General features: G+C 39.9%; 3 protein-coding genes across 4 annotated transcripts; 1 reads left to right on the top strand and 2 right to left on the bottom strand.

Annotated features, from left to right (window-relative positions):
• The first annotated feature begins 5,538 nt into the window (after window positions 1-5,538).
• Window positions 5,539-16,628, top strand: UQCC2 (ubiquinol-cytochrome c reductase complex assembly factor 2). The gene is made up of 4 exons (XM_070745264.1): window positions 5,539-5,768; window positions 7,409-7,483; window positions 8,182-8,251; window positions 14,587-16,628. The coding sequence occupies exons 1-4, from the start codon at window positions 5,631-5,633 to the stop codon at window positions 14,679-14,681; spliced, it is 378 nt and encodes a 125-aa protein (XP_070601365.1). The 5' UTR covers window positions 5,539-5,630; the 3' UTR covers window positions 14,682-16,628.
• Window positions 15,769-186,041, bottom strand: ITPR3 (inositol 1,4,5-trisphosphate receptor type 3). Of its 2 annotated transcripts, XM_070745257.1 has the most exons (58): window positions 185,274-186,041; window positions 151,086-151,156; window positions 125,460-125,581; window positions 111,576-111,662; window positions 106,708-106,866; window positions 106,048-106,146; window positions 105,840-105,923; window positions 103,971-104,117; window positions 102,996-103,091; window positions 101,218-101,262; window positions 99,484-99,626; window positions 97,642-97,741; window positions 95,614-95,774; window positions 95,083-95,224; window positions 93,827-93,988; window positions 92,375-92,547; window positions 89,751-89,870; window positions 88,600-88,782; window positions 86,428-86,679; window positions 85,997-86,141; window positions 85,602-85,749; window positions 83,866-84,062; window positions 82,882-83,011; window positions 81,814-81,871; window positions 81,510-81,675; window positions 77,819-77,983; window positions 77,345-77,413; window positions 73,889-74,014; window positions 73,525-73,647; window positions 70,386-70,586; window positions 67,859-68,110; window positions 66,631-66,756; window positions 63,792-63,917; window positions 61,465-61,585; window positions 60,158-60,342; window positions 57,910-58,058; window positions 56,853-56,961; window positions 56,360-56,450; window positions 54,388-54,557; window positions 52,235-52,409; window positions 51,248-51,435; window positions 49,379-49,579; window positions 49,055-49,165; window positions 47,458-47,553; window positions 44,897-44,998; window positions 43,729-43,815; window positions 41,443-41,553; window positions 39,816-40,008; window positions 37,296-37,421; window positions 35,827-35,999; window positions 33,777-33,941; window positions 32,896-33,088; window positions 26,906-27,013; window positions 25,949-26,070; window positions 21,446-21,611; window positions 19,279-19,439; window positions 17,968-18,129; window positions 15,769-17,383 (listed from the first exon to the last, which is right to left on the bottom strand). In XM_070745257.1, exons 1-58 carry the CDS (start codon window positions 185,360-185,362, stop codon window positions 17,315-17,317), a joined length of 8,001 nt encoding a protein of 2,666 aa, XP_070601358.1. In that variant the 5' UTR covers window positions 185,363-186,041; the 3' UTR covers window positions 15,769-17,314. The 2 variants fall into 2 exon arrangements, with proteins under 2 accessions (XP_070601358.1, XP_070601359.1); XM_070745258.1 differs by lacking the exons at window positions 15,769-17,383; window positions 17,968-18,129; window positions 19,279-19,439; ... (1 more) ...; window positions 25,949-26,070; window positions 26,906-27,013 and adding an exon at window positions 27,988-28,090.
• A 38,698-nt stretch (window positions 186,042-224,739) lies between these two features.
• LOC139165322 (uncharacterized) lies at window positions 224,740-245,275 on the bottom strand. The gene is made up of 6 exons (XM_070748520.1): window positions 244,680-245,275; window positions 241,628-241,734; window positions 240,177-240,274; window positions 234,435-234,562; window positions 229,528-229,624; window positions 224,740-224,828 (listed from the first exon to the last, which is right to left on the bottom strand). Exons 1-6 carry the CDS (start codon window positions 245,273-245,275, stop codon window positions 224,817-224,819), a joined length of 1,038 nt encoding a protein of 345 aa, XP_070604621.1. The 3' UTR covers window positions 224,740-224,816.
• Window positions 245,276-248,850: the final 3,575 nt, after the last annotated feature.

Here is a 248,850-nt window from a genome sequence, read left to right as displayed (position 1 = left end):
AATGCAGATTAGAAGATGTTAAGCTAGTTCTTCTGAATTAAGCATATTGATATATATTTGATGGAACATCCTTCAACATTTAAGTGAATGAATAAATAAAAGTTGCAATTGTATCCTACTTTTAGGGTGGATGCCATATAAACTTCAGTGGATTTATTACAGCACAAAATTGTAGATAACTCTGCAATAAAACTTTGTAGGAAGTTCCTCTAAGCAATTTTAGGGGAATGGCATTAAACTCCTCTTTTTGTCTGAGTAGATATGCATAGAATGGAACAACCCAGTTACATACTAAATTTCCTAGGACAATTATAATCAGTATTTTAATCAGATAAATATTTAAATTATGTTGTGTAAGCATTGAATAAACATATTGCAGTTCTAAAATTACATCCAGCAAACCTTTCCTTCCTCTTAAATTGGATCTTTCAGAGTTACTGGTCAAGTCTGATCACAAGGGAATTATACTAGAGAACATAGTGCCCTGAAATTATGATATGCCTTATGAAAAAGCATCTGCCTAACTATATATCAAGCATCTTCTAGTGATGCCACCAGAAATAGAATGACATAAATGGTGCTATGCATCTGCCTCCTGCTCTGAGCAATGAGAAGTTTCACGGGTTCCCACATGAATGAAGGATTTTCTTTGGATTTCTCACAATTCTCAAATTTTGCTCATTTTTAGCATCGATCCACATACATCTCTGCCCTTTCATCAGATTAGCCCACTCTGTCCCATTAAAGATGAGACATCCGTTGAAGTAATTAGGTAGCAGAATAATGCTATTTATTTATTTTATTTTTTTTGCTCTCCAAGGAAATAAATTTGCACATATTTTAAGGAGAAATGTAGCCCTCCATTCACCAACCTTGAATGGTGGGGGCCATTCAAACCAACTGCACTGGATTTGTATTGATTGAATTGGTTTGTTACAGAGTCAGTCAGATGTTTAGACTGGATTAGGCATTGTATCCACCTATTGAGTCCTTCTCTAGATCTAGCCTATGCAGAAGTTGCTGTTTGATTATTTTAAAGGTATTATTCCCATTTACTATTCCAAGTAAATCTACCTTTGGAACTGATTTTGTCGATGCCAAAAGTATTCAAGTGGTGACACCGTTGTTTTGGGATTGCACCCAAGGCACTTTTTACTATTGGTACTGTTATGGTTGGCCACACAGACACATGCTTAGGCTGCATATTCCCCAACGAAACAAGTATAATAGTCTCAACATATCAATACAGCAGTACAGTGGTGAAATCTAAAAAATTTCCCTACCAGTTCTGTGGGCGTGGTTTGGTGGGCCTGGCTTGGTGGTCATGTGACTGTGTGGGTGTGGCCAACTCAATGTCACTAATGTCAAGGGGTGCCTCACCTGGCCCCTTCCCTCCCAACCATTCCTTGTCACACCCAGCCTCAACGTATTTATAGTTCTGTAAAAATGTTGTTCATCTTTTTTTGACTTTATTATCTAAATACTGTACTATACATATACTTTCATGGACCACTGAAAGGAAATGTCTCACATCAGGGGTGGATTCCAAAACATTTGACTACCATTCTGTGGACCTGGCTTAATTTTATGGGGGAGGCTTAATTTTGTGGGAATGGCTTGATGGTCACCTGACTGAGCAGGTGTGGCTTGATGGTCATGTGAGTAGGTAGGATGGTTTGGCAGTCATGTGACTGAGTGGGAGTGGCTTAGTGGTCATGTGACTGGGTAGGTGTGGCAAATTTGACATCATTCACATCAAGGATTAGGGTGCCTAGTCTCTACTCGCCTCAAAGGCGAGATACAATCACCTCAACGAGATACAATTTCCTTATTTATTTATTAGTATTGAACATCCAAAATATACTATTTAATTCTACGTATATATGCCATATGTGCACATACATATTACACATAGGCACACAAAAATATACATTATCTATGGGACCACTTTGGTTTTTATTTTCCTCCTTTGAGACTCTGGTATTTCTCGAGTTTCTTCTATTCCTTCTTCATGATGTTGTTGTCATTTGGCCGGGGTGGCGTAGCAGGTAGAGTGCTGTACTGCAGACCACTGAAGCTGACTGTAGATCTGAAGGTCAGCGGTTCAAATCTCATCACCAGCTCAAGGTTGACTCAGCCTTCCATCCTTCCGAGGTGGGTAAAATGAGGACCCGGATTGTGGGGGCAATATGCTGACTCGGTTAAAAAGTGCTATTGCTAACATGTTGTAAAGACGCCCTGAGTCTAAGGAGAAGGGCGGCATAAAAATCAAATAAATAAAATAAATAAATAAATAATATCTATTATCATTGCTGCCTTCTGGCCTTTGTATACTATCATGATGGCTGGTTGGTTGGCCATTATGTGCTTGTCCATCTAGATCAGGAAATCCCGCAGGATTTTAGCCCTGTTATTCTTCATCTTCTTCTGTGGAATTTCTCATCAGGATTTGGGAGAGTTTAGCAAAAGTTCCCATACTTTTGTAGTTGTTCAGCTATGTTATAGTTGTTCAGCTATGCTATTCCTGCCTGCATCTTATATCATGTATTGAACCAGTAGTGGGTTCCTACCGGAAAGATAAAGGATGCTGCACCGGTAGCAAAAGTTGAGCTTCACATGCAGTTTCAGGTGTCTTGCATGCACGCGTGTGCATCCAAGTGTGTTTTTGTTTCTGCACATGCGCAGGAAGCAAAATCTTGCGAGAGGATGAATGCGAGAGATTTCAACCAAAATCTCACAGGTGCATCCCCTCACAAGATTTTGCTTCCAGTGCATGCACAAAGCAAAAACACGCTGGGACACACACACACAAGACACTTGAAGCTGCGCGTTCAGCGCACCAATAGCAGAAGTAGGAGCAATCCGCCTCTTATTGGACTGCCTATAATAATCCAGAGCACGGCACAGAGATAACACAAACAGCTGGCAACTCAAACCAACCCTTTAGGGCTCCAAATCTCCCCCAAACAAGCCTCAAATAGCCTCTGGTCACAACTAGTCTAGCCCAGCACTGTCTGCACCAAGGCTGCATGGCAATAAATCGCAAATTTCTCTAGAAAAACAAGAAAAAAGAAGATGTTGGGGGGGGGGGGGCAAATCCACCCAGAATGCCATACAGGAATGCAAGGATTCTTGGCAAGTTCAAATGTTGCCACACAACATTCCAGGAACTCAGTGTTTGTTCTGACCAATGCCCCTCCCCACAGCTTAAGTCTCATTCCCCAGCTGTGCCTGGTGAAACTGGACAAAGCGTTCTCCTCCTGATCCCACCTCTTTTGCACTCTCCAAGCATCAGAAATGGGTGATTCCTGCTCCTCTGTTATTTATTTATTTATTTGTTTGTTTGTTTTGTCCAATACACAATGAGGGTTTTAGTGGGTATATATCTATATACACATAGTAAAATACATGATGAAGGTTATAGAGGAGATACTCATAGAAAAATATATCTAAGATATAATAGAAAAGAAGATATAGTAATAGAACATATCAATGAAAGAATAGAAGAAGAGATATAGGAATAGAAGAAAGGTATAGGAGATATAGGAGAGCAATAGGACAGGGGATGGAAGGCACTCTAGTGCACTTGTACTCTCCCCTTACTGACCTCTTAGGAATCTGGATAGGTCAACCATAGATAATCTAAGGGTAAAGTGTTGGGGGTTTGGGGATGACACTATGGAGTCCGGTAATGAGTTCCACGCTTCGACAACTCGGTTACTGAAGTCATATTTTTTACAGTCAAGTTTGGAGCACTTAATATTAAGTTTAAATCTGTTGTGTGCTCTTGTGTTGTTGTGGTTGAAGCTGAAGTAGTCGCCGACAGGCAGGACGTTGCAGCATATGATCTTGTGGGCAGTACTGTTTAAGGCGTCTTAGTTCTAAACTTTCTAGGCTCAGGATTGAAAGTCTAGTCTCGTAGGATATTCTATTTCGAGTGGAGGAGTGAAGGGCTCTTCTGGTGAAGTATCTTTGGACATTTTCAAGGGTGTTAATGTCTGAGATGCGATATGGGTTCCAAACAGATGATGTTTGGAATGCTAATGCCCCAGGCCTTACTAGTGCTGAAAAGCCTGGCCTGGACTATTAAAATATTAAAACAGAAAAAATGTATAAAGAAGTTAAAATTTTAAAAAAACAGGCTAGGGTAATTAAAAATAATGTTTAAAAGGAAAAGGGGGGAGGCTCTCAGAATGCTAACTAGCCCCATATCATCACCAAGGGCAAGAGAGCATGTGACAATAGGACACAGGAGTCACTGTTCTGGTTTTATTTGTCATTTGCTCTGGACACTTGTCTCTCAACCTATATTTACAATGCCATTTACACTGGCAAATCTATTCTTCAAATGCTTAATATAGGGAGTCTTTGACTTACAACGGTTCATTTAGTGACCACTCAAAATCACGGCACTGAAAAAGTGACTTATAAACACACTTACGACCCTTGCAGTATGCCATGGTCACGTGATCAAAATTCAGACACTTTGGCACAGTGAAGGGTTGCAAAAACTTTTGCTACCACACAGTGGTTGGTGCTTATTTTGTGGCTATGGCTTGCTGGCCACATGACCAGGTGAGTAGCTTGACATGTGACTGGGGGTGGCTTATAGGTCATGTGACTAGCTTAAAAGTGGTCAAATTGATGTCACTCATGTCAAGGATTTGGATTAGGGTGCCTGACTCAAAGAGATACAATTTCACTATCTATTTACTATTACTGAACATCCAAAATATACTATTTAATTCTATGCATATATGCCGTATGTGGACACGCATATTACACACAGGCACACAAAAATATACATTATCTACTATATAAACTGTATGTGTATGTATACACACAAATGCACGCACAGCTCTTATAAAATTATACACATTCAACCTCATTTACTATGATAGGAAAAACATACCCAGAGCCCAGAAGGGATAAAAAGAAAAAAAATTCAAAATTTTTCTACCGGTTCTGTGTACCTGACCATACCCGTAGGAGCCCATCACTGCACCTGACTCACATTTAGGATGGTCAAAGTGTCCCGAGATCAAGTTTTGCGATCTTCTAACAAGTAAAGTCAAATGGGGAAGCCAGATTCACCAAAGAACTGTGTTGCTAACTTAGAATGTCTGCAATGATTCACTTAACGGTGGCAAAACGGTCATAAAATGGGGCAAGACCACTTAATAAATGGCTCAAACAGCAGAAATGTTGGGTTCAATTGCGGTCGTAAGTCGAGGACTATCTGTAACAAGTCCTGGGTTACAGCAGCGTTTCTGAAACGTCAAGGTGGCTGGGGAATTCTGGGAGTTGAAGTCCACATATCTTTAAAAGTCGTTTAAGTTGAAAAACGCTGCTCAAAATCATTGGCGCAAGTACAACCAATGCAATCCCGAGTGAATTTCTGATTTCATCTCTTAACGTTTCACTTTCTCCCGTAACTCTACAATTGTGATCACGGCGATTAAAACTACCACATCCCTCAGTATAGGCCGGCTCCCTTTGCGCAGGCGCCATCTTCTCTTCTCCCGTAATAGACCCCGCCAGCTTCGTGAGGCAAAACTGAGTGACGGAGTCAGGCCAGCCTAGGCCATGTGAGCCGGCCGCCAATAGCGCCGGGTAAAACGTCCGCCAAGATGGCGTTGGCGCGGTACCGGCGCTTCTTGAAGCTCTGCGAGGAGTGGCCCGTGGAGGAGACCAAGCGCGGGCGTGACTTGGGAGTCGTGGTGCGGCAGAAAGTGATGCAAGCTTTCCGTGAGGGAGAGAATACCCAGGTTGGACCCTGACGTCAGGGGGCTTGCTTGCGCTGTAAAGGGGCTGAGATAGGCGATTGGCGGCGCCAAGGTCGTTTGCTTTGCGTTTACTAGAAAGCTTCTTCATCCTGGGCCAAAGCGAGGAAGGGGGCTGTGCTGTGGCGCTGTTAAATGGGCGGGTGCGGAACCAGGATAGGAGGCTGTGAAAAGTTCAGGACTTGCCGTTGTTGTTTAGTTTTTTTCCCTTGCCGGCCGCCTTACCAATTTATGAATGGAGATCAAGCGATTCAGAGTCAGGCAGGCGCACGCGCTGCGGGCTCGAAGGGAAGCCCGTGCGTGATTTTTTCAGTCCTGGGATCTGGGAGGACCTGTGGATCACGATGCTTTAGGACTCCGTTTTGGACTTCCTGGAAGCATTTTCTCAGGAGTAACAGTAGCAATAACAATACCGCTTTACGGTACTTTGTAGCAGGAGTCTCCAACCTAGTTGGCAACTTTAAGACTTGTGGACTTCAACTCCCAGAGTTCCTCAGCCAGCTTTGCTGCTGTACCCCTGCTATAAAGCTGAATGAGGAATTCTGGGAGTTGAAGTCCACAAGTCTTAACGTTGCCAAGGTTGGAGACCCTTGCTTTATATGCTAACTCGAGTCAGCATATTGCTCCCAACAATCTGGATTTGCCCTGAGAACTAGCAGCACCTCCACCTTGGTAGGATGGAGAATGGAGAGGCGGCATCTTGGCATCATGTTTTGCAAAATGGGTCATATTTTAGAGCCAAAATAGGTTACAAAAATGAAGGGACTTGGATCCAGTGCTTGTGAGTTCCCTCGCCAGCGCCGCGAACTGCTCCGACGCCTCCGACACGTTGGGCTTGCGCAGGAAGCGCTTGCGGAGCTTAGACGACACCAGCCGGTAGCGCGTCAGGAAGTCGCCGCTGGCTCCGGTGCCCGAAGAGGCCTCGCCCGGGCCGAAGCCCGAAGATGAGCCGGCCCCGGTGCCCGGGACAATATAAGACATACCCCGAAAGTAAGACAGTGGGGCTTTTGGGGATAAAAAGAAAGTAAGACACTGTCTTACTTTCGGGGAAACACGGTACCATGGAGATAAGTTATGCTGGATCTCCATATCCCATTGACATTTGAAGAAGGGCCTAAGGTTCATTTGGTGGCCATATTTTGGGGCTGTTTAGTGAATCACATACCTAGTCTTTCTATGGATTACAAATAAATACACTGCTCAAAAAAACAAAGGGAACACTCAAAGAACACATCCTAGATCTGAATGAATGAAATATTCTCATTGAATACTTCGTTCTGTACAAAGTTGAATGTGCTGGCGACATGTGAAATTGATTGTCAATCAGTGTCTAAGTGGACATTTTGATTTCACAGAAGTTTGATTTACTTGGAATTATATTGTGTTGTTTAAGTGTTCCCTTTATTTTTTTGAGTAGTATGCTTTGATTTGTAGAAGATTTGACAAAAAAATTGAATTCACACAAGATTCATGTTAAATCGGTTTTAGGAAGCTTTTTCATTTGATAACTGAATAGGTATGGCAGTTATAATTAAAACAAATTCTAAGCATTAAGAATCTTTTTAATTATTGTTGCAAAATATGTAAGTTTTCAATTCCTTTTTTCCTACCATCTGTTCTTGCAGATTGCTGACCCAGTGACTTGCGATGAAATTTTTGAAAGTTTAGCCAAAATTCATACTAACTATTATAGAAATAAGGTGAGTTCTGCCATTGTGATAAATATGATTATGCAGTGACTGCTCTCTTTATAATTTTCTAATAGACATACTGTTTAGATCTGTTCATTATCTTAGTTCAGGAGAAAAAACAATCCCAGTCTTCTAAAATTTTGTATACCCTTTGAAAATAAGTCTGAAACATGTGCCCCAATATGCACAAAGTCTGTTAATTACCATAACAATACTCTAGTGCCTAGCAAATGTTTTTCATTTCTTGCCATTTATTTCATTATCTTGTCAAAGTACTTTACTCTGTCGGAAAAGGGGAGGTGTATACTGTATTTTTCGGTGTACAAGACGCACCTTTTCTCCCCTAAAAGAGACTGAAAATTTGGGTGCATCTTACACCCCAATGCAACTTTTTCCAAGCTTTTTTTCAGCCCTAAGGAGGTGTTAATGATCTTCCCTGCTCTTAAGGCTTGCACGCTTTTTTTGTTGTAACTCCCTCAGAAGGTAGTTTTTTCAGCCCTAAGTCTTTGCAGGCTTTTTTCATTGCTACTCCCTCTGAAAAATATTTTTTCAGCCCTAACTAGGGGATAAAAATAATGTGCTGAAGCTGACCAGACTAAGGATGTTCCTTCCCCAAAACTAAGATGGGTCTTATACTATGGTACGTCTTATACTCTGAAAAATACGGTATTTATATGTCTGGTTTTTTGTTGTTTTTTTTGGAATAGTATCCACGTCTGAGAGATACAAACTTCTCTGGGGTGCCAGTGGAGGAGTGCAAGTTGGTCCTTGCAACAGGTATTTAAACTGTAGTAACTGTTTGGAATCTATTTACGGGGTCAACAACTTTTAGTGTCTTCTTTATACAGTGGTACCTCTACTTAAGAACGCCTCTACTTAAAAACTTTTCTAGATAAGAACTGGGTGTTCAAGATTTTTTGCCTCTTCTTAAAAACCCGAGCCCGGAAAAAATTCCCAGGAAATCGGAGAGCGTCACGAAGGCTTGCCCAGTTTCCTGCCATTTCCCCTTTAATCCCGGACATCTCGGGCTTTTCTGGGCTGCCAGAGGAGCCTTTCAGTGGCACTTGAGGAGGTTTTGTCAGTCCAGAGCGAACAAAGCCTTTTCCTTTCTCTGGGCGTTGGAGAGGGAATAAACCTCTGCCAGTGCCCAGAGAAAAGAAATGCTCCCTTCGGTCTGGGCACTGTCCTCCTATCTATCCTCCTCTTCTTCTTCCTCCTCCTCCCACCCAAATTCTGAACTTTTATGAGTTTCCTAATGGGTTTGCTTTTACATTGATTCCTATGGGAAAAATTGCTTCTACTTACAAACTTTTCTACTTAAGAACCTGGTCACAGAACAAATTAAGTTCTTAAGTAGAGGTACCACTGTACAGTGATCCCCCGCTCGTTGCGAGGGTTCCGTTCCAGGAGCCCCCGCAACGAGCGGGTTTTCGCGAAGTAGCGATGCGGAAGTAAAAACACCATCTGCGCATGTGCAGATGGTGTTTTTACTCCCACAGCGCTAGCGAGGAGCCGAAGATTGGGGGCGGCGCGGCTGTTTGCCGCCGGCATGGGGGGCTTCCTAGCAGCCCCCCAAACCCGGGTTGGGGGTCCGGGGGGCGCTGTCTCTCGGCGCTTTCGAGCTGAGTCCGGGAGCGAATTCGCTCCCGGACTCAGCTGGAAAGCGCCGAGAGACAGCGTGGACAGGCCCGTTCCTTGGCGCTGTCTCTCGGCGCTTTCGTGCTGAGTCCGGGAGCGAACTCGCTCCCGGACTCAGCTGGAAAGCGCCGAGAGACAGCGTGGACAGGCCCGTTCCTTGGCGCTGTCTCTCGGCGCTTTCGTGCTGAGTCCGGGAGCGAACTCGCTCCCGGACTCAGCTCGAAAGCGCCGAGAGACAGCGTGGACAGGCCCGTGCGGCGAGAATGAACGGCGTGGGCGGGCGAAGGGCGGGCGGCAGCGAGGAGTTTGCGTGGGCGGTGGGGAAACTCCTCGCTGACGCCAGCAAGAGGGGGAAGACCCAGGAAAGCCACCCAGCAGCTGATCTCCCGGTTGCCATCTACGCATGCGTGCCCATAGAAAAAACGCACGCATGCGTAGATGGTATTTTGACTTCCGGGTTGAAAAATCGCGAAGTACCCTGTTCGCAATGGTTGGGGACGCAATAAACGGGGGATCACTGTACTAGATTTATGTAAAACACTTGTAAAGGACTGGTTCAGGGCCCCTCATTGAGATTTGTATCTTAGTGGCTGTAAATTGCATGTTGATGTAAAGTGATACACAATAATCCATTTTTAATCCCAAGAAACTGAACAATTTAAAGATTAGATGTCAAACCTTTCTTTAAAAAAAAGATGCATGAATCATTCCATATGCAATATGATCTTTTAAGCCAGGGGTCTCCAACCGCCGGTCCGCGGACCGGGACCGGGCCGTTGGGGGTTTTCAGCCGGTCCGCGGCACCAGGGCCCCCTCGGCCTTTCCGCGCTGCCCACCGCCCGCCCGGTTTGCCCCCTCTGCTCCTCTGCCACCTCCTGCCTTTCACCGCAGCTCCTCCCGCACCCGGAACGCACGCCCTGCCCGCCTCACATTTGCCGAGAGGACTTTCGCCCCGGGCTCTCAGCAAGGGGGCTGCATGAGAGGCGGGGCCGGCGGAAGGTGATATTCAATGTCGGGGGCGCACGGGCGGTTTTGCGCGCGCTCCCTATCTCCCTGCTAGCCCACTCGGAATACTGTATTCAAAATAAGAAAAGCCTTCGCCGGCAAAGGCTTTTCTTATTTTGAATACGTATTCCGAGTGGGCTAGCAGGGAGATAGGGAGCGCGCGCAAAACCGCCCGTGCGCCCCCGACATTGAATATCACCTTCCGCCGGCCCTGCCTCTCATGCAAACCCCCTTGCTGAGAGCCCGGGGCGAAAGTCCTCTCGGCAAATGTGAGGCGGGCAGGGCGTGCGCGCGTCACCGCTGAGAAGAACGGAGAGAGAACGAGAGTGAGTGAAAGCAACAGACAGCAAGATAGAGAGAAAGTGAGAAAGAGAGAGTGAGAGAAAGGGGGGAGAGAAAGAGATAGCAAGAGAGAGAGAACAAGAGAGAGAAAGAGCGTGAGAAACAAAACAAGAGAGAAAGAGTGAGAGAGAGAGAAAGCAAAAGAGACAGAAAGAAAACAAGAGAGAGAAAGTGAGAAGAAGAGAGAGAAAGAGGAGGAGAGAGAGAGAAAGAGAGAGGGGGGAGAGAGAGAAAGAGAGGGAGAAAGAGAGGGAAAGGGGGGAGAGATAGCAAGAAAGGGAGAGAGAGGGAAAGGGGGAGAGAGGGGGGAGAGAAAGAGGAGATAAAGGAAGAGGAGAGAGAGAAAGGAAGAGAAAGAAAGAAAGAGGGATAGAAAGAGAGAGAGTGAGAGATGCTCAGTGAGCCTTTCTTTGAAGTTGCCTTTCTTTCTTTCTTTCTTTCTTGCTCTTTTTCTTTCTCTCTTTTACCTTTCCTTCCTCTATTTCTTTTCTTTCTCCTTCCTACCTTCTTCCCTCCCTCCCTCCAGTCCTTCCTCTCTTACTCTCCCTTTTCATAAGTTTCCTTGCTTCCTTCCTCTGTTCCTGTCCCTTCCCTCTTTCCTTCTTCCTTCCTTCCTTCCTTCCTTTCCTCCCTCCATTTCTTGCTTTCCTTTTCCTTCCTCCCTTCTTTCCTCCCTCATTCCCTTCTTTCACTCCTTCCTCTCTTACTCTCCCCTTTCACACCTTTCTTTGCTTCTTTGCACCCTTCTTCTGTTCCTGTACCTTCCCTTTTTCCTTCCTTCCTTCCCACCCTCCGTCCATTCATTCACCCATTCCTCTCTTGATCGCCCCTTTTACGGCGCCGCTGACAGCTAGCTCCCCCCCCCCCCCCCCACCGGGCCATGGAAAACTGGTCTAGCTGAAAGCCGGTCCCTGGTGCAAAAAAGGTTGGGGACCTCTGTTTTAAGCTACTTTAGGTTTAATGGAGTTAAGTCGTTTTCCCTAGCCCCAACTGACATTATCATATTTCTTCCATTTAGTCACATGACTCTTGGAATTCAGTGGATATGATATACTGTAATATCATTCCATATCACACTTTCAATGTTTCACTGCTATATTTGAGAAGTCCAAAGAAAGAAATGGATGTACAGGTAGTCTCAGCTTACAACCACAATTGGGGCCAGAACTTCCATTGATAAGCACAGGAGTTAAGTGAGTCATGTCTTATTTCACTATCTTTTTGCCAGGGTTGCTAACCAAATCCCTGCAGTGAATGACGCAGTTGTAAAGCAAACCTGGCCTCCCTTATTGCCTTTGCTTGTCAAAAACTGGCTGGGAAGATCGCAAAATGGTGTTCCCACGACGCCAGGATGCTGCAACTGTCATAAATACAGGGCAGTTGTCAAGCACCTGAATTTTGATTAACGGTTCTAATGCAAATTTGCTTTCATCAGGGCCGTTATACCTTCAAATAGTCCTTGAATGGTTGAAAGTCAAGGACTGCCTGCATGTGGTGCTGAGAATCAGCCAAAATATAACATTTAATATAAGAATTGTAACAGAAATTCCATATCCTTGGTCCACTTGCTTTCTTCTTCTTTGGATCAAAAAGGTGTGAGATCTAAATGTATACTGCTCAAAAAAATAAAGGGAACACTCAAGGAACACATCCTAGATCTGAATGAATGAAATATTCTCCATGAATACTTTGTGCTGTACAAAGTTGAATGTGCACAACAGCATGTAAAATTGATTGTCAATCAGTGTTGCTTCCTAAGTGGACAGTTTGATTTTACAGAAGTTTGATTTACTTGGAGTTATATTGTGTTGTTTTAAGTGTTCCCTTTATTTTTTTTAGCAGTGTATTTATTTATTTGATTTGATTTGATTTGATTTGTATGCCGCCCCTCTCCGCAGACTCCTCTATATAGGGTAACGCCTCCTCTATATAGGGTACACAATATAGAAGCTAAGGCTAAAACTATTACAATTTAATAATTTTCTACTGTAATTATTTAATTTTTGTATGCATTTAAAACGTCTTTGCAGTGGCATGGTGCTAAATTGCAGGATTTTGTTCAATAGGTATAGAAAATTTTGCTGTGTTTCCCCGAAAATAACATCCATAATAATAAGGCCAATTAGGCTTTTCAGGGCAGGCACTGAAATAGGTCCCACCCCCCAACTACTTTCTGGGGAAAGTGGGGGGGGGCATGCTGGGAGCCCTCATGTGGCAGGCCCTCTTTTGGTCAGGAGAGAGAGCAAGTGAGAGGCAGGTACACACACACCCTGTGGGACTAGCTCAGCTCCCCAGGCAGCATTTTGAAACACGGTCCTGTCTGTTAGGACGAGGAAGCGAGCTTTGATCCCTGCCTCGCTGCCTCCTCACAAGCAGGAGTGTGTTACAAAACACCGCTGGAGGCAGAGCCCAGAGGAGCCAATCCAGTCCTACAGGGTGTGTGTGAACCCACCTCTCTCTTGCTGTCTCACCCTCCTTCCCAGCCAGGAGCTGCTCTTATTGCGGTGGGCATTCTTTTGGCCGAGAGAGAGAGCAAGCAAAAGGTGGATGCGTGCGCACCCTGTAGGACTGGCTCAGCTCTTCTGGACTCTGCCTCCATCAGTGTTTGAAACATGCTCCTACCTGTGAGTTCAAGAAGTTTAATTATAAAAGAAAACTTATCGCGAGTTCAATCAAACTTCTCAAACTCATTGTTCTGTCCTGCAGCCAGCCAATAATTAGCCCCCAAAATGTAAACTCATACACGCAGGCTTTTTTTTTTTTTTACACAAAAGTTATTTTTATGAGACATCTGTTACTTCACAATCACTGCATTAAACAAAAGTCTCTGCCTTTGCCAAAATCCGGGCGTGAGACCAAATTGATAAGAGAATGACTCCCACACTCTTGCTTCTAAGCTGATAGTCATAATAATTTAACCCTATAACTGACCAGTAATTAATCCAAGTTTGTCAGACAGAATACTCTTCACAGGCTGTTTTTCTTCCGACGTCTCAAACGTTGACTGCTTGCAAAGAGCACTCTCAAAACCCCTCCCCTTAAATACTCTTGGGGAATGCTGACTATGCACAGCTGTGCTCACTTCTTCTTTCTGATCTTTCTCAACTGCTCCTGCTGGCCCCTTATCCTTCTCACCCGAGCATTCAGGATTGGGTCCCTTATCTCCTCATCGCCCCAGTTGGGGGCTGCACATCCCCAGTTGGGGGATCTATAGGCTCTGTAGGCTCCTCACCTCTCCCTCTTCCCCTGGCTCGCTCTCTGACTTCACCCACAGCCACACAGGCCGGCCATGCCCAGAGGGCCCCGGCTCATCAGGTTCAAAGTCCGTGGCAAGAGAGCCTAGCTGCAAGCCAACCACAACTTCATGAGAAATTTTATTTTACAATGGACTTCCCTGGACACAACGTCGAGGAACGCAACGAAGCTACAGGTGTCAGGACGTGTGTCTCCCAGTCCAACACGTCCCACCTGCCAGAAATGAGACTCTGTGAGTCTTGTCACACCACTGCCTCGTGGAGCAGGATTCTGCAAAGCTTATTGTGCCTTTGCATTCACAAACGGCAGCACTACTGCAAGATTCAACATACCAACACAGTCATGAGCGGCAGGACACCAGCTGTGCCGGTATGATGAAGCTCGTGGCAGTCCTGCAGTTCATGCATGCAACGGCACAACAAGCCTTGCAGAGTCCTGCAAGGACTTCCCCCTCCCCCCCAACAATAAAGCTGAGGCCATATTTGGGGAGTCAAAAGAATAAGACTCTCTTATTTCCAGGAAAACACAGTACTTTTTCCTGGCTCTAGAATTGCTGTATTGAATAGAGAAAATATATTGCCTAAGGCAACAAAGCAGAACTTTAGATGAAAACTAATGCTTTGCATTTTGGGGTTTTGAAGGTGTAGCTTAAAACAGAATTATTGCTTGTGATTGTGAGTATTCAGTTGTATGGATCGCAAAGGCATGTGGATTAGGGAGGTAAAATCTCTTTTGAATTCCAGTTGCATACTGGAAGAAGTATATCAGTCACCTATATTTTGTAAAGCACTCTTAAAACAGTGGGCAGAAATATAAAACTTTTTTTAAAGAAAATATTCTGTCTTAATTTATTCAACTACTATTATTTGCAGAACAACTGAAGCAACTGGAAGAAGGAAAGCTTGGAAAATTGAAAAGGTTACGTGAAAAATTCTCTGCCAAGCATCAGAAAGAAGAGTCTAAATAATAACTCAGTCTTTAACTGGTTTTGTAAAGCACTGGTTTTGCCAGTACAGCTAAACCTCGTTACCAGCAAAGGACAATGGAAAGCTATTCTGAAATGAGATAAACTAGCTCTACTTGACTACATTGGTTTATGAAGACTTAGGAAGTCCATCCGAAGAATGGGAAATGATATAGTTATATGCTGTGGGTGTTTACCTGTCTGCACTAGTGAATGTCATCTTGCAACTGATGTGTTGGAGCCTAACAGAACTGTAATATATTTCAAAACAAAAAAGAATATCTTAACACTAGGATTCTGTGAAAGATGTGTGCCTATTTACTATTAATTAGCTTGGGTGTTATTTACTGGAAAGGCAGCACTTGTTCAGGGGTGAGAAAAAGCAGCTTGCCATATGTTGTGCACAACTGAATATTGAGAGGACAAATTTCTATTCTGTGACTGCTGCTTGTGAAATCGATAAGATACCAAATACATGGGCAGCTCCAAAATGTGGTGTGTTTTTTTTGCTGCAGTATAGATAAAGTCCATTCTCAGTGTCCAAGAAATAAAAGCAAAGACCAGTGGGACATGTTATCATCATAAGAAAATAGCATGCTTGCTAAAATATGTATCAGCACATACACCGATCTTGTGGTTCACAAGTCACCGTGGCCATGGTTCTCTAGAACCAGGAAGAAAGGCTTCCATGGAGGGAAAGCATTTATAGCCTATACATCAGGGATCCTCAGGCCGCAGCCCACTACCAAGCCTTGAGCCATTTGGAACCAGGTTGCGGAAGAGCCCATCCCTACTAGCACGAGCAGCGGGAAAGTGTGTGTGCATGTGCTCCATTTACTCAAGTGGCGGGCACCATGCCTATCACTTGTGCAAATGGAGCTGCGCGCACATGTGCTCACACAGAACTAGCACCACCCCATCCAGAAAGCTGGAAAGATTGGGGAATGCTGCTGTGCATTGAGCAAGGGATTAGAATAAATGACTTCTAAAATACCTTCCAGCTTTGGCCTTGGGTGACTAATATAAATTACTTAGAAAATTAATCAAGATTTGTCGTTTTATGAAGTTACCAACATCAAGAGGCTGCTGATTCATCTGCTTTCCATTTATTATGCTGATTTTGTGTTTTAAATTTCAGAAGATTCACATATTAACATTTTAATCTGTGTTTGAGAAACAAACCAGATGAAGATAAATTACAAATCTGGGTTTATGATTAGTAAAATCTTTTCTTACTAAATCTGCACAGCAGTCTGTATATCTGAAGAACACTCTGCTTTGGTCCATATGTGAATGAAATTGACTCCTTGATATGTTTCTAGTCTTCCCCATAGACTAGTGCAGGGGTCACAATCCACAGCTCTGGAGCCACATGTGGCTCTTTCATCCCTTGCTGATCTCCTTGTCGCCAGTCGGCTCCACAATTGTTAGGGCTTTCGGTTAGGACAGGTAAAGGAAAAAGGATGCCGCTCAGGAGGAGACATGGTGGGGTAACAAGATTTCCAGTCAGCAGAGGAAGAAGAATGCCATGCTAGGAGACTCTATGGTGGGGGAACTGGGCTTCCAGTCAGATCCAGAAGTGAACGGGGGGCTTCTAGCTAGGACCCTTGTGGCTCCTGGAGTGTTAAGGTTGCAGACCCCTGGACTTGTGCTATTGGAACAACTGGCCACACGTAATATACACAGCTGTTTTCTGTCTTTGGCTTACATTTAACAGCAGCTAGCAGAAGTAGATTTTAGAAGGGGCTTTTTCTTATACAAGTGTTCTAGATTCGTAGGAGCAAATTATTCTGTCAAAGAACTTCTAAGTTCATATTTCAGAACTTTTATAATTTTAGCCCTACTCTTTTTTCCCTCCCACTTTTTCTGTAGCTCCATTCCGTCACTGATGTAGACTAATTATAATTGATATTTCTGACACCCATGACAATTAAAACATTTCCCCACAAACTCATAGTGCTTGGAAGCAGGATGAATTCTAAAAGTATTTTATACTACTCTATTGAGTGAACAAGGCACAAACTGCACATTTGTACTACAGCACGGATGTGCAATCTTTCATTAATGTCCAGACTTGTCAATTCAAGGGGGGGGAAGCCATTTCATGAATTATATGATTGTTTGAACTATTAACTTAATAGAATATTTTCTTGCAATTTCTTCTTAGTTGAGATGTAATTTTAGACACAAAATGTTCATGTCTTCAAAAAGTTTAACATGAAACACTTGCAAAGAAATCCTTATATGATGATTTTCCATATATCTTTGAATAAGTTAAAGGTAGCAAGCTACTACTCGCTGACAACTCAATTCTATTTGCACCTGGCTATGTAGCCATCCAAATGTAGTGCATGAAGGAAAAAAGAAGGAACAGTTATAATACAGTTCAAAGGTATGGCAAACTGAATGCATATGAAGAAACAATTAGTCATGGCTTCAGTTTCTTGCTGAATTAAATGCCTTCAATCAGTCCTGCTTGAGATAAAAGGAAGTGCTGAGATTTTAGGAACTCTCACAGCCTGGACCATGTTTCTTGCCGATAAAAACTGCAAGGAACTTAGTACCACTACCTCTTCAGGAAGTGCATACATATCTATATACTACAGTTTCTGTTTGAAGACTTGGATTCCACTGTCTCAGTGATTCATTGTGTTCTGGGCATCCACAAAACCCATTCGTTGCCTCCGCTTTCTTTGCTCTGTCATCTGAAATTTGCAGTAAAAAAAGGAACATTAAAACATGATTCTTAAATTTTCTAATTAAGGATTCTCAAAATATAATTCTTGAACTATAAATGACTTCAAGATAGTTTGCAATAACAGCTATTGCATACATCTCAACCTTTTCTTGAGTATTCCTCCACTTCATACAAGTTATTGGTATAAAATATCCTCAAGAAACTTATAATGCACTGCACCTATACTTTGTACCAGAGGGTAAACTAATCCAAATACAATTAAGTTTTTAAAAAATATCAGATGGTTTCCATCAAAGGCAATGTTTACAAACTAAATTGGACATTTGGTGCAAGTAAATAAAAAGCATAATTTGAAATTTAGGGTTAAGAGGAAACTTGCTATTTGTGAATAGTAAATTGTACTGACATAGCTGAGAATTTCTCAGAAAACCTAGTGCATGTTCTACATTTTTCTGAAGTCAGTGTATCATTTTTATTGGGACACATTTTGGTCCTTCAAAATACATAACTTGACACTATCCTAGCCCTTTCTAAAATTTAGAAATATATAGTCCAGTAAAAAGAAGAAAAAATATTGGATGTTTTGATTACCTGCTCTTTCAACTCGTTCAGTTGTGAAGTGAGATGAGATACCAACTTCATGGTGCAATTCAGTTTATCCTGAAGACATCGGATCTCATTTTGTTCTCCTTCACCTTCATTACTGACCAGGGACATGGCTCGCATCCGAGGGAACCAATCCAAGTTCTTGGTCTGCAATGGTTATTTTAAAAAACAGGAATTTAAACAGAGTTTAGAAACAAAACATACAATAAGACAGTGGAAATAGAGTAAGATCTTCCTAGTTGGAAGTAAAATTTGTAGGAGTTTAAAATTTTAAAAAAATCTCTAATATGCCTGAAGAAGTGAAAATACTATATAAGTGCCAGATGAGTCCTTCTGGATTGGTATTTCTATTAATAATGCCTTCTCCTTTGGCACTACTTACTCACTTGATGAATGGGTTGAAGGTACCTAACAGAAATCTCAAATGATAATTAGAAGATAAGTATCAGACAATCTCCTCCTTTAAGGAAATTTAATCAATTTGTCTCCATCAGCTTTTTTAAATTTAGCAATTTGTCTCCATCAGCTTTAGTTTCATTTTCATTTCAGCATGTGGGCTTGCCAGCAACTTCAATCAATCAGCTGAGTTTTGGGAAGCAGGCTTTGCTGCAAGGAGGTAAATTGCTGGCAGGCAGAGACCAAAGAGTGGGAGTGGATGGGTGGAGCTACATTCGGTGTATAAGATGCACCCAAGTTTTCACCCTCTTTTGTGTCTTATGCTCCGAAAAATATGGTAGTGAAAACATGAATTATGTATATTCCATTGGAAGAGAACAATAGTCTTCCTGCATGTTTCAGTATCTTTCCTAGTAAAAATGGAGGTGCAGCAATACGGTGGCTCAATATCCACCAAGAATCCATGGTTCAATAAGACCACAGAGTCTCCTCATCTTGGCTACAGGACAACCAAGAAAATCCCTGTTCCAAAACCAGTTCTGAAATTGGATTGATATGCCTCCGCAAAGGCAACACTGATATGATTGCTACCCCCACCACCCTTTTCATGTCAACGATAGAAGAGAAAAGTGAATGCCACTAGAGAGCCGGAAATTAAAAGTAATCACTCCTCCTTAGGCACAAATGTTTAGGTTCTTAGCTTTGACCTTTTAAATATTTTTTTTAAGATCTTTTCAAAAAATTAAAAACCAAATATCCTATGAAGTGTGTTGTGAATTTCATAATGGACAGCATCAATAGAACAGTGAGCAGAATTTCTTTTAAGAAAATCAGGCAGTCTTCAAAGAGAATAACAAAATTGATTATTACTTCATTTCTATGAAGTTATACAATGCATACCTTGATCATTTGTGCCACATAGCTTTCAGGCCCTGTGTAGTCTGTCTTATTCTTCACTCTCACCAGTACTATAAAATACAGATAATTCCACATATTGTGTTCAAATTTAATGTGTTCTTCAAAGGATACCGTTTTGTTGTCAAACTTGTCCCTTTCAAGCCCTGTAGAGAACATGAAAGCAAATGAAATATTACTTAGAAACTGCTGTGATCCTCCATTTCTTGACAAGTCTGGTTCTCCAAGCATTTTTCTTCAGCAAATTTGTCCTCCACTTGTAGCCTATAGCAATCTGAATGCAGTAGATTGGACACTACCTAATGGATTGATGGCCCTGTTTGTAGCAGACACTTAGAACAGATAGCCTTTGAGATATTTTCAGTTTAAATTCAATAATCTGGAAGAGAAAATGAATGAATTGTAGTGGAGCAGAAAAATTCATATGAGGGTGTTCAGTTTGGACACTTAGATGAATTATTTGTTAAAACAAGACTTCTCAAAAATTATGTATGTAGCAGAAACGAATCCATCATTTCTTTCTACTCATGCTAAACATCTCTCATGCCAACACTATCTCCCGAGCTCAGACAGCTATGCCTGATTGACTGCTTCATATTGCTCTGAAAATCTGGGAAGAGGAGGGAGGGCAACATTGTGGTGATATTTTCATTTTTCTTCATTTGGAGGGGGATGTGATAAAATGTTCCATTCATTTGGGAGGTAAATTGAAGACACAAAAGACAAAAATGGTGCATTGAGACTTAGAACACTTTCATGTTGCAGGATAAGAGCTGTTAATCTACGTTAGCCAAAAATCCAAGGAGCTTTGGAAGAATCTATCCAGACTAACATATTTATTAAAAGATGATTTTCATGAACTCCACCTCACTGCATCAGATGCATTGGAATGGTTAATTAATGTAGAATTTAAGGTAGGATGAAGTCTCTTATTTTAGCAAAATAATAAAGGACCATCGAAAATCAATGCTTTTGTTGCCACATTTCAGTGGTGTAATCCAGGAATGCCTGGAAGCTGAAAAATGGATACTAAACTCCAAGCAAACTAAACATAGGTACTACTATATAGCAGGGATCTCCAGCCTTGGCAACTGTAAACCTGGGGGACTTCAACTCCCAGAATCCCCCAACCAGCTTTGCTGGTGTATAAAATTGATTTCATTCCTTCAGGCTGTTTACATTCTCACTCTTAAACTTAAAACCTTGTGCTGCTATGCTCTAGTTCTATTCAAGGCAAACTGTAGAACTGTAAAATTGTGTCCACAGGAATTTATTAAGGACATAATTCAGACAGGCAGCGCACTTGCTCTAGATGATCTATGGATGTATCAGTCAATGAGATGTTTTGAAATTAACCATATTTTCATTAAAGAAATGCTGTACTTTCTACCTAAGAGTATAAGAACCGTAAGTCAAAAATAAGTAGGTTTAATCCTTCATATTTTACTTCGTTGTTTTTAAACTTGGGTTCTATCAAATAAATTCTAATATACTACTCACATATTTATTCTTAGCCCAGGAATTTGTCTTGAGTAGAATACCAAAAGTAATCAGAATTTCCAGTAATTCCATAAAGTCTAAACTAAGCTAAGCTAATCATCCACTAAAATTCAAGCTTTCTCAATTTCTATATAATTTAAGGGATGGAGCATAACAAATTGTCTTGTTGCTTCTATTATTTTAAGACTAGGTCTATAAATCCTCTCCACTCCACTGCAAACAATTCAAAAATCTGCCATAGATCAAGATATATATTAACTCTGTCAGAAGAATAATCATAAATATTGATTCTTTTAATATACCAACATGGAACACTCTTTATTCGTAGATTTCTACAATCTGCTATAAGAACAATCTCTTAAAACTATTGATGCAAACTGGATAAACTCAAGAGTCCTTTAAATCCACCATACAACATCTTTCAGAAATATTGTTTCATAAAATTCATTTGGGAACAAGAGTTAATCCTGTTTATTAGCAAGAGTTTTCTCTCGCTGATGGAGAAGAATTTGGTATTTCAACAAGTCCCTTGAAATGTAAGCATTAATAGAATGTTTTATACCAAAAAAAGGACAAAAAGTATTTTTTTTTCCTTGCAAATTCTTTGAAGATATTTGTTGAGTATAAAAGCTGCCTTTCTCTAATCGCTTACCACATATAAAACATGTTGTTTTCAGGATTTCCTCTTTTTTCTGTTTTTCACTCCTCAAATCTGCAAAAGTGTCAATGATGACCCCAAAGATGAGATTAAGGACTATGATTATGACAATAAAGAAGAAGAGGAGGTCATAGATCACTCGAGCAGGGAAGAGGGATTCCTTTAAGATAAAAAACAAAAAACAGAATAGTCATTATCAGCAAGTATAGCTTTCCCTTTTCCAATGTCATATAAAAAAACATTGACCGCTAAAGAATATTGAAGAAAAATGTGGTTATTAAGAATGTACAGAGTGTATTATCAAAACTCTCACTAATATGAAATAGGAAGACTTGATATTGTAAACATTGAAAAAGAAGTAGCTACTCTAATGCATAAAGGAAAGGGGATCAGACAGATAAGAGGACAAGGAGCTTGGAGAGAAGTCCTTAGACCATGAGGCCTTGTTCATGGTCACTCAGTTACAGTTGTGCTCATTTGTTTATATACCCTGGCAGAATTAATTAATTAATTAATTAATTAGATTTGTATGCCGCCCCCCTCCGCAGACTCGGGGCGGCTAACAGCAATAATAATACAATGTAATAATACAAATCTAATATTTAAGTTAATTTAAAACCCCAATTTAGAAACCAATCATACATACTAACATACCATGCATAAATTTTATAAGCCTAGGGGGAGGGAAAGTCTCAATTCCCCCATGCCTGACGACAGAGGTGGGTTTTAAGGAGCTTACGAAAGGCAAGGAGGGTGGGGGCAACTCTGATATCTGGGGGGAGTTGGTTCCAAAGGGTCTCCTGGCCATTTTTCAGAGACTATGAACGAGAACACAAAAGCCTTTCTGTCACTCATGGTTAGTGTTTAGCTGAAGCCATTTATTATCAATCAACTGTGTTTCCTCTTTTGCAATCATAATGACTTATGAGATACAACTGTATCTCCTGTTTGGATTACTGTAATATGCTCTGCACAGAACTGCTCTTGTAGAGTATCAAGTTGCAGCTGGTCCAGCGGTGGGTTGCTACTGGCTTTACAACTGGTTCGCTGAGTGAGTGCTTCACTGCGCACTTTAAGAGGAAATAGAACTTCCACCTTGCAAACTAGGCAAGGAGCCCGGGAAACAGCTGAGGCAATTCAATCTCCTGTCCCTGATCAGCTGGGCCTCAGAAGCAGAGATAAAGGTCAGTACAGTGATCCCCCGCTCGTTGCGAGGGTTCCGTTCCAGGACCCCCCGCAACGAGCGGGTTTTCGCGAAGTAGCGCTGCGGAAGTAAAAACACCATCTGCGCATGTGCAGATGGTGTTTTTACTCCCACAGCGCTAGCAAGGAGCCGAAGATTGGGGGTGGCGCGGCTGTTTGCCGCCGGCATGGGGGGCTTCCTAGCAGCCCCCCAAACCTGGGTTGGGGGTCCGGGGGGTGCTGGCTCTCGGCGCTTTCGAGCTGAGTCCGGGAGCGAATTCGCTTCCGGACTCAGCTCAAAAGCGCCGATAGCCAGCGCCAACGAACGGCTTGTCCACGCTGACTCTCAGCGCTTTCGAGCTGAGTCCGGGAGCGAATTCGCTTCCGGACTCAGCTCAAAAGCGCCGATAGCCAGCGCCAACGAACGGCTTGTCCACGCTGACTCTCAGCGCTTTCGAGCTGAGTCCGGGAGCGAATTCGCTTCCGGACTCAGCTCAAAAGCGCCGATAGCCAGCGCCAACGAACGGCTTGTCCACGCTGACTCTCGGCGCTTTCGAGCTGAGTCCGGGAGCGAATTCGCTTCAGGACTCAGCTCGAAAGCGGCGAGAATGAACGGCGTGGGCGGGCGAAGGGCGGGCGGCAGCGAGGAGTTTGCGTGGGCGGTGGGGAAACTCCTCGCTGACGCCAGCAAGAGGGGGAAGACCCGGGGAAGCCGCCCAGCAGCTGATCTCCCGGTTGCCATCTACGCATGCGTGCCCATAGAAAAAACGGGCACGCATGCGTAGATGGTATTTTGACTTCCGGGTTGAAAAATCGCGAAGTACCCTGTTCGCAATGGTTGGGGACGCAATAAACGGGGGATCACTGTATAGCCCAGGAGCGGGCGGGCAGGCCCACTTTCACGGATACAGAGAAATGGTTCAACTTTAGAGCTACCAGTTCTAAAGAACCAGTCTGAACTGGCAGCAACCCACCACTGACCTGGTCCATAATGCAGTTATTTGATCCAGGATGTTACTTATCACCAGTAAGGGGCAGCCAAAATTTTTATTGCCACACTGTGGGTGTGGCTTATTTTATGGGTGTGGCTTAATGGTCATGTGACTGGGTAGGAGTGATTGCTGGCCATGTGATCGGGTGGGAGTGACTTGAACAATCTTCATCGCTCAAGTGAGCTGTCCTCGACTTACAACCTTACCAGTGTCGCTCGTTGAGGTGACAATTTGCTTTGCATTTTCCATGCTCTCCTTCCTGGTCCCCCCCCCCCGCCGCCTCAGGCTGGTTAGCTAGGCAAACGGGTGCTGCCAGAAGCATAAATGCTGTCAGCCCCGCTTCCACCCACGCCTTCTGCTTGCACCTCAGGCGGGAGATGGCCACGTGAGGCTGGAGGGGAGCCGGGCAGGAGAGAGGGAAGCTCGTCCGAGGCCAGGAAGGAGGAAAGAGAAAAAAACCAAGGAGCCCAGATGCAGCAGCAGGAGGAGGGGGAAAAAGGAGAGCCAAGCCGAGACCAGTGATCCAGGAAGTGACAGCCGCTGATCAGCTGGAGCTGCGCACGCATGTTCATTTCCGCCAGTGGAACTGCGTTCCACCCCGTCTTGCCTGCTGCCCACCCCTGTTTATTACCATAAAGGTCAACATGACATAGAAGGTCTATTTGAGGGGCTGCTTATCTTCCAATGTTTCTGCTTGGTCACTAGAGTTAATAAAAAGGATGTATTCATGGTCTCTTCCATCTAACAATGTCACCTTATTGGATCTTACTTAGAAAGATTCATTCACAATGGCAGTACCTGCCATATAGAACAGCATCCTCCAGGGGAATTAGACGTACTGTTAACCTTTTGCCAAATGCTGAAGACCTCTTTCCACAGAAAGAGGGTAGAACAAGAAGCAATGGGTGGAAACTAATCAAGGAGAGAAACAATTTAGAACTAAAGAGAAATTTCCTGACAGTTAGAACAATTAATCAGTGGAACAACTTGCCTACAGAAGTTGTAAACGCTCCAACATTGGAAGTTTTAAAGAAGAGATTAGATAACCATTTGTCTGAAGTGGTGTAGGTTTGAAGTGGTTTACAGCCTAAGCAGAGGGTTGAACTTGAAGACCTCCAAGGTCCCTTCCAACTCTATTGTTCTATAATATCAGGAAATGAACGGACATTTGGCCAAAAATTTAGAATAGAATTTTATTGGCCAAGTGTGATTGGACACACAAGGAATTTGTCTTTGGTGCATATGCTCTCAGCGTACATAAAATAAAAAGATACATTTGTCAAGAATCATGTGGTATGACACTTAATGATTGTCATAGGGGTCAAATAAGCAATGAAGAAGCAATATTAATAAGCAATGCTGCGGTTAATGTGCTTTTATTGCTTTAATTTGGGCACCGTAACATTTCTGTTGTTGTTTCTGCTTTAACCTTTGTATGGCACCCAGAGTCACTCTTGTGAAATGGGAAACTGTATGATATTTTAAATAAATTAGTAACTGTTCAACTGAATACAAAAAGGAACATTTAAATCTGTGTGGCAGACACAAAATAGAAACTTCCATCCAGATCTGCATGGGTTTCCCCGGGCCGTTTCTGTTTTATGTATGGTGTGTTTCAGATGTACGACTGTTTTTTATATTAAGGGTTTTAAATTGTTTTTTTTTATTATTGGATTTGTATTGTTTTTGTTGTTGTAAGCCACTCCGAGTCTTTGGAGAGGGACGGCATACAAATCTAATTAATAATAATAATAATAATAATAATAATAATAATAATAATAATAATAATAAATGGGCCTACCCTTGTATTCAACATGTTTGCCGCAAAGTATTACAGTGGTCCCTCGATTTTCGCGGGTTCGAACTTCGCGAAACGGCTATGCCACGTTTTTTCAAAAATATTAATTAAAAAATACTTTGCTGTTTTTTTCTCTATACCACGGTTTTTCCCGCCCGATGACATCATACGTCATCGCAAAACTTTCGTCCACCTTTAATAAATATTTTTTTTAATAAACTTTAATAAATAACCCTGGTGAGTAATAATCTAAATGGTTGCTAAGGGAATGAGAAATTGCAGTTTAGGGGTTTAAAGTGTTAAGGGAAGGCTTGTGATACTGTTCATAGCCAAAAATAGTGTATTTACTTCCGCATCTCTACTTCGCGGAAATTCAACTTTCGCGGGCGGTCTTGGAACGCATCCCCCGTGAAATTCGAGGGAACACTGTATATGCAATCTGACAGATTCTCAAGCATTCCTGACTTCAGAGAAATATAAGCCTTGGCCGGTTATTTCTTACATAATTGCCTGAAACATACTCACATCTTTAGATGGTTTCCTGAGTATATCACCCACACCACCTCCATTTCTCAGGCCATGATTCAGTACTGTAAGTATGCACATGAGTAGCGTGTCACAAGCTCGTTCTGTATTATCGTCTTCAACTGGAATAGAAGCAACAACACAGCAGAAAATAAACAGACTAGTTTCTTTACTTAACTTTCAGAGCTCTGAGATTCTCTGTGCTTTTCCAATTGATCAAACAAGGGAAATCATTTGGGGAATTTGGCTGCTCTGCCTAATGGTTCCAGTTTCAAAGACATAAAGGAACATTTTGGAGGAGGTCCCCAAAACAAGCTGTAACTGCTATTATAATAGATTTTGTTTTTAATTCAGATGAGTCTTCTTTCCTGGCTTTGAGATGACTGCCTACAAAGACAATACTGCATTCTAAGAGCCATGGTGGCACAGTGGTTAGAATGCAGTACTGTAGGCTAATTCGGCTGACTCCCGGCTGCCAGCTGTTCGGCAGTTTGATTCTCACTGACTGAAGGTTGACTCAGCCTCATATCCTTCCAAGATCAGTAAATTGAGGGGCCAGATTGTTGGGGAAAATATGCTGACTCTGTAAACCCGCTGGAGAGGGTTGTAAAGCTGTGAAGCGGTATGTAATCAGTGGAACAACTTGCCTCCAGAAGTTGTGAGTGCTCCAACATTGGAAGTTTTTAAGAGATTAGATAACCTTTTGTCTGAAGTGGTGTAGGTTTGAAGTGGCTTACTGCCTAAGCAGGGGGTTGAACCTGAAGATCTCCAAGTGGTATTGTAAGTCTAAGTGCCATTGCTTTTTTAAATAGAAAATCAATTTTCCCTCTGACATAAGGCACAGAATAATTTCGCTGAAGACGCATTGCCAACTATGCTCAAGGAAAAGATGCAAGATTTCTCTTTATTCTTATTAGGATCCCTCTCTGGGAGCCATGTTCTTAAAAACCCTTTTACCTTGCAACACGTCAGGCACTGTATCGGTGGAAGAGCAGCTTATTCTATCATTGCTGCAGGTATCCACGAAAGTGCCTAAATTGCTCTGCATCTCCATGGAATCTGTAGCTGGAAGTACAAGAGACAGAGGATTTGTCAAAACATCCAATTTCTGTTCATAATTTTTTAAAGCATCCAGAAAATGGTTCCTGTGACAAACATACTGGATATTTAGCAATTTCACATTCCTCTTTGACAGAACTATAAAGTACAATCAGTTTCTATTAAATAAAAATAAAGAAAAATAAAAGTACACAAAGTATATAAGTTGTATAAAATGGCAAAGAAGTAGTAGCTGATAGTAATCTCAGAACAGGATGTTTTTTATGAACAAAATCAATATAAATAAAAACATATTTTTCCAACTAAACAACAAGGTCCTTGTTTGCATCACCCAACACAATAAATGGGAAAGCAGGCATAAGAGGTGGAAGCTGTTTAGAAACCAATGAAAACAATGTTACAAAATAACCCAGACATTTGTGGAGTTATTAAAGAATATGGAGGCCATAGATGAGAAGAAATCCTTAAAAGGAAATGAATGCTGCAGAAATTAAGGATGAGAAAGATACTGTGTAATGCACCAAATAGAATGCAACCAATAGGGGGGGGGGGACAGATACAACAAATATAACAAGATAAGGTTAGGTTGGAAAGAAGCACGTGCAAATACTGAAAGATTTTCAGAGAAATCAAAAATATTTTGGAGGAGAGAATAACAAGGAGCCTCCAGCAAAATCAATGAAATTAAAAATAAAAGTACGTATTGACAAATTTGGGGTGAAAGTAAAGCGTAGAAGTGCTGGAGACGCCAATGATGTATCGAAGAGTGGAATTAAAATTAATGCTATAATGATTAATGTCCAAACCCAAAAAATGGGTGAACGAAAAGTCATAAATGCTCTGTGAATGTTTAACAATTGTAAGTGCACAAGTACAGACATTATAACTGTAGAAATGTTACGATATGATGTGGCATATTTAGGGAGCAGCTATGTGATGTTTAACATGTGGAAACTTGAGTTGGATACCTTTTCTGTTCCCTCTCCTCCCTCCTTTTGCTTAATCTGCTGAATTAGATTATATTGTGGGCGAGTTGTCTCTTCGCTTGCTCCTAAACTCATTACACATACTTTGATCTTGTAACTGGCAGAATTAAAACAAAAGGGAGAAATTATCAATAAATAAGATTGCATTTAAACAGCCTGCCTCGGAGACAGGTTCTGTTGAATTGACGGAAAATCTTTGTCTGCTAACATCGGAAAATATGCTGTAATCTTTCAGGAATGTATGTGTACTTGGACATGCAAATGAAGTGGTTTTGTTGCCTAAAATTCAAATTATAAGCTGGTGCACTGAGGAGCATGGACTTGAAAATTAATGTATCCAAAAGCAAAGGAATGATGTGTGAGTTGAGAAAATTGAACAAATTACTGCAAGTTTCACATAAATTGTGAATAACTAGCCCAAGTCGATGAATTGGTGTTCAGTAGCATAATGTTTACTAAAGTTGAGAAAAAAGGATGGAAAAACATTAAGCCATGCAAAACCTGGTAAAAGAAAAATGATTGCATTGCATATGGCCTAGTGTAAGGTGTCAATACTTGTCAAAATAAGTGAAAAAGATGGTTTTTAAGAAGATGCTTCTGCCCACTTCGTTATATGGAAGTGGAAATACATTAGGAAAAGCATACAAATTAATTGAATTCAGTGGGGACAGGATTCTTAAGAAATGTGCATAGAAATGGAAGAATGGTTGATGAATTATAAGGACTGGATTAAAAAATGAGAGATCGTATGAACAAACTATTTTGAAATGATATATGAATTATGATCAGATTGCAAAACAAATATAGGAAGGGAAATTAAATGAGTCAAAGGAAAAGGAAAGACTTTAAAACATATGGCTAAATAAATTTGGATAGAATGGAAACAAGTTTTGTTTGTAAGGCTGGAAAGATATGGAAGGATGGTGTGCATAATTATAGAATGACAAAAGATGGAATGGAATTGAAAAGGTATGGAACTTTGCTGTAAATCAATTTTAGCTATACAGTGTTCCCTCGATTTTCGCAGGGGATGTGTTCCGAGACTGCTTGCAAAAGTTGAATTTCTGCGAAGTAGAGATGCGGAAGTAAATACACTATTTTTGGCTATGAACAGTATCGCAAGCCTTCCCTTAACACTTTAAACCCCTAAATTGCCATTTCCCATTCCCTTAGCAACCATTTAGATTATTACTCACCATGTTTATTTATTAAACTTTATTAAAAAAAATATTTATTAAAAGCAGACAAAAGTTTGGCAATTACATATGATGTCATCGGGTGGGAAAAACTGTGGTATAGGGAAAAAACTGGTGAAGTATTTTTTAATTACCGTATATACTCGAGTATAAGCCGACCCGAGTACAAGCCGAGGCACCAATTTTTGCCACAAAAACTGGGAAAACGTATTGACCCGAGTATAAGCCGAGGTTAGAAAATGCAGTGGCTACTGGTAACTTATAAAAATGGAAAACAATAAAATTACATTAATTGAGACATGTTTTAGAATATTTATTTTAAAGAAAACCAGTAAACTAGCTCTGTAAATTTAAAAGAGGGTAAGCAAATTAACAATATTAACAATAAATTAAAAAGTTAAAAAAGTAGCTCGATCAGGAACAAAGCTAAAACCTAAGAGTTAAAATCCTTCAAAACTGGATTCCTTCTCATCATTAATTGGATTTACATTATTGTTCTGTTTTTATATATGCTGTGAGCCACCCTGAGTCCTTGGAGAGGGATTGCATACAAATCCAATTAAACAAACAAACAAACAAACAAATAAGTGTATCCAAAGAAGAGCTTCAGCATTAGCTGCTGTGAGGTTATCAGCATAGAAAACCAAATAGATAGATAGATAGATAGATAGATAGATAGATAGATAGATAGATAGATATAGATAGAAAGATAGACAGACAGACAGACAGACAGAAAAATAGATAGATAGATAGATAGATAGATAGATAGATAGATAGATAGATAGATAGAAATAGATAGATAGATAGATAGATAGATAGATATAGATAGAAAGATAGATAGACAGACAGACAGAAAAATAGATAGATAGATAGATAGATAGATAGATAGATAGATAGATAGATAGATAGATAGATAGATAGATAGATAGAAATAGATAGATAGATAGATATAGATAGAAAGATAGATAGACAGACAGACAGACAGATAGAAAAATAGATAGATAGATAGATAGATAGATAGATAGATATAGATAGAAAGATAGACAGACAGACAGACAGATAGAAAAATAGATAGATAGATAGAAATAGATACAGATAGATAGATAGATAGATAGATAGATAGATAGATAGATAGAAAGAAAAATAGTTAGATAGAAAAATAGATAGATAGAAATAGATACAGATAGATAGATAGATGATAGATAGATAGATAGATAGATAGATAGATAGATAGATAGACAGATAGATATAAAGATAGACAGACAGATAGAAAAATAGATAGATAGATAGAAAGAAATAGATACAGATAGATAGATAGAAAAATAGATAGATAGAAAGATAGACAGATAGAAAAAGAATTCCTGTCTAGCTCTGCCTCATAACACATTATTAGATCCTATCCAAGCAAGGACAGCAACTACCACAAAATACCATTTTTTAAACAGTTTAAATCCTTTCAAAGGAGGGGGAGGAGAATCTGACAGCAGGGGGCCTTTTTAATCCGACTCACCATTGCAAATGGCTGCCTTCTATGCTTGAGCTAGGGAGAGGAACTACGGCGTGCCAGAGGGGACAAAAGCTGGTGCCTCCTCGCTCTGGCTCAAGCAATGGCGCCCTCGTGTGGTGACTTTGTCAATGACCCGAGTATAAGCCGAGGCTGTGTTTTTCAGCCCATTTTTGGGGCTAAAAAACTCGGCTTATACTCGAGTATATACGGTAATATTTTTGAAAAACCATGGTATAGACATTTTGCGAAGTTCGAACCCGCGAAAATCGAGGGAATACTGTACTTCTTTTTTTGCTCATGCTGTCATTTTAACTATTTTTTCTACTATGCTCTGTACTGTACATGTTGCTTGCCCTGAAAATGAATGGTATGATAGCTATATACAGCATGTATATATTTTCTAATATTGTATGTCTGAAACTTAAATTAAGTCCAGAAATACTAAATAGTGAAATATATTTTGACTTCCTGCAAATAGGAGGCATTAACTCATTTCTCTATTAGTTCATCCTATTTGGATAATTGGGAAACCTCTTCTGGAGGTTACTTCCTATCATGAGGTAAAGTAGGAGGCAGACTGACAGCAAACTGAAGAGCCAGGGTGGCGCAGTGGTTAGAGTGCAGCACCGCAGGCTACTTCAGTTCACTGTTAGCTGTAGTTCAGCAGTTCAAATCTCACCACCGGCTCAAGGTTGACTCAGCCTTCCATCCTTCCGAAGTGGGTAAAATGAGGACCTAAATTGTTGGGGGCATTGTTGCTGATTCTGTAAACTGCTTAGAGAGGGTTGTAAGAGCACTATGAAATGGTTTATAAGTCAAAATGCTATTGCTATTGCTAAATTAATTCAGTAGCAGCTCCTGCCCTCTAGAATAATTTGCCCCATGAAATATATAGGGATCACTTCCTTGTGACTTCTGGGGCAAGTGAAAATAGAGCTCTTCCAGGAGGTTTTTGGAGATTGATTGTAAAAGAGTGATGACATGTTTACATTCTGATAATTTTTAGGTTTGTATTTTTAAACTTTTCAAATTTTCTGATTTTTATCTGTTCTTAATACCTAAAAACAAACTCAAACTCAACCCAGACAAGACGGAGTGGCTGTGGGTCTTGCCTCCCAAGGACAATTCCATCTGTCCGTCCATTACCCTGGGGGGAGAATCATTGACCCCCTCAGAGAGGGTTCACAACTTGGGCGTCCTCCTCGATCCACAGCTCACATTAGAGAAACATCTTTCAGCTGTGGCGAGGGGGGCGTTTGCCCAGGTTCGCCTGGTGCACCAGTTGCGACCCTATTTGGACCGGGAGTCACTGCTCACAGTCACTCATGCCCTCATCACCTCGGGGTTCGACTACTGTAACGCTCTCTACATGGGGCTACCTCTGAAAAATGTTCGGAAACTTCAGATCGTGCAGAATGCAGCTGCGAGAGCAATCATGGGCTTTCCCAAATATGCCCATGTTACACCAACACTCCGCAGTCTGCATTGGTTTCCGATCGGTTTCCGGTCACAATTCAAAGTGTTGGTTATGACCTATAAAGCCCTTCATGGCACCGGACCAGATTATCTCAGGGACCGCCTTTTGCTGCACGAATCCCAGCGACCAGTTAGGTCCCACAGAGTGGATCTTCTCTGGGTCCCGTCAACTAAACACTGTTGCTTGGCGGGACCCAGGGGAAGAGCCTTCTCTGTGGGGGCCCCGGCCCTCTGGAACCAACTCCCCCAAGAAATTAGAATTGCCCCACCCTCCTTGCCTTTCGTAAGCTACTTAAAACCCACCTCTGCCGCCAGGCATGGGGGAATTGAGATACTCTTTCCCCCTAGGCCATTACAATTTTATGCATGGTATGTCTGTATGTCTGTTTGGTTTTACATTAATGGGTTTTAATCGTTTTTAGTATTGGATTATTATTGTACGCTGTTTTATTATTGCTGTTAGCCGCCACGAGTCTCTGGAGGGGGGCGGCATACAAATCCAATCAGTCAATCAATCAATCAATCAATAAATAAATCTCTCTAAGCCACCTAGTGTCCAGGTGGTTTCAGGAAGTCAGATAATTCTTACAGGTAAACAGATGGATGGACAATTATATAACCTCTCTAAATACCAAAATAGAAAGAACCACTTCTGTTCTATTCAAGTTGATCAGAACTTCAGGATGGAAAGGGGGGATACTTTACTTAAGTAGGAAAACAAACCTTTAGATCTGATGCTGGGCAGTGGGTCTACTTCCAGAATGAAGTCATCTTTAAGAAAGAGGAATCCGACAATGGAGAAGAGGTAGACAAGGATGAGGGCCAGAAGAGCTGTCAGTAAAATTGAACGTCCATTCCGGGTCACGCTTTTGATAACATTGAATAAAGTCTCCTCACGATAGATCAAATCAAATAGCTGAAAAAGAATTTTTTTTAAAATCAAATCAAAACAAAAAGGATTATAACACATTGTTCTACTTCTGTAAGTTTTATTCCCTGAACTTCTGAAAAACACTGAAAATATTTTCTTTTTTTTCAGCAAGACTGGGGATTCTCTGGTAATAGAGAGCCCATGTGTTGCTTGTATTATACGTAATATTTTCTCTTACATCCTGCAATATTTTCTTTCTTGTGATCTTGTTTTTAATCCATGATTTGGTTTAATTGTTTTAAATTTGGTTTTAATTATTATTATTATTTATTAGATTTGTATGCCGCCCCTCTCTGAAGACTCGGTTCTGTAGTTTTAATAGTAGATTTTATTATATACTGTCCAGGATCACATCATATGAGATGGGCAGCTATATAAATTTGACAAATAAACATACAAATAAATTTAAGATTGAGTAGCTGTAGTACACTCTTATGAGTATCAACAGTCCCATTATATTGATAGAATACACTGTGTAACTGAAAATATCTTACAATTTCCCAGATCATGAACAAATGTTAGGTTCTGCCTGCTAAATTCTCTAATCTAAATTATATTTCTTCTTAGACAACTTATAAAATTGCAGGCACCCATAAAAGTAGACAAAACACCAAAAAAGCAAAAGGAACAAAATATTTTTTCATTAATGACTACGGTGATAAGGTTATTGTACCAAGATGCTGTAGAAAAGTTCGTGTACAAAAAGTCCCAAGACGCTAGTCAAGATATAGGCAACATGATAAAGAAATTCCATGTCCATGATCATGGCTTTATATCCTCGGATGAATGTTCCACGATTGCCAACAAAGCTTACTACAAACACAATCTTATTTGTCAGCTGCAAAACAATCACAAGATAGATATAGTTAAGGACAAATATATTAGTATGATGCTGCACTCTTTGATTTTTGTTTTTAATTAACTCTAATATAAATCTACTTGTATTTTTAATCTTTTTCATTTGTCCACAAGGAAAAATCTTAACTCTATGATTAATTCCTGACATGACTATGGTTTGCCGCCCCTCTCCAAGTCCGCGGAGAGGGGCGGCATACAAGTCCAATAAACAAACAAACAAACAAATAAGCAAACAACAAACAAACAAACAAACATACTCTGGTAAGGTGGTCCTTGATTTAACAACAGTTTGTTTAGTTACTATTCAAAGTTCCACAGCATTGTAAAAAGTGACTTATGACCATTTTTCACACTTTACTTACTTACTTACTTACTTACTTACTTACTTACTTACTTACTTACTTACTTACTTACTTATTTGATTTTTATGCCGCCCTTCTCCTTAAACTCAGGGCAGCTTACAACATGTTAGCAATAGCACTTTTTAACAAAGCCAGCATATTGCCCCCACAATCCGGGTCCCCATTTTACCCACCTCGGAAGGATGGAAGGCTGAGTCAACCTTGAGCCGGTGATGAGATTTGAACCACTGACCTACAGATCTACAGTCAGCTTTAGTGGCCTGCAGTACTGCACTCTACATGCTGCGCCACCTCGGCTCTTATACATCTCTTTACATCTCTTGTAGCATCCTCTTGATCAGGTGATTGAAATTTAGATGCTTGGCAACTGCTTCATATTTATGATGGTTGCTGTATCCAGGGGTCATGTAATCGCTTTTTGTGACCTTCTGACAAGCCAGGTCAATGGGGAAGGCCGATTCACTTAACAACTGCAATCATTCCTTTAATGCAGTGCTTCTCAAATATTTTCTGTTATCCCCCCCCCCCCCCCCCAGGAAGAAGTAAACATTTCATGCCCCCAACTCTCCACTGATGTGCATCTTGCAGCCCGGCCCGGCCAACCTGCCACCCACAAATTGCACCCCAGTGTGAAACGTATGTCCTACCTGACATTTGTTCTGGTACCTCCGTCGTGTGCCTTGGCGTTGTATCCAGGCAGCCCATTCTAAAAAAAAACATCTTGCGAGTTCAAGAAGTTTGTTTGAACTCGTAAGACGTTTTCTTTTAGAACAGGCTGCCCTGGACACAACATCAAAGAATGCAAGAGAGGTACCATTATTAACCCTTTAACATATTTAAGGTTCAGGAGGGAAGTGTTTTTAATAGGAAAGTGAACACAAGAACAAGGGGACACAATCTGTCTAGTTGAGAAAATATTATTTTACTGAAAGAGTAGTAGATGCTTGGAACAAACTTCCAGCAGACGTGGTTGGTAAATCCACAGTAACTGAATTTAAACATGCCTGGGATAAACATAGATCCATCCTAAGATAAAATACAAAAAATAGTATAAGGGCAGACTAGATGGATAATGAGGTCTTTTTCTGGCGTCAATCTTCTATATTTCTATATTTCCATTACAAGTGTGAGTTAGGACGTGCATTCTACTCCCTGTGGCAAAAAAAAAGCACATTCCCCAGGGTAACGTGCCCCCCTTTCATCACTCTGTGCTCCCCCAGGGGATGCGCCCCACTATTTGGGAAGCACTGCTTTAATGGATGTGGCAAGCAAGGTCATAAAATGGGCCAAAACTCTCATTAAAAACAGTCTTACTTAGCAAAACATATTTGGGACTGAAATATGGTCATAAGTCAAGGACTACCTGTATAGTATAACTTTATCTTCCATCTAAGATACTATAACATGTTTATCTAGAAATATGTCCTACTGAGTTCAAGAGGACGTCTGACATCAATAAGCATCCTAACCTATGCCTGATTTCTCCGTAACTAATTGACTTACATTGAGAGCCCCCAGTATGTTCAGAGTGAGGCCGATGCCTAGATGATAGATGCATCGCAAAATCAGTGCCACAAGGAGCGGTCGGAGCCCATAGCGCTGAGTAAACAGAGCCATGATGGAAAAGCAGATTAAAAACCAGGAAAGCAAGGGAATCAATGGGGAATCCAGCAATCCTAGAAAATTAAGAGACACAATCAAATATTTATAGTGTTTATCATTTACATAGCACTCGTATAGCTGAAAATCACAGCACATGGTAGCTATTCCTGATCATTAACTGCTGGAGAAGTCAGCCAGTTACCAACCACCAAAAAACCCCCCGCCTTGAGTAGAATTGTGCAGGTAAAGTACACCTGCATGACTGGCACTCCTGATAGGCAACAAAAATATCAATGCCTTACTGCATAGCTCTAATCATGTACAACGGCATCACTGAATTATATTAAATAAACCTTGTCCTGATTCAGCTGTCTTAACATATTTATACCGTTTTCATCCTTAGCCCACTTATTCTTGCCAGCAAAGCATCCCCTGATGTGAAAATGACACCTTTGTTTTAGAAATCTGCATATCATTTGAACGGATGAAGCAGGCTAACCAATGACTAGTGTTGGGCGAACCCATTGAAGTTTGGGTTCGGTGGGTTCGGCCGAACTTGATGTTGGAGTTCGGGTTCGTGCCCTGAACTCAAACCCCAACACCTCTGGCCCGGCGGGAGGTGAAGCACTGGGGGGGAGGTCAGGCTCAGATCTCTAGGAGCTCAGCAGGGAGAAAGTCCTGACGCCATGCTCCCTGTCTTTGCAGCCGGCAGGAGAGCCGCGGTGGAACAAGTGAGAGGTTCCTAAGCGGGCTCTAGGGTCAGGCGCGGCTCTTCCCCCCCCCCCCCGGCAGGAGGGCCAAGCAAATGGGAAATGGGATTCCCTGCCTCCTTTTCTTGCATCCTCCCAGTCTATGGGAAATCCACACCTCCCCTTCCTCCTTGTGCTCCAAAGGTCTGGATTCTCTCCGCCCTTTTAAAGCCCTTCAGGGGCGGAGCCCTCTCCGTCTCTCCCTCCCGCTTGAAGCTGCCGGCCGGGAGCCTGAATAGCCGGCATGTGCAGAGCGCCTCCCCCCTCCCCCCCCCCACTGCTGCAATAGTATTGCGGTGTTCAATCAAACGCCAAACCTGAACAGGGCCTTCTGGAAAAATCCGGGATCGGGTTCAGTATACCGAATACGGCGACGTTCGGCACGGTTCGGTTTGCAAGTTTGGTTCGCCCAACACTACTAATGACGTGTTAATTTTGCGGAAAGGCTACTTCTGAAGAGTTGTATTCCCGCAATGTTCAGGGGGCGATTCATAACGGTTGTCAAAAGAAAGACTACATTACAATTGGTATAAGAGGATATCTGTGTCTCTGCAAAGGAATCTGTGAATGGCAAGAGCAGAAGTAAAAAAAAAAAAAAGTCAAGGGAGAATGAATACCTACCCATTGAGGAGGCCTCAACGTAAGGGTAGAAAAAAGCAATGATGATGTTTATGAAGACAGCCAGATTGAAGGAAATACTTCCCCAAAGCGTCATTCTGCGAGAGAACCAGTACATCAGCCTATTGCCTATGGAAACAGAGGCAAAGCTAAGTAAATCTCATGCTTCTAAGCAGCAGCACAAGCTTCCCCAGAGTTCTAGCAATCTTATTGCAAATATTCACCGGGCCAGGGATCAATATACTTGTTTTCTCAACTCAATTACAAACAGCATCAATTGCCTGAAAGTGGGACACAATTTCCAAATGTTGTCATATGTGAGTTTATCAAAACAGAGGGTAATGCAGCAAACGCAGCTGAACAAACATTACGTCTTCATTTTATTTCTGCTGCCTTTATCATGTGTGCAACACTGCATTCATATATCAATGCTTAAAGGGACACACAGTCAACCAGAGTAGGCAGGACAAAATTACAAAACCTGATCGTGCCGTACCGCTGTTGTGGGGATGGAGAGGGCTGCTAGCACTGACTAAGCGTTTAAAAGAAAATCGGCCTAATTTAATTAGATTTTCTAATGTTAGTAAGCGGGCTACCCAGCCTTTCTCTCATATTCATGGAACGTCTTATTTTGGAAACATTCCCAGGCTATTAGTTCTACTTTAGAAGTTTCAAGGCCAGCAAACATATCAGAGAAAGCTGAATAAGCAGAGAGACGATTCAGAGTTAGCAATAAATATGGAAGGAAATAATTGTATGCCAGGATTGTGATGTAGAAGTTTTTTGTTTCCATCCAAAGGGGCCCCCTCTTTTTTTGTTTCCATCCAAAGGGGATCACAGTTAGGCCTTTTGGGGACCTGAATACAACATAAGAGCTGGGGTGGCGCAGTGGTTAGAGCAGTGTTTCCCACCCTTGGCAACTTGAAGAAATTTGGACTTCAACTCCCAGAATTCCCCAGCCAGGATTCGCTGGCTGGGGAATTCTAGGAGTTGAAGTCCAAATATCTTCAAGTTGCCAAGGTTGGGAAACACTGGGTTAGAGAACAGCACTGCAGGCTACTTCAGCTAACTGCTAGCTGTAGTTCAGCAGTTCAAATCTCACCACCGGCTCAAGGTTGACTCAGCCTTCCATCCTTCCAAAGTGGGTAAAATGAGTACCCAGATTGTTGAGGGCAATATGTTGATTATTACCTATAAAGCCCTAAATACTGTAGGGCCTGACTATTTACGGGACCGTCTCCTGCCATATATCTCCCAGAGACCAATAAGATCACACAGGGTTGGCCTTTTCCAGGTTCTGTTGACTAAACAATGCATGTTGACCGGGCTGTGGGGAAGAGCCTTCTCTGTGGCTGCCCCAGGCTCTATGGAACCAACTCCCCTGCCCGATGCCCATATTACTCCCACTCTGCTGTCCTTCTGAAAGGCTACGAAGACCTGGCTTTGCCGGCAGGCCTGGGAGACATGAATTTTACATCTTTCATGGCCAAATCACATTTAATGTATGTGTTGATTAGATTTTTGAATCGTGGCTTTTAACGGAGAGGGGCAAATCTAAGTAATAAATAAATAAATAAACTGGGGTTATTGTTTTAATTTATATTTGACTTCTTTTTATTGTAAATTGTATTTTTATATTGCAAACCATCCTGAGTCCTTCGGGACTGAGCGGCATAGAAGTCAAATTAATTATTATTGCTGTTGTTGTTGTTGTTGTTGTTGTTATTAGTAGTAGTAGTAGTAGTAGTAGTAGTAGTAGTATAAAAGAGGAGGAATTCTGGGAATTTAAGCCCGCAAGTCCTAAAGCTGTCAAGTTTTACAAGTTTTACAAACTTTTTACAAGTTTGTATAAAGTGTACATGGTTGTAAAATAATAATAATTATTATTATTATAATAATAATATTATTATTATACAACCATGTAAAATACAACCATTATTATTATTATTATTATTATTATTATTATTATTATTATTATTATTATTATGTAAACTTCTTAGAGAGGGCTGTAGAAGCACTATGAAGCAGTATATAAGTCTAAATGCTATTGCTGTAATGAGGCATATACAAAATGGACACTGCTGTCATCAATCTGTTCTCATGGATACCAATGCAGATGCGTCTGGATAGCGACACATCTTAATGCCAAGGTTGTTGACTCTGCCATCATATTACTTTTTAGTAAGCAACTTTCCAACTTAGGCAGAAAATTCCCACCCAAAGTCTAAAGTGTTTTCCAGATTTCCCCTAAACTAGATGTGTGAAGCTGCCAATTTTTCAACGATTGTAACCTGTGACTGATTGTATGAAATGATTTTTTGTTGTTGTTTGAATTGGAGCACAGTATACAAGACTTCAACACTTCTGTTTCAGAGTCAGAAAAAGAGAGGTTTCGGTGGTATTTCTATTTGACAGATATTGCATAATGCTGTAGCAACTAAGTCAATATGTGCTTAGTGCAAGTTTGGTGCTCTCCAAATTACCATCTGAAAGAAGAATCCCATTGCCTTTTCCCAGACTTACTGCGCAATTTCCTCTGCCATTCCATTTCATTGTGGAGAAAGGATGACTGCTCAAAAAAATCACTGACTTTGCTGCCCTGCTCATCCTGCTCTGTAGTGGTAAATAGGCGGTTTTTTGTCTCTTTGGTCAGGAACTGGCAGATGCTAGGCACTGGAAAGATAATCTGTTCCATACTTCGATCCAAGCGTACAATCTAGGTGAAAAAAGAGTTTTAAGTTATATTTCTCCTACAATTCTTTGACTTAAAAGATCTACATTTCTAACAAAGTCCATTCTGATGGCTCAGTATGTGTATGTATATGTATGCACCCACCCATATAACTACCGTATTTTTTGGAGTATAAATCGCACGTTTTCCCCCTAAAAGAGGGTGGAAATGTTGGTGCGTCTTATACACCAAATACAGCCATTTTTGCTATCCCAAAGCCCTGATCCCCATCCCATTTTCGGACAGAAGGTCTGAGAAGCCTGCAGACTGTTTTTTCAGAAAAATGGGGTGGGCAAAGAGTTTGGGAAGCCTGCAGAGAACTCCTGGGTGCTGGGGGATGGCAAAAATGCCCCAATTTTTCTGAAAAATGGGCCATTTTTTCCTTCCCCCAGTCCCCAGGAGCTCTCTGCAGGCTCCCCAGACCCTTTGCCCACTCCATTTTGTGAAAAACAGGTGAAAAACAGCCCCTCTTTTTTTTTTGCAAAAAAGGGGGCTGTTTTTGCCTTCTAATTACTCTATCTAGCATGACTGGAGGAGGAATTCTGGGAGTTGAAATCCACTAGTCTTAAAGTTGTCAAGTTTGAAGATCTCTGGTTAAGGGTGCAAGGGTATTTAAACTTGGCAACTTTAAGACTTGTGGCCTTCAACTCCCATTGCTGAGCTAGCATGACTGGAGGAGGAATTCTGGGAGTTTAAGCCCACAAGTCCTAAAGCTGTCAAGTTTTACAAGTTTTACAAACTTTTTACAAGTTTGTAAAAAGTGTACATGGTTGTAAAAAGTATAAATTTTGTAAAAAGTATTCTGCTACACTGGTATTTTATTAAATAATATATTACTACACCATTTGGTTCAGAATACTTTTTTCTTTGTTTTCCAACTCTAAAATCTTAAGTGCGTCTTATACTGCGGTGCATCTTATACTCCGGAAAATGTGATATTATATTGCAGTATCTATTGCTAGCCACTGTGGCAATATTATCCTACACTTTGTACTAGTGCAAAGCCATAGACACAGTGTTGCAACTTAATTTCTTGGAACTTCTGTTAGATAAACAGATGAACTCATTTGTTTATCATTATGTTATAATTTGACATTAAAGATCTAAGTTAACATCTCAAGATGCATCTTGTCTCTAGAGTTTTTGAATAACCGCCTATCATGGGTCAGATGAGAAATAATAAAAATGGTGGTACTCAGTAAAACAGGCAATAATTCTGAAGAAGTCGTAGACCTGGTTATTGTGAATGTGATTACATTCTCCCACAACTTTTTCTATTGTCACTCCAGCCCTTTGAACACACTACCTGAAGATATTCTGAGATACATTAGAAGGGGAATATGGGGTTTCAGAGAAAATAACCGAGCACAAAGATGTATATAATTATATAGAGAGCAAGTTTGGGGAAGTGAACTTCACCTCTATCTGGGATGTGTGTTTCTCATAATAAGCTAATGGATCTTCTTCTTCCTCTTGGACAGGAGTTGTTGATTTCAGCATCTGGGTCAGTTGCTTGTTGTGCAAAATAAGCTGCAAGAAAGCAAAGGGAAAAATAATTTATATTTATGATTTACATTAACTCAGAAATCATTTAAAAAACCCAAGGGAATTGTCCTGTCAACTATAATTAACAGTACATTTGCTCATATTTACTAAAAATGAAAGGCTTTGAGGAAAAACCGGAGAAAAATATAGTTAATAAAGAGTCAAAAGAGCTTGTACTTCCCGTGGGAGACGGCTCTTCAATTTGTCGCAGTAATTAAGACACAGAGTAATAATCTGTAAATTATCAATCATGAATCCCAAAAGAAATGGATTTACAATGAATAGTGATCATGGCCTTGGACCTAAGCTATGTGAACAACAGACTTCACATAAAGCAATTGATTTTCTATCTCTGAAGATAAAGGATGAGTTAGTTTAATTATAGGGATGTTTCTACATGAAGGACCAAGAAAGTGTTGTACCCTATGAAAATGATACAAGAATGTAAACATATTCAGTAAAGCCATCAATATAGAGTTTTGCAGCTCTTCTGATCTAGTATACCATAGCATCCATATGGAGTCACTAGAATATGACTTCATATTATAAACAAAGGCTTTTAATGAAAGATTGCCTATGACAATGGAAATATACAGGAAGCTAATAATATGGCACTGTTGTAAGAGAAAGAAGCCAAATCACGGTTGCTTTCACATAGAGATAGGATCCATTTTTCTTGTTAGAAAGGAAAATGGCCAATACTTAACAGGCAAGTCAAACTGAATTATAGGGTCATCAGCAGCCCCACTAATCACTAATAAAGATTGTTCTAAGTGATCCAGTGCATGGTTTTCCTTGCTTCTTCTCTATAAAGTAAGGTTGATTCAGAACCAATAAAATTTAACTAATATCCTTTGACTCCAAGATCCAGGCTTTAGAAGAATTCCAAAACGTTCTATAGAAGGAAGAATTTTATCTAGTGTATTATCTAGTGTAATGTTATACTGCACTATAATAGAAGTAAGACATGAAGCCTGATTGGACATTGCAAGAAAATTAATGCTTTTAGATGTGAGGCTAAGTTTTCAGAACTGCTTTGCTCATCCACTTTCCACTATTAGAGAGACACAACCAATTCTCTTCTCATTTCTTTTTTGCCCTGAATTACAAGTGCAATTTTATTGCATTATGTTATTATTTGCCTCAGCTACTAATTGTAGAATTCATAACCTATTTCATACAGCATACTTCCAGTCCTATTCTCATAACTGAGTTAATCCATACCTTTTTAAAAAAGTAGGTCTCTGACAGATATAACTACATCACATTATATGAAATAGCAAAACCATAGAAACAAATAATCAAAGAAGTGTCACAAATTGTCATCTAGTTCCATAAATAACGCAATCACAGGCTTATAGTATACTTGAACACTATCTAAGCTTCACAGCCCTATTTCCTTCCTTCTTGTCATTTTTTCCCAAAGTCCCTACTTCTTTTTCTATATTTTCTTTTCCTCAATAAACCACTCGTTCTACTGTTATTATAGGTGATCAGTCAGTCAGATGGTTAGAGTGAATTTGATGTTTTCATCCACCTATTGAGTTCTTCCCAAGTAACTGGGATAGACTGATGTTCTTATTTAATGATGTTAAAGGTATTATATTATTATTATTTAAATTTATTGGTTGCCCAATTCAGATGGAATCTGAGCAGCATACAACTAGAAAGAAACATAAAAACAGACAAATTATAAACAACTAAAACAAAACCAAACAAGAAAATTAACAAAACAGGAGCCTGAAACAAATAAACCTCAAAGCCAGGCCTAATACCAAAGCCAGGTTTTTAAAGGTCACTGGAACCCAAAAAGAGAGGGGATAATAATGATCTTTGGGGGAATGCTGTTCCAGAAGGTGGACACTTTTAATCTCAAAAAAGTATCTTTCTGTTTTCTCATAGAAGGGATTTTGAAAACATTATGATAGTAATAGTTTTACTCTCCAGCATAACATGTTTATGTATATGTTGTAACCATAAGTATCTCAATTAATTGGTATCTTTGATTCCATCATCACAAAACAATTAGTTAAAATGGTTGAGACAGCTAGTCTTCATTCTCTCTAAATATGGACTGTCACACAAGGTTTGTCACAATAGTCAAATAGCATTTCCTAGCCATCTCCCTTTTTAACGGGAACATTGAAGCCATTCATATACCATAGAAGAGAGCCCTTCTTCCTCTTCCTCCTGAATCCGTTTCACAGGCTTTAAGAGATGCTGAAGATGCTTATTGTGTCGAGAAAGCTAAAAGATAAAGATAAACAATATATGCAGATTCACAATGGTATGAGAACTTGATCTTTGCACCTATGTTTTTTAGAGGATTAAAACTTCCTTGAACTGAATCTTAAATTTCTAAAATTACCGCATTACAATGCAATCAACTATGTCAATTCTCAGTGGTTAGAAAAACGACTAGACAATATAGAGTTTAAGCCAGAATTATTCTTATTAGGCATTGTATCAGGCAGTTATGATAAAGGGACAATATACCTAATGTTTACACATCTTGACTGCAGCAAGAATTGTATACTCGCAGCAGTGGAAGAGTGAAAACACCCGTTCAGAAGAAAAGACAATAAGGAAGATACTGGTCTTTGCAGAAATGGATAGACTAATGTTAAAAATATTTTTAAGTTAATTATCTACCTAAAACATAGACTCAAATTGTATGGACTATTCATTTGAACCATGTCCACTTTAATTGTTAACCTTCCACTGGATTCTAAGGATGATTTTAGGCATGATATTTATAAAAGGATAATGATTTTCCCTGGATATTTCTCATTGCGAGGTGGAGCTCATATATACAAATAAACACCCCGTTTGCTTTTTTTCTTTTTCTTTTGTATGCCAACTACATCTACCTCAATAAGTTACATTCCTGTTCTTTGCTGAATAATTAGGATTATGAGATAAGATTACAAGCCAACACATCAGAACATAATCACACAAAATTATCCAATAAAAACCCCTGCCATAATATGAGTAAATATTTAGGAAGGGTTATATATTCAACACTTAATGATCAATCATTTGGGGATGCTGAAGGAAACCAAGAACTCCCAACTCCTTTCTTTCTAAAGAAAGTAAATTAGAACGTATTTATTGATTGAGATTGAAGTGCTAGCCAAATTGCAAATGAAGCTAAAATTTTCCTATGATGGCTTTAATTAAAAATGTAATTAATCTGTCCAGGCCATTCAGTGTAATAAATGTGGGAGAAAGTCCTCTTTCTCATTTATCATACCAAAGCACTACAGCACAACAAGAGAGAGAGTGAGAGAGAGAAATTTATAGTAAGTAATAAATAAATCTATGATACCTGTAAAGCCAAAATATAGATGTTGTGTCCAACTTCCCGAGGGGAAACCTCAGAGTTTTCACATTCCTCTTCTTCAAGGTAAGCTTTCTTAATGACATCGACCTGCAAAATAAGGTACAGAAAATCAAAATTGGATGCAAAGTAGATTGTACTGTAATGACTTCATATAAACAGGATGTAACAATGTATGGTAAAGTTGTCATATAAGCATAGACCAATAATTTACTATGGGATTTGATATTATATGAATTTCAGTTCGTTCTAAATAAAACATTTTTCTCGTTTAAAAATACTAAAATTTTCAGATGAAAGAAATTAGGCCTGATTAGAACTTGCAGAGGTCTTATGGTTGAAATAATGCATTAAACAATTCCTTATTGCATCCATATCGTTGCCCTTTTCTTTCTGGAGTTGACAAATTCATATATTTCAAACTAATTATTTATACCATTCTGATCCTTAGTGAACATTTCCAAATACTTGGAAGACCTTAAGATAGCACTATTAATATTTTTAAACTACTGACTATCATATCTACTTAACTACTTAAGTAATTAACTACTTATCTACTGTTCATATGTGATCCATGCCAGCTTCACATGTATTATTTAATCATTAATCTGTTTTTTCAGAATTACATTATATTCTATGATTTTAAAAACATAAAGCAATAACGTCTGTATTTTTCATATGACTTTTTCCTCATAGCAGATGATTTTCTAAATATTTAAAATATTCTAAATATTTCATCTACTCCTTCAAAATATGAATAGCATGCAATTTTTGAGATGAGAAATATTTTAAAGCAGATATTACTAGCATAAATTATATAGTCACCTTAACATAGTTCCCTCTAAGCTGAGCAGTGAGCAATGGCTCACTTAAAAATCATCATCAACTCAGAGTTTTTCAAACCTGCCCAGAAGCCGAGAGGGAAAGAGTGAGAGGGAAAGAGTGCCGCCCAGTCCTGAAGGGACTGCCGCTCAGACACTATACTTTTCCGCCCACCCCCCAAAAAAATTAGAGTGAACATGGTCACCTATGTTTCAACAGATCATATATTTTATTTGAAATGAAATCTATGATGGGTTTTTCTAGTAGTCCAACTACTTTTAACACCCTTACTCTTGAATTAGCTGAAACAGTACCATAAGTTCACTATGGGTGATAAATCTCTTAGATTTTCAGTTGAATTTGTCGACAAAAAAAAGGGGGGTGCTGATATGATTTAAAAAGTTGTCAATGAGAGTATACCCATCTATCACAATGAAAGTTGGTATACTGAAACACAACTATGAAGGTTTACTTCAGCCTGGTATAATAAATATCTCCAAGAATGAAAAATTGCGCCCATTCCAATTTTTAGATGCCATCTTTAAACCGAACAATTAACAGCAACCATGTAGCTCTAACGAGTCAAACATTTCTATGGAGATTCTCAGTCATCCAGGTCATGGTTGTCTCACAGATGCTTTTTAAGGAGGCAATTGGACTTTCTGCTTTTTCTTTGAAGAGGTTTCGCTTCTCATCCAAGAAGCTTCTTCACTTCTGACTGGATACTCCTTTTTTCATTGAGAAGCTGGAGCTGTGCTTTCTACAAGATGCTTTCTGCTCTGTGTCCCTTTACTGTTGAACACAGGTGCAGGCTGTTGGGGATGAGTTTGCCTCTCAAACTGGAGTCCAAATGGTTCCTGCAGTCTGCAATTTTTCTGGAAATCCGTTCATACTTCCACACAGCTAAAGGCACAGCTAAATGTCTCTGGAGATTCTCAGAGATTCAGGTCATGATTGTCCCAAAAGTGCTTTTTCAAGAGACAATTTGGCTCTCTGGTTTTGCTTTGAAGAAAAAGGGGGAGTATAAATCCTTCCATTCCCCACTATCCATTCAGTGACAGGCCGAAGCCTGTCTGGTTTGGAGACTTTGGCCTGCCACATATTATGCATTAGACTGTATTCGTACTGTGGGAATTTGGGAGGGGTTGCTGCATGAGGGAAGTAGAAATGTAGCCATAATAAATTCCTTCTAGATTCTCAATTTTATTCTTTGTTCGACACCTGGCCTGACGTTGATGAGAATAATGGACATGTTGGCATGAAGGAGACTGGTCAGCATGATAAACTTGTGGGAATGAACTAAAAACTGGGTGGAGAAACCTTAGTAGGCCTAGATTCAGGTTTCTCACAAATGTGCCAACATGGTTCTGCTAATAAATTGGAATTTTAAGGAATGCTATGCCTCAGACTCTTTATTTATTTTCGGATGCTATTTGGAACCCTGACACTCAGCACTAAAGAAGCTTCTTGGGTGAGAAGTGAAACATCTTCTAAGAAAAAACAGAAAGTCTAATTGCCTCTTGAAAAAGCACCTTTGGAAAAAGTCCAAAAACCTGTTAACAATATTGTACAAAAAATATGAAATTTGGCTAAGGAATTATATTCTTGTTGATTTTTAACTTTCTCAAAGAGTTTTCAATGAACTCCAGGTATCTTCCATTAAAAAAAATAGCAAAATTGCAAAAATAATGAATAATAACATTCCTAAACCTCCTTATCTTCCTTACCAATTCCTGGGGACGGAGGCTGATGAGAATCCGCTCAGCATTCTCACTATCGTGCCTGCTCTCCATCAGGGCTAGCAAAAGTTTGGAGGCATTATCCTGATAAAAAGACAGCAGACATGTATTGAAAGCACAAAGATACTGAAATAATCCATTGTAACCTATTTTAAAAAAACTAAAAAACAAAAACAAAAATCATATTTCTTTCATTAAGGTACTTTGTAGTGCAAATTCTGAATCAGCACATGAAGGTCAAATCCAGACAATAGCCTTTACATAAATGCCATACTTCAATGACAGAACATGTACTGTGCAGGTAAATCCTCGACTGAGTTTTGCTCTGTTTTACGACTTTTCTTGCCACAGTTGTTAAATGAACCAGCTGTGAGGTTGTTAAATGAATCTTGCCATGCAAGAAGGTCATAAAGGGTGATCAGATGACCACAGGATACTGCAGCCATCATAAATAGAAGTCAGTTATCAAGCACCCAAATTTTGATCACATGACCATGGGAATGCTGTAGCAGTCATGTGACAAATGGTTGTATGCTCACTTTTTCTAATGCCGCTGTAACTCTGAACGATCGGTAAACAAATAATTATTAAGTCAAGGACTATTTGTATGTGGTCCCTGGTTAAATGCATAGTGTCTCCTGTTATAAAAAGAAGTATCGGGGCTGAACCTTATTACCAACACAAGGAAATAATTCTGCATTAGACAGAAGGATGGTCTTATGTGTTCACATTATTTTATCACCTCTTCATACTTGTAGCCTGCTTCTAATTTATATTTGGATAATAGGGTACGAATAAATATTAGAATTGTATGGTTTTTACATGTTGTAAGCCGCATCCAGTCCTCAGAGAGGGGTGAGATACAAATCCAATTAAATAAATAAATAAATGTAAATAAAGAAGAAACAAGCATTTCTATACTTCATAAAAAAGCTAACTAAGAGCCAGGGTGGCGCAGCAGGTAGAGTGCTGTACTGCAGGCCACTGAAGCTGACTGTAGATCTGAAGGTCAGCGGTTCAAATCCCATCACCGGCTCAAGGTTGACTCAGCCTTCCATCCTTCCAAGGTGGGTAAAATGAGGACCCGGATTGTGGGGGCAATACACTGGCTCTGTTAAAAAGTGCTGTTGCTAACATGTTGTAAGCCGCCCTGAGTCTAAGGAGAAGCGCGGCATAAAAATTGAATGAATGAATGAATGAATGAATGAATGAATAAATAAATAAATAAATAAATAAATAAATAAATAAATAAACTGTATCTAATCTAATACAGTAGTATCTCTAGATACAAGTTTAATTCATTCCAGAAAGGAGCTTGTATGTCGAACAACTCGTATCTAGAACAAATGGCTTTTCCCCCTCCGAGATAACCAGAAGCAAGGATTCTTGCGCCACCTAGTGGACGCTTAGCTGGTATCCCGAATTTGAGCTCAGGTCTCGAAAAGAAATTTCTCTCCCCTCGTGGCTCGTATCTTGGAATACTCGCATGTGGAGCAGCTCGTATCTAGAGGTACAACTGTATGTAGACATATTTCTTGCTATCCTCCCCCACCCCATACATTTCCCCATAAATTTCCCCATTTACCTTCAGCTGAAGAACCAAATCCATTCTATATTTGCAGAGCGGACTGATGTCATTGAGGATCAGGGCTGTGATTATATCGATGCCATTGGACTCATGGGTCACAATGCAGCTCTGTGGATTAATATACGGAGTTATCCAAATGGCTTGCAACTCATTACTGCCTCCAAATCCCCATTGCAGATGGTCAGAAATTACTGAAAACACTAATGTCTTGTTCAGCATCTTGAGCGAGCGAGAAATCAAAGCCAGTTCACTCTCCTCCTGGACAATTTATTTCATTCATTAGGAATCAATGTATTTTATCCACAAGCAGGATCACAGTACCTGGTTCTCGTGGCAGGGTCCTTGGCAATATTCGGTCAGCGTCTCCAAAGTCTGAGTAATGAGGGCAACATTGTACTCATTGATATAGAGCCCCAGTAAACCCAGCCGTCCAGTAGTGCTACCGCACATAATATCCAGAAATTGCAGTGTTTCACACACCAAATTGTAGTTGGTCTTATTATTCTGGCAGCGGAGAAAGTTCTGTAAAATATAGAGTAAAATGTTAACAGGCAAATGTTTATGGAGATTCTCAGTCATCTAGATCATGGTTGTCCCAAAAGTAATTTTTCAAGAGGCAACTGGATTTTCTTTGCTTTTCCTTGAAGCTGTTTCGCTTCTCAGCCAAGAAGCTTTTTCAGTTCTGACCGAATGATGAGGAATGGAAGGATTTATATTCCTTGTAGTTATCTGGTCCTCAGCATTCTTTTTGAGAGTTGTTATCTATGCCCTCAAGGTCACCTAAATAGGGCAAAGGGTGTGGAACCTTTTTGGGTCTGCTGAAAGAACTGTGTTGTAAACAGGCATTTTTGCACTTGGAAGAGATAGAAGATCTCTGGGAGGAGGGAGCCTAGAGTGATAGATACACGGCAATTTTGAACTAGTGACAGAGTTGCCAGTCTTAATTAAGCTCATTAAGTGAGGACTAGCTATAGCAGTGATGGTGAACCCTTTTTTGCTTGGGTGCCACACCCATGATGGATAGATTGATTAATTGATTGATTGACTAAACAATGTCATCTGGCGGGTTCCAGGGGAAGAGCCTTCTCTGTGGCGGCCCCAACTCTCTGGAACCAGCTCTCCCCGGAGATTAGAACTGCCCCCACCCTCCTTGCCATCCGTAAACTCCTTAAAACTCACCTCTGCCGTCAGGCATGGGGGAATTGAGGCATTCCCCCTCCCCCGGGACTATGCAATTTATGTATGGTATGTCTGTGTGTATGTCTGGTTTAATAATGGGGCTTTTTAATTTTTTTAAATTTATTAGATTTGTTGTGAATTGTTCTATTGTATGTTGTGAGCCACCCCGAGTCTACGGAGAGGGGTGGCATACAAATCTAATAGATAGATAGATAGATAGATAGATAGATAGATAGATAGATAGATAGATAGATAGATAGATAGATAGATAGGATTGATTGATTGATCTACTGATTAGATTTATATGCCACCCCTCTCCCGGGACTCAGGGCAGCTTACACCATATAAAAACAATACAGAATATCCTAAATCCAATTAACTTTAAAACTAGCAATCTAAAACCCAATTTCCTTAAAAATCAATCATTCCCATTCAAGCAAACACACATACATTTCATTAATCGGCCAGGGGGCTGGAATCTAATGGCCCCAAGCCTGGCAGCACAGAGGAGTCTTCAGACTCTTGCAGAAGGCGAGGAGGATGGGGGCAGTGCGAAATATTGCAATATCCTCCCCGCACATGCGCACCCAACCCCCAACAAACACTGCCCCACCTCGCACTTGAGCACAGACCTCACTGAAGCCTCTGGACTTCCGGTAGGCCTGTTGGGCCATCTTTCACCTTCCCCAGGATTCAGGAAAGCCTCCGGAGCCTGTGAATGGCAAAAAACGGCCTAACAGGCCTACTGGAAGTTCCAAACCAAACTTCCGGTTGGGCCTTTAAGCTGTTTTTCGCCTTCCCCAGGCTTCAGGAGCTGACATAGGGCAATGCCTTATATGCCCCCAGATATGGCTCTGCATGCCGCCTGAGGCATGCCTGCCATAGGTTCACCATACCTATACATTACTCACTGCTCAAACTAACCAACTGGTAATTAGATATTCTTCCTGAAGTTATCAAATCACCTGAAGTTACCTAACCACGACATCCTATTTTCTGCAGAACACCTACCTGGAGATCCCGGTTGTGGTTTTCACACAGCAGCTGCAGGAAGCGAAGAATTGGCTCCATGATCAAGACTGACATGCTCATTTCGTTATTCTGATTTCTGTCTCTTGCATCATGGGCTGAATGGAAGCCTACACCCATTGCATAACGGGACGACGGTGCATTCGGCAACATAAAAGTTGTTACTCGTCCTGAAAACAAGAACCCTGATCATTTGCCAGCATGCAGGCTGTTACATTTATCTAAAAAACACTACGCCAACATGTATCCTGCCCAACTCTTTAAAGGAAGCCCTATGAGCATGCATCCCTGTTTACTCTTTTTCCTGTAAGAAAAGCATGCCTCTTTAAATTGTATCAAAGACAAACAAAACATTCCTCTGACACTTCACTAAACAAACCTCTTTAAACTATGTAATGCAGAGATGCAAGACGTATTTATTCATTATCCAAAGCCTGGGAAATTGAACTCGGAAAGTCTTCCAGGCTGACAATAATTATACCACTGGTCATCCACGCACACAATAATTACATGTTACAATATTGACAACCTATACTATTAAAACAGTTTTTCAACCAAAGCTGTGATTTGGTTTTCAGGAACTAAAGATGCTAAACTAGCAATGTGCAAGTACACCTTACATTTTCTGAATACTTAAAAGAAAAACACTATCAATTAAAAAAAGGAAAGGAAAATGTTAATAAAATCAGGGCAGATATTACATGAGAAATTGGTATTGCTCTCCAATGTTGAAACCCAATGATTAATGATTTATTTTATGTACGTTGAGAGCATATGCACCAAGACAAATTCCTTGTGTGTCCAATCACACTTGGCCAATAAAATTCTATTCTATTCTATTCTATTCTATTCTATTCTATTCTATTAATTGTCATGGTGCTAAAAAAATGCTCAGAGATAGTTACGGATTCAGACAGACTCAAGGCTTCCAGACAGACTGTCAGATCAAACACCCAATTTCTCACAAACCTTTACTGTTGTGTTCAGGAGAATCCTTGTCTTCTCTAGGCTTGTTGCCAATATCACTCATATTCACTGTCACCGTGGATTTAACTTCTTGCTGTGCCTTCTTCATTCGGTCATGAACAACTTTAAAGAACTTTTCTGACTTCTTATCACTGGTCATCAAGTTATAGAATGATTTCTTTAGAGAGAGGCAAAAGAGCAAAAAATGGGGGTAATGATTATACTCTCCCAAACTGGTACACCCAAATGTGTTGATCTCACAATTTAAAACATTAGAAGGGCATTTGATAATTCTCCATATTTTCTCAGATCATCACCATAGATGTTAAGCTCCTCATTGATGTTAACATCAAGTCTTTGGTAAATTGAGACTTTCCATAGATGTTAAGCTCCTCATTGATGTTAACATCAAGTCTTTGGTAAATTGAGACTTTCAGGTAATTATTTTAGTAAGCCAGAAAATGTACAAACAGGGTTGCCTATTGTGCTACATGCAACAGAGTTGGCCTTCTCTGGGTTCCATCGACGAAACAATGTCGTCTGGCGGGGCCCAGGGGAAGAGCCTTCTCTGTGGCAGCCCTGACCCTCTGGAACCAACTCCCCCCAGAGATTAGGACTGCCCCCACCTTCCTTGCCTTTCGCAAACTCCTCAAAAGCCATCTCTGTCGTCAGGCATGGGGAAATTGATTCCCCTGGGCCCTCTCCGCTTTATGTATGGTCTGTATGATCTGTATGATTGTTTTTATATCAAGGGTTTTTAAATTGTTTTTAAGTATTGGATTTGTATTGTTTTGTTGTTGTAAGCCGCTCCGAGTCTCCGGAGAGGGGCGGCATACAAATCTAATAAATAATAATAATAATTCCTTAGTAATCATAAGAATAGTATCCGTCAGTTTGGGCATATTTTGCCAGTATGCCACAAACACAATGAAAGCATGGTTTACCCAAGCATGTCCACTCTATTCGAGGTAAGACTTTTGCCACAGAGATTACATTTGTAAGACAACGTCCTATTGCTCTCCTGTTATCAACCAGGAAGTAAATACTGTACCGTATACTGATTCATACTCAGGGTACAGATATGCAGGTTACATTTCATATTATGATGAATTGTCTCTTTGAATAGCAATAGAACATCTATTCCTCCTGGTACTACAATCATGCTGAATTAATACTTGGCGGTCTAGTGCTCACTGTAAAATTTAGCATATAAATAACATTATGTCTCATCACCATATTTCCTCTGAAAATGCTGGTTTCAAATCTTAAAGGTATGGCAATTCATTTGGAATAGGAAAAGTACTTTATTATTCTTTAAATACATGTACCAGTACAAGTTTATAATAGAACCAATAGATATAATCAGCCAGACATACTTTCTTTTCCAAAATAAAGGAAGCTTAAATAGAAAATGTTGAATCTGTCCTAGCAAGCCCTTAAGAAGCCAGCAGAGGGAGCAAATGTTATTTGAGAAAACGAATTATGCAATTACATTTCTGACTGATGCAATAAAAACATTTGAATTAACATAAAAATATAAAATAAAAACATTAAATGTTGGATGAGATGCTGCATCCCACACTTAGGCGGTGGCATTAGAAGTTATTCTGAATTTGCAATGCACCAGAACAATAATGGAAAGAAATGCACAAATGTGGAAAGATAATAACCTCCCAACAGATAATGTGATTATAAAGAAACTTATGGATTGCGCTGAAATGTCCAGGCTCACTTTTGAAATACAAAATAAACAAGAGAAAGACTTTTACACAATTTGGGAAAATCTTTATAAATGGCTTGAAACCAGAAGAAATAACTAATAAACAGGTAAATAATACATGGATATAATTGATAACTATAAATAACACAATAAAATGTAAACAATTGATATATGGATTAGATAAAGCAACAAGGAGATATATAGAGTTTGCTTTATGATTCATCAGGAATGCAAACAAAATGTAAATGATGTACAATGTAACCATTTTCCTTTCTTTTTCTATTTTCTTTTTATTCTATCTTCTTTTCTCTCTTTTATTCTCTCTGTCCATCTTTACATGTTTGCAAAAGTCGTTTACTATTCTTTTTTAATTGTATTGTTTTTCTATTTGTGAATAAAAACTTATGTTTTAAAAAAAGGGAAAGAAATGCAATACCTGTATCTCTGTGTTGCCACCATCAAGCAGTCGAATAGCCAAACGAATGCTCTCCTGAAAAATCTTCTCATTCTTGGTGTTCATGATAAGATCAGACACTAGTTTCGTAGCCCCTTCTCTGTCGAGTCGGCACTGAACAGCAGCAATGACTGACCAGTCCTGGTCTTGTCCTGTATGCAAACAAACATTAAGGAAAAAGGAGACCATTCAACAAGTTTAAAATAGATGGCCAAATTAATAAGGGGAGAAAAAGCTGATATACTGGGTAATGTATCTTCCTTGGATATGCAAATATTATGTTTAATTAATTCTTTGTCACAGCAAGCATATATAACCATTCAAGCAAAAAAAAAAAAAAAAGCAAAATCACTAATACAATTGGGGCCATTGATCTGATGGCACACCATCGAGATCCAGCCATTAATGATATGCATGGTTTAAAACTGTTTTTAATTGTTGGTTTTAAATCATTTTAGATTGTTTTTAAGGGCTTTTAATATTACATTCTATGTTTTACCTTTTTTGGGTTGTGAGCTGCCCAGAGTCCCGCGGGAATTGGGTGGCATACAAATTTAAATATACTGCTCAAAAAAATAAAGGGAACACTCAAATAACACATCCTAAATCTGAATTCTCATTGAATATTTTGTTCTGTACAAAGTTGAATATGCACAACAGTATGTGAAATTGATTGTCGATCAGTGTTGCTTCCTAAATGGACAGTTTGATTTCACAGAAGTTTGATTTACTTGGAGTTATATTGTGTTGCTTAAGTGTTCCCTTTATTTTTTTTGAGCAGTGTAGATAGATAGATAGATAGATAGATAGATAGATAGATAGATAGATAGATAGATAGATAGATAGATAGATAGGTGACATCAAGGTGGTTTATTTATACACATCAAGGTGATGCACTTAATACTCCCACTTTTTATTTTCTCCACAATAACAACCCAGAAAAATGAATTGGACTGACAGTGTCTGAGCCAAAATCACCTAGTTAGCTTCTGGGCCCAAGAGAGCACTAGAATACATCATCTCCCAGTTTCTGGGCCTAAGGAAATACTAGAACACAATCTCCCAATTTCTAGTCCAACACATAAACTAAACTGGCCCTCAGTTAAACTGTATTAGTAGTACATTACTAGGCACCTAAGTAGTAACCTAAGAACAATTTGCATTCATAAGAATTATTTGAAATAATTGTCACTTTAGTTTTCAGTCTGTCCTCTTTGTGATCAAAAATAGCTCTTAGAGTAAACTTGCAATAGGGGAAATCCTTATCTCAGCATTAAAACATAGATTTTGCATACAAAAGTCCCCAAATAAAATCTTTAACGTTCAATGCAAACATGAGGTAGAAGGATCAATAATCAGAATAAACAGAATACAATATATCAGTGATCAAGGTGTGATTAGGACCAGAGATATTTATTACTTTATTAATTTTACGGAGTCTACGGAGAGGGGCAGCATACAAATCTTATAAATACATAAATAAATAATTTTATATGCCACCCATTTCACTGTTGAGTAACTCTGGATAGCTAGATTTATGTCTATCCTCAGTTACCAAAGCTTACTGAGTGATTTTAGGCTAATTACTGTCTCCCAGATCAAGTTAATATACAGGGTTTTTTCTAGTAGAGAAAATCTGTGGGAGAAAATGCTATGTACACCAGCTTGACCTCCTGGAGGAAAGATAGGATATAAATCCTATATCCGATAGGATATAAGGACATGTTTACTTAGAGAAATTTATTGGAAACATTATTCAGTTGCATATAGTTCAGTAGCTTTCTTTTGCTAGTTCGCAAAAGAAAGCTCAAGTCCCTATTGATTGGAAACATGTGGCAGAGTCCATCCCGCAATGGGTAAAATGATAAAGATGATGACAGTTAAGTAGCAAAAAAAAAAGGAACGCAAAGAAGAAATGAGAGAAGACATCATTTAATACTGGTTTATCACTTACCAATACCAGAAGGGTCAACAATTTCCCCTTTGGAGCCAGTTTTTTTGGTCTGCAAGTAATTAGCCACAAGCATTTTCCTTAATGTATTGCCCTAACATTAAAAAAGAAAATTGGTCAATCATATGTTTTTTGCTGAATTTTTTTTCTAAAGAATTTGATTCTCAGAGATAAAAGCCTGAAGGACAAGCTAATCAAGTGCATAGAAATTCTGTTTCTTGAGGCAGTACATGCAGGAAAGCCATGGTCTTCATCTTAAAAGTTTCATTATTAGCTGGACGGTCAGTGTGAAAAGAGGGCATCAGCAGAGCCATGAATCAAATGTATATCCTGCAAAGTTTTGTATAGACTTATTTATCATAAAGAGCTCTCATTAAGAGAAGACTCAAGCATAACCGTTTACCCAGAAAACACAATAAAGAGTAAGAGGTGATAAAAACATATTTTGCGAATAGAACTCATCCCCACGTAAAAACAAGCATTCTTAATTACTCACCCTGTCTCCATATTTGTTCCTTTTCACCAACATTTGCTGCAGTGTCCTCAATACTTTGATGCAAAGCTTCTCTTCAGTTGCCATCAGGTCTTTAGTGTGTTGGACTAACCTAGATGATGGGAGGAATTAATTCATAGTCCTGCTTGCTACACAGAAACACAGTATTCATTCCACCACAGATAAAAACTACTTGTGTTAAGAAATAGTCTGGATTCTTTTACTTAAACGGGCATGTTCATATAACTGTCTCAGCTCTGCCAAGTTCCAATATCTATTTACACCTCTTCCTAGTACAGTGGTACCTCTACCTAAGAAAGCCTCTATATATGAACTTTTCTAGATAAGAACCAGGTGTTCAAGATTTTTTTGCCTCTTCTCAAGAACCATTTTCCACTTACAAACCCGAGCCTCCGAAACTTTAACCGGAAAAGGCAGAGAGAAGCCTCCGTGGGGCCTCTCTAAGAATCTCCTGGGAGGAAACATGGCCGGAAAAGCAGGGAGAAGCCTCTGTGGGGCCTCTCTAGGAATCTCCTGGGAGGAAACAGGGCCGGAAAAGAATCCCCATGGGGCCTCTCTAGGAATCTCCTGGGAGGAAACAGGGCACCCCCCCACCACCCTGTGGTTTCCCCAATTGAACGCATTATTTGCTTTTACATTGATTCCTATGGCAAAAATTGCTTCTTACAAACTTTTCTACTTAAGAACCTGGTCACGGAACGAATTAAGTTCGTAAGTAGAGGTACCACTGTATAGTTATAGTCTCCCTGTACTTTTTCTCTGTTCTTCTGACTTCTGCCTTTCATCAAACGATTCCTGATTGCCATATGGTGTGACATCTGCTCAATATAAAATTGAAATGCTTATTTGATATAATCTAACTTGGTTGCTGTAACTGGATCAGTAGGAGCATACAGCTGAAGGCTCCAATTCAATAAATTCAACTTAATCAACAAATAGGTCCTAGTCTCACACACAAAAAAATAATAAGCAATAATGACACAAACTGAGAATGTTCCTCAAAATTTACATTTTTCTATAGCTTAATGAGCCTACTTACTTGGAGAGAAAGCCACCACTTTCACAACGTTGATAGGCCTCGGTCCCTTCCATGAAAAGTAGTTCTGGGCAGTGCAGCACATCTACCAGGACTGAGAGTTCAGCTTCAACCAGAGGTTGCAAGCGCTCCTCTAGGGCATTGATAATGTCCTGTAATAGCACAGCATTTTCATATTATTTATTGGTTAATTCAAACTAGTGTTTTGTGATCCTGTAAAACATTGTAAAGCTCTTAGAAGTGCCTGCCTCCAAATGAGTGGAAACAAAACAGATACACAAAGTAAGCCGGAGTATGCTAAATGTTATTTATTTATTTAAAACAGTGATATGACTACTCAACTCAACTAAGGTATTCTGAAAGACTTAAAACCATGGGTCTCAACCTTTTTTCATCATAGAGCCCCTTTAAATATCTTTTGTGGCCACGGACTATAGCCACAGAACATTGAGACTTAACAGAACAAAACAGAATAGAATTCTTTATTGGCCAAGTGTGATTGGACACACAAGGAATTTTTCTTTCTTTCTTTCTTTCTTTCTTTCTTTCTTTCTTTCTTTCTTCCTTCCTTCCTTCATTCATTCATTTATTTATTAGATTTGTATGCCACCCCTCTCCATAGATTCGGGGCGGCTCACAGCATACAATAAAACAATTCATAACAAATCTAATAAATTTAGAAAACATTTTAAAACCCCATTATTAAAGCAGACATACACACAAACAAACATACCTTACATAAATTGTATAGGCCGGGGGGGGGGATGCCTCAATTCCCCCATGCCTGATGGCAGAGGTGAGTTTTAAGGAGTTTACGGGAGGCAAGGAGGGTGGGGGCAGTTCTAATCTCCGGGGGGAACTGGTTCCAGAGAATCGGGGCCGCCACAGAGAAGGCTCTTCCCCTGGGACCCGCCATACAACATTGTTTAGTCGACGGGACCCGGAGAAGGCCAACTCTGTGGGACCTAATTGGTCGCTGGGATTCGTGCGGCAGAAGGCGGTCCCAGAGATATGCTGGTCCGATGCCATGAAGGGCTTTATAAATCATAACCAACACTTTGAATTGTGACCGGAAACTGATCGGCAACCAATGCAGACTGCGGAGTGTTGGTGTAAAAGCAGAAACAAAGCTAACAACAAAAATACAAAACTACAATACTGTATATGTACAACAACAAACAACCATAAACAATACAATAATAAAATGTCAGCCCAAGCAATAGGAATACCATCAATCAATCAGAGTTCCAGCACATTGCAAACCAAATTACTGGGGAATATACACAAATTATTTATGCTTCTGGAGTAAAGAAGTAAATAGTTTGAGTTATTCCAGAGGACCTGTTGCACCCTGCCAGCCCCTACAGCAGCCGAATCAGATGAGAAGGAGGCATGGGAGTATCAAGGCAGTCTGAGAGCTCTGAGGAAGAAGAGGGAATGGAGTTCTCATAGAAACAGAGGCAGAACATGGGCCATCCGCCAGCCCTTAGGTGGAGAATCCACAGCCTCCAGATCTAGAGGTGGCTGATGACCCAGTGCCTGATAAGAGGATGTGCAGAAGGCAGAGGAAGGAGAGCAGTGGCAATCTGTGGGCCAGACCTTGGGACGGAAGAGCCACCACTGTTAGTGAAGGCCCAGCCTAGCTCTGGGAATAAAAGGCAGGGGGCAGAGATGAATAGACAATTATTCATCTCCCTGCTGGACAGATTTGTTAGCCTGCATTGAGAGAAAAACTTTTTTGCCAGGTGCTCCTAATAAAAGAATCATTGATCAGGGTGTCCAGGGAGAAAGCATTTTGAAATGATATTTCCCTGACATTTCCCTGTAACTTGCGATAGATGACATCACACCAAACGGCTAAGCCGTGGAGCAATATCAGTAGCTGAGCAAGCAATTTGTTGCCACAGTTATGCTCATTTTTGCTTGACTCTGCCAGGCAGCGCAATCTGTTTTTTTTAACATGATTTTCCCCTGACTTTTAGACATTTTAATAAGTCCCCCCCCCCCACGATTTATTCCATTTTTTTCATGAATTCCCTGATAATTCCCTGATATTTCCCGAACTGCCGATTTCCCTGATAATTCCGTTTTCCAGGTTTGCTAGATTTGCTGGAAACCCTGTTGATTTAAATACAGAGGGTTTTGTTGTGGTTGGGGAGCTGGGTGAGAACAGGATCATTTAAATTCTTGTTTTTGAGATATGCCTGATTAAGAGAGAAGCATAAAGTGGCCCCTCAAAACCAGTTTGTACCTGCAATTTCTCAATGATGTTCTTGTAGTCCCATTGATTGGTTGCAGCTGAAACCCGAGGGAAAGTACGAGATGCTGTCTTATAGTTGGAAGCATTCCTTTGGGCATTGCTGATCAAACTGCTGTTTAGCAGGGAGCTGACATGGGCATCCAAATCCATGGGTAAGACAATGGACCGGCTTTTCGCTAAAAGAACAGAATGTTTATATTGAGGAAAATATACACTAATGACAAGGATGATACAGGGTTCAAACAGTAAATTGGCCACTACAAAACAACCTTGGTCATTCTTCCAGACTATATAAAATAAAGATCACACCCCCAAAATAAAGGTCACATTGTACTGTACACAGTGTTAATTGCATACTCAGAGAATTCTCACAATTGTTAATGTGCTATATAATACAGGAATTTGCCATTCTTTCCTCACTAGTAAACTGTATTATTCAAGGGTGGACAAAACATTTGGCCTGCTTTTCTTATATTTATATTTATTTATTTACGTATAGTGGTACTTCTACTTAAGAACGCCTCTACTTAAGAACTTTTCTAGATAAGAACCTGGTGTTCAAGATTTTTTTGCCTCTTCTTAAGAACCATTTTCTACTTAAGAACCCGAGCCTGGAAAAAATTCCCAGGAAATTTGAGAGCAGCACGAAGGCCCGGCCAATTTCCTGCCATTCCCCCTGGGTTTCTCTCTCTGGCGCAGTGTATGAGAGGCAGCCTCACACCAGGTGTATGGGAGGCGCATGCTCGTCCTCACCACCTCAGAGTCCCACTTTTTTTTTTAAGCCTTAAAGTTTTGGATTTTTTTTATTCCCCTCACCTCACCTTCTTCCTTCAACAGCAACTGTCCTCCTCCTCTTCTTCCTCCTCCTCCTCCCACCCAAATTCTGAGCTTTTATTTCTTTCCTAATGGGTTTGCATGCATTATTTGCTTTTACATTGATTCCTATGGGAAAAATTGCTTCTACTTACAAGCTTTTCTACTTAAGAACCTGGTCACGGAACAAATTAAGTTCTTAAGTAGAGGTACCACTGTATTGAAATTTATAGGCCAACCATTTAAGCAACTTTTGATGGCTATAGTGTGTGTTAATGTGTTTTATAATGGCCCTCATAAAATAACTCCCACTCTCCATTTTACATAGCTGAAATGAAAAGAAGGTGGGGACTTGATGTAAAGGTATTCCATAATCAAATGTATGCCTTTTGAAGCAGCTTCTCCTGGTGGATCTCAGAAAGATCCTGCAGGCCTGAAGTCTGCACGCTTTCATTTCAAAGCGATTAATAGGTGTTGTTCCTTACCAACCATAGCCAATGTGCGAATACAAGTTTCCACCGAACTCTTTTGCTGTTGCTGCAGCCAAGGACATTCCAAAAGTCTCATAGTAGATTGCAGGAGCTGCACCACAATTGTCTGGTGTGTCTGAAAGAGAGAGGAAACATTTAAGGGCCTCTGCTGAAATCCCGCTTTTATTTCCATTGCAGCTCCACTCAGGGTGCAAAGAGATAAGTCTACAAGACCCATTACATTCTTTTAAAAAATGCAATTGTGATATGACTTAGGTCTGAAATAATATTTAGGCAATTAATACTTTGCCTCACTCTGGGACAGTTAAATGGTGGCAATTAATTTATCCCAGTCTATGATATTCTTCTCTAGTGAAGAAGTCACTAATGACTTTCACAGGAAAGGAAAAATGGCACAAGGAAAAAGATTAACACTTTTTAAAAAATATATATTTTTTATTATTTTTCAAAAAAGACAAACAAAGACAAACAACATTAAACATTTAAGGAGCTACCATTGCTCCGCTTGTCGTAGAAGTCTAACTAATACAAAAATATAAAACCCTAACTGTTGTCAGATCAATACAGAAATGTCACACGTGTACATTGCATTTTTATTAAATTTAACTCTATATTTTTTACGTTAATCATATTAATTAAATTTCTTTATCTATAAAATATCATATACTTATTTCAAAAGATAAAATATAAAAAATGTAGGAAAAAATAACACTTCTAATTTTATCATACTATAAACTATTTCACTCTATCTTATAAATCTTCAAATAGTTATACATTCTTACTTATTTAATTTTTAATACTATTTTTAAAATTCCACCAATCATATACTTTATCCCATATTTTATAAAATTCTGTTTCAGTTTGATTATTCAAAGGTTTTGCGCAGAAATGGAAAGAAAAGACAATACCAAAAGATGTAGAAGTATTTTAAAAAATTATAGAATGTGCAGATTAACACTTTTTATATTGATCTAATTAGCTATCATTCTTTAAAAACAAGTAAGCTGAGATATCCAGTCAGGGGTGAAATGCTCACAATTTGTTCATGCCTGTTGGTTGTCAGAGAACTGGTCACGAAGGCAGTGTGGGGCTTGGCCCACCCACCCAGATGCCACCTTTTGGGTTCTTTTATCCTTTGCGCGTGGGCAGAGGGTAAAAGAATGAAAATGGTGGTATCTGGGCGGGTGGGTGGAACCTCACGCTGTCTTCATGACTGGCTCTCCAACGATCGACAGGCATGAGCAAACAAGGAGCATTTCACCTCTGTACCCAGTTATAGATTCACCCTCTCTCACTCACCCTGTTTTATCATCTAGTAACATCTTAAAAGTGACAACTGTGAGCCGCCCTGAGTCTGCGGAGAGGGGCGGCATACAAATCTAATAAATAATACTAATAATAATAACTGTTAAATTAGCACTTTACACTGAAACCAGGATCAACTCAATTACAAATTACCATTCTAAAACTAAGATCAAAAGATTTAAAAAGTCAGTGATGGCGAACCTATGGCATGGGTCCCACAGGTGGCACGCGGCACGCAAGCCGTTACCTTAGCTCAGCTCCAATGTACATGTGTGTGCTGGCCAGCTGGGAGGGCATTTTCTGCTTCTGGAGAGTTTCTGGGGGAAGGGGAGGATATTTTTGCCTCTGGAGTCTGGGGAGGGTAAAAACGGGCCTACTGGGCCCATCAGAATTTGGGAAATGGGCTGTTTCAGGCCTCCAGAGGGCCTCCGGGGAGGGTGGCGGAGGCCAATTTTGCTGTCCCCAGGCATTGAATTATGGGTGTGGGCAAACGTGCCTGCATGATAATACACGCATAAACGCTTTCAGCACCCAAAGAAAAAAAGGTTCACAGAGCTGGGATGGCGCAGCAGGTAGAGTGCTGTACTGCAGGCCACTGAAGCTGACTGTAGATCTGTAGGTCAGCGGTTCAGATCTCATCACCGGCTCAAGGTTGACTCAGCCTTCCATCCTTCCAAATTGGGTAAAATGAGGACCCAGATTGTGGGGCAATATGCTGGCTCTGTTAAAAAGTGCTATTGCTAACATGTTGTAAGCCGCCCTGAGTCTAAGGAGAAGGGGGGCATAAAAATCAAACAAACAAACAAACCAATCAATCAATCAATGGTCTGTATATTCTGCTTCTCTGGTTCTTTTTCATCAAAAAAGTAACATGAAGCAATATAGGATTGTCAACAGTTGTCATATTTCAGAGTTATCAGGAGTGGACACATTCTATTATATTTCAAACAATTATTCTTTTTTACAAAAGGAAATGGGAGGGGGGGAATTCTACCACTGTAAGGTTTGAATTGTACCTGCAGGGAAGTGCTGTTCTCAGAGAAAGGAGAGCTGAAGAATGCAGTGATTGTGTCTAGCACCACAGTCAGCACATATTTCTCCAAGGCAGAATCTGACAAGCGCTTTTCACGTTTCTTGCATACCTGAAGGTGGGAGTAAAACAAAATTTGAACAACATTAAGCATCTCCTCATTATCATCCTTTTAAAAAAATCCTTACAGCAGCTCTATCCTACCATTTGTCCCATGCTGCAGGGGAAGGCTGTGGGTGTGAATTGCCATTCATGCATCCTAAGCGTTTGTTGGCGGAGATGAGCTTTTTGCAGTTCGCAAGGTTGCAAATCTTCAACCACAGATTAGTTCATTCAGACAGCAGAACAGTTCCACAGTGCAATAAGTACAGGAGGCAAGGGAAGATTGATGCTTTGTGTTGTGATTCAGCCTGAGGCTGCTCAGGGACCAGCTGTGTCTCTGCTGGCTCCATGCCCGGAGGAAGATGACAGCGCAGAGGAGGGGGCTGAACAGTCAGAGGGGGGAGAGGAGAGTCAGGAATGGGATGAAGGAGAACAGCATGAGAGCCCCGGGGGGGGGGGGGCCCTCTCCCCAGCCAGTAGCTTGGAGTCATTAGGTGATGACGCACAAGCTGTCATTGACATGAGACAGAGACGTTCAGAGCAACGAAAGGAACAGTTAAAGAGATATTATGACCATTGAATTAGAAGCAGCTGGGTTTGGGTGTGGTCCTCATCAGCAGGGTTTAAAAGGCAGGCAAGGCCTTGAAGCCATGTGGAGTGTTATCAATTGGAGTTGTGGTGACCTGTTTTGATTCTCAGCGTCTCTGATCTTGGCTTGTGGCCTCCAGTCTGGAAGACTCGTGGGAGGCGTCTGTTTGCTATCTACAGCTTCGTCTTGGCAGCAAGAATCTGGTATTGCTTCATGGACTATTCCCTTCGTGTATATATTTGAAGTTCCAGCGTTTTTCCTGTTTGTAAGGACATTTTCTGTTACCTGTGTTTTCCTTGGATTATATAAACTGCCTTTGCCTTTTACCAGTGTGTCTGGCTTCTCTTTTTGGGTTGGTATTGGCTTCTGGAGTGACCCAGACAGAACACTTTGTAGGGCATCAATCTTCTCTTCTGAAGGCAAACCTTGGCAGAGAGTTCCCAGGGCTCTGCCTCCTGCCAAGCAGGAACAAATGTGTATAACCTGTGATCCTAATAGGACAATGTAATAAAACAGTATCTTGTTCAAGCAATGGCATTCTGACCTCTGGCACAATGAACGTACGAAAAGCTAAGTCCTTGAACTCAGCACTCAGTTATCTAACAACGCAGAGCCAGATATCCAGAGGGACTTCACTAGCATGGCATGAGGATGGCAGCTATGCAGGTAGGATTCAAATTGTAATATTCAAAGGTTTACTGCATTAGAATAGCTAGTTTTCATGGCCAACTTCTTTGTATAACCACACAAAATAACCAGAGAGCATTGCTTTGTTTCTCTGTAGAAGGAAAGCCATGGTCCTTAGTCTACGGTGAGGGTGAAATCAGATAGCACATTTTTGGACTTTTTTTAAAGGGCTAAGCTTTCATGAGCTACAGCTCACTTCATCATCTCAGGGTACCCTATTGAAAAGTTTAACAAAAATAGTTTGGGTTCAATGAATTATAATATAAGGGCTTTTGGGGGAGGGGACAATTTCGTATAGAATAGAGGAGAACAGAACAGAACAGAATTCTTTATTGTCCAAGTGTGATTCGACACACAGGGACTTTGTCATTGGTGCATATGCTCTCAATGTACATAAAAGAAGATACATTTGTAAAGAATCATGAGGTACAACACTTATTCATTGTCATAGGGTACAAATAAGCAATCAGGAAACAATATTATTATAAATGGTAAGGATACAAGCAACAGGTTACAGTCATAAGTGGGAGGAGATGAGTGATAGGAACGATGAGAAGATTAATAGTAATAGTAATGCAGCCTTAGTGAATAGTTTGACAGTGGTGAGGGAATTATTAGTTTAGCAAAGTGATGGCATTCGGGAAGAAACTGTTCTTGTGTCTAGTTGTCTTGGTGTGCAATGATCTATAGTGTCGTTTTGAGGGTAAGAGTTGAAACAATTTATGTCCAGGTTGCGAAGGGTCCGTAAATATTTTCACAGCCCTCTTTTTGATTCGTGCAGTATACAGGTCCTCAGTGGAAGTCAGGTTAGTAGCAATTGTTTTTTCTGCAGTTCTGATTACCTTCTGAAGTCTGTGTCTGTCTTCTTGGGTTGCAGAACCGAACCAGACAGTTATAGAGGTGCAGATGACAGACTCAATAAATATACAAACAGCTCTTTGGATCAGACAATTACCAGTACTTACTTAAGAGTAGCCAACTACATACTTCTGGGATACTCACAGCAAGAGATGAGACAAGTTCCTTGTCCAACACTGTTCCCTACAACTGGTATACATTCCCAATACTGGAGCTGCTGCCTCCTTTTTTCTGCTTTTGGTTATCGTTGGTTAATAATGAATCATAATCATAATGTTTATGATTATAAATAATGATAATTAGTCCCAATTAATCATCTTTAAGGAATCACTAAGGACTCACTAATGAAAGAGACTGAATCTATTTTTTACTGATTGGCAAACAAGCACTTTAGCATTGAATTTCAGAGATTAATCAGTTGCTATGTAGGAAACTCTTTTCACTCATTTATTAAGCTAGTTCAAGTTTCTCCAGTTGGATATCCTTCACATATGTTTTGATGGCACCAATTTGGACAAAGCGGAGGCATAGCTACCTGTTCACATATTCGGGCCAAAGGATTTTTCTCAAAGGAAATTTCAAGACTTACCCTAGCCATGTCAAGGGTAAAGTTCTCAAACAGTGTCCAGATATGGTTGCTGGTATAGATTTCCTTCATCTCCACCTCTGTGTCTACATAGCAATGATTGACAAAATTGACATATGCAATTTTCACCTGAAAGACCAGAGTAAAAGAGGCATGGATTAAAAGACTGAGCATGTTATAATGAGCAGGGGTGGCATAGCAGGTAGAGTGCTATACTGCAGGCCACTGAAGCTGACTGTAGATCTGAAGGTCAGATGTTCAAATCTCATCACCGGCTCAAGGTTGACTCAGCCTTCCATCCTTCAGAGGTGGGTAAAATGAGAACCCGGATTGTGGGGGCAATAGCCTAGCTCTGTTAAAAAATACTATTGCTAACATGTTGTAAGCCGCCCTGAGTCTAAGGAGAAGGGTGGCATAAAAATTGAATTAATAAATAAATTAAATAAATTAAATAAATTAAATAAATTAAATAAATTAAATAAATTAAATAAATTAAATAAATTAAATAAATTAATTGAATAATTAAACAAACAAACAAACAAACAAATGAATGAATGAATGTTGCAAGAATAGAACTAAAGCTCCTACGCATTCAATCTTTGGGGGCAATCTTTATTAGCACCATTTATGCTCTTGAGAAAATTATCTTCATCTGTAAAAATCAAACCAGGGACTTAGCCAAGCAGCAGTTCGTAAAATGATCACCAATCTGATGTCCTGCTTTTGTCTGAAAGATGACAGGGTATCAAGGAAGTAAATTCCATTTTATTCTTGTAAAGAGCCCCATACTGAAGAAAAGGCTGAAAAATAATACCATAATCTTCATGATTCATATACCTCTGGTGGCCTCTCTGGTAAGGAAGATACTGGACAACTTAATTGCAGGCCTAATCCTACAACATCCTTAAATTCTTCAAAGAGATAGAATTATGTGAGTTTATTGAGAGATCTTACTATTAGTCTTTCATTCTTATAATTACTGGCTATAAAGTCACCCAGTGGTAATTGAACAGGACTTTTCTAAACCTGGCCAGCCTTTACAGGTCACTGTTTCCTTCTTTGGCAAACTTATCTGTTTTGCACAAGTATAGAGATGACATATATCTAGAAAACACATTTTCTTCATAAAGAGCCGGGCCTCATCATGTGAGGATAGAAACCCAGAATCATGTAATAACTACAAAGGTATGTGTCAGCCATAGATGACATCTACTGTGCATCCTTCCCTTACCTCGGTAATGCAGTCTTCGTGAGTGACTACTCGCACTACATCCTCCAAAGGAAGCAGAGACGTGCATTTGATTTCTGTATATACATTTTTGCCTTCAGCACAGGCAGCCAGCAAGTCCACCAGAGAGATATGGTACATGAGAGGACTGTTCTCCTCTATCCCATCCTGGGCTGCTGTCATCATCTGTAGCATGTTGGCGAGGGATGTCTTATCATTATAGAACACTACAACATCATCTCCAGCATTGGTAATCTGCAGTAAAAAGACAAGGCATCTAAGCAAAAGAACAAAACTCTGCTAAAGTATCTACTTTGTGGCTCTCTCCAGTCAACTTCTCATGTGCCATAACCTGCTCACTGGGTTGAGCTCAATCCCTGGTGATTACATCTATGTTACTGTCTTGGTAAGAATTCACCATAGGAAAATTATTGAATGTGCAGAGCTGGTCATGATGACGAGGCGGTTGGAAAATCAAGAAGAGACTGAATATTATAAAATCTGGGATAGGGTCTATATTTGGTTGAATAGAAGAAATTCTCAATGAATCCAAGACTATGTAAATTTATTAGCTTGAAATGTATATAGAGATATGAAGTAGGTGTTTTCTTTCCTTTGAAATGATCTAACTAACAAAAGTTTTTTCTTATTATGGAGACTAGTATTTTGAGTGGAGCAATTGGAGCTCCTTTTTTGTTATGTGTTTTGTTTTGTATTTTTATGTATGTATGTCATGTTTTGTCTTTGAAAATAATAAAAATTTAAAAACATTTTTTTACAAAAGAATTCACCATTGCATCTTTTTAGACCATTCTTTCATTTTTTTTCAATTTAATCTATACCCCTAAATATGATCCTCCATTCAAATACTAGCTAGGTTTAACCATGTTTAACTTTTTCAGGATCAGTCCAAGTCAGCTAGGTCCTACCACTTTTTCTACAATATCAGAGCAGAGTTTGCTCATAATACATACAGAGCAAATCTACTAACAGGAAGTACCTTCCTATATTGAATCTTTTTTTCCTCTTGTCCCTTATTTTTTAAGACATTATGGTCTGAAGTTCCTAAATCCATAGCAACATGTGAACCTTGCTTGTTTGGCTCCAGATGCAGTATCCTTCTAGAATATTTTTTTTCTCCTAAATTTGATTGTTATGGAGGAAATATACAAATACTGTCAGATAAATAAAACTCTATGTCCTGGCATTAGACAAAATATGACAAGAATTGTTATGCAACAGCTACTCTTCCAATTTACAGATTTTAAAAATCCTAATACAAATTTGTATTTCCCTGGTAGGGGGAAGAGTAAACCATACTAAGGAGAACCTAAGTCTTTTCCAAATTGGTGACTTTAAAATGCTGTAAAACTCTGGGAATTGAAATCTACAGATGTTAAAGCTGCCAAGTCTGAAAAACTTTGAATTAGAATGGCTCTTATACATTACTATACTGCTTAACAGAGATTAACCTGGTTCTATATCTTTTTCACCACAATCCTCATCATCCCTGACCATTGACTATTCAAGCTCAGATCAACTGAGCCTTCTAGTAAAAATATATGAAAAAGATGGTTGCGAAAAAGCAAGCAAAAATAGAAGGGATGGGAAATGAGTATAACATCTGGATGTGGCATCTGTTGCACTGAGTAATCGCATCCCCATACATTCAACTTTGCTTGGTTATGTAATTTGGCAACCATTTTATATAAGGGAATAAATGTATAGAGTAAGTATATGCATTACAAAATTGAAAAAGAAATGGTTACATTAAATAAATACTATACGGTCAAGCTGCTAAATTGCTTAACGTGTCTCTATAGATTTTATATATTAATAGCCATTTAACAAATCCACTCCCAGTTTGGAAGACTGTAACCTTAGATTTACCAGGGTTCCACCCTTCATTATTAAAGCTCGACTTACTTCCTTACTTCCTTACTTATTTATTTATATTTGTATGCCACCATTCCAATGGGATTCAGGAATATTTGGAGGAAAACTTCACACCTAATTATAAGATCAGACAGTTGGCCTTGTACATGTTATTTTTCCAAGGCTCATTTTTCACTATCTGTAAAAATATATAGTCTCTTAAGATACTGTACTATCTTAAATTATTTATTATTTATTTATTTATTTATTTATTTTTTAGATTTGTATGCCGCCCCATTCCGCGGACTCGGGGCGGCTCACAACAAGGCATAAACAAATCGTAACAAATCCAAATAATTTTAAATATTTAAAAAAGTTTAAAAAGAACCCCAAATACTTTGTATTTCTTGTTTTGGGAAGGCTGAGCAAGAGGTTTATGAAATTCTTGATGCAGGAATGGGGATAGTCCAAATCAGAACCTCACTCTGCAATTTCTCAAGGTCTCTTACCAGATTATATTTAACATTACCTGGTTTCTCCCAGCTAATCTATAATGGCTACCCCTTATTTATGTGTAAACATTTCCTAGACTGCTTCGCTGTATTTTATCCTGTTCTTCTTTTCTACCTTCTTTCCCAGAAATCTGGAATCTCACCTCAGTCATGATCATGTCCTGGCATTTCTTAATGTACTTGCCCTCGGCCTTGATGATAGTGTGAAGAAAGTCAAGATACTGAACATGGCGCCCATGCGTAGCCAGACAATGGATGAAATGTTGTAGCACCCCTTCGCTGATCTCAGAGCACAGCTGATAATTGTTCAGAAAGATGTGTTGCATTGTCTCTGCCTCCATAAGCTGACAAGAAAAAAAAATCATCACTCATATGTTCAATGTGTAATGTGTAGATTACATACATTCAGTAAAATATTTTGAAGAGCTTTTATAGACACTCCAGAATTTGCTAATAAACTATAGTAGTAATCAATGGGAAGTAATACTAATCGTACATGGGAAGTAATAATATGAGGAAAATTAAATAAAGTTAATTTTTAATGACATTCAATTCAAATAATTAATATTTTTGTCTTAAATTCATCCATCCCTCTCAGTACATTATTTAAAAGCTGATTGGAGCCTTTGGATCAAAAGAAATTATGCACTAACATTAATCTTAATCATCAATGATTTAGCTTTACTAGATGAATGGTCAAAGCAATGGAAACTGCAGTTTAATGTTTCCAAATGTAAAATAATGCACTTGGGGAAAATCTGAGTATTGCATTGGCAGTTCTGTGTTAGCAAAAACTTCAGAAGAGAAGGATTTAGGGGTAGTGATTTCTGACAGTCTCAAAATGGGTGAGCAGTGTGGTCGGGCAGTAGGAAAAACAAGTAGGATGCTTGGCTGCATAGCTAGAGATATAACAAGCAGGAAGAGGGAGATTGTGATCCCCTTATATAGAGCGCTGGTGAGACCACATTTGGAATACTGTGTTCAGTTCTGGAGACCTCTCCTACAAAAAGATATTGACAAAATTGAACGGGTCCCAAGACGGGCTACAAGAATGGTGGAAAGTCTTAAGCATAAAACGTATCAGGAAAGACTTAATGAACTCAATCTGTATAGTCTGGAGGACAGAAGGGAAAGGGGGGACATGATTGAAATATTTAAATACATTAAAGGGTGAAATAAGATTCAGGAGGGAAATGTTTTTAATAGGAAAGTGAACACAAGAACAAGGGGACACAATCCATAGTTCCCTCTAAGCTGAGCAGTGAGCAATCGCTCACTTAAAAATCATCATCAACTCAGAGTTTTCCAAACCTGCCCAGAAGCCAAGAGGGAAATTTTATTATTATTTCTGTGCCGCCCAGTCCCGAAGGGACTGCCGCTCAGACACTATACTTTTCCGCCCACCCCCCCAAAAAATTAGAGGCAACACTGACACAATCTGAAGTTAGTTGGGGGAAAGATCAAAAGCAATGTGAGAAAATATTATTTTACTGAAAGAGTAGTAGATCCTTAGAACAAACTTCCAGCAGACATGGTTGGAAAATCCACAGTAACTGAATTTAACCATGCCTGGGATAAACATATATCCATTGTAAGATAAAATACAGGAAATAGTATAAGGGCAGACTAGATGGACCACGAGGTCTTTTTCTGCCGTCAGTCTTCTATGTTTCTATCTTTTTTTTAATTCATCTGGAAAAGCCCAATTTCCAATCCCTTCTGATAACCAAAGTCAGGTGCAGTTTCAAAAACATAAATAATAAAAGTAAATAAAATGAAATGAAATATAAAAATGAAATGAGTGGAGTGGAGTGGAATGGAGGGGAGTGAATAGGAATAGGAATAGCAGAGTAGAACAGAACAGAACAGAATAGAAGGTAGGAGGTAAAGCACCCGCCTTATCTTAGACTAGGAAGGGTCCGCATCATTCTACTGAGAGGAATTTTCTTTGTTTGTGTGGCAGAATGACCTCAGAAATAGGGGAGACAGCTACAGCCAGAGAAATAGCCACACAAGAAGCCACTTAGCCGCAAAGGGAATGTCAGAATGACAAACATCTCCAAAGAGACCCCCCCCTAGTTTCTTGGGTTGTAAAAGTGAGAAGGGAGAAAAGCTTGCAAGATTATCCTAATGTAAAAGGTAAAGATAAAGATTTCCACAGCTGTTTTCATCTCTAGGGTCTGGTGTTTCTTAGCCAAGAGAGCCAGCACTGTCCAAAGACACTTCCGTGATCATGTGGTCAGCATGACCATATGCCGAGGCGCAAGGAATATTGTCTCCCAATGTAATTTTACACTAAATAGAATAAATACATCTGGTCATGTTTCCTATATGGACCACATTGGTCCGGCAGTTTATTAAATCGATATACCTATTTAAAGGCTTGTATTGTATTTTTATATATTTCCCACCTCAAAATGGCAAGACATTATGCTATCTGTTTTCAACAGAGACGGTCAAAGAATTCACCCAAGGAGGAATCCAAATATTTAAGGGGGGGGGATGCAATTCATATTTCATAAATAACGATATTCTTCACAATGGCTTGGTTTTTTAAAAAAAAAGATAGGTCCATATTAATTTGGCTTTAGGGTAATATAGAATACTGTGCCATCTGAGTTGGACCTATGGGTCCACTTGCATCATCTTCATTCACTGCAAACCTTTGTAATGTTTTTGCTACCACTTGAAGTTATAATAGCAACATCAGTATTTTTAGAGCATTTTAATGTCCTATTTGCCATTCTGAAAAAAAAAATGCTATTGTAATAAAGGTCCTTATGGGCAGCATCTGCAGAGAGCAACTAATTTAAATTTTAAACTTTGTTTGCCACCAAGGCAAAAATTCTCCAACACAGTGTTATTCAGTGTGCAATGGTGAGAGTTTTACAGTTTGGAAAGCAAAAGTTTTAGGAGTGCAGCCAACTGCTTTCTTGTAAGTTAGTGGGCTGTAGTGACAGCTGCAGTAGCTAGAGCGACTCTGAAAAAGACATGGATGTAGGAATTATGATTAGACCCCTAAGCAGCAGATGGGAAGCAAAGTCTGTTCCCCTTCTCAACCTGCTATGTGAATCACATGATTCATTATGACTAAACTGCAAGCCCAGCCCTACTCGATCTTATAAATCATTTGAAGCAATGAAGCTATTATATTTATTATCAAGACTATACAAATTAATCTGAGCAGAACTTGGAGAACTAACAGAATTTTATTTCTCCAACACATTGTTGTTGTGTTTTTTGCACATTTCCACCTTCTTTTATTTGTCCCTCCTTTCTTACCCCAGTAGTAAGGAACAAGTTGAGGTGCTTATGCAGAAGGGTCTGGTTTTCTTGGTTGCCCGCACAAAATTTCTGTAGGAATTGGTGGGTTAATTTTAAAATCTCCAACATCTTGTTATCTCCCTGCATATGTTCAAAACAAAAGAAAGTCAGCACAAACTGCACAAATTCCTTCTTTGGAAGCTTTCAAGAAATTAGAAATAAGGAAAGAATTAGATATATAATTACTGTTTTTAAGGAAGATTAGGCTAGACAATTCCCCAAATAATGCCTTTAAAATAAATTTATTATCCAATAAGAACCTAAGAGCCCCCACCTTCTGCTATTCCAGCCAAGTGTCCATCTTCCACCCGCTTCTTCCTACCTTCTCATAAGGGATTTGCAATAGATCCAGCATCACTTTGTGGGCATCCATATTTTTCAGCAAACGCTGCTGCTTTTTTCGCATCTGCTCACCAACACCACACATTTTATTTAGTCGCTCCAGAATCTGAACAAAATAAAGAAGACATCTAATGAAAGAAGGAATAAGAGAAATATACTCCACATTTCTGGTGAGGAGGGAAAATCCCTGATGGATGCCTATTGGATAGTAGGATAGTATTGCAGCAGAGATTGACACACAGACATTGAGTCAAGAGATTTCAAACAAAAGATATAGAGACTCTAGAGAGGGTGCCGAAAAGAGCAACTAAAATGATAAGGGGGCTAGAGACCAGGTCATATGAGGAAAGGTTGCTGGAACTGGGCATGGATAGTCTAGTAAAAAGAAGGGCTAGGGGGGACATGATAGCTGTATACAGGTACTTAAGGGGTTGCCACAGAGAGGAGGGGGACACACTGTTTTCCAGGGCACCAGAGGGCCGGACGAGGAACAACGGTTGGAAACTGACCAAGGAGAGATTCAACCTGGAGATAAGAAAGAATTTCCTGACAGTGAAAGCGATCAACCAGTGGAACGGCCTGCCAGCGGAGGTTGTGGACTCCCCAACTTTGGACACTTTCAAGAGGAGATTGGACTGCCATTTGGCTGGGGTGATGTAGGATTTCCTGCTCAGGCAGGGGGTTGAACTTGATGACCTGTAAGGTCCCTTTCAACTCTAATAATAAATAAACTCACTCCCATAACCTATTTATATGGATACAAACCACTTTTGGAAACTGCTTCTTAATTACCTTTCAACTATTAAGAACCTTTGGACGGATATGTTTTATAATACCTGTGAGTCTCTTCAATCCTTAGAGAAATACAAGTGTAAGGATATTATGTATAGGTATGTGTGCATGTGTACATATACACAAACATACACACACACACAGACACACACACACACATATACACACACTATACATATATGTAACATCCTTATACAGTAGTCCCTCGCTATACCGCGCTTCACCTACTGCGGCTTCACTTCATCGTGGGTTTCTGAGGAAGCCGATCGGCAGATTTAAACAGCCCGCCGAACTCGATCGGCAAGTTTTTTTAAAAAAAAAAATATCTAAAATTGTAAATACTGTATTTAAATACTGTATCTAAAATAAATACTGTGTGGGAAGGGTTTATAAACACTTAAAACAATGAAAACTTACCAAACAATTACAATATAAATACTTAAATAAGTACTATCAGTCGATAAATTCCCCATCGCGGATTTCACCTATCGCGGCCAGGTCTGGAACGTAACACCAGCGATAGGTGAGGGACTACTGTATTGAAGTTACACAGGCAAACTAGGGTTCAAGATGGTTTTGAAATAAGACTGTGAAATTATAAAAACCCTTCCTTTGAGACAATTTCTTTTGTACCCTTAAAAAACATGATAGGATGAAACATTAGTAGAGTTGGAATGGCACTTTTATTCTTCCATCTAATCCTTTTTTTATTGTTCTTCTGTTTGGGCTTATGCAGCCAAGGATAGTATTAAGTATCAGCAGGTGTGAAACAATGCAAAAATATTCACAATGCAAAACAAATTAATTGGAAGAAAAATAACCCAGGAATGGAGTCCTAAAATAATTCTACAATATTTATTTATTTATTTATTTATTTATTTATTTATTTATTTATTTATTTATTTATTTATTTATTTATTTATTCAATTTTTATGCTGCCCTTCTCCTTAGACTCAGGGTGGCTTACAACATGTTAGCAATAGCACTTTTTTAACAGAGCTAGGCTATTGCCCCCACAATCCAGGTCCTCATTTTACCCACCTCGGAAGGATGGAAGCCTGAGTCAAACCTGAGTCAATATCTCTGCAGCATGAAATACTGTTGACAGAGGTAGAATAGAAGGGAGTGAAAGAGAAACAGGAGAACCCAGGGGGATGGGACAGAGTTTTTTAAAGGTACCAAAAGAACCATCTAATTGGTTATTCATTTATTTTGGGGTGGTTCATAATGAAACGCACTGATAGATGTCTTTTGGGATGGAAGAGAGAAAAGTCAAGAATCATCAATGGACAAATCCAAGATTTTAATATAACTAGAATCAGGCACAACAGGTATTCCCAAGGAGAACAGCAAAGAATTTATATTCTTTCAGACATGATTCTTAATATTTTGGGTAAAACATTAAAATAACTCTTAAAATGTGCCCTTCTGAAGCAAAAACAGATTGGAGAGTCAGTGGCTTGGCCTAGTAGGTTATGATTCATGGTACCATGTAGTCCTGGTTTGGCAGGTCAAGCTCTGGACAATTTGTAGCAATCCTTTAAGTGCTGGTCAGCAGTATTTAGACACTTTTGCAACAAAGCCTGGAGCTGAGAACAAACTACCCCATTATTTATTTCTACTATACCCATCTTGAAGATTGGTGATGGAACAGTACATGACAATCCTGTTGGGTAATTTATTTTTGTCTTCCAAATGCATGTAGGAGGGCTAAGGTGAGAAAGTAGCTTCAGCAGCTTTGCAATACAAAATGCTTCAAAATGAGATTTTTATCACACAATTGTTCTGCTTCAGTTCACAGAATTTTACAGCACTCCAAATGATGTTTTTCATTTGTAATTTATCTGTGTTTTTCTCACCACTGCTTCCATCTTTTTTCTTTCACCCAATCCAAAAATCAATTAAGGAAGAATTTGGTGGAATAGATAATATAGCTGCATAATGTGTTTTGACTGGGAGTGCTTGGAGCTGTCTGTTTGGGAATGCCTATTTAATCAAGTTCTGAATTCCACGGAGCACCTCACATTCTGTTAATTTACATGCAAACTAATTGTGCTTCTCAATGTTCAAACTCCAACAGCTGTAAATGAAATAAGTTAGAGTAGGAATTCCTTTCATGGATGCTGAAGTTCTTCTCCAAGGACTCAGAATAGGAGAAGCCTGAGAATTTATAAAGGACAATCTTGTCTCACAGATAACTGTCACCTCTGATACCTCAGCTTCATATATTCCACTTGGACTAGATTAATCCTGATTTTGTTTTATTTTATTTTCAGTATAAATTCAATGTATCTTCATAGTCCTGTGCAGAAAGTTCAGTGTTTCTTTATGTACATCGCTGGCTGAACAGTAATAGTGTTTTGTTGTTATTTTGTCATTTTTTGTTTTGCACAATGCTCTGGGATATCATGTGAATAATAAGCTTATACAACTTATAACTACATTCAAAAATAAAGATTTTAGTCTCCCAGCCAAAGGCACAGGAAACACATATGTATCCTGCACTATATAATATTGTATTACAAAGCTCTCCTGTTCTGTCTTGTGCTGCATTTGCCTTTGTTAACAAATCCTCTTCATCCCCATGTGCTTGAGTCAGCAATATTTCCCCACATTTTGTCTAGTGTCAGATGTAACTGCTTACCCCTTTTATGAGCTGATAGTTCTCACTGCTTTTTTCTCCAGGGGTCCCAGTTTCCTCATCTGTAGTACGCTAGGAGGATGAAAGGAAGATAAATAGTATTTAGGTGGCTCCATATAGAGTTAAAGGAGGGGAAACTTTGATTCATTTTCCATGAATTGCCCTGTTACTGTTCAATTACCAAAAACTAGGCCAACTTTAAAAACAAATCTGCTCTGCTACAAACTAGGTTTAAATTGATAGAATTGAGTCTGCATAGTTTATCAATGTTGTATTATTACATTATTTAGTAATGATGAAAATTTCTCCCATTGGGTTTCTTCTCGCTATTCCTGATAAGTTTAGGATGATATTCTGTGATCTGTTTAGATAGATAAATTCATCTTTACTGCTACGTAAACTGAGGATTAAAATCCCACCGATTTGCAATCCAGATTTACTTTTGTGTTCCCTGCCTTATAACCAGTGTGAATTTACCTCTTTTTTCTCTTTCTTCTCCCCTTCTTGTCCGTTTTCTCCCTTGGAGTTACCCTTCTTTTCCACCCAGAGTTCTGACTTTTCCACCATCATACGAAGTTTGTCCAACTCTGATTTGATCACTTTGTAATTCTCAACATCTTGAGCAGAGATAAGTAGCTGGACCTGATTGAAGTTACCATAAAGAATATCAGCTCATTCTGCAAATGCTGTTGGCTAACACAACAGGATACAAGGTGAAGGCCTATGGGTTATGAATCCTTTGTCTTTCTCATTATTATTATTTTATTTTATTTTTTTATTTTTTTATTTATTTTACTTACTTACTTACTTACTTACTTACTTACTTACTTACTTACTTACTTATTTATTAGATTTGTATGCCGCCCCTCTCCGTAGACTCTCCATCATAAGGTCTGATGGATATTAAGGCTGGCGATATGTTTCTTTTTATGATGATAACCTACAGATATTTCTTATCCACAAAGAAACCCCTTCAGAAATAATATTTAAATAAAGAATTGCCACATTGCTTCCTGGCAGGCAGTAGTTCCAGTCACAGCCCAATATCGCCATTGTCACCTTTGTGGATTTGACAAAAGGTGTAAAAATATAGCATTCATCTGGAGGAACATACAGCTTCCTTTTATGTTGAACTGTGAATAGGGTTGAAACCAGTGGTGGGTTGAAACTACTTAAGGTTGTGATGGTATTAGGGGTAAAACCAGCTCATAGAACTTTGCCCCTCACATGATAGAGATATGGTGGCATACAAATTTTAAAAAATAATTAATCATGATTTCTCTGCTGTGTGGGGTCGAGGGTGCTCTTTGAGCTACCGTATTTTTCGCTCCATAAGACGCAGTTTTTTTCCTTCCAAAGTAGGAAGAAAAATCTGCCCCGTCTTATGGAGCGAAGATGCAGGCAGGGAGGGGGGGGGGAGGCTGCGAACTCGGAAGCACCATCCCGCCGGCTGGCTGGCTAGCTGCTGCCTGGCCCCCTCCCTCCCGGAGGAGGGTCTCCCTCCGCACCACCAGCAGCGCTCCCCCCGCCAGCCAGCCAGCCAAGCCCCGCGCCCGCCAGAACCGGCTCCTCGCTCTCCCCCCGCCGCCCGCCACATTTGCAGGAGGTGGGGAGGGTCGGGCGGCCCGCCAAGGAGGTCTTCAATGTCAGGGGCGCACGGGCGGTTGCGCGCGCTCCCTATCTCCCTGCTAGCCCACTCGGAATATTCAAAATAAGAAAAGCCTTTGCCGGCAAAGGTTTTTCTTATTTTGAATATTCCGAGTGGGCTAGCAGGGAGATAGGGAGCGCGCGCAACCGCCCGAGCGCCCCCAACATTGAATATCACCTTCGCCGGCCCCGTCACCGCTGAGAAGAACGGAGAGAGAACGAGAGTCAGTGAGAGCAACAGACAGCAAGATAGAGAGAAAGTGAGAAAGAGAGAGTGAGAGAAAGGGGGGGAGAAAGAGATAGCAAGAGAGAGAGAACAAGAGAAAGAAAGAGCGTGAGAAAGAAAAAAGAGAGAAAGAGTGAGAGAGAGAGAAAGCAAAAGAGACAGAAAGAAAACGAGAGAAAGTCAGAAGAAGAGAGAAAAAGAGGGGGAGAGAGAGAGAAAGAGAGAGGGGGAGAGAGAGAAAGAGAGGGAGAGGGAGAAAGAGAGAGGGAGAGGGGGGAGAGATAGCAAGAGAGGGAGAGAGAGAAAGAGAGAGGGAAAGGGGGAGAGAGGGGGGAGAGAAAGAGAGAGGGAGGGAGAAAGAGGAGATAAAGGAAGAGGAGAGAGAGAAAGGAAGAGAAAGAAAGAAAGAGGGATAGAAAGAGAGAGAGAGTGAGAGATGCTCAGTGAGCCTTTCTTTGAAGTTGCCTTTCTTTCTTTCTTTCTTTCTTTCTTTCTTTCTCTCTTTCTTTCTTTTTCTCTCTTGCTCTCTTGCTCTTTCATTCTTTTTTCTTTCTCTTGCTTTCTTTCTTTCTCTTGCTTTCTCTCCTTCCTTCCCTCCTTCCATTTCTTTCATTCCCCCTCTCTATTTTTATTTCTCTTTCATTTTCTTTCTTTCTCTCTCTCTTTCTTGCTTTCTTTCTTGCTCTTTTTCTTTCTCTCTTTTACCTTCCCTTCCTCTATTTCTTCTTTTCTCTCTCCTTCCTACCTTCTTCCCTCCCTCCCTCCCTTCAGTCCTTCCTCTCTTACTCTCCCCTTTCATAAGTTTCCTTGCTTCCTTCCTCTGTTCCTGTCCCTTCCCCCTTTCTTTCTTTCTTTCTTTCTTTCCTTCCTTCCTTCCTTCCTTTCCTCCCTCCATTTTTTGCTTTCCTTTTCCTTCCTCCCTTCTTTCCTCCCTCACTCCCTTCTTTCACTCCTTCCTCTCTTCCTCTCCCCTTTTTGGCTCAAAATATTTTTTTCTATTTTCCTCCTCTAAAATCTAGGTGCGTCTTATCAGCAGGTGCGTCTTATAGAGCGAAAAATACGGTAAGTGGTTTTCTTGCAGACATTTCATTCCCATTCTAGGCAAATCAGCAGTATGCCAACACAACACAACACAATACCTCTAAAAAAATGGCCACTGCTTTTATATGGTTAGTGTCAATACATCAACAGTGGGATAAATATAAATAATTCCTTCCTTTACTATTTGAAATAGGCTGGGTCCAGCAGTTTTTATATTTTTAACATGCATACCGGAAAACTATTGGCATCCCCTCTAGTATACAAACTTCTCAAAATAGATTTAAAAAATTGTGTTTTCTAGTTCTATAAATCCTATGTAGGCCCAAAAAGAGGCAGCATGCTCAATAGCAAAGCAGAAATAAACGCATCATGTATGGAGAGTGAACTGTAAGGTGAAAGGATTTACAGAACTGCAAAACGTATATATTTGTATTTGTATTTATTAGATTTGTATGCCGCCCCCTCCGAAGACTCGGGGCGGCTAACAACAATATAAAAAGACAATGTAAACAAATCTAATATTAAAAACAATCTAAAAAACCCCAATTTAAAGAACCACTCATACATACAAGCATACCATGTATAAATTCTATAAGCCTAGGGCGAAGGGAAATTTCAATTCCCCCATGCCTGACGAGGGAGGTGGGTTTTAAGGAGCTTGCGAAAGGCAAGGAGGGTGGGGGCAACTCTGATATCTGGTGGGAGCTGGTTCCAGACGGCCGGGGCCGCCACAGAAAAGGCTCTTCTCCTGGGTCCCGCCAAACGACATTGCTTAGTCGACGGGACCCAGAGAAGGCCAACTCTGTGGGACCTAACCGGTCGCTGGGATTCGTGCGGCAGAAGGCGGTCCCGGAGATATTCTGGTCCGATGCCATGAAGGGTTTTATAGGTCATAACTTTGAATTGTGACCGGAAATTGATCGGCAACCAATGCAGACTGCAGAGTGTTGGTGTAACATGGGCATGCCTTGGGAAGCCCATGATTGCTCTCGCAGCTGCATTCTGCACGATCTGAAGTTTCCGGACACTTTTCAAAGGTAGCCCCATATAGAGCGCATTACAGTAGTCGAACCTCGAGGTGATGAGGGCATGAGTGACTGTGAGCAGTGAGTCCCGGTCCAGATAGGGCCGCAACTGGTGCACCAGGCGAACCTGGGCAAACGCCCCCTCGCCACTGCTGAAAGATGTTTCCCTGCATGCGCAGAAGCAAAAAAATCTCATGTATCCACCACTAAGAGTTACACTGAGTGTTACCTGCTTAAAGGTATGTAGAACTTCCTGGCGCTGACTGAAATGTTTAAAGAGAAGTTGAAGAGAGCCTGAGACAAGAGGTGGATAATCATGCATTGTCAAATGGATCAGTACCCGGAGAAACATACGTCCTCCTTCATCATCCACTTCTAACATGCTGCTTGTTTTCCTGGAGCCCAAAGAGAAAAAGAAAGAAGAAATCTTAACCAACCTCTGGTTCTGAACTTGAGGATAAATTGCTTTAGCTATGCATGGGGAAAGCAACCGACAGCAATAATGGTAAACTAAGCAGTACATTAAGACTCACCCAACCCCAAACATGGCCTCAGCCTGGTCCCCAATCCGGTCCAGATTCATGGTTGCAGCTAGAAGGAAAGAAAATGCATAAGAAACAAGGAATGTAACAATTGGGAGGTGACGAGGGACAAAAAAGAAAAGACTAAAGAAATATCTGAACCAGCTCATCAACCATTTCTCAATCACCACTATAATTAAGTGAAGAGAAAAGCTGATTTCCCCAAAAATGATTTTGATTGATTGATTGATTGATTGATTGGATTTGTATGCCGCCCCTCTCCGTAGACTCGGGGCGGCTAACAACAGTAATAAAAAACAGCATGTAAATCCAATACTAAAACAACTAAAAAACCCTTATTCTAAAACCAAACATACATACAAACATGCCTTAGATATGCCAACGCTATACAAAATAGAGCAGATGAACGTTCTCATGGTATTTGTAATCCTTAATTGAGGGCAGTGAGGAGGGGAGAGTGACTTACATTCAGTATTGGGTTGCTACCAATACGGATAAGTGCAGTGCAGCTTTCATTACCGGTGCACTGTCCTTATCCATATCAGTAGCAACCCAATACTGAATGTAAGTCACTCTCCCCCTTCTGCGCATGCGCAGGAAGCAAAATATCACGAGGTAGGTGTGTGTGGGAGAGATTTAGGTGATTTTTTGCTTCTGCGCATGCAGGGAAGCAAAAAAAAGCCACTGAAATCTCATGTGCATGCATGTCCCTTCGCAATATTTTGCTTCCTGTCCATGCACAAAAGCAAAACATGCTGGCACACATGCATGCGCACGCAGGAGAAGCGAACCTGCACGGGTAGTGCACCGGTGGCAGCAGGAATGGGAATCCGTCCCTGCTTCTGTTGAAGTGAGCATGGCCATTTCTCATTATGATCCTAGACATTCCCTTTTCCTACAGATATACTATCATCACACACTAGATCCAGATTTTCATTTAACGATCAAACACCCATCTACATTCAATGCATTATTGAACACTAAGGCAAAATTAATGCAGAAAAGATTCCTGACTTCAAATCAAAAAGGGAGAAAGTACCGGGAGAAGCTGGAGCTTACTTGTAGAGTCAAAGGCTGGTGCTGTTCCATCTGCTGCACTGTCCTGCATGGGGAAAACTTCCACAAACTCCTTCTTGAACACTGAGAGCAAGTAGGAGATCCTGTAATCCAGTCGCACGTTTAGAATGAACTAGGTATAAGGAGAGAATATGAAAACATGATCAGTCCAACCTTTTGGCTTACATGGGTCACATTAAGCGGAGAGGAATTATTTATTTTATTTTATTTTATTTTTATTTTATTTTATTTTATTTTACTTTATTTTTTTATTTTTTATTGATTTGATTTGATTTGTATGCCGCCCCTGTCCGTCGACTCGGGGCGGCTAACAACAATAATAAAACAACATATAACAAATCTAATATTTAAAATAACTAAAAACTCTTATTAAAAAACAAATATACACACAAATATACCATGCATAAATTGTATAGGCCTGGGGGGAATGAATATCTCTATTCCCCCATACCTGACGACAGAGGTGGGTTTTAAGGAGCTTACGAAAGGCAAGGAGGGGTAGCTCGAGGGGTAGCTGACTCCAGATGTTCGGGGCCGCCACAGAGAAGGCTCTTCCCCTGGGTCCCGCCAAACGACATTGTTTAGCCAACGGGACCCAGAGAAGGCCAACTCTGTGGGACCTAACTGGTCGCTGTGATTCGTGCGGCAGAAGGCGGTCCCGTAGATATTTTGGGCTATATATAAAACATATAATATATATAAATAAAAAAACTTACTTTGTTTTTTAATATTTTTAATATTTTATATTTTATTATCTTAGGGGATTACATTACTAGCTGTCCAGGGTCACATGCAGTCCATGGGCCACAGATTGGACACATCCAGTCTAGCCCATTTACAGACTTTTCTATCATTCCTTTCCTTTCTTTAAATCATTGTCATAAATATTCCCAACAGAAGCATCTATTGTGTCACACATTCATGGCTCATAGTGTGTGATTATAAGAACTACTGATTTGCTCTAACCTGCAATATCTCTAGAATTTTCAGCTTTGTTTCCATCACTACTATGTTTTCATTTTCTATGTTTCTTCCCCTATCTGCTGGCTCAGCAACAACCACAGCATTCATGTTGGATGAACCAAAGATGGACTGCTTCCTGCTCAGCATCATGGTAGACATCATCTGGCCAACACCATGGATAGATCTTCGGACATTTTTCCCTAGGAAAGAAACCACAATTCCCCAAACTTAATACTTGCTCCTATGTTCAGTCAGATCACTGAGGGTTCGTACAGCAAATTAAGGAAGATGGATAGAAGAAATCCCCACTGTAATCACATATCTGTAGACAATTTTTTTGAACTCTATCTCAATTCAGATTCATTTCATTACTTACTTACTTACTTACTTACTTACTTACTTACTTACTTACTTACTTACTTACTTACTTGGTTGGTTGGTTGGTTGGTTGGTTGGTTGTTTTGATTTCTTTTTTTCCTTTTTTTAAAGTTTTTATTTACAAGTATACAATAAATACATAAAAGACAATAATAACAATTGAGACCTAATACATTACATCGTGAGTTTAAACGATATGTCAAAATATAAAAATACAACAATCAGTAAACATATATACTTACAAAGAAAGGAAAGAGAGAAGGTGAGAAAGAAACAAAGGAGAAGAAAAGAAGATAGAAAGGAAGAAAAGGGTGGGCGAGTGTGCGGTGGAGCTGTGTTAAGAATATGAACTAGTTTTAAATTCAGGAGCTCATTACCTTACATCAAAATTGGTAGTATGAATAGGTAAAAGCAAACGTTGAATAAATCACCGTATAGAGATTTTAAAACTAAAAGGTATATTCCATATTTAAATATCTAATATCTCTTACGACTATTGGAAAAAAAGGAAAGGTTTTATACCAGATTTGTATCTGTTCAAATATATACAATTCATTTCATTTATTAAGCAAATTGTTCTCTTTTTTTTTAACCAACAGTAGAAGGGATCCCAGCAATTGTTAAATGAAGACTCGGTTTCATTTCTAACTGCCATAGTTTTGATTTCTATGCCACCCAATCCTGAAGGACTCAGGATGGCTTACAACAGTATAAGAAATTACAAATAACAGCAGCAATAAAAAGAAGTCAAGGAAAAAAACCCTAATTTCTAAAATCGTAATTAAAACCAAGACAATTTAATTGCAAACATATTAGTCATTCAAACCAATTCGGACACGTGGACACACTAGTGGTTGATTTAGGGCCCCCAGGCCTGCCAGCATAGCCAGGTCTTTGTGGCCTTACGAAAAGCCAGCAGGGTGGGGGCCACATGGACCTCGGGGGGGGGAGTTGGTTCCATAAAGTTGGGGCAACAACAGAGAAGCCCCCACCAACCCTACCAACCTGCATTGTTTAGCTGATGGGACCTGGAGGAGGCCAACTCTGTGTGCTCCAATTGGTCCCTGGGAAGTATGTGGCAAGAGACGGTCCTGAAAATAATCTGGCCCTGAGCCATATAGGGCCTTATAGGTAATAACCAATGCCTTTAATTGTGCCCGGAGACTAATAGGGATCTAGTTTCATAGTTTAATTGACTTTAAACTTTAAAAGTATGCAAAATACCACTCGGTATTTTTATATGTATTTTTAAAAATCTATCTCACTTCAAAAAAAGTGCCCACTTTTTCCTTCACACATTATGAATATAAATCAGCGCATTTCATTTTGTCTCAGCCTCTGCCAGGGCTTGCCATACCTACCAGTCATGTCCTCATTATACATGGTCTGCATCATCAACTGAGGGTTCTGGACACAGTCTATGATGCCAAGCAGAGTCCGTGTCAAGCGCAGAAGTTCACTGAAGCTGTAGAAGCCAAAGTAGATGAGGTTGTGGGCAAGACTGACAACCTGGAAAGATGCCGGTTTAATACAGGGGAAGAAACCACAATTAGATGACTGAGCACTAGTTCTAGAACAATAAAAAGCAGTGAAAAATCGCTTAAAACAAAATTCCTGGATTCTTCCAAGTGCATCGAAAACCAATTTCCAAAGAAACAAATGTGATCTTTGCTCTTGCCAGCAGCTGAAATTGTGCAATTAGCCTGTCGCACATGGGAAGAAAACTCCCACAACACATCAAAGGCAGGCTCCTCACCTCAAAAGTCAGTTTATTTTTCTCCTCATTAGCAAAAGGAACTGCTTCACTGACTACATTGTTGAGATAATCTTCTACAAACTCCATTGTGCTGGCAAACTTATTCTTCTTATCATCTCTGGAGCTGTTCACATTGGAATCGTAGCTACAAAAGTAAACAAACTGAATGAATCATAGGGATATACAGTAGTTTGTAATATAAACTACCTCCTGCCTTTCATAATAAGATAACCATGTGCATGTTTGTTTAGAAGTAAGTCTACTGGCTACAAATAGATTTCTAATTGGAATCAAAATTACATAAGTCCGTGGCTGCATTTATGTTCCTATTCTTGATGAATTAGGGGTGAATATGAATTAGCAGGACCTTCTAAATGCTATGGTGTCTCTTTATATGTCTCATTGCCTTTTCCCACATAAAGGTATCTTACTCTTTGATGGTGATTGCGGTAGGAATTTCAGTCCACAGTCGTGCAAATTTCACAGGCATTACTTTCTCCTGTGGATCCCTGTCCACGTGTACGTGCAGCATGAGATGGCAGAAAGAGGCTCGGAGGTCAAAGGGCAACATTTCATCCGCCATGCAGAGAAATATTAGCTCCACACCCAATTGCTTGGAGATTTCTTTAATGGCCAAGTATTGCCGATCCATGCACATGCGGGCAAACAGCTTCAGTTGGTACCTGTGAAGACATACAGGGGGTGGACAAAAAATGGAAACAGTTGACTTTTTGGCATCATAATGTTTGAACATGTTCAAATCAATCAAAACCTGGCATATTTTTATGTGTTTTTTAATTAATTCTGTTATTTGATATGTTTTTTTCAACTATGGTACCTTTTTTTTTTTTTAACAGAAATTTAAGGAAATTGGTTATAACCTTCTAGAAATGGCAGACCTCTCAGACTTTCAAAGAGGCCAAATTGTTGGTGCTCGAATGGCAGGCGCTAGTGTAACAGAAAGTGCCCTAATGTTTGGCGTTTCAAGAGATAATGTCTCAAAAGTAATAACTGCTTTTGAAAGAGAAAGAAAAACGTCCTCAGCCAAGCACAGGTCTGGTCAAAAGTTGAAGTTGTCTAAGAGAGACCGTCAGACTCTAAAACAAATTGTTAGAGAAAATTGCAAGACCACAGCTCCTAAAATCACTGCAGAGGTCAATAGACACGTACAGAACCCAGTTTCCACAAAAACTGTTCAAAGGGAGCTTCACAAACCTGGATTCCATGGAAGAGCTGCAAGGTGTTTCCATTTTTTTGTCCACCCCCTGTAAGTAAAGCTTTGAAAAAGAAAGTGTAAGCCTTCCCCTCTGGGAAGGTTCACTCCAGCAGGGAATCACTGGTCCTTCCTTCAGTGGGCGGCCTTGGACTCCTCGCTTCCATACCAGCCTTGAACATCACAGTTTCTTGTTGTGTTCTCCTTCCCACCCTTCCATGAGTCTTTCTTACCACCCTTCATCCTATGCCCAGCCGTGATGACACCCCCCTCCCCTTTCTAGCATGTGGCAACTCCGAAAGAGCACGAAGGGTCTCAATAGTTGCTATCTCAGACGTTGACACTAAGGATGTTAGTATTGATTGATTGATTGATGGATTGGATTGGATTTGTATGCCACCCCTCTCCGGAGATTCGAAGTGGCTCACAACAATAACAACAATGTGACAAATCCAATATATTTAAAAGACATCTAAAAACCCATTATTAAAACCATGCAACACAATCATACCATACATAAACAATATAAGCCCAGGGGTATCTCAATTTTCCCATGCCTGACGACATAGGTGGGTCTTCAGTAGCTTACGAAAGGCAAGGAGGGTGGGGGTGGTTCTAATCTCCTGGGGGAGATTTGTTTATTGATTCCAGAGGGCCAGGGCTGTCACAGAGAAGGCTCTTCCCCTGGGGTCCGCCAGACGACATTGTTTAGTCAATGGGACCCGGAGAAGGCCAACTGCGTACATAACTGTTTGGGTTTGGCAATATATAAACAAACTATCAATTTATGCTTAAATGAATTATAACACTATAGCTTTAAGAGTTGGAGTTGCAGTTAGCCACAGGAGGGAGTCAGAAGTCTCTCTCTCTCTCTCTCTCTCTCTCTCTCTCTCTCTCTCTCTCTCTCTCTCTCTCTCTCTTCATTTAGTTTTTCTGTGTGACTATGCTGTAGAACTGTGTGTTAAAATGATAATTTAATGTATTGTGTAAGTAAGGCTTATAATATTGTATATGTATTGAGAGAAGTTTATAACACTGTATATGTATTAAGAGTATTGAGTGATGTCATTGTGTATGACTAGGATTGTTCTTGACTAAGCTATTTGCCAAAGTAAATAATATTTATACCCTTATCTGATTATCTCAATTACTACTTGTATCTATGGGCGATTAGCTGGATATCTGCCACCTCCATGTTTCCTCTGTGCATTCTTGGTAACTCAAGGGTTACTCTGCACACTCCTTAACACTTAAAAAAGGATGAGAAAGTAAAGGTTTGTCCAGCCTACAAAGACTATTCAGTAAGAGACAGAAGCTATTAAACTGGAAAAAAATAAGTCAATGATCAGACACAAGGAACATAGATAGGCCACAGGGACCAAAGTAATACCTGTAGTAACTCAAAACATTCTCATCATGGGCATTCCCTGCTCGTGCTTCCTGGGACAACTGTCGGATGCTTTTCTCATGATTATCATTGTTTTTGTCAGTCCAGGTCAACCACACCTCCTCCTCAGAAAATTCAATACTCAGGTATTCATGAGTCTGAGACATCTCCTTCACAGGTCTCAGTCTGAAAAACAAAAATGCTTCCATTCACTTTCTAGGAAAAGAAATCACCTAAAGCCATTTAATTCTGAGCTGAGTCAAGTGTGGTGAATTATTTATTATTATTATTATTATTATTATTATTATTATTATTATTATTATTATTATTATTAGATTTGTATGCCGCCCCTCTCCGTAGACTCGGGCCGGCTTACAGCAATGATAAAAACAATATATAATGACAAATCTAATAGTTAGAATCTAAAATAACAATAATACATTTAAAAAGTCTAAAAAACAAGAAACCCCAATATATAAAAAATATACATACAGTCATATCATACACAAAAAATTACATAGGCAGGGGGAGATGTTTCAGTTCCCCCACGCTTGACGACAGAGGTGGGTTTTAAGGAGTTTACCAAAGGCAAGAAGAATTTATTTATTAATTTATTATTTATTATTAATTAGATTTCAATGCCGCCCTTATGTTCTTCCTGTTTGCTGCATCTTTCTTTTAATTACTTTTTCTTCCAAAATCATTTAATTACAAAATAATGGCTACAAAGTCATCTAAGAGTTTAATATTTGAAGTATACTGATTCCTTCCAGGAGAGTATAATAAAAAGTACTATATGTAACCAGAATTCTATATATATACATTTGAAGGAAAATTATCTTTATGAAATTTCCCTCTAACATAAAAAAAAAAGGTTTGAAAGGTAGCCATTTCCAACTTCAGCTTAGTTTCTAACAATCCACAGCCACAAGTTGACCAAATGAGATCAACTTACATTACTGCATCTCCTCTCAAGAGTATCTTAATAAATATATTTTAATATAAATCTGTTGGCCCAGTACATTTATTTTTAAACACTCTGATATAGGCTGAAAATGACTTAGCATTGTCACATCAGGATGGCAAAAATAGTAGTAGTGGAAGAGGAAAGTAGTACAATTGTTCAAAGAGAAAAGGGCACACTGGATACTCACTCAGTTTGGATTAAGATATCAGTGTTCTTGGGGTCCAGGACACACTTGCAGATCAACTCTTGTGTTACGGGAATTGCTACATGGTTTGACACACACAAGTCTGATAGATAGTCCAAAAACCTGGAACAGAAGCAAAAAGTTCAAATTACCTTTCAAGCAATTTGATGGGCCTTTTAAAAATCCCACCTTGCACAAAAGATATAAAAAGAAAAGGAATAAACTGACAGGATCTCTATCACACCCACCTTCTATGATGGAAAGATGAAGAGCATCAGATCACCTGGTTTTGAGCACCAAAACAAGGCAAAAATCACTGCTCCTCACTCTGGCCTGTTTCCAAACCTGATCTGAAATGTAAACTGTCCAGTCTAAAAAAAATATTGCTATTGTACTTTTGGCAGTAGGCAGACAGAAGGCAGAAAGATAGTAAAGAACCAGGTAGCATGAAGAAGCATCTTGGAAAGAACAACCAACTCAAGAAGAGTTTTATTCTTGAGTAGTCCGACTTCAATAATCAGAGATAATTATCAGTGCCAGCTATGCTAAGGTGAAAATTGGAGTTGCCAGCACTCAAACTAAAGCAATCAGAAGCTGGAACAATTTCTGAAATGCGCTGATGTATTTTAATTCAAAGCAGTACACAGTAGTACCCCTAGATACGAGCATAATTGGTTCCAGAAGGGAGCTTGTATCTTGAGCAAACTTCTATCTGGAACAAATTGCTTTAGACTTTGTTTTCCCCTCCGAGATAACCAAAAGCAAGGATTCTTGCGCCACCTAGTGGACGCTCGGCTCGTATCCCGAATTTCAGCTCAGAACTTGAACAGAAATGTCTCTCCCCTCCTAGCTCGTATCTGGAAATACTCGCATGTAGAGCAGCTCGTATCTACAGGTACTACTGTAATAGCCCTTGTTTAACAATGGCAATTGGGACTGTTCTTGAGTTCTTAAGTAATACAATAATAAAGCACATCATGAGACTGCATCACCTTACAATGGTAATTGTGGAAGTCCTGGTTGCCTTTATTAGATGAGTTTTATGTAGTTGCAGCATGCAACGGATATGTGACTGCCATCTGTGACCTTCTGCCAGCATTCCTATTGACTCTGCTGGTTGGAAGCCTTCAGCGAAGGTTGCAAATGGCAATCACAGGACCGTGGAATGCTGCAATATCATAAATGTAAGTTGCCAAGCACCCATATCACAAACACATGACCACTGGGATGGTGCAACAGCCACATCTACAAAGAAGAGTTGTAAATGTAATGGAATATATGAATGACTGTGGGAAATACTTGAGATATTGCCTAGGAAACAGACAAGAGAGTCAGGAGCCTACAGTCTTTCAACTGAGAAAGAAACTTAGAAAGGACCTGCTTTTATGGATCAAACAGTTAAATGTGCAGATGGGAAGTTTCTGTCTTTATATTTGCCGGATTCTGTGAATGTAGTCTTACAATATATTAGAATTAGTTCATTTTATCATGTTTCCTGACTGTTTTAGCTGGGTGGGCTGATGTACATCCTCCTTGTTCAGCATCATCATAACTTTGAACAGCTGCTGAGCAAGTGGGTGTTCAACAAGGATTACTTGTTACCTTTTTGGAGTATAAGATGTACCTTTTTCCTCCCTAAAAATTTGGCTGAAAATTTGGGTGCATCTTATACTTTGAATGTAGCTTTTTTTGAAACTTTTTTTCAGCCCTAACTAGGTGCTAACGATCTTCCCAGTTCTTACCTTGCAGGCTTTTTCATTGTTACTCTCTCCGAAGAATGTTTTTCCAGCCCTAAGTCTTTGCAGGCTTTTTTTTTTATTGCTCTACTTGCTCCAAATAAGTTTCTTTCGAGCCCTAACAAGGTGCTAATGATGTTCCCAGCTCTTACTGGTTTGCAGGCTCTTTCATTAATGTTACTCACTCCGAATAAGGTTTTCTTTAAGCCCTAACCAAGGGATAGAATAAAGTGCTAAAGCTGACTAGACTACGCCCCGAGTCTACTGAGAGGGGCGGCATATAAATCCAATCAATCAATAAATAAATAAATAAACAAAAAAACAAACAAACAAGGATGCTAGCCAGATGAATACCTGATAGGCAGACACACACACACACACACCCCATTTTCCTCTCCAAAAACTATGGTGTGTCTTATACTCTGGTGCGTTTTATACTCCAAAAAATATGGTACTTTCTTGGAAATTGATCCTTTATTTGGTCCTGACAATTATTTCTGCTCTGGTCATTGAACCTCAGCTAGCAATAAGGAACTTAACTCATCTCAGACTTTGGATTGGATTGGGACCAGTATTTTATCTATTCAAACCCACTGTAAATGCCACCACTGATGTTGACTCTGGGATGTTAATAATTTTATCAAAGTCTTTATGCCAGTTCACTTTTCTTACAATTAATTACCTGAACATTAGTTTGGACTGCCAATTATCCAACAGAGCAAACAAATCAACAATGAGCCTAAATTATTAATCTTTAACATAATCTTAATATAATTAAAATCTACAGCTATTGTCTTTTAATATAAACAAACGTGCCTGTTAACTACTGCAAAAGACCTAGTTTAAAAGCATGCAACCCAATTTGCTCCTTTCACCTTAAGTGATACCCACCTGGGTTCACGATTCTTTCGTACCAGACTCACAAATGTTTCCACTTCAGTTTTGGTTATGTGCTTTTCAAGAAGTTTACGGTTGTTATGCAAGAGGGCAGTGATGGTGTCCTCAGCCAAAATGTCATAGCCAATTTGTGACTGCATCATGCCGAACTGCTTAGCAATGTGTTCCTGGAAAAAAAAGAAATCATATCTGAGTAGAGCAATCCCATGTTAAAATTGTGAGCTAATTTAGCAACTACTGAATAGCCAAAAATGTGAAGATTTTTCTTACACATCGTTCAGGAAAAGCAAACCTATACAACAAATGAATCTTAATTGATATACTTCTATATGGATGTATATCATTTATTCTTATTTATTCTTATTAAGATTAAATAGCCCAGAAAAATGTACAGTAATGCCTCATCTTACCAACTTAATTGGTTCCGGGACGAAGTTCGTAAGGTGAAAAGTTTGTAAGATGAAACAATGTTTCCCATAGGTATCAATGGAAAAGGGAATAATGCGTGCAAGCCCATTAGGAAAATCCAAAACATTAAGGCTTTAAAAAAACACAAAAGCGGCGGGCAGACAAAGCTGAGGCGAATGGAATGGGGGGAGGGACAGCGAGAGGTGGCAAGAGGTGGCAGTCCCAATGAAGCAAGGTGAAAAGAGCCTCTCTTGAGCTCTGCGAGTCCCTGCCTCTCGTTTTTGTCCCCCCCACTCTGCTCATCTCCCCCACACCTTTCTCCTCTCTTGAGCTCCATGGGTCTTTGCCTCCCGTTTTTGTCCCCCCCCCCCGATAATCTCCCCCACACCTTTCTCCTCTCTTGAGCTCCATGAGTCTTTGCCTCCCGTTTTTGTCCCCCCCCCGATAATCTCCTCCACACCTTTCTCCTCTCTTGAGCTCCATGGGTCTTTGCCTCCCGTTTTTGTTTCCCCCCCCCCCCCCCGATAATCTCCTCCACACCTTTCTCCTCTCTTGAGCTCCATGGGTCTTTTTTTTGTCCACCCCACTGTGCTCATTTCCCCCATGCAGTTTGGAAGGGGGGAGTTTGTCGCTGGGATTCAAAGCAGCACTGGCAAAAATGAAGGGAATCCCAGCGAGGGGAGCCTCAGGGAAATGCAAGAACGGGCGCTTTGGCTGCCAATGGAAATTCGGAGGCGGGGATTCCCAGGGAAATCCCAGCGCTTCGGGGCATCCCAGCGATGGCGGCTCAGGTTCGTAAGGTGAAAATAGTTTGGAAGAAGAGGCAAAAAAACCTTAAACACCGGGTTCATATCACAAAAAGTTCATATGAAGAGGGGTTCGTAAGAAGAGGTATCACTGTATATTGGACTAAGCTTTGCTGGCTGAGGAAATCTGGAAATTGAAGTCCAACAAGTCTTAAAGTTGCCAAGGTTGGAGACCCTCCTCTAAACCAACCCTAAACCAGCAACATCCATATCCAAATTGGTAAATGTTTACCTGGTTCTTGCGGTAATCCTCCTGGGAATGCCTCAGTACCCTATAGCAGAGCCGGAACATGTATTGGTATGGAGCATTCTTCTGGTCAGATAGCTCTTCCAGGCGTACAAGTGGGCCTTCCTCACCCTTTTCCTTAAATGGAGCTTTCAGAATTCCAAAGATCTATTTGGCACAGAAAGGATGTTATCAGTCCAACTGAAAAGTGTATTTTGTGGGTGGTGGTGGGATCCCAAACTATCAGGTCTTGATTCTGGAATATTTCATATCTTTTATCTATTGGTGAACAAATTTACTTGAGGTTTATTGACTGTAAAATCACTGAGTTCCTTAATCTCATCTCGATGAGGTAGAAAGCCAAGAGGCCAGATCAACATGTTTCAAAAAAGTCTACCATAGGTAAAAATGAAATGCAACAGGTATAATCCCAATTCCAAAACAGCTTCAGAACTAGATGGAAACTGTTTTAAAATGTTGTGAAAAAAGAGGGTACAACTTTCAGGCAAGATTCTTCTTTTTTACAACTGTCTTTCTTAATATTTAGGAATGTGTCTCCAACAGAAGATTTACTTCTATGTTATCCTACCCAAGGTATCAGCTAATACCTTGGGTAGCTTTTGATCCATCGGCATCTTGAGATGGAGATCAGCCATTCATGAAAGGCATAAAGACATTCATGATTCTGAGTTTCAGTTCTCTATCTGGTTCTTTTGTGGGACTAGCAGAAACCTACTCAGAATGGCTTTTACTGTGTTCTCTGCAGACTTGGAAAACTTCCAGTCCATCTCCTCAAAGGAATGCTTCTTCACTATCCAAGTTGTCTCTTTTTAATTTTACTTTTGAAAATTAGCCATCCTCGTATAATACAGTAAGGATGAATAACCTGGTGCCCTCTAGGCATGTTGGACTATCTCACTTTGAAGAATAGATTTGACATATACTATGTCTATTCAAACTGAGTTCAGCTAGGGGAAAAAGTCTGCATCATATTGCTTTTTAAAAGTTGAACAAATTTGAAAAGGCAGCCTTCAAAAAAGCCCTATCATTTTAGAACAGGTAGGTCAAAAGGTGCAACATTGCTATTTCTCCAGTTGATACCTATTTTATCTATATTTTGCTACTGGAATAAACCAGGGGAATTGTCTGCAGTCTTAAAAAAAAAATTTCATTGCAGGATTGCAAAAATATTTGCAAATATTGAAAACCCTTCACTTAATAATGCAAAGAACATATTTATTTTGTTCTGGAGAAAAAATCACCTGTTTCAGTATGTTCTGTTCCCTCATAAGTTTCTGTCTTTCCCGGTTGGCCTTGGTAATAACAATATCCAAAACATTTTGACCGTTGTTAGGTACATCACTGACAAAAAAAACCAAGTCCTCCAACAGTTGGATTACAAATCTGCCACAAAAATCATAATTAATTTCACCAGTGAAATACATTGCATAAATCAAGATCATGCAACAGTTATTTTGACAATAGTTATTTCATAGGAAATAAAAACAACATAAATATTAGTCATGCTTTTTCAATGTTTTGCCTAGGTCTTTAATATTCAAAGTTATTTACAATTTGAACTTAATTTTTCAGCATAAAATTTCATTGTACAAGTCAAAACAATATTTAGACTATGTCATAAATGTGAACAATATCTTCTGGCAGAACAAAAATTGGATTCTTGCAAAAGGGAGCCATGAATTAGTCCTTCAGTCTAATTCACTTAATCCCACACAAATTGATTACATCTGTCTCTTATATGTCCAGTGTTACAAAATACTTGCTGTTTTTACCTCCGGTCATTCTGACTAAGGAATCCTTCATTCATCTTGTCTACCACATTAGCTAGCATGTAGCTGGCATCATTGGCAAAATCCAGGTCTCGTATTTCTGATACTGGAACAGAAACAATGGCAAAAGCCTCTTTGTCTTCTTTGGTCGGGCAGGTACCGAGCTGAAACACGAAATCATACAATCTAGTTCCATGCATTGCTCAAATGTCCATGTTTGCAAACTATGTTCTCTACATCATATCTGCATAATACTAAACGCTAAAAATTAATATTAAACACTCACTTATCAAGAGTCACTTTTAATATAATTTTCTTTGGACAGAAAAGAATGAGGGCAGACAAATATAAAATCAATCTAAGAAACAACTTTGGTTCTAAATGAGAAAATGGCCAATGAAGAGAATATGAGAGATGACCCATTCCAAAGAACAAACTGTCCTGATGATGGTGGCAGAGAGCAATGGGAAGTTTTAGCCAGTCTGCAAGGCAAGATAGAAGCAGCAAGAAGACAATGAACATGCATATATTTCAGATGGTGTGTATTTGAGAGCTGCAGGAGAAGGAAATGAAAATATTTAGGAATGAGCCTGAAAAGAAGGGTGTGAATTGTAGGATTGAATAACTTGGTTTATGTTTGGGGTCTCATATCCCAGTTCAACCGAGCATTCCAACTTCTTAGAAATTAAAGAAAGCAACATAATCACAAAGTTAGCCAGTTCTGAATATGTACCCTTTTGTAAAGGAACATCTGAAAGTTGCTCAAAGTTCTAGCGCTAAAATTCCGACTAGATTAAAAAGGGGAAAAACTTGGGGGAAAGATCAAAAGCAACATGAGAAAATATTATTTTACTGAAAGAGTAGTAGATCCTTGGAACAAACTTCCAGCAGATGTGGTAGATAAATCCACAGTAACTGAATTTAAACATGCCTGGGATAAACATATATCCATCCTAAGATAAAATACAGAAAATAGTATAAGGGCAGACTAGATGGACCATGAGGTCTTTTTCTGCCATCAGACTTCTATGTTTCTATGTTTCTATGTTTCCAATCGGCATTAGTTCTGTTAGCAAATAGCTTCCCACATTAGTAGGAGTAGGTTCTACTTTTGCCGATGACTCTAAAGTGTGCAATAGGGTTGATATTCCTGGAGGGGTCTGTAATATGGTAAATGATTTAGCTTTACTAGATAAATGGTCAAAGCAATGGAAACTGCAGTTTAATGTTTCCAAATGTAAAATAATGCACTTGGGGAAAAGGAATCCTCAATCTGAGTATTGCATTGGCAGTTCTGTGTTAGCAAAAACTTCAGAAGGATTTAGGGGTAGTGATTTAGGGATAGTGATTTCTGACAGTCTCAAAATGGGTGAGCAGTGTGGTTGGGCAGTAGGAAAAGCAAGTAGGATGCTTGACTGCATAGCAAGAGGTATAACAAGCAGGAAGAGGGAGATTGTGATCCCCTTATATAGAGCACTGGTGAGACCACATTTGGAATACTGTGTTCAGTTCTGGAGACCTCACCTACAAAAAGATATTGACAAAATTGAATGGGTCCAAAGATGGGCTACAAGAATGGTGGAAGGTCTTAAGCATAAAACGTATCAGGAAAGACTTAATGAACTCAATCTGTATAGTCTGGAGGACAGAAGGAAAAGTGGGGACATGATCGAAACATTTAAATATGTTAAAGGGTTAAATAAGGTTCAGGAGGGAAGTGTTTTTAATAGGAAAGTGAACACAAGAACAAGGGGACACAATCTGAAGTTAGTTGGGGGAAAGATCAAAAGCAATGTCAGAAAATATTATTTCACTGAAAGAGTAGTAGATCCTTGGAACAAACTTCCAGCAGACGTGGTTGGTAAATCCACAGTAACTGAATTTAAACATGCCTGGGATAAACAAATATCCATTGTAAGATAAAATACAGGAAATAGTATAAGGGCAGACTAGATGGACCATGAGGTCTTTTTCTGCCGTCAATCTTCTATGTTTCTGTGTTTCTATGTTCTGATCAAGGAAGAAAGATACCATAAGACGGATGGGCCGTTCCTCATCAATGTCAATGGGTACATTGGTACTCTGAATCCAAGTATTGGTGCAGAGGTGACGTAATCGAACATAAGAATTTCTGAAAATGAATAGAGAATTAATATTATTCCTCACTCCTCCATTTTATAAGTGGTAAGCATATAATCCTGACCTTCTGTTTCAGGACTTATTACCAAGTTTATGTACTTTGATTTTAGGAACAGGAAGGAAGAATATAGTAATCACTTAGAGGTCAACTCCAAGACTTGAAGCAAAAAAAAGTCTCAAATTTCAATACTTTTAACACTACATTTGAAAACTGTGAATTATATCCATTTCATAACATATTGGATGTCAGGAATAACCTTTAGTGCACTTATGTCTAATTCCATAAAGATGTAAAAAGGGTAGCTGTGATATTTGAAATGCATATATTATTTACTACTTGCAATATCCCAAAAGTGCTTCTTGGCCTATTTTCTTGATTCAACTCTGCCTAATGTATCAGAACATAGAAGCTGATAAATTTATACAGGCACAGAAGATAAGGAGATGGCGTAAAAAGGTAGATAAATGATTATAAAAACTAAAACTGAATCTACCCTGAATCCATTCATAGAAAGCAGTCTAACAAGATAATGTTAGGTCCAAAAGAAATTGAAATGATCCACAAAACTTTCCATTATTCCTCTTCAAAGAGTATTTTTCCAGAACTACTGTAGAACATTAAGAGGGAAGGAGACTCTTATTCAAGATATTATAAGAATTCATTTAAATAAATATATCTCCTCCTGTTCTACACTATTGAAGTGCCAATTCCCACCGACCCCCAAAGTATGCCCATGTTACACCAATACTCCGCAGTCTGCACTGGTTGCCAATCAATTTCTGGCACAATTCAAAGTGTTGGTTTTGACCTATAAAGCCCTTCATGGCATCGGACCAGAATATCTCTGAGACCGCATTCTGCTGCACAAATCCCAGCGACCGGTTAGGTCCCACAGAGTTGGCCTTCTCCGGGTCCCGTCGACTAAACAATGTCGTCTGGTAGGTCCCATGGGAAGAGCCTTCTCTGTGGCGGCCCCGACCCTCTGGAACCCGCTCCCCGCTGAGATTAGAATTGCCCCCACCCTCCTTGCCTTTTGTAAACTCCTTAAAACCCACCTCTGCCATCAGGCATGGGGAAACTGAAATAACTTCCCCAGGCCTATATTGTTTATGTATGGTGTGTTGTGTGCATGTTTTTAAATTATGGGTTTTTAGTTTAAATTATTAGATTTGTATTACATTGTTTTGCCACTATTGTTGTGAGCCGCCCCGAATCTACGGAGAGGGGTGGCATACAAATTTAATAAATAATAATAATAATAATAATAATAATAATAATAATAATAATAATAATAATAAAAGCATCTTTCTGTAAAGGAAAAGGTTCCCCTCACACATATTTGCTAGTCGTTCCCGACTCTAGGGGGCAATGCTCATCTACGTTTCAAAGCCGAAGAGCCAGCACAGGCCGAATACATCTCCATGGTCATGTGGCTGGCATGACTAAATGCCGAAGGGGCACAGAACGCTGTTATCTTCCCACCAAAGGTGGTTCCTATTTTTCTACTTGCATTTTTACATGCTTTCAAACTGCTAGGTTGGCAGAAGCTGGGACAAGTAACAGGAGCTCACCCCATTATGCAGCACTAGGGATTCAAACCATTGAACTGCTGACCTTTCTGATCAACAACTTTAGCATCTTAGTCACTGAGCCACCACGTCCCTTAATCTTCCTCTAGATTGTGCTTATTGTCTCTGTTTCCATTCAGAAAAATACAGGATGAAGCCACTTACCGGGGGACAAAGGAATCAGTCTTTTGCAGGGTAGTGGGATCCAGTTCAAAAAGAGATGCTATATCATTACCATGAGGCACAGCTACAAGCCGGTACTTGATTTTTTCCCCTGTGAATCTCCGACTGGCACGATTGGTTCCTGCCTGCCACAAGAAAAGGAGATTTTAGTTCTGTAAGCAAGGCCACAAAAGGTCCACGGCCACCACAATGACCAAAACTGCTTCGTGGAACTTTATTTATTTATTTATTTATTTATTCATTCATTTATTGGATTTGTATGCCACCCCTCTCCAAAGACTCGAGGCGGCTAACAACAATAATAAGACAGCATATAATAATAATCCAATACTAAAAACAATTAAAAACATATTATAATAAAAACCACACAGACATACAGACATACCATGTATAAAATTGTAACGGCCTAGTGGGAGAGAGTATCTCAGTTCCCCCATGCCTGGCAGCAGAGGTGGGTTTCAAGGAGCTTACGAAAGGCAAGGAGGGTGGGGGCAATTCTAATCTCTGGGGGGAGTTGGTTCCAGAGGGCCGGGGCCGCCACAGAGAAGGCTCTTCCCCTGGGTCCCGCCAAGCGCCATTGTTTAGTTGACGGGACCTGGAGAAGACCCACTCTGTGGGACCTAACTGGTCGCTGGGATTCGTGCAGCAGAAGGCGGTTCCTGAGATAATCTGGTCCGGTGCCATGAAGGGCTTTATAGGTCATAACCAACACTTTGAATTGTGACTGGAAACTGATCGGCAACCAATGCAGACTGCGGAGTGTTGGTGTAACATGGGCATATTTGGAAAAGCCCATGATTGCTCTCGCAGCTGCATTCTGTATGATCTGAAGTTTCTGAACACTTTTCAAAGGTAGCCCCATGTAGAGAGTGTTACAGTAGTCGAGCCTCGAGGTGATGAGGGCCTGAGTGACTGTGAGCAGTGATAAAATAGGGTCGCAACTGGTGCACCAGGCGAACCTGGGCGAACGCCCCCCTCGCCACTGCTGAAAGATGTTTCTCTAATGTGAGCTGTGGATCGAGGAGGACGCCCAAGTTGTGAACCCTCTCTGAGGGGGTCAATGATTCTCCCCCCAGGGTAATGGACAGACAGATGGAATTGTCCTTGGGAGGCAAGACCCACAGCCACTCCGTCTTGTCTGGGTTGAGTTTGAGTTTGTTGACACCCATCCAGGCCCCAACAGCCTCCAGGCATCGGCACATCACTTCCACTGCTTCGTTTTGAGTTGACGTTCAAAATTATCGAGCCTTGTTCAGAAATACTCATTTTCTCTATTGCTTAAATAATTACAACTTCTAGTTTCTTTTTTTTTAACAGGCACTAATCTAGTGTATAGTAGATGAACTGGAACTCCAATCAACGTAGAAAACATGGTATTAAGATAATTAAGTCGATTCATTTTAAGACCATAAAACGTTTATTATCCTTAATGAAGGAACTGTTAACATGGGGTATTATTCCAATACTATATTCAAAGGTCCTTACAAATAAGTAATATCCACTTTAACAATAGTCTTTAATTGTTTACAAAAATGCTGATTTGGCATTGTCTAAAATATATTTCAACAATGTGAAGGATTTCTCCTGCTAACACATTCAGACCAAATTGCATCAAATGCTGTTTTAATTTTAAATATTGTCAGTGTACACTTGTGGACAATCCAATCCTCCTATAATAATTTTATTGGTAATTCACAATAACTCAAGGCAGCTTACCAAGGGCTTGGACTCTCCTGCCTCTCCCTTGTAGCCAGGGTTTTCCTGAGAAATTAAAGAAAGAATATCAAGATTTTTTAAAAGAACTAAAATCAACTGATCTTGATTATTTAAAATTCTAAAAAGCAGCCTACCTATCTTAATTTTTTCTCTGAAACTAAAGATCAGAATGAACAGATGATTCCGGTGATAGGGAATATCTTCTTTTTTCTTTTGAACTTCTGTTTAGTATCTAGTACCGAACGCCATCACTCTACTAAACAAATAATTCCCTCAACACTGTCAGACTTTCTACTAAATCTGCACTTCTATTCTACTAGTTTTTCTCATCATTCCTATCACCCATTTCCTCCCATGTTGACTGTATGACCGTAACTTGTTGCTTATATCCTAAGATTTTTATTAATATTGCTTCTTCATTGCTTATTTGACCCCTATGACAATCATTAAGTGTCATACCACATGATTCTTGACAAATGTATATTTTATTTTATGTACACTGACATCATATGCACAAAGACAAATTCCTTGTGTGTCCAATCACACTTGGACAATAAAATTCTATTCTATTCTATTCTATATGCTGAGAACATTTGGCAACTAATACAAATGGTCGCTGGATAAATTCTACTATGCTCAAAACTAAAATAGCTTCAGTTAAACCTCCCTACCTCAAATCTGATTCCTTATAGTTTTCACAACACAAGAATATAAATTGACATAAATCTTATGCTTCTCATCAAACCTGAGCTTGAACACAAAACAGAATGCTTCCCCCAGCATTCTTCGTTAAAAAAACAAAAACAAAAAACAAAAGTAGGGTATGAAACAAGAACCTTTGTGTGAGTGGGTGTATCATAGCATATGTTAATAGTTTAGTAGCTCATGCTACAGAATATGCTTTTAGTCATATTCAGTGGAACTTTCCTAATGGATACAGAATGTGTGACAGGAACATACCCATTCATATTTTAAGAAAGATCTATATATGAACTCCTTATGACTCTCCCTCTTAACAATACTTAAAGGAGGATTAAAGTAATTTCTCTCTCTATGTATTCCATAAAGCATTGTTCATATTTTATAATTCAATAAAACAACTTGGGGGGGAAATAATTTCTCTCCCCAAATTAAATGGACATTTAGCCATAAAATCAACTTTACCTAGGGAAATCTGTTGCACTGCTTTAGAATTAAAATAGTGGCAATCAGCCGGCAGATGTTCACATTTCTGAATCCAGTGTGATTATTATGTCTTTCAAAAATTGATACCATCTTCTCTCAAGGAGAAAACTATTAGCTGATGCATTCAATCAGCCTTCCTTTTCCTTGCTAAATGTCAAAAGCCAAAACAGGCAAGGGACACACATATTAATGGTTATTGAATTAGTCCCAGGACCATGTAACTCATTTAGTAATTGGTCTTGATGGTGAATAGATTATCTCTTGTTAAAAGATCTGAAAAGTCCAAATGCAAGCAATTCTATTTACAAGGTACCTTGCAAATTGGTCCAGGTTGTGATCAATTTCCTTTGAGAGCCAGAATAGAAAACAGTAGAACAGTGCAACTGGACAATATGACAAAAATGTTATTTCGCCCCACCAGTTTGGTATTATCTGTGATGTGGAATGTGTCCTGGAGAAGTTTGTAAAATTGGTTTCTGTCATTTTTGAGACAGTGAAAATGTATTGATATCCATTGTTTCATGGGAACTGGTACCACGGTCTTTCTTTGCATATGCACTTAAAACTGCTATAATTTATGCAGTTATTTTTACCTCTGCTGCTAAATAATTCCCAGTGGCAAGGTGTTTGAAGCGATATAAACCATTCCAGTGTCCAGCCCCACCTCGGCAAGGATCATGATGGACTACCTGGGGGAAAAAACCAGGAAAAAATTAAATTGTATCTGTAAGTTTTATCTAACGATGTGGCGGGATCAAGCTGCAATGACAGCAAAAATGAAATAGGCATGTAATGACATGTAAATGCCTGTGCATAAATTTCAGATAGCACACAACAATATCACCATGCAAGTGTTGCCATTTGCCCTAATTTGCTCTGTCCTGCAGACACCCATAACCCAAATTAGTTGCCAACACACAGATAGTGAGTCCGAGTCATGAGAGCATGAATTAATGCTTGCACTACTGCTACTTCTACTATTGTTGTTGTTGCTATCAGCATCATCTAATTCAGGGCTTTCCAATCTTGGCAATTTTAAGATTTGTGGACTTCAACTCCCAGAATTCCCAGCTTTGCTGGCTGAAAATTCTAGGAGCTAAAGTTCACAAAACTTAAAGTTGCCAAGGTTGGAGATCCCTGGTCTAAATGGCTCCAGAATGCAATTTCATTCTCCACTTTTTTATTATCAGCTAAACTTGGAGCCAGGAAATTTATACCCACATAAATATGTTACTTTCATCACATAAATAAATATAACAGCGCTGTGGTGGCAGAGTGGTTAGAATGTAGTACTGCAGGCTATTTCTGCTGACTACCAGCTGCCATAAGTTTGGCAGCTCGAATTTCACCGGCTCAAGGTGGACTTAGCCTTCTACAACCTTCCGAAGTCAGTAAAATGAGGACCCAGATTGTTGGGAGCAATAGGCTGACTCTGCAAACTGCTTAGAGAGAGCGGTAAAGCACTATGAAATGGTATATGCGGTAATTCTAAGGCTAAGTGCACTCAGATTACATCAGTACTCAAGGAATGCTAAAACAGGGAGTTGTGGGTTAGCCTACACACTCACCTCAACTTCCCAGAGTGCATTGGAACTTGTGGCGGATGTTGCCGATTGCCTCAAGGTAGTTCGAAGGAAAACATGGAGCTTGCTTTTGTATTCATCGCAAGTGAGAAATTTCTCCTGTTCTGCATGGAACAATCTAACAACATCGCCCTTTTTGAAAAAAAGAAATACAAATTACTATATACAGGTAGTCCTCCACTTACAACAGTTTACTCAGTGACCACGGCAATGAAAAAAGTGACTGTTGACCATTTTTCAGACTTATGACTGTTGCACCATCTGCAAGGTCATGCAATTTACATTTGGATGCAGACAACTGACTCACAATTATGATGCTTATAATATGCCTGGGTCTTGTGATCCTCTTTTGCAACCTTCTTGAGAAGCAAAGTCAATGGGGAAACCAGATTCACTTAACAATCGGGTTACTAACTTAACAGCTGCAGCGATTCACTTAACAAATGTGGAAAAGTCACAAAATGGGGCAAAACTCACTTAACAAATTCTCCCTTAGCAACATCTATGTTGGACTCAATTATGGTCAATAAGTCAAAGACAATCTATACATGCATTTATATGAGATAACCAAATAGCATGATTTTTAATAAAGGAATAATTAGTGGTAGTTATCCTAACAACAGCAGTGTAAAAACATTGGATATACACCTCTGCATCTTAGGAAATAATGAATAATGGACAGGATAGGCATGACTAACTAAAGCTCTATTGATTTATGTGGAACTCAAAATATACCTAATACATGAGTGTGCAAATCATGGATTTGCAGGAGATGATCAAGTTGAGCTTGAGGACAGGGCCAAATGGATCATCAGTTTGGAATCTCCATGCCTTCATAAGAGAGCCTTTGAAGTCCATTGATTCTTATCTGGTGCTAATTTGCCTTGACCATTTATAGATTCTTGTGCAAAGGTAGCATGAAATAAACTCGTAGTGCTTTTGGACTCTATCCTGGCTCCTGATTTCTTGCACCAGATAGCATTTCTCTATTTGCTTTTAGAAGTCCAATTACCAGTAAGAGTTTTGTTATACAATTTTTATTAATAATTTGACTGAAAACTGAACAGCAGAAAAATAATGCCGCATGCTTTAGACCAGTGTTTCCCAACCGTGGCAACTTGAATATATCTGGACTTCAACTCCCAGAATTCCCCTGCCAGCAAATGCTGGCTGGGGAATTCTGGGAGTTGAAGTCCGGATATCTTCAAGTTGCCAAGGTTGGGAAACACTGCTTTAGACTACCGACAGGAAACTCAGACACATTTTTCACAGCTACAGAAAACACCAAGGATGCACAACCTTACTCCCAGCATAATATGCAGCTCTTAAAAGCCTTGGATATTATGGCCCCTAGATTTGCTTCAGAAATTGACACCAAATTGTCAATTTTAATATGATAAAAGAGAAAGACAACCAGGAATAATTAACCCAGTTAAACTGAAATTGAGGCTAAATTAATAGAACATCTTTGGTGTTTGTCTTGGGTTTGTTTAGTGAGTCTAAGGAAAAGAAGAATTAGAGGTGACAGGAGAACAGTATTCCAGTATTGGGAGGCTGCCACAAAGAAGAGGGGGTAAAATTATTCTACAAAGCACCAGAGGGCAGAAAAAGAAACAATGGCGAGAAACTTCCTAACAGTGAGGATAATTAACTAATGGAACAGCTTGCTGTGAGCGCTCCATCACAGGAGGATTTTAAGAAGAGACTAGCCAGTCACTTATCTGAAATAGTATAGGGTCCCTTCCAGCTCTATTCCATTCTAAAGACTTAAAGTTTGGTTTACATGCATAACAAAGCAACAAACTAAAATGTGCTTGCATAACAATTAAATGGGGATATGGGCACACTTATTACCCCTTTAAGCACTTCTTCCATATGATCCCGGAATTTCATAAACAAGTTGATTTTCCAGCTGGTGTTGCAATTGACAGAATTCACCTAAGAAAAGAAGGAATTTCAAAATTATATGCCCTACAATAAATCTCAAATAACAATTGGATGTCTGTTATAATTTTCTATGCTGTTCCCAAACCAGCACTTCACTTTTTCCAGTTTCTGATACCTCTTTGCATCCAGGATTGTCGGCAAGTTCGTAGTTGCTAGCATGTAGCGGCTGCCCAGCATTCACAGGATTCAAAATTACTTTGTCTCCAACGACTACCTGAGAAAGGATCACATAATATTTTAGCGGTTTTCGTTGTTTTATAATTTTAGCACTGCAAGCCATCCAGAGTCACTTGGTTGAGTTGGACAGCTATAGAAAAGGAAGGAAGGAAGGAAGGAAGGAAGGAAGGAAGGAAGGAAGGAAGGAGGGAGGGAGGGAGGGAGGGAGGGAGGGAGGGAGGGAGGGAGGGAGGGAAGGAAGGAAGGAAGGAAGGAAGGAAGGAAGGAAGGAAGGAAGGAAGGAAGGAAGGAAGGAAGGAAGGAAGGAATATCTCTACATCCTTTTACTACCAGCTTGGCATAAAATCTCCCATTCGGTTCCTTCCCCCAATAGATATAAGTACAAGAAATGTGGGAATTTCAGTGATATCAGGGCTGTGATTAAAAATCCATCATGAATGCCTCATCACAGATTCCTTGAGAAACTAGGTAATTAAAGTTAACTTGATATCCCTTTCTAGGCTTCTTTGACTAAAAGTTAAAGTACAGAAACCTAAAATAATCTTTATTTATAAATCCAAGAGAGATCTATTGGGAGGAATCACGTTATCATACTCACATTATCTCCATTGCTCCTCAGTTTCCAGAAGGGTTGAATAAAGAGCCAGGATCCTTCATTGCCTGTGGCATCAAGAGTTACTCTCATGGCATTCTTCTCCAGTAGAGCAGGGAGGCGCTTGTTTACAGTCAGATACTTATTACTTTTCATGTGGAGAAGCTGGACAAATAAACAGAGTGGAAAAGCAACAATGGATCAATGACAGCTCCACGCAGATTGGAGACAATGGCTGTGTGGGAAAGAGGAGCTGGAGAATTGACTGGCTCCTCGGAATTCTTTTCCAGAGCACCCATACCTGCTCCATACGAGGGGTTTCCAACCTGGACAACTTTAAGACTTGTGGGCTTCAATTCCCAGAGTTTCTCAGCAAGCAAAGTTGGCTGAAGAATTCTGGGAATTGAAGTCCACAAGCAGTGTTCCCTCTAATTTTTTTTTGGGGGGGGGGGGCGGAAAGGTATAGTGTCTGAGCGGCAGTCCCTTCGGGACTGGGCGGCACAGAAATAATAAATTAATAAATAAATAAATAAATAAATAAAAACCCACCCTGTTTTGCCTCAGAGAATTTCAAAATAAAATACTGTACTGTGTGTCTATAACAGTGAGCTCATAATAGGGCAACTCTATCAATATCAAAATGCCACTTAAATAGTTGAGCTAGTTTCAAACTAGATTTTGATTTTCTTTCTCTCTTCCTTACTCCCATTCTTTTTCTTTCTCTTTTCCTTCCTCTCTTTTTTCTATCTGTTTCTCTCTCTTCCTCTCTTCCTCTCTCTCTCCTTCCCTCTCACTCTTTCCCTCTCGGCTTCTGGGCAGGTTTGGAAAACTCTGAGTTGATGATGATTTTTAAGTGAGCGATTGCTCACTGCTCAGCTTAGAGGGAACTATGTCCACAAGTCTTAAAATTTCCAGAGTTGGAGACCCCTGCTCTATACAGAGATTCCTCACAAGGAGACTATAAGCCAGCAGTCCCCAGTGGGTTTCAGAACTCTTGGAGCCAGGGGAAAGTCATCTGACCTAAGCCAAGGTTCACTACCTTCAAATGGACACTGGATTTGCATAGATCCCCTCTTAACCATCTTAGGAAATTGCTTGTTACGGTAATACACTTTTCAATGCTGAGAGCCTTTAGAAGGGCAAATTTCATCATACTGGACGAGTTTCCTTCTATCATTGAGGGTATGTTTCATGCATGTTTTAGGTTTTTAAAAGCATAATTATAATTATATATATGTATTATTAAATACCTTCAGGATAACTGAAATGTTGATTCTGGAAAGTGTTAAATTGATTAATGAACCAGACAGCCTTAATAGAGTATTTCCTGTGGGTTTTTAAAAAATTTACTATGAAGATTTTGTGGATTACTTTAATCAAGGTTAAATATATAAGTTATGTTTTTGTAACGCTTAATGGATTTTTTCTCAACTATGCCTGAATTAAAAGGCTTCAAACATTTGCTAGTAGATAACAGATAAGATATGGGAAGAAATTTCTCTTGCTGCATTTTGAGAGAAAATTTGTTGCTGTGTTAAAAGGAAAAGAATAAAAAAAAGATTCATTTGATTAAGGTTAATATATATGTGTTATTATTGCTGTTAGCTCTTAATAACTTTTGCTGTTCAGAACTGAGTGACATAACTGTATAATTTGTCTACTAATAAGAGATAAGATGTTTTATTGAAATATAAGAGAAGAGAATAATTACTGAAGTTGTTTGTACTTGTCTGAAGTGAGAGATCTGCAAGAGATCTTAATCCATCTTGAATGTCTTTCTTCTCTCCTGTTCATTTCACTTGATCATTAGTTTGTCAGAATCTTGTAGAGAGCTTAAGCTTGCAACAAATAATAATAATAACAACAGAGTTGGAAGGGACCTTGGAGGTCTTCTAGTCCAACCCTCTGCTTAGGCAGGAAACCAGGCAATTTATATTCATCTGAATTGCCTGAATCTCCTGATTTCCCCAGCACTTGACACAACCTATAATTTTATGCTATCATTGTCAATGCCGCAAGCAGCAATAATATTAGGACACTAAATTTGAGGCCACCACTATAGAGGGTAAATAAGGGCCAGCTATTTCTTCTTCCAATTTTCTCCAAATTGGTAAATGCATAAGGTAAGAAACAATTTAATTTCTGATACACCAAAATGTCTTGAGTCCATTCGGGTTTAATAGTGGCAATTAAATTATCTGACCAAGAAACTAGACTTAGTGCATGTTAGTCACAACCAGGGCTGGGCAGCAAGTGGGACAGCGTGGAATGCTGTTTCACCAACGGAAATGAAGCTGCGTGCACAGTTTTGTCTCTGCCGGTGGTGCACGAGTGCGCACGTGAGATAGAAACATAGAAACATAGAAGTCTGACGGCAGAAAAAGACCTCATGGTCCATCTAGTCTGCCCTTGTACTATTTTCTGCATTTTATCTTAGGATGGATATATGTTTATCCCAGGCATGTTTAAATTCAGTTACTGTGGATTTACCAACCACATCTGCTGGAGGTTTGTTCCAAGGATCTACTACTCTTTCAGTAAAATAATATTTTCTCATGTTGCTTTTGATCTTTCCCCAAACTAACTTCAGATTGTGTCCCCTTGTTCTTGTGTTCACTTTCCTATTAAAAACACTTCCCTCCTGAACCTTATTTAACCCTTTAACATATTTAAATGTTTCGATCATGTCCCCCCTTTTCCTTCTGTCCTCCAGACTATACAGATTGAGTTCATTAAGTCTTTCCTGATACGTTTTATACTTAAGACCTTCCACCATTCTTGTAGCCCGTCTTTGGACCCGTTCAATTTTGTCAATATCTTTTTGTAGGTGAGGTCTCCAGAACTGAACACAGTATTCCATATGTGGTCTCACCAGCGCTCTATATAGCGGGATCATAATCTCCCTGAGCATGTGCAGCAGCCAAATCTCACCGCCCCACCCAGGAAAGAGAGAAGCTCGTCAGGAAGATGACGTTGCTCCCGCTCACCCACTTGCCAGAGTCTCCCCAATGAGCTGCTGTCCTTCCTGGCAAGTGGGCAAAGCGGGAGCCACATTGTCTCCTCAACAAGCTGTTCTCCTTCCTGCAGGATTTCTTCCCACTGGTGGCTCCCGGGCGGGACTAGCCACGACACCTCTGCTGCCAATGCAATCAGCCAGCAACCACGGGGATGGGTCCTGCACAGTGGTAGCAGCGGCACTCCATCCCCACCAGGAGCTGCTAGCGGGAAGAAAACCTTTCCTTCCTGCATCATTTCTTCCCGCTGGTGGCTCCTGTGCAGGACGGCTTCGGTCCATGACTCTGCGCAGGCGCAGGAAATTGAAGGGCAGGTGCTTGGGACACACTCATACACCTGCGCCCCCTCCCAAGAGTTCCAGTAGGGCCGCAAATGGCCCCTTTACTGGTCACAACCAGTGTTCCCTCTAATTTTTTTTTTGGGGGGGGGGCGGAAAAGTATAATGTCTGTGCCACCTTCGGGACTAGGTAGCACAGAAATAATAAACAAACAAACAAACAAACAAACAAATAAAAAACCCACCCTGTTTTGCCTCAGAGAATTTCAAAATAAAATACTGTACTGTGTGTCTATAACAGTGAGCTCATAATAGGGCAACTCTATCAATATCAAAATGCCACTTAAATAGTTGAGCTAGTTTCAAACTCGATTTTGATTTTCTTTCTCTCTTCCTTACTCCCATTATTTTTCTTTCTCTTTTCCTTCCTCTCTTTTTTCTATCTGTTTCTCTCTCTTCCTCTCTCTCTCCTTCCCTCTCACTCTTTCCCTCTCAGCTTCTGGGCAGGTTTGGAAAACTCTGAGTTGATGATGATTTTTAAGTGAGCGATTGCTCACTGCTCAGCTTAGAGGGAAATATGGTCACAACTCATATCCATTCTTCATTTCTTTTCATAAAGATATTATGTTTTGTGACCAGGCTAAATGATCATGATAGGCAATATAAAAGTCACTTTCATAAACAAGAATTCCAAAGAGATTCACACTTTTCCAACCTGGATGTTGTACAGATGTGTAGGCTTCAATTTCCTGAATTCCCCAACCAGCTTAGATATTGCTAAGAATTTGGACGTTGTAGTCCAGATAACTAAGGGCCCGCGAGGTTTGAGAAAGTTGTTCTAGGTCAACATAAATTTGGCTATCTAAAGGAACATGGAGATTTAAAATGGTAACTGGGCAATGGGCCAAGAGAAAAACAATACAGTAATACCTCGTCTTACGAACCTAATTGGTTCCAGGGGGAGGTTCGTAAGATGAAAAGTTTGTAAGACGAAACATTGTTTCTCATAGGAAACAATGTAAAATCAATTAATCCGTGCAATGCGAAAAAAACCCCCGCAAAAAAACGCCGCCGCCCGGCTGTCACCTTTTGAAACAGCCGGGGGGGCTTCTCAGCGTCCTCCTGAACCCGAATGCCAAACCCGAACTTCCAGGTTCGATGTTTGGGAGGCCACCGAGAAGCCCCCCGGCTGTTTTAAAAGGTGACAGCCGGGCGGCGGGGCTTCTCGGCGGCCTCCCAAACCCGGAGGTTCAGCAAAAGTTCGGGTTCAGGAGACTGCTGAGAAGCCCCACCGCCCGGCTGTCACCTTTTAAAACAGCCGGGGGGCTTCCCAGCATCCTCGTGAACCCGAACGCCAAACCCAAACTTCCGGGTTCGGCGTTCGGGAGGCCACCGAGAAGCCCCCCGGCTGTTTCAAAAGGTGACAGCCGGGCAGAGGGGCTTGTTGTCGGCGGCGGCAGCGGGTTCGTAAGAAGGAAAAAGTTCGTAAGAAGAGGCAAAAAATTTATGAACCCTGGGTTTGTATCTCGGGTTGTTCGTAAGACGAGGGGTTCGTATCATGAGGTACCACTGTATTACATACCTGTATGACACTTCCATATTTCACCACATCTCCATGCACCTTCTTGTTCTCTGTTTCATTTTGCTTCTGTTCCATCTGAGCTGCATGCTGTTGAGAAATATAAAGCACAGCAAAATGAATCGAATTGCATGAATCCTGTAAAAGGATGGGAAATATGAATCCTGTAAAAGCTTGGAAAATATCTGTTAGAAGAGGATCAAGAGTCAAACAGAGGCTGGGGGACCATATATTGGGTCTAATCATGATGGAGTTTGTAGAATTTTAGTTTAGTAGGTTATATAAACCCAGCAATTATGGCTTGTAAATTATAGTTAATGGTTTTCTGAAAGTTATTTGACTTCAACAGATTATATAAACTAATAAAATTCCAGTGCAGCACTATCTGTATTTCTAAGGTTGTTTTTTTAATCTATGCACACTGCAGAAATTTTTTTGAAGATAGCATTATAAAACTGTTAAAAGTTCACAATTAGACATGGGATATTTTTAATTACTGAATGCAGCAAAGAGAGAGAGAGAGAGATTGCCTTTGTAGTCTCCCCAGCTGAAAAGCACACATCATATCTCTGCTCGCAAGCTGCACTGGTTGCTAGGTCCAATTCAAGGTGTTGATTTTGACTTTTAAAGCCCTACACAGCATAGGGCTGGGTCATTTGAGGGACACAATTACAATCAACCAGAGGGCATTCCACATTCTAGGCAGATATTGATAGTTAACCTACAGAGATCTTCTCTGAAAGTCATTGAAGGCATGTCGCTTGATATGAGGCAAAGCTGAAAGAAACATAGAAACATAGAAGATTGACGTCAGAAAAAGACCTCATGGTCCATCTAGTCTGCCCTTATACTATTTCCTGTATTTTATCTTACAATGGATATAGGTTTATCCCAGGCATGTTTAAATTCATTTGAAGAGTTTGTTTCTTTGCTGCAGATGGCAATGGAGCAGATAGGATGGCAGCCAATGCATTTTGCTTTGCGGATATTAACATGTCCACTTCAATCTTTATTTTTGGGTGGTGGAAGAGCAAACATGAATTATTTTTCCACCAAATTTCTTCAGATGGAGAGCACATGGTTCAATTGGGCTACAGACTGCAGGTGGCTCACATCTGCCCTAATTACTTAAGCATTTTTTTTAAAAAAAAATGAATTACATTTAACACCCATATATGCAGTGGTGGGCTACTACCGTGTTTCCCCGAAAGTAAGACAGTGTTTTACTTTCTTTTTATCCCCAAAAGCCCCACTATGTCTTACTTTTGGGGTATGTCTTATATTGGAAAATAATTGTCGAATTTTTTGTTTTAACCATAAAATTAACATTTAGACGTGGTGACGTATGGAGGGGGGTGGCGCGGAAGTGGGCAGGAGGCGGCGCTCATTAAGATCAGAGGGAGGTGGCAGACGCGGCGACGTATGGAGAGGGGGACGGCGCAGGCGTGGGCAGGAGGCGGCGCTCATTTGGATCAGACGGAGGCGGCAGATGCGGTGACGTATGGAGGGGGGCGGCGCGGAAGTGGGCAGGAGGCGGCGCGCAGCTAGATGAGAGGGAGGCGGCAATACCCCCGTGTTTCCCCGAAAGTAAGACATATGTCTTACTTTTGGGGTACGGCTTATATTAGCCGACCCCCCTGAAACCCCCGATACGTCTTACAATCGGGGGTGTCTTACTATCAGGGAAACAGGGTAGCTGGAACACTAAATTGCGCTCGCCACCATGGCTCGTAAGTGTTTACGAGACCTGCACGATTTTGCTTCTGCACCTGTGGAGGTAGCAAAATCGCGCATGGAGCCGCAGGTGCGCCCGTGTTTCGGCATGCATGGAAGCAGGAAAAAACTTGCCAAAACATGGGTGCACCAGCGGCTCTGGGCACAATTTTGCTACCTCCATAGGTGCAGAAGCAAAATCACACTGGCCCCGCAAGCACTTATGAGCCACGGTGGCGAGTGCAATTTAGTGTTCCAGCTAGTAGCCCACCATTGAATATATGCCTCTGAAATAAACAGCATATGAAAGAAAAAGATACTTCATAGTTTCACGTACTATATAGCTTCATCATTCAAACACAAAGATTACATGCGTGTTCCAATTTATTTTATCTGCACATACAAAAGCAGCATATGTCCACATACATCACACTACATTATTAATGACTGAATTATTTTTTTTAAAAAAAATTGGGCATTAGCTCTACTATTAATAGTTGCTTAAATTGGGTTTTAGAAAGGCTAGATCTTTTGAAACATATTAGTGAAGAAAAGCAGTGGAGAATGAGGCCATTGCTTTCATAAACTTGCGAATATGTTTTTCACATCTAGCTTTTTTTTCCCCTCGATACCCGAGGTGGTAAAAGAGGATGTAAAGAGGAAAAAGCTTTCTCAAAAATATAAAAGCTAAAGTTTCAGAAGTCCATCCAATAAAGAAGGACACAAGGCCACTGCTTTCAAGAACTGTGGATATTTTTTTACATCCAGCTCTTTCAAATAAAGTTTCCCAAGTCCATAAAATTATAAGGGTATTCAGACAGAAACATGCATGGCTTATTTACATAGAAATTGTCTATCTCAATCACATACTTCATGGAGGGTATAATGAAGGAGGCTCATTTCTCATATATGAAAGCTGCAGCAGAACCAGAGCAACAAAAACATTTTAAGTCAGTGCCCATTAAGCAATACAGAACTGGTGCTAGGGAATTTCTGAGGCAGTCCAGAAGGAAACAGAAACCTTGTGAGACATGAAGAAATCGCCATTAGACATGAGTCAGGCACTTCAAAACCACTGGCATGAAACAATCTTCCAGGTTGGCATGTAACCACAAAATTATCATGGCAGGAGTTGCTTTTTTAAGATTGCTTCATTGGTAATGCAAAACTCTTTTTTAAAAAGGCCACCAAGCCTTTTTTTTTTTTTTTGCAACTGAATGGTAATGTTGGCAAACAGTGGATTAATATTTGACTGGATTTTTCAGTCTGGCAGATGAAAGAAGAGCAGGCACAGCTTGGGGCAGAAAAAACTAGGGCGGTGAAAGGAATGGTAAGAAAAATAAGCAAATAAACCCTGAGGCCATAAGGCTTGGAGAGAGAACAGGATGTATGGGAAGGAGCAGATAGTGAAACGGACCTAAGCGTGCAACAGAAAAGGATCAAAAATGCAACTAATGTCTCAGGAGTGGCCTAATGTTCTCTATAGTTCAGCCCAATTTTATTTTTAAAGGTTTCGCTTCCTGTGGTTCATAAATATAATTAAAAATAAACACCCGGATTAAAATTCAGTATTCTTATACGTCATTTTTCTTTCGATTGCAAGCGTATAGCTCATGGGAATGCTGAAAATGTTTCATGAAGTCTCAGAAACCAAAAAATCTAAAAGAATAAGATGTCCATTACGTAGGGATGGGCCTGCAGCTTTTCACTCAGCATTATCAGTAGAAGCACATGAAATGCATGTAAAGTGGCACTTACTGTAGACATTTCACTAATTATAGGGACAATTAGTGAACAATAAAGCAGTGAAGCCAAGAATTCAATATAACCAGACTCAGTCTGCCTCTCGTCTTATCCTCAAAGCCTTCCTAAACCAGAATTTATTGCTTTGTCTTCCAGGGAACAAGAGAGCCAGCTAGGGCATTACATGAGCATGTGCAAAAATGGGAAAGGAAAACCTGTAATGAATTGATAACAGGAGCTCAGGAAAAGGGTCCTTTTCTTAGCATCTAAAGGTACAAGAGAAAATAGCTGTCCAGAGATCAATTCTATGATGATGCCAATGGAACTTAGCAAACATATCCCCACGATGCTTGGTGATGTATAGCTGGGCAACTATTTCACCCATAGCATCAAAATGAAACTCAGATGCCTTCCTTAACTCAAGACCTTTAAAAATTGATTGATTGATTGATTGATTGATTGATTGATTTTGTCCATTGCACAAGGAGAGTTATATTGGGTATGCATATAGTAAATACATAATGAAGGTTATAGAGGATATACTCATAGTAAAGTATATCTAAGAAAGAAGAGAAGAGAAGAAATAGGAATAAAATATATCAGTGAAAGAATAGAATAAATATAGGAAAGAAGAATGGTATAGGAGATATAGGAGAGCAGTAGGACACGGGACGGAAGGCACGCTGGTGCACTTATGTACACCCCTTAATGTTCATCTTCATGTCACCATTAAGTGTTGTACCGCATGATTCTTGACAAATGCTGAGACAAATTCCAAATGCACCAAGACAAATTCCTTGTGTGTCCAATCACACTTGGCCAATAAAATTCTATTCTATTCTATCCTATTCTACCAAATTCAGGAAATCTAGAGATCAAATTGTCTAGAGATACGTTCAACTAAAACCAGTGAGAGTTATTTCTGAATAAATATGCACCGGTCAACGTTTTAAGACTACTTCTAATGGTTCCAATCTCAAAAGTTACAACATACCGTACTTTTATTCATTTGTTTTATTCTATTTTCCATTGTTTATTTTTGGAAACGTATTTCCTCTAATTGAAAAGCAGTAGTCAGCCAAATTTGAAAAGGGAGAAAAATGTTTTCTGATGCATCATCAAATGCTCCTTTGAAATTCCAGTTCCAAACCAAGACATAGTTACAATTTTTCTGTCAGATTTTTGTTGTTGTTGTATATGCTTTTTTTCTCTTTTTTATTATGAAGCACATGATGGCATATGCATGTGCTAAATACAATAGGTTGAGTAAGAAAAGACACTTTACATTATGACCTCGATACTTCTTTCTCCCCAGAGAAATAATGATCATTATATTTCCAATATTTACATATTAATGTGTGCCCTTTCAATGCAATTGATGCTTTTGTTATATTCAATATATTAAATTAATAAGAACATAAGAAGAGCCATGCTGAATCAGGCCAAAGCCCATCGAGTCCAGCATTCTGTGTCACACAGTGGCCCACCAATTGTCCATGGGGACCTTGAGCAGAAAGAGAAGGCAAGACCCTCCCTTTCCCCTGACACCCAACAAATAGTACTCAAAATATATTATCTGCATTGCAAAAAGTGCTCTGACAAAAATCCAGAAAAAAAAAGAAAGGCAAGTAAATTTTACTGTAAACTATAGAAGAAATATAGGAAATGCAATCAATCACTTAATCAAGACAGCATTCATTCCACAAGCATAGTCAACAGAGATAAATTCGTTATTTTGAATCAGAATAGGGCTGGAAGGGACCATAGAAGTCTTCTAGTCCAGCCCACTGCTCAAGCAGGGGATCCTATACCAGTGATGGCGAACCTATAGCACGGGTGCCACAGGTGGCACACGGAGCCATAGCTGCTAGCACATGAGCCATTGCCTTAGCTCAGCTCCAACATGCATGTGTGTGCCTGCCAGATGATTTTTGGCTTGCACAGAGACTCTGGGAGGGTGTTTTTGGCTTCCAGAGAGCCTCCGGGAGGATGAGGGAGGGCATTTTTACCCTCCCTGGCTCCAGAGAAGCCTTGGGAGCCTGGGGAGGGGAAAACATGAGTCTACTGGGTCCACCATAAGTTGGGAAACAGGTCATTTCCGGCCTCCAGATGGCCTCCAGGGGGCAGGGGAGCACCCAAGCATTGAATTATGGGTGTGTGCACTCGGGCATGTGCGATAGCACTCACCCACACTCTTTCGGCACCTGAGGGGGAAACAGGTTTGCCATCACTTTCCTATACCATTTCAGACAAGTGACTGACAGACAGTGATGGAGCACACACAAGCTATTCCGCTGGTTAATTGTCCTAACTATTACAAAGTTTCTCCTTCATTCCAGGTTGCTTCTCTCCTTGATTACTTTTCATCCATTGTTTCTTGTCCTGGATTCTGGTGCTTTGGAAAATAAATTGACCCCCTCCTCTTTGGGGCAGCCTCTCAAATACTGGAATACTGCTATCATTTCCCCCCAGTCCTTCTTTTCTGTAGACTAACCAAATCCAAATCCTGCAACTGTTCTTCATATGTTTTGCACTTCAGATCACAGAGAAGGAGAGGAAGGTAGTCCTTTTTTACTTTTTGCATTTTGCATTTTTGGAATTCAAGGAGAAGGGGGAGATTTAACTGGCTGGAACAGACAAAGGGAAGGATAAAAACAGGAAAAAGCCATTTTAATTTGCACTTCAGATCACAGAGAAGGAGAGGAAGGTAGTGGCCCGCGCGCCTAATGGCGCGCGAATCATATAACTATAAACCAAAATCAGCAAAGTTTGGTAGCAATAGGGGTTGTGGATTTTATTGCTAAGTACTTGTATTTCAATACATTGTTAAGATGACTGGCTTGGTGCAGTGTAACACTTGTTTGGCTGTTGTCTTCCGTAGTACCTTGTGGAACTTGGGGTACTGCCCTCTTTGCATTAGGACATCTAGGTTAGATGGCGAGATCTCTAGATTGCAGTCCTTAGTTTGTAGCTTGCAGTCAGAAGTGGAAAGATTGTCCCAGCCACGTGCTGTAATGCAGCCATGTGTCCAGCCTCCACTTCCACAGCGCCACCCGAGGAGGAGGGCTGTGTGGACAACTGTCGGTTCAGGAAGATTGCGTGCAGTTGAGCAAAAACATAGTAATTTTGGTCTCTCTTTATCGAATTCCTATACTGTTCTTGCGGATTTAAATAGTAAGGATGTTGGAGATATTAGCAAGGCCCCTCAGGCAGAGAATGAGGGGATATTCAAAGGGGAAGTTGTTGTAAATGTCACCAAACCATCAAGTGCAGTTAGTAGAAATATAAAGAGGACACATTTTCTTGTGGGTGATTCGACTGTTAGAGGTGTTGATTTGGGACAGAGTAAGGACGTGGTGAAGGTGCTGAGGTGTCTCCCAGGGGCCACTGCCAGCAGGGACAGGAGGAGGATTACAAACATTGTTAAGGCTGTGTGTAAAGGTAATAACATTGATGTGGTGGTGCATCTTGGCACAAATGATTTGTCCCAGAGAAATGTCAATGTAGTAAAAAGAGATTTTCAATGTCTAAGTGTAGAGCTGGGTAAAATAGCAGATTCAGTGACTTTCTCAGAGGTGTTACCGGTTTGTGGCCAAGAGGATAAAACAACGTGTATCATAGAGTTTAATGTGTGGTTAAAGCAGTGGTGTAAAGCTGAAGGTTTTGGCTATGTAAGTCATGATGTCAGTAGGTGGTCTAATAGGGAGTTGTTTAAGAGGGATGGTTTGCATCCATCATACAGAGGTACCCAGGTACTCGGTGAGGAATTCAGAACTTTTTTGGACAGGCATTTAAACTAGGTAAAGGGGACAGAGATGTAACTGATGTGGGTGATTTCTGTCCCCGACCAATGAGGATAAAGCAGTTTTTGGAAGCTTATGAAAAGGGAGCTGCAAATAAAATAGATGTAGTTGTTGATGATAAGGGGCAAACTAATAATGAAAATAATGTTCTTTGTGTAATGTGCACGAATGCTCGAAGCTTGAGCAACAAGCTCTGTGAATTAATGGCCATAATATCTAGAGATAATTTGGACCTGGTTGCCATAACTGAGACATGGTTTAAGGATTCTAATGAATGGGAAATATCCATACCAGGATATACACTGTATAGGAAGGATAGAATAGAGAGAAGGGGAGGTGGAGTAGCCATTTATGTTAAAGAAACTCTAAAAACAACACTAATTCAAAATACATGTCAAGATCTAGAGACCCTCTGGATTTGCATGCAAAATAAAGACGGTTCTGTCATTAGAATTGGGGTGATCTATAGGCCTCCAGGGCAATCTGAGGAATATGACAACAAGATGGTGGATGAAATTACCCAAATGGCAGTAAAGGGAGATATTGTGGTTATGGGTGATTTCAACATGCCTGATGTTGACTGGAATATCCCCAGTGCCCTTACATGCAAAAGTAAGAATATAGTAGAGGCCTTTACAGGAGCAGCTCTGGCACAGCTGGTTAAGACACCAACTAGAGGGGAGAATATTCTAGATTTAGTTTTTACGAATGGGAATTGGGTTTCAGATGTCAAGGTGGGAGAAAATTTAGGTTGCAGTGACCATCTATGTTTGTGGTTTGATGTAAAAACTCATTGTGAGCAATCCTATAATGCAACCAAAGTATTGGATTTCAGAAAAACAAATTTTAATGCAATGGGGGAATATTTAGATAATGAATTAAAGGGGAGGGATAAAATGGCAGGAGCGAGCACCTAGTGGACTGTATTTAAAAAGGCCATCTTAAAAGCCACTGGACTGTATGTAAGACAAATAACTAAAGGTAAAAGGAAGAAGAAACCGCTATGGTTTAGCAATGATGTAAGGACTATAGTCAATGAAAAAAAGGCTGCCTATAGGAGGTATAAAGAGTCTGGAAGTATAGCTGATAGGGAGGTGTATAAAATGAGACAGAAGGAGGCGAAACAGATAATATATGCTGCTAAAGCCTCAAAAGAGGAAGAAATTGCCAAATCTATAAAGAATGGGGATAAAACCTTCTTCAGATATATTAGTGATAAGAAGAAGAAAAACTGCGGCATCACGAAGCTTAGTACCGGGAAAAATACATGCATTAATGGGAATAAGGAGATCGCTGACCATTTCAATAGCTACTTCTGTTCAGTTTTCTCAAAAGACACCTTACAAAATAATACTATAGAGGGATATAGCATTGCCTCCAACTGTACGGATTCAGCTCCAGTGATCTTAGAAGCCGATGTCTTAGAAGAACTTGAACGATTAAAGATAAGTAAGGCAATGGGTCCAGATGGCATCCACCCCAGAGTTCTTAAAGAACTCAGATCTGTCATTGCTACCCCCCTGACTGATTTGTTTAACCAATCCTTGTTAACAGGAGATGTTCCTGAGGATTGGAGAATGGCAAGTGTTGTGCCTATCCACAAGAAGGGCAGTAGAGAAGAAGCTGGTAACTACAGGCCAGTTAGCTTGACATCAGTTGTCGTTAAAATGATGGAGACTCTACTGAAAAAGAGGATAAATCAGCACCTAAAAAAACAATAAATTATTGGACCCAAATCAGCATGGCTTTACTGAAGGCAAATCATGTCAGACTAATCTCATTGATTTCTTTGACTATGTCACAAAGGTGTTGGATGAAGGTGGTGCCGTGGATATTGCCTACCTGGACTTCAGCAAAGCCTTTGATACGGTTCCACATAAAGAGCTGATAGATAAATTAGTGAAGATTGGACTTAATCCCTGGATAGTTCAATGGATTTGCAGCTGGCTGAAGCATAGACACCAGAGGGTTGTTGTGAATGGTGAGTATTCTGAGCAGAGTCAGGTTACAAGCGGTGTGCCACAAGGGTCTGTTCTGGGTCCTATTCTTTTTAATATGTTTGTGAGTGACATAGGGGAAGGTCTGGTAGGGAAGGTTTGCCTATTTGCCGATGACTCTAAAGTGTGCAATAGGGTTGATATTCCTGGAGGCGTCGGCAATATGGTAAATGATTTAGCTTTACTAGATAAATGGTCAAAGCAATGGAAACTGCAGTTTAATGTTTCCAAATGTAAAATAATGCACTTGGGGAAAAGGAATCCTCAATCTGACTATTGTATTGGCAGTTCTGTGTTAGCAAATACTTCAAAAGAAAAGGATTTAGGCGTAGTGATTTCTGACAGTCTCAAAATGGGTGAACAGTGCAGTCAGGCAGTAGGGAAAGCAAGTAGGATGCTTGGCTGCATAGCTAGAGGTATAACAAGCAGGAAGAGGGAGATTATGATCCCGCTATATAGAATGCTGGTGAGACCACATTTGGAATACTGTGTTCAGTTCTGGAGACCTCACCTACAAAAAGATATTGACAAAATTGAACGGGTCCAAAGATGGGCTACAAGAATGGTGGAAGGTCTTAAGTATAAAACGTATCAGGAAAGACTTAATGAACTCAATCTGTATAGTCTGGAGGACAGAAGGAAAAGGGGGGACATGATCGAAACATTTAAATATATTAAAGGGTTAAATAAGGTCCAGGAGGGAAGTGTTTTTAATAGGAAAGTGAACACAAGAACAAGGGGACACAATCTGAGGTTAGTTGGGGGAAAGATCAAAAGCAACATGAGAAAATATTATTTTACTGAAAGAGTAGTAGATCCTTGGAACAAACTTCCAGCAGACGTGGTAGATAAATCCACAGTAACTGAATTTAAACATGCCTGGGATAAACATATATCCATCCTAAGATAAAATACAGAAAATAGTATAAGGGCAGACTAGATGGACCATGGGGTCTTTTTCTGCCGTCAGACTTCTATGTTTCTATGTTTCTATGTTTCTAGCCTTCAGGCCTTTAATAGTCTTAGTTGCTCTTCAGTTACTAAAGTCATATTTCCTGCAGTCAGGTTTAGAGCGGTTTACTTTAAGTGTGTGTCTCTTGTGTGCTCGTGTGTTGTTGTGGTTGAAGCTGAAGTAGTTGTTGACAGGAAGGACAGTGTAGTAGATGATTTTGTGGGATATACTTAGGTCATGTTTAAGATGATGTAGTTCTAAGCTTTCTTTTTTAAAAAAATAATCTTTATTAAGTTTTAAAATAATAAAAGAAAAGAACACAAAGTAAATCAACAGTACGGTACACAACACAAAAATTAGCACAATCAAATCATATAACATAATACAACATAATCGTAAAGATAATCAAGAAAGAAAAAAAGAAAGAGGGATAAGCGACAGGGAAAAGAGGTACAGTGATCCCCCGATTATTGCGAGGGTTCCGTTCCAAGACCCCTCGCGATAATCGATTTTTCGGGATGTAGTGGTGCAGAAGTAAAAACACCATCTGTGCATGCGCGCCCCTTTTTCCATGGCCGCACATGCGCAGATGGTGGAGTTTGCGTGTGGGTGGCGGGGAAGACCCAGGGAAGGTTCCTTCGGCCGCCCAACAGCTGATCTGCTCCGCAGCGCGGCGGCAGCGAGGAGCCGAAGATGGGGTTTCCCCGTTGCCCAGGCAACGGGGAAACCCCATCTTCGGCTCCTCGCTGCCGCAGCGCGGCAGAGCAGATCAGCTGTTGGGCGGCCGAAGGAACCTTCCCTGGGTCTTCCTGCCGCCCAGGCAAAGGGGAAACCCCAAGATCGCTTGCCGCTTGCCCGTTCACCCGCCCGGCCGGCCGCTCCGCTTGCCCGTTCGCCCGCCCGCCCGGCTGCTCGCTTGCCCGTTCACCCGCCCGCCCGGCCGCTCCGCTTGCCCGTTCACCTGCCCGCCCGGCTGCTCGCTTGCCGCTCGAGAGCAAGAGGGGGAGAGATAGAGAAAGAGAGAGAAGGAAAGAAAGAGATGAGAGAGGGAGGAAGAGAGTGTGAGAGAGGAAGAAGCAAGATAGAGAAAGAGAGAGAGAAAGAAAGATGAGAAAGGAAGGGAGTGACGTCATCAGGTGGAAAAATCGCGATATAGCGTTTCGCAAAGATCAAGATCGCGAAACTCAGGGGATCACTGTATTGGGAAAGGGTAGAGGAGAAGTGGTAGTGCAAAGAAAGATACAGAATGGAAAGAGGAAAAGAAAGGATAGGAGAGGTGGAAGAGGTACCAGCTACTTACCTGGTATCACGGTTCACTACGACCTCACATTTGAAGATGTAGTTAGAGTGCTATTTCCCTTCAGGGTTTTGTGTGTGTGTGTGTGATCATGTCGTGATTCTAATTCATGTAAGTATCGAAAATTAGTATACATTTGATTTATGAATTTTATCATTTTTATCTACATATTGATGTTTTAAAGATTTGTTCTTAGTTTATGTTAAGAATCATTAGTTCTGGTCATCCAATGTTGTATGTGGGCTTTGTATATAATTGATAGTAGTTATAGTAACAGATTGAATTTTGTCATTTGTTCTAAGCTTTCTAAACCTGGGATTGTAAGTCTAGTTGTGTTGGGTATTCTGTTGCGAGTGGAGGGTTCTTCTTGCAAAGTATCTCTGGACATTTTCTAGAGTGTTTATGTCCAAAATGTGATGCGGGTTCCAGACAGATGTGTCCCAGACTAATTTGTGCAGTTTCAGTTTGCATTCATTCAGTCAATAAGATAAAAAAGGAAATGTGGCATTATACACTAAATATTTCCCTCCGCTTTCCAATCTAGTGCCTTTTAAAACAAACTGACACATTAAAACAGAACTCTCTCTTTGTACTCATACAGGAGGAAGAACTCCACCAACTAACTGTTTATGTGTGAAAGACACAGGAAGAGTAGAGCAAACAATCATAAATCAGTCCTCACCAACCTTGCAGATATGTGGAGCTGTATTCCACAACTCCTGAGCATGATTTGTTGGGAAAGATTGCCCTAGATAAGAAGCTTGTGCTCGGGGAGTTGGCTTAGATTGGCTTTGCTTCTAATCATGGAGATGACATAATTTTCTTCACTGGGGCAAAGAAGAGGTAGGACTTGCCTTGCTCAAACATTTTATTTCACCTTGAGCCTTCTCAACTCCTTCTCCCTAACCTTTCCTGTTAGCTTCCTTCATCACTTGTAAAAGTCAAATGAAGTTTATATACAGATGCCTCTTCCAACAATAGCTGGCTAGAAATCTTTCACTGCCTCCGAGGCTCTTTTCAGCACTCTACAGGAAACTGTGGAGGTGTTCCAACAGAGTGAAGCTTATGTATCCACTATTTTCCACTCTTAAAACCAAAGAAGCCTCAAATTTACCCTAGTGGGGTACTCCACTTTAATCTTGTTAGAGTAAGACTCTGGGCAACTTAGCAAATTACTGTAGATGCATAAAGGATCTTTCCATTTAGCTGAAACTTAAAAAACACACGTACAAGATATACAGGATGCATCTAACCACCAAAATTGTGTATAAACAAATATTTAGCAGCAAATAGCTAGATTAGAAAGGCTGAAAAGGAAACTGTCTTCAAGTGGACCTAATCAGAATAATTGCAAATAGAGAAACTGGAGACCACAAGGAAATAAAAAGATGGTTAGGGAGTACTTGGATACTATGACCAACGTTAAATCTCAAGAACTTGTACATACCATTTCAGATACTCTTATTCTGAAATTTGAAAAAGCACAGGGATTAAGCACAGTTCTTGAGAGCTATAGAAGGCTAACTGTTGTTCCTGTATACAAAACGTGGTAGAAAGAAAACCTGAATAACTACATACCTGACAGCTTGACAAAGAAGCAAGGCAAAATTCAGGGAAAAGATTACTAAGTTATCAATTTGTAGGCAGATAAAAACAATGTATTGCTTGACTGGAACCAGCACTGGGATATCCAGAAAAAATAATGCTAAACCATGTGATTTATTTTTTTTAAATTAAATTTACCTGGCCTTGTGATGGACATGGTGTAGCTTTACTTCAATAAAATATTTTACGAAGTCTCCTTTAATATTGTATTACATCAGACAGCAAAATCTGAACTACTGATGATGACAAAATGGTTGAACATTTATATAAAATAAGCATGCATGAATGTCTCCAAGTCAAGCAAGGAAAGTTCTGAATAGCAGGCCACAGAGTGCAATTTTAAGGCTTCTGTTCAATATATTTACAAAATAGGATCGTAAGATTTATAGACAACACATAGTAGGAAAATAAAGTATCACGATTCAGAATGATCTTGACCAAGTGGAATAACAGGAGAAGCCAACAAAATATATGTGAAGAGGGGCAGATGTAAAATCCATTATAGGTATTTAGGTAAGAAAAATGGACTGCAATATCTGGAAAAAAAGACATTAATGTCTTTGCGAATCACACGTTAATCACGGTGCAGTAGCAAAAAAGCAAATGCAATTTTAGGCTATATCAATAGCAGTACATTGTCCTTCCTCTTGTTCTGTGTTGGTCAGATTGTTGGTCAGGTGGTGTCCAGTTCAGGGACACATATTTTAGTGAAGACAAAGATTTGTTTGATCAAAATAAACATGGCTATTAGAAGATGGTATGGGGAGCCTACCATACCTGAAGTTTCTGTAATAGTACTACATCAGCTATTTTGTCCTTGTCCTGCTTCGTTTGTTTGGCTTTCCAGTATTGCTTTTGAGCAGAATAGCGGTTCATGGGACATACTCGGAAGAGACAATCTGTAATGAGAAGAAGCCAAGGAATTAAAAAGTGATTGTCCTAATACCATAGTTTATTTCATGTTTATGACTATGTGCTACTCTACTCTTATAGAGATACCACTGATGAGTTATCAATTGAATCTCATACATGTTCTGTCGGGCTCTCTGGTAGACTCCTCCCAAAAATTCACAGGTACAAATTTCAGACATACACACGTTTGAAACTTCAAAACAATGTTCTTTATAATGAAAATTCACTTAAACCAAGCCCTCTTTTGGTATAGCAAAGAGCACTCATCTCCAAACAAACTGGTAATTTGTACAAGTCCCTTATCAGTCCTGTGATACTTAGCTTGCAGCTGTGAGGCAATTCACAGTCCTTCTTCTTTCACAAAGTGAAACACCCTTTGCCCTGGTTTAGTTTCAAAGCGGGGGGAAATCAGCACACAAAAGGTCAAAGTCAGTAAAGCAGTCAGGAAACACAAAGATCAGATAATCCTCCACAATGGTCAAACCCACAGGCTGCTATTTATAGCAGCCTCACTGATTACCACAGCCCCACCCAACCACAGGTGGCCTCATTTTCTTTCATAATAATCTCTCAGTTGTTGTTGCCTATGCATCGCTCTCCGCATGCGTGGCTGTATCATTAACTCTTGTTCTGAATCCAAGGAGGAGCTAGATAATTGATCTCCTGTCTGCCCCACTCTCCTCCTCCCTGTCACTCATGTCTTCTTGGTCAGAGGAGCCTTCATCAGCAGATTCCACCAGGGGCAAAACAGGCCTGCAGCATGTGGATGTCTCCCCCACATCCACAGTCCTTGGGGCAGGAGCTGGGCCAGAGCTAACTACAACAATACATATGATACAAATCTAGAAAAAAGAATCCTATATAGCAGGGAAATAGCCTTTAAAAATGTAGCTACAACCACCGAAGTCAACCAAGTTTCCCCACTCAAGTGGAAAACAGCTATGTGAGAATACAAATTATCTAAGACCCTGATGGCGAACCATCATATAAGCCATATCTGTTAGCACAGGAGCTGTTGCCCTAGCTTAGCTCCAATGTGCCTGTGTGTGCCGGCCAACTGATTTTTGGAAGCCTTTGGAGCCTGGGGAGGGCTATTGGGCTCACCAGAAGTTGGGAAACAGACTGTTTCCAGCCTCCAGAGGGCCTCTGGGGGGGCAGGGGAAGCTGTTTTCGCCCTCCCCAGGCATTGAATTGTGGGTCTGGGCACTCGTGTATCCGCGACAGCATACGCCCACACTCTTTCAGCACCCAAGGAAAAAAAGGTTCGCCTTCACTGATCTAAGATCTTGTAGACATTGTCACACCTGGCAAGACATACCTGAACTTAGAAAACTGAGCACGGTCAAGCTCATGGTTAGTGCTTGACTTAGGACCACAGTTGGAGGCGGAACTTCCATTGCTAAGTGATGCAGTCATTAAACGACTCATGCCCAGTTTTATGACCTTTTGTTGTGGTCATTAAGTGAATCATGTGATTGTTAAGTATATCTAGCTTGCCCCCCATTTACTTTGCTTGTTCGAAGGCCGTGGGAAATTTGCAAATGGTGATCACATGATTTTGGGGCACTACATCCATCATAAATATATTCTGGCTGCCAAGCACCTGAATTCTTATCACCTGGTCGCAAGGACATTCCGATGGTCATTAAGAGCAAGAACCGATTCCAAGTCAGTTTTTCAGCACCACTGTAACTTTGAACAGTAGAAATGGTTGTTAGGTGTAAGATGACATGTAGTTAATAATTAGATGGGAGATTATAATACTCTGTAGGTTAGATGGAAACCTCTGTCTGTCTGTCTGTCTCTCTGTGTGTGTGTGTGTGTGTGTGTGTGTGTATTCAATATGGAAGAAGGCAATGAAAAATTACTTAGTATTGTTGCTAAGAAAATTTCAATGGCAGATCTGTGTAGTCACCTGGAGCTAAACATAACTCAAAACAACAGCTTTTATTTATGTTTATATATATACAATGCATGTGTGTGTGTGAGGACATTTATGACATTTGTCATTGAGCAGATAATCATAAATGCCAACTCATCTATAACTTATACTGTTTATAAGAAAACAGATTCTCATGCATATTTTACAACTGAGCACCAATTTTAAATGACATCGCACCCACAGCTGACAGGCAATGACGAACAGCAGAATCCTTCCAATATGAAGTTAGACTAATTCTTCCATACCTTTCTCTTGACAAGATATACATAGCAGAATAAATATAAGAGATAGATAAAATTGTCAATGAAATGTCACCCTGCCTTTATTTTAGGAGGAAGGGAAACAAACACGGCGCATGCCTATGGAATACACCTTCTCCATGCTGTCCATTACCAAACAGTACATTACAGCAGTGATGTATGTTTGGGATTCAGAAAATAGTTTTGCAGAACCAGCTCTCCTATATATGCATACATTCCAGAGCTGACAAAACTGAATCCTACTTTAATACCGGCAACAAGGCACTTCCTCTAACAGACAGGAGAGGAACTTATAGAGATTGCAGGCAAGCCACTGGATTAGCCACAGCATAGCCAACTGACACCATCACTTCCCTATCCTCTCTCCACCCCTTTATCTCATGACCTTGAGTCCTCTCCTGGCAAGCGGCTCTTTTCTTCCTCCTAAGCAAGGCCCACAATTCCTCATCACCACAAAACAGCAAAGTGAATGCAGGGGTGGGTTCAGCGAGGAGCTGCCTGCCGCCAGTGCTAGCAGTCCGCTTCTGGCGGTGGGCACAGGCACATCCAGCATGAGCGCAGACGTGTCCAGCATGAGATTCGGCTTCTCCGGGACCGCCTTCTGCCGCACGAATCCCAGCGACCAATTAGGTCCCACAGAGTTGGCCTTCTCCGGGTCCCGTCAACTAAACAATGTCGTTTGGCGGGACCCAGGGGAAGAGCCTTCTCTGTGGCGGCCCCGACCCTTTGGAATCAACTCCCCCCAGATATCAGAGTTGCCCCCACCCTCCTAGCCTTTCGTAAGCTCCTTAAAACCCACCTCTGTCGTCAGGCATGGGGGAATTGACATGTTCCTTCCCCCTAGGCTTATAAAATTTGTGTATGGTATGCTAGTGTGTATGATTGGTTTTTAACTTGTGGTGTCCTTAAAATTAATTTAATATTGGATTTGTCTTGTATTGCTGTTGCTGTGAGCCGCCCCGAGTCTGCGGAGAGGGGCGGCATACAAATCTGATTAAACTTAAACTTAAACTTAAACTGTGCATGCATGCAGAAGTGCAATTTTGCACGAGGATGCTCGCATGCGCAAGATTTTGATGGTTTTCGCCAATTTCTTTGCTTCCGCGCATGCGCAGAAGCAAAAAAAGTACAACAATTAATAATAATAATAATAATAATAATAATAATAATAATAATAATAATAATTTATTAGATTTGTATGCCGCCCCTCTCCAAAGACTCGGGGCGGCTCACAACAAGCGATAAAACAATATTGTACAGGCACAAATCTAATATTAAGAAAAAACTAAAAACCCTATCAATTTAAAAAACCAAACAGCACATACATACCAAACATAAATTATAATAAGCCTGGGGGAAAGGTGTCTCAAATCCCCCATGCCTGGCGGTATAGATGGGTCTTAAGTAGTTTACGGAAGACAAGGAGGGTGGGAGCAGTTCTAATCTCCGGGGGGAGTTGATCATCAAAATCTCACATGCGTGTCTTCGCATGAAATTTTGCTTGCTGTGCATGCGCAGAAGCCAAATCTCATGCGGGGGGCTTGTTGGGGATGCACAGATGCATGGACATGGCCACCTCTGCTACCGGAATAACAATCCCAACCATTCTGGGAGCAGCGCATTACTGGGTGGGTTCCTTCCGGTTCAGTCCAGGTCGCCCGAACCAATAGTGACCTGTTGGTGATGTCACAGATCTGATTTGGTCGGTGCCAGTCCATGGGCACAGGCATCTGTTTTTTTTAAAAAATGCTAATTTTTCCCTATTTGGATGGCTTCTCCTCTTCCGCTGCTTGGAAAAGGGCCCGCCCGCAAGCCCACCCCGGGTTAATAATAATAATAATAATAATAATAATAATAATAATAATAATAATAATAATATATTAGATTTGTATGCCCCCCTCTCCGAGGACTCGGAGTGGCTCACAACAGCAACAAAATACAATATGATACAAATCCAATATTAAAACTAATTAAAAACCTATTATTACTAAAAAACATTCAATTCTACACAAACACACCATTCTCAAATGCTAGTCAGAAAGATGGGGGGTAGGGTTAGTCCCCCCCCCCCATGCCTGGCTGCATAAATGGATCTTTAAAATCTTGCGGAGGGTAAGGAGCGTGGGAGCAATTTGAATCTCCAGGGGAAGTTGATTCCAGAGGGCTGGGGCTGCCACAGAGAAGGCTCTACCACTAGGTCCCACCAGATGGCATTGTTTAGTCGACAGGACCCGGAGAAGACCAACTCTGTGGGACCTAATTGGCCGTTGGGATTCAGGCGAAGAAATAATATTTATTCGCCCAAAGCACAGCTGATCAGCTCCTCAACTGTGTTTTAGGCTCATTCCTTCTACTCAGCCTGCACTCAAATTGCACATGGGGATGTCGCGATGTGAACTGATAGCAAAAATAAGTGGAACCCACCCCTGAGTGAATGCTAGGGAGTATATCAGGAAAAATTGTACATCATCTTCGCACCAAAAGAGAAACTCCAATGTCCTGGCCGCTCAAAATGCCCTCAACATGTTTTCTGACAGCTGTAAAACTAAGCCAAAAAAATTCTCTCCTAAAAAATATTTCATCTCTCATGAAAGGAAGAATATATTCAAGCCTCAGTGGCACAGTGGTTAGAATGCAATACTGCAAGCTACTTCTGCTGATCACCGGCTGCCAGCAGTTTGGCAGTTCGAATCTCAGTAGGCTCAAGGTTGACTCAGCCTTCCATCCTTCCAAGGTCGGTAAAATGAGGACCCAGATTTTGGGGGGCAATACTGTATGCTGACTCTCTGTAAAACGCTCTAGGAAGGCTGTGAAGCGCTGTTAAGGGATATATAAATCTAAACACTATGGTTATATTCATTCATTTTCAGAGAAAAGGAAGACTCAAATATTTTTCAGAAATATTTGAGGATCCAGATTTTCCAGAGGCAATAGCTATCCTAATTGAAGAAGAATTAAAAAAAATATTGTAACTAATACAAAACATGGAACTGATGAAGTATGGTTTCAGTTAATTTTGAATATCCTCCTCCACAACCCTGGCCAACACAGTATTGCTTATTCAATTTGAGAATGGTAAGTTATGAACTTTTTTTCCCTTTGAAAAATACCTTGCTGCTTTTTCAAAAGTTGCCTATTTCCTGGGAAAGAATGCTTGAAGGTGGGGCAAGGCACTTCTCTTACAGAACCATGTAAAAAAGAGCAAGAGGTAACAGCCCTTGCACATTTATAAGTGAGACAACGCCGTGAAGAAAAAAACATTCGACTCAGCCCTGCCCAGAGTTGAATCGAATATCGTACCATTCCAGATCTACATAAAACTTGCACAGCAACTCAGCGGTAATTCCAGCCAGCTTTGGAAACTACTCGTGAGAAAGATGTTCTCAAGTAGATGAGATCAAAGCTCTTGATGTCACTCATTACAATCCAGACACTTCAGATACAAAAAGAAAATCATTTCCAGTCTTGGATCGCATCCCAAACTGCTGCCAAGCACGTAATCAGTTATTTATCTAGAGGAGGAATAATAAGCCGGTAAAAACACAGCTCTCACTGGTTCTGGATGGGAGCCATTTTTACATCTTGTTTCACAAGATTCTTTGTCCTGTAGGAAAGCCCCATGGCATGTAAGCTGTGGGTCATTACACCTTTGCAGAAAAGGTCCTTAGCTAGTTCTTTGTCTCTATAGTAGAACCCAAGTTCACTTCTGCTAACAACACAGATCTGGTCAAACCATTTCCAAATTACTCCATGCTGACAGAACAGACTCAAATACAATTAAGTATTCATTTACCAAATTCCTCCATACTGAAAACCAGATGCTGTGGAGAAGAAAATAATATTAGGCTTCTCCTAGAGAAGTTTATTAGATCATTGTTAAAATAATGCATAAAAAATATTCCTACCAATGGAGGTAATTTTATTAGTTACTTGCCTAATGAAACTAGAGAATAATAGATTGATTGGCCTTTGATAAAGCTATATCTCTCCTCAATATCTCCCAAGGCAAGGACTTAGAAATCCCATATCATGTATCCATGGTTAATAAGGTTCAAGACTGCATATGTTATACTTTTCTCTACTTTCCTTCTCTAGTTATTTGAAAGCAAATTGGATGCCCAGCTCCCTCTATTTCCAATTTTCTCAAAATCGGACAAAAGTAGGGAAAATAAAAGTAGATTCTGAACAAAATGTTTAGAATTTATGGTAGAAACCTTTACTTAAACCTCAATTTAAATATAGAAACAAAGAAGAAAGGAAACAGATGGTAATTAAAAAGTCCTCAAAGAACATAAGGTTACAGAGATTGAGTGCTCTTTAATTCAATAGTTCTCCCACTTTTTTGCCTCAGCCAAAAATGCAAGGAATATATGTGGGTATTTTCATGAACATCGTTTGTAGGGTCAAGTTCTAGCTGTGATTCAATGACTTTGGTTGGTCTTTCCCTGAGGGCTGAAAAAGAAGGCAAGATAGACGTATGAATATTTTATTAAAAGAATGTGAGCCTCCCATTGTTGATCCTGATAAATACTGCTGACTTTCTGGATGGATCCACTGATCATGGAATCCACTGTCTTCATATAGTGTTATAGTTGTATAACAATATAAGGCAGGGGTCTCCAACCTTGGCAACTTTATGACTTGTGGACTTCAACTGGTTGAGGAACTCTGGAAGGTGAAGTCCACAAGTCTTAAAGTTGACAAAGTTGGAGACCTCTGGTATAAGGCATGCAACGGCGGGGAAGACTTTACTGCCATCCTGCTCTACTGTATTATTTGTTCAATTCACAACCAACCATTAAAATACTCATTTAGCAAAGAACAAGATTAGATTAGATTAGATTTATTGGATTTATACGCCGCCCCTCTCCGCAAACTCGGGGCGGCTCACAACAATAATAAAAAACAGCACAGTACATAATACCAAATCCAATGCCCACCAATCTAATTACAATTTAAAACTAGTAATCTCATAAAAACGGTATACTGTATATAAAAAACAGGCACACAGTCAATCTATCAACAAAACAACATGGGCAAGGGGGAGGTGTTTTAGTTCCCCCATGCCTGACGGCAGAGGTGGGTCTTAAGGAGTTTACAAAAGGCAGGGAGGGTGGGGGCAATCCTAATCTCAGGGGGGAGCTGGTTCCAGAGGGTCGGGGCCCCCACAGAGAAGGCTCTTCCCCTGGGTCCCGCTAGACGACATTGTTTAGTCGACGGGACCTGGAGAAGGCCAACTCTGTGGGACTTAACCGGTCGCTGGGATTCGTGCGGCAGGAGGCGGTCCCAAAGATATTCTGGTCCGGTGCCATGAAGGGCTTTATAGGTCATAACCAACACTTTGAATTGTGACCGGAAACTGATTGGCAACCAATGCAGACTGCGGAGTGTTGGAGTGATATGGGCATACTTGGAGAAGCCCATAATTGCTCTCGCAGCTGCAGACTTGAATACTATCCTTGTTTTCTCCCAACATGTTCAAACATAAGGCTGTGCTATACAGTACTGAAAAGGCCTTGGGGAAAGCTGAGAGTGAGAGGGAGCAGGAACTTGCCAGCTTTTGTTGTTCTGGCCAAGTTCAGACACTTTATAACTGAAAGCTATTTTTCCTCACTGGTTTCAACAGTTGCTGCAAAATGCATGAATTTTTGCATGCAGACAACTTAAAAGCTACCATATTTTTCAGAGTATAAGATGCACCGAATATATGACACACCATAGTTTTTCGGGAGGAAAAAAGCTTACCAGATATTCATTTGGCTAGCATTCTTAATCTGGTCAGTTTCAGCACATTATTTTATCCCCTGGCTAGGGCTTTAAAAAAACCTTATTCGGAGAGAGTAACAATGAAAGAGCTTGCAAGCCAGTTAGAGCTGGGAACATCATTAGCACGCGGAAAGAAACATTCAGAGCAAGTAGAGCAATTTTTTAAAAGCCTGCAAGTACTTAGGGCTTGGAAAACAAGTAACAATGAAATAACTTGCAAGCCGGTAAGAGCTGGGAATATCATTAGAACCTGGTTAGGGCGGAAAGAAACTTTTGGAGCAAGTTAGATAAATGGGGGGAAAAACCCTGCAAAGATTTAGGGCTTGGAAAACATTCTTCACAGAGAGAAACATTGAAAAAGCCTGCAAAGTAAGAGCTGGTTAGGGCTGAAAAAAGCTACATTCAGAGTATAAGATTCACCCTAATTATCAGTCTCTTTTAGGCAGGAAAAAGTACATCTTATACTCTGAAAAATACGGTATTTGATCGAGGAAATCTGCTTCTCTAGAAATATGCAGTCAGTTCTCTCCCAGAAGCTGTGATTAGGTTTTATATTTTGCCATAAAAAGTTATAAGAATGTATGTCATCCTAACGGGCATTTCCATGAGTCACAATGTACATATTTAAAAAGAAATACTGAAGCAATCTTTGATGAACCTAGTCATTGGGGTTTCAAGCTATCCGTTGCCTTAGAAGAGGAAGAGATTTCTGTGACAGAAATGCCGGGATCAAAACTAAGCTACATGAGAACAAATAAGCCTAATCCTTTCCATTGTCATAAAATACTTGTACTAGTCATTTACTTTCTTGGTTGGTCAACTCTCATAAAATACATAAAGCTATATTCATCCCAACCCTAATGCTTCCCAAGACCATGTAAAGTCAGGACAAGGTTAAAGTAAATGTCGACCTGTATTCTTAAATGGCCCACAATAGGTGTCCTCATTTTGGAGACAGGTATAGAAAAAAGAGTACTTTTAAGTGAAACTGTTTGCTTTAAGTATGTAAACCTAGGAATCTCCAATAAGTATAATTAAATAAGCCTCCAATAAATCTCCAAGTCTCGAATTATGTTCCACTAATCTTAATATCTCCATCCTAAAGTTTCAGTGTTTGATAATTTACCAGTAATCCATACTCAAAAAATTCTCTGTGTGGAGGACATAGCCCCTTATTGATGCCCCTTCCTCATTCAGGTGGCTTTTAATAAAATGATGTTTTCTAAGTGAATAATAATAATAATAATTTATTAGATTTGTATGCCGCCCCTCTCCGAAGACTCGGGGCGGCTCACAACAATAATAAAAGGCAATATAACAGTAGAACAAATCTAATATTAAAAGAAAAAGATATATAAAACCCCAACAATTAAAACCATACGACACATACATACCAAAAATAAAATATAAAAGCCTGGGGGAGGTGTCTTAGTTCCCACATGCCTGGCGATATAGGTGGGTCTTGAGTAATTTGCAAAAGACAAGGAGGTGGGGGCAGTTCTAATCTCTGGGGGGAGTTGATTTCAGAGGGCTGGGGCCGCCACAGAGAAGGCTCTTCCCCTGGGGCCCGCCAAGCGACATTGTTTGGTCAATGGGACCCGGAGAAGGCCAAATCTGTGGGACCTTATCAGTCGTTGGGATTTGTGCAGTAGAAGGCGGTTCCGGAGGTATTCTGGTCCAATGCCATGTAGGGCTTTAAAGGTCATTACCAACACTTTGAATTGTGACCGGAAACTGATCGGCAGCCAATGCAAGCCACGGAGTGTTGTAGAAACGTGGGCAAATCTGGGAAGCCCCACGATACCTCTCGCAGCCACATTCTGCACGATATGGAGTTTCCAAACACTCTTCAAAGGTAGCCCCATGTAGAGAGCATTGCAGTAATTGAACCTCGAGGTGATAAGGGCATGAGCAACTGTGAGCAATGACTCCTTGTCCAAATAGGGCCGCAACTGGTGCACCAGGCGAACCTGGGCAAACGCCCTCCTTGCCACAGCCGAAAGATGGTGGTCCAATGTCAGCTGTGGATCGAGGAGGACGCCCAAGTTGTGAACCCTCTCTGAGGGGATCAATAATCCCCCCCCCCAGAGTAATGGATGGACAGATGGAATTGTCCTTGGGAGGCAAAACCCACAGCCACCCCGTCTTGTCTGGATTGAGTTTGAGCTTGTTGACACCCATCCAGACCCCAACAGCCTCCAGGCACCGGCACATCACATCCACTGCTTAGAAGAATCAGCACTTCCTTTTTAATGCAATGCTATTTTAATTAGTTTGACTGTAATAATCTAAAACTGTTTCCACTGAATCTGACAATATCAAGAAGAGAAAAAGCACTAGAGCCCTAATGCCTTGACACTAAATCAGGGGTCCCCAATGCCCAGTCCATGAACCAGCATTTGTCCACAGCATGCCAAGAAATAAGTGGAGCCCCATATGCAGGATGCAGGCAGCATATGAAAGCACCTCACCTCTGGTCCATGGAAAAAACCTCTCTCCATGCAATCAGTTCCTGGTGCCCAAGAGGTTTGAGGTCACTACACCAAATCCCAGAGTGGTAAAGTTTAAAAATCTGTAGATATGTTCTAAGTGTTGCTAGCCTTCTATAAATGCAATATTAATTATGTTTCAAAAACCTACACTATAGCTAATGTCATATATCCATGCAGAAAAGTTGGAAGGACCTGAAAAAATTCCATTCCAACATTTTTTTTTCTCTACTATGATATTTTTATGTGTGTTCCCAACAGGGAAAAAACAAGAGAGGGGAATAAGGCAGACACATTCATAGATATAAAAATAGGATGACCCCTATTCACTGGGTGAATAGTGCAGTCAGGTGGTAGGGAAAGCAAGTAGGATGCTTGGCTGCATAGCTAGAGGTATAACAAGCAGGAAGAGGGAGATTATGATCCCGCTATATAGAGTGCTCGTGAGACCACATTTGGAATACTGTGTTCAGTTCTGGAGACCTCACCTACAAAAAGATATTGACAAAATTGAACGGATCCAAAGACGGGCTACAAGAATGGTGGAAGGTCTTAAGCATAAAACGTATCAGGAAAGACTTAATGAACTCAATCTATATTGTCTGGAAACTTAAGGAAAAGGTGGGACATGATCGAAACATTTAAATATGTTAAAGCAGCGTTTCCCAACCGGTGTGCCGCGGCACACCGGTGTGCCGCGAGACATGGCCAGGTGTGCCGCCAAGCTCCGGCTGGGCGGGGCGCTGCCGGTACTTCCATCCTGGGGCTCCCGCTCGCAGCTGTCCCCTGGCTCCTACTCGATGCCGCGGTTTTCGGCGCTCTCCTGCTGGGCCCCAAAGAAGGAAGGCGGGAAAAAGTCCTTTGTGGCCCGGCAGGAGGGCACTGGCGTTGGGAGCGGGGTGGTGGTGGTGGCCGCAGCGGCCGCAGGCAGTCGCGGGGAGATGTCGGCGGCGAGAGGGAGCGCTCTCTCTCTCTCTCTCTCTCTCAGCTGACTGCAAGCGGGAGCCGTGATGGTGGCGGTTGGACCTGCGGCAAGTGTCCTTTGTGGCCCAGCGGGAGGGCACTGGCGATGGGAGCGGGGGGGGTGGCCGCAGCGGCCGCAGGCAGTTGGCGGTGGCGAGAGGGAGCTCTCTCTCTCTCTCAGCTGACTGCAAGCGGGAGCCCTGACGGTGGCGGTTGGACGTGCTGCTGGCGCTGCGGGCCTGGCATATACGGTGTCCAGCAGCACGTCCAGCTGCCGCCGTCAGGGCTCCCACTTGCAGTCAGCTGAGAGAGAGAGAGAAAGAAAGAGAGACATAGCAAGAGAGGCAGAGAAAGAGAGACAGAGCAAGAAAGAGAGGCAGAGAAAGAGAAAGAGAGATAGAGAAAGAGAGAGAGAAAGAGAGACATAGCAAGAGAGGCAGAGAGAGAGAGAGAAAGAAAGAGAGACATAGCAAGAGAAAAAGAGAGACTTAGCAAGAGAGGCAGAGAGAGAGAGAAAGAGAAAGAAAGAGAGACATAGCAAGAGAGACAGAGAGAAAGAGAGAGAAAGAAAGAGAGCAAGAGAGGCAAAGAGAAAGAAAGAGACATATAGCAAGACAGTGAAAGAGAGAGAGAGCAAGAGAGAGAGAGAAAAGCAAGAAAGAGATAGCAAGAGAGACAGAGAGAGAGAGCAAGGGAGAGAGAAAGACATAGAGGAAGGGAAGGAGGGAGAGAGAAAGAGAGAAAAAAAGAGAGGAAGAAAGAAAGAAAGGGATGGAGAGAGAGAAAGAAGGGAAGGAAGGAAAAGAGAGAAAGAGGGAGAAATAGAGCGAAAGGGAGGAAGAGAGAGGGTTTTTTTGTCCAAACTTTTCTTTAGCCTGCCCCCCCACCCCGCCCCCCTTCAGTGTTCCCCAGGATTTTGAAAATATGAATAATGTGCCGCGGCTCAAAAAAGGTTGGGAAACACTGTGTTAAAGGGTTAAATAAGGTTCAGGAGGGAAGTGTTTTTAATAGGAAAGTGAACACAAAAACAAGGGGACACAATCTGAAGTTAGTTGGGGGAAAGATCAAAAGCAACATGAGAAAATATTATTTTACTGAAAGAGTAGTAGATCCTTGGAACAAACTTCCAGCAGACGTGGTTGGTAAATCCACAGTAACTGAATTTAAACATGCCTGGGATAAACATAGATCCATCCTAAGATAAAATACAGAAAATAATATAAGGGCAGACTAGATGGACCATGAGGTCTTTTTCTGCTGTCATTCTTCTATGTTTCTATGTTCTCTGTTTCTATTCCTGCCAAGTGCAGAACTGCCTTGCTTTCCACATCAAATGTAAAAAAAGAAAAGTTTTTAATTTCACAAATCATTTACAGCTTTTGAATTACATTTGAAAGCAAAGGGACCGAGCTAGATCAAATGATAACAGGGGGGAAAATTCAACAGTGCCGTGTTTGTTTCATCCTGCTTGAACCTGCAATTAGTTGGAAGATATTTTCATTCCACCAGATTTATCTACAGTGTTTCAGAATGCATACCTTGCATGGAATAGATGCTATCTCTACTTTTTGTGCAACAGGTCACAATATATGTGTTTCAAAAGAATTTAGGTTATGCTTTGTTTCCTTCCCCACCTTTTCTTGTTCACACTTTCCATTTTTCCTAAAATGTAAAATTCTATATAACAGAGAAAGAACGCAAATAATAAGAAAACCATAACAGGAAGAAAGCTGATAGTGATATAATTAATTTTTAATGTACTACAGATACATTAATTGTCAATTCGTTTAAAAAGGGATTTGGAAGGAAGATACATGCGTGATTTCTATACTTCAGCAGCTGCAATGTGCAAAAGCACAAAGGACATGGCACAGCGATCATAAGCATGTAACTACATTCAACTGCATTAAAAAGAAGTTACAGTGATACCTCTACCTAAGAACGCCTCTACTTACAAACTTTTCTAGATAAGAACCAGGTGTTCAAGATTTTTTTTTTTTGCCTCTTCTTAAGAACCATTTTCCACTTACAAACTCAAGCCTCCGAAACTGTAACCAGAAAAGGCACTTACAAACCCGAGCCTCCGTAGGGCCTCTCTAGGAATCTCCTGGAAGGAAACATGGCCGGAAAAGACAGGGAGAAGCCTCCATGGGGTCTCTCTAGGAATCTCCTGGGAAGAAACAAGGCATCCACCCTCCCTGTGGTTTCCCCAATTGCAGGCATTATTTGCTTTTACATTGATTCCCATAGGAAAAATTGCTTCTTCTCACAAACTTTTCTACTTAAGAACCTGGTCAATTAAATAAATTAAGTTCATAAGTAGAGGTGCCTCTGTATATAAATTGCCATTCAAGAAAGTAATATCTAAATCAGCTTACCCTGGTTTGGTAGTCTTTAGATGAACTGGGACCACATTTCCCAGAATTCCTCAGTCATTATGTTATTGGCCAAGAACAATATATGAGGGCTATACTGAAACCTAAGTTCTAAACTGGATTTAGTAGTTATAATTAAGTTATAATTAGTTCTCGGAAAGGGGCGGCATACAAATCCAATAAATTATTATTATTATTATAATTGTTATTATTATTATTATTATTATTATATTAAAAAATATTCGTAAAAATGTAAGAGGAGGGAAAAGAACAGAATAGAATTTTATTTGCCAAATGAGATTGGACACACAAGGAATTTGTCTTGGTGCACATGATCTCAGTGTATATAAAAGAAAAGATAAGTCCCGGTACCAATAAGCAATCAAAACATATTAGGAACCAGTCAATATAAATTGTAAGGATACAAGCAACAAATTACAGTCATATAGTCATTTGTGGGAGGAGATAGGTGACTTAGTAAATAGTCTGACAGTGTTGAGGGAATTATTTGTTTAGCAGAGTGATGGAGTTCAGGGAAAAAATGTTTTTGTGTCTAGTTGTTATTGTGTGCAGTGCTCTATAGCATCGTTTTGAGGGTAGGAGTTGAAGCAGTTTAGGTCCAAGATGTGAGGTGTCTGTAAATATTTTCACAGCCCTCTTTTTGACTTGTGCAGTAGACAGGTCCTCAGTAGAAGGCAGGTTGATAGCAATTGGTTTTTCTGCAGTTCCAGCTATCTACTGAAGTTTGTGTCTGTCTTGTTGAGTTGAAGAACCCAACCAAACAGTTATAAAGGTGCAGATGACAAGAACCAGAATTTTCTAAGCACAGGTACTACAGGACAGGACCATCATTAGTAAACCATCTATGCAAACCCTTTCCATGTTGAATGGTTGAAAAAGCTTTCTGTAAAATTTGGAAGAGAATTTCACTCGGGGCAGGACACCAATACAGAGAGAAAATTAAATTACCACACTTGGACACAGAAGTACTAGAAAATAGGGCTTTTAGGAAAAGAAGTGCAGAGATTCAGCTTGCTTGTGGTTGTGTGGTTGCTTTGGCCATTACACACTCTTTTACAGGCCAAGAGTTGCCCTACCCTTCTGGTGACTCATCCCACTTTCCCTTTGGACCAAAACACGAGGCTGCCAATAGCTAAAGACAGACTTCAGATTCAGTGACTCTGAATGGGAAATCATTACCAAATATTGAGTCAAGGAAGGGGTAGCTAAAGTGTGCCAAATGGGAGTAGTCCAGACTAAGGCAACTGCCTCTAGCTTGTTTGCTTAAAGGATCTCTAATCTCCTGCCCTTCCTCACCAGGCTATTTCTACAGAAAAGCAAATGCCATTGTGTGAAAGATAATTACTGTCTCCCGGTAGTGTTTTTTGGTGTTCGTAAGATTGTTGATATGGAGGCCTTGCCCTCACCAAATTCTTCACACCTCCCCCGTTAGTCCCAATGCTTCTTAAAGTTTTAAAAGAATACAGGTCAGTCCTCAATTTACAACAGTCCATTTAGTGACCATTCAAAGTTAGAATGGCCCTGAAGAAAGTGACTTATGACATTTTTAATTTTATTTATTTATTTACTTACTTACTTACTTACTTACTTACTTACTTACTTACTTACTTACTTACTTACTTACTTACTTATTGTACTTGTATGTCCCCCCTCTCCGTGGACTTGGGGTGGCTCACAACATATCAAAAAAACAATATACAATAACACATCTGAAATCCAATTAATATCAATAACTAATCTAAAACCATGCTAAACAGGCTAAAACATTAAAAACCATTCATTCAGATTCAAACCACAAACATACCACACACTTGTTGGCCAGAGGCTAGGATTTAGTGACCCCAAGCCTGTCAGCATAAATAGGTTTTCAGATTCTTGCAGAATGTGAGGAGGGTGGGGGCAGTATGGGAGATTATTATTATTATTATTATTATTATTATTATTATTATTATTATTATTATTATTATTATTATAATATTTGTATGCCGCCCCTATCCAAAGACTCGGATTCCAGAGGGTCGGGGCCCCCACAGAGAAGGCTCTTCCCCTAGGCCCTGTCAAGCGACATTGTCTAGTTGACAGGATCTGGAGAAGGCCGGCTCTGTGGGACCTAACCAGTCGCTGGGATTTATGCAGCAGAAGGCGTTCCTGAAAGCAATCTGGTCCGATGCCATGTAGGGCTTTAATCACAGAATTGTTGCAGCATTGTGATGGTCATGTAGTCTAAATTCAGATGCTTGGCAACTGGCATGTATTTATGACAGTTGCAGTGTCCTAGGATTATTATTATTATTATTATTATTATTATTATTATTATTATTATTATTATTATTTCGATATAACACAGCAAACGGGATCACTATGCTGGATTTCGTATTTCATAACCAGTTGGGCACTTCCCAAGCACTTATTATTATTATTATTATTATTATTATTATTATTATTATTATTATTTAGTAGATTTGCATGCCGCCCCTCTCCGGAGACTCAGAGCAGTGATCACTTTTTATGACCTTTTAAACAAGCAAAGTAAATAGGAAAGCCAGATTCACTTAACCACCAGGCTAATAACTTAACAACTGCACCAATTCACTTAATAACTGTGGCAAGAAATAGGGCAAAATTCACTTCACAAATGTCTTGCTTAGTAACAGAAATTTTGGACTCAATTGTGGTTATAAGTTGAGGACTACCTGTATAAAGTGGTGCACCCAGTAGTGAGTTTCAATTACCGTCACTACCGGTTCGCTATTGAGAGCGTGAGTGGCACTTCTGCACATTCGCAGCGATGTCCACGTGAGTGGGTGAAGCCTCTCAACACCACCACTACGACTTTACTCGATATGGGGCAAACCAGTAGCAAACCACCCCTAGGTAGACTGTTTACTGTGGGGGGAATCTGCTTTTAATTCTCTGGAACATACCTTCCGCAGTGACCGATTAGAGCCCACAGAGTTGGCCTTCTCCAGGTCCCATTGACTAAGCAGTGTTGGTTGGTGGGCCCACTGTGAAGGGCCTTCTCTGTGGTGGCCCCAGCTCTTTGGGATCAACTACCCTCCCGAAGTCCATACTGCCCCCACCCCACTGGCTTTCCTAATGGCCCTAAAGACCTGGCTCTGCCGGCAGGCCTAGGGGCCATTAAATTTGACAACTTATTCCGGCCTAGATATGATTTGATTTGGATGTTTGATAGTATGATTGTAGTGGTATATTTAAGGGTTTTATAGTACTTTTAATTGTTGTACTTTAATTATTTAGATTGCTTTTATTCTTGCTGGAAGCCATCCTGAGTCCTACGGGATTGGGCGGCAAATACTGTACATCTAAAAAAATAAATAAATAAATAATAAACATCATCTCCCCAGAGATTAGAATGACTCCCACTTCAGCACTCTTCCAGAAGGTGCTGAAGACCTTCAGGAACCCAGAGCAGGATGAAGCCCATTAAAATGGCTCATGTGAGATGCTGTCGCCCAGGCAGGGGATGGTTTTATTATATTAATTTATTATATGACTCCTCTTTTATTAATTTTTATTGTTTTATATGAGGTTTTACTGCTTTGAATCACCATGTATGAACAGACGGCAATTCAAATTCCCTAAATAAATAACTTTCAAAGCAAACTGACAGAAAAAAACATTCTAATACAGTATATAAACTGCCTCTTTAAAAAATTAACTGTTAAGTTGCTCTAACTTTTGAAACTGTATTGGGGGTTTTCTTAGAAACAGCTGGAAATAGAAAGATTCCATATGAGGCCCTTGACAATCCTATTATTTCAGTAATTCCTGTCCCCAAACCAAAATCCTTTTATAACATTTATTCACAATTAAGCCCCATCCACCACTGTCTCCTTCACTGGTAATTAAATTGTTATCCGTGCATATTCAGTCTGTTACACTTCTTCATATTCAGCACCACTGAAGGAATTACCTCTTAATTTGCTAAATTTGTATTCCCTGAGAATGTTTTTCCCTTTTCTAATAAAAAAGGACTAAATATGCAATAAAACAAGCTTGACTAAATATGATGTAATTTATTGCTAATCAGAAGCTAGGGCAGAAAAAATGACAAAACAATATCATTTTGCTGAGATACAAATAGTCCTTTCATCATTTTGTCCAAAGTATCAAGAGGATCCTGAGTATATCTGTATTGCTGATCTTCTAATCCAGTGTTTCCCAACCTTGGCAACTTGAAGATATTTGGACTTCAACTCCCAGAATTCCACAGCCAGCATTCACTGGCTGTGGAATTCTGGGAGTTGAAGTCCAGATATCTTCAAGTTGCCAAGGTTGGGAAACACTGTTCTAATCCATACTGAGATTACTGAGGTCTGCAGACCTACTATTAGTTTTCTCAAAAGTTAATATGGCAAAATTTAGGGACATTTGCAAACTGCTACTTCCATTTATAATTTTGAAACATGCATTTGAAAGACAGGAAATAAGTGAGAACAGTAAGAAAAAGGCTGTTGAAGCCTCAAAAACAATTAGGATGGATAAAAACAAGATATGGATGGAGACAAAGTCCTACAACAAAATTGCAAGTTATTGACAACAAAACTGTCAAATTATTGGCCTGTTTCACTAGGGATAAGTACTTTTATAAAATATGGAAAACTTTTATGGACCTTTCTGCTGAAAATAGACAGAACTGTCACTGATTTTAGGATTTGCAGATTGAAAATAGGTTGGGATGTAAGAAGAAGTGATATATGTAGCATAATTTCAAATGCAGAGGAGAGCTACCAAGTTCATCAGTATCCACTGTAAAGAAGATAAGAAGTTGCTTCTTTCAATATCGTTTTCTTTTTGTCTTCCTTCTTCCATTTCCTGCACTTCCTATCTTTTCTTTTCATTTCTTTTTCTTCTATTTTGCTTTCTCTCTTTCATTTTATTTAGTGTTAGCTTTTATTACTGCTAAAAAAAATGCAGTGAAAATCATTTTTAAAAGAAGAGTATGCATAGAACAATCAACAATTGCATCATAGAAACATGGAAACATAGAAGATTGATGGCAGAAAAAGACCTCATGGTCCATCTAGCCTGCCCTTATACTTTTTCCTGTATTTTATCTTAGGATGGATATATACATCCTTCTAAGAGTATACTTGTAAAGCTTCAGTCACCCACAATTTATACTATGGATGTCCAACCTTTTGGGTTACTTGGGCTCCATTAAGTGAACAAGAATGATCTTGGATCTATGTTTGGTGGCCTCCAGAGAAACACCTGCCAGTCATGGGCAGCTGGGAAAAGTGAGTCACACTCACTCCCGGCCTCCGCAATGCCTCCATCAAACTGGCGGAGAAGAAAAGGCTTCCCCCTACATTGATCTGACCTTGTTCTTCGATCTGCAGCCGTGGATCTTAAATTTTATTTATTTATTTATTTTGTCCAATACACAATGAAGGTTATAGAGGATATAGTAGAGAAGAAATACAAGATATAGGAGAGACTATAGGACAGGGGATGGAAGACACTCTAGTGCGCTTATGTACGCCCCTTACTGACCTCTTAGGAATTTGGAGAGGTCAGCCGTGGATAGTCTACGTTCCATGCTTCAACAACCCGATTACTAAAGTCGTATTTTTTACAGTCAAGTTTGGAGCGGTTAATATTGAGCTTGAATCTGTTATGTGCTCTTGCGTTGTTGTGGTTGAAGCTGAAGTAGTCGTTGACAGGCAGGACATTGTGGGCAATACTTAGATCATGTTTAAGGCGTCTTAGTTCTAAGCTTTCTAGGCCCAGGATTGTAAGTCTAGTTTCATACGGTATTCTGTTACGGGGGGGGGGGGGGGGGGAGGAATGCAGGGCTCTTCTGGTGAAGTATCTTTGAACATTTTCAAGGGTGTTAATGTCTGAGATGCAGTATGGGTTCCAAACAGATGAGCTGTATTCGAGGATGGGTCTGGCAAAAGTCTTGTAAGCTCTAGTAAGTAGTGTGAGATTTCCAGAGCAGAAGCTACATAGGATTAGATTAACAACTCTTGAGGCCTTCTTAGCGATGTTGTTGCAGTGGGCTTTGGCACTTAGATCTTTAGTTATTAGTATTCCAAGGTCCTTGACCGAGTGGGGATTATCTGTGATAATTTGTTCATTAAGTTTGTATTTGAAGTTCTGATTCTTTTTGCAGATGTGTAGGACAGAGCATTTGCTGGTTGAGATTTGGAGTTGCCATGTGTTGGACCAGTCAGAAAATGAGCCTGGGTCTTTTCGTAGAGTACTTGTGTTATCAGTGGTGTTGAAGAGTTTTACATCGTCTGCAAAAAGAACACAGTTGCTTGTGATGAGATCGCAAAGGTCGTTGATGTAGAGAATTAAGAGCGTAGGTCCCAGTACGCTACCTTGGGGGACACCGCTTTTAACAGGGACGGGTGTGGATATGTAACTTCCTATTTTGACCACTAGTTGCCTGTTAGATAGGAATGCAGTAATCCAGCTGTGGAGGGATCCTGAGATGCCATACGATTTGAGTTTTTGAAGTAGTTTGTCATGGGCCACTGAATCAAATATAGAAGAAGTCAATATAAATTGCATCTATAGATTTTTCTTGATCAAGATGAGTTGTCCATATGTTTAAATAGGGCTGCCGAGCTCAATATCAGCAGCCAATAGTGCCTGGCCGCTCACCAGCTGGTGAAATAGCCAGCCCAGGGTGGCCCTCGGTGCAAACTGTCTTCTTCTGTCCCGTCTGATAACAGAATCAGTGCTGTGATCGAGGGAGAGTAAGGAAGTTTCCTAGCAGTTCTATTTCCAGGGAATAAAAGAATCCTCACTAACTCAAACGTGGAGCTAGAAAAATCATGTCGAAGAGCTAAGACTGAGTTAAATAACTGGAGAACGTTACCAGGGAGGCGTGTCTTCAGAAATTCAACCCAGTCATAGAGCTACGGAACTAGAGTGACCCATCCTGGACTCTCCCATCGATCACAGCATGGACAATACAGCAGTTTCCCCAGTGACAAAAGGAAACAGTAACTTCCTCACCAAGTATGTAAAAAGATGCCTTCCCAAACTTCATTCCCTTCATTCAGGTATGACTGGAGTGTTCAAAATTGCTATCTCTTCAGTTAGAGGATTTTTCACTGCTTTAATCTCTGAGGCCTTCCAGACTCATGTTCTCAAACCAGCAGGAAGTCAAGGATTCCAGACCAACAAGGCAATTCACCAGCTCTAATTATCTACCTTGGCAGCAGTACAATTTACTAAGGCTAAGTCTTTTCAGTGAAATATTTCTCTTTGGCATTTGCCACAAACTGCAATTTAGTACACTGGAACAGTGGATCTGTTCTATCCTAAAAAGACTCAGAAGGCCCATCTACTATAATCCTTATTTTGTACATTTTTTCTTCTTTCTTTCAAATTATATATTGTTCTTGGGTGGGGCTTCCTCCCACTATGTGTAGCAACTAGCACGAGGTGGTTCTGATTTTATTGGCAGCTTTTACGTCAAAGTAACAAAACAGTCCTTCTGTTTAACCAAGCACTGTGAACAGTTGGGAGGGAAGGGGGGTAAAAATACATTGTGCAGCTTTGACAGGAACTGTCAAAGAATGATGAAAACACTTTGGGGAGGGGGCTAATATGTGGCTAAATTTCCCTTAAATTCCTGAGCAGAGTTACAGATATTTATTCAGCCACACCTAAAAGTCTTTTTCTAGTGACTTTTGTAGACGTATCTATTACAAAGTAAGAAGGAAACACTCCACCAAGAGCGTTGGAGGAATGTTCTTTGAATAGATAAACTTCTCAGTATGCATTCAACATTTCATTCCTACCTTTAGTCAAGCTCCCAATTTTAATAGGATGTATCCCCTTTTTCGCTAGTAAGATTTATGTGTGGTTATGATTGGGTAATATTGACTGTTTTTAAATGATAGTGGGTTTTTAGCTATAGTTTTAATTATTGGATTTGTACTGTATTTTTTAGTGTTGTTGTGAGACGCCCCGAGTCTTTGGAGAGGGATGGCACACAAATCTAATAAATTTTTATTATTATTATTATTATTATTATTATTATTATTATTTGATTTGTACTGTATTGTTTATTGTTGTGAGCCACCCAGAGTCTTTGGACAGGGGTGGCATACAAATCTAATGAATTATTATTATTATTATTATTATTAATATTAATATTATTTGATTTGTACTGTATTGTTTATTGTTGTTGTGAGCTGCCCCGAGTCTTCGGACAGGGGCGGCATACAAATCTAATTAATAATAATAATAATAATAATAATAATAATAATAATAATAATGCTCCTGGTATAATAATAATAATAATAATTATTATTATTATTATTATTATTATTATTATTATTATTGGATTTGTACTGTATTGTTTATTGTACAGTATATCACTGAAGGGCCGCACTTACCTTTCCCTACCAGATCAGTCCCGGAGGCTGGCGTGCATACAAGCTGTGGCGGGCGCACACATCCCTGCATGAGGATTTGCTTCTGTACATGCGCGGAAGCAAAGAAATCAGCAAAAATCACCGAAATCCCATGCAAGGACATTCACACATGCAAGATTTCAGTGATTTTCGGAGATATCTTTGCTTCTGCGCATGTGTGAAAACAAATTCTTGCACAGGGGTGTGTGAAAGTGCATGTGTGCACAGATGTGCACACATCGCCATTTATGCTACCAGTTCAGCAATCCCAGGCATGCCAGGAGCAGCCCAATACTGCAGCATATATAGCTTTGCAACCAAACCGTTCTCTTTAAGTTACCCGCTTATTCATTGTATTTATCTGCCGCTGATTCCAAAGCGGACTTGCCACTAAGTCTTCTATTTTTACTGTTTGTATTTTGTAAATTACCTGAGGATTGCACAGAACGTAGTTGGCGTAGCACAGGGCTCTAAATAAACTCCCACAAGTATTGCTTTGGCCTTGGTCTGCCGTCTGAAACAATATAGTAAAGTTGGATTTAAAAGTGAAGCCCAAAGATGGATGTGATATAAAGTTGGTAGCCTTCTTCTCCACACCACAACAAGCAGGTGGATGATGTTAAATCTATTATAACTCAAGAGCAGCATGATGGCGAACTTTTTTCCCCTCGGGTGCCAAAAGCGTGCGTGCGTGTGCTATCATGCATGCGTGAGTGCCCACACACATAATTCAGTGCCTGGGGATGATAAAAATGGCCTCCCCCCACTCCCATGGCCCTCTGGAGGCCTAAAACAGCCCATTTCCCAACTTCTAGTGAGCCCAGCAGGCCCATATTTCGCCCTCCCCAGGCTCCAGAGGCAAAAATGCTCTCCCCGATCTCCCCAGAGATTCTGTGGAAGCCGAAAATGCCCTCTCAGAGCCTCTGGGCAAGCCAAAAATCAGTTGGCCAACACACATATGCACATTGGAGCTGAGCCAGGGCAATGATTTGCGTGCCAGCAGATATGGCTCCACGTGCCACCTGTGGCACCCGTGCAACAGGTTCACCATCACTGCTCTAGCCTATTCTTCATCTCAAGGTTTATAGTCTACCCTACTCTAGAAAACTGTTTCCATGTAATTGGAAGCAATTACAATATACCCTAACAATCTAAACAGAAGCTGTGGTTGTATCCTTTAAGATAAGATGTAGAAGAATCAAGATTTAAAGTGTTGGGCCTGCAGAGATGTCCTCAGTTGGAGCACAAGATTTCTCTGTTGGAAGATGAGTGATAATATTTGGCCTAGAATACACTGTAGATATGATGAATTCTACTGAATCTTGAATGTGTTTTCTTGTGCCTATTTTCACTTTGATCTACATTTATGTTTTGCTTTTCAAGTCCAAAAGCATTTCCCAAGCAGCTAATATTAGGTATCAATCTATGCAGGGGGGAAATGATATTCAGCCTCCCAAAGTCCTACTGATACAGAAAAATCATCAATAGCCTAATCACCTGAGTTTGAACAAGTGTTTTGACCGCATTCTGCCGATTTATTACAACTTGCCAAAAAGAACACCAAAATGACCTGAGGGATTTACCTCAATATTAATGTTATAACATCTAACATTAGTTCCAAGGCTGGATTATTGGCCTGACACTCATTATTTTAACCAGACAAAACTGGAACATAGGATTTGTTCTTATCTTAAGCATCTGTGTTCCTTGAAGTGCAATGAGCCATTAATCTCTGTTCAATTGAAACATTATTCAAATCACGGATAGATTAATTTTGCCATTGTCTCAGACTAGACTAATTTTGCCACTGCCTCAGGCAGTATGACCTACCTTACCATGTCTGGTTTTGGAAATCTAAGCAGGGAAGTATTTGCATGGGTGACTACCAAGAAGTACCTCTACTTACGAACACCTCTACTTAACTAACTTTTCTAGATAAAAACCGGGTGTTCAAGATTTTCTTTGCCTCTACTCAAGAACCATTTTCCATCTACAAACTAGAGCCTCCAAAACTGTAACCGGAACTGGGGCCTCTCTAGGAATCTCCTGGGAGAAAAAGGCCAGAAAAGGCATGGAGAAGCCTCTGTGGGGCCTTTCTAGGAATCTCCTGGGAGGAAACAGGGCTTCCACCCTCCCTGTGGTTTCCCAAATCGCACGCATTATTTGATTTTACATTGATTCCTATGGGAAAAATTGCTTCTTCTTACAAACTTTTCTATTTAAGAACCTGGCCACAGAATGAATTAAGTTTGTAAATACCATTGTACTAGGCTGAAAAGTAACAAAAAAGAAAAGAAAACCCTGAAGATAGTAAAGGCAAACTACCTGCATCTTAGCAATAGCATTTACCAATAGCAACAGCATTTAAACTTATATCCCACTTCACAGGGCTTTACAGCCCTCTCTGAGCGATTTACAGAGCGTAAGCATATTGCCCCCAACACTGGCTCCTCATTTTACCAACCTTGGAAGGATGGAAGGCTGAGTCAACCTTGAGCCTACTGAGATTCGATCTGACAAACTTCTGGCAGCCGGTGATCAGCAGAAGTAGCTTGCCACTGCACCACCGAGGCTCTTGTTGTCACAAAGTCATCTAAGTCAGAAACTAATACTGGACTGTTTAAACAGAAATTATAACCTCAAACGCATAATAGCTTGTTATATACCAATGATGGAGAACCTTTTCGGCACCAAGTGCCCAAACTGGAACACATGTGCACCAGATCCCAGGAAACTGGGCACCAGCCACCTAGTCTTTAGATTCCCACCGCATGCATACGTACCAGCCACCTGGTCTTTGCACATGCTGGTGCACCAGAAACCTGAAAGCCAGGTGGTCAGTGCACGTATGTGCACTGGTGGCCTGGTCTTCAGATTTCTGGGGCTCGGGCACATGTGAAGATCAGCTGGTCAGTGCACATGCGCATGTGGGAAACCAAAAGAATGCTGGAGCACATGCTCACAGAGATGTTCGTCATCACAGTTATATACAATTCTTTTCTATAGGATAGATACATTAATACAGTGTTCCCCAACCTTGGCAACTTGAAGGTATTTGGACTTCAACTCCCAGAATTCCCCAGCCAGCATTCACTGGCTGGGGAATTCTGTGAGTTGAAGTCCAAATACCTTCAAGTTGCCAAGGTTGCGAAACACTGAATTAATATCACTGAAGTTAGACTGACATAATTGGTATTTGGACTAACACTACTACAAACTACATTGTCTATATAGAAACGAAGAAACTAACATGTTTATCAAAACATTTCTTACCTCGAAACTTCTTAGGTGGATTATCCAGATCACCAGCTGCTGGTTCCACCACGCAACGGTCATCCACCAATCTGCAAAATAAACAAGAAGAAAAAAAAGTTGTTTTTAAGGTTGTTTTGAATGCCATCCAAAGTTGTGCTACACATGACGGGCAGCCACATCAATATCACAATTGAAAAAGAAAAAAGCAAATTTGTTTTGATTTAGACAAGTAATTTAAAATTTTACTAATCAGTTTGTTTTATCTTTCTCTCATCTACTTCATTTAACACTGTGGACTCTAGTTAAGGTTCTTAATGTTTACTATGGCTGAGAAAATAATTTAACTTAGAAATGCAGATTTTTAAAACTAGCCACAGACTGTTGAATGGGGGCAATCATCTATTTCGGGATGCATGTGCAGTCAGACATTTAGTAATAAGGTTCAATCCATGCAGAAATAACAACAAACACAAAACTCTCGTGGTTTTCAACAGTAAACAGAAATGTCCTAAGAGAAGTTTTTCTATTAAGAATAATTCAGGACAAATGTTTGGTTAAAGTCCAATGCTTCTCAAATAGTAGGGCACCCCCCCCCCCAGGATGGTGTGGAGCGATGCCGGGGGGGGGGGCGCATGACCCAGGGAACATGCTTTTTTTGCTGCAGAGTAGGGGGGGTTGCATCGAACAATAGCCCACAGTACAGAGCAGAAGATATGAAGTGCAGACAACAAACCCTGAGCAGACAGCATGGAAAAATATTTGACAGGGATGAAAAGAAAGGAGGAGAGAGATGGAGAAAATGAGCCAAAAGTAAGTCTCCCAAAAGCTAAGAGGAGGCGATATGATGAAGTGTACGTAGCGCTTGGCTGCAATGTGACTATGGTGGGAGACCAGGAAAGACCGGTATGTTTACTGTGTCTAAAAATTTTGGCAGCGGACAGCATAAATAAATTTAAGGCATCATCTAAACACATTACACCCTAATCACGCTGATAAGCTGTTTGAGTTCTTTCAGCGAAAACGTGCCAAATATTGCAAATGGCTGCTACCATTTGGGTTCTTTTACCCTCTGCGCATGCTCAAAACATTCTGTGCATGCACATAAAGAACCCAAATCATAGCATCCAGGCTATCGCCCCCTTCGCAACTGGCTCTCCAACAACCAACAGGCAGGAGCAAACCGGAAGCATTTTACCCCTGATCTATGGGCTCATCTGGAAGAAACTGACCCACAAAAGAAAGATTGTAAACTTTAAATGTACAAGTAAACAGTAAAGAACATGAATTAATAAATGAAATGAAAACAAATAAAGACAAGGCAAGAGTTTTAAAAGACTCCATTGCCACTAGCTGCTTTGTGGAAACAATTCTTACAGAGAGGAGAAAGCAGGTGAAAATTCCTTTGAAATTCTCTCATCCCACTTCATATCCAGTGACATTTCCAAGCTTTGCATTGCAATCCCAGAATTTTGAGGGCTCTTTTTAAAAAAATGTTAGGGAGGGTGTTTGTGTGTTTATTTAAAATTATTAATGCTGCTTGTAAGCTGATTTGGTTAGATCGCTATCTTGAAAAGCAAGACTTAAAGGAGAGTAATCAATCAAGTTAAGCCTGACAGATTCATGTAGACATTCCTATTATTTCCATTGACATTTGCAGCTTTGCATTGCTACATACAGCAACCACTATATAAACTCTGGGGAGATTTTTCTTTAAAAGTACTTTAAGAGAACAAACTCAAAGGCAGGGATATCAAGACATAGAGCACACAACTTGTGTGTGAAAACAGATGTTTTCTCTGAAATGTGCAAGTTGGACACAGATGAACATGATTTTATTTTAATTTTATAGTATGTACTGTTTACGTCAGTTTTCTTAAAATGTACATATTGCAGGGTTAACACTATAATGTTGCCTCAGAATTAATAATCATACCAATTTTAAAAAAAGAAAAGAATGGAAATTATGCTAGAAATGGAACACCTCCAAAACAAAATGACCATATTATTTGAAAGCCTTCTTCCTTAATCCTTTATTTTTTAAAAAAAGCTGGAAAAATACAATCAGTAATTCATTGTTGCAAATGAGGGATAGAGCTTTTCCAGTCTTATTCATTTAGACAATCCCAACTCCACCCAATTCTTGATCATTCCAAATACTAAGGGTATAGCCAAGACAGTATTAGTTTTCTTCTTTATAGCAGATTTCAAATATGATAAGTTCCTTAATGATGATCCTCATCAAAACATATCTTGAATTCTCTATGGGTTTTTTCTCTCTCTCCATTTCAGAGACTCCCCATAAAAGAATTCAAGACTCTGGATGTAAATATTTTGAGTTGCTTCATACTCAGTCAGGTAGACACAGCCAACATCCCACAATCTTCGGTATTTCACTGTAGAAATCAAGGGGTTGATTCTGGAACCTTTTTCATGCAATCAGTGAATTTTGATGTTGTGCCATGATCCTTCCCATCTGTTTGGATTCACATTTCATATTAAGTCATTCTTTTCTAAGCATGTGGTTTAAAAAAAAGAATGTCTTAACATTCTTACAAGACTTGCAACACCCAGCTACAATATCTGAGTTCACACTTTACATTAATCCATAAATAAATCACATTATAACTTAGATCAGAGAGTGAATCCAACCTATAGTTTATCTAGGTCAATAGTTCCCAATCTATGGTTCATAGGCACAATGGGTTCATGGAGAAGATAATGTAATAATAATTTAATGTTTTCAGTATTATAATCAAGGCTGCATTATTTGCAATGGTATTTTGCTATACAAGCATCCTTGTGTCCTATCACATTGTCCTAATGAACTGAAAATAAGCACATTCACTTCTTTTAAAGTTGCATTTTTAATATTGCTTCAAATAGATCAAGCATAGCCCTAGTTGCTAAAAAGCATTTAGAAATAACTTGCTTATAAGGTATCTATGAAAGCTTTCAGTGAAAATGTTACTTGTCTGCATAAGCAAAATGTTAGAAACAGCTCATTTGGGCAGCCTTTCCTAATGCATAATTATTATGCCCCATTAAAAACTTATTTTCTGTATGTCAACAGAATCACTTTGCTGTAAAATGATACAATGCTTTGGTAAGTGGCTTTCTTAAGAGTCCAGAAAAAAGAACTCTCTAATGTATTTTAACTTGAAAGCTTCCAGTTACAGGATATCTCAAATACGGTAACTGTGACCATCATTCAGAAAAGATCACTTACAGATGGTCTTTGGCTTACAACCATTTGAGCCAACCGGTAGGGGCAGCAGCAGGAGACTCCGCCCACCCACGCAGATATCTCTGTGCATGCGCAGAAGTGTCCTGCATGCATAAACTCCAGTAGCGACAGAATTTGAAACCCACTACAGTAGTACCTCCACCTAAGAACCCCTCTACTTACAAACTTTTCTAGATAAGAACCGGGTGTTCAAGAATTTTTTGCTTCTTCTCAAGAACCATTTTCCACTTACAAACCCGAGTCTCCGAAACTGTAACCGAAAAAGACAAGGAGAAGCCTCCATGAGGGTTCTCTAGGAATCTCCTGGGAGGAAACAGGGCCAGAAAAGGCAAGGAGAAGCCTCTCTGAGGCCTCTCTAGGAATCTCCTGGGAGGAAACAGGGCCTACACCCTCTCTGCGGTTTCCTCAATTGCACACAATATTTGCTTTTACATTGCTTCCTATGGGAAAAATTGCTTCTTCTTACAAACTTTTCTACTTAAGAACCTGGTCACGGAACGAATTAAGTTCTTAAGTAGAGGTACCACTGTGCTGGTGTACATGAGTTGTTCCACATGTTAATTATCTTGGGTGATAGATTGGACTGAAAGAGCAACTAGCCCAAAATCACATGATGACATTTGGTGTCTGCCTGGTCCAGGTTTGTCACCTCAACCTATACATTATATTGATTCCTCAATAAAAAAAAAAGTATTGTTGAGGGTATAACTATGGTTCATCTATACACACCAATGAAAACTGATTGCATTAAAAAGGTAAGCCCCATGTGAATTAACATATACAATTTCATTTTAGTCTCCCCTAGCAACAGAAACATAATCCTCCCCACAAATTGCCTCCACAGAAGCAATACAGTCTACTGCATAATTCTGATAAAAATGTAATAGAGAATTCATTTGGCCCATTATCAGAGCCCACTGCCAAGTATTGAGCAATGAGTTGTTTTTGCATTAGGCAGTCAAGATCCCCTGGTAAATCAGGTTCCACCTGCTAGACTACTTTGTCCCTTCTGTCTTTAGTGCAATTGTTTTTCAGATCAATTAAAAAAAAAGCTAACCAAGTGTTTCCCAATCTAACACCTAATCTGTGATGGGCTTTAAATCGCATTATTTTCGTCAGTCTGGTTAAAATAGGAGTATAAGTTAGGGGACAGGGAAATGGCCATTATCAGATGAAGTCACAAAGATTTAAAAGAATTGCCAATTTTCATATGTTAAGACTAGTTTAAAGCAGTCAAACTGGATATTGAAACTATCTCTTTGTTTTGGTGACTATTAGAGATAGTCTTTATCCAAATCCATGTTTGGATTGTTGAAGATTCCTAAACTGCTGGCAGTATAGCTGCATAGCTAGAGGTATAACAAGAAGGAAGAGGGAGATTGTGATCCCCTTATATAGAGTGCTGGTGAGACCACATTTGGAATACTGTGTTCAGTTCTGGAGACCTCACCTACAAAAAGATATTGACAGAATTGAACGGGTGCAAAGACGGGCTACAAGAATGGTGGAAGGTCTTAAGCATAAAACGTATCAGGAAAGACTTAATGAACTCAATCTGTATAGTCTGGAGGACAGAAGGAAAAGGGGGGACATGATCGAAACATTTAAATATGTTAAAGGGTTAAATAAGGTTCAGGAGGGAAGTGTTTTCATCAAATGCATAAGACTTGCTGCTTTGCTAAAAAAAAAAATGTTTGTAGGAATTATGGCAGAGGTTCATCTGGAGGAAGGCTGACATTCATTCATCTTTTGACACCTCAGTATTGGCTTACTGTATGATCAACAGAAGACTAATGAAGCCTTTAGTTATTGGTTTTCTTTGTTTAACCAAAAACAAACTGAGAAATTGTAATCTTGGGTGAAAGAGAATGAGAGGGGCTTTTAATCTCTTTCTCTTTAACCCATTTAACCATTCATAATTGTCTCGCTGCCTAATTATAGGTGACAAATGATATTGAAGGTTTTTTTTAAAATATGTTTCTTGTCTTTGTTGCTCTTAAAACCAGGCCAAAATAAAAATGTAAAATCAGTACTAGTCAATTGTGAGAATATTTAAGGGATAAAAACACCCATATTAGACGGTATATCTCAAACACATGGAAAACATTTTTGTGACATAGTGGAAGAGTTCTGAAGCAACCCTTAGGATGCCAAAATCAAAAACCAGCTGAATCAAATGTGTCCCCCCCCCCCTCAAAAAAGCGGTATCTATTATATGAAAGACTACCTCTCAATCTTCGTTGGGTATAGCTTTCTGGTTACTAGAGAGCTCGGAAATTCTGAGAGAACATTGCAGGCACTCTTGCAAAATGACTGGCAGGATTATCAGAAAACATATCTATTAAAAGCAAATTTCATGGCCTCTTAAGCTCTAATAGATACTCTAATATCTAAGAGTTCTATTAAACTACCATTTACTTATTTTTTTGCTGGATTAGTGACCACATTTCCAAATAAAGGTCTGGATAGTGGCCACCCACCATACTATTTATTTTTCTAAAGTAATCCTTGAGATGAATATGGAGACAAAAAGCAGTCCCAAAAATAAAGTTGATACTACAGGTTATTTTGTAACTTGTTACTTTCTCTTTATTGTTCTTATTTTTTTAGAACCTTTTTTTAAAAAAATAACATTTAAATGAAGCACAAAATCTGGCAAATGACAAGAAAGATGTTCATAGGTATGTTGTTATAATATTGTCTACTCCTATTCTAGATCATGCAGCCCAATCTTTTTTCACTTGATGCTACTTAGGTATCTTGGAATTACAAACTCTTATGATCCTCAACCAGCTTGCCTAAGAACAACAGTTTGGAAGAGACAGTTGCAAGTATTTATAGCATTTCAAAATCTCAGGAAAAGCCCTACCCATCCCTGCTTTTAATATTACACTATATCAGTGCAGGCAAGAATTAAATGCAACCTGTATCATTTAAAATACACATGGACCCAACCATATTTTCAACCAGTTCCTAGAACAAAAAAGAAAGTTAGTTAGTTAGTTAGTTAGTTAGTTAGTTAGTTAGTTAGTTAGTTAGTTATTTATTTATTTATTTATTTATTTATTTATTTATTTATTTATTTATTTATTTATTTATTTATTTATTTATTTATTTATTTATTTATTTATTTATTTATTTATTTATTTATTTATTTATTTATTTATTTATTTATTTATTTATTTATTTATTTATTTATTTATTTATTTATTTATTTATTTATTTATTTATTTATTTATTTATTTATTTATTTATTTATTTATTTATTTATTTATTTAGATTTGTATGCCGCCCCTCTCCGCAGACTCGGGGCGGCTCACAGCACAACACAACAGTTTGTAACAAATCCAAATATAATTTAAAACATTTAAAACAACCCCATTTTGTTAACAAGCATACACTCAAACATCCCATACATAAAATGTGCATGCCCGGGGGAGGTGTTTCAGTTCCCCCATGCCTGACGACAGAGGTGGGTTTTAAGAAGTTTACGGAAGGCAGGGAGAGTAGGGGCAGTTCTAATCTCCGGGGGGAGTTGGTTCCAGAGGGTCGGGGCCGCCACAGAGAAGGCTCTTCCCCTGGGGCCCGCCAACCGACATTGTTTAGTTGACGGGACCCGGAGAAGGCCCACTCTGTGGGACCTAATTGGTCGCTGGGATTCGTGCGGTAGAAGGCGGTCTCGGAGATATTCTGGTCCAGTGCCATGAAGGGCTTTAAAGGTCATGACCAACACTTTGAATTGTGACCGGAAATTGATTGGCAGCCAATGCAAGCTGCGGAGTGATGTTGAAACATGGGCATACCTAGGTAGGCCCATGACTGCTCTCGCAGCTGCATTCTGCACGATCTGAAGTTTCCGAACACTTTTCAAAGGTAGCCCCATGTAGAGAGCATTACAGTAATCGAACCTCGAGGTGATGAGGGCATGAGTGACTGTGAGCAATGAGTCCCGGTCCAGATAGGGCCGCAACTGGTGCACCAGGCGAACCTGGGCAAACGCCCCCCTCGCCACAGCTGAAAGATGGTTCTCTAATGTGAGCTGTGGATCGAGGAGGACGCCCAAGTTGCGGACCCTCTCCGAGGGGGTCAATGATTCCCCCCCCAGGGTAATGGACGGACAGATGGAATTGTCCTTGGGAGGCAAAACCCACAGCCACTCCGTCTTATCCGGGTTGAGTTTGAGTCTGTTGACACCCATCCAGGCCCCAACAGCCTCCAGACACCGGCACATCACTTCCACTGCTTCATTGACTGGACATGGGGTGGAGATGTAAAGCTGGGTATCATCAGCGTACTGATGATACCTCACCCCATGCCCTTGGATGATCTCACCCAGCGGTTTCATGTAGATATTAAATAGCAGGGGGGAGAGGACCGACCCCTGAGGCACCCCACAAGGGAGAAACCTCGGAGTCGACCTCTGACCCCCCACTAACACCGACTGCGACCGACCGGAGAGGTAGGAGGAGAACCACTGGAGAACAGTGCCTCCCACCCCCAACCCCTCCAGCCGGTGCAGAAGGATACCATGGTCGATGGTATCGAAAGCCGCTGAGAGGTCAAGAAGCACCAGGACAGAGGATAAACCCCTGTCCCGGGCCCGCCAGAGATCATCCATCAACGCGACCAAAGCAGTTTCCGTGCTGTAACCGGGCCTGAAACCCGACTGCTGGGGACCTAGATAATCAGCTTCCTCCAAGGACCGTTGGAGCTGGACTGCCACCACCTTCTCGACAACCTTCCCCATAAAGGGAAGGTTGGAGACTGGACGGTAGTTGTTAAGTACGGCTGGGTCCAGGGAAGGCTTCTTGAGGAGGGGGCGCACAAGCGCTTCTTTATAGAGTGATGGAAAAACTCCCCTCCCCAAGGAAGCGTTGGTAATCTCCTGGACCCAGCTCCGTGTCACCTCCCTGCTGGCCGAGATCAGCCAGGAGGGACACGGATCCAGTAAGCAGGTGGCGGAACTCACAGCTCCAATGGCCTTGTCCACTTCATCAGGTGTCACCAGATCAAACTCTTCCCAGACAGGTGGACAAGTACGTGCCCCAGTCACCTCGACTGACTCGTTGTCAGTCAACTCTGTTTTCCAATTGGAGTCGAGGTCAGCCCGGATCTGGGCGATTTTATCAGCGAAAAACGTGTTAAAATCCTCGGCACTGCTCTGCAAGGGCTCCCCAACTCCCCCCTGGTTAAGAAGGGAGCGGGTCACCCTAAACAGAGCGGCCGGGCGGGATTCCGCTGATGCAATCAAGGCGGCATGGTACGCGCATCTTGCCGCCTTGAGCACCACTTTGTAAGTCTTAATAAAAGCTCTTACAAGTGTTCGATCAGATTCAGACCTACTCTTCCTCCATCGCTTCTCTAGACGTCTCTTCTGGCGTTTCAACTCCCGGAGCTCCTCGTTGAACCATGGAGCTCTACGGGGTCTAGCGCCACGGAGAGGTCGCAAAGGCGCAATCCGGTCAAGAGCCTCCGCTGCAGCCTTGTTCCAGGCCTCCGCAAGAGACTCCGCCGAACTGTGGACGAGTGCCTCTGGAATAACCCCAAGCGCCGTCTGAAAGCCCTCTGGGTCCATCAGGCGTCTGGGGCGGAACATCTTAATTGGTTCCGCCTCCCTTATCACCTCTTATCTAAAGAAAATATTGCTCACCTGATTCACAAAGAGCCTAAATTTAATTTTCACAAGAGCTGTTATCTTCCTGTGTCAAAGGAGCAAGGGAAATCACCATTTTAAGAAATGGGAAATGGATGCAGGTATTTAACAGCCTTGGCCACTGAAATATTTATTTTTATTTATTTATTCATTTGTCCAATACACAAATACATAGGAGGAAAGATAGACATGTGATTATATAAAAGAGGGTGAAAGTGAACTTAGAGGAGAGGATATATGAAAGGAAGAGAATATATAGGATAGTTGAAAGAAAGGAAAGACAATTGGACAGGGGACGAAAGGCACACCAGTGCACTTATGTACGTCCCTTACTGGCCTCTTAGGAACCTGGAGAGGTCAATCGTGGAGAATCTAAGGGAAAAGTGATGGGGGTTAGGGGTTGACACAATTGAGTCCAGTAATGAGTTCCAGGCTTCAATAACTCTGTTGTTGAAATCATATTTTTTACAGTCAAGTTTGGAGCGGTTCGTATTAAGTTTGAATCTGTTGCGTGCTCTTGTGTTATTGCGGTTGAAGCTGAAGTAATCATTGACCGGTAGGACATTGCAGCATATGATCTTGTGGGCAATACTCAAATCGTGTTTTAAGCGTCGTAGTTCTAGGCTTTCTAGGCCCAGATATGGTAGCTTGAAACAAACTCAAAAAATACACAGTTTGCCTCAGCTCTAGAAAAATATACACTAGCTAAAGATTCTCATTTCAACATTTTGGAGCTACATAAAGATCATTATAAAACCCTTTTTTCTTCCATAAACTACTGTTATTATCTGTAGGCAACTCCCTCTATTGCCTTGCCAGATGGAGCTTGGCGTTACTCTTTCTAATTCACTTGGAATGCCCTACTCCCATACAAACATCCAAGAGCCCAGTGTGACTAATGTAATAACAGTGAAAACAGTATGGAAAGAGGATAAATATTACCTGTAATTACTATGGTCTTAGAGCACCACACTTACATGAAAAGAGACATCAGTTGACATGGGATTAAAATTAGCAATAGCAATGTCACTCCGACTTATATATTACGGTACTCCATAATGCTTTACAGCACTGTCTGAACAGTTTTACAATGTCAGCATATTGCCCTCAACAATCTGGGTCCTCATTTTACTGACCTCAAAAGAATGGAAGGCTAATTCAAGCTTGCATCAGTCAGGATTGAACTCCTGGCTGTAGGCAGAGTAAGCCTGCAATACTGCATTCTAACCATTGCACCTCTACAGTTCATACTCAAGTGAATAGCACTTATTTCTAGGATCAAGTGCAATCCTATGAAGCAGATAATTTCAAACTAACAATCAGGTCACCAAAGTCAGAATGTGGCCCAGGCTTAGAACCAAATGTATGATGTATTGTGTGTGGTGTCCTTACACCACAAAGAGAGGAATCAGCAATTGACTTGCCTTCCCCAGATATATCAAACCATGCTGCAGACACTTAATTGCACAACTAACTTCTAAAGAATTATTTCATAATTCTTTATAAAGAAACATGAAATGACCTTTCTTATGCCTCCGAGAACTGCAATGTTAACTAATTCTTTCAGTAAGTTCAAACCTGCATCTTCTTCCTGACTTTTCTAGATCTTTAACCCCTGCTAATTGGCTAGTTTCCATCACGTCATCTGCTGCCATCATTTTCCCTTTGTTTTTGAAGTAATACATAAATGATTACATTCTGTTAAAACGTTGACTTTTTTCCAGATATTCTCTCCTTTTTTTAGTTTTATTTTTTTTAACCCTGATATATATGCTACATTGATGTCCTGCTTTTAGATTACATTGGGTGTCTCTCCCTCCTTGTAACCCTGATAACAATCGTATGAGATGGGTTGGATTGAGTGGGACTGTTCTAAAATCATCCAACAGATTTCTACAGCTGTGATAGATCTGATGAGTTAGAAGAACAGATCTGGGGATCAATAACTTAAGTTCAGGTTCATAACAGCTATCAACCAAATTAGAAAGCTGCTAATGAAAGTCCTGGCTATGTGTTAATACACTAAAAGACAGTTGTGGGTGAAATTCAGGTTGTGACTTGCTGCAAGCAGTGCCAGCAGGGAAGATCGAAGTAGGAATTTTTGTCTGAAAGGTACAAAACAAATAGCAAGTTTTTGCTTCTTTCCAGATCCTGATTTGTTTAGTTGTTGCTGCTGTTGAAAAAAAATACTCCATGGAATATGCTGATTAGTATCCCAAAAGATAAAATTAATAACCTGAATCACTTTTTGGTGCTCAGAGTTAGTAAATGAATCTTTTCATATACCTAAGGAAGACTTGAGTCTCTGCAAGAAATGTTGAGAGAACTGTTAAAATCAGTTTATTAGAGCAGTGTTTCCCAAACTTGGCAATTTGAAGATATCTGGACTTCAACTCCCAGAATTCCCCAGCCAGAATTCTGGGAGTTGAAGTCCAAATATCTTCAAGTTGCCAAGGTTGGGAAACACTGTATTAGAGGATATGGCCTAACCCTTATCTTCATTATTCTCTAAAGTATAGGGCCCAAGCAATGACATATTTGGGGAGAAGGGGGGACAGTAAAAGGGAAATGATGAAAACCTCATTGTGACACTACTCTACCCATTTTGTACATGTGTCCTGATAATAAGGATGGAGTTTGCAGTGCAAGAACACAATGCTTTTTTTCTCATTGTAGTCCTGGCCTCTGCCCAAGTCTTATCCCATTACCAATATCATATCTACATTCTGTGGGATAACACAAATTGATATTCAAGAATTAGGATGGAGATATATAATGAAAGCACAGATTGTGTATGTGTGCGTGCATGCGCGCTTGCCTGAATATTCAGAAAGGCAATTCTTAAAAGAATAAGGGTGAAAAGAATAAGCAAGTGGAGACAATTCAATAATGATACATCTCTGAAAAAAGGTGAGTGTAAACGTTGCAATTCTCAAAAGAGTCTGTCTAGACCAGTTTTTCTCAACTTCAGCAACTTTTTGATGGGTTGAGAAATACTGGTCTAGAGACTCAACAACTCCATTTTTACTAATGTTACCTAAGAAACACTTATTACTAGAAAACCACGACAAGATCATCCTTGCCCAAGCACCCAAAACTGGACATTCTGGTTACGAAGTCTTCAAGTTTAAGTTCACATCTGGAAGACACCCAAGATGTGAAATTATCCCCAAACCAACAGAGTAGGACAATATATCAGCCCATTATAGAGGTAAATATATGAGTGTCAAGTTTTGTTCCCAATGTAGTGTGTTTTGTTTTTCCTACTGTTACTTTTGTAGTTCAATTTCCTTGTTATCTGCCCAGAATTATTCTGAGTGCATGAAAATACCTTTATTCAGCCTCAAGCACAGAGCCACAATTTCAAGACTATAGAAGGTTAGTAGGGATTGGGGCAATCGAATCTCAGAGGGAATATTCAATTCAATTCAATTCAATTTATTAGATTTGTATGCCGCCCCTCTCCGAAGAAATATGTTGCAAAGGACAGGTGCCACCACAGAAAAAGCTCTCCTTCTGGGCCCTACTAGCCAACAATCTCTTCCTAACAGCAAATCATTCCCATATTCCTGTCAAGAAATTTTCAGTTCTGCTTGGAACAGAACCTATAGCACAGGGGAACCTATAGCACAGGTGCCACAGGTGGCATGCAGAGCCATATCTGCTGGCACACAAGCTGTTGCCCTAGCTCAGCTCCAACATGCATGTGTGTGCTAGCCAGCTGATTTTTGGCTTGCACAGAAGCTCTGAGGGCGTTTTTGGCTTCCAAAGAGACTTCAGGAGGATGGGAGAGGGTGTTTTTACCCTCCCCCAGCTCCAAGGAAGCCTTTGAGCCTGGGGAGGGAGAAACACAAGCCTACTGGACCCACCAGAAGTTGGAAAACAGGCCATTTCCAGCCTCCAGAGGGTCTCAGGGGGGCAAGGGAAATTGTTTTCGCCCTCCCTAGTCATTGAATTATGGGTGTAGGCAGTAAGGCATGTGCGCTCTTTCGGCATCTGAGGGGAAAAAGGTTCGCCATCACTGGCTTAGAACATCCTTCTGGAATACAAACTGATTTCACAAATCATGCTAAGCCACAGAGTAACCCACTGAATTTTGATGTAACTTGATAGATATATCCATGTTGGTTGGTTTGTGAACCTGGCTTACTAAGTATAAACAAGGCAGAGATGCTTAAGCCTAAGCCATAATTAGAGTGAGAGTACTATGTATGAATTAGTTTTAACACAACAACATTAAATCATATCATATTTTAATGTGATCACTCCACCCTTTCCCAGATAAATTATAGGAAGCAGAAATTATATAAATTATATAAATTATAGGAAGCAGTCTATGGAGAGGGGCGGCATACAAATCCAATAAATAAAAATAAATAAATAAATAAATACAGAGGCATTAGGCAGAATGCTAGGGAGGCATATTACCTTTTCAACTATGACTGACAATTATTCTCATTGCATTACATTCTTCTGTTGCAAATATCTCATATTCTCATATTTCTCTTAGCTATCTGCTGCCATGCTAATAAAATCAGAAAAGACCAATCATGAATTGCAGAATTCATTTGGAATCCAGCCACACTGTATTTGCCTCAAGTGATCGCAAAAGCTGTTCCTACTCCATTTAATGTACACAATGGCAAAGATTTAAAGATCTTCCCAACTTGGTTGACATAAAACTATTATAGCGTTGGGATTAAAGTGCTCAATTAAAACTAGGAAGACCCAGATTCAACACACTGGGTGAATTGAGGCCAGTTGCTGCTATGGGAATAATTGTAGGAGGAAATGGTTTGTGTACTGCCTTGAGCTTCTGGAAGAAAGGCAAGATATGTATCTTGCAAATTAAAGGCATAATGAAGGCCTTCCTTAAAGAATAAAGGTGAAAAATGAAAACTGAGGAAGATGTGGTCTTTCAAAATGTTTTGATTCCAACTCCCATCAATTAGGCCCTCCCTAATATGGCTAACAGTAAGAGATGCTGATACTTGCAGCCCAACATCTGGAAGACCCACAACTTTCCCATCATTATGCTGTGAAAATGCCAAATATTGTTACCAAATTTAGTACACGTGCACAGTAAACTCTTTCAAATGTCAGGAATAAAAAAAATATCCTCTCTCCTTGGATTTGGCAGAATTATTTAAAGATCGCCTGGCAAAACCAGATATTTTTCTCTCAGCAACCTAATCAATATTTCACACACACAAGAGACACATGATTGGTTTTATTTGCTTTTTTCCATTATGCTAACAAAATAGAATCATCTTCAATGATAAAAATGGATGAGACATGGGCACATCCAATCTCACTAACGTATCATCAATATTCATCTTACAAAGATGATCTCAGCAGTGACTAAAGGATATTTGACACACATTTAGCACTTGTTAATTCCTCCCCAATTTTACAGTCCCCCAAATATCATTTGGTGTAATATTGTCCTCTACACATATGAACAATGATAACCCATTAGGATCTATCAACATTATACATACAAGTTGCCATACAAAATCTGAACTGGATACCTCTAAAAATACAGTAGATGTGGAAAACTATTTATCTGCCAACCTCCTCCCATAATTAAAAAGTTCAAAATGTATATATAACATATATACCATTAATATATCATATTTTTCAGAGTATAAGACACACCTTAGTTTTGGGGGAAGAAAATAGGGGGGAAATAATCTGCCTACAAGCTATTCATCTGGCTAGACTCTGTAGTCAATGATTGCTATAACAATTTATTTTTAAATTAGTTTTTTAACTTTTTAATATTGGATTTGTATTTGTACTATATTATTGTTATGTTGTGAGCCACCCCAAGTCCTCGGAGAGGGGCGGCATACAAATCTAATAAATTATTATTATTATTATTATTATTATTATTATTATTATTATTATTATTATTATTATACTTTGGTCAGCTTCGGCACATTATTTTGCTGGTTTTGAGCCCATGTGCTTGCTTTTTATCCTCTTGTTGGGGATACAAAAGAGTTTCTAAAACATCACTTCTTTCTCTCTTCAGAGAGAAACAATGAGAAAATCAGGCAAAGGGGATCACTTCACTAGCAATGCTTCACTGTTATCACCTGGTTAGGCCTGAAAAAGGCTCAGCTGATTGTCAGAGGGAGCAGCAATGTAATAAACAGGCAAAGAAAAGATCGCTAAACTAGCAAAGCATGTAAGATTAGCACCTCATTAGGGCTACAAAAAAGCTTAGTAAAAGCTACATTCGGAGTAGAAGACACACCCAAATGTTCAGCCTCTCTTGGGTGGGGGAATGTGCGTCTTACACTCCGAAAAATGTGGTATTTCAGTTTGCCTTTATGTTATTTATTTCTCTTTCTATAGCTGCTACAGGTAATCATCGACTTATAACCACAATTGAGCCCAAAATTTCTGTGGTTTAGTGAGACATTTATTAAGTGAATTTTGTCCCACTTTACAACTTTTCTTGCTACAGTTGTTAAGTGAATCATTGCAGTTGTTAAGTTAGTAATCCAATTGTTAGGTGAATCTGATGTTCCCATTGACTTTGCTTGTTAACAAGATTGCAAAAGGTGATTGCAGATTCTAGAACCCAGCAACATGAGCCAAGTCATAAACATGAGCCAGATGCTAAGCATCTAAAATTGGATCATGGTGACCATGAGAAATGCTGCAACGGTCATAAGTGTGAAAAATGGTCAGAAGTCACTTTTTACAGCGCCATTGTAACTTTGAACAGTCACTAAATTAACTGTTGTAAGTCGAGGATTATCTGTATTTTGCACACAACTCAGGGTGGCAAACATCATTAATAAACAATAAATACACGTAAACACAGCAGGAAACAAATAATAAAAACGAAGCATGAAATCATAGAGACATAAAGTCCCAAGAAAAACAAAATCACCTATAGCAGAGGTCCTCAAACTTGGCAACTTTAAGACTTGTGAACTTTTTAACTCCCAGAATTCTGGGATCATAGCTGGCTGGAGAATTCTGGCAGTTGAAGTCCATAAGTCTTAAAGTTGCCAAGTTTGAAGACCTCTGACCTATAGGCTCATACCATCCCCTAACACAGTGCCTGGGGAAAGAATCAGATCTTTAATGTTTTTTGAAAGGCCAGCAAGGTCAGGACCATTATATCTCAGGTCGTCCAACGTGAAAGAATAAGTGACCAAAAAGGCACATTTCTTGGGTCCCACCAGATGTCATTGCCTGCCCACTTGAACTGGGAGGCACTTTCATTCAGATATTATTGGACAAAAATAACTGGAGATAAGACAGTTCTGCAAGTAACCCAGCCCTGTAGGAGGGAAGCAGAAATTTCAACTGTATCTGGAAGTTCGCTAGTTACTATGTAAACCACTCTAAACTCGACTGCAGAAAATATGACTTCAGCAATAGAGTGATCAATGCCTGGAATGCACTACCTGACTCTGTGGTTTCTTCCCCAAACCCCAAAAACTTTAACCTTAGACTGTCTACAATTGACCTCTCTCCATTTCTAAGGTGTCTGTAAGGGGCGTGCATAAGTGCACCATTGTGCCTACCATCCCTGTCTTAGTGTCCCATTGTCCTTTTTTATCATTACTTTTTACTTATGTTTATACAAACTACTATCCTATACACATTTGAAACAAACAAACAAACAAACAAATAAAATACTAATGTACGTAGTTTGTAAAGTAGAGATATTATGTGGGCATGTTGAAGGATGGCCGTAACTACCTGCTCCCACTGCCTTCTGAATCATCTGTAGCTTCCAAGTGAACAAGAACAGCCCAATGAAGACCATATTGGAGTAGTCCAATCAAGAAGTGAGCAAGAGATGGGTGGCTGTAAGCAGGACTTCCCAATCTCCAAATGAGCACAGTTAGTGCACAAGTTGGAGCATCCTCCAAGCCACAGATAACACTCACTCTTCAAGTAGGAACCTTGAATTTATGGCTCCAGGTTTGTTTGGAGCAGTGGGATTGTATTTAGAACCAAACGTGAAAAGGCTCCAGATCCAATTGGTCCAAAGATCCACATACTGAGACAGAACTTTGCAGCATCCGTTGAAATGCCAGAGTTAAAGCTGCAATAGGGATAATAATAATAATAATAATAATAATAATAATAATAATAATAATAATAATAACAATAATAATAATAATAATAATTTATTAGATTTGTATGTCGCCCCTCTCCGAGGACTCAGAGTGGCTCACAACATTTTTGTTCCTGTTTTCTAAGCAGAGAGGGAGGCCGATAGTTTGAAAATCCTGCCTTAAGGGAAGACATAATGAAAGAACCCCTCCCATGAATCTTTTCCAGCTAGGTGTGGGACGCTAAAAGTGTGAGATGGCTGCAGGGTGGTAGAAACAAACTCAAAAATACCCAAAAGAGAAATTTGAAAGAACACATCAGCCACAAGTACAAAAACAGAAGCTTGTTTCATAGGAGAAATAGAAAAGATCATGGAAATCCCAAGGCAAATTTGGCAAACGCTAGCTTTATTTTAGACATAAATAGATGGATTGGTTCCAAATCTGAACCATGAGAGACCCATGTTCGTTTGCTCGTGCAATTTTCTTAATTGAATAGTATGCTGCTTTGCCGATTAGGATAGGATAAAGAAATTCATCCACACTATGAGCAACACTACAAGTTTTTACTTGAACAAACCTTTTTGCGGGAATGAGTCAAACAAGCTATTATTAAAGAAATCCAGAAAAAGAATAAGAACTGACATGACAGTGTTTAATGGGCTGCCACAGAGAAAACTGAGCAATTTTGTTTTCTGCTTTTCCGCAAGATCAGATTGTCTGAGATCACAAGATGTTCAGCAATAGGACATTGTCTCTCTGGATCTGATAGAATCTCCATCTTTAAGACTGCCAGCAGAGCTAAGATGGTTATCAGTAGAGAAATTCATATATTACAGTGGCAAGTGTTAGATTCATTCATCTTCCAATCACTTCCATTTCTGGACTTACAACAATGTTAACTATTTTATGAGAATACCATTAGGAGAGTCTCAAAATTCCAAATGTGCAATTGGCTCAAGCATTGGACTAGGCTGCTGGTTGAGCTGGGATTCAGTTTGGTCTGGAACCTGCAGAAGGGAGAGTATTTTTGTTTTTACCTCTACTTTTATTGATTGCTGTGGGCTGTCTAGAATCATGAATCACGACTTCAGAGGATAATTAGAACTGCAGAAAAAGCAATTGCTACCAACCTGCCTTCCATTGAGGAGCTGTATACTGCACAAGTCAAAAAGAGGGCTGTGAAAATATTTACAGACACCTCACATCCTGGACACAAACTGTTTCAACTCCCACCCTCAAAATGATGCTATAGAGCACCGCACACCAGAATAACTAGTCACAAGGACAGGTTTTTTTCCCCCAAACACCATCACTCTGCTAAACAAATAATTCCCTCAACACTGTCAAGCTATTTACTAGGTTTGCACTGCTATTAATCTTATCCTTTTCATCCTTCTCATCTCCTCCCTCAAATGACTGCATGACTATAACTTTGTTGCTTGTATCCTTACAATTCATATTGACTGTTTCCTAAAATATTTTGATTGCTTATTTGTACCTGGAATATCATTACATGTTGTACCTTATGATTCTTTGTGAACGTATCTTTTCTTTTATGTACACTGAGAGCATATGCACCAAGACAAATTCCTTATGGGCTCAATCACACTTGGCCAATAAAATTCTATTCTATTATAGGCAGCCATAAAAGAAAGATGAAGAACAGCGAATAGGTAGAAATATAGAGAGAACTTATCTCTGCTAAATCAGAAATCAATGTACACACTGCTGATGTTAAATCTATATTTCAAAAATATACATATTCACTTTTTGTCAATTCAGTTGACTAATTAACAGTAATAAAAATGTGTATCTTTTTTTAATTCTGCAATTTTCAAAAGGACAAAGGAAGACCGATGACCAAGTAACTTTTCAGATGGGCAATTCTTTGCTTTCTGCTAATCCCTGATTCTATGTTAGAGACAGAGAACATTTCCTACATATAATTCTTTAGATCAATATTACAACCAATAAAGTCTGTGGAATATACCAGTAGGTCAGAAGCAGAAATTCAAGAGGATGAAAAAATAAAAGCAAACATTCCTCTGAGCTAGAAAAACATTGCTTCAGGTAACAGATACATTTTCAATTATACCTAGGCCATGCCTATTTTACTATGAATATGAACACTTAATATGGTTTACAGAAGTAGATTTAGCCACACTGTAATCACTCAGAAGCTAATAACAAATAGGCCATACAGAATTCCTTATCGAGATGCTTGCAATCAAACAATTAGTGCACCATGTCTGAGAAAGTGTCACTAGAACTAATTAGCACTAGGTCCTAGCTAATTACTACATTGTCCCAAAAGGGAGTTCACCAAAATAGAAATCCTGCATTTTAGTAACCACAAAGCAGCAGACATTTTGAAGAAAGCTAAAATGGAACAGATCAAATAACAGAGAATGTTGCTTTTGGTTCAAAACATAACATAAAGGAAGAAGAAGATACACATGACACACAAAACATAGTAGCTAAGATTGCAGAACTAGCAACTTGAGCCACCAGTCCCTGTGTGGCTTCCTGAACCCCTTTCTGCAACTATCAGAAACCCAACAAACCACAATTGCCTAAAATCAGTGGTGTAGCTCCCTTCACATTGATGTAAATAATACTCCACACTAGCAGCAAATACTCTAACATAAGCATAACATACCTTTTATCCTTACCCACAAAAATATGGTAAGACAATGACTCTGAATATAAAATACAATGCAAAGAAGGAAAGAATTCAATGCATGCCCCAAAAACAAGAAATGTCACCAAATGAAACTTTTTCTCAGGTTTAAATCTGCCAATATTCCTTCTTTGATTTGATCCTCCATTTTATTTTGTCACTGAAAAGGGATAATTTATATTTGTGGAACAGACTAAATGTGATCCATTATTATTATTATTGTTGTTGTTGTTGTTGTTGTTGTTGTTGTTGTTATTATGTCAATACATCACAGCAAACAAGATCACTATGCTGGATTTCGTATTTCATCACCAGTCGGGCACATCCCAAGCATTATTATTATTATTATTATTATTATTATTATTATTATTATTTAGATTTGTATGCCGCCCCCTCTGTAGACTTGATAGATAGGCTTCCCACTAGGTTAGATTCTGTAAAACTAAACTAACCAGAGCGTTGGCCTGGCCCAGCAGATTTTCTTTATGTTCTTATTTTATTCATTTTTATTGTATTTATTTTGTCAAGTATGTATTTGATAATATGTATAACATTATTTGAGTACATAAGATGGGTACAAATGCAAGGGAATATTTGCATAGGGTTGGTAGATATGCTGGTGTACTTATGCATGGCCCTTACTGACCTCTTAGGAATGGGGTGAGGTCAACAGTAGACAGTCTAAGTGTAAAGTCTTGGCATTTGGGGGAAAAACCACAGTCAGATATTAACCATTCCGTTTCTAAAGTTGTATTTTCTGCAATCGAGTTTGGAGCGGTTCACTTGGAGTTTGTATCTGTCGTACGTTCATGTATTGTTGTGGTTGAAGCTGAAGTAGACGTTGACAGGAAGCATATATTAGTTAGCATACATGTTACGTTAAGTTACCGCAGAATATAAATTATCTCAGGCTTGTCTTATCTAATCATAATTTTAAGATGAAAACTCCTGTGATAGAAAACAGCAGCACGTGATCTATATAGGTCAGAAGAATAAGGCACCCCACTCTCTTGTTTGTTCAACATTAATCATGTTGTTTTAGGATCAAAGAGATGTTGCGTTAGTTCTTAGCAAGACAGGAAGACAGTGGGTGCTTTAAAAGTCTGCAGCATCCAAATGATAAAGTTAACATTAAAAGGATTTCTTTAATCTGATTGTCTAATCAGAGATACGTATACAGCAAGAATGAGATGGATGTGTGAGGGAGAAAAACGAGGCCAGAAATGAAAAGTATTTTGCTGAAGATACTAAAACTTTCATGATGTTAGTCTCACTATTTAAAGTATAGATCTCCAAGATACAGCACAGAGGTAGGGGTGAGGTTGTACAATACAGGCTTTGATAATTTAAAAAAAACCAGATACAGTCCTTAGTTTGGTTAAAGATTCAGGAAACAGGTGGTGAGGAAGTTGACAGCTTCAGACTTTTAGAATCTCTTCTAGTTTAAATACTCAAAGTTTGGTAAATAAACAGGCCGATTCAGTATAGAGAAATGAGTTAATGACTTGCTTGCAAGTTATAAATAGGACCGTATTATATTAAATCAATCCCAGAAAGTTCGCAAGGCACCACCAAGAAGAGAGATTAAATTAGCATTTTTATTCCCAGTATATGAAAGAGTTCTCTAAGTACATTTAAATATATGGCCAGTGACTCCAGTTTCATATTCAAGATTTTTCACTTGTATACATTGGAGGATGCAGAAAACCTTTGCTGAGAATCCACTGGGCACATTAGAGAAGTGGGAAACTGACTATTCTTTATTTATTTATTTATTGGATTTGTATGCCGCCCCTCTCCGGAGACTCGGGGTGGCTAACAGCAATAATAAGACAGCGTACAATAATAATCCAATAATAAAAACAATTAAAAACCCATTAATATAAAAACCAAACATACATACAGACATACCATGCATAAAATTGTAAAGGCTTAGGGGGAAAGAGTATCTCAATTCCCCCATACCTGGCGGCAGAGGTGGGTTTTAAGTAGCTTACGAAAGGCAAGGAGGGTGGGAGCAATTCTAATCTCTGGGGGGAGTTGGTTCCAGAGAGCCGGGGCCGCCACAGAGAAGGCTCTTCCCCTGGGTCCCACCAAGCGGCATTGTTTAGTTGGCGGGACCCAAAGAAGACCCACTCTGTGGGACCTAACTGGTCGCTGAGATTCGTGCAGCAGAAGGTTCATATAGACCAGTATTTCTTAATTTTTTTTTCCTTTCAGGATCCCTTCCCACTTTTGAAATTACAGAGTATCCCAAGAGAGTTTTTATATCTACAGGCTATATTTATCAAAAATTTAATAAGAACCAAAGAGATGGAAGGCTGAGTCAACCTTGAGATGGTAATGAGATTTGAACCACTGACCTACAGATCTACAGTCAGCTTCAGTGGCCTGCGATACAACACTCTACCTGCTGCGCCACCCTGGCTCTAATTAATGTTAATTAATTCATACTATTCATACTATTCGCATAAATCCCAGCGACCAGCTATGTCCTACAGAGCCGGCCTTCTCCAGGTCCTGTCAACTAGACAATGTCGCTTGGCGGGGCCTAGGGGAAGAGCCTTCTCTGTGGGGGCCCCAGCCCTCTGGAATCAGCTCCCCTCGGAGATTCGTACTGCCCCCCCCCTCCTCGCCTTCTGCAAGTGTGTTAAGACTCAGCTATGCCACCAGACTTGGGGCGGATTAGACTCTAGCACCCTGGCCGATAAATGTTACGTATGGTTGTTGTTTGAGTTGCTATGATTGGGGTTTATTTGTAATAATATTGGGTTTTACAGACTAGTACATTTAGTTTTTTTAATTAATTGGATTTAGACTATTATATTGTATTGTTCTTCTTTGTATTTTAAGCTGCCCCAAGTTGTCAGAGAGGGGCGGCATATAAATCCAGGTAGGTAGGTAGGTAGGTAGGTAGGTAGGTAGGTAGGTAGGTAGGTAGGTAGGTAGGTAGATAGATAGATAGATAGATAGATAGATAGATAGATAGATAGATAGATAGATAGATAGATAGATAGATAGATAGATAAAACGTGGTGGTGAATGCTGTGCATATCATCAAACTTATTTTTTGCATTCATTCTTTTATTTGAATATTATAGAAGATGGATATAATTCTTTATTGGCCAAGTGTGATTGGACACACAAGGAATTTGTCTTTGGTGCATATGCTCTCAGTGTACATAAAAAGACAAGATACATCCGTCAAGAATCACAGTAGTCATTGGGTACAAATAAGCAATCAGGCAACAATCAGTAGCAATAAAAATTGTAAGGATACAAGCAACCAAGTTACAGTCATGCAGTCATAAATGGGAGGAGATGGGAGATATTTTTCTTGCCTTTCAATCTTACCTTTTCTTTTGTAAGAGTAATGTAAAGCCTTCAAATCTGAGGTTAACTAAAGGCTGCAACTGGCAGCTTTATTTAGCCTTGAGGTAATTCTGATTCGACATACAATATTTGGTAACCAACGGGTTCTTGTGTTGCAAGAGAACAACCTTTCATTTTTTTCAACAGAGCCTCTAATTGTGTCCCACATTCATTCCAACCTTGTCATTTTGTGTAATTTTAGCATTTTGGCCAGCTTTCAATGCCACTCTTCACAAAGAGTATGATTTAGGATTGAAATTTAAGCACAAAAGGACCTGATCTAACCATTAAACGCTGGGTTCAATTAAACAGATCTGATAATTCAAAAATGAACAGCCTAAGGTGACAGGGTTTTCCATTTATGCTTATTATCTTGCTATGTCTAATAGCTGGCAGGGCAGTAACCAAGGCTTGACTCGTAACTGGGTTCAGTCATATTTATTAAACACAACAGAGAACAACTCACAAATAACATCTGAGGTAAAACAGTTCCTGACAGCTTTTTTAATAGGCGGCTGTCTGACGGAGAACCAATCACCGTTGACCAATGATTCTGCTCCTAGAGCGGCCTCTAGAGGAACACCTGAACACTGCACATCTCATGGTTGGCGGTTACTAGGGCCTGGAAGGGCCATTAAAAGTACTGTATTCAGTTTTATTCCTACTGGAGTAACAAGTCATCTAGTACAGAAATGCTGGATCAGGCCTGCAGGGTGCTTAAATCTGGCCCAAAGGGTTGGCCTGGAAATATCAAAGGACCGGCCCATAGTGCCTCTGCTGGACAAAAACAGACCATGTGGAGGCTTTGCAAAACTCTTATACAGCCTGTTTTTAGGTGGCAGAGTGCTGCAGAGAGTCACAGAGGCCAAAAATTAGGTGCAGGGGGCCACACATGGGCCCCCCCCATGCCCCATTTTGGCCAGCAAAGTGCTGCTGGAGACGTCCATCCTGTCTCCCTCCCACTCCCTCACCTCCCGCTGGCCCACAGAGAACTATAATGCTTATCTGGCCCTCACAGAAATCAATTTGCCAGCTCAAGGAGTTAGAGACTGTTCTTGACTTCATTTCTGGTTTATTTCTCTGTGATTTCAGACTACATGCTAATCAAGCCATACAGACATTGGTGATTTGTTAGCGGTGCTGATAGACAAGATGGATCAGAATTAGCTTGCTCCTCACTTACGAGCCGGGTGAAATCCAGGTAAATTATGATTTGCTGTGTCACTCCAACATGGCTAAGTTGATTATAATTGATAAATGTAAGTACCTTTTCGCAATCAAATTGAATTTATTCAGACTTTAAGTCAAATATTGATGGGTATCCTGATAAAAACCTTATTTATAATTTTACCCTAGGTATATTTGTTTATTTAACTTCTATACCATCCATCTCACCTAGGGTAATTACAATCAATAAAAACAAGATAACAATGTTTTAAAATGTTAAAATAATAAATATTAGCACCAAAACTGATTTTAAAATTGACAAAGATTGGAAAGGAAGTGAGCAAGATACACACAGATAGAAGGTGGGGGCTTATTTTTAATAACCACAGTAAAACTGTTTGTAAAATCAAGTTAGAAATCTTCTCATAAATGGCAATGACCAGATATGTTGACTAGATTGTTTATGGCTATGCCCTAGCAAGGATTGAAAGATGGCTTAAGAGACAAGCTTTTTCAAAAGTTCTATAAATCTGAATGTCATACTTCAACTAACTTGTTCTACTTCATCCATTCTTGCAAAAAAAAAATTCTTCATAACAAAGAAGTTGTATAACTTTGTAATTTTATACAAAGTCAAAATCAGTTTTGGTAGGTAATATTTATTATTTTCATGGTTTGGTTTTTTTTATTGTAATCACCCTAGATGAGATGGGTAGCATAGAAGTTAAATAACAAATCTGAAGTCATATCATTTTGTTGCATATGAATATCTAAAATGCCCTACAGCTATGTTCCACCATGAGCTAGGATCATCGACAAACCCCAAAGTTCAACAGTAAGTCACTTATTGGTTACAGCAGAGGTCCCCAAACTTTTTACACAGGGGGCCAGTTCACTGTCCCTCGGACTGTTGGAGGGCCGGACTATTAAAAAAAAACTATGAACAAATTCCGATGCACACTACACATACCTTGTTTTAAAGTAAAAAACAAAATGGGAATGTGCTATTTAGAGAGGGAAGAAGGTCTGAAATTCATAATGGTTAATAAGTTAGAAATATAATTGGTGTTGCACTTTTTGAAGGAACATTAAGGAGGAAATTTAATTTAAAAAAATGAATGTAACTGGATGACAAAATTAGAAAAAAAGCTTTTGCAACTTTTTTGATGATTGATAATAGTTACTAACAAAATACTGCATTTTATTCATGGAAAATTAGATGGTACACTGTGTTGTTTGAATATATGTTGAGAGAAAAATTTAAAAAAATTACACCCCCCAAAAAACAGTCCTTCCTTTCTCTGTCCCTCCATTCATTTCATTCTTCCTTCCTTCCTTCCTTCCTTTCTTCCTTGTTCCCTCCATTTCTCTTTCCTTCCTTCCCTCCTTCATTCCTCTCCACTTCTCCTTCCCTCCCTCTCTTTCCCTTTTCTTTCTTTCTCTCTCTCTTTTCCTTGTGCTCTTGTCACTCACTAGCGGGCCAGATAAATGGGCTCAGTGGACCGCATGTGGCCCGCGGGCCGTAGTTTGGGGACCGCTGGGTTACAGAGTAAGTGTACTTGTCTTTCGTAAGCTACTCAAGACCCACCTATACCGCCAGGCATGGGGGAACTGAGACACCTTCCTCAGGCTTTTATACTTTATGTTTGGTATGTATGTGTTGTTTGGTTTTAAATGATAGGGTTTTATATGTCTTTTTCTCTTTTAATATTAGATTTGTTCCACTGTAACATTGTTTTATTATTGTTGTGAGCCGCCCCGAGTCTTCGGAGAGGGGCGGCATACAAATCTAATAAATAATAATAATAATTATTATTATTATTATTATTATTATTATTATTATTATTATTAAACAGAAAGAAACCTGGATAGTCTACAACAGTGATGGTGAACCTATGGCATAGGTGCCACAAGTGGTACATGGAAACAAATCTAATCTGTTTGCCCTTGAGCTGTTACCCTAGCTCGGCTCCAATGTGCATGTGCGTGCCGGCAAGCTGATTTTCGGCTTGCCTGGAGGCACTTGGAGGGCATTTTCAGCTTCCAGAGAGACTCCAGGGGGATGGGAGACAGCATTTTTGCCTCTGGAGCCTGTGGTGGGTGAAAAACACACCTACCAGGCTCACCAGAGATTAGGAAATGGGCCGTTTTAGGCCTCCAGAGGGCCTCCGGGAGGGGGGAGGCCAATTCACCACTCCCAGGCATTGAATTGTGGGTGTGGGCACTCACGCATGCACAATAGCACACGCGCACACACACTTTTGGCGCCCAAGGAAAAAAAGGTTCGCCATCAATGGTCTACAAAGGATGAAGCAAAGAAAATAAATTATGATTGTAAAGGGGATAAAGACATTGATTGCATTTTAATTTATCTTTTTTTTTAATTTTGCAACTATTTTGCACAAGCATCCTGACAAGAAGTAGCATAAATTATATTAACAGTGTACATTTATTTATTTAATTCTATTTATTTATTTATTTCAATCAGCTTCTATATCATGAAAATAGAATTATATAATCCCCATAGTTTATGTGAAGATAGGGTTCAGGTTTTTTTAAAAAACATGTAGGCCAATCAAGAACTGCAGGGTGAAATCTCATGACTTAGTCACAGTAACGTCTGTGACTAGCTCTCCTGGTATGGATATATTTCTCCTTTCTGTACTGTAGAGCAATGAAAGAGGTTCTTTCATGTTGTCAACATGTAATAACCTGGATAAATTTGGCACAAATCTGAATCGACAACACAATCAACTTCGGAAAGAAGAGCCTGCAATCTTTTCTTTTTCTTTCTGCCTTTCTTTCTGCCTTTTTTTTTTCTTTTTCTCTTTCTTACTTTCTTTCTTTCCCTTTTTAATGTTAGTATTGACTCCTGGAGACTGCCTGAACAAGACTGTGAAGGTTTCTGGACAAGATTTCAGAAGTGCTTTGCCACTGCCTTCTTCCTAGGCCTAAGTAAGTGGCCCAAGGTCACACAGCTGATAGGACTAAAACTCATAGTCTCCGTTTTCTTGCCTGGTGCCGTAACCTTAAACCAAACTGGCTCTAAACTAGGGTAGGTCACTCCAAATTTGGAGGATATACAGTAGTACATTTATTATTTGTCAACTGTGTACAGTGATACTTTGTCTTACAAATGCCTCGTCATACAAACTTTTCGAGATACAAACCCGGGGTTTAAGATTTTTTTGCCTCTTCTTGCAAACTATTTTCACCTTACAAACCCCACCTCCGGACTTCCGTTGCCAGTGAAGCACCCGTTTTTGCGCTGTTGGGATTCCCCTGAGGCTCCTCTCCATGGGAAACCTCACCTCCGGACTTCCGTGTTTTTTTGATGCTGCAGCGGAATCCCAGCAGGGGAATCCCAGCAGCGCAAAACGGGTGCTTCACTGGCAAAGGAAGTCCGGAGGTGGGGTTTCCCAGCGAGGGGAGCCTCAGTGAAATCACAGCATTACGGGTTTCAAGGACTTTGGTGTTTTTGCGATGCTGCGATTTAACTGCTGGGATTCTCCTGCTGGGATTCCCCTGCAGCATCGCAAAAACACAGAAGTCCGGAGGTGGAGTTTCCCATGGAGGGGAGCCTCAAGGGAAATCCCAGCAGCGCAAAAACGGGCGCTTCGGCTGGCAAAAGGGGTGAATTTTGGGCTTGCACGCATTAATCGCTTTTCCATTGATTCCTATGGGAAACATTGTTTCGTCTTACAAATGTTTCACCTTAAGAACCTCATCCCGGAACCAATTAAGTTTGTAAGACAAGGTATCACTGTAAGTTGAAAGATCAGTCAATGTCTTCAATTGCACATTAGATGAATGACTATTGGAATCACAAAATTACATATAGTAAGGCCCGTTATGTAAGCATGTGTGAATCTGAGTGGAGTAAATTGTAGGGTTCACTGAGATATGGTTTGCATTTTCTTTTATTTACATTTTTTACTTTATTTTCTAACATATTATATCTCACTATTGTTCTGTATTTTATATTCTGATATGGCCCAATGTCTAATCAATAAAGTATTGCTGTTACTATCTAGGGCAAGCATAATTGGACTTATTTTTGAGTTTGCATCATTTAATTTGGATTGTAAATTACATGGATTTCAAAAACTAATGCAAATTTCTTTTGTTTTAATCAATGGCCACAATCAGTCACACAAATCTGTGACTGCTGACTAGTAGACTTTGGAAGAAACAGATGTTCCTAGCCAATCACCCCATGCTTCTATTTCCTTTTGCCTATAGCTCTACCTCTTTTTTTAAAATTGAGATTGGCTTTGCTTCCACAAAGGTCACGGACAGCTGTACTTTCCCACTTAGCAGTCAACATTGTTGTCCAACAGAATATTTCATGGCTAAAGTAATTTTGGACATGTAGTTATTTACTTACTTAAGGGATTTATGTGACTGTCCAATTCACAAAGTGTAACTTTGAAGCCAAAAAAGGATTAAAGCTTTCAAAATTACATTGCAATATGGTTGTGGTGTGTTCTGGATCAATTGTAGCTTCTGAAAGATCTTTGAGGACATTAAAGGTAAAGCAATGCTCCAAGTAGGAAACAAAAAGGAAGTGTATATGTGACCACAAATAGGGTTTCCCAATCTAAGAATGGGTGCAATTGATACATAAAGATTTTTATTTTGTTTGCTTGCTTGCTTGCTTGCTTTTTTGTTACTTCTGAATCCATCTTGAACTCCTGAAAACTACGTGAACTAATCCTTGTAATTTTCTTGGCAAGATGTCTGAAATGGGTTTGCCATTGCCTCCCTCCTAGGGCTGAGAAAGACTGAGTAGTCCATGGTCATCCAGAAGTCTAAAATGGGAAAAGAATTCATGGTACCCCAATTTCTAATCTGATGCCTTCACCATCGGATTTTACATACAAAGGTAGGGTTGTTTTGTGCAAAAAGCCTTGTGGCCACTCATCTTCAAGACCCTGTGAAAATCTACCACTTTTCATAATATTTCATAGAATCATAGAAGAGTTGGAAGGGACCTCCAGGATCATTGGGTCCAACTCATTGTGTTCATTCCTTCATGCAGGCCAATATACCTATTTATACTTCTAAATCATATATTCACTTACTTCCCCTTATGCAGAACATCTGCAGGTGTTTTCTAAATAATTTTTTCTAGGACTTTAGTGATAAGGATTATTGGAAGAAATGTTATTAGTCATATATTGTTATGGCTATGAGACAATGCCAAATAATAATAATAATAATTATTATTATTATTATTATTTATTAGATTTGTATGCCGCCCCTCTCCGAGGACTTGGAGCGGCTCACAACAAATAAAAAACATCATATGTTAAAACAATTTTTTAAAATCCCTATTAAACATACAACCCAAACACACCATACATAGTCAAGGCAGCTGAGGATATATCAATTCCTCCATGCCTGGCGACATAGATGAGTTTTCAAAAGTTTGCGAAATGCAAGGAGGGTGGGGGCAGTCCAAATCTCCAGGGGGAGCTGATTCCAGAGGGCCGGGGCCACCACAGAGAAGGCTCTTCCCCTGGATTCCGTCAAACAGCATTGTTTCACCGACGGGACCTGGAGAAGGCCAACTCTGTGGGACCTAATCGGTCGCTGGGATTTGTGCGGCAGCAGGCAGTCCCAGAGGTATTCTGGTCCGATGCCATGTAGGGCTTTATAGGTCATAACCAACACTTTGAATTGCTGCAAATGATTGAAACCACTGGAAAATATTTACTATCCAATGTACTTTGTGCAGGACATAATGAGGATGATGATCATTACGTGAAAAATAACAGTAAAGGATCCATTTTCACAGAAAGCTAGCATCATTTAGTTTTTCTTACTTGAGCTCTGCTTGTTCAGTCCAAGTTCATCTAATATGTACTAGATTATTTTCTGACATGAATCTACCTCACTTAAGTCTGCTAACAATTTAGTTGGATCTCATAAAGTCATTGCAGGAATATAGCAAGTACCCCATTAACATCTCTTAGAATAATCAGTATGAGATTTAGTTATCTAGCCAGAAACAGGCTGCTAAGGGATGAGATTGAAAAGGAATAGTTTGCCCTGCAGAAAGAGATAAATGGAACCATGGCTGTGGAATCCTATAATACAGATTGCTTACCTATGGGATTAATATTAAGATACATCCTGGACAGAGGGAAGTTACCTATATCTAAATAGTTAGATTGCTTTGCTACTTTTCTCCAGAACACTTATGGAATACATGGTTCCCCATAGAAAGAATAAAATAGCAGAACTGGTTGGCAACCCTTTGCGATTTCCAAGTACTGACAAGTTACTCAGCAGGTTATGTCACAGTTTATAAGCACTGATTCATCAGTGCTAATTAGCATTTACTGAACGCCAGCTATAAACCAGATTCTGTACAAAACCCAGAAGGGACAAAGTCCCTGCCCCAAAGCCTCAAAAAATGAAGACAATAGGGACAAATTTGGTGAAAGAGATTTTGTGGTGGGGGGGTGAGAAGAACAAGAGTGGGAAGATGAAGTTGAAACAGACAGCATAAAGTACATGAGGCCATGTTGATTTGGGAAAATTGTCCGTTTCTCAACCGTTTTCTTTTTTTCTATTTTAACCAAAACTAAAACAGGGCTTCCTTTTTTGTAGAGATTTGCTTTAAATCTGCACCCTGCTAGGCAGCTTTAAGGGCACCAATAGTTTGGGGGTGTCACTGAAATGAGTGAGTAAAGTACTTTTCACAGGAAGATTGATGTTTTCCTTAGAATTTTAATATGTTAGATTTCTTGTACATTTGTATTTGTTTTGTTGTGCGCCTCCCTGAGTCCCAGGAGAAGGGCGGCATAGAAATCTAAATAATAATAATAATAATAATAATAATAATAATAATAATAATACACCAAGCATCATGATTGGGGGGGGAAGTATGGATCATCGACATCGCAATCCCAGGAGACAACAGAATTGAGAAGCAGCTAGAGAAATTTGTGAAATACGAAGATCTGAAAATTGAGTTGCAACGACTCTGGCATAAGCCAGTGAAAGTGGTCCCAGTGGTCCTTGGCACGCTGGGTGCAGTGCCAAGGGATCTCAGTGGACATTTGAAAACCATCGGAATTGACAAAATCTCCATCTGTCAATTGCAAAAGGCCGCTTTACTGGGATCGGCAAACATACCGTATTTTTCGCTCTATAAGACGCACCTGCTGATAAGACGCACCTAGATTTTAGAGGAGGAAAATAGAAAAAAAATATTTTGAGCCAAAAAGGGGAGAGGAAGAGAGGAAGGAGTGAAAGAAGGGAGTGAGGGAGGAAAGAAGGGAGGAAGGAAAAGGAAAGCAAGAAATGGAGGGAGGAAAGGAAGGAAGGAAGGAAGGAAAGAAAGAAAGAAAGAAAGAAAGAGGGAAGGAACAGGAACAGAGGAAGGAAGCAAGGAAACTTATGAAAGGGGAGAGTAAGAGAGGAAGGACTGAAGGGAGGGAGGGAGGGAAGAAGGTAGGAAGGAGAAAGAAAAGAAGAAATAGAGGAAGGGAAGGTAAAAGAGAGAAAGAAAAAGAGCAAGAAAGAAAGCAAGAAAGAGAGAAAGAAAATGAAAGAGAAATAAAAATAGAGAGGGGGAATGAAAGAAATGGAAGGAGGGAAGGAAGGAGAGAAAGCAAGAGAAAGAAAGAAAGCAAGAGAAAGAAAAAAGAATGAAAGAGCAAGAGAGCAAGAGAGAAAAAGAAAGAAAGAAAGAAAGAAAGAAAGAAAGAAAGGCAACTTCAAAGAAAGGCTCACTGAGCATCTCTCACTCTCTCTCTTTCTATCCCTCTTTCTTTCTTTCTCTTCCTTTCTCTCTCTCCTCTTCCTTTATCTCCTCTCTCTCCCTCCCTCTCTTTCTCTCCCCCCTCTCTCCCCCTTTCCCTCTCTCTTTCTCTCTCTCCCTCTCTTGCTATCTCTCCCCCTCTCCCTCTCTCTTTCTCTCCCCCCTTTCCCTCTCTCTTTCTCTCTCTCCCTCTCTTGCTAGCTCTCCCCCCTCTTCCACTCTCTTTCTCCCTCTCCCTCTCTCTCCCCCTCTCTCTTTCTCTCTCTCCCCCCCCTTTCTCTCCCTCTCTCTTTCTCACTATCTTGCTGTCTGTTGCTCTCACTCACTCTCGTTCTCCGTTCTTCTTAGCGGTGACGCGCGCACGCCCTGCCCGCCTCACCTTTGCCAAGAGCTCTCAGCAAGGGGGTTGTAGGAGAGGCGGGGCCGGCGGCAAAGGTGATATTCAATGTCGGGGGCGCACGGGCGGTTGCAGGCGTTCCCTATCTCCCTGCTAGCCCACTCGGAATATTCAAAATAAGAAAAACCTTCGCCGGCAAAGGCTTTTCTTATTTTGAATATTCCGAGTGGGCTAGCAGGGAGATAGGGAACGCGCCAACTGCCCGTGCGCCCCCGACATTGAATATCGCCTTCGCCGGCCTCCGCTGACAAAAGCCTTTGCCGGCATTTCCTCTCGGCGCAGCGGCGGGCGGAGAGAAGGAAGGGGGGGCAGCGGCGTCCCTCCTTGCCTTGGCGGGCCGCCCGACCCTCCCCACCTCCTGCAATCGCGGCGGGCGGCGGGGGGAGAGCGAGGAGCCGGTTCCGGCGGGCGCGGGGCTTGGCTGGCTGGCTGGCGTGGGGAGCGTCGCTGGTGGTGAGGAGGGAGACCCTCCTCCGGGAGGGAGGGGGCCAGGCAGCAGCTAGCCAGCCAGCCGGCGGGATGGCGCTTCGGAGTTCGCAGCCTCCCCCCCCCCCACCCTGCCTGCATCTTCGCTCCATAAGACGAGGCTGATTTTTCTTCCTACTTTGGGAGGAAAAAAAACTGCGTCTTATGGAGCGAAAAATACGGTAATTCGCCGCTACATTACGCAGTCCTAGGTGCTTGGGAAGCGCCCGACTGGTGATGAAATATGAAATCCAGCATAGTGATCTCGTTTGCTGTGTTGTATTGTTGAAATAATGATAATGATAATAATGATAACAATGATGATGATGAGGATGATGATAATAATAATAATAATAATAATAATAATAATAATAATAACAACAACAACACTATCCTGTATTAATATGGTCTTCTTTGTGCAATTATGTGGGAGGTTGTTTTGCTGTAGGCAAAAGAGCTTTTAAGCGTTAAATCCTACCTCAGGTGACAAACAATTCCATGATTGCTCTGATAAAGCAAACTAGCTTCAGAACTCCCAGGGCAGATTCTCCAATTTTTAAAATCACATTGTTTGAATGTAATTTGAATAGGTTCAAATATAGATTTGAATGTTCATTTCAATTGGCTCCTTCCAACCAGGCACAGCTTTGTGATGGTTCTAAAGTATCTTTACATCCCTGCCGCAACAGTAGCAGTTCCTACACTACAGCCCAGGCCAGCCACCTAACCCTCATGGCATGGCAAGCTCAAATCACCCATCCCAGGGGTAAGCAAAGTTGGTTCTTCAATTCCTTGTGGACTTCAACTCCCAGAATCCCTGAGCCAATCATGCTAGCTCAGGAATTCTGGGAGTTGAAGTCCACATGTCATAGAAGAGCCAACTTTGCCTACCGCTGAGGTCCTACCAAAATGATATTTTGGGGGCACTGTGGTCCGGAAGCCTAGACTCCCCCTGCTGGTTGAGAAGTTGACTGCAACCGGCCACAAGAGGAAACTTCCCCACCCACTCAGCCTCTCTCTTTCCCTCCCAACATCGAAAGGCAAGGTACGCCAGATGCCAACCGCCCCCTCTACACACAGAGAGAGACACACCGACGCGTAAAAACTCTTAAAAGAAAAGATGAGGCCCTGGCTGTTAGGGATTCCCCTTCAAAACTTCAGATGGAAACTACAGTACTCCGCTTTGCAACGTGGCTGGCACCGTCCTTAACCATGCGCCTGACAAGTACTTAGTGGTTACTACTCTTGTTTGGGATGGAGTTTGGAGTGGAGTTTCCTTGGTACTAAACCGTTTCCCCACCGATTCCCCCATCCACCCACCCCAGTCCTCCTCTGAGTCTGAGGAGGCGCGTGTCCCGACTCACCCCAAAGTGCTGATGAAGCCGTTGACCGACCCTTCGGCGTACAAGGAGACGATGTCCCCGATGTGCAGGAAACTGGACATTTCATTCATGGTTCCAACAAGCCCGATAGATGCTTTTTTTTTTTTTAATTAAACGCCTCGTCTCGCCTTCGCTTCTCCCCCTCCGCAGAAGCGCTTCACCCAATGCGCCCGGCGGCGGGGCACCAGGAACTACTAACTCCTAATCCACAGGCTCCTCCAACTCGAGGCATCGGCACCAGATCTCTCCCGCCGGGTTTACACGTGGTTTGCGCTCAGGCGGATTCGTGGGAGCTTGGGATTCGAGCTAGTGCTGGGATTGGACTCGAGCTAGCGCCGGGCGCTCGGAGAGAGAGAGAGAGGGAGGGAGGGAGGGAAGGTGGTGGTGGGGAAAGCGGCCGGATTGACCAGAGATTTGCATTGAGCTCCCACCGACACGCTCGCAGCCTGCCAAGCTTTCTACCTGTGCGCAAGCCAATAGAAACCGATCAGGAAGTCCGGATGAACTACTAGCCCATGCAAATGTCTCGATGGCAAAGAGGGCGGCTGGAAGCCACACCCCTGCTAGCCCCGCCTCCTTGCCCACCGTGAAGAAAGTTTTCCAAGCTTTCCAAAAAGGAGCCTGGAAGGAAAGCCCAGAGCTTTGCGCTCTTGGAGGCGCGAACGATTAAAAAGAAGAAGATGCGCGAAGTCTGCCATTCTTCTCCCTTCTTCGCCTCTCCAACCATTCGGCTCGGTTAAAAAAAAAAAAGCCGAAAGCGACATTTATGTTAGTCGCCCTTCCCGGAACTGCACACGATTACGCAGGCGAGCCAACGCGCGCGCCTTCGGCTTAGCCTCTTGCTTGGGGTCCAGTATTGGATTCGGGACGCATTGGTTTCTTTTTTTGCTCCGCCGTCCGCCTCCTGCCCGGCATCCGATCGAAAGGCGCGCACGACCCGGTGGTTTCGACCGGGCTTTTTTAATCAGAGGCGGACAGGACAGGAAGGAAAAGACCGGCTTTTGTTTTGATCGCCGCGTTTCACGTGGCATAGAAATCGGAAGAGCGCTGAACTGAATTATTATTATTATTATTATTATTATTACTATTACTATTAATTATATATGGGATGGTTTAATGTATCCTGCATTGAGCAGGGAGTTGGACCCGATGACCCTCGAGGTCCCTTCCAACTCTATGAATCTATGATTGTGTGTGTGTGTCACATGTTTTATATGATATATATAATAATTATATATATTATATGTAAAATATATTTATATATTATGTTTATTATTATGTTTATTATATTTATTATTATGTTTATCATCATCATTAATTATTATGAATAATAATAATTATTATTTGTATTTCATAAAAAACAGTAATACACAGCAAACGAGATTTATATGCTGGATTGCGTATCACAATATCCCAAGTCGAACACTTCCTAAGCATCTAGGTTAGGGAATATAATATTATATTATTACATAGGAATATAATAATATTATATTATTATATTAATAGGGAATCTAGCAATAGCATTTAGACTTGTATACTGCTTTGTAGTGCTTTTACAGCCCTCTCTAAGTGGTTTACAGAATCAGCATATATTGCCCCCAACAATCTGGGTCCTCATTTTAACCCACCTGCGAAGGATGGAAGGCTGAGTTAACCTTCAGCCGGCAGTGAGATTTGAACTGCTGAACTACAGTTATCCAAAATAGCCTGTAGTGTTGCACTCTAACCACTGCGCCACTCCACTCTTAGGCTTATAATAATAATAATAATAATAATAATAATAATAATAATAATAATATTATAACAATAATAATAACTAATAATTTGAATTATTATTATTGCTTTTTCTCATCTCCCTAGCAGTGGGTGTTGCAGCGCCTGCCTTCCTGTGGAGGCAGGCGCTTGTAACTCTCCCTCCAGCGACTCAAAGAAGAAGGCGGAAAGACATGGCCCAGTTGCTGTAGCTGACTCTCCCTTTTGTTTCGTTAGGAAATTAGCAGCAACAAAGTTGGTTTTGTTTTTTAAAGGGAGTGGAGCTCTATTTGTATACACAGTTCAAGCCAGAATAGCATAGTGTGCGGTTGAGGGTTGTTGTTGTTTTTTTCCTGGATTGTCCGAGGGGAAAAGAAAGAAAATCCCAAAAAGTAATTTTAAAAAAAATCCTGGGCATTCTTTACTGGATGACTCAAATGAAAACTTTTTTGAAGTTCCTCGGCTATATCAAAGAACTTTAGGAGTGGCAGCTGAAGAAAGGAAAACACCTATATCAGGAACCAGGAAAAAAAAAAGATTTGAAAACAGAACTGCCTTTGTCATCCACAATCCCTCGTATAAATCAGTGATACATCCTGAACCGGAATAATGAATGGACTTCTGGTTCATTTGGAAAGCATACAGTAGAAGTGGGAGAAAGTGCAACAGAGTGCAATAGAATTCATCAGAGCACCTACTAGAAAAAGCTAGAATATTGCAAAGCTTTAGCTTGGGGGGAAATGTAATTAAGAGAGGATGTGATCAAAGTGCATAAAAACCAATACAGTGTTCCCTCGATTTTCGCGGGTTCATACTTCGCGAATAGCCTATACCACGGTTTTTCAAAAAATATTAATCAAAAATACTTCATGGGTTTTTTTTTCTATACCATGGTTTTTCCCACCCGATGATGTCATACATCATCGCCAAACAAATAATTTTTGCAAATAAATCACAAAAAAATATTGTTAATAAATAATTATGTTTATAAATATCAGGATCACTAAGTGTCTTATTCAATGGTGAGTAATAATGGTGAGTAAATGGTTGTTAAGGGAATGGGAAATGGTAATTTAGGGGTTTAAAGTGTTAAGGGATGGCTTGTGATACTGTCCATAGCCAAAAATGGTGTATTTACTTCCGCATCTCTACTTTGCAGAAATTCGACTTTTGCGGGCGGTCTCGGAACGCATCCCCCGCGAAAATCGAGGGAACACTGTATAAATATAAATTTATATTGGCATATAAATCCAATAAATAAATAAGTAATTAAATCTTGCATGGCGATAAAGTGACCAGAAAAGTTTTCTTCCTAGGTCAGAATACTGAGACTGCCAATGAAGAAATCTGACTGAAAGTAGATTTAGAGCAGGGCTAAAGATTGTAGTTTTTCATGCAGCGTTTCACTGATTAAAAAGGTTGGATACATTTCATGAAAGAATCTCTGAATAAATATTAGTTTTGAAGATTCAGGGCTACCTCTTTATTGCAGGCAGGATGCTGACAACGAGAACAGAGAAAGAGGATGGCCATTTGCTCATGAACACCACTAGTAAAATTCAATTATTTTGCTACCGGTTCTGTAGGTATGGCTTAGGCATAGTGTGGTGTGGCTTGGTGGGCATCGCTTGGTAGATGTAGCAGGGGAACAATATTGCAAAATCTCCCTTCCCGCCCCACTCTGGAACCAGCCAGTGGAGGTATTTATTTATTTATTTACTTACTTACTTACTTACTTACTTACTTACTTACTTACTTACTTACTTATTTATTGTTAGAGTTGGAAGGGACCATGCGGGTCATCAAGTCCAACCCCCTGCCTAAGCAGGAACCCTATAGCATCCTAGTCAAATGGCAGTCCAATTTCCTCTTAAAAATGTCCAGAGTATTGGAGTTCACAACGTCCGCTGGTAGGTTGTTCCACTGGTTGATCGTTCTGACCGTCAGGAAGTTCTTCCTTATTTCCAGGTTGAATCTCTCCTTGGTCAGCTTCCAGCCATTGTTCCTTGTCCGGCCCTCCGGTGTCCTGGAGAATAAAGTGATCCCCTCCTCTCTGTGGCAACCTCTCGTATACCTGTAGACTGCTATCGTGTCCGCTCTGGCCCTCCTTTTCTCTAGGCTATCCATGCCCAGTTCCCGCAGTCTCTCTTCGTAAGTCTTGGTTTCTAGACCCCTGAACTACTCAAAATTTCCACTCCCGGTTCTCCAGAACCTGTCAGAACCTGCTGGATTCCACCCCTGAAGCAAATGTTGGATAAGGACGGGATGTTGCCTGATCCAGCCAGACTTTGCTTATGTTCTGATGAAAAACAAGCAAGAATGGGAATTGTTGCCTAACAGGGATGTTAAGATTGCCTTTTGCAGATAAGAGTGCTGTGTCTCACAAGCAGTAACTTGACCTGTTCAGCTTTTTTCGAAGATAGGAAAATGCAGTGATGAGAAGAAGATATGCAGTGATGAGGGGAATGTCACCCGAGAGATTTGGTCTGCCTTGCAGTCAGGAAAGGAACTACAGTGGTACCTCTACTTACGAACTTAATTCCTTCCGTGACCAGGTTCTTAAGTAGAAAGGCTTGTAAGAAGAAGCAATTTTTCCCATAGGAATCAATGCAAAAGCAAATAATTCATGCGATTGGGGAAACCACAGGGAGGGTGGAGGCCCTGTTTCCTCCCAGGAGATTTCTAGAGAGGCCCCATGGGGATTCTCCCCGCCTTTTCCGGCCCTGTTTCCTCCCAGGAGATTTCTAGAGAGGCCCCATGGAGGCTTCTCCTCACCTTTTCCGGCCCTGTTTCATCTCAGGAGATTCCTAGAGAGGCCCCATGGAGGCTTCTCCCCACCTTTTCCGGCCCTGTTTCCTCCCAGGAGATTCCTACAGAAGCCCAACAGAGGCTTCTCCCTTCCTTTTCCAGCCCTGTTTCATAGAAACATAGAAGTCTGACGGCAGAAAAAGACCTCATGGTCCATCTAGTCTGCCCTTATACTATTTTCTGTATTTTATCTTAGGATGGATATATGTTTATCCCAGGCATGTTTAAATTCAGTTACTGTGGATTTATCTACCACGTCTGCTGGAAGTTTGTTCCAAGGATCTACTACTCTTTCAGAAAAATAATATTTTCTCAGGTTACTTTTGATCTTTCCCCCAACTAACTTCAGATTGTGTCCCCTTGTTCTTGTGTTCACTTTCCTATTAAAAACACTTCCCTCCTGGACCTTATTTAACCCTTTAATATATTTAAATGTTTCGTTTCCTCCCAGGAGATTCCTAGAGAGGCCCTAAGGAGGCTTCTCCCTGCCTTTTCCAGTTACAGTTTTGTAAGTGGAAAATTGTTCTTGGAACACCCAGTTCTTATCTAGAAAAGTTTGTAAGTAGAGCTGTTCGTAGGTAGAGGTACCACTGTACAACCTTTTTATCCAAAGCAGCAACAACAGATGCACTGTTTTCTTTCACAAATTAGTTTCCAAAGTGAAGTAAGCTATCTTCAAATCAGTTCTCTAACTTTATGCTTTAATGCCCATGTTCCATGGAACATGTTTTTAATTTCTGTCTTCTGGAGTTGTCTGCAAGGTTAAGGGTGGTTGTTGTTGTTGTTTCAAGCAAGATGGTGGCCTTGATGGTGCTATTAAAGCTCCACTTTTAAAAAAAAATGAGGGTGGCACATAAAAAGCAGATAGAAATTCAGTGGCACTGTCCTAGTAATCATCTTGACTTTTTAAAAAAATCATTTCCCAAGGACAAGTCTGTATCTCCTGCAGGCATGAAGGAATTTTAAGCCTAGCAGAAAATTAAAATGATAAACGTGTGTGGGATCTGGACAGATTAATTTAGTAAAGTCATATCTCCAAGGCTCAGGTAAAATATTGTCCTCCTAACTTCTGGGCTTTAAAAAAATTACGTGTTTCTCTTCATACTGACATTCCCAGTTGTTCACTATTTAATGGAAATATCTTCATTCTGCTTCTACAAAAAAACGTTAAGACAACCAATAATGAATTCTTCCAGCTTCATTTCTCTAAAAAACAATGCTGGCCTAATATTTGCTGCTGTTGTGGCATCTTTGATCAGGGCAATATAGCATGAATGGAATGGACCAGTGGTAGGATTCGATTTTTTTTACAACGGGTTCTGTGGGCATGGCAGGGGAAGGATACTGCAAAATCCCCATTTCTTCCCGGTCTGCTGTGACTTGGGAGGCAGAGAATAAATGGGGGTAAGAACCAATCAGAGATGGTATTTATTGGTTCTCCGAACTACTCAAAATTTCCATTATTATTTCTCCAGAACTTGTCAGAATGGCTGAAACCCATCTCTGGAACAGATACTAATAGAGGGCTCTGTGGAGCTTCTTCAGAATGGATTGACTACTCTTCCACCTATGGTCCTTTTGGTCTTCTCCCAGCTGAAAACAACATGACATAAAGCAATGTGGAAAGAGGCTGAGCAGAAATAGCCCCAGGGAGGAGAAAAGCAGATGGTGCCATTATTGTAGGTTGTGAAGCATAGGAGAATTGAAATTTAATAGTTTAATAGTTTTAGAGGAGATGGAGAACTGATTGAAACTGACAATGCAGCAGGGGAAACTGAGGAAAGAACTACGTTTCCATTCCACAACATTATTTTTGGAACATTGCCGTGAGGGGAATTTGGGACTGCTCCACTATTGCTGAAGCAGAAAATGCCCTTTTTCCCCCCAAGTAGATTATTAAAGATCATGAAATGTGCAACTCCTGTAAAAGCAAAAATACGATAGTAGTGAATACAGCTCTTCTTCCCCAAATAATGTAATGGAAATCTGCTCTTCTCCACCTTGCTGGAACTCTAGAGAGAAATTAGGATTTCTAGATTTCTCTCTAGATATATTTTACTCTTAGATATATTTTACTGTGATATATTTTACTAACCGTCATCATGTATTTTACTATGTTTATATAGATATATACCCGCTAAAACCCTCATTGTGTATTGGACAAAATAAATAAATAAATTGGCATTGGGGGGGGAAATGACTAATAGGATACGGAGGACAACATTGAAAAAGAAATCAATACAGTGGTAGTCATTGACTAGAGACTCAATGGGAATGAACATATCTTTACCTCCCAACACTTCCAAAATACCCCTTTGGTCACAGCTGTCCTGACATCCAAATTAATGAACAAAGCATTACAGGTTTTACACCAGTGGTGGGTTCCTTCCAGTTTGGACTGGTCCTAAAGAACTGTTAGTAGCTTGGTGGCCTGGGCCGCTGGAACCAGCAGTGACTCAGGCCTGTCATGTCCTTGAGCCGGTTCTCTCAGTGGCAGCACAGGGGCTGCCATTTTGTTTTTCGCTTCTGCACATGCGCAGAAGCTGTTTTTAAAGTACTGCGCATGTGCAGAGGATCATTTCTGGGAAAGGACATGCATTCGCACAAAACATGACAGCTGTCAGCCTGGATAGCTTCAAGGCAGGATTAGACAGATTCATGGATGCCAAGTGTATCAGTGGTTATTGAAATGGATATCCAAGTGCTGCCTCTATGTTGGTTGAGGCAGGCAGGATTCCCTTGGGTACCATTTGTTGGGGGTCAAGGGAAAGGGAGGGTTTTGCCTTCTCTTTCTACTCAAGATCCCCAAGGACAATTGGTGGGCCACTGTGTGACACAGAATGCTGTACTCAATGGGCTTTGGCCTGATTCAGCATGGCTCTTCTTATGTTCTTATGTTCATCATGATATGAACCGGTGGGAAAGGTAAGTAGAACCCACCCCTGTTTTACACATCTTGAAAGTATATTGACTTCATTGGAAGAATATTGCTTTTATCCTGTGCCTTATCTTTTTTAAAAAAATTCATACACTAACATGCTGTAGAGCAAACCACCAGTCTCAAGTTTAACCTCTGAGTCCTATAAAGAACCTAGAAGCATTTTTGGAGAGCAAACAGGAAAACGGCTACAGCCAAATGCTTTGTTCACCTTCTGGGCACTATTTTAAAGTAGCTATACTGCCATAGCAATCCTTTCATGACAGAACCCATGAAGCACTTCCCTGGAGAAGTCTGGCAACTTCAATAGTAGATAGGATCCTCCTCTGATTTACATTTTTATATGCTGGTTTTTCCATTTACCTTGTCACTGCTATAATAACAAACATATTTAAAAATAGATTCCATTCTTTTCGAGAACAAAGAAACTGATGTTGGACTTCACAATTATTCACTGTTCTATTTTTTCTCCCTTCCTAGATATAGCAGACCTGGGAAATCATGTGATAGTGTTTCTCTGGGGAAACTGAAAATTCAGGTCTGTCAAGAAATATTGCGCTCTTTAAAAAAAAAAAAAAGATCAAGGCAAATTTAGAAACATTTATCCCAGAAAATAGTCAGAATTAAGGTTTTAGTTGCACTGCTGTTCTTGAAAGTGGATCTTTTAGGAACTATGCTGAATATTTCAAGTCATACAGTGTAGATAATCCCCGCTACATTTTATGCAACTCTTGAGGAGTTGAGACCACCAAACATGACTTTACAGGCACTTCATCTCTTTTTTTTTTGTTACAACCCTCTGCCAAGGTCACCTCATGATAATGAGGGTGTGAGTTTCCCTTGTAGGAGCCTAAATTTAAAAAAACAGCAGTCATTCCCTGATAATGTCTTTGGAAGTTTACTTTCTTGTTTAATTAATTTTAAGTAATAGAACTGTTTGACCACTCAATCCATTCTTCTGTGCTGCCAAAAATCCAAATTAAACGATCCTCGACAGATGGTCATCTCAGTAGAACATATCCAAGCAGAGAGAACCCACCCTCAGTTTAGTTAATTAGTTGCAAAGTCAACCTGCTCTTAGTAAAAATCAATCAAAATCTGTCTTCCTGTAATTTTAAGACGTTTTTTTTCTGTATCCTGCGTTCTGTGGTGATAAGGTGCTTTCTTCTATGATACCTGTTTCAGGTTCTTGAAGGGTACTATGATGTTCATCAGCTTCTCCTGTTCTCCACTGAGATTCCACTAAAGCAATTTATGCACATGTCAAGCATTGTGTTTCTCACCTTGCCCACTTTGGTTAGTGTTGTGGTTAGCTCTGGCCCAGCTCCTGCCCCAGGGACTGTGGATGTGGGGGAGACATCCACATGCGGCAAGCCTGTTTTGCTCCCAGTGGAATCTGCTGATGAAGGCTCCTCTGACCAAGAAGACATGAATGACAGGGAGGAGGAGACTGTGGCAGACAGCTCAGAAGGAGATCAATTATCTAGCTCCTCCTTGGATTCGGAACAAGAGTTAATGATACAGCCACGCATGCGGAGAGCGATGCATAGGCAGCAACAACAGAGATTATTATCAAAGAAAATGAGGCCACCTGTGGTTGGGTGGGGCTGTGGTAATTAAGGAGGCTGCTATAAATAGCAGCCTGTGGGTTTGGCCATTGTGGAGGATTATCTGATCGTTGTGTTTCGTGCCTGCCTTGCTGACTTTGACCTTTGTGTGCTGATTTTTCCCTGCTTTGAAACTAAACTAGAGCAAAGTGTGTTTCACTTTGTGAAAGAAGGACTGTGAATTCATTTCATTTCATTTTATTGGATTTGTATGCCGCCCCTCTCCGTAGACTCAGGGCGGCTAACAACTGGTAAAAACAACATGCGACAATCCAATATTAAAGCAGCTAAAAACCCTTATTTTAAAACCAGTCATACATACAAACGTACCATACATAAATTGTAGAAGCCTAGGGGGAAAGAATATCTCAGTTCCCCCATGCCTGACGACAGAGGTGGATTTTAAGAAGCTTACAAATTGCCTCATAGTTGCAAACTAAGTATCACAGAACTGATAAGGGACTTGTACAAATTACCAGTTTGTTTGGAGTCAAGTGCTCTTTACTATACAAAAAGAGTGCTTCGTTTATTTGCATTTTCAGTATAAAGAACATTGTTTTTAATTTTCAAAGGTGTGTGTGTCTGAAATTGTATCTGTGCATTTTCGGGAGGATTCTACCAGAGAGCTCGACAGAACAGTTAGATTACATAAAAATAGTACAGCTGCAAGGTTCGTGTCCTATTCTGGGATTGTCTTGCTTTTCCCATAATCTAGAACGAATCTCGGGATTTCCACATCCTATCCGCATAAAGAACTTACAGGAATACTGAGTCATTTTGAGAAGGGCGGCATAGAAGTCTAATTAATAAATAAATAAACAATGCTGCAAGTTAATACTGTAAGTTAATACTGTACTCTAATCACTGCACCAAGGTGACGCAGTGGTTAGAGTGCAGGACTGCAGGCTACTTCAGCTAACTGCTAGCTGTAGATCAGCAGTTCAAATCTCACCACCAGCTCAAGGTTGACTCAGCGTTCCATCCTTCTGAGGTGGGTAAAATGAGGGCCCAGATTGTTGGGGACAATATGCTTACTCTCTGTAAACTGCTTAGGGTGGTAAAAAAGCATTATGAAGTGGTATATAAGTCTAAATGCTATTTCTATTGCTATAAACCAATTAATGCTTGCTTGCTTGCTTTCCAACAAATAGGAAAAACAGTCCCATTTCCCTGGTCTCTGACTTTATTTATTTATTTATTTTATTTATTGGATTTGTATGTCGCCCCTCTCCGGAGACTCGGGGCGGCTAACAGCAATAACAAGACAGCATATAACAAGAATCTAATACTAAAAACAATTTAAAAACCCATTATAATAAAAACCAAAGATACATATAGACATACCATGCATAAAATTGTAAAGGCCTAGGGGGAAAGAATATCTCAGTTCCCCCATGCCTGGGGGCAGGGGTGGGTTTTAAGTAGCTTACAAAAGGCAAGGAGGGTGGGGTCAATTCTAATCTCTGGGGGGGGGAGTTGGTTCCAGAGGGCCGGAGCCGCCACAGAGAAGCCTCTTCCCCTGGGTCCCACCAAGCGGCATTGTTTAGTTGACAGGACCCGGAGAAGACCCACTCTGTGGGACCTAACTGGTCGCTGGGATTCGTGCAGCAGAAGGCGGTCCCTGAGATAATCTGGTCCGGTGCCATGAAGGGCTTTATAGGTCATAACCAACACTTTGGGATAAAAATCCCATTGCCCTCCACCAAACAAAAAAGAAACAATATAATAACTAGTGGCTTTCTCTGTGTCTGTAATGCTATTGTGCATACTGTATGCAATTTGTAACAAAGATAATTTGTAATTCTGTATGTATTGAAGTGATTGAAAAATAATTTTGAAAAATTAATATGAAAGAAAGCTGTTTGACAGATATTTTATAATTTATGTTGATTAATATTCACTCATTTATTATTATTAGGGCACGGCACCAGGAACAACCACTTTTAAGTTCATCCTCAGCCACAGAACTTCACTAAATGTCATTGGTTTACTTTAGCTCTCTGGAAAAGGCTGCAATGCTGAGAAATATGAGCCCTAAAGGAAAGAGGAGATGACAAGCAGTAAGGTGCTTCAGGTACATGAGTGATGGGTGCACCAGGCTACGTTAGGAACATATTATCATGGAGAAAATATATATAGTTGCTAAGATTTGACCCTGACTTGATGGCACATTATCAATCAATCAGCTAGAATACTTTGTAGAGGTAGCCATGAAATTCTAGTTGGAAGGTCATGGCTGAGATTAAAGAGCTTTCTTGCTTTAGAGAGATAAAAAGTAACACAAAGATCTTCCATTGTTTGGCTTAGCAGCTATATCTGTCCCAATCTTAGTATTAAATCTGAATAGCAATCTGGGAAAAAAACTATTGCAACAGACTGAGATAGCTACTTGACTAGAACCTGTTACTAGCTAGTTTCAGAGTCTGTTGATTCAGATTGTAATATTAAATTGGCATCTGTTTCCATTAAAAAGTTCAAAGCTATTTGTCAACATTTACTGCTTTTTGTCATTTATTCTGTTAAGTTTTGAGACTGTGTAGCTTATCTCCAAAGTCCGCAATTGAATCGGAAAAATGGAGACTGTTGATTGGTTGAGCCAGGTTGACAGCTCCCTATAAAAGGGGAAGTGTCAGCTTGGCTCTTTGCTGGATCTTACTCACTATTACAATAAAGAGCTGTTGTTTAAGCCTGTCTCAAACCTCTTCAGTCCTAGAATTTAATATACTGTATTCCAATTTTGCAGTGAATTTGGAAATCTGCCTATATCTGTTTGCATGTAACCTGACCCAAGTAATTGTTTACCTAGGGCTCTGTGCAGGATACGATACAAATTCCTGTATGCAACTCTAATATGAATTACATGTTTTGTTTGCTATCCATCTCCATCATCTCTGATTAAATCATTGAATAGTTCAATAAACTATCAAGATCCATCTCTCAAAGATTTCATGCTTCATGATATTTTCATTCAATAACCTCATGCAAGTGGTCCTTGACCTACGGCCACAATTGAGCCCAAAATTTTGGTTGCTAAGTGAGATATTTGTTTAATGGGCTTTTGGGGGGGGGTAATTTTTTTTATTTTTCTCCACCATACAATAAAAACATGCATAAGTAAAAACACATCCTCCATGCCTAACATTATTTATATATGATTTTTTAAAATCTAATTAGAAATAAAAAAGAAAACTTTCAGGAGCATCTCCACTTTCTTTAACATTTAAACAATTATATCCCCATCCTTCCAAAACCTAAGCTCATTAATTAAAAAAAAACAATTAACTATAAAAATCAAAATTACCAATATCTATCTATCTATCTATCTATCTATCTATCTATCTATCTATCTATCTATCTATCCTTATAGCATTTTCTTATCATCTAGAACAAAAATTCCATCGCTCCTAACAGGTCAAATTAAAATTTATCTATTCAAAGTAATATCCAAAATAAACTACCTTAGATCTGTGTTGTATTATTATCTAATGCCACCACCAATCCTTTTTTCGTCATCCGGATTTCTACCATCTATTTTCTAGTTCTTTTACATTACTTCCAAACCAATTATTACATTTTAGCTATTTTTAGTTTCCACCCATTCATAAAACTTTCCCCAGATTTTATAGTAATCCAAATCTTCTTTATCTTTAAGCTTAAAAGTAAGTCTATTCATTTCAGCACACCCTATGATCTTATTCAATATTTCTCTTTCATTTGGTATCTTATTCCATTTTCAATTTTTTCCAATGTACAATTATTGTACATTGTTACTATATGGATAATTAAATATATTTCTTCCTTATTATGGATTTTTGTTTAATCAATAATTTTGTGACTTTTCTTGTTATAGGTCAGGGGTCCCCAAACTTTTTACACAGGGGGCCAGTTCACTGTCCCTCGGACTGTTGGAGGGCCGGACTATATAAAAAAACTATGATCAAATACCTATGCACACTGCACATACCTTGTTTTAAAGTAAAAAACAAAATGGGAATGTACTATTTAGAGGGGGGAGAAGATCTGAAATTCATATATGTTTATGTTTTGTTTTTAATTTTCTTTTGTTAACATTTGATTGGCTATAGAAGGTTTTCTTGGCTTATAGAAAAATGTATAAAGAAAGAAGGAAGCACTTTGGCATAATGGTTAATAAGTTAGAAATATAATTGGTGTACTTTTTGAAGGAACATTAAGGAGGAAATTTAATTAAAAGAAAATGAATGTAACTGGATGACAAAATTAGGGAAAAAAACTTTTGCAACTTTTTTGATGATTGATATTAGTTACTAACAAAATACTGCATTTTATTCATGGAAAATTAGATGGTATACTGTGTTGTTTGAATGTATGGTGAGAGAAAAATTTAAAAAAATTACACCCTCCCCCAAAACAGTCCTTCCTCCCTCTGATCCTCCATTCATTTCATTCTTCCTTCCTTTCTTCCTTGTTCCCTCCATTTCTTCTTCCTTCCCTCCTTCATTCCTCTCCACTTCTCCTTCCCTCCCTCTCTTTCCCTTTTCTTTCTTTCTCTCTCTCTTTTCCCTGTGTTCTTGTCACTCACCGGCGGGCCGGATAAATGGCCTCAATGGGCCGCATGTGGTCCGAGGGCCATAGTTTGGGGACCGCGGCTATAGGTGTTAAGTGAATCACTGCAGCTGTTAAGGTAGTAAGATAATTTTTAGATTAATCTAGCTTCTCCATTGACTTTGCTTGTCAGCAGAGCGCAAGAGATGATCACATGACCTTGGGTCATTGCAACTGTCATAAATATGAACCAGTTGCCAAGCATCTAAATTTTGATCACGGGACCATGGGCATGCTGCAATAGTCATAACTGTAAAAAACAGTCATAAGTCACTTTTTTCAGTACTGTGGTAATTTCAAATGGTCACTAAACCAACGGTTGTAAGTTGAGATCTGCCTGTATTTATGAGAAGGAAAAAATCAGTTCTTGTGTGGAGTATGGAGAAATTAATTAAGAATCAAAACCAAATAATTTGTTTGCAGAGCTAAACTTTGCAAAGTAGGAATCACCAAGAAGAAAGATGCTGATGGCAGACAAGAAAAATTCCAACGTTTTTATTATCTGCCAATTGAAATCTTAGCAAAAGGGGCGAGTACAAGTGCACTAGAGTGCCTTCCGTCCCCTGTCCTATTGCTCTCCTATATCTCCTATACCTTTCTTCTATTCCTATATCTCTTCTACTCTTTCATTGATACGTTCTATTACTATATCTTCTTTTCTATTATTTCTTAGATATAGTATCTCCTCTATAACCTTCATCATGTATTTTACTATGTGTATATAGATATATACCCACTAAAACCCTCATTGTGTATTGCAGTGTTTTTCAACCAGTGTGCCACGGCACACTAGTGTGCCGTGAGACATGGTCAGGTGTGCCGCGAAGCTCACAGAGAAGGAAAGCAAGAGAGAAAGAAAGAAAGCAAGAGAGAGAAAGAGAGAGAGAGAGAAAGATAACAAGAGAGAAAGAGAAAGCAAGAGAGAGAGAAAGAGAACAAGAGAAAGAAAGCAAGAGAGAGAGAAAGAGAGAGAAAGAAAGCAAGAGAGAGAGAGAGGGAGGGAAGGACAGAGAGAGAGAAAGACATAGAGGGAGGGAGGGAGGGAGAGAGCAAAAAAGAGAGGAAGGACGGAAGAGAAAGAAAGAGGGATGGAGAGAGAAAGAAGGGAGAAAAAGAGGGAGGGATAGAGAAATAGAGCAAAAGGGAGGAAGAGAGAGAATTTTTTTGTCCAAACATTTTTTAGCCCCCACCCTCCCCCCGATCAATGTGCCCCAGGGTTTCGTAAATGTAAAAAATGTGCCGCGGCTCAAAAAAGGTTGAAAATCACTGGTGTATTGGACAAAATGAATAGATAGATAGATAGATAGATAGATAGATAGATAGATAGATAGATAGATAGATAGATAGATAAATAAAATAAAATAAAATAAAATAAAATAAAATAAAATAAATAAAAAGGGATAGATTTCTTCACAATTGCATGTTGAACTAAGTTCCCTCTAAGCTGAGCAGTGAGCAATCGCTCACTTAAAAATCATCATCAACTCAGAGTTTTCCAAACCTGCCCAGAAGCCGAAAGGGAAAGAGTGAGAGGGAAGGAGAGAGAGAGGAAGAGAGGAATAGAGAGAAACAGATAGAAAAAAGAGAGGAAGGAAAAGAGAAAAAAAAGAATGGGAGAGAAAGAAAATCAAAATCTAGTTTGAAACTAGCTCAACTATTTAAGTGGCATTTTGATATTGATAGAGTTGCCCTATTATGAGCTCACTGTTATAGACACACAGTACAGTATTTTATTTTGAAATTCTCTGAGGCAAAACCGGGTGGATTTTTTTTTATTTGTTTGTTTGTTTATTTGTTTGTTTATTTATTCATTCATTTATTTATTTATTTATTTATTTATTATTTCTGTGCCACCCAGTCCCAAAGGGATTGCCGCTCAGACACTATACTTTTCCGCCCCCCCCAAAAAAAATTAGAGGGAACACTGATGCTGAATACATTTATTTATCATTTTGAAAAACATCTGAACCAGATTGACTAAAAAGCTGAACTGTCAAATCCAAAAATAATGCTCTCTTTGATACTTCCAGCCCTATAATTCAAAAATAAAGAAAGAGAGGATCTATAAATGTATTTCCTTCCTCAGCCCATGTAAACGACAGAATACATTTAACAGGAGCGTCTCAGGAAAGGGAGTAGGTTCAAAAGCATCTCAGAGTGACTCAGGGTGGTTATGGCATCAGAGTCATTGGTCTCCAAGACACTGTCTCTTTTGTTGGCTCTGTCACATTCTTTCTCCATGCGCAATCCCGCACAAGGAAGCTTTTCAAGATGTGGATCCCCAGAGAACTGGCCTTTTCCCCTGGCTGCACAATCCACCACTTTCTGCAAACAACCTTTCCTGAATAACTTGGATTGTGCCACTCCGCCCGTAGTTGCATTTAACTGGCTATCCTTTCAAGATTACACAAACCACTCTGCTAGACTTAGGCACAAATAGCTTAGCTCTAGTCTAAAGTCACGTAGGAAAGAATGGCTGGCATATACGGCCACATTAAAGAGCTGGATATTAGTAAAAATTAGGCTAGATTGGAAACTAATGTAAAAGATTGGAAGAGAAAAGAATAAAAATTAAAAAAAATGTCAGTTTTGTTAAACGTCAGGCGGAATAAAATGAAGTAAATTATTCTATGCCAGCTACTTGAGTGGAATTTCCTCCCACTTAGGACTGTATGACTGTAACTTGTTGCTTGTATCCTTAAGATCTTTATTAATATTGATTGTTTCCTCGTTGCTTATTTGACCCCTATAACAATTATTAAGTATTGTACCTCATGATTCTTGACAAATGTATTTTTCTTTTATGTACACTGAGAATATATGCACCAAAAAACCAATTCCTTGTGTCCAGTAAAGAATTCTATTCTGTTCTATTGAATTCATCTACCCTTTTAGAAAGTCATTGTTTTCACAACATTGGAGGACATATTTGAAAAAGACAAGAAAAAGACAAGAAGGGAAGGCAGGAAAACAAACATGAGACTATTTCCCATGATTTCCCCAGCTCCAGTGGCTTCTTAAGGGTCATGACTAGAAACATGAGGGGGGGTGTACCCAGTGAAGGGCTACAAAAAAGTTTATTACCACACTGTGGGCGTAGCTTATTTTGTGGGCATGTCTTACTGGCCATGTGACCAGGTGGGAGTGGCTTGACAATCATGTTTAGCCAGGAACTCGTGGACTCGTAGTGCGTTGTGGCAAGGCGCGTTGCCGTGAAAAAGTTGCCAGGTAGAAGAGATGTCTTTTCTTGTCCTGATGACCCTTTTTGGGAGTCTTTCCAGTGTTAACTGTTTGTCCTTGAGGAACAAACTCCTTCTGGACCACTCCTTTATGTCAAAAAAGACAATGAGCATTGTTTTCACTTTTGATTTGCTCATTCTTGCCTTTTTGGGCTTGGGGGACTGGTCAGTGTGCCACTCAGAGCTTTGGTGTTTTGTTTCTGGGTCATATTCAAAAATCCAGGTTTCATCACCAGTGATGACATTGTCCAAATAATCAGGTTCAATTTCTATACGTTGCAAAAGTTCACTTGAAATTTCCATTCCATTTTTTTCGTGACACAGTCGGCGCGCAGAGGTTTACAATAACTGACGTCCTGCCGCTTCCACAGCTTGGAGAGCACTGATACCAATTTCACGGCAAAGCGTCCCTCCCCCACCTATTCCAAGTGCTTCAGTCCCACTCCAACCAATAGGAGCGGCGCGGGAAAATCAATTGCATTACTTTTGAAACGTACCCTGTATACTGGAATTGCATATGGTTCCAAGTGCAAAGTAAATAAACATTTCAGGTACTTCTATTACATTGAAAAACATAAAAACTTTCACTGAATGAAATATCAGGGCACTGATCTGCATGTAACAATTACTTTTTGCATTACATGTCATCTGGTATTAAGCTAATCAATGCCAGAAATACATCTGGAGATAAAAGAGCCAACAATGTGAAAGTGAAAACAACTGTGTTAAAAGGAACAGACTAAACACTGAGTTCTTTGTCTTCCTAACAAAATTGGAGAAAGAAAGAATTCTCTAGGGAGAAAAAATATATATAAAAGAAAGAATTCTTGGCTTCTGAGACAAATTTTCTCCTACTCCACTGAATTCAGCATTTGCTTGAAACTACAATGCAGTCTAAGAAAGATGAGCCTTCTGTAGAATTCTTCTTGCTGTATTTACCCTCCCCCTAGAGAAGATGTTCAAGGTAATAAAATGTAACCTTAAAAAAAGAGAGAAAGAAACAAAACAAAGAAATTCATCAATAGTTCTTTATCTTACTGTATTTGTATTTCCTGCATAATGTTTGACATGACTCTACAATAGAGAAGTCTCGGCAAAAATCATTGCTACACAGGAAAAGGCACAAAAAAGAAGCACTGGGTTTTTTTCCTAGTCCCTTGACCTTCCAGCTGAACTTTGAAGCACCCCATTGCCTTCCAAATACAACAGAAAACAGAAGTCTGCATGTGTTGCTTCAGTCAAGAAAGGAACGAAAGGAAGGGGAAATTCTAAGTAAAAACGTTGCTTGTGACTCAGCTTAATGACCCTGAGACTCTTTTTTTAAAAAACCCAACACAGATTGCAACAGATAGGACCTAGCAAAAAGGCCTGGGAAGATGAGATGATGACAAAAGCCTTACAGTTAAACCTGTACAGACTTACTGCCCCTGCAATGCCAGGTTTGCTGGTACGAGATGAACTTTTCCCAGTAAGTTAACTCAGCAAAATGAGATATCATAGATTATTTTACTACAGGCATTCATACAATAACTCATGAGTTATGCAGTATATTTTTTCTCATTGTGCAAGAAAAAAGAGGTTGAATCGTCCCCGGTTCTACATGTTGCTTCTACATGCTAGCTTACTTGGTGAAAAACAACCCCCTGGAATGTTCTCTCCAGTTACCCCACATCCCGGTTCAGAGCCAATAGGAATACACAGATGAGGTCACACATAAAACTACATTAGCCAGAGGGCAATCTAATTACAATTCCCCATATGCAATATCGTAAAGATGGATGGATGGATGGATGGATGGATGGATGGATGGATGGATGGATGGATAGATAGATAGATAGATAGATAGATAGATAGATAGATAGATAGATAGATAGATAGATAGATTCGTTATTCATACACCAACTGTATCTTACGAACATTTCTACTTACGAACCTGGTTATGGAACGAATTAAGTTCGTAAGAAGAGGTACCCCTGTATGTCTAGTTTAATGAAAAGAAGGACCAGAGGAGACATGATAGCAGTGTTCCAAAATCTTAGGCGTTGCCACAAAGAAAAGGGAGTCAACTTATTCTCCAAAGCACCTGAGGGTAGGACAAGAACTGACCAAGGAGAGTTTCACCCTGGAATTAAGGAAGAACTTTCTGATGGTGAGAGCGATCAACCAGTGGAACAGCCTGCCAGCAGAGGTTGTGAATGCCCCATCTTGACACATTCAAAAGAAAATTAGACTGCCATCTGGTTGGGGTGTTGTAGGGCTTCCTGATTGAGCAGGGGGTTGGACTTGATGACTTTCAAGGTCCCTTTCAACTCTAATAATAAATAAATAAATAAGCAATGAGTGGAAACTAAACAAGGAGAGAAGCAATTTAGAACTAAGGAGAACAATTAATCCGTGAAACACCTTGCCTCTAGAAGTTGTGAATGCTCTGACACTGGAAGTTTTTAAGAAGATCTTGGATAACCATTTGTTTGAAGTGGTACAGGGTTTCCTGCCTAAGTAGGAGGTTGAACTAGAACACCTCCAAGGTCCAATAACAACCCTATTTTTCTATTCTATTCTATTCTAAACTAAGGAGTATCTTCTACTCCTGTGTGTCTTATACTCCAAGAAATACAGTACTTTTTTGGTTGCAATTATAACTATGAGCAGTCACTAAACAAGACAGTCTCTAAAGAAGGATGACCTGTAATACCCACAACAATTAGCTATAGAGAAGCCCCATGATGTATTTTAAGTGGCTGTTAATGGGGTGTTAAGCTGATTGGAGCAAGAAACTTTATTAGATTTCTCACATGTATTGTTTGCATGTACAATATTGTACACCGCCCTGAGTTGCTTTGAGAAGGGTGGCATAGAAGTCAGACAGACAGACAGACAAACAGACAGACAGACAGACAGACAGACAAATAGATAAATAGAAAATGCATACATACATACACACACACACACACACACACACACATCTTCCAAAATCTGCAGGCCATAGGCTGAATAGAGTGGCAGCTCCAGACAGGGAGTCACAAGGGTAGGTAGATACCCTGTTTCTCCCAAAATAAGACTTCCCCTGTTAATAAGCCCAATTGGGCTTTTGAGTGCATGGCAATAAGGCGAAGCACTTTTTTCAAGGGTTCAAAAAAATATAAGACAGCATCTTATTTTCAGGGAAACACAGTAGTACAGGTTGGAGTTCAATTTGCCACACCTGTGTGACTTATGAATTGTGTGCAATGGATACACTGGTTTTGGACCTAGATCACAATCCAAAACAGATTTCAGATCAGTGCCAACTTTTGGAAAGAGGAAAACAAAGCATTGCTTCCCTTACTATGAAGTTGGCAATTAACTTTAAAGTGATCACAGACTTAGAATATGTCCTTTGCATTATTCATTGGAATGCACAAGCTTTATATGACAGGGAAAAGTTGTGGTTAATATGCAGTAAGGAAGGAAATGACAAGGGTATTAGGAATTCATTTGCCTGCTGTCAGATAGAAGAGCAACTGACCCAATTTTTTTGATATTTTTTTGACCTAAGGTAAAGTGGGCTTTTGGTGACAAAAACAGGAACAAAATCCAGAGAATCAGTCGTCAGGAAGAGGTGATCAGGAATGGCAACAAATTATAGGGAAGACCTAATGTGTTTAGCCTGACGTTCTTCCTTCCAAGCCATCTGAACAGTTGCAATAAAGCTCGTCTCTGTTAGGGAAGGCTGTATTTGTCATTCGCTTGCTAATCTTTAGGAAACAGGGCAGTTTCTGAGTAGGTTACTAGGGGAAAGGATGTGATGGAGGAACCTCCCATTCCAAGCAGCTTTCCTGCCCCGGCCCTTCGCATTCGCTGGGATGCATTTATTATTTGTACAAGTTCCTGCCCATTCCAACAGTCCTTAAGAATCTTTATCAGGAGTTGGCAGCCTCTGCCTCTGCAATCTGATGGCCATAAAGGCAATCTATTGTGTCAGAGATAACATTAAAATGTGCATGCTATTACAAACATGGCATCCATGCAAGGGCACATGCCTGCTATTGATAGACACAAATAGGTCAGATAAGTGATTGTGAGTATATTTGGATAGGGAAAAAAGTGGGGAGGGGGGTTAAAACATTGCAAAAACCTGAAATCAGCCTGGAAACAAAATGTTAGATTGTAGACGATTAAAGAGACAAAGGCAGATCTTCGTCTTTAAATTCTTTATTGCAACGAGCAATAACCCAGCAATTGTCTGCCAGCTTGCCCTTTTATAGGGAGCTGTCAGATGGCTCAACTGATCAGCTTATTTTCCCGCCTGGATGGTGGACCTGAATGAAGCTTTCGCTTCTTTGGTTTCACTCTCTTATAAGACCATATAAAAAGCCAAAGAAAAGATACCATGTCAATATATGCAGTAAATCTAAATATAAAATAATAACTGAGGGCGCAGACCAGTAGTGGGTCTTATTTTCTTTTGATTTATTTTATTTATTTATTTATTGGATTTGTATGCCCCCCCTCTCCGTAGACTCGGGGCGGCTAACAACAGTGATAAAAAACAGCATATAACAATCCAATACTAAAAGAACTAAAAAACCCTTATTATAAAACCAAACATATATACAAACATACCATGAATAAATTGTAAAGGCCTAGGGGGAAAGAATATCTCAGTTCCCCCATGCCTGATGGCAAAGGTGGGTTTTAAGAAGCTTACGAAAGGCAAGGAGGGTGGGGGCAATTCTAATCTCTGGGGGGAGTTGGTTCCAGAGGGCCGGGGCCGTCACAGAGAAGACTCTTCCCCTGGGTCCCGCCAAACGACATTGTTTAGTTGACGGGACCCGGAGATATAGATCCCTGAAATATAGCTTTCGCCTTATTTTCGGGGGGGGGGGGAGCTTATCATTTTGGGGGTGCAGTAGGTGGTGAGTGCGGGACTAGATGTCCTATCGCCGATGCCTCCCCACCCTGTTCTTGGCACTGGCCAAGTGGCTGACCTTAAAGTTTTGGATTTTTTTTTATTCCCCTCACCTCACCTTCTTCCTTCGGCAGCAACTGTCTTCTTCCTCTTCTTCCTCCTCCTCAAATTCTGAGCTTTTATTTCTTTCCTAATGGGTTTGCATGAATTATTTGCTTTTACATTGATTCCTATGGGAAAAATTGCTTCTACTTGCAAACTTTTCTACTTAAGAACCTGGTCACGGAACGAATTAAGTTCTTAACTAGAGGTACCACTGTACATAGTTGAGGAAGGGGGCTTATTTGGGGGAGCCATATTTCAATGCATATCTTATGGGCGTATTATCAGGACATGTCTTTTTATAGGGGAAACATGGTATGCCTTGGAAATTTCTCTTTTGGAACACTGAAATGCCATTAGACATGGAACGGCCTTGAAAATAAACCCAAATTTATAATTATTCCAACATAAACAGCAAGATTGTTAGCAGGGCTATTATAACAATGCTTTGCCATCTGCGAAGCAATTGCAATTTTAAGAGCTGTTATTAAGCTTTATGTACTTACCCATATTGTAAGATTATCTTCTGAAATATGTCTGGAGGTACTTTTTTGAAATGAGTTTTGAAGTGTGGACTGTCTTGATTTGTACTCCATTTTTTGTTTCTTTATTAAACTGTTATTGTATATATAAATTGATCTATGTTACTATGTTAATCTCTTGCCTTTCAACCTTGGTATACAAAACAAAAGTTAAAATTGAACATTTTAAAATGACATAATAAAGTTATTGTTAAAATGGGCAGGCTAAGGTTCTAAGGGCCTTTATTTTTCCATCAATTCAATTTTAATTTGAAAACCATTTTGATAACTATGTTATTGAGGCTATTCTGTGGTCTGTTGATTTTTGTCCTGCTACCTTTATTGTTTATTTTTGTTTTAAATCAGTGGTATATTGACAAAATAATAATGAAGCCCGATGCTTGTTTTCTATTGTCAAATAGAAATAAATGAATGAACTCAGTGTATTCTGTTTTTAAAATACATTTTCTTACCCTATTGGCATACTTCTGGGTATTTTGCAAGTACTTTTCCCTAGTTGAGGTGACAACTTTCTCTTGAAAAATTTTAATATGAGAGTAAGAATTAGTGAGGATTCAGTTATAGCAAACAATAGCAGAACAATTAACAGGTGCTATTCCAGATCCTGGACAAACTGACAGTTAGACAGAGATCTTATTTTGGTTAGAAAAGAATCAAGGCCATGGGAAACTAGCAGGCATTAACCAGTAGCTACAAGAAATGAGCCTGTTTCATTGGCATGGGGATGGAAAATTCAACCCTATCTGGGTTAGACTGCACCAGGTTTGAGAGCACCTACTCAGACTCCCTAGGAATGCTATTGGCAGCGAGAACTATAGAAAACATGCAGAGATAATTGCTTACATTTTACAAAAAGTTTTCACAACCAGCTAAGACAGGATTTTGTTTAAGCATTGCATGCTGAATATGCCATAAATATCTGGTTTATACATAACAGCAAGCTGCAATGGCTGAGTGCACCCACTACAGTAAGGTCCAAACAATTACCTTATAGTTTAGAATAATGTGTAAAGCTAGGCTAATTTTTTTGTACCTGTAGCTTCTTTGTAAGAAATGCATTAACTGCTTGTTGGAAAGTTCCCAGCTCTTTAAAATGGCTAAATGCCACCAATATTAAGAGACTAATTGAACATATTTCTGAAACTATTTAACCCTATGTCTACCACAGATTAGTAAAGATAATCTCACAGAGCTCAATGCCCTATTTGTTATTGCAGATGAAAAGAAGGTCTCATTTGATCCCAGTCACATCCCACCGTAAGCAGTTTTATCCTGGTCAGGGTACCTCTAGCAGTTCTCATTTTATCCATTTTCAATCCCAGATTTTTGTCCAGGATTTGGGGCTGTTTTTATTTGTTTGTGTGTGTGTGTGTGTGTGTGTGTGTGTTTGTTTGTTTGGTTTGTTCGTTCGTTCGTTTATTGATTGATTGATTGATTTATTAGATTTCTATGCCGCCCTTCTCCTGAGATTCAGGAGAAGTAAATACAAAACATGTAAGTAAATACAATACATGTAAGAAGTCTAATATTAAAACACATTAAAGACTTGAATACTAAAAACATATAATTCTAAAACCCTAATATATTTAATAACCAATTATTCACATTCATCCTATCATTTAGTCATGGGCCGGGGTAGATGTTGAAATTTCAATGGCCCCAGGCCTGCCAGCAGAGATGTGTTTTTAAGGCCTTATGGAAGATTGGGAGAGTGGCAGCAGTACGAATTTCCAGGGGGAATTGATTCCAAAGAACCCGGGCCACCACAGAGAAGGCTCTTCCCCTAGGCCCTGCCAGATGGCATTACCTAATTGGCAGAACCTGAAGAAGGTCAACTCTGTGGAACCCGACCGGTCGCTGAGATATGGGTAATATGTAGGTAATCCATTAATTCAATTCAATTCAATTTATTAGATTTGTATGCCGCCCCTCTCCGAAGACTCGGGGCGGCTCACAACAATAATAAAAACAATATAACAGTAAACAAATCTAATATTAGATATATAAAAAAGATATATAAAACCCCAACAATTAAAACCAAACAACACATACATACCGAACATAAAATATAAAAGCCTGGGGGAGGTGTCTCAGTTCCCCCATGCCTGGCGATATAGGTGGGTATTGAGTAATTTGCAAATGGCAAGGAGGGTGGGGGCTGTTCTAATCTCCGGGGGGAGTTGATTCCAGAGGGCCGGGGCCACCATAGAGAAGGCTCTTCCCCCGGGGACCGCCAAATGACATTGTTTAGTCGACGGGACCCAGAGAAGGCCAACTCTGTGGGACCTTATTGGTCTCTGGGATTCATGCAGTAGCAGGCGGTTCCACAGGTACCCTGGTCCATTGCCATGTAGGGCTTTATATTATATTATATTATATTATATTATATTATATTATATTATATTATATTATATTATATTATATTATATTATATTATATTATATTATATTATATTATATTATATTATATTATATTATATTATATTATATTATATTATATTATATTATATTATATTATATTATATTATATTATATTATATTATATTATATTATATTATATTATATTATATTATATTATATTATATTATATTATTCCAATATAACAGTATAACAGTACTGATCCAGGTTGTTTAACTCTTTTTTTTAACGTCACTTTATTACTTTATTCATCCAGATACTATCGGTATCCAAAGTCGCAACTTCAAAAGATAGATTCCATTTGATCGCTCACTCTGTCCTTCTTGCACGTTGTTTAACTCCTAACTCTTCCTGCAAACAGGAGTGGTTAAACACTAGAATGGTTTTAGTGATGGCTGTTCAATCAAAATTCTGATCAATTTTATCCCTGCATCTGGATGAGATGGCTATGGTTGCCTATAAAATAAAAGTTGCATGGAAATCCACTGTAGTATGATAGATATACTTATCCCAGACCCAGACCATTTTTAATGGGTAAGCTATTTGGAACTTCGAGAGCTGTTGGGAATTAGAAAAGCACAACTTTGTAAGAATGACATCCAGTTTTATTTCTTCCTTCCAAAGACTTCTATTCTCTGTTTCATTGTGAACATGTTAAGCCAACTTTCTAAAATAATATGCACATAATTGTGAATGCAATTATCTCAGCATTCAGAATCCTTCTGCCCCCCGCCGCGAGTGCATGGTGTTTCTTATCTGAATGTTCAGAACACAAAAGAGCCAATGAAAATATATTTTAGTGTCAAAAGAAAACAAGTTTTCTACAAATCCTTCCAGAGCTAATTCCTGACAATTATTACCAACTTATGCAATAAATTGCAGAGTTATTTTCTGTGAGCCTCCAACAACAACTGATGGAGGAGGGGTAATGTTCGCAGGTTAAACAACGTCTTTACAAAACAAATCTGGAAACGTTCGGATTTCAGCCATTAAATATTTTCTCGTCTGCTGAAAAGCCAGAATATCTTGTTCTTACCTAGATGGTAAACTAGATACTGAAAAATAGGGGAAGCATGCAGGTATTCTGATCATTAATCGCCTCAGCAGAAGAACATGAAATATTTCATTGATTTCTTGCAGCTGTTGAAAAAACTGGGATGTCTTGCATACAAATATACACATACAAGCACATACACACGCACACACACACATATGCAAGCACTAGAAAATTATATTTCCATTATAGAAAGATTATATAAATGTTTGCTTTGTCATATGTGAATGCATCTGAAAGTAAATGAGGACAGTCCTCCTAGGATCTAATCCCACACTCAAAAAAATTGAATTCTATATAGAGTGTGCTATTTTGTAGAACAAGGCATATTCTGTCCTAGAATCCTTCTTATGTATAGCACTAGCACTTAGACATGGGATCTTTAAACTACATCCCACAGCCCGCCAAAGCCATTAATCTGGCTTGCATACCATCATAGGCTGCCCTGCCCACAGTCTATAGCAGTGATGGCGAACCTTTTTTCCTTGGGTGCTGAAAAACCATGCGCGCACACTATCGGACATGTGTGAGTGCCTGCACCCATAGTTCAATGCCTCGGGAGGGTGAAAACAGTTTCCCCGGCTCCCCGGACGTCCTCTGGAGGCCGGAAATGGCCTGCTTCCCAACTTCTGAGGAGCCCAGTAGCATAGTTCCCTCTAAGCTGAGCAGTGAGCCATGGCTCACTTAAAAATCATCATCAACTCAGAGTTTTTCAAACCTGCCCAGAAGCCGAAAGGGAAAGAGTGAGAGGGAAGGAGAGAGAGAGGAAGAGAGGAAGAGAGAGAAACAGATAGAAAAAAGAGAGGAAGGAAAAGAGAAAGAAAAAGAATGGGAGTAAGGAAGAGAGAAAGAAAATCAAAATCTAGTTTGAAACTAGCTCAACTATTTAAGTGGCATTTTGATATTGATAGAGTTGCCCTATTATGAGCACACTGTTATAGACACACAGTACAGTATTTTATTTTGAAATTCTCTGAGGCAAAACAGGGTGGGTTTTTTATTTATTTGTTTGTTTGTTTGTTTGTTTGTTTAATATTTCTGTGCCGCCCAGTCCCGAAGGGACTGCCGCTCAGACACTATACTTTTCCGCCCACCCCAAAAAAAAATTAGAGGGAACACTGCCCAGTAGGTTCATGTTTTACCCTCTTCAGGCTCCAAAGGTTTTCTTGGAGACGGGGGAGGATAAAAACGCACTCCCCATCCACCGGAGGCTTTCTGGAAGCCAAAAAGACCCTCCCAGAGCCTCTGTGTGAGCCAAAAATCAGCTGGCCGGCACACACACGCATGTTGGAGCTAAACTAGGGCGATGGATCTGGTGCCAGCAGATAGGGCTCCGTGTGCCACCTGTGGCACCTATGCCATAGGTTCGCCATCACTGGTCTATAGGCTCCCCGCCTGCCCATCAGCCCCCACCCTTTGGCTGAGTCAGGGTCTTTAAATAAAAATCTTTTAAAACCCCCAAATTGGTATGAATGAATGAATAAATAAATAAATATAAGAAAATGACTTAAAACAAAAAATGAAGTGGAAATGTTAAAAGTGGGATGGGGAATTTGGAAAATATATTTAGTAACAGAGAAAAAAGAAAATAATGGAGATTATGTTTTGAGTTTTTAAGAAATAAGGAGCAATTAAATAATTTTGTCTATGTATTAAGAGGAAAATAAGTTAAGAGGAAAAATGGAAAAATGGTGAAAATTGGGAAACAAAAATTTGATGTAGAATGAACTATGTATAAGGAATATATAAAGGAATATAAGTGTTTCACCTAGCAACATAAATTTTGGGCTCAAATGTGGTTGTAATTTGAGGACTACCTGTATCTAAAATCAATATTTGCATAAAATGCCACATTTGTTTATTTTCACATTTGGTAGTCCTTTTTTTCTGGCTTAGTACATTGTGTGAAATCTTTGGATTGGTTTATGGTCCCCAAAATTATTTCAGCCTGGACTCTGGGTTAATTCAATAGCCAAATAAAGCATGTTATATGAAAAATGCTGCTGTATTCAATGGCACTTGGATTTGTGCTAATCTTGTGATTATCCAAAACAATTGTTATTAAATTAATTGAGGAGAAAAAGCAGTTTTCTGCAGGTGAAATTACATTGGAAGGATGAATTAGAGCTTGAGTCTTCAGAGATTACCATATTTCAGTTTTATTCCCCTCCAAGCTAAACAAGTCCAAGTCCTTTCATATATGATTCTCATAAGAATTATCTTCTGTATGCTGATTACTGCCATCACTAAGCCTATTCCAGACACAATTATTTCAAAGTGCAGAGTGAATTGGAACTATTATTTCCTGCAGTTTGTAAATGTGGATTCTCTTAATGTAGCCAGAAACCACATTAGCCTTTTTGAAGTAACAATAAAGAGTAACCATGTTGATTTTTTCCCCCTCTACTGTAACTATTAGCTTGATAAGCATCTCCAAACTGCAATAGGTCTCTCTATTAATAAGTGAGGAAACAGTGTTTCTACGGGCTCCCATAAGAAATCAATTTCCCTTCCTTCAAGCATAAAACATTGGAATTTGTGTCAAAAGTGTTAAACTGGGGAAATGCTATTTCTTTATCACTTGGGATCATTACACTATCTTTGCATTTTAATCTTCGGAATATTTTAGACCAAAGGAAATATGCAAACTAAAGTAAAACCTATAAGGTTAAAGTAAGAGTTTCAGCAAGAGTTCTCTTATTTGACATTTATGTGCTGAGAAATCATAATTGAAGACTATTTTCTAATTTGTGTGTAGCATTGTGCTATACAATAACAGCAGCAGTAAAGTTCTGTATAGTCATTGGACAGTATAATATATGAGAACTTCATTTATTTTCCAGTAGAAAAGAACTTTCCATATAAGAATAGAATAATATAATTCAAAGCATCTATGATTAATCACAAAATATAGGGAAGAAGAGGTTTTTATCTCTTTTCTCATATGTATAAAAGTTTTTATTTTAAAGAGTGTGTGTGTGTGTGTGTGTGTGTGTGTGTTTGTGTGTTTGTAATACAGTATATCCTTCAGCATCAGACTACATTTCAGTTTGTTTTTGAAACAACTACCCCTTTTCTATCTCTCTGTAATAGATGCCATAGAACATGTTTTGCTCTCCAACAATGGGTATCTTTTAGTTTATTTATTTAGTATTAACTATAGTCATTATAGTCATAAACAGCAACTAGACAATGTTACACCAACAGCAACTAGACAATGTTACACCATCACATCTGTTGATTTACTCAGCTTTAATGAGCATTATAATTGCTATTATAGCATTAGAGATTAGAATTAAGCCTTCCAAGCTGTTCTCTGTGAGTTGATCAAGAGGTTCTGATGGAGTTATAAACCATGAAAGAATATCCTCAAAAGGAAAAGAATGACCCTCTGTTTGCAGCCATGGTGTATAAAATTGGAAATATGATGAGTATTACTTACAGAATCAAAAGACTTTTCAGCAAAAAAAAAAAAATCCACTGAAAGTAATACAATATTCCAGTCATCACCTTTCATTTCAGGTGATATCTTAAAATATTTTTAAAGAAATAGGACACTATTCAATTATAGTCAGGATGTAGTCTGTCTGGAAGTACTTCAATCAACATCATAGCACCTGTACCCAATCTTTTCTCTGAGAGTTCAATGAGGATCTTCCCTAATTCTATCCTCACAATAGCTGTGAGCAAAATGGGCTGGAAGAATGGGACTGACCAATTGTCATTGGAATGTGATTGTGACTGGCTGATTCATGAGTCAACTTTGGATTTTGAACACTTTGATCAAAGTCTATTTTTTTAAAAAAAAATCAACTTACAAGCTTATTTCTAAAGCAATATAAACTAAAGTATCAAAGAGAACTCTGAAATTTCAGTATTGATTGAAGATCAAACATCATACTAGAAAAACTTCTCAGTATACATAAATATGTATAAGGGAACATTTAACAGCAAATCTCTATATTATTGTGGAACTCAAATCTATACAGCTGACATTGCCTTAAGGTACTTACTGGTAACTTCTTTTTTACTTGTACAATTTATTTTCATATATAAAATAAAATAAAGTTCTACAGAAAAGGAATGTTAGCTCTGGATATGGAATAATTATAGATTAAAGGGAAAGAAATATTTTATTTTATTAACATATATCTTCTTAGAGCTCTTTTGAAAGAAACAATCATTGCAGCAAGCTGCTATAAAACAAACTGAACCTGTGGACAAAGCCTGGTCTGTCCATCATGGTAATTCTGCCAAGAACCAGTCCTTTCTGTTCAATTATAGAAAATAAAAATGGAAAAGAAAGTTTTTTTCAAATATTTCATCCTTAAGTCCAGAAATACAAAAGTTGATGAATCTTGTAAGACTCTTGACAATCCAAGAAGTAGTAGCATTGCAAGGATATAGTTTTGAGAAAGTTTCCATTACTTATTTTTAAGCTTATAAAGCCATTTCTCTGAATATAAAAGAAAATGTATTTGACCAAAGGTAAAGTTAGAAGGGAAGAACAAGTTAAGTAAAGGTTAACAACTCAGCATGCATAAATTTCAAATAAAAGGTGCTCTTGGGTTTAACCAAGAACCCAGTCCTAATGGGCTTTACAGTCAATGGAACCCAAACAAAATGGTAGCCAATGTGGTTCATGCAATATCAATATTGTGCTGTAATCAACAACTATGTCTTGCACACTATAATTTCCAAATCCATCTTCAGGGACACCCCCCCAGGGATAGCAATAGGGGTCCTAGTGCTCTTGAACTCAGTTGTTTTCTTGCAGACATTTCATTACTTAAACTAGGTAACATCATCGGTGCTGGTAGGAAAGGGGTTTTGCTCTCAATTTGTATTCTTTTCACTACATGTGGACCACTACTGTGATCATCGTAGACCAATCCAAAACTGTGTCTAGTTGTTCTGGTGTGCAGTGCTCTATAGCATCATTTTGAGGGTAGGAGTTAAAATAATTTATGCCCAGGATGCAAGGGGTCAGTAGATATTTTCACGTCCCTCTTTTGACTCGTACAGTATACGAGCAATTGTCCCCAGTGGAAGACTGGTTTGTTAGAACTGTTTTTTCTGCAGTTCTGCACCAGTTTGACACTACCTTCCATTTCTAGCCATTGTTATTTTGGTAGCAACAGATTCCCCCCCCCCCCAAGTCTGTGTGCTCCCTCTACTTCTCTTCTCTCTATATACAAATAACTGCATCTCAAACATCCTTCTGTTAAACTACTGAAGTTTGCAGATGATACAACGATGATTGGTCTCATTTGAGACAACAATAAATCCGCATACAGAAGGGAGGTTGAACAACTAGCCTCATGGTCTGACTGGAACAATCTGGAACTGGCACACTCAAAATCGTAGAAATGGTGGTAGACTTTAGGAGATACCTTCCCACCTCTCACAATACTAGACAACACAGTATCAACAGTAGAGACCTTCAAATTTCTAGGTTCTATCATATCTCAAGACCCCTCGCATCCTGGACACAAACTGTTTCAACTCCTACCCTCAAAACATCGCTACAGAGCACTGCACACCAAGACAACTAGACACAAGAACAGTTTTTTCCCGAGTGCCATCACTCTACTAAACAAATAATTCCCTCAACACTGTCAGACTTTTTACTAAATCTGCACTTCTATTTCTACTAGTTTTTCTCATCATTCCTATCATCCTTTTCTTCCCACTTAAGACTGTATGACTGTAACTTGTTGCTTGTATCCTAAGATTTTTATTAATATTGATTGTTTCTTCATTGCTTATTTGACCCCTATGGCAATCATTAAGTGTTGTACCACATGATTCTTGACAAATGTATTTTTTTCTTTTATGTACGCTGAGAGCATATGCACCAAGACAAATTCCTTGTGTGTCCAATCACACTTGGCCAATAAAATTCTATTCTGTTCTGTTCTGTTCTATTCTATTCGATGAAGGTTGCTGCCAGCATCCCACGTATCACCAAGTATCTTCTTAAAATATATGATGTTCTGAGTAGCTCAGGTTTTTTGCAGTTCCGCAGGTGTTAATTTACTTATTTTTATTAATTTATTTATGAATCAGATTTGTATGGAGGAAGCTGCAATTTCTTGATATATTTTGTAAAATTCTTAGGCATGGTGCCAAGTGCCCCGATGACAATGGGTAACTGTCACGTTTCATCCATAATTGCATAGTTTTGATGGTCAGGTTGTGATATTTCATGATTTTTTCCAATTCTTTTTCTTCAAATCTGGCATTTCCTGGTACAGTGATATCAATAAATTGTACACTTTGATTTTCAACTATATTATTATTATTGTTATTGTTGTTGTTGTCAAATGAATGTAAGAGAAAACATCTACTTGATTGCTCATCCAAATGACAGCATAGTAAAGTTTTAGGGAATTGTGCATGATTTAAAATTTTGAGGTGCAGAAATGCCTTTGAAATTCACCTATGTTGAATATGTCAGATTAATATAGCATCTCTTTGGAATGCTTTTCATTATCACAGCTGTTGCTAAAATTCTACATATCGTTGCCCATAACTTCTTAAAGCCAAAGAAAAATCCATGCAATTTCATTATTCTGCAAAAGGTAGACTCGTGTGCATGAACATTTCTTGCTGCTGAGAAGGAATCTAAGGCCACAGAAAATCTGTAGTGAGAGTTTATGTGACAGTCAACACTGAGGATGTAGATGCTTCAAAATCATGGTGTTTGCAAAAGAAGGAATGCTGATAGAGCAGCTGCCATATGAATAGAGGCACACAGTATGACTGTTTGGAAATACAAACCTTGAACTGATTGCTCTGCTATTTGCATTTTATTGCTTGAATCTGTAGTTACATATGCATTACAGTGGCTTCATTGCCATGACTTCTAAAGTGTATGTTCTTCTAAAGTTGTTTTGTTGCATATCTGTGATACCTTTGGGCATTTTATTGGGAAAAAGTCTGCCACTTCAGTTAATCTCATAGTCGCAAGAAGCCATAAATATTATTTCCTTACAAGGACTAAAATATTGCAGCTTTTCTATTATCACTATATCGTATTTTTCGGAGTAAAAGAGGCTGAAAATTTGGGTACATCTTATACACCAAATGTAGCTTTTTCAAAGCTTTTTTTCCCCCAGCCCTATCAAGGTGCTAATGATCTTCCTGGCTTTTTCTAGCTTGCAGGCTTTTTCATTGCTATTCCCTCTGAAGAAGGTTTTTCCCTGCCCTAAGTTTTTGCAGAATTTTTTTCATTGCTCCAAAGAATGTTTTAAGCCCTACCCAGGGGATAAAATAATGTGCTGAAGCTGACCAGACTAAGGACACTAGGCAGATGAATACCCGCTAGGCAGATTTTCCCCCCTCTATTTTCCTCCCCCAAAACTAAGGTGCATCTTATACTCTTCATGGCACCGGACCAGATTATCTCAGGGACCGTCTTCTGCCGCACGAATCCCAGCGACCAGTTAGGTCCCACAGAGTGGGTCTTCTCTGGGTCCCGTCAACTAAACAATGCCGCTTGGCAGGACCCAGGGGAAAAGCCTTCTCTGTGGCGGCCCCGGCCCTCTAGAACCAACTCCCCCCAGAGATTAGAATTGCCCCCACCCTCCTTGCCTTTCACAAGCTACTTAAAACCCACCTCTGCCGCCAGGCATGGGGGAATTAAGATTCCTTCTCCCCCTAGGCCTTTACAATTGTATGTATGGTATGTTTGTATGTATGTTTGGTTTTTTATATTAAGGGGTTTTTAATTCGCTTTTAGTATTGGATTATTATTGTATACTGTTTATGATTGCTGTTAGCCACCCCGAGTTTTCGGAGAGGGGCGGCATATAAATCCAATAAAACTAAACTAAACCAAACTAAACTCTAAAAAAATATGGCAATTCAACTAAAGCAAATTAATTATGCTTGAACCACTGATTATTGTGCATAAAGTTATATAAATTAGTTAGGTTTCATACAATGGGAACATGGATTACCACTTCAATTAAACCAGAACCAATTAATCTCATATTTGTTATTCAGATTTTAAAAATATTTTTAATTTTGTACAGTATTGTGTTTTTTTAAAAAATATTTCTAGTGTAGAGCAGGGGTGTCAAATTCAAGGCCTGCGGGCTAAATCTGGCCCATAGAGTGCTTAAATTTGGCCTGTGGGGCTGGCCTGGGAATATCAAAGGACCGGCCTCTTCCACCAAAACCAGGCAAAAACCAGGCTGAAGGCAGGGCTGAAATGGGGCTGGAAACAGGGCTGAAAATGGGCTGAAAATAGAGCTGAAAATGGGGCCAGAAACAGGCCAAAATTGACCACATAACCTGTTTTGGGCCTCCACAGTCTCCAGCAACACTTTACCAGCCAAAACCTGGCCTCGCAGGGGCCTTGGGAGGCCTATTTTCAGCCTCTTTTTGACTGGCAGAGTGCTGCAGGAGGTCATGGAGGGTGAAAATTAGGTGGGGGGGCACATCTGCCACCCATGCTGGTAAGGTGTTGCAGGAAGTGTCCATCCTATCTTCTCCATCGCTCCCGCCAGCAGAGAACTACAACGCTAATCCAGCCCTCAGAAAAATCCAGTTTGACACCCCTGGTGTAGAGCAACAAGGATTATGTCAAAAATCAAGATAAAAAAAGTTAGAGTACGATTAAAGTCTCCCAAAAAAAAATATGTGTCTAGTAAATGAAGAACTGAGTTGTCTGTAAAGCAATTAGCTTAGCAAAACTTCCAGCTATGAAATACATGCAAAAGGAATATACACACCATGCAAAAATGGCCATTAAAATATGTAATGATGATATGATGTTGAAAATCAATGTGAGTAGCCAATTTGCTGCCCATTAATTCAGGAAGAGGGAGGGATGCTATGATTGCCTGAACAGATTTGGCTGGTTTCCATGGTGTACTTTAGGATTGTGTGAATTTATTACAGAACAGAATGTCATACTCCTGGAAAACTGACTTTGTGGTGAAGCATGCCTCCGCTTGCTCCTACATGACCACAAATTAGGGCTTTCAGTATTCCTTTGCTTGGTGTAGACATCACATGGTAATACTGACTCAGTGAACAATGATTCATGTTTATCAAGTGGACAGCCACTTCACAAATTCCATGATAAGTATAGGAACCTCCAATGCATTGTGTAATATGCCAGAAAAATAGTAATCCTTTTTGGTAGCTGGAATCACGCATTTTAACATCCAGGGAGTAAGCTTTGGCACATTAAAACACACACAATTATAGCAACTGTGAAAATAATTAAGTCCAATGCTTGCTTTGGCAAATGTATCTTTGATTTACTTTCAGTCAGTTTATATAAAGTCAAGAGAGAACATGAATGGCTGTATTTTTTGTTGACAGAATATTCTCTGGCTGTGTATGGATGTGTGCATATGCATACACAAACACACAGAATCGCTTATGAAATTTGAGAGGAAGAACTTTCTCATGATCACCAAATAGAATAAAGCAGTGGAAAGTTCTCACAATAAAACATGAAAAGGAACAGAAATTATTAATTTTGCAAATAGCAGGTTTATCATTGAGAAATGTAGACAATGACAAGACCCTGGCTAAAGGCCTATCTGCATTTTATGTGTCTATGGGGATTCTCAATCTTCCATGTCATGGTTGTCCCAAAGGTGCTTTTTCCAAAAGGCAATTTTACTTGGGGCGCGGGGAGGGGGGGGATTTCCTTTCAGAAATGTTTCATTTCTCATCCAAAAAGCATCTTCAGTCCTTTGTGTGTTAAGATTAAATTCACTTCTGACAGAACAATTATGTATAATATATCTACTCAGAAGTGTGCCGCACTGAGGTTATAGGACTTAATTCCCATTTCATCAAGTAAAAAAGCAGTCTTCAGGTGAGCTTGACTCTTAGTGATTTCTTGGACAGATCATTCTTGAATCTGAATCTGTAATTGTCTGGTTGATAATTTCCTTCGTAATATGTCATTTGTGAACATTTTGAGAAGAAAACAGAAAAAAGAAATGCTGTAAAAAGTTGCTTTTATCTTGGCATACTCCATCAAGTCAAGAATCACTTCAGAAAATGCAGACTTCTGGCTGACATTGCAGTGAAATCAGACACAGAGAGTGAGTCTCCGTGTTCCCATGCCAAGTTGTCCCTATTGGTGGGCTCCAAAAAGAGCCAAAGCCACCTTGGAGGGCAGTGAAGCAAAGAGAACGCCCTGCGAGGTCTCAGAGAGTCGCAGCTTGAACCAAGGCTTACTTTCCCTCTCAGCCCTGACGAGAAGAAAAGACAGGCTAAGATGGCTTCCACGAAGCTGGGACAGCTGATGACCATCTAAGCTTTGAGCTGGAGTGGATTTCATTGTACAGTATGGAAGTGGATGAGAGGATTGTTTTACACAAAAGTTAAACCCCCCCAAAAGAAATCTAGGATTTACTCAGAACTATTGAAAGTGGAGATCAGACACTTTGAGAAAATTACCAGACTGGAGGGAAGAATTAAAGAGAAGGGGAGAGGAGGGGACTTTTTTTCTTTAAAAACACAGGAAATTGGACTTTCAAATTGGGAAGACAGGACATTGGGAAGGCAGTTTAAAATATTGGAAGTACGGATTTAAATATTAACACTGGTTCTATAATTGAATTACAATTTAAAACAATTAAAATCAGATTTTTATTAATAGTGAAAATTAATTAAGAGCACCACCTGCCGATGAAAGGAAAATATACAAGCCTGGGAAAACCTATTTAAAGGATTGTGAAAATATTTACTGGACTATATACATCTGCCCTATGACCATTGGAGATTTAAATGTGAGAACAAAGAAGATATTTAATTAAAGTGACCCCTGAATGTTAAATTATTTGACTGAATCTAGAAAGGTGACTCAAAAAGACTTGGATAACCCCATGGACTATTTAAATCAGTGGTTCTCAACCTGGAGGTTGGGACCCCTTTGAGGATCGAACAACCATTTCACAGGAGTCATCTAAGACCATGGGAAAAGACAAATTTCCCATAGTGTTAGGAACTAAAGCTTCTATTCTTGCACTTTGGAGCATATTTTTAAAATCCGACCAATCAACTGTTTAAATTTGGGAAGGTCCCTTTGACCTTCTTGCCAATCAGCTTAAAGCTATGTTGGGGAAATTGGCGCTAGACTTATGGTTGGGAGTCACCACAACATGAGGAACTGTATTAATGGGTCGAAGCATTAGAAAGATTGAGAACCACTGATATAAATGGACCTGACTGACTCTTTATGGAACTTAAAGAACTGAAATCAGTGGATACTTTGAAAAATAACCTCAGGTTGGAATAAATGATTTTTGGGCTATTGACTAAAAGTGTAACTTTTTAAAACAAGATCAGATGCAACAGAAGGAGCAAACAAGCAGAACTTCGATTGAGATGGATTTGATATAGCTAGTTATCCTTCTAAACATAATCAATAGAACTTGCACAATAATAAGTAACTTGTATCCAGAAATCCCTAGGAGGGAGGTGTATGAGATGAACATTTGATCTTAACACAGGATGACAGGGTGTTTTCTTTTGTGAACTTTCAATATTCACAAGGGGTTTAGGCTGGTAGAACAGTTTTGGCCTATGTTTCACAGCTAAATTCTGATTAAAAAGCCAGAGATCTGGGCAGAGAAAAGTTGAGAGATTCATTTTGTGACCCAAGTCTGCTGTATGATTAAAAAAAGAATATCAAAGAATTTAAAAAAAAACTTTCTGCATATAAACTTTCAGAGCAGCTATTTGTAATATATAATATTGAAAAAGACTATCTGCTGCGAATAGTTCCAAATGCCTGATAAAAGATATTAAATACTAATAGAAACAATAAATTATATTCTGTACATTTTAATATGTGTTTGGGTACTATTTAAATGTTCTATCTTCCAGTATTATTCCAATATATTATTTCAATTTTGTTTTCAATTATTTATTTCAATATCATTTTCTAATAACTATTATTGATACTGAAAAACACCTTGAAAAGAAGCAACAAGAAACAAGGCTTAGAATTGTACAAAGCTTGTTCAGTGTTTGAGGTCAAAATTTATCTTTAAAAAAAAAATCAAGATTATAATGAAATTTTTAAAGTTGAAATTCCAAAACTTAAATAGTGTGCACATGGTAGCATTGTGTTTTTAAATATCTGTATGAAGGAATCTATGTCTTTGCATCAAGCAGTATATGCCTTCCTTCATTTAAAATAAATAATAATAAGAAACAAATAGGAATAATATATTTAAGGACATGTTAGGTATTTTTCCTCTGATCCAAGGAGACAATACTTTAAAAAATAGGAAGCCCTACTACATCTTCTTCAGCCATGTTTTTCAGAGAGTTATAACTATTTGCCCCTTGTGATGAATCTTTGTGACAAATGTCACTTCAGCTGTGATAAAATGTTCACTGAAACCCATTTCCTGTATGTGTTATTTCAGTGCGGATATTTTTTTCAAAGCACTATGGCTGTTGAAGAGGCATTTCTACTGAATGCAGTGCAGGATCCATTGGGTTTAATGTGTGACTTTAAGGCACTTGTCAATTTCTAGCAATGCAACTGCATAAAATATGGGATTTGTGTTCTGTCAATGTAGAACCCTGCAAAGTTCTGCCAGGTTTGTTTCAACCTATTTGTGAACAGAGAAGTCTATACAAAAACTATATCTAACAATTTTTTTAAACGGCTGCTATGCACAAGTCAGATTTCATTTCTGTATTTGTGAAGTACTGTAGCTTTAAATATATATATATATATATTACTATATATATATATATATATATATATATTACTATACATATATATATGTATAGTAATTTCCTGCCCATTTGTTCTTTCTCCCCCAAACAATTGAGACTAGGGTGTACAGTTTCATTTCAAACTAAATTTTTCAAGTAATGATACATCAGGTAAAAGGATGCCTCTTTTTATTTTTTCCTCCTCATTATCAGCACCATACTCCTTACGATGTTCCAATAAGATATAACTTTCCCAGCTTCACTTCTAGATACATAAGCCAGGCAATTTTGCTTCTCTACCGATTCCATTTAGCTGGACCTTAAAACCACTTGTTGTAGGATGAATCATAAAATATTTTATTTAGTAATGTTTAGAAATTGCGATCATCCCAAATAACTGCTATAAACACAGGCAAAAAACCCACCCCAGTCCAAACTCAGAAAATTGACAGGAAAATAGAAAATTGGGAAAGTGCAACATATGCCTTGTGAATGAGCTAAATGTTACAGTGCCAGGATAAATGCTCCACACAAATAAATTCATTGTAAATGCTCAACACATATAAATTCATTGTAAAACTGTATTCTAGGAGGAGAAAGAGAGAGAAGCAATAGAATTTGAGAGAGGGTGGGAATAGAACAATTTATCTGTCTGAAATATATGCTAAAACACATCTGCTAATGTTAACTTACTTATTCCACAGAAAATAAGAGAACATAGACAATGAGCAGCAATTTGTTCCATGAAGAAAAAAGAAAAATACACAAAATTTTGAAATGTCCTGGTGAATAAAAACTATTTTTTTTCCAGTAGATCTGCCCTGTGTAAAGTTGAGAAGGGGAAAGCTGTCAGACTGAAGTTGAATCCAGCAGTGTTATTTCACAACATGCTCTAAAAATAATAAGAGAAGGCAGAAAGAATGTTACAGTGCAGAAGTAGTCAATTTTTTGTTGCCGTATTTTTATATTTATTACAATGTTCTCCTTCTCACTAACTGTTTCCTGAGAAATAGTTGAGCCCAAGTGGTACTGTAGGAACTTACCAAGGAAAAGCACAATTACTGTATTAGTAATAGCAATAGCATTTTGATTTATATACCAAGACAAATTCCTTGTGTGTCCAATCACACTTGGCCAATAAAGAATTCTATTCTATTCTACACCGCTTCATAGTGCTTTACAGCCCTCTCTAAGCAGTTTACAGAGAGTCAGCACATTGCCTCCAACAATCTGGGTCCTCATTTTACTGACCTTGGAAGGATGGAAGGCTGAGTCAACCTTGAGCCTACTGAGATTCGATCTGCCAAGCTGCTGGCAGCCACTGATCAGCAGAAGTAGCTTGTAGTATTGGACTCTAACCACTGTGCCACCGAGGCTCTTATTGAGATGGAGCTTCTTAAATGGTCCTTCTCTTATGTGAATGAACCTTTGCAATAGCACTTCTGACAAAAAGCACTGGGAGCAATCCAACTGATTTGTTCAAATCAAGTTCTAAAATATCCTGATTGGTATCATGCAAAAAGATGGTGCTGGGTGACTAAAAGCCAACATTTTGATATTCCACAGTGTGCCCAATACACATTGCTTGGGCATCATAATTTAAATGAGGGCTATCAGACACCATCCTCCAAAGTGAGAAAAAAGAATTCTGCCATTTAAAACCAAGTACAGTGGTACCTCTACTTAAGAACTTAATTCGTTCCATGACCAGGTTCTTAAGTAGAAACGTTCTTAAGTAGAAGCAATTTTTCCCATAGGAATCAATGTAAAAGCAAATAATGTGTGCAAACCCATTAGGAAAGAAAGAAAAGCTCGGAATTTGGGTGGGAGGAGGAGGAGGAAGAAGAGGAGGAGGAGAGTCGGAAGGAAGGTGAGGTAAGCAGAATTTTTAAAAAATCCAAAACTTTAAGGGTTTTTTTTTTAAAAAAAGAGGGAGTCTGAGGCGGCGAGGAGGAGCATGGCCTCCAATACACCCGGCGCGAGGCTGCCTCCCATACACTGGTTGCTGCTGCTGCTATCTGCTACCTCTTCCTTCCCATGCTAAAAGACTCCCCTCTCCTCTCGCTCACTTGCTTTGTAGCCGGTGCCTTTCCTTCGCTGTGGTGACTCCTCGCCTGCTCAGATCAAACGGAGCATTTATTTTCTCTGGGCGCTGGCAGAGGTTTATTTCCTGTCCAAGTGCCCAGAGAAAGGAAAATGCTTCATTCGCTCTAGACTGCCAAAGCCTCCTTAAATGCCTTAAATGGCTGAGATTAAAGGGGAATGGCAAGAAACTGGCCGGGTGTTTGTGACGCTCTCAAATTTCCTGTAAAATTTTTCTGGGCTCAGGTTCTTAAGTAAAAAATGGTTCTTAAGTAGAGGCAAAAAAATCTTGAACACCTGGTTCTTATCTAGAAAAGTTCTTAAGTAGAGGCGTTCTTAGGTAGAGGTACCACTGTATGTAGTTTCCTACCATTAGCTACTGGTCATTTACCTAAGATTTTCATAATTTTCTCCAAATTAGTGGTCATATACTCAGGGGTGGGCTGCCGGGAGGTTGCAGGGGTTCGGGAGAACCTCTAGCTAAGATTTTGTGTAGTTTGCACAAATCCCACTCCTGGTTGGCCCTGCCCAATCCGTCCCTCCCAGGAGTCCCCACGTGGCCTGTTTTGAATACAGGTAAGTGCAGGGCACACATGGAGGCTTGGGGAAGGGGAAAAGGGGGCCTACCGGAAGTTCAGGAAGACTGGAACCGGGCCCATTTCTGGCCTCCAGAGCCTGAGGAAGCCATTTTCATTCTCCCGGAGGCTCATGGAGCCCAAGGAAGGCAAAGACACCCCACCCACCATGATGCAGCAGGCCGACTAGACCACACCCATCATGGCCATGCCCACCTAGTAACCGGTCAGAGAATCTCTTGCTAAAACATTTAAAGCTCACCCTTACATATACTCATCTGCAATTCTAGCCACTGACCAGCGTGGCTGGGAATTTTGAAAATTTCAGAGTCAAATCTAGAGAGAACATTAGTCTGGTAAAGATTAGCTTGTCCCACAATCAAACTGCTATACTTCAAGGAGATGCAGAATGTTTCTGACAGCTATACAAAACGTTGCTTGCTACACTGCCACCTGAATGGCACAAGCAAAGAATGCCTCGTGTACAGGCCTCATTGCTTTCATTGGCTCTAGCTAACTGCCTGCAGCAATTGCATTTTGAAGGATCTCAAAAGGCAGCCGCTTTTTATGATGATCAGGAAATAAAGTTTGTTTCCAGTCTGGATACTGTTTGTTTGTTTGTTTGTTTGTTTGTTTGTTTGTTTGTTTGTTTGTTTGTTTAAATTTATCCTCTTCCACAACTTGAATAGACTCCAAAGGTAGCAAATGAAAGAATCCAATGAGATGGTAATAATTATGCTCTTTCTTCTTAGCCCTTCTAATCCTTTAATTTCAGACAAAAAAACCCTCATAGAGCTTCATGGTTAGACTGTTCTTGAGCAGAACATAAAATGCATCACCATTCTTGACCAATTATATTTCAAAAAGAGAAAAACAGAAAAGGGGATAAAATAAAGTAAAAAAAGAAAAGGAATAATAACAAGGATGTGTTTGTGTGAGGCAGTAAATTATAAATGCACGCACATGCTGAGTAGCAGGCACTATTGTATGCTATTACATTCCAAACATTTTTTGTGCATATGGAAGAGGCAGTTGCTGTCTTTGTGTTTTCTCCCACCCTTTGTTCACTGCAGATATTTGGAATTTTTGCTTCGTCTAAGCCAGATGACCTGGTGCTCTCAAGAAATACTGGATAATTGATTAAGAATTTAACAGTCATATATTGCATAAGTAGTAGTCCAAAAGGCATTATCTCCTTCTGAGCTCATCAGATACAAAGGTGGAAAGCGGTGGGGAATCATAGTATAAGCAAGATACAGAGTCTGCACTGGAAACAAAGTTGTCTTCTCACATGACACCATGCCAGGATATTTTATTTTATTTTATTTTATTTTATTTTATTTTATTTTATTTTATTTTATTTTATTTATTTGTTTGTTTGTTTGTTTGTTTGTTTGTTTATTAGATTTGTACACCCAAGTTGCAGACCCTCTCTGAGGGGGTCAATAATTCCCCCCCAGGATTATGGACGGACAGATGGAATTGTCCTTGGGAGGCAGAACCCACAGCCACTCCATCTTATCCAGGTTGAGTTTGAGCCTGTTGACACCCATCCAGACCCCAACAGCCTCCAGGCACCGGCACATCACTTCCACCGCTTCGTTGACTGGACATGGGATGGAAATGTACAACTGGATATCATCTGCGTACTGATGATACCTCACCCCATGCCTCTGGATGATCTCACCCAGTAGTTTCATGTAGATATTGAATAGCAGGGGGGAGAGGACAGACCCCTGAGGCACCCCACAAGGGAGTAACCTTGAAGTCGACCTCTGACCCCCCACTAACACCGACTGCGACCGACCGGAGGGGTAGGAGCAGAACAACTGAAGAACAGTGCCTCCCACTCCCAACCCCTCCAGCCGGTGCAGAAGGATACCATGGTCGATGGTATCGAAAGCCGCTGAGAGGTCAAGAAGCACCAGGACAGAGGATAAACCCCTGTCCTGGGCCCGCCAGAGATCATCCATCAACGTGACCAAAGCAGTTTCCGTGCTGTAGCCGGGCCTGAATCCAGACTGCTGAGGACCTAGATAATCAGCTTCATCCAAGGACCGCTGGAGTTGAAGTGCCACCACCTTCTCAACAACCTTCCCCATGAAGGGAAGGTTGGAGACTGGACGGTAGTTATTAAGCACGGCTGGGTCCAGGGAAGGCTTCTTGAGGAGGGGGCGCACAAGCGCTTCTTTATAGAGAGTTGGAAAAACTCCCCTCCCCAAGGAAGCGTTGGTAATCTCCTGGACCCAGCTCCGTGTCACCTCCCTGCTGGCCGAGACCAACCAGGAGGGACACGGATCCAGTAAACAGGTGGCGGAACTCACAGCTCCAATGGCCTTGTCCACTTCATCAGGTGTCACCAGATCAAACTCTTCCCAGACAGGTGGACAAGTACGTGCCCCAGTCACCTCGACTGACTCTTTGTCAATCGACTCTGTTTTCCAATTGGAGTCGAGGTCGGCCCGGATCTGAGCGATTTTTCCCCCCCAGTATTGTGCTAAACTTAACATGTTTGTTAAACCAGTTTGTTTCTGGCTTAGCATGATGTATGAACAGGGCTAGTGTCTCCAAAGGTGGATTTTCATTAAGATAATATGTCTATTTGGTTTTCTCGTCAGTTTCAAATGATGGTCCAAATATAGGGAAAAGAGGAAGGAAACTCAGCTAGAGAATACCACACAATTCTAATTTTAGAATTGCTGAATCAGTATGTGTCTGCAACTCAGACATATGATGTGTTTCTGCTTAAGTTAGTTTTCAACATCTCTCATTAGGCAAGATGTTGTGTGCAACTGATGAGGTCTTGACAGTTACTATATCTTTATTCCAAAGCTCAAATGTTCTCTGGAGAAAAAATAACCACACCAATGTATGGAATATTGCAGCCATTAGTTTTCCAAACAAAAATCTACAGTACTTGAGCATACACCGCACCTGAAGATCCTTTGGACTATCATTACCATTTGGTCCTGTATCTTGACATGCTTTGTCACAGTCACCAGCCATTTCCCTAATTTCATTTTCAGGCAGTCTTGATTGGAAATGAAGCAAAGGAAGACAAAAAGAAGCAACGTTAGAAATATTAGAAGCAAATTTAGAATTTCTGTAACTTAGCAAATTCTTGCTTTTTAAAATTGGAATTGGAAAGGTCTTTCTTGGAATTACTAGGAGTTCAACAGTACTTTAAATCCACTTTCAATCTTGCCTCTAAATCTAAATGCTGCAAATAGCTTCTACAAATTATCATCATCATTAGTGTTCGCCCAGGTTCGCCTGGTGCACCAGTTGCGACCCTATTTGGACCAGGAGTCACTGCTCACAGTCACTCATGCCCTCATCACCTCGAGATTGGAAACTTCAGATCGTGCCAAATATGCCCATGTTACACCAACACTCCGCAGTCTCCATTGGTTGCCGATCAGTTTCCGGTCACAATTCAAAGTGTTGATTATGACCTATAAAGCCCTTCAGGGCACCGGACCAGATTACCTCAGGGACCGCCTTCTGCTGCACGAATCCCAGCGACCAGTTAGGTCCCACAGAGTGGGTCTTCTCCGGGTCCCATCAACCAAACAATGTCGCTTGGCGGGGCCCAGGGGAAGAGCCTTCTCTGTGACGGCCCCGGCCCTCTGGAACCAGCTCCCCCCAGAGATTAGAATTGCCCCCACCCTCCTTGCCTTTCGTAAGCTGCTTAAAACCCACCTCTGCCACCAGGCATGGGGGAATTAAGATACATTTTCCCCCTAGGCCTCTACAATTTTATGCATGGTATGTCTGTATGTATGATTGGTTTTTATAATAATGGCTTTTTAACTGTTTTTAGTATTGGATTATTGTTATGTGCTATTTTTTTACTGTTGTTAGCCTCCCCGAGTCTGCGGAGAGGGGCGGCATACAAATCCAATAAATAAATAAATAAATATTATTAAATTTATTTGCCACTCATCTCACCACAAGGCAATTCTGTTTTCAACAAATGTCATTTTCTGCTGTCAAGAATTCTGTCCTATAGAAGTAACATAAAAATATGGCATTTTAAACCATCTGAAAAAAAACATCAGAAAACTTTTGGAAGAATCTATTGAACTTCTTCCTAAAGGTCAGAGTTCTACCCAGATTTCCCCATATTGTATCTTATTAGCCGGTCCTCAACAGCCACATAAAAATCACTGAAACAGAAGAATAATGAGAGCTTCAGGTAGCTCATCACATCTCACATTATTTATTTGTGTGTTCCTGTGGCTGTATTTCTAATCTATCACACCAAGAAGAAACTATGCAGTTGCAGGTGGAATATAAGCAAATAGGGGGGAAAGGGATGTATGCATGCTAGGTTTGGCCAATTAAACAGCTGAGGGTCAATTTAATCACCATGGAGTAAGTTTCCTGTAATCTTAACATTAGGATAATGCAACACAGGTTTTGTACCACGGTGCAGAGAATGTTTAATAAAGGTTGCTTATAATCCCCTTCTTTCTGAAAAAGGAGACTCGGGAGTTAGAATATTAACTCATATGGTTTGGCTTTCTACTATGATCATATTTGCAGCTGGAAAGTTATCAATATCGTATCAATATATAGATAAATGTAAAACAATATAATTTTAATTATAATTTAATTTTAAAAATAAAAAATAAAATATACACAGTGGTTCTCAACCTGAGGGTCGGGACCTGTTTGGGGGTCGAACGACTGTTTCACAGGGGTTGCCTAAAACCATGGGAAAAGACAAATTCCCCATGGTGTTAGGAACTAAAGCTTTTATTCTGGTGCCTTGGAACATATTTTTACAATCAGACCAATAAATGTTTACAGTGGGGTTGTCTCCTGACCTTCCTTCCAATCAGCTTAAATCTCTGTTGGAGAATAGATGCTAGACTTATGGTTGGGGGTCACCACAACATGAGGAACTATATTAAGGGGTCGAAGCATTAGAAAGGTTGAGAACCATCGATTTATAAAACAATATAAAAATACCATTGTGAACATGACATTGGATCAATTCCATATTGTTTTTGTTCAGTCATTAAGACGTGTCCAAATCTATGAACCCCCATGGACCATGCCAGGCTCCGCGTCTCCCCAAGTTTGCCCAAACTCAAGCCCCCTGTAGCAATGACACTATCTAACCATCTCATCCTCTGCCTTCTCCTTTTGCCTATAACCTTTCTCAACATCAGATACTTTTCCAGTGCCTGCTCTCTTTTCGTTAGGTGGCTAAAGTATTTGAACTTCAACTTCAGTATCTGTCCTTTCAAAGAACAGTCAGGGTTGATTTCCTTTAGAAAATTCCACATATATCCATGGTAGTTGGATAAATAATTATCATATACTTCCATACTTAATTCGCAAGGAATATATTTTTTTAATAGGTGTTGTTTGCCAATATTTCAATTCTGGGAAGTTTCCAACATAAGGATGAAGAAAATTTTCAATCAAGAATTTTTTTGTTTGAAACATAACATTCTAGACCATTTGTTTCCACTTAATTTTTTTAAAGAATTATTGTCTTTCCATGTTTCCCCTGTCCTTTAAAAATTGTTACAGTGTGTTATGAGTATTGTGTTCCATTTACTAAAATTTGTGATTGGTATCATTGAAAATAAGCTTCAGTATAATTATTTTAAATTGGACAGTGACACCAAGTGGGCAAATCTAGTATTATCCCCAAATGCTACCGGTGCTTCAAATTCAAATATGCTTTTTACCTTCAATCCACAGTGAAAATTTTAAAAGCTCTCTTTGGAAAATAAATCTATCAGGTTGTCACTGTCTGTCTGTCTCTCTCTCTCCCTCCCTCCCTCTCTCTCTCTCTCTCACACACACAAACAAACACACATTCACACACACACACCGTGAATTAGTAGAAAATTTTCTTAGAAATAGAAGCATGGCTTCCTATAGGACATGGCAAGCTGAAAAACAAATTTGCCTCTTCCAATTTCTGTTGCACCTAATATTTAGGTAATTAAAATGCAGATTATTCGTAGAATTAACATTGGTTTTGGTTTTGCCTTACAGATGATATTGACTTTATTCAATGACTTTTATCCAACAGATACTGAAGTAGCTGCCCTGAATTTGTTTAGAAACATCAACTCTGTCCTTTCCTATTAAGCGAGCAGTAAGCTGAGATACCACTTCTTTTGGAATGAGCATACGCTCTGAAATATATTACTCTGTGAATTAAAAAGAAATTAAATTGCTAAGCTTAATCAGTGGCTTCCAAGATATTGGGTGCCCAGTGAAGAAGACAGAGAAATGATAGCAATAGCACTTAGACTTATGATATATACTGCTCCGTAGTCCTTTATACTACAACACTCTAGGTGGGATACAATGTCAGCATATCATCCCCAACAATCAGGGTCCTCAATTTACTGTCCACAGAAGAATGTAAGGCTGAGTCAACCTCGAGTCAGTCAGGACCAAAGTCCTGGCAGTTGACAGAATTAGGCTGCAATACTGCATTCTAATCACTGTGCACCATGGATGATGAAAGGGAATTGTGATTTTTGACCCCGAACAGATATAATAGAGGTGTGCTGTCCCCAGAGACAGAGATAGTTGGACTGTATTTAAGCATGTCTCTTTAAGATATTGCATTAGGGGAAATGTAGTGAAATTGCACTCTGGGTAATGTAGTTCTACATGTGACCACATTTGTGTATTCCTATTGGCTCTGACTTGGGATGAGGAGTAATTGGAGAGAACATTCCAGAGCGTCTTTGTTTTCACTCTTTCACTAAGCCAGCCAGCATGTAGATGCTCTACCTAGAGCCCAGATCAATTCAACCTCTTTTTACCTGCACAATGGAAAAGATTATACTGCAGAAGAATTGCATCACAACTGTGAGTTATTGTGAGAATTCCTGTAATAAAATGATCTGTGATATCTCTTTGTGCTGAGTTATCTGACTGGGAAAAGTTGAGCTTGTACCAGAACAAGAGGTAAAGGACTAAGAAGTAGAGAAATGGACATGACTTTATTAAGCTTAAGTTTTATTGAATTTATAAGCCATATATGGCATGAAAGATCTCTTTTTTCTGCACAATATAGTAATTAAAAACAAAGATTTCTATCTGTTAGTCAGTTCTTAGTCTAAACTCTTTATATACTGCCCATAGAACAATAGAAAAAAGTGAGAAAGAAAAGGTGACCTTCTTTTTCCTAAATATACCCCCACAGATCTGTCAGATTTTTCTTAATTTTCTTTTCTTTTACAAACAAAATGAAAAACAAAAAAGACATAAATAAAACTTGTTTTTGGGATATTTACATCCCCTTCTCATTCAGAATTTCGATCAGAGATTTATACATTTTTACCTTTATTTATTTATTTGTTTGTTTGTTTGTTTGTTTGCTTGTTTGTTTGTTTATTATTTTGTTAACATATTGCATCACATATTTACATACTTGCAGATTTTTATACCACACTAACTTAGAATCTCTAAATTGTTTGCCAGAGTTAACTTTCTTAACATAGTTCTTTTTAGAATCATTAGACTTTCATTATCTACAATGAGCATGTTCCGTCACTTTAATTTACACATTCCTATTATACCTTTTGTTTAATTAGGTTATGGGGCGTAAGAAGCAGATGGTTTGACTTTCTGGGTTTGTGCTGCTTGTCCCCAGTGAAGGGCTACCAATTTTTTTACTATCACACTGTGGGCATGGCTTATGCAGGATGCCCTGCATTTTCTTTCAACATCTTTCAGTGCAAATTGGGTGCTACCCCACTGTGTTCCCACCTACCCCAAATCCGGGCAGCAGCCCACCCCTGTCTGTCCCACTCAATTCTCCAAAGAATGAGAGGTACCCCTTAAAATATACTTACTCTAAGACACAAAAAGCCTTAGGGGAACTTGATGTTGCGGCATTGGGCTTTTCAATTCCATATATCATAAGATCCAATGTGGCTCCTTCTTCAGTTACTGGTGGCGTTGGAATAACCTGAACATTGGACTAAAAAACAGGACAGGCAGAACACAGGTAAGGAATTATTTGAAATTGCCCACTGTGTTAACTGAATCAGTAATGTTGTTGTTTTTACTGTACATGGGCAAGTTATTTTCTCTTTTCTCCATTAATAAAAAACATTTAATTATAGTCAATTATTATTCATAGACACCCAAGAATCTATTTGCCATTTCAAATAATTTTCAGTGTTTGATTTTATACTGGATTGTATAGACTGCATTACATTTTTGCTATTTGATGTTACCAAAAAGACCTAAGATTACATTGGGGAGCATACATATTGAATGTATACGCGTAATACGTGAAAATCATGTTCCTTGCAGCCCCTTGCAGACTTACCTGGATGGGTAGCCAAAGTGGAATCTGCAAATAAGAGTTATTTGCCTGGTGGGTAGTCATATAAATTGAGGAAATAAAGCCAATAAATAGGTAAACAAATAAAACTAAACATGCTTAACATCACACTGATGTGATAATTTGCTCTCAATGAAACAAAACATTTTAAATGCCTTTGCTTCATACTGAAGGCATACAGAAGGATATCTTTATGCCAGGTCCAGGCTGGTACATCAGTGGTGGATCGCCCAATCCGTTAGCAACCCGCTGGTGACATGACAATGGCGTCACAGATCCGGTTCAGTCGATGCGTACACTCCAATGAAGGGCTGCAAAAATTTTTACTACCACACTGTGCCGTGGCTTATTTTGTAGGTGTGGCTTGCTGACCATGTGACCAGGTGGGAATGGATTGGCGATCATGTGACGGGGTGGCTTAAAGGTCATGTGACTGGCTTAAAGGTGACCAACTTGACGTCACTCACGTCAAGGGTTTGGGTTAGGGTGCCTGGCCTCTCCTCGCCTCAAAGAGATACAATTTCCCTATCTATTTACTATTACTGAACATCCAAAATATACCATTTAATTCTATGTATACATGTTCTTATAGCGCATGTGAAATGTCGCAATGAGAACCGGTGGCAAAGTAAGTGGAACCCACCCCTGTGGTACATGTAGTTCTCAACTTACAACAATTCATTTAGAGGCCATTCAAAGTTACAACCATGTTGAAAAGAGTGACCTATGACCGTTTTTCAAACTTATGACCATTGTAGCATCCTCATAGTCATGTGATCAAAATTCATATGCTTGACAACTGGTTCATACTTATCATAGTTGCAGTGTCCCGGGATCAAGTGATCACCTTTTGCGACTTTCTGACGAGCAAAATCAATGCAGAAACGTAACTTAACTTAACAATTATAGTGATCCACTTACAGTGGATAGCAAAGAAAGTCGTAAAATGAAGCAAAACTCACTTTACCATCTTGCTTAGCAACAGAAATTTTGGGCTCAATTATGATCATAAGTCGATGACTACCTGTAGCAAGTCCCACCATTAATGAAGATATGAAGTACGTAACAACTGTAAGATGCAGTGAAGAGCAGTATAAAATATGCAATAAGTACAATCTTGGCGATTTTGACAATGTCTACTAATTTACCAACAGAATAGTTCTGCTACAACTATTTGATGGTACAAGTAGGTGTTGATCCCCGACAAGTAACTTACAATCTTTTAGACCTTCTTCAACAACCCACATTTATCCCACAAAACAAAAATAAAGCTTTCAGGTGTACTTTATGTGAATTTATATCAAACATCAACAACAGAGGCTATAAAACCAGCAGAACATTCACATCTACAGCAAAATTATTACACCTCAGAAGACAAAAGGATAAATCTACCTAGAATGATTAAGAGACTTCTGCCATTCATAATACGACCATTTTTTCATTAGAAAAAAAAAGAAGTAGGGTAAGTAAAATATTTAGTCAAAATAATAACTATTTTCTCTTACAAAGTAAATTTAAAGGTGTGCTTTATTTGGGTACACAAAATGGAAGATTATTGTCATGTTTTTAAAAGTCCCTTCTATTTGCAACTTTGCAATTCCATACTTTCAACAGCACCAGCTCTACCTATGAAAGGAGGTACTGTGCAACCAGCGGTAGCTACAGGGGTGGGTTCCACTTATCTTCCCTACTGGTTCGCATTGTGACGGAAGTATGAAGCCCTGTCACATCGTGCAAATGATACTCTGTCCATGTGTAGAACCCTCTGCTCCTGTGTGGATGGTTCTTTGCAAGCCACGGCAACCAGAGAACTGGTTCTGGGGCGTGGTTCACAGTTCAGTGAACGGGTGCAAATTTCTGCCACCGGTATGGATAAACTGGTCTGAACCGGCAGCAACCCACCACTGGTATAGAGTTCTGGGAGCGTCAGGTCTTTCTGTGAATGTTCATTTTCATATTTTACTGCTCATATATTCTATCGCAGTGTTGGCAAACCTATGAAACGGGTGCCCAAGCTGGCACGCGGAGCCATATCTGCCAGGACGCAAACCGTTGGCCTAGCTCAGCTCCAACATGCATGTGTCTGCCAGCCAGCTGTTTTTTTTGGCTCACACAGAGGCTCTGGGAGGGTGGTTTTGGCTTCCAAGGAGGCTCCAGGGGGATGGAGGGGGGCATTTTTACCCTCCACCAGCTCTAGGAAAGCCTTTAGAGCCTGTGGAGGGCAAAACATGAGCCTACTTGGCCCACCAGAAGTTGGGAAACAGGTTGTTTCCAGCCTCCCGAGGGCCTCCAGGGGTTGGGGGAGGCATTAAATTATGGGTGGGGGAAGCATTAAATTACGCAGGTGCGATAGCATGTATGCACGATCTTTCAGCATAAAGGTTTGCCATTATTGTTCTTTCCAGTAACACACTATAAATAAAGTTAAGTATGAATAAAATCTCAACATTTATACCATAGCATGTCCAAGATACTATATGGTTAAAAAAAATAACTCCTCCCACCTACATTCTACATATAGAAATTAACTGGAGCTGGTAGATATCTTTAAAAAAACTATGGGCAGCAGGTTGCAAGTGATGGCACCTAAGTGACCTTATATAAAGCGCCAAAGCTCAAATTTTATATTTCATTGGAAAAATCTCAAGAAACCCCAGAGCTGCAAGTTGGACTAGGAAGTTTAAAATGCACCCAAAAGAAGACAATGGCAGACTGCTCTTGCATCATAGCAATGCCACAGATATACCCCTTTTGTGATCAGAAATTAAATCTAGCACAGAGGGAAATGGTCAAGGAGTTCAGAAGAAAGATAGGGGAGAAAGTATCTCCCATTGCCTCTTTTGTCTCAGTCCAATCTAGCTTCCTGAATGACCATCACTATGTATCAGCCAATTGCACCTCAGTAGTAAAGCAAAGCAGTGCAAAAGCTGTGAGAAAAATAGCATGGGCCGCAATGTCCTGCATTCTGGTTTTCGTATTGTGTTCCAAAATTGCACCCATCCAAAACATTACAAAATGGTTACACTACAAAACATGGCAGCCATTATATTTTTTCATTGTGGCCACTTTGTTTTTTTCACTGTGTTGCACACTGATAGTGTCAAGGACAACATAGGAAAAATAAGAACGCATATGACAGCCAAACTATAATGATTCTCCCAAGCCACTGACTTTTGATTCAATGTTTACAATTGTTTTTATTTTAATCAAGTAAGTAAACGTGTCTGCCACTTAAGAACATTCCTTATAGTTAATGTAGTAGATTGCTGTAATAAGTGAAAACTGATGTCAGTTTATTTTTCCAAAGTGAAGCCCCCAAAGGCAAAACTATTAAACTTTTATGGAAAAGACAATTGTGCTGTTCTGATCTCAGAAGCAGACACATAGCAGGCTTGTAAATCAGGTTATATCTAATCAGCCACACAAAGGCTTAATGGGAAACTTCTAAAAAGTAAAGAAAGTGAAGAATCAATAAAACAACAACAACAATGCTAAAGACTAAACTAAAACTTAAACAATGACTTTAACAGCAGCATTTATTTAGAAATAGCTGTTTATGAGATTACCTCTCCCGCCTTGGATGTACCATGTAGTTTGACAGACTTTTAAACACCAGTAAGTCCACCTTTCCAACGCAGATCTATTATTTTTGCTGACAGAAACAGGTACTCCTAACTATGGGAGAGGTATTTCATCTCATTTAGGCTTTAGGACTCTTAATGCAATGTTGGAAGGCATGATTCTGCTGTGGATGCATTGCAAAAGCATGTTAAAAGAAGATTTGACCTCTCCAAAGTATTGAGAGGTCAAAAATCACAAACACAAAGCTTTCCCTCATAAAAGAAATCCCTGAAGATTAGATTTCTGGATGATTTCATTATGTCATTTGTTTCCCTTAAAATGTCTCACACACCTCAAAGTTGGTATTTTCTTTCTTTGAGCAATCTGTAGAATGAATGAAAATTGAAGCATGGCAGTAACTATGGAACTAGGAATATAGAATGCAAGTCCTGTCATCATTTATTAAGCCTTTCTATACTTTAAGAATCGAAATACCTCAAAGAATTCTGTTTTGCTCTGTTACTATGCACAAAGATATTACAACAATATAATTGCTGCTTCTTTGGGATGGATTTTTATATAATCTCAGATCACCCCAAATGGACCTTCTTAAACAAACGACATTCTAATATACCCCATCCAAAATGTTTAGAGTATTTCTGCATTTATATCCTACCTTTTCTCTTAGCGCTCAAGGGGGGCTCCCTCATTCCTCCTCCCCCCCCATTACCATATTATCAGTACCACAATAACACAACCGCATAGTGCAGTGATAGCGAACCTATGGCACGGGTGCCACAGGTGGCACGTGGAACCACATCTGCGGGCACGCAAGCTGTTGCCCTAGTTCAGCTCCAATATACATGTGTGTGCTGGTCAGCTGATTTTTGGCTCACTCAGAGACTCTGGGAGGGCATTTCTGGCTTCCAGAGAGCCTCCGGGAGGATGGGGAAAGGTGTTTTTACCTTCCCCCAGCTCCAGGGAAGCTTTTGGAGCCTGGGGAGGGCAAAACACGAGCCTACTGGGCCCAACAGAAGTTGGGAAACAGGCCATTTCTTGCCTCCAGAGGGCCTCCAAACGGCAGGGGAAGCTGCTTTCGCCCTCCCAACACATTGAATTATGGATGTGGGCACTTGCAAATGTAAGATAACATATGCCCATGCTTTTTCAGCACCGAAGGAAAAAAAGTTCACCATCACCGACATAGTGTTTCTGATTCCAGGAAAACACTGGTACTTTGAGTAAAGGAGGTGGTGACAGGGTAAGATGACTTATCAGCACCTCCTTAAACTTGTATATTTCTTGGAGAACCTAAGAAAACATGTGGTGTCTTTAAGGTCTTCAAACAGGCTGGTTGTCAAGTTCCATGTTTCAGCCTGCATTGCAGCAGCCAAAACAGATGATCTCTAAGGTACTTTGCAAGTCTAAAATTCTGTCTCTTTGGTCTAATAGAACACATCTCTTATGCTCTCAAACAATTTTCTTGGAATCATGGAATCATATATGTAAACCTCCAGGGTTTTGCTTTTGCTGTGGCTTTCTTACCTTCCAGAATGGAATTATATTGCTAATTTTTTTAAACTGTTTCTTGCAGCAGCAACAGCAGCAGAAAGGCAAGTGAAGAAAGAAAAAAAAAAGAGAAAGGAAAAGCCTTTCTAAAAGATTCTTACTATCTCATAATTACCACTTTAGAAGCAGGAAGCCTCCGGCGCTGCTTGTACATATTGATGAGCCTGTTCCAGGGAGAGAGCTCTGATTTTGGAGCTTCTTTTTGTACATATTCTACAGAAAAGAAAATCCACATCACAACAACATTCAACAGCCAATGTTTTCCCAGCTTCTGCCTCTTCGCTTACCCCAAACAATTAAAGTATCGTGCATTTGACTCTATTTACTTGTGTGGTGCAAAGAAAACAGGCAAAAATCAGAAGCAATTTAAAGTAACAAACTGCTCATTTGCCCAGAGCAGAAGGCCATTTGCACATGAACTGGGAATGTCTTTGTATTCTCCAGCAATTGACCAAACCTACCTGCAGCTCCCTCTTTGCTCCAGCTCTGTTCAATTAAGAAGTAGGGAAAAAAGGCATTAGTGGGTCCTAAATCCCGTTGCTACTGGTTCACTCATGAACGTGCACATGCTCGCGCACAATGCTTCTGTGCATGTGCAGAAGCATCCTGGACAGGCGTGTGGAGCCTCCTACTGCCGCCACCAGTTCGCTGAACCAGGCTGAACCGGGAGCAATCCACCGCTGAAGGGCCTTGAGTGGGAGTAAAATAGATTATAGAACAGCCGTTCATGGTAGCCAAAAATCACAAGTTGGTAGCACCTTTTCCGACTAGCACATTTTATTAAAAAGCATAAATATTTGTGAGCATCTAAAAACATACAATATGCTTTTTAAATGTGTCGACGATAAAAAAAAGTGCTACAAGATTCTTTCTAATTTTAGGAAAGTATACTGTAATCTTCTTCAAATTATACCATAATAGGATTTTCTTCTTCCTAAGAGAACCAGCCAATATACAGTGGTACCTCTACTTATGGACTTAATTCGTTCCGTGACCAGGTTCTTAAGTAGAAAAGTTTTTAAGAAGAAGCAATTTTTCCCATAGGAATCAATGTAAAAGCAAATAATGCATGCGATTGGGGAAACCACAGGGAGGGTGGAGGCACTGTTTCCTCCCAGGAGGTTCCTAGAGAGGCCCTATGTAGGCTTCTCCCCGCCTTTTCCAGATCCGTTTCCTCCCAGGAGATTCCTAGAGAGGCCCCACGGAGGCTTCTGCCTGCCTTTTCCAGTTACAGTTTCGGAGGCTCGGGTTTGTAAGTGGAAAATGGTTCTTGAGAAGAGGCAAAAAAAATCTTGAACACCCGGGTCTTATCTAGAAAAGTTCATAAGTAGAGGCGTTCTTAGGTAGAGGTACCACTGTAGTCACATATTGTGTAGTGCTACCAATAGTTCATTTCCCCCCCATTTTTTAATGGCCCTCTAGCATAATATAGTGTAACATATCTCCTGGTTTCTTTAAATACAACTTTAAACTCTCAGTATTCGTGTATTAAAGGAGATGCAAGCGATAAGATTAACAAAAGCTACCGCATTTGAAAAATAGATCAGAAGAACCTTCATTTTTCACCTTTCAGCAGATGCTCCGTTTCATCTTCAACATTATAATCCTTAATGCAATCCATGGATCCAGCAGACATTGAGATTCCACCTTCTGCAACTGGGGTGGTTTCATGCCTAAATCCAAAACATGGTTTTTATGAGTACTCCTCTGAAGTATAAGTTCCCTACACTTGACTCTTTACCTATCCTGGGGAAGGAGAAATTCCCATTTTTCTTCCCACCTTAATAACTATGCCCATAACCTATGGTATATTAGTGGCACTGCGTAAACGTAGGCAAAGAAATTGCCGGAGTGAATAAAACCAGCACTATTGACAAGAGTGCTGCTTGGAATGAGGAAGGGGAGTGAAATGGATTTGCTAGGATCACACATATCTGGAAGCTACACCCCTTGTTTGACTGTATAAATTAAGCTATTAATCTTTTTGCTAATCAGCCCAGCAACTCAGTCCCCATGATTATAATTATACAGTGTGGAAAACTCTTCACTCAGAAAAGCTTACATAAAGCATTAGTCCTGGTGTTATTGTTTATGTAAACCATAATATTCAAAGCTACCTTCATAGGATAACTAATTCTGCTAATTCCCAATTAGTACTAATTCTCACACAAAAGCCCCACAAAAGGTTTAGTTTGTGGAAGCCAAATTAACAGTGTCACATTTTATTTCAGAAAAATGCTTAGGATGTCCCCTCCACCCCTTTAAAGTAGCGTAACGTACTTTGTTTGCAGTGTGTTCTAAGAACCTTTCTTCTGTGAAACAAATATTCTGTTTTTTGCTCTTGGGTTTTATCAGTCTTCCACAAATCGGGGCACTCCGTGGCCTGCACTGGCTGCCGATCGGTTTCCGGTCACAATTCAAAGTGTTGGTAATGACCTTTAAAGCCCTACATGGCATTGGACCAGAATACATCTGGAACCGTCTTCTACCGCACGAATCCCAGTGGCCGATAAGGTCCCACAGAGTTGGCCTTCTCTGGGTCCCGTCAACCAAACAATGTCGTTTGGCGGGCCCCAGGAGAAGAGCCTTCTCTGTGGTGGCCCCGGCCCTCTGGAATCAACTCCCCCCGGAGATTAGAACGGCCCCCACCCTCCTTGTCTTTCGCAAATTACTCAAGACCCACCTTTATCGCCAGGCATGGGGAAACTGAGACATCCTCCCCCAGGCTTTTATATTTTATGTTTGTTAGGATGTGTTGTATGGTTTTAAACTGTTGGGTTTTTACATTTGTTCTATTTTAATATTAGATTTGTTTCACTGTTATATTGTTTCTATTACTGTTGTGAGCCGCCCCGATTCTTCAGAGAGGGGCGGCATACAAATCTAATAAATAATAATAATAATAATAATAATGAAACAGACTGGGCCATTCTCTGAAAAAACTCATCTAAGAGCACCAGCTCAGAGACAAGCAAATTTGTGCAACGTTGCCAAATGAACTCCGACAAATGCCAACATTCATTTCTGCATGTTTCTCAGTAAGAGCAGCTCTCCCATGAACAAAGTTACTATTATCATGTATTCATTAGATTTATATCCTGTTTTAGAGCCTACATGTGTCCCCCCCACCCTGTGCTAAGTCTAGTTCTGCTGGAATTTTCTCTGACATTACACCCTTTACTCCTGGCAGCCAGTCAAAAATGATAACAAGTGTACTGTATACTGTGAAACATTCCTTCCCAGCATATATTTATGGGTAATATAGAGCCTCATACCATGGACTTTGGTTAGCTGAAGACCCTCATGCCATCAATTTAGTGTATGATATTCTATCTAAAGGAAAGTTAACAAAACCTATTGTCTTAACCAATCATAGCCAAATAAAAATAGGAACAATTTGATAGAAACATAGAAGACTGACGGCAGAAAAAGACCTCATGGTCCATCTAGTCTGCCCTTATACTATTTCCTGTATTTTATCTTACAAAGGATATATGCTTATCCCAAGCATGTTTAAATTCAGTTACTGTGGATTTACCAACCATGTCTGCTGGAAGTTTGTTCCAAGGATCTACTACTCTTTCAGTAAAATAATATTTTCTCATGTTGCCTTTGATCTTTCCCCCAACTAACTTCAGATTGTGTCCCCTTGTTCTTGTGTTCACTTTCCTATTAAAAACACTTCCCTCCTGAACCTTATTTAACCCTTTAACGTATTTAAATGTTTCGATCATGTCCCCCCTTTCCCTTCTGGCCTCCAGACTATACAGATTGAGTTCATTAAGTCTTTCCTGATACGTTTTATGCTTAAGACCTTCCACCATTCTTGTAGCCCATCTTTGGTCCTGTTCAATTTTGTCAATATCATCTTTTTGTAGGTGAGGTCTCCAGAACTGAACACAGTACTCCAAATGTGGTCTCACCAACGCTCTATATAAGGGGATCACAATCTCCCTCTTCCTGCTTGTTATACCTTTAGCTATGCAGCCAAGCATCCTACTTGCTTTTCCTACCGCCCGACCACACTGCTCACCCATTTTGAGACTGTCAGAAATCACTACCCCTAAATCCTTCTCTTCTGAAGTTTTTGCTAACACAGAACTGCCAATGCAATACCCAGATTGAGGATTCCTTTTCCCCAAGTGCATTATTTTACATTTGGAAACTAACTAATTCCTAAGGTACTATAACTAGAAGCTAATTAATATACATCTCTGTTGGATTATTATCTAATCTTCTGTTCACATTCTGCCACGAATGAGACAGGGATTAAGTGAAGTATGCCAGTCAATCGAAAAAGAGAATCACTTTTACTTGTCCCTGATAGCATGGAAAACAGACTGTACACCATGAAAACTAGTAGTCTACTTAACACAGGGGTGGGCTATTGCCCGGACAGGGGGGAACGCAGTGGGGTAGTGAAAATGGAGCTCCACCCTAGAGCATCCAATTTGCACTGAAAGATGTTGAAAGAAAATGCAGGGCATCCTGCATAAGCCACACCCACAGTATGGTGGTAAAAATTTTGGTAGCCCTTCACTGACTTAACATGAGGCCAATCAGAAATATTGTTTCATATTATGTTGCGTAGCCACAGCATTGGTAGTCCAATACTTACTTTCCTAGTGTTTCTCTATCACTAGTATTATGGTCCTCCTCTCCTACAGCAGAAACTTTTTCATTGTTACTTAGTCTAGATTCAGCAAATGGGTCTGTGTCTCCTATGCCCATCCTGGTTGAGTTAAATAAAACAGAGAGTTTGTTCTCATCCTTAAGGGCAGTGTCACCAAGAGTTGCTTCCTTCATCAGGGAGAGCTCCTCAGTGTGGCTGCTCATTACCACTGGGCAGACTTCAGTCAAAGTCATCTTGGAAATAGAAGGCTCTTGGCTTGGGATGGCTACTTCAGTATCAGACAAGGCACAATCCAAGAGCTCACTTTTGATGTCATCTTTCTCTTTCACACCTGCCGTAGGTTTTTCCCCTTCTTGGGTCACATTCCTGCTGCCTCCAAATAGGTTTCGGAAGAACTGAATCACCCAGGCCCTGTTAGAAACAGAGGAGGCTGTAAGAGTTTCCATTGTCATCCGCTTATGGAGCAAAATGGCTGCTCCACTCACTTCAAACTGAAAATCCAACTGCTTAGAATCCTCTGGGAATTTTGAAGTTCTCCAAGAGGGTGGGTCTAAGAATGGGCACTTCCTGGATTTCAACATCTTGGATTAGATGTCTATCCTTCCCATTATACTTCCGCAGTTTAGTGGTTTCCAAACATATTTATTTATTTATTTATTTATTTATTTATTTAATTAATTTGTATTGGACTGTCTCTCATAACCTCAATTTCCCTGTTGAGAGGTAGAAGTCATAATCTAATGTTCAGAAATTCTACATTGAGGACAGTTTCCAAATAAACAGTTGTGTCTTGGACCTAATTTGTCAATATCTAGTAACATTTGAATAAAGATCTTATGTAGGAGATAACAGGGTACCTATAATGCAGCCTAAGAGTGGAGTGCATCATTCATCCAAATATCCCAGTATTATATTTTATTGTCTATGGTGTTGCTCCGAAGCTCAGGCACTTATAAGCTTGGCATTATGCCGATAAGAACTCGATCCCCAAATTACGGTAGATAAAGATACTTTTACCTTTGCTTGTACTGTACTTGGCAATTCATATTTTTAGGTGGGTAGAGGAGCTTCTCTGCCCACCTAAAAATATGAATCATCAAGTACAGTAATTCAGGCAGGGAGGAGTCAATTATTTTTTACAGGGCACAGAAATAAAGGACTGATATGGTCAGTTTATATGATACATTAGGAAAACAAGTGAATCAAATAAAGTCATTGATTACATGTGACATTTGAACAATAGAAAATGTGGCAATATTTTTGTACTTTTGTATTGATTCTTGTTGTGAGCCACCCTGAGACTGTGGAGAAGGGCGGCATAGAAGTCCAATCAATCAATCAATCAATCAATCAATAGCCAAATTATGGATTACACTACAGTTTCCCAGCTGAGTTTGAACTTTCCTTAAACTAGCATGTGTATTCAAGGACTGTATCAAGAATACTATTACTACTTACACCCTATTGTTTAGTGCTGAAAAGATAAGTCCTCGCATAACAAAAGAAATAGAATAGAATAGAATAGAATTCTTTATTGACCAAGTGCGATTTGGCCCATATGCTTTCAGTGTACATAAAGATAAAATAAAATATATTTTATTTTGTATATAATGTATATAAATATATATATATGTGTGTGTGTGTGTGTATACGTCACATGTTTATATATATATATATATAAAATATATTCATCAAGAACCATAAGATTTAACACTTAGTGATAATCATAGGCTAGTAATAAGCAATCAAGTTGTACTAGGAAACAAATAAAACAATATAATTTGTAAAAATACAAGCAACGTTGTTATAGTTATAAGTGGGAAGAAAATAGGTACTAAGAAGGATGAGAAGAATAATACCAATAAAGTCTTAATAAATAAATTAACAGTGTTGTGAGAATTAGTTGTTTAGCAGTGATGGCATTCGAGAAAAAAGCTGCCCTTGTGTCTAGTTGTTCTCATGTGCAGTGCCCTCAGTGGTGGGCCCCAGCCTAAATGGTGGGGGACGCGATTCCGGTGACGGCCATGTAATGCGTAGCCTAGCTCCGGTGGCTATGCCTGGCGTGCACGTGCCACCGGTGCTTCCCTGAACCTATGCCTGCCCTACCCCACTGTGAGCGTTGCCTTCCCCTGCCATTCGCTCCTCGCACTGGCTCCCCCCATCGCCCGCTCTGCCGCTGTTCGCCCCAAGAGTGGGAGGCGAGCGAGGTGAACGGCGGCAAGCTGGCGGTTGGGGGGCATGCGCCGAAGCAAAAAAACCCCTGAAATCGTGCAAGGGGCTGGAAGCGGGGGCGCACTCCCGGCCCATTCCGGTAGGGCCGGGAATAGTAGCCCACTCCTGAATGCCCAATACTATCGTTCTGAGGCTAGGAGATGAAACACTTTATGTCCAGGATGTGAGGGGTCTGTAGATATTTTCACAACCCTCTTTTTGATTAATGCAGTATACAGGTCCTCAATGGAAGGCAGGTTGATAGCAATTGTTTTTTCTGCAGTTACAATTATCCGTTGAAATCTGTATCTGTCTCGTTTGGTTGCAGACAGTTATAGAGGTGCAGATGACAGACTCTATAATTCCTCTGTAGAAATGGTCTTGGCTAAGAAATAAAAACTGCTTTCTTGAAGATTAAAAAAAAAGACTACACTGCCATGTTAAAAGTACTAATATCACCTTTTAAAATGCAAATAATGAAGCCTAAAACACCAGCAACCTCTCCAGAATTTTAAAAAGAAATGTCATGTATCACATTGTTTGACTCTTTTAAATAGACATACTTCAGACTGAACCAGGAATCTTCAGATGGGAGGCATGTGCTCTACCAGCAAAATGTCAATATCTTCTGGGATAAACAATGTACAGTACATTTCTAGATAAGAACCAGGTGTTCAAGATTTTTTCCTTCTTCTCAAGAACCATCTTCCACTTACAAACCCGAGCCTCAAAAATTGTAACTGGAAAAGGCAGGGAGAAGCCTCCATGGGGCCTCTCTAGGAATCTCCTGGGAGGAAATGGGGCCGGAATAGGTTGGGAGAAGCCTCCATAGGGCCCCTCTAAGAATCTCCTGGGGGGAAACAGGGCCTTCACCCTTCCTGTGGTTTCCCCAATCGCACACATTATTTGCTTTTACATTGATTCCTATGGGAAAAATTGCTTCTTCTTACAAACATTTCTACTTAAGAACCTGGTCACAGAACGAGTTAAGTTCGTAAGTAGAGGTACCACTGTACTTCTACAGCAGGGGTGTCAAATTCAATTTCATTGAGAGCCACATCAGGGTTGTATTGATGGGTGTATGTGTCCAGAGGAGGCATGGCCGGCTCAATGTCACTTGTACCAGGGGTACCTGTGTTGGCCCGAGTGCTCTGTCAGCTAAAATGGGCTCCTGAACCCAGTTTTTGGCTGTGACAGCATCCCGCAACTCTCTGCCAGCAAAAATGGAGTTCGGGAGGGATGCCTGTGGCCCTCGGGAGATCCATTTTTGGCTGCAATGGCCTCCTGCAATCCTCTGCCAGTGAAAATTGAGCCTGGGAGGGCTACATGCAACTCTCCCAAGCTCCGTTTTCAGCTGTGATGGCCTGTGTTTTTAATGGCAGAGGCATTGCAGGTCAGGCCTTCGCTGTTTCAAGAGCAGCCCTGTTCTACAGGGAGAAACTTTGTGTGCCTTTGTGTATGTACACATGAGCATATGTATACTTGTATGAATGGCTGGCACTTTTCAAGGAAAGTTCTCTTAAGGCAGCTCACAATACTATCAGATTGTAACGTCAAATTGCAGTTTATACAACCAATGGCAAAAAAAAAACCCCACAAGAAGACAAAGCTGTTAACATGGCCCTGCCCCCACCACTTTGTGAAGGATAGCAACTGACTGGTTTTTCCTGCTGGCTGGTGGGAGTGCACAATTGTTGGGAGAGGCAAAGCAGATACCAATAGCTGCATTATGGGTGGCCTCATTCCAGGAAATTATTAGAATACCAGCTCTTGCTTTCTTTATTCCCAAAGCAGAGAAGTGACCATCTCTCAGGACAGAGCAAATTTATACTGGCAGTCTTTGTGCCATTTTAGAGACTGAGGGAGGCACATTAAACCCACTATTTCAATATGCCAAGAGTGCTGAATTCTGGTGGTGCAAACTCACATTTTGTGGGCATGCAAT

This window comes from Erythrolamprus reginae, chromosome 3 (genome assembly GCF_031021105.1).
Source record: "Erythrolamprus reginae isolate rEryReg1 chromosome 3, rEryReg1.hap1, whole genome shotgun sequence".
Classification (NCBI taxonomy): Eukaryota; Metazoa; Chordata; class Lepidosauria; order Squamata; family Dipsadidae; genus Erythrolamprus; species Erythrolamprus reginae.
The sequence above is the reverse complement of the archived record's forward strand: the minus strand, read 5'-3'. Positions and strand labels throughout refer to the sequence as shown.

Coding starts and splice junctions, on each gene's coding strand:
- UQCC2 (XM_070745264.1), top strand. CDS start 5,631: ATGGCGTTGGCGCGGTACCGGCGCTTCTTGAAGCTCTGCGAGGAGTGG. Junction 5,769..7,408: donor GTGAGGGAGAGAATACCCAG/GTTGGACCCTGA, acceptor CTGTTCTTGCAG/ATTGCTGACCCAGTGACTTG. Junction 8,252..14,586: donor CAAGTTGGTCCTTGCAACAG/GTATTTAAACTG, acceptor TATTATTTGCAG/AACAACTGAAGCAACTGGAA.
- ITPR3 (XM_070745257.1), bottom strand. CDS start 185,362: ATGAATGAAATGTCCAGTTTCCTGCACATCGGGGACATCGTCTCCTTG. Junction 86,680..88,599: donor AATGTTTTGAGTTACTACAG/GTATTACTTTGG, acceptor ATGTCTTCACAG/GTACCAACTGAAGCTGTTTG. Junction 73,648..73,888: donor TGCAAATCCCTTATGAGAAG/GTAGGAAGAAGC, acceptor GAACATATGCAG/GGAGATAACAAGATGTTGGA.
- LOC139165322 (XM_070748520.1), bottom strand. CDS start 245,275: ATGTTGAAATCCAGGAAGTGCCCATTCTTAGACCCACCCTCTTGGAGA. Junction 234,563..240,176: donor GGCTTCCTGCTTCTAAAGTG/GTAATTATGAGA, acceptor CCTGTTTTTTAG/TCCAATGTTCAGGTTATTCC. Junction 229,625..234,434: donor AAGGCTTTTTGTGTCTTAGA/GTAAGTATATTT, acceptor TTTCCAATCAAG/ACTGCCTGAAAATGAAATTA.